The sequence below is a fragment of the Scyliorhinus torazame genome, chromosome 8, assembly GCF_047496885.1.
Source record: "Scyliorhinus torazame isolate Kashiwa2021f chromosome 8, sScyTor2.1, whole genome shotgun sequence".
Classification (NCBI taxonomy): Eukaryota; Metazoa; Chordata; class Chondrichthyes; order Carcharhiniformes; family Scyliorhinidae; genus Scyliorhinus; species Scyliorhinus torazame.
The window spans coordinates 41,326,835-41,615,192 of NC_092714.1; the positions used below are offsets into that span (position 1 = coordinate 41,326,835).

At 46.7% G+C, this 288,358-nt stretch overlaps 2 protein-coding genes across 9 annotated transcripts; one reads left to right on the forward strand and one right to left on the reverse strand.

The window, feature by feature from the left end:
- Window positions 1-22,038: 22,038 nt before the first annotated feature.
- Window positions 22,039-189,143, reverse strand: urb1 (URB1 ribosome biogenesis homolog). The gene is made up of 39 exons (XM_072513439.1): window positions 188,839-189,143; window positions 183,101-183,240; window positions 181,562-181,713; window positions 170,987-171,113; window positions 168,815-168,911; window positions 168,244-168,329; window positions 166,281-166,406; window positions 164,535-164,665; window positions 162,930-163,125; window positions 140,112-140,249; window positions 138,190-138,363; window positions 137,542-137,674; window positions 129,645-129,767; window positions 125,905-126,017; window positions 124,402-124,521; window positions 121,357-121,473; window positions 111,410-111,548; window positions 107,287-107,457; window positions 106,151-106,350; window positions 98,285-98,509; window positions 96,620-96,790; window positions 94,146-95,010; window positions 92,165-92,369; window positions 90,531-90,717; window positions 90,363-90,421; window positions 88,802-88,992; window positions 82,355-82,465; window positions 82,200-82,263; window positions 80,463-80,631; window positions 80,176-80,278; window positions 58,172-58,332; window positions 56,958-57,069; window positions 42,973-43,079; window positions 42,215-42,358; window positions 41,934-42,043; window positions 41,289-41,444; window positions 40,388-40,629; window positions 35,263-35,844; window positions 22,039-26,141 (listed from the first exon to the last, which is right to left on the reverse strand). The coding sequence occupies exons 1-39, from the start codon at window positions 188,969-188,971 to the stop codon at window positions 25,921-25,923; spliced, it is 6,801 nt and encodes a 2,266-aa protein (XP_072369540.1). The 5' UTR covers window positions 188,972-189,143; the 3' UTR covers window positions 22,039-25,920.
- Window positions 189,144-189,208: 65 nt separating this feature from the next.
- Window positions 189,209-203,912, forward strand: hemk2 (HemK methyltransferase 2, ETF1 glutamine and histone H4 lysine). Of its 8 annotated transcripts, none has more exons than XM_072513447.1 (7): window positions 189,209-189,230; window positions 192,041-192,172; window positions 196,622-196,708; window positions 197,122-197,212; window positions 199,340-199,423; window positions 201,208-201,349; window positions 203,383-203,912. In XM_072513447.1, exons 2-7 carry the CDS (start codon window positions 192,045-192,047, stop codon window positions 203,487-203,489), a joined length of 639 nt encoding a protein of 212 aa, XP_072369548.1. In that variant the 5' UTR covers window positions 189,209-189,230; window positions 192,041-192,044; the 3' UTR covers window positions 203,490-203,912. The 8 variants fall into 8 exon arrangements, with proteins under 8 accessions (XP_072369548.1, XP_072369542.1, XP_072369544.1 ...); XM_072513441.1 differs by lacking the exon at window positions 189,209-189,230 and adding an exon at window positions 190,733-191,515; XM_072513443.1 differs by lacking the exon at window positions 189,209-189,230 and adding an exon at window positions 190,733-191,473 and having other exon boundaries at window positions 192,044-192,172.
- Window positions 203,913-288,358: the final 84,446 nt, after the last annotated feature.

Sequence of the window (288,358 nt, forward strand, 5' to 3'; positions counted from 1 at the left end):
TTTATTGCAGGGGTACAATGCCGTGGGTGCTGATTATCCTGCAAGACCTTGTCCAGATAAATCTTATACAAGAGACCATTAGACATAGGAGCAGAATAGGCCATTCAGCCCATCAAGTCTGCTCCGCCATTCAATCCTGGCTGATATGTTTCTCCTGCCTTCACCCCGTAACCTCTCACCCCCTTATTAATCAAGAGAGTGAGTTGTGGTTTGCTATTCACCTGCAGGAACCATAACAATGAATTTGATCATGTTTACATGCATATAAACGTCCAGGAAGTGTTACTGGATTGTGATCAGGAGGAATCCTAAACGGAGCTAAGAGACCTAAGTTCCTCAACCTCATCAAGGATCAAATCTGGGATTTCCCTGGTTTACACGATTTTGCTGTTTATCGGAATATACTCATTGAACCATCAGAGTGACAGGATTAAGTTTTCACAGATCAAACAAGAGTTGTGTCCTGTGGGTGGGTGCGAGGGGAGGAGGCGGAGGGCGATGTGTGTCTGTTATAAACGGGCACTGATATTTACTTCCAATGCCTCAAACTAATTCCCACCCCAAAATATTGAGATTCCATGGATATTCGGCCAATAATTATCCCTGGAGAAATTCGACTTTTGTCTGTCTAGTGAGACAGCTAGGAGTTGACAGAAGCTGCATGTTAATGTGCATTGAGTTTGAGGGCTAAGCAATGATCTCGGGTTCAGATCTCAGTATGTGCTGAGTTAGTTAGCCAGGAGCAGGAAGTCATCATAATCTGCCACTCTGTGGTGAAGGAGGGTAAAGATCCATTGGGGTTTCCCATCCCCTGACTGCTAACCACTGAGCTTTGCGGTAAGTAGGTGTGCTGAGGATCAATCTCAGCCCCTGCAAACTCACGGTGAACCGTTCTGCCAACTCCTGAGGAATTAAACCACACTATAAATCTATGTCTCTCGGAATGAAGGTGGAAACAGAAGGAAAAACAATTGAGACTATAAAATACAAATTCAAATGCTGATAGCATTCCTCACAATTCAGAATTCAATTATTCCCAGTACTGCAATCATGGTTTGTCAAGAGAGCTTTGCTTTTAATATCATGAATTCATTTCCATAAGTTCCCTCTACACAGTGCACATATTAACTGTTGCACAAATCTTGTTCAGAATTCATATGCTTTAGAATACAATTTATGGTTTCAGGAAAATAACTTTTAGGTTGGAGGTTAAAGTGTTAAATGCAAGCTAAGTCGAAACATCTGAGAAACTGGTAACAACTCTGATGTAAATACAATTCAAACAAATCTGGGTTTAGTATAATTAAAATGTAAGCCATGCTTATCTTAAGAGGTGATCTGAAGCTTTGTGACAGCAATAAATAATAGGGGGTCTTCTATTATGGCTTAATGCGGTCAGAAGCTTTTGCCTTACTTTAAGGAAAGATTTGAATCATGTATGTAGCTTCAAGGTGAAAGGGCGCTGAAAACAGCATGTAAGAACAGGCTGTTTTTTTATAGGACCCAAGGAGCTTGGACAAAGGGTCGTAAAACTCAATTAACAATGTAAATTATTCACATGGATTACAGAATCAAAGAATAGCATTGAAGGTAAAATAATTAATTTACATTTCTCTTCAAGAACATCCCAAAGCATACCACATGGAGATGGGGTGTGGGCATTGAAGATTCTTTTGAAGGTATCTGGGTGTTTGCTGACAGAAGCCAGCAGTTCAGCTTAGAGAACAGAGAGAGGTAGTTGCAGCTTTGCTTAGATGTCGACTGCATCTGACTAGATTGAGAGTTCTAACAGATGATAGTCGGTTAGGCCTACACTTCAAGCAAAGAATATACAAACTTCATTGTTCACCATGTGGAATGCAGGTAGAGTTCTAGCTCAGTTTAGATTTAGTGAAGATTTGCTCTAGCTTGCAGCTAGTGGACAAAATATGCAGTGGTCCTCACAGAGTCTCGTGGCATAAAGCAGTAAGCAGAGTTAACTTGGAAAGCTGTAGGAAGGCAGTTGGTTTCTGCCAACAACTCACGTAAGCTTAGTAAGGAGCTTAGGCATCGACAAGATCGAAAGAAAAGGTGAAGGGCCACTTGGCTAAATAAATAATGGAAGCCCCCCCCCCCCCCCCGTAGAATCTTATCCCAGAGGATAGTTGGATGACTGAGGAGAAATAAATTAAATTCTGGAGGGCTGTGGCATACCTTTGGGCTGGCCTCTAGAGATGTCAATGCATCTTCAAGATTGTTATAATGTGTATGGTAATTCTTTGGGAAGTAAAAAGTAAAACTGAATCCATAAGACACATAGTTGTAACTATAGTGTTTAAAGTGCTTACTTTGTTCAAATCTTTCTGATAAACAATAAAGTTTGTTATTGTTTAAAAATGTGAAATCTTGTGGTGTATCTGCTGGTTAATTGCTGTGTGTTTGAATTTATTTTTTTAAAAAGTATTTTTATTGACGTTTTCACGTTTTTTACAGTAATTGCATCAAAACAAAGGAAAAGAAAAAAAAAGCAGATATCAATGCAAAACAAGTGCAGTAAAAGTCTAACAAAAGTCATCGTCAACGTAGGAACAAATAAGACTGATAGCACAGTGGTTAGCACAGTTGCTTCACAGCTCCAGGGTCCCAGGTTCGATTCCTGGCTTGGGTCACTGGCTGTGCGGAGTCTGCACGTTCTCTCCGTGTCTGCGTGGGTGTCCTCTGGGTGCTCCGTTTCCTCCCACAGTCCAAAGATGTGCAGGTTAGATGGATTGGCCACAATAAATTGCCCTTAGTGTCCAAAAAGATTACCTGGGGTTACTGGGATAGGGTGGAGGTGTGGGCGTAAGTGGGGTGCTCTTTCCAGGAGCTGGTGCAGATTCGATGGGCCGGGTGGCCTCCTTCTGCACTGTAGATTCTGTGATAAGTTGGGGAGAAAGTCCCCAAGGTGTTTCTCCTTCCCACAAATACAAGACTTGCTTACACCAAGCAGGATACAGTCAACATCACAGGACTGCATCCTAACCACAGCTTTAAAACAGAAAAAACAGAGGAGTAACCCACATTCCCGAAAACTGCAGAGCTGTGGGGGAATTACACACCCACAACACAATCAAACTCCCTTCCAACCATCACACAGCGATAAGACAATAAACGATGAGGAAAGGGCCATGTTCCACATGTCCAAGGGAATGTCAGGTCTCAGACCCCAACCATCAAACCATGGATCTTCCTTAGAAAATTAAGAAAAGAAAGAAGAGTAAGAACAAGAACAGCCAACAAGCAATGTGCGAGTACCAAACTCCACCCACCCGGCCTCTGGTCCAAGGGAGGGACAAGCCACCACATCAGCGACCAACAACATAACCCCTCAGGAGTTATCAGTGCAGCCATAAGGCACAAGGCCAAGAAGGATGTCAATAGATCCCAGCCAGAAAAGGGGAACCTCTACCTGGGAGAGAGGGAGCTGACAGAGCACCCCCCCCCAAAAAGGATCCCACCCCGACAATCAGAACCACTCAGGCAAAAAAAGGCATAAAACTACCTCAAGGCCAAAAAAGTCCTGTTCATTTGACCATGGTATCAAGACTGGCCAGCACGACAGCACAGTGGCTAGCACTGTGGCTTCACAGCACCAGGGTCCCAGGTTCGATTCCCTGCCGGGTCTGTGTGGAGTCTGCACATTCTCTCTGAGTCTGCGTGGGTTTCCTCCCACAGTCCAAAGATGTGCAGGTTAGGTGGATTGGCCATTCTAAGTTGCCCTTAGTGTCAAAAAAAAAGGGTAGAAGGGGTTACAGGAGAAGGGTGGAAGTGAGGACTTAAGTGGGTCGGTGCAGACTCGATGGGCCGAATGGCCTTCTTCTGCACTGTATGTTCTATCTCACAGATGCTCAGAAGAAAACCAAGAATAAAGACTAGAACTCAATAGAAGGTCTTCCTCTAGGATCTCACAGTAGAAAGAAAAAAAAATAAGGAGAAAGAACAAGAACTATCAGAACTAATTATTCAGATGACCAAGCTACCAGGGTTACCACCCAATATGTGTATGAATGGACAAGAGCCTGTCAATCGAACCACAGAGGGACCTCACTCCTACCCCAGGGAAAAATAAAAGGATAACGCTTTGGTACAACGTTTGATACATCCCCAAGTCATTGCTCACTCAGGAGCATGACCCAGCCACACTGGGATCCTCCTATGGGTGCTACAAAAATGGACACCACAATGCCTGGGGACAGCAGGATACCAACCACAGCATTGGGTTTGGCCTAACCCAACACTGATATAAGACTCTCAGGAATTGTGATTCCAGGAGTTTCCTCACATTCCATAGAAGTTGCACCATTCCAATCCGAATCAGGACAAGGCACTTCATTCAGGAAGAAGGGACACATAAATTGCCCCCCAACTAATGGGGAACCCCAGCAATGAGGAAAAAAAGCCATCAAGACATCCCCATCTCGGACGCCCTGGGAGGGAAGGCTGGTCCTCTTCCTCCGACATTCCGGGACCCCCCATCACTCCACCAGGCCAAGCTAACAACAAAACAACACCTCGCCCTCCCAGAACAGGAAGGGAGAAAAGGAAAGAAGAAACCCCCTCTTTCCCCTTACCCCCGCTTCCACACCACCACCCCTATACACCCCCAAATGGGATATGGCACTCGACTCATCGATTGACAGTTCCAACGCGCCACAGCAAAAAACCGCACCAACCTCCTCAGATGACAAACATGGGACACAAGCGACAGAATACCCTTCGTCATCCAGTACTTTCCCAGAGCGGAGAAACTACGACATTTTCTTCACAGCCTTCAACACTTCATCGGTGAATATGAACATCTTGCCAAGGTCATCCCCACCCCCCCAATAATTGCTTTCAAACAACTGTGCAACCTCAAACAAACCATTGTTTGCAGCAAACTACCCAGCCTTCAGAACAGTGACCACGACACCACACAACCCTGCCATGGCAATTTCTGCAAGACGTGCCAGATCATCGCCATGGATACCACCATTACACGTGAGAACACCACCCACCAGGTACGCGGTACATACTCGTGCGACTCGGCCAACGTTGTCTACCTCATACGCTGCAGGAAAGGATATCCTGAAGCGTGGTACATTGGCGAGACCATGCAGACGCTGCGACAACGAATGAACGGACATCGCCCGACAATCACCAGGCAGGAATGTTCCCTTCCAGCCGGGGAACACTTCAGCAGTCAAGGGCATTCAGCCTCTGATCTCCGGGTAAGCGTTCTTCAAGGAGGTCTTCAGGACGCGTGACAACGCAGAATCGCCGAGCAGAAACTTATAGCCAAGTTCCGCACAGATGAGTGCGGCCTCAACCGGGACCTGGGATTCATGTCACATTACATTCATCCCCCACCATCTGGCCTGCGAAATCCTACCAACTGTCCTGGCTTGACACAATTCACACCTGTTTAACCTGGGGTTACCCCATCTCTGGATCTGGAAAGATTTAATCACCTGCTAATGCTCACATTCCAAGCATTGTCTGGCATCTTTGAATCTGTCTATATATATGTTTCTGGAACATACCTCTTCATTCACCTGAGGAAGGAGCAGCGCTCCGAAAGCTAGTGCTATCGAAACAAACCTGTTGGACTTTAACCTGGTGTTGTAAGACTTCTTACTGTGCTCACCCCAGTCCAACTCCGGCATCTCCACATCACCCATACTCATGGCCACTTGTTAAATCAGGATAATCAACAGTGCAGACCCTCACACCCACATTAGTCATTATTAATTTCCTTGTCAACTGAAAAAAAAATTACATCAAGCAAACAATAAACAATGTGATCAACAAGGAGCATGACAACCAAGTCACCGAAATACAAGGCAGCCCTCAGGATAAAGACTTCTTCTTCAATGGCATACAAAGACAAAGACAAAACTCAAGGATGAAGCAGGATCAGGATCAATGAGGACTCATCAGCAGGATCTCTCCAAGGAATTTGGCGAACAAAGCACACGGCACCATTATTTTCACCATGCCGTCTCACCAGAACCCAGGCGGCCAACAACCTAGACCCCAGTCGGGTGGTTGGGAACGACTCAATCGGTTCGGCCCCTCACGACCGCCATCCAGAACCGGACAACACAGGACCGGTGGTCGGAAGGCCACATCAATCCCAGGCCTCAAAGACAGGATTTAATGCGTTCCATCAAATCTAATTCGCCCAGCCTTCAGATGAGATTCTTGAAACATGGCACCCAATTCTTGAACTTAACTGGCAATCTCGCCATTGCCTCACCCCGAGGACTGGGCTCAACAGCATTCCTCGTCACCCCCCCCCCCCCCCCCACCATTTTCTCTCCCGACTCTTTCAGGATGAACGACAGGCCATGCAGCTGGAACTCAACCGTATGGGGGCGGTTCCCACCAGGGACATTATTCTCTCTATTGCAAGAACCTCTTTGTGCGCCTCCCTTGTCCATAAAAATGCCCCGCAATTCTTGAAATTGTGCCTTGCCGACCTGTACATCAGAGTCGAGATCTCCAGCCAGAACAGCATCTTCATTGGCGGCCATCATCCAACGATGAACATTGCAGCGTCAGGGCGGCAGCCCTCTCAAAAGTAACTGCGTCCCTAAAGGCAGGGTCCCATTCCACCTCCCCCAGGCGCCATGGACAAGCAAGGATTTAGACATTCTAACTTGGCCCCACCGTGCAGAAACACGGGGCATCAATTCTAGGGACATGGTGGAAACTGTGTAAACCGAGAAAAGACAAAAGAAGAAGTGTGCACAAGGATGAAAAGACGAGCAGAAAACGCAGCCTGCGTTCCTGCGCTCACAACCCATGATCCCTGAACCTCTCCTTTAATTATGAGGATCGTAATGTAATTGTAATAAAGTAATTCCAATGTCCAAGTTAAATTGCTGTTTACATCAGGATGTGGCCCTTAATATTAAATGATATGTGCATAGTTCTATTATATCCTAATTCCAAATTGTGGTCATTTGGAGCTCCTTCTCTTGTATGTTAAACAGATACGTTTATACCATAAAATTTGTATTTCCGTAAATGTCAATTAGGAGTCAAATGAGTACGTAGAGAGGAATAAACCTAATTATTTTTGGACCATAATAGCTAGAGGATAAGATATGACTTTCATCCGTCTGTAAATTGAATCAGTTGTTCTTGCTGTGATTCATTAGGGACTTAGAGGGACAAATGAACACTGGGAGCGACAGTATGTTACCTCGTGTCTGCTCAGTTGACACTGCTTTGTCTGGGAAGCTTTTATGCACTCAAACCTCAGACTTCCCAGGGCACAGGAAAACTTTGTTAGAGCCAATTCAAGACCCAGAAAATGATATTGTACAGGGACAATTATACATTATTAAGTATAATCATAGAATGACAAAGGACAAGAAGGGGACCATTTGGCCCATTGCGCCTGTGAATGTTGTCATTTTTTTAGTTATTCATTCACAGGATGAGGACATAGCAGGTTGCGCCAGCATTTATTGCCCATCCTTTGCTCGGCCAGTTAAGAGTCAACCACATTACAATGGGCCTGGAGTCACATGTAGGCCAGACCAGATAAGGATCGCATTTCAATCTCTCTAAATCTTTATTGGAAATCCGTTTCAGCCACCATGGTCATTTAGAACATAGAACATTACAGCGCAGTACAGGCCCTTCGGCCTTCGATGTTGCGTCGACCTGTGAAACCACTCTAAAGCCCATCTACACTATTCCCTTATCGTCCATATGTCTATCCAATGGCCATTTAAATGCCCTTAGTGTTGGCGAGTCCACTACTGTTGCAGGCAGGGCATTCCACGCCCTTACTACTCTCTGAGTAAAGAACCTACCTCTGACATCTGTCTTATATCTATCTCCCCTCAATTTAAAGCTATGTCCCCTCGTGCTAGACATCACCATCCGAGGAAGAAGGCTCTCACTGTCCACCCTATCCAATCCTCTGATCATCTTGTATGCCTCAATTAAGTCACCTCTTAATCTTCTCTCTAACGAAAACAGCCTCAAGTCCCTCAGTTTTCCTCATAAGATCTTCCCTCCATACCAGGCAACATTCTGGTAAATCTCCTCTGCACCCTTTCCAATGCTTCCACATCCTTCCTATAATGCGGCGACCAGAATTGCACGCAATACTCCAAATGCGGCCGCACCAGAGTTTTGTACAGCTGCAACATGACCTCATTATAAATTTACACACTATTACTCTTGTGCCATTACTCCAAGGGGAAAATGTAAAATTAAAACTAAATTTGGCTTCCTTTCCAGCAATTATTTCTGTCATTCCTTTTTACTATCCCCCTCTTTCTGTCTGTATTCCGCTCGAAGGTTGAGGCATTTTCTTCTTGCTGTGCCTCTCTAATTGTTTAAAATCTTGTTCTTGTGTGTTCTTCTTCCTTTATGCGAGTCCTTTCTATGTATGTCCCCAATATCTCTGCGTGATACTTACATGACGCAAGATCACAAAATCGGCAAAGGTGAAGAAAGGCATCTTTATAGCTCATTTTAGTTCTTAATGGCTCTTAAATAAATAATGGACATTTGCCTTGAGGTCCATTCTAAGCATTGATTACAATTTGTATGAAGAACTACATCATATTAAAAATTAGCTTTTAGTAGTGTGAACCAATTGCCCCCTCATTCTATTCTCACATTTTAGCTGAAAACACTTTTCTGGTTCTATCGCTATCATACTATTTAAAAGCACCTTTCAGCCGTCTCATTTCTAAGCTGAAAAGCCCACTTTTATTCAGTTCCTCCACATAAGATCGCGAGAGATGCGGGGGCACAGTAAAAGAGCGCGAGGAGAGCGGCGGGGACACAGTAAGAGAGCGCGAGGAGAGCAGCGGGGACACAGGAAAAGAGCACGAGGAGAGTGGCAGGGACACAGTAAAAGCGTGAGGAGAGCAGCGGGGACACAGGAAAAGAGTGCGAGGAGAGCTGCGAGGACACAGGAAAAGAGCACGAGGAGAGCGGCGGGGACACAGTAAAAGAGCATGAGAGCGGCGGGGACACAGGATAAAAAAGCGCGAGGAGAGCAGCGGGGACACAGGATAAAAAAGCGCGAGGAGAGCAGCGGGGACACAGGCCAAAAGAGCGCGAGGAGAGCAGCGGGGACACAGGATAAAAGAGCATGAGGAGAGTGGCGGGGACACAGTGAAAGAGCGCGAGGAGAGCGGTGGGGACACAGGGTAAAAGAGTGCGAGGAGAACGGCGGGGACTCAGTGAAAGAGCATGAGGAGAATGGCGGGGGCACAGAGTAAAAGAGCATGAGGAGAGCGGCGGGGGCACAGTGAAAGAGCGTGAGGAGAGCGGCAGGAACTTGCCTTTACAGGAACCCCAGGAGCAGCCAGGAATCGCGGGAGCAGTGTCCAGAGGGCGGAGCCTAGCGACCGGTTCACAGGGCAGTGTCTCAGCTACATTCTGTTGAGGTAAGAGTTGTTTTCTTTTAAGGGCTTAACGGGTGTTTAATCTTAATTTTCCCCCCCGCTTTTAAATCTATTTGGGAATTCAGATCAGAGGGGATGGAAGTTAAGGCAGTTTCATGCTCCTCCTGTAGGATGTGGGAGGTAAGGGATACCGCTAATGTCCCCACTGACTACACCTTTGTGCACCCAACTCCAGCACCTTGGAGACTGCATCAGGGAACTATAGCTGGAGCTGGATGATCTTCGGATCATCTGGGAGGCAGAGGGCGTGATAGGAGTTACAGGGAGGTAGCCAAATCCAAGATTCAGGACAAGAGTAGCTGGGTTACAGTCAGGGGAAGGAAAGGGAACAGGGAAGACAGTGCAAGGATCCCTGTGGCCGTTCCCCTTCAAAACAAGTATACCACTTTGGATGCTGATGGGGGGGACGGCCTACCAGGAGAAGGCCATAGCGGCAAGGTCTCTGGCGCTAAGCCTGGCTCTGTGGCTCAGAAGGGAAGGGAGGAGAACAGAAAAGCGATAGTGATAGGAGACACAATGGTTAGGGGAACTGATAGGAGATAGGAGTCGCGAACGTGACTCCCAGAAGATTTGTTGCCTCTTGAGTGCCAGGGTCAGGGATGTCTTGAATCGAATCTACAGGATTCTTAAGGGGGAGGGGGAGCAACCAGAAGTTGTGGTGCACATTGGCACAAACGACATAGCTAAGAAAAGGGATGAGTGATTTTAGGGAGTTAGGTTGGAAGCTAAGGAGCAGGACGAGCAGAGTAGTAATCTCAGGATTGCTACCGGTGCCACATGCTAGTGAGGCAAGGAACAGAGAGCGAGTGCAGCTGAACACGTGGCTACAGGGCTGGTGCAGGAGGGAAGGCTTCAAATATGTAGATCATTGGGATGCCTTCTGGGGAAGGTGGGATCTGTACATGAGGGACGGGTTGCACCTAACAGGAAGGGTACCAATATCCTGGCTGGGAGGTTTGCCAGAGCTCTTTGGGAGGGTTTAAACTAGTTTGGCAGGGGGATGGGAACCAGAGCAATGGAGCATAGGATAGGGCAGCTGTTGAACAGGCAGAAATAATATGCAGCCAATCTGTAAGGAAGGATAGACAGTTGATAGGGCAAAGTTACACTCAGTGGGATGGGTTAAAGTGTGTCTGTTTCAATGCAAGGAGTATCAAGACTAAGGGAGATGAACTTATAGCATGGATCAGTACTTGGAACTATGATGTAGTCATTACGGAGACATGGATTTCACAGGGGAGGCCCTAAATGAATATTTTGCTTCAATATCCACTAGAGAGAGGGACCTTGGTGCTCGTGAGAACAGCGTGAACCAGGTTAACAGGCCCAAACTGGTTGATATTAAGAAGGAGGATGTGCTGGAAATTTTGAAAAGCATCAGGATATAGATAACTCCCCTGGGCCAGATGAGATATACCTAAGGTTACTACGGGAAGCAAGGGAGGAGATTGCTGCACCGTTGGCGATGATCTTTGCGTCCTCTCTCCACTGGAGTAGTACTGGATGATTGGAGGGAGGCGAATGTTGTTCCCCTGGTCAAGAAAGGGAGTAGGGAAATCCCTGGGAATTACAGACCAGTCAGTCTAACGTCTGTGGTGAGCAAAATGCTGGAAAGGATTCTGAGAGTTATGATTTATGATTATTTAGAAAAACGTAGTTTGATTAAAGATAGTCAGCATGGCTTTGTGAAGCCTCGTTGAATTCTTTGAGGATGTGACAAGACACATTGATGAAGGTCCGTCAGATGTATGTGGATTTCAGTAAGGCATTTGATAAGGTTCCCCACGGTCGGCTCATTCAGAAAGTTAGAGGTGATGGGATACAGGGAAATTTGGCTGTCTGGATACAGATTTGGCTGGCTGAAAGGAGACAGCGAGTGGTAGTGGATGGAAAGTATTCCGCCTGGAGGTTGGTGACCAGTGGTGTCCCGCAGGGATCTGTTCAGGGACCTCTGCTCTTTGAGATTTTTATAAATGACTTGGATGAGGAAGTGGAAAGGTGGTTTGGTAAGTTTGCCGATGACACAAAGATTGGTGGAGTTGTAGATCGTGCCGAGGGCTGTTGCAGGTTACAACAGGACATTGACGACTTCCGGGTGCGGCGATGACCAGCTGAGTCGCACGTTTCGGCAGCTCCCGGTGAAACGGACTTTTGGGCTCTTGATAGGAGCCCCAACGGCAATTTTGACGGCTAAAAACACTGTGCGGTAAACCAGAAGGGAATCCCCCCTGGACACGGATGAAAAAAGGAGGAGAAAGTGGCCGGATTGCAGTGGATCCTTTAGAACAGCGGCAAGGAAGGCAAGCAAAAACCAAGATGGCGTCGGAAGGTGGCAGTTTAACATGGGACCCTGAACAACAAGAGTTCTTGAAATGCTGTGTGGAAGAGCTCAAAAAGGAAATGAAGAAAGAGCTGTTGGCCCCGATATTACAGGCGATTGAAGGGCTAAAGGAGGAACAAAAAACCCAGGAGCGGGAGCTTCGGGTCGTGAAGGCAAAGGCAGCCGAGAATAAGGACGACATACAGGGCCTGGTGGTGAAGACGGAGACGCATGAGGCACATCAGAAACGATGTGTGGAAAGGTTGGAGGCACTGGAGAACAACGCAAGGAGGAACAACCTGAGGATTCTTGGTCTTCCTGAAGGTGTGGAGGGAGCGGACGTCGGGGCATATGTGAGCACGATGCTGCACTCGTTAATGGGAGCGGAGGCCCCGGCGGGTCCGTTGGAGGTGGAGGGAGCATACCGAGTGATGGCGCGAGGGCCGAGAGCAGGAGAAATTCCCAGAGCCATAGTGGTGAGATTCCTCCGTTTTAAGGATAGAGAAATGGTCCTTAGATGGGCAAAGAAAACTCAGAGCAGTAAATGGGAGAACGCGGTGATCCGCGTTTATCAAGACTGGAGTGCGGAGGTGGCGAGAAGGAGGGCGAGCTTTAATCGGGCCAAGGCGGTGCTTCATAAAAAGAAGATAAAATTTGGAATGCTGCAACCGGCAAGACTGTGGGTCACATATCGAGGGAGGCACCACTACTTTGAGACGGCGGATGAAGCGTGGACTTTTATTGTGGAAGAAAAACTGGAATGAGCGGGTTATTAAAAAGAACGTTTGAACAAAGTGGTGGGGCGAATGTGGGGGGCAAAGAGGGGGGTTAAAAAAGGGGGAAAGAGGAGTTTTATGTACTAATCCTGCGATGTGGTAACTTTTCTCTCTCCCACAGGTGGTGATGGGGGGAGGAGGGGAGGTGGAGGAGATGGGGCATTGGCCATTGGGGGCGGGGCCAAGGGAGAAGCGCGGGCTTGGTTCCCGCGCTATGATAATCATGGCGGGAATAGAGAAGCAGGAAGGAGGGGGCGTCGCACGGTGCGAGCCGAGGTCACGGGGGGAAGCCGAGGTCGGCCAGAGTTTGCTGACTTCTGGGAGCAACATGGGGGGAGTAATTACGCTAGCGGGGGATCTAGCGGGGGGGGGGGGGGGGGCGGGAGGGGGGAATTACTGGGTTGCTGCTGCTGGGGAGAGGGGGAAGCTGATATGGGAGGGGATAGGCGGGGGGCACCGCCTGGGGGAGATACAGCTGCGTGGGAACCAGGTGAGGAGCTGGAAAAAGGTGATGGCTAATCGACAAGGGGGGGGGGGGGGGGTAGGAAGCCCCCCAACCCGGCTGATCACGTGGAACGTGAGAGGGCTGAACGGGCCGATAAAGAGGGCACGGGTACTCGCACACCTTAAGAAACTTAAGGCAGATGTGGTTATGTTACAGGAAACGCACCTGAAACTGATAGACCAGGTTAGGCGACGCAAAGGATGGGTGGGGCAGGTGTTCCATTCGGGGCTAGATGCGAAAAACAGGGGGGTGGCTATATTAGTGGGGAAGCGGGTAATGTTCGAGGCAAAGACTATAGTGGCGGATAACGGGGGCAGATATGTGATGGTGAGTGGCAAACTACAGGGGGAGACGGTGGTTTTGGTAAACGTATATGCCCCGAACTGGGATGATGCCAATTTTATGAGGCGGATGCTAGGACGCATTCCGGACCTAGAGATGGGAAAGCTGATAATGGGGGGAGATTTTAATACGGTGTTGGAACCAGGGCTGGATAGGTCGAAGTCCAGAACTGGAAGGAGGCTGGCAGCAGCCAAGGTACTTAAAGATTTTATGGAGCAGATGGGAGGTGTAGACCCGTGGAGATTTAGCAGACCTAGGAGTAAGGAGTTCTCGTTTTTCTCCTATGTCCATAAAGTCTACTCGCGAATAGACTTTTTTGTGCTGGGAAGGGCGTTGATCCCGAAGGTGAGGGGAACGGAGTATACGGCTATAGTCATTTCGGATCACGCTCCACACTGGGTAGACTTGGAGATAGGGGAGGAAACAGGAGGGCGCCCACCCTGGAGAATGGACATGGGACTAATGGCAGATGAGGGGGTGTGTCTAAGGGTGAGGGGGTGCATTGAAAAGTACTTGGAACTCAATGATAATGGGGAGGTCCAGGTGGGAGTGGTCTGGGAGGCGTTGAAGGCGGTAGTTAGAGGGGAGCTGATATCAATAAGGGCACATAAAGGGAAGCAGGAGAGTAAGGAACGGGAGCGGTTGCTGCAAGAACTTTTGAGGGTGGACAGACAATATGCGGAAGTACCGGAGGAGGGACTGTACAGGGAAAGGCAAAGGCTACATGTAGAATTTGACTTGCTGACTACGGGCACTGCAGAGGCACAATGGAGGAAGGCACAGGGTGTACAGTACGAATATGGGGAGAAGGCGAGCAGGTTGCTGGCACACAAATTGAGGAAAAGGGGAGCAGCGAGGGAAATAGGGGGAGTGAGGGATGAGGAAGGAGAGATGGAGCGGGGAGCGGAGAGAGTGAATGGAGTGTTCAAGACATTTTATAAAAAATTATATGAAGCTCAACCCCCGGATGGGAGGGAGAGAATGATGGGCTTCTTGGATCGGCTGGAATTTCCCAAGGTGGAAGAGCAGGAAAGGGTGGGACTGGGAGCACAGATCGAGGTAGAAGAAGTGGTGAAAGGAATTAGGAGCATGCAGGCGGGAAAGGCCCCGGGACCGGATGGATTCCCAGTCGAATTCTATAGAAAATATGTGGACTTGCTCGCCCCGGTATTGACGAGGACCTTTAATGAGGCAAAGGAAAGGGGACAACTGCCCCCGACTATGTCTGAAGCAACGATATCGCTTCTCTTAAAGAAGGAAAAGGACCCGCTACAATGCGGGTCCTATAGACATATTTCCCTCCTAAATGTAGATGCCAAGATCCTGGCCAAGGTAATGGCAATGAGAATAGAGGAATGTGTCCCGGGGGTGGTCCACGAGGACCAAACTGGGTTTGTGAAGGGGAGACAGCTGAACACGAATATACGGAGGTTGTTAGGGGTAATGATGATGGCCCCACCAGAGGGAGAAACGGAGATAGTAGTGGCGATGGATGCCGAGAAAGCATTTGGTGGAGTGGGATTATTTGTGGGAGGTGTTGAGGAGATTTGGTTTTGGAGAGGGGTATGTTAGATGGGTGCAGCTGTTGTATAGGGCCCCAGTGGCGAGCGTGGTCACGAATGGACGGGGATCTGCATATTTTCGGCTCCATCGAGGGACAAGGCAGGGATGCCCTCTGTCCCCATTATTGTTTGCACTGGCGATTGAGCCCCTGGCGATAGCGTTGAGGGGTTCCAAGAAGTGGAGGGGAGTACTTAGAGGAGAAGAACACCGGGTATCTTTGTATGCGGACGATTTGCTACTATACGTGGCAGACCCGGCGGAGGGGATGCCAGAAATAATGCGGATACTTGGGGAGTTTGGGGATTTTTCAGGGTATAAATTGAACATGGGGAAAAGTGAGTTGTTTGTGGTGCATCCAGGGGAGCAGAGTAGAGAAATAGAGGACCTACCGTTGAGGAAGGTAACAAGGGACTTTCGTTACCTGGGGATCCAGATAGCCAAGAATTGGGGCACATTGCATAGGTTAAATTTAACGCGGTTGGTGGAACAAATGGAGGAGGATTTCAAGAGATGGGATATGGTATCCCTGTCACTGGCAGGGAGGGTGCAGGCGGTTAAGATGGTGGTCCTCCCGAGATTCCTCTTTGTGTTTCAGTGCCTCCCGGTGGTGATCACGAAGGCTTTTTTTAAAAGGATTGAAAAGAGCATCATGGATTTTGTGTGGGCCGGGAAGACCCCAAGAGTGAGGAAGGGATTCTTACAGCGTAGCAGGGATAGGGGGGGGGGCTGGCACTACCGAGCCTAAGTGAGTATTATTGGGCCGCTAATATTTCAATGGTGAGTAAGTGGATGGGAGAGGAGGAGGGAGCGGCGTGGAAGAGATTAGGGAGGGCGTCCTGTAGGGGGTCTAGCCTACAGGCTATGGTGACAGCCCCATTGCCGTTCTCACCGAGGAACTACACCACAAGCCCGGTGGTGGTGGCTACACTGAAGATTTGGGGACAGTGGAGACGGCATAGGGGAAAGACTGGAGCCTTGGGGGGGTCCCCGATAAGAAACAACCATAGGTTTGCCCCGGGGGGAATGGATGGGGGATATGGAATGTGGCAAAGAGCAGGAATAACGCAACTGAAAGATCTGTTTGTGGATGGGAAGTTCGCGAATCTGGGAGCGCTGACCGAGAAATATGGGTTGCCCCAAGGGAATGCATTCAGGTATATGCAACTGAGGGCTTTTGCGAGGCAACAGGTGAGGGAATTCCGGCAGCTCCCGACACAAGAGGTGCAGGACAGAGTGATCTCAAAGACATGGGTGGGGGATGGTAAGGTGTCAGATATATATAGGGAAATGAGGGACGAAGGGGAGACTATGGTAGATGAACTAAAAGGGAAATGGGAAGAAGAGCTGGGGGAGGAGATCGAGGAGGGGCTGTGGGCAGATGCCCTAAGCAGGGTAAACTCGTCGTCCTCGTGTGCCAGGCTAAGCCTGATTCAGTTTAAGGTATTACACAGGGCGCATATGACTGGAGCACGGCTCAGTAAATTTTTTGGGGTGGAGGATAGGTGTGCGAGGTGCTCGAGAAGCCCAGCGAATCATACCCATATGTTTTGGTCATGCCCGGCACTACAGGGGTTTTGGATGGGGGTGACAAAGGTGCTTTCAAAAGTAGTGGGGGTCCGGGTCGAACCAAGCTGGGGGTTGGCTATATTTGGGGTTGCACAAGAGCCGGGAGTGCAGGAGGCGAGAGAGGCCGATGTTTTGGCCTTTGCGTCCCTAGTAGCCCGGCGCAGGATATTGCTAATGTGGAAAGAAGCCAAGCCCCCGGGGTTGGAGACCTGGATAAATGACATGGCGGGGCTTATAAAGCTAGAGCGGATTAAGTTCATCCTAAGGGGGTCGGCTCAAGGGTTCACCAGGCGGTGGCAATCGTTCGTCGAATACCTCGCAGAAAGATAGATGGAATGGAAAAAAGAAGGCAGCAGCAGCAGCCCAGGATCTGGGGTGGGGGGGGGGTGGGGGTGGAGGAGGAACCAGAAGGACTCTCAGGGTTGTTAATATATACTGTATAATATGTATAGGTCGTTGCTACAGATAATTATATATTGGACTGTTAAATTATATTTTTGGAGAGTGTTACTTGTGATAAGGCAGTTGCCAATTAGGGTTAGTTTTCATTTTTGTTATTTATTATTTATTCATTTTTTGTTTATAAAATAGGTCATTGCTATTTGTGTTGTTATAATATTGTGTAAAGGATGCACAATGTACTGTGTTGGTTGACCAAAAATTTTCAATAAAGTATTTATATAAAAAAAAACAGGACATTGACAGGATGCAGAGCTGGGCTGAGAAGTGGCAGATGGAGTTCAACCTAGATAAATGTGAAGTGATTCACTTTGAAAGGTCGAATTTGAATGCTGAATACAGGGTAAAAGGCAGGATTCTTGGAAGTGTGGAGGAACAGAGGAATCTTAGGGTCCACGTACATAGATCCCTCAAAGTTGTCACCCAGATTGATAGGGTTGTTAAGAAGGTGTATTGTGTGTTGGCTTTCATTAACAGGGGGATTGAGTTTAAGAGCCACAAGGTTTCACTGCAGCTTTATAAATCCCTGGTTAGATCACACTTGGAACATTGTGTCCAGTTCTGGTTGCCTCATTATAGGAAGAATGTGGCTGCTTTGGAGATGGTGCAGAGGAGATTTACCAGGTTGCTGCCTGGACTGGAGGACATATCTTATGAAGAAAGGTTGAGGGAGGCTTTTATCACTGGAGTGAAGAAGGAAGAGAGGTGACTTGATAGAGGTGTACAAGGTGATGTGAGGCATGGATAGAGTGGATAGCCAGAGACTTTTCCCTAAGGCGGAAATGGCCGTCACGAGGGCACATCATTTTAAGGTGATTGGAGGAAGGTATAGGGGGGGATGTCAGAGGTCGATTCATTCCACAGAGAGTGGTGGGTGCGTGGAATGCACTGCCAGCGGAGGTGGTGGAGTCAGAGTCATTAGGGACATTTAAGCGACTCTTGGACAGGCACATGGACAGCAGTAAATTGAAGGAGTGTAGGTTAGGTTGATCTTAGATTAGGATAAGTGGTCCGCACAACATCGTGGGCCGAAGGGCCTGTACTGTGTTGTGCTGCTGTATGTTCTATAACTGAGTCCTCTGTTGCTGGGTCCCTCTGGCCTGGTTCTTATTCTACATTTTCACCCATCCATCCATCAAGATATTAACAGAAGACAGAATAAAGATAAACTGGTTGCAGATTCTAAAGCTTGGGGTGCATGGTGTTATGACCCCCTCGGAGGTCACGGACTATGCACCACCCATTTCTCCAGGACAACCATGGAGTGTGAACTCCCCCGGTAAAATGGGGAGGTGTTTCCCCTTAACAAGGGGGAACCTCATTCGATAAAAACACCGAGGGTGACCTTCGGGGCCAAGAGTTAGTTGTGTGTACCAAATAAACCTGTGTTCAGTTTACGTCCTACCTTATGTTCCTTTGTGTCTCTTTATTGGATTCTACACTGGTGACAAGGCTGAAGTGGAGCTGTCCTCACTACCACTTACTGCATTGCCTAACCACTTCGCCAAGGCCCCAGGAGGCTTTACCTCCGGCGATAGAGATGCCACACATAGGGAAGCACAAAACTCTCAATGTGAGTAATGATGACTGGACCCACTATATTGAGAGGGTACAAGACTTTTTACACTCAAACGCTATAGTTGGAGATGAGCAGCAAACCGTGATATTACTGACAGCAGTCGGTGGGCCAACCTACGCGCTTATAAAAAGCCTGACCCACCCGGACAGTCCAGATTCCCGGTCGTTTAATGCATTGATAGCCTTGGCCGAGGAGTATTTGAATCCAAAATCCTTAATTACAGTCTGCAAATTTTGCTTTCATACAACTTCCCAGGCCCAAGGGGAGTCCAACAGCAACCTTTTGGCATGCTTAAGGACGCTCACTGCAACTTGCGAATTTGGACCCACATTGATGAGTTCTTGAGACCTTTTCGTTTGTGGCCTTCGCGATGCTGACCACAGCGAAAACTGCTGACGGAAACCCACTAGACCCTCCAGCGAGCAATTAAAATCGGCAAGCTCCGAGAGAGCGCAGCACTCGGGGTCCAAGAACTCCCGGGAATGGCGGTCCTAAACCTTGGGCATCGGAACGACCACCAGCTGACTGAAACTGAACCCGAGAACAACCTGCCATAGAAGGAGGCCTGCTGCAAGAAAAGAGGCCGTCGCAATAGAACACGCGACATCCACTGGGACAGCCTTCCCGAATCAGGATACCAAGATGGCGGCAGTAGGCCTCCTTCTGCACAGCAGGGATTCTATGATTTTAATATCTGCAGAGACACCTGGAGATTTATCCTTGTGTAGCATTCTGTTATTATCTATAAGCTTCCCTTTGCTGAAATAATTCACAGCTCTCATAATTACATGATGATGCCCAGCTCCATCTTGACATATTCAAGCCACAGTTAAAGCATTGGAAGCAGTTTTTGACATGCTCGCTGTAAAAAGGACGTTAAAGCCATAGAGAATGCACAACAAAGATTCTTTGGAATGCAAAACTAGTTATGACGAGATTAGAGATCCAGGGAAGTTTTTGAAATTATTAAAAGGTTTTAATCGAGTGACCAGGGAAAGATTCCTCCTGATGTGAGCCTCAGTAGAAGGGGGGGTGGGGGGGTTACCATGAAGAGAAATTTCTTTACGCAGCACTTGCCAGTGATTGAGGCAGGAGCTACTGAAGCTTTTAATGGAATAGCAGGCAAGTATTTAAAGCAGATAAAGAACATAAGGACTCGGAGCAGGAGTCGGCAATTGAGCACCTTGAGCCTGCACCGCTATTCAATACAAACATGGCTGATCCCCTCTCGGCCTCAACTCCACTTTCCTGTCCGTTCTCCATAACCTTTCAGCCATTACTAATTAAAAATTTGTCTCTGTCCTCCTTAAATTTACTCAAATTCCAGACACCCACTGCATTCTGGGGTAGTGAATTCCACAGAATTATGACCCTTTGAGAGAAGTATGTCCCAATCTCTGTTTTAAATCTGCTACCTCCTTATCCTAAAACAATGACCTCTCGTTCTCGATTGCCCCACACGAGAAGCGTCTACTCCAAATCTACTTTGTCAATACCTTTTATCATCTTATATACCTCAATTAGATCTCCTTTCATTCTTATAAAGGAATAGCCCAATGTGGAGAGAGAATGTTGAATTACTCTAGCTAGGACACAATGGATTGATCTGATTTCTATGCTGCAAACATTTAGATGGTTTATATCGCTGCCACTCACCTTGCTGCTCCAAATGTATCAGATGAGCATAAAGTCCAGATTAGTCATAGCGACTGCCAACTCAATATTAAGAAGGCTGAAACCATTGTCTTTTAATCTTCCAGTCTGCTCCTTACAACTGGCTCCATTGCTGCCCCAGGGACTCTAGAGGCTGAATTAATCTATTGACAGCCTTGATGTTCACTTCAACTCTGGGTTGACCGTTAAACCTCACATCCTATCCATCAGCAATCTGCTGACTTGCATATCCAGCGCAGTCCCCAACGTTATGTCAATCCTAGCCCTCTGTTGAAGCTTGTATGCCTATCTTTACCACTGCTAACCTTGGTTACTCAAAAACTCTCATTGGCTTAAAATTCTCATCTCTTCATAAACTCTTAACTTGTTCAAAGCTCTACCTCCCTTTTCAATCATCTTTAGCTCATTTTCTGCACCCACCTCTCCACATTGACATGTTAGCTTGCCATTCCTCCATAGATGAAACACACCGCCTCAGCCATCATCTACAAATTCTTCCAATCTATCGGTGTAACTTCCTCATTTCTCCCCTCTTCGATCAACCCTGTTTTTGCTAAACCTGTTTGCAAAGCAATTTGGGATGTCTCTTACATTAAAAGTACTACATGACTCCAAGTAATTGTCTGCAAAATTGAGATAAATAGCTCGAGGAATCATGCGGTAGAATTTAATTGAACCCTTGTGAATCTGTGTGGGTTAGAGAATTTGGTGGGAGTACCTGCATCGGGAAAACGGCCCCCCCATTGAATTGGAGTGGGAAGGGGCCCGATGCGGGAATCTCGCTCACTGGCGGCGTGATGCCAATCAGGCGCATTAATGAGCCACTTGATACTAATTGTCCCTCGTGAGCCACCGGAATTCAGTGGCGCTCAGGGTTTTAGTGGGTCTCACATGGCTCTTTGCCTCCTGAAGCCCTGTCAGATTTAGCAGTGATGGGGTCCTTCACTGACAGGCACTCAGTGCCTGATTGAGCAACTAGCAGGGGGAAGGGAGTGGGCTTTGAAAGTGTTCTTGCTAATGATCTTCCTGAGCTCCTCTCGTTGGTGACCCCACCACCCCTCTTGACCCGCCAATCCTGCTTCAATCAGCTGCGCCCTGGGGTCAAGCACAGATCTTCTGGCTGGGCATTCCTGGCAGCGGATACCAATTCCCATGGACCTGTTGTACCAGGAACTAAATCCCAGCCATGAAGCCCCTTGCAACTGGTTCAGTGATCACTCTTGCTTCAGAATGTCGCAAGTTCAGGTAACCCTCCAGAAAGCTGACCATAGAATCTGACCACACACTCAGTTCAGTGCTGAGAGTCCTGCACTATTGTAGGTGCAGTTTTTTGGATAAAGCATTAAACCAAGACCCTGTCTGCTCGGTCAGGTGTAAAAGATCCCATGGAGCGAAAAGAACTGAGATGTGATGGTATCCTGGTTAGTTTTTTTAACCCTCAATAAACACAGACTCTGGTTATTACATCATTGCTGTTTGTGGGAGAGTGCTGTGAATAAATTGGCTGCCACATTTTCTAAATTGCAATAGAGACTAGACGTTGAAAAATACTTCACTGGCGGTAAAGAGCTGTGGACTAGACTGAGGCTGTGAAAGATGCTTTCTAAGTTTTCCTGTGAGAATTAAATAACATTTGCCTCAGAACATTTCACTGCACCTTTACACTTGCAAATCTTGTGTGGTGAGTGGAGTTGAGGCTGAGATGCGATCAGCCATGATCGTATTGAATGGCGGAGCAGGTTCGAGGGGGATGCCTACTTCTGCTCCTAGCTCTTACGTTCTTATGTACTGATATATAGAAATAAATACCATCATACGTTGAAAAAAAATTATATTTTTAGTCAGTTAAAAGCCAAGGACATAAATGGCACTCAGAAAATATGATTCATCATCCATGGAAAGAGCAGGCAACTGGTACATATAGATTTATCATTCGAAAATGGCACGGACGTGGAAATGTTGCTCAAATCTATCTCTATTTCTCGGTGCACAAAACAACATCATCGCTTTGTTGAGTACGCCTGTGGAGATAAAACAAACTGTAGGATGCAATTTGCCCCAAATTTCACAGAATGTTGGAATAGGTGGGAAAAGCTGTGTGAAACTCGCCGGCTTCACAGGCACCTTTTCCCACCTGATTAACAGCACTCTGTGTAATTTCAGAGTGCTGGGGAGGATCACACAGCCAGCTTGAGGGGCGGTGCCTAAACAGGGCGGCAGGGCAGGGTTTGAGATCGGGGCACCCCAATTTCAAACTTAAATTTAAAGCTCCCCCTCACCAAAAAGCAGGACCCTGTCAGAGATTGGGACCACCCCCTAGCACCAGGGCAATCTCCCCTCAATGCAAAGATAGGGGCACCACCCCTCACCCTACTATTCAAGCATCAGGTGACCCAATCATCGTCCTCCCTCCCCCGGCATCAGGGCGGACCCTCTCCACATCATTTGCACCATCCCCAACCCTCTTCACAGACTCTGGTCCAATTTGACCCCCAAAATCAACAAGGTGATCCCTCCCCCCTTAAGATCTGGGTACCGCAACTCCCTCCTTGACAGGCACTGGACCTCCATCACCCCAACGAAGGCACAAACACCGGCCCCGCCTCCCGAATGGGGCTCTCAAGAGGGCTCGCCTTTAGCGCTGACACCCTGGCACTGCCAGGTTGTCATTGTCAGGTTGGCACTAGCAGGGTGCAATGCCAGGAGGCAGTGTCAGGGAATTGCCTGGCCATTTCCCGCACCACTTGGTGCGATACCTCACTGTGCGCCTCTGGCTACTCATCATGACGGATTTTCATTTTTGAAAAACAGTAGTGATTCGTGCCTGTGTGATGTCACATCGGGTGTGTGGGAGCATACGGTGAGGGTGAAAATAGTGGCATTCAGCCCGCTATATCACCTTCGGGATTCTTGCCAGCGTAAATCCTGTTTTTGGCCTTTCACTAGATTTAGCGGCCATTACAGCATTTGCATTTGCGGCTAGTGTTGCTGTAAATCAAAGCCCTGGGCCGCGATTCTCCGAGCCGCATTTGCGCTCAGCGTGGGCCGGAGAATGGGGCGTCAGACCCGCGATCGGGTCCGGCGCCTTCCCGCGATTCTCCAGGGACTGGAGAATCGCCGGATGTCGCGAGCACAGGGTTGGAGGCCATTGATTCTCTACCGACAACTGGCTGAGTTGCCGCCGCCGTAGTTCATTCATGGTTCCACACGGCAGGAGTTCGGAGTGGCGGCTGCGGACTCAGTCCACAGCCCCCCCTGGTTTTGGGGGGGGGGGGGGGGGGGGGAATCCGTCACCTGAGGGGGCCTCCAGGACGGCCAGGCCCGCGATCGGGAGTCACTGATCAGCCTGCGCGCGCGATCTGGTGGGGGGAGGGTGGCCTATATTGTCAGGGCCGGCCCCACTGTGTAGGTCCGCCATGTTGCGCAGGGCCACCGCCGGGTGCATGCGCAGACCTGCAGCCAGAAATGCAGGGCCCCGTATCGGCAGCCGGAGAGGCGAGGTCTACTTCGGGACCCTGCTAGCCCCCTGCAAAACGGAGAATCACTCTGGACTTTCTCCAGGAAAGTCCAGAGTGATTCACACACGTTTTCTTGCGGGCGTGGGGACATAAGCCCCTTTATCAGAGAAACCGCCCCTGATCCATCGATGTGGTGCTCAAGCCATTTTAACCAATTACCTAGCAGGTATGCATGGTTAAGTAAAGGACTGAAAACTGTGTGCCAAATCCACAAAGCACAGCAAAATCCAAACATTATTATGCCCACAGCATTTTAATTGTGGTCCATAAGCCAAGGACTTAAATGTGACGCAAGGAGATGGAAGGGAGGCCAGAGGAGCCGAGGGGGAAAAAAAAAAATCATCAACCCAGAAAATATCTTGTTCTTGAATTAGTTAAAACGTGGTAACTGAAGTTGGTCTGAGGATGTGCTGGTTAACCCATTGCTCACAAACTGGTTCAGCTGGTAGCACTCTCACCTGAGTCAGACGATTGTGAGTTCAACTCCCACTCCAGAAACCTCAGCACAAAATCTAGGCTGATGGTCCTGTGTAGATCGCTGAGCTGCTGTAAGTGATATATTTTGGATGAAATTTTAACCTTTGGGTGCTATCTCTCTCTTGCAGCAGTCCTGGGCTCAGACATTGAGAAGGCTGTGCATTGGTGCGGTGTAAATATGAAATGAAATGAAATGAAAATCGCTTATTGTCACAAGTAGGCTTCAAATGAAGTTACTGTGAAAAGCCCCTAGTCGCCACATTCCAGCGCCTGTTCGGGGAGGCTGGTACGGGAATTGAACCATGCTGCTGGCCTGATCCACTTGGGTCACAGCAGGACAGGCAAATCAATATTGAATAAACCTGTACCTCATTATCGCTGAAGAGACACTAATGTCCCCTCCTTGCTGTGGACTGTACAGACCAAATTCAAAGAGAACCATTCAAAGGCTTTCAGAACCCAGGTTGGCCAACAAAAGTCTACTCATCTGCTAGGACAAAGAACCCTGCAACTTTAGTTTCAATTCTTAATGGCTGGGACATTTAATAATTTTAGGGACCCAGACAAGGGATACAAAGACAATGTGGAGAGGTCGGAGACATGTGACATGAATATAGAACTGGTTCCACCTTGCTGTACTGGAGAATTTCAGTCTGCTGTTTACCGTCCCAGAAGCAACTTCACAGAAAAGGGGTTCTGCCCAGAATGTACCCCTGACTCCATTTACACCGCTTTGGATGGGACTCCTGCACCTTCACTGACAAGAGTGATTCATCTCTGCATGCCCAACTCGTCGTGTCAAGTCAACGGCACCAGAAAAGGGAATTATATACAGCAACGGTTTTCAACCTGCGGACCTCCGTGAAGAAATACCTCATTGGACTTTGATTCCGGACCTACGTGAAACAAGAATCCTTTTATCGGTGGACTCTGTATTGCAAATCTTTTTCATCTCTATCTCTCTTTTACTGTGCGAATGCAAAGAAGGCAACGCTGCGCTGCTCCTCCTGCAATTTGGGTGTGTGCAAACAAACTAACCCTTTGAGTTCATTCTACTCCAAGTTTACTGCGAGGTTATTGATACAAAATTGGATCGCTCCAAAGCTGAAGGGTTGGGAAATACACCACCGCTTATAAAGGGGGAAGCAAATCAAAACACCTTTCGATTTCTAGAAGGATGGTGAGAGGAGAAATTACTGGTGTTTAAATTAAACCCCCCGCCTGTCAATGACAGCTAACAATTTGGTTGATTTCCTTTTAAACCCGTGTGCTATGAAGATTCAGTGGTCGAGGAATAAATTGAGAGAGATTTACAAACCATTTACAGTTTAGGAAATTGACTTCCTGGAGATGCTCAAGAGGACAGACTATTGCTTATGTGCAAGTGCCTGTAGAGTAGTTGCTAGCTCCAATTAACTGTTTGAAAAGTGCAGACTACCATTTAATCCAGACAAACCACTGTTCATGAAAAGTAAGACTGTTACTAATGCACACGCCAAATTGTATTTACAGATCAGTAATGATTTATCCAAAAGTTAATTGAGATTTTCAACACTGACAGGCTTAATATCCAAAACACTGCATCTCTTGATGGTGTCAAAAGCATATGTACGCACAACACAATCAACAATACAATTATCAACTTTCTGATCTCCAGTATAAATATAGCAAAATAAAATCTGTCTTTGATAGCGAGTGTAACTAAATGTGCAGCTTTTCTCCAATCAGGGAATGGATGTCTTTACAGAGAGACACAATGGCATCGTTGGGCTTCTTTTGTTTTGCTTTAGGACTCTCTCCAAACCTTGGCGTTTCTTCAGAGGCTTTGGCGATCAATTTTACATGAGTCAGAAAGAGTCGAGGTTCCTGCACTCCAAGCCACAAGTCCCAGAAGTAATCAGAGAGCAGAAACAATGCTGCAGCTGTTAGAGAAGAAAGAATCGTGCATTTTTTACATATCATAGTTGTACTTAACATGGTCAGACACACTTTCCAGCGGGCAATCATCGGACTATTTTTGTGTTTTGAGGGCTACCTTGTAGAAGCATGTGACCATACCCTTCCTCCCATCAAAGGCTCCACACCCTCAAGCCATGGAACTAGCTGAGAAGGGCGCATCCGCCATCATCAACTGTGGGAGCGTGAGAGACTCACGTTTGGTATGTTGCCTCCCAGGTGCAAGGGTACGTGATGTCTCGGATCGTGTTTTCCGGGTCCTTAGGGGGGAGGGGGAGCAGCCCCAAGTCGTGGTCCACATTGGCACTAACGACATAGGTAGGAAAGGGGACAAGGATGTCAGGCAGGCTTTCAGGGTGCTAGGATGGAAGCTCAGAACTAGAACCATCAGAGTTGTTATCTCTGGGTTGCTGCCCGTGCCACGTGATAGTGAGATGAGGAATAGGGAGAGAGAGCATTTAAACACGTGGCTACAGGGATGGTGCAGGCGGGAGGGATTCAGATTTCTGGATAACTGGGGCTCTTTCTGGGGAAGGTGGGACCTCTACAGACAGGATGGTCTACATCTGAACCTGAGGGGCACAAATATCCTGTGGGGGGAGATTGGTTAGTGCTCTTTGGGGGGGTTTAAACTAATGCAGCAGGGGCATGGGAACCTGGATTGTAGTTTTAGGGTAAGGCAGAATGAGAGTATAGAGGTCAGGAGCACAGATTTGACGTTGCAGGAGGGGGCCAGTGTTCAGGTAGGTGGTTTGAAGTGTGTCTACTTCAATGCCAGGAGTATACGAAACAAGGTAGGGGAACTGGCAGCATGGGTTGGTACCTGGGACTTCGATGTTGTGGCCATTTCGGAGACATGGATAGAGCAGGGACAGGAATGGATGTTGCAGGTTCCGGGGTTTAGGTGTTTTAGTAAGCTCAGAGAAGGAGGCAAAAGAGGGGGAGGTGTGGCGCTGCTAGTCAAGAGCAGTATTACGGTGGCTGAGAGGATGCTAGATGGGGACTCTTCTTCCGAGGTAGTATGGGCTGAAGTTAGAAACAGGAAAGGAGAGGTCACCCTGTTGGGAGTTTTTTATAGGCCTCCTAATAGTTCTAGGGATGTAGAGGAAAGGATGGCAAAGATGATTCTGGATAAGAGCGAAAGTAACAGGGTAGTTATTATGGGAGACTTTAATTTTCCAAATATTGACTGGAAAAGATATAGTTCGAGTACAATAGATGGGTCGTTTTTTGTACAGTGTGTGCAGGAGGGTTTCCTGAAACAATATGTTGACAGGCCAACAAGAGGCGAGGCCACGTTGGATTTGGTTTTGGGTAATGAACCAGGCTAGGTGTTGGATTTGGAGGTAGGAGAACACTTTGGGGACAGTGACCACAATTCGGTGACGTTTACGTTAATGATGGAAAGGGATAAGTATACACCGCAGGGCAAGAGTTATAGCTGGGGGAAGGGCAATTATGATGCCATTAGACGTGACGTGGGGGGGATAAGGTGGAGAAGTAGGCTGCAAGTGTCGGGCACACTGGATAAGTGGGGCTTGTTCAAGGATCAGCTACTGCGTGTTCTTGATAAGTATGTACCGGTCAGACAGGGAGGAAGGTGTCGAGCGAGGGAACCGTGGTTTACCAAGGAAGTGGAATCTCTTGTTAAGAGGAAGAAGGAGGCCTATGTGAAGATGAGGTGTGAAGTTTCGGTTGGGGCGATGGATAGTTACAAGGTAGCGAGGAAGGATCTAAAGAGAGAGCTAAGACGAGCAAGGAGGGGACATGAGAAGTATTTGGCAGGAAGGATCAAAGAAAACCCAAAAGCTTTCTATAGGTATGTCAGGAATAAGCGAATGACTAGGGAAAGAGTAGGACCAGTCAAGGACAGGGATGGGAAATTGTGTGTGGAGTCTGAAGAGATAGGCGAGATACTAAATGAATATTTTTCGTCAGTATTCACTCAGGAAAAAGATAATGTTGTGGAGGAGAATGCTGAGCCCCAGGCTAATAGAATAGATGGCATTGAGGTACGTAGGGAAGAGGTGTTGGCAATTCTGGACAGGCTGAAAATAGATAAGTCCCCGGGACCTGATGGGATTTATCCTAGGATTCTCTGGGAGGCCAGGGAAGAGATTGCTGGACCTTTGGCTTTGATTTTTATGTCATCATTGGCTACAGGAATAGTGCCAGAGGACAGCAAATGTGGTCCCTTTGTTCAAAAAGGGGAGCAGAGACAACCCCGGCAACTATAGACCGGTGAGCCTCACGTCTGTAGTGGGTAAAGTCTTGGAGGGGATTATAAGAGACAAGATTTATAATCATCTAGATAGGAATAATATGATCAGGGATAGTCAGCATGGCTTTGTGAAGGGTAGGTCATGCCTCACAAACCTTATTGAGTTCTTTGAGAAGGTGACTGAACAGGTAGACGAGGGTAGAGCAGTTGATGTGGTGTATATGGATTTCAGCAAAGCGTTTGATAAGGTTCCCCACGGTAGGCTATTGCAAAAAATACGGAGGCTGGGGATTGAGGGTGATTTAGAGATGTGGATCAGAAATTGGCTAGCTGAAAGAAGACAGAGGGTGGTGGTTGATGGGAAATGTTCAGAATGGAGTACAGTCACAAGTGGAGTACCACAAGGATCTGTTCTGGGGCCGTTGCTGTTTGTCATTTTTATCAATGACCTAGAGGAAGGCGCAGAAGGGTGGGTGAGTAAATTTGCAGACGATACTAAAGTCGGTGGTGTTGTCGATAGTGTGGAAGGATGTAGCAGGTTACAGAGGGATATAGATAAGCTGCAGAGCTGGGCTGAGAGGTGGCAAATGGAGTTTAATGTAGAGAAGTGTGAGGTGATTCACTTTGGAAGGAATAACAGGAATGCGGAATATTTGGCTAATGGTAAAGTTCTTGAAAGTGTGGATGAGCAGAGGGATCTAGGTGTCCATGTACATAGATCCCTGAAAGTTGCCACCCAGGTTGATAGGGTTGTGAAGAAGGCCTATGGAGTGTTGGCCTTTATTGGTAGAGGGATTGAGTTCCGGAGTCGGGAGGTCATGTTGCAGCTGTACAGAACTCTGGTACGGCCGCATTTGTTGGAGTATTGCGTACAGTTCTGGTCACCGCATTATAGGAAGGACGTGGAGGCTTTGGAGCGGGTGCAGAGGAGATTTACCAGGATGTTGCCTGGTATGGAGGGAAAATCTTATGAGGAAAGGCTGATGGATTTGAGGTTGTTTTCGTTGGAGAGAAGAAGGTTAAGAGGAGACTTAATAGAGGCATACAAAATGATCAGGGGGTTGGATAGGGTGGACAGTGAGACCCTTCTCCCGCGGATGGATATGGCTGGCACGAGGGGACATAACTTTAAACTGAGGGGTAATAGATATAGGTCAGAGGTAGGTTCTTTACGCAAAGAGTAGTGAGGCCGTGGAATGCCCTACCTGCTACAGTAGTAAACTCGCCAACATTGAGGGCATTTAAAAGTTTATTGGATAAACATATGGATGATAATGGCATAGTGTAGGTTAGATGGCTTTTGTTTCGGTGCAACATCGTGGGCCGAAGGGCCTGTACTGCGCTGTATTGTTCTATGTTCTATGTTCTAATGTTGATTATGTTGAAATCCCTCGTGGCCTTTCCCCTCCCTTCCTCTGTGAACTTCACCAGCCCCCAAATCCTCCAGCAACTCATCTCTTGCACCACTTCTTTTGACCTGTGCCTTCAGCTATCTTGCCACGAGCGCTGCATTTTCCTCCCTAAACTTGCCCATCTCTCCACCCTTAAAAATGCCTCTTAAAACTTGCTGCTTTGACCAAACTGTCTGATTATTTCCTCCTTTGATTCAAAAGTCAATTTTTCCTCTGATCATGCTCCTGTGAAGTTCTTTGATGTTTTTCTACATTGATGGTCTATTTAAACACAAGTAGATTATAAATTATTATAAATCTCTGTTAGGAGGTGCTCGAGAGTGGCTCATCTGATTTATTTCCCCCACTTCCATTACTGGTCTTTGCTTAATGTAATACAGTTAAGGTCAGGAATTTAACTTTCTGGTACTGCACATTCATGCTCAGTCAGTCATCTGCTCTATTTTTAAATTGATGAAACTCCAATTAATGTTATTCAAATTCACGTGCAATTTACCACAATTGTTCAGTTTGGATTCCACCTTCAGCTCCTGACCTCATTATAGCCTCGGTCCAAACTTGGACAAAAGAGCTGAATACCACGTTTGAGGTGAGAATGACTACCCTCGACATCACAGCAGCATTTGACCGAGTGTGGCATCAAGGAGCCCAAGCAAAACTGGAGTCAATGGGAATTGGGGAAAACTCTCTGCTGGCTGGAGTCACACTTAGCATAAAACAAGATGGTTGTAGTTGTTTGAGGCCAACCATCTCTGTGCCAGTTCCTGATTAGTGTCCTAGGTCCAACCATCTTCAGTCGCTTCATCAATGATGTTCCCTCTGTTCACTAATGATTACACGGTGTTCAGCACCATTCATAGGAACATAGGAGCAGGAGTAGGCTATTAGGCTCTACAAAACCAAAGAAATCATGACTTTACTGAATGGCAGAGCATTTTGGTCTGAACTCCACTCAGCCACCCTAACCCTCGACTCTGTTGTCCATCAATAATCTATCTAACTCAGCCTTGAAGAATTCAGTGGTGCAGTCTCCAATGTTCTCTGGGAAAGAGAATTTCACATGTTAATACCCTCTGAGAGAAGGAAATTCTCCTCATTTCCATCTTAAAGGCAGGATTGATTAATGATCTCAAAGTTCGGGATCCTCTTGGAAGGAGCGACCACAATATGGTGGAATTTAAAATACAGTTGGAGGATGACAAGGTAAAATCAAACACTAGTGTTTTGTGCTTAAACAAAGGCAATTACAATGGGATGAGAGAAGAACTAGCTAAGGTAGACTGGGAGCAAAGGCTTCATGGTGAAGCAGTTGAGGAACAGCGGAGAACCTTCCGAGCGATCTTTCAGTGTTCAGGAAAGGTTCATACCGACAAAAAAGAAAGACGGTAGAAAGGGGAAAAATCGACCGTGGATATCTAAGGAGGTGAGGGAGAGTATCAAATTGAAGGAAAAAACATACAAAGTGGCAAAAATTAGTGGGAGACTAGAGGACTGGGAAGTCTTTAGGGGACAACAGAAAGCTACTACTAAAAAAGCTATAAAGAAGAGTAAGGTAGACTATGAAAGTAAACTTGCTCAGAACATAAAAGCAGATAGTAAAAGCTTCTACAAATATATAAGACAAAAAAGAGTGGCCAAGGTAAATATTGGTCCTTTGGAAGATGAGAAGGGAGTTTTAATAATAGGAGACGGGGAAATGGCTGAGGAGCTGAACAGGTTTTTTGGGTCAGTCTTCACAGTGGAAGACACAAATAACATGTCAGTGACTGATGGAAATAAAGATAAGATAGGTGAGGACCTTGAGATGATTGTAATCACTAAGGAGGCAGTATTGGGCAAGCTAATGGGGCTAAAGGTAGACAAGTCTCCTGGCCCTGATGGGATGCATCCCAGAGTGTTAAAAGAGATGGCTAGGGAAATTGTAAACGCACTTGTGATAATTTATCAAAATTCACTAGACTCTGGGGTGGTCCCAGAGGATTGGAAAGTAGCAAACGTGACACCACTGTTTAAAAAAGGAGGTCGGCAGAAAGCGGGTAATTATAGGCCGGTAAGCTTAACTTCGGTTGTAGGGAAAATGCTGGAATTTATCATTAAGGAGGAAATAGCGGGGCACCTGGAGGGAAATTGTCCCATTGGGCAGACGCAGCATGGGTTCATAAAGGGTAGGTCGTGTCTGACCAATTTGGTAGAATTTTTTGAGGACGTTACCAGTGCAGTAGATAACGGGGAGCCAATGGATGTGGTATATCTGGATTTCCAGAAAGCTTTTGACAAGGTGCCACGCAAAAGGTTGCTGCATAAACTAAAGATGCATGGCACTGAGGGTAAAGTGGTAGCATGGGTAGAGGATTGGTTAACTAACAGAAAGCAGAGAGTGGGGATAAATGGGTGTTTCTCTGGTTGGCAACCTGTAACTAGTGGGGTCCCTCAAGGATCAGTGTTGGGCCCGCAGTTGTTCACAATTTACATAGATGATTTGGAGTTGGGGACCAAGTGCAATGTGGCAAAGTTTGCAGACGACACGAAGATGAGTGGTAAAGCAAAAAGTGCAGAGGATACCGGAAGTCTGCAGAAGGATTTGGATTGGTTAGGTGAATGGGCTAGGGTCTGGCAGATGGAATTCAATGTTGCCAAGTGTGAGGCTATCCATTTTGGGAGGAATAACAGCAGAATGGATTATTATTTAAACGCTAAGATGTTAAAACATGCTGCTGTGCAGAGGGACCTTGGTGTGCTGGTGCACGAGTCGCAAAAAGTTAGTGTGCAGGTGCAACAGGTGATTAAGAAGGCTAATCGAGTTTTGTCTTTCATTGCTAGAGGGATGGAGTTCAAGACTAGGGCGGTTATGCTGCAATTGTATAAGGTGTTGGTGAGGCCACATCTGGAATATTGTGTTCAGTTTTGGTCTCCTTACCTGAGAAAGGACATATTGGCACTGGAGGGAGTGCAGAGGAGATTCACTAGGTTGATCCCAGAGTTGAGGGGATTAGATTATGACGAGAGGTTGAGTAGACTGGGACTGTACTTATTGGAGTTCAGAAGGATGTGGTGGGGATCTTATTGAAACATATAAAATTATGAAGGGAATAGATAGGATAGATGTGGGCAGGTTGTTTCCACTGGCGGGTGAAAGCAGAACTAGGGGGCATAGCCTCAAAATAAGGGGAAGTAGATTTAGGACCGAGTTTAGGAGGAACTTCTTCACCCAAAGGGTTGTGAATCTCTGGAATTCCTTGCCCAGTGAAGCAGTTGAGGCTCCTTCTTTAAATGTTTTTAAGAAAAAGATAGATACCTTTCTAAAGAATAAAGGGATTCGGGGATATGGTGTACGGGCCGGATAGTGGAGCTGAGTCCACAAAGATCAGCCATGATTTCATTAAATGACGGAGCAGGCTCGAGGGGCCAGATGGCCTACTCCTGTTCCTAGTTCTTATGTTCTTAAAAGGGAAGCCACATTCTTAAATTGTGCCGTAGTTAGTCTCCCCACAAGATGGAATATGCTCCCGGTATCTACCTCATCAAACCCTCCCAGGATCTTATATGTTTAAATAAGATCACCTCTCATTCTCCTAAACTTCAATGGATAGAGGCCCAACCTGTTCAACCTTTCGGGAGTCCTCAGATACTGAAGAAGTCCATGTCTAAATGCAGTCTAACTGGACAATATCCAGGCTTGGGCTGACAAGTGGAAAATAAAGTTTGCATTACACGAGTGTCAGGCAATAGCCATCTTCAACAAGAGGGAATCTAACAGTCTCCCCGTGACATTCAATGGCATTATCATTGCTGAATCCCCCACTATCAACGTTCTGGGGTTTACCATTGACCAGAAACTTAATTGGACCAGCCATATAAAATAAGGTGGTTACAAGAGTAGGTCAGAGCTGGAAATCTGCAATGAATAACTCAACTCCTGAATCCCCAAGTTCTGCCCACCACCTGCAAGGCACAAGTCAGCAGTGTGATGGAATGCTCTCCACTCACCGAGATGAGTACAGTTCCAAGAAGCTCAACAGCATCTGGGATGAAGCAGCCATTTGCTCGGCATCTCATCCACCACCATAAACATGCACTGCTTCCACCACTGGTGCACAGCAGTGTGTACCATCTATATGATGCTCTGCAGCAACTCACCAATGCTCCTTCGACAGCCTTCCAAACTCGTGACCTCTACCACCTAGAAGGACGAGGGCAGCAGGTGGATGGGAGCATCACCACCTGAAAATTCCCCTCCAAACCACACACCAACCTGACTTGGAAATACATAGGCATTCCATCACTTCGATCAGAATCCTGGAACTCCCTCCCTATGCCACATGGACTGCAGCAGTTCAAGAAGGTGGCTCACCACTACCTTCTCAAGGGCAATTAGGGATGGGCAATAAATGCTCACATCCCAAGAGCAACTAAAAAACGTAAAACACAAAATGCTCCAATTAAAACAAAAAAAAACTTGATGAATAACACAGAAATCTGATAGCCAAACTGACACAAGAAGAAACAGCAATCCTGATTAATGTAGCACAGCAAATTCTCTCCATAATACTGGCTTCAAATGGCACAATTATTAATTAAACGGAAAGCACATTGAAGAGAAGGTAGATGCCAGGCAGCAGATGAGTGGTAACTAGTGAACCCCAAAATACTAGCTACAGTTTAGGACAGTCTGAAAACATTTCTAAAGGTTATGGTAATCATGAAAGAATTGGCCTAGATCTTCTGGTATCCAAACTATCATTGATATACATTTATTCCATGGGAAATGCCTGGGAAATTTGAGCTACCAGTGGGCAATTTTCCTGTTCTCTAGTACTTTCTTAAAAGGTCTCCCACAGTTCTGATTTACTTACCCGAATAGTTACCCAGGAAATGTTAGATAGCAAACTCCTAGTCTAACTCCTGGGCAATTATAAAACTGATACTCCCCTACTGACCGCCCTGACTATCATCCTGACTCCCAACTCCCCACCCTGATGCCCAGACCCCTCTCCTCACGACACGACTTGACTAGATTCCAGCACCCGGCTCCCTGCTCACGTCCCCACAACCTGACCTGATTAGCCCCTCACTACTTGGCTCCCCACGTACCCACCAACAAACCAACAAACAACCCGATCTGACTAACCCCACAACCTGATCCTGCTCCAGAGACCCCTTCCGACACAACTTGACTAGCCCCCACTCTTACGATTCCCTCCCAACTCGGCCTGACCAGCTCCATGACACCATTCAAATTTGAGTGTATTGGTTTTTATGTTGATGCCATCTGGCTCCAGCCGCGATCAAGTATTTAACAATAACTCTGGTTAAACGTTAATTTGGCAGAAATAGAAGTTTTTAAAAATGCAATCGTTTCTAGAGCTTTCTTTCAATGCAGCAGGAACTTGTAAATTTGGGAGTGGTACACAAGATAAACAGAAAACATAGGCTGGAGATGAAAAAAATAATCACCTTTCCTTTCATGATCCTGGTCTTTTAGTGCAGGAAGACAGACTGATTTGATAACACTCTTGTACATGTCGTCCACCAGGCCTCGAACCTCCAGCAGCTGAAGCATGATAGTGGTGAAGAGGCATGAAGGGTCCCCTCTCAAACCATCTTCATCTACTTCATTGGTGACTCGACTATAAAATTGCAGAAGATGATGCCGGAAAGCACTGTCCTTCAGAAGTTCTTCAGTTACAGCATTGAAAGGCAGGATATTTCTCTGAAGCCATCTTAATAGAGTGAAACTCTGAGATTCACTAATTGGACTTTCAATTCCAGACTTGATAACCCATTTAACCATCACACACGTGCTTGCTTTAACAGCACTGTCCACTTCAACATGGCTTTCCGGCGAGTCGAAGGTTTTATCTGGGAAGACTGCATCCCAGTTAGTGAATATGGACCTCAATGATGTTTTACATTCCTCTAGGAAGGACACTTCCACTTCGCTCTCCGTATCCTCTTGCTCATCACCTCTTTTCCTTCTGCTGTGCCGAGATACTCCCCAACCAAGAACTTTAGGTCTGTTCCTCTCTTTGAATATTTCTGAAAGATTAATCGAGTAGAATCAGTAGTAGTTTATAAGGATACTTATTTATAAAGGTAAGTATAACCTTCCATTTAAAGGAATTTATAACATACTTATAATCTGTAGTTATCCAAACAGGCTAATGACATTTATCGCTCCAAAAATTTACAATGTTCTATAGTTTAAAAAGTAACTAATTTCTCCACCTGCAAAATATTCCTTTAATATCAACTAAATAGTGGATTTTGGACAATAACTATCTGGCTATGATGATAATGCAAACAAAGTAATGTTGGTTCTGTCTGCTTGATGTTTATCGTTAACTAGTGCCTGGTGTGTTTTCAAGTTACACCATATTTAGCATAGTTACTGGTAGATTATTTTTCTTCTTTTAAAATTTTTGTTTTGTTTTTTAGAGTACCCAATTCATTTTTTCCAATTAAGGGGCAATTTAGCGTGGCCAATCCACCTACTCTGCACATCTTTGGGTTGTGGGGGCGAAACCCACGCAAACACACGGAGAATGTGCAAACTCCACACCGACAGTGACCCAGAGCCGGGATCGAACCTGGGCTGTAGTGAGGCTGTAGGGCTTACCCACTGCGCTGCCCTGTTATTGGTAGATTAATGATGTGCATTATATACACTGGCATAAAAGCAGATCTTATATAAAAGACACCAGGATTTTTGCCCTAAAAAAAGCCATAGGGTGCAGTACTCCCCAAAAATCTCAAGTAGCCTCCGGCGAAAAATGCGGTGTGATTCCCGCTGGGTGAGTCAGCGCGATCATGACCGCAATACACCCACACTTTGAGATTTTGGAGGGGGGTGCGTTTTGCACTGGCATTGAGGGGGGCTGGCTGAAACACGCCGGCAAACCTTGTTTCAGAGAGAGGGCCTCTCGATCTCAAAGTGAGTCAAGGCCCTGACATTGGGGCTTCATCCCCCCCCCCCCCCCGCCAGCATCAGGGCTTCAGTCCTGTTGCCCCCTCTCTCCCCACCATTAGGCTTCGGTAACCCCCTCCCCACAAAAGGTTCGCCGGCACTAACGCCCCACTCCAGAGATCGCTGGTATCGGGGCCCTCCTGAAGGGTCTCCTGTCAGACCCCACCACTTTCAGAACGCAGCCCCTTCAGGACCCACCTCTTGGCAGTGCCAACCTGGTACCCTGGCAGTGACCTGTGCCACATCCTCGACTATCCGGGGGCTACAATGACATCCGAATCCCCTGATCTGGCCATTACGCCTGGTCTATGTTTGTGGAGACCTGTATTAATTCACAGCGGCTTCACATTGCACCAGCGGATGGGAAAATAGCAGGAGCCAGAAGATTTTGGCTCAAAGCCAATTTTGAATATTTAAATGCTACTTTTAACACGCGAGGATGTGAACCAGATCACATCAGCTGGAGTGGTCCAGGAGCATCGGAGCGATTCTCCAACCACATTGCGCCCGGCACAAATCCTGATTTGGGCCTCTACAAGAATTCTCCCGACATAGTTGGATTTGCGCCGGGTCGGTGGTTGGAGAAACGCCCCCATAATTTTTCATATACCTCATGTAAAAGTCAATCTTGTTTTTCAGGGATTAAAGCTCAAAAATTGCAGAACCAAAGAGTATGTAAGATTGGGCTATAACTGGCACCAAGACTGAAACCAACCAAATACTTCTCAACATGGGTAACCATAGTGAAAAAGAAATCCAAGTTGTCATAAAAGTTACAAAGAGATAATTACAGTGATGGTTTAGTAACTTGAGATAATTGTCAATTTATTTTCTTTTTAAAAGGGGAGAGAATATTGTCTGGACTCATTCAAAAACTGCAACCAAGGAAGGATACCTTAACAAAATGCAGTAGAAATGCAATTGCAGACTGGGCTTTATTGAGCAGAGAGGATCTGTTTGCAAAGTTTTCTTTTAAAAGCAGATTTCAGCTTCTTTTAATACAAAAACCATTTAAATTAATTTGGCAATTCCTCAGCTTCCTAGCCACTAGAGGTCATTTTGTCCACTCTATCTGGCCCAAATCAAGCATGCATGTCGACCCACCCATGAAGTTTGACCGAAAAGCATTGGCCTCAAAATTGCCAGCTTTTACACAAGTATATATTAGTAACATCACTCATAAGACAAGTTATAATAACTGTTTACATAAACATGCTCTCTGTGTGACATCATGTTAGAAATAAACTGGGGTAAACATCAAAACATTCTGGAAGTGAATCATAATGAAACACAAGAAGCAATTTCCTTGAGCAATATATGATTTAGGAGTAAATTGACGCCACCTGTGTTGTTTGGTCCCTATCCCTCTAGCCATCCATGCACAAAGGCAAAATGACCATCCCATTATCGCTTTGGGAGTTATAAAACCTTGCAAAAATGCAACAAGGCAAGACAGACTTTGTAATTTGTCGGTTCATTTAGGAGCATTTATTTTTACGTCCTCCCCTGGTCTACTTCTTTAAATGTAAGCAGCTGTGTCAATAGATGAGCTGTTAGTCGATCAAACTACTAACCTACGCTTTGCAAATAATCAAAGTAACCCATTTAAATTCAGAAACGTAGATTTTTGTTGCATTTAAACTAACCAGAGCACAGCAAAGAATTGCATGAAGCACATTTCATGAACATAGGTCAGGCAGTATCCATGGAGAGAGGAACAGATTGAACATTTCGGTTTGATGACCTTTCATTAGAAGCAATGATAGGCTAACGAATGGAAATGTAGGCCCAGCTTTTCCCAGACCCGGGGAGGCGGCTTTGGAGCTGGAGACTGGAACATGGGTTAAAACAGCATCAAGCCAGCTATTGGCCTATGGCCGCCTCCTTGTGCTTTGCCCAGAGATCGGCACGTGGTGGAAATGGTAATCAGTTCGACACCTGCGGGAACCCAATTAAGGTAAATGAACACTGGTCATTACAACAGCATAACAATTTTGCAGGCATCACATTGGCTCCCTCATTGCGTCCATATTAGCCACTAGGAGGGGGTGACTGCACAGCGGGAGGTCGAAGTTACTTTGCAATTAGAGGGGTTTTAAAGGTTACCATCAGAAAATGGCAAGGCTGATGTCTTCTCATCTCACAGCCTTCCCATCAAGCGATGATTTACTGGAGATGGACATCTCCGATCGTCAAAGGTCTAATGAGGTCTGAGCCTCACCACCCTGTGCCACTCTGTCACCCCATCGTCCCCAATTGTGGAGGTGGCCTGTCAGTTGCACAGTGACAGGGAACGGGATCAGGTCCTGGAAATGGTCCCACCTCGCAATTATTTTCAATGTTGGTAAAATTCAGCCCGTCATCTCCGTTTCGCTCTCCCCAAAACCTGCCTGAACAGCTGAGCTCTTTGTTTTATATATTTAGCATCTGCACTGTTTTACTTCTGTTTCATGTAACTATGGTCAATGTGCCCAATTGTTGGAAACACAGTGTGGGGAACTTTACCATGCGCCTAATGATTTGGTGTATTAACAGAAGCATAATTGAGGCAAGTAGTGGCATGACATCTTTCTTGAGCTCGCAGGGTATCCTGGAATGTTTAGTGTGTGGGGTTTGTCCTTTGTCAAGAAAACCTAGTTATAAATAACTTGCAAGTCCAGCAGCTTGACAGCACTTGCAGAACGCAGTTCATGAAACTGTGACATATATTGGGCTTGGAGGTGTGTACCATCTACAAGATGCACTGCAGGAAATCACTAAGGCGCCTTAGGCAGCACCTTCCAAATCCACGACCACTACCATCTGGAAGGACGAGGGCAGTGAATATTTGGGAACACCACCACTTGGAGGTTCGCTCACCATTCTGACTTTGAAATATATCACTTTCTTTCACTGTCGCTGGGTAAAAATCCTGGAACTCCCTCCCTAATAACAGTGGGGGGTGTGTGTGTGTATACCTATACCACATGGGCTGCAACGGTTCAAGAACGCAGCTCACCACCACCTTCTCAAAGGCAATTAGGGATGGGCAACAAATGCTGGCCTAGACAGCGAAGCCCATACCCCGTAAAAATGAATTAAAAAAAATAATATCAGGCTCCCTTGCTGAGGTAGTCTAACTGGAGAATATGCAGTAGAATAGAAGCAAATTCCAGCTGTTGCACAAAGAATTGTCATGTTACAGAAGGAGGCCACTTGACTGTTCTGGCTCTCCAAACAAGCATTTTGTCTGAGTGTCATTCCCCTGCATATTGTTTCTATTCAAGAAATCATCTAATGTCCTCTTGAATGGCTTAATTGAACCTGCCTCCAACACACTTCCAGACAGGCTCTCAGCATCAAATGTACACCTTGACGAACATAACCGTAGAGAAAATAAAACCTATGGGGAATTCTGTATTCAAATGAAAAAAACAACAGATTCATGGGTTCAGATTTTAAGAAATATCTGACCTCTTGGTAAGCAGCAGACTTTTAAACCTGACCTTGTGGGAGACATTAAAATACAAGTTATTTGAAGCCCATGGTTTAATATACCTACAGATAATTTTTAAACATATTTCAATACTAAAATCGACTGGTTCAAAACAATGGAAAAAAAAAAGGAAAACTTACTTAGCAATTCCTTAACATTGCATTTATGGGCCAGAGTTTGCAAGGCCTCCTGTAAATGGGACTCCTTTCCCACAATACTCCACTTGTGTAACAGTAACAAGGCTTCGGTGTGAGAAAGAATGCTTTCATTTATGGTAATCCATCCCATTTCCTTGTAGGCATCAAAGGCACCAGAGCGATGATGCAAAACAGAACTCAAAATCTGTAAAAATTCTGTAAATGTGCTGGCATCAATCTTTATCCTGTCAAGACAAAGGAAATCAATGATTTTAATCACAACACTGTCCCATTTTAAAAACAAAATGTATTAAGTGGCGATGAAAGAGTGTTTTATAGATCTTCCAATTCTTTGCCAGATTGTACATGGTGTCTGATCATGATATCACTCAAAAATTTGCCCGAGCTTAGGAATGTTTTGTTGCAGCACTTATGGGCATGCACTGGTGTCCCCACCATCTAAATAAACACAGCCCACTTTCCTACAAAGCGATCCTCCAACATATAATGCATGTGTCAGCTTGGCTCAGTTGATTGTACTCTGCACCATGGAGCAGAACCACACCAGAACTTTAGCACATAAGTTAGACTTACATGCTGTACCAAAAGGATTTTACGCTGTTGGAGATGTGTCCTTCAGAAATGATGTTAAACCAAGTTCCCATTCCGGGTGGACAATGACGATCCTATGACATTATTCAAAGAATAGCAAGGAATTCTCCTGACGTACTGGGTAACATCCAACCCTTAGTTAATATCATCTTAAATGGGCTGACTGTTCACTCAGTGCTTGCTTGTCTGCGTTACAATACTTTGAAGAGTTTAAATCTGCAAAGCATTGAGTAACTTCAAGCAGTACGGCAGTAAGAACTCCTGCAGATTCCCATTGAGCAATATTACTTACCAAATGTGTCGTATCAGAACAGTCAGAACGTAGAGAAATTCATTTATAAGAGGAAGAGGCATAAACCTCTTAGTCTTTTCTTTGTTTCCTAGGTTAGTGACCCACAATGTGTGCAGCAGTGAGATTAAATCCGGTATCAGTCTTCTTTCGAAAACCCTAGAAAAATACAAACCAATTGTTTCCAATAGACAATTATCTCTAATGTATGCTTTAAAAGTTAAGGCAATACTTTCTAAACAGTATAGCAAAACAGTGCAAAGTCAAAAATTAGTGAGATATCAGAGGCTATAAGTAAACTTCCTGTGGAATTTTCAAAACATCTTAAAATATTAGAAAGTATATCATGGGAATCGTGTTGTGCCTCAAAGCTGGTTCGCAGTGGGTTACCGAACTATGCACGAGCTGAGTGATAAACTCACTTCCCAAAGTATTACTATTAGGAATAATGATTTTAAATAATTAAAATAGAAAATTGACACAAAAATTGCACACCGTCCATGTGCAGCATTTAAAAAAAATGAGAAAACAAAACATACTCAGCATATTGTATCCTGGCAATAAATGACTTGATTTAAACAGATGAAAAATACCATCAGTTAGTTTGAAGGAAAGCAACCTGTCGATATCATACAGTTGTGAATGTACCTTCTCTGTAAGATATGCAATATCCATGTCAGGAGGTTGTGGTCTCTGATGAGCTGATAAGCTGCTTTTGTGATGCGTGCAGCAAGTAACAGAATCTGGATAATGTGCTCCTTTAAATTAAATAAAAAGTTATGAAAATGACGGGAAAACATAAACATTTAACTTAAACCAACTATAATATTCAGTGATCTCCCCTCCTGCTAGAATTTCACCCCTCCTGCTGTAGATTGTTGATTTTACTGCCATCTTAGCATCGCTTCAAAATATAAACTGCATCCTACCTCGGCTGTCTCATCACACAATGGGCTGTTGAAGAAGGCGAGAAGAACATGGATAATTTTCTGATGGTCGCAAAGCTCATAGCAGTGTTTATCTTTTAAGCTATTGCTAAGAAGCTCAAAAATCCATTCACGTTCAGTCTTGTGCTGAAAAATAAAATGAAGAATGAAACATGAAAAAAACACGCAATCAAGATTCTCTCTCTACCACGGAAGTTCTGGATTGTAGGATAGGCATTCAGCACATTGCACCTTGTCCAGTGCCACCTGCCTACAGCGGGATCTTACATTGAAACTCGAACTGTCCATATTTAGATTTGGCCAATGATTTCCCCCCATCCCAAATCCCTTATCACTTGATGCAAGTGCCTTAAATCGCTGTATGGTTCCATGGACAATGATAAAAGTTCTTGGAAGACATCCTTTACATGAAAGCCTTGATAATAAATTTTGGCAGATGAATTTCATCCACATCTCCATAATGACAAGTATGCTTCTAGATGGACTGAGAGCAGGAATGGAAACACTGCCCAAGATTTTTCTTGCCTTAAATCAGGGTGCACGCATCGCTAAAACTGGCTAACACTACAGATGAGAATTGAATTAGAGACTTTGCTGATCTGCATGGCTTAGTACCATGTCACATCATGCCTTTGGTTACTGAATAAGCAGTTAGTTTTTTCTGTTATATTTGATATTCACATTGACTTTCAGCGACTTAGAAAACAGCAGAACACAATTAAAAAGAAAAACAACTTTACCTCCATGTCAAAGCTGTAGAAAAACTTGAAAAACCCAGGCACTTTCTTTAAATCCAAATACTGATATGTCAGTAGGAAATTATTAATCTTCATGTACATATGTTCCTCTACAGGGAAGTGAGAAAAATAACTTTTACAAATTTATTTTAACAAAGAAAACCAACATCATATATTCAAAGGTTCGCTTTTAAACAGAACTCTTGGTATTTACATTTAGATTTGCTCGTCGCTTTAATTTTTGCTTTTCAATTACAAAATGCTCAAGTCTTTTTTCAATAACAAGTTCCACTTTAGGAAAATTAAACGTTTTCAAACATTTTCTTGTTTTTTTTTTAGTAAACTTGGCTTAACAAAATTGTTTTGAAACCGAGTAAACATAGATTAAACAGAAAAGTCTCTTTCACTCTACGTTAATTTTAAAAATGTTTAAACTTAGTGAAGAGCCAAGAGCCACTGTAGGTGATAGTGCGTTAGTTTACACAGACTTGATTAGACTGCCAATACTGATTTGCGGCTTTCACTTTCTGTTTACACCCGAGTGATAAATTGTTATCTAATACGATAACAAAAAATAAACTGGCAACACTTCTTGCTCAAACTAAGAATTCCAAAGCACAAAGGCAAACTGACATTGGCAACTTGACTCATTTACAAATCTATCTGCAGAACAATGCTCTACCTGGGTACTGGACTCTGGCCTTAGGACCCAGCTATGATTACTTGTCAAATTATGCATTGTGCAAGGTATTCATTACACTATATGAATACTTTTATAATTCCACCTGGTTGGGAATTCTTGTTTGTAGATTTTAAAAATGTGGCTTAAGAGCTATCAATCCACGTATAAGTGACTCAAAGATACCCCAAATTCAGACTTTTGATCCATTTCCAGTTATCTGGAAGAACTAAGAGAGATTTTAAGTGGACATTTTTTTTGTTGTACATTCTTTAGCATCATAAGTGTGTGCTGTATTACCATTGTTATTGAGGGATTAGTTCCAGTTCTCACTATGGTCTGTTGGACTTCTACCTGGAGCCATAAAACCTTGGCACGCATAAACACATCTCAACCGTTAATTGTTGATATTTCCATGTATTATATTTGCTCAGTTCATATTTGTCATGAGAATGTCGCTTTAAGAAATGTTTGGCTGCTCATGTTACTGCAGTGATGTCAGAGTGTGGGTGGAGCTGAGCTCTGGCTCTGCTTTTTAGTTTCACTTTGACAAAAGCTTGGGTGTGTCTGTGTCTTTTTGGTTTGGTTTTCAGTGTTGGAGCTGAAGCCAGACAAAGCAGATGTACTGCTGTTCTCTCTGCCATGAAAAGACGATCTCTTGATCATTTCGTGAATTCAGAATTATAAATGTTCTCAGTAGTGACTTTAACCTGATGTGCTTCTGTTAAAGGTTTTGTTTTTAAGTCTTATGGGTGTTAAAAGGAAAGCTTAAAGGATTACTTAGAGTTGTAGTTTTTGGGGGTTGTATTTGAATTAATGGTTGCTAAGATGTTCACTATGTTTTAAAAAGGTTAACTTGAGTTCATAGAATAAACATTAGTTGAAACATATAAAATTATGAAGGGAATAGATAGGATAGATGCGGGCAGGTTGTTTCCACTGGTCGGGGAAAGCAGAACTCGGGGGCATAGTCTCAAAATAAGGGGAAGTAGATTTAAGACCGAGTTTAGGAGGAACTTCTTCACCCAAAGGGTTGTGAATCTCTGGAATTCCTTGCCCAGTGAAGCAGTTGAGGCTCCTTCTTTAAATGTTTTTAAGAAAAAGATAGATACCTTTCTAAAGAATAAAGGGATTCGGGGATATGGTGTACGGGCCGGATAGTGGAGCTGAGTCCACAAAGATCAGCCATGATCTCATTAAATGGCGGAGCAGGCTCGAGGGGCCAGATGGCCGACTCCTGTTCCTAGTTCTTATGTTTTGCTTTAAAAAATACTTATCCGACTTCCGGGTGCGGCGATGACCAGCTAAGTCGCACGTTTCGGCAGCTCCCGGTGGAACGGACTTTTGGGCTCTTGATAGGAGCCCCAGCGGCAATTTTAACGGCTAAAAACACTGTGCGGTAAACCAGAAGGGAATCCCCCCGGACACGTATGGAAAAGGGTGAGGAAAGCGGCCGGATTGCGGAGGATCCTCTAGAACAGCGGCAAGGAAGGCAAGCTCAAAGCAAGATGGCGTCGGAAGGGGGCCGTTTGGTACGGGGCCCGGACCAACAAGAGTTCCTGCGGCGCTGTGTGGAAGAACTGAAAAAGGAGATGAAGAAGGAGCTGCTGGCCCCGATATTACAGGCGATTGAAGGGCTAAAGGAGGAGCAAAAGACCCAGGAGCAGGAGCTTCGGGTCGTGAAGGCAAAGGCTGCTGAAAATGAAGACGAAATACAGGGCCTGGTGGTGAAGACAGAGTTGCACGAGGCACAGCACAAAAGGTGTGGAAAGGCTGGAGGTGCTGGAGAATAACTCGAGGAGGAAGAATTTAAGGGTTCTGGGTCTTCCCGAAGGCGCAGAGGGGGCGGACGTCAGGGCATATGTGAGCACGATGCTTCATTCGCTAATGGGATCGGAGGCCCCGGCGAGCCCTTTGGAGGTGGAGGGGGCTTATCGAGTTATGGCGCAAAGACCGAGGGCTGGAGAAATACCTCGAGCTATAGTGGTGAGGTTCCTCCGCTACAATGACAGAGAGATGGTCCTCAGATGGGCGAAGAAAACCCGGAGCTGTAGGTGGGAGAACGTGGTGATCCGCGTATACCAGGATTGGAGTGCGGAGGTGGCGAGAAGGAGGGCAAGTTTTAATCGAGCTAAGGCGGTGCTTCACAAAAAGGTCAAATTCGGAATGTTGCAGCCGGCAAGACTGTGGGTCACACACCAAGGGAAGCACCACTACTTTGAGACGGCAGAAGAGGCGTGGACATTTATTGTGGACGAGAAGCTGGAATAGGCGGGCGAGGAAAAGAACGTTTGGGACAAAGTGGTGGGGTGATTATGTGGGGTGAGGGGGGGAAAAAGGGGGAGGGGATGATTTTTCAAGTTGTTAATCTTGCGACCCTGTAACTTTTCTCTCTTCCCCATGTGTGTGTGTGTGGGGGGGGGGGGGGGGGGGGGGGGATGAGGAACTGTGGGCGCCGGTTATTAGGGGCGGGGCCAAATGGGAAACGCGGGCTTTGTTCCCGCGCTATGGTAATTATGGCGGGAATAGGGACGCACGAAGGAGGGGGCCTCGCACAGTGGGGGCCGAGGACAAGGGGGGGAAGCCGAGGTCAGCCAGAGTTTGCTGACTTCTGGGAGCAACATGGGGGTGCAACTACGCTAGAAAGGGATCTAGCCGAGGGGGGGGGGTTAACTGGGTTGCTGCTGCTAAGGAGAAGGGGGAGCTGGTATGGGGTGGGGTGGTCGAGGCTGGAGGGCGCCGTCGGGGGGATATACGGGTATGTGGGAACTGGGTGAGGAGCTGGGTTAAAAAAGGGGATGGCTAGTCGACAAGGGGGGGGGGGGGTAAAGAGCCCCCCAACCTGGCTGATCACGTGGAACGTGAGAGGGCTGAACGGGCCGATTAAAAGGGCACGGATACTCGCACACCAAAAGAAATTAAAGGCAGATGTGGTTATGTTGCAGGAGACGCATCTGAAACTGACAGACCAGGTCAGACTACGTAAAGGATGGGTGGAGCAGGTGTTTCATTCGGGTTTAGATGCGAAGAACAGGGGGGTGGCTATTTTAGTGGGGAAACGAGTACTGTTTGAGGCAAAGACCATAGTGGCGGACAGTGGGGGTAGATGCGTGATGGTGAGTGGCAGATTGCAAGGGGAGGCGGTAGTTCTGGTGAACGTATATGCCCCGAACTGGGATGATGCAAATTTTATGAGGCGTATGTTGGGACGTATCCCGGACCTGGAGGCGGGAAAGTTGGTAATGGGGGGAGACTTTAATACGGTGCTGGACCCAGGGCTGGACAGATCGAGGTCCAGGACTGGGAGGAGGCCGGCAGCGGCTAGGGAGCTCAAAGACTTCATGGAGCAGATGGGAGGAGTAGACCCCTGGAGATTTAGTAGGCCTAGGAGTAAGGAGTTCTCGTTTTTCTCCTATGTCCACAAAGTATACTCACGGATAGACTTTTTTGTTTTGGGAAGGGCACTGATTCCGAAGGTGACAGGGACGGAATACACGGCCATAGCTATCTCGGACCACGCTCCACATTGGGTGGGCCTGGCGGTAGGAGAGGAAAAAGAACAGCACCCACTCTGGAGAATGGATATGGGATTATTGGCGGATGAGGGGGTATGTTTAAGGGTGAGGGGGTGTATTGAAAGGTACTTGGAGCTGAATGACAATGGGGAGGTTCAGGTGGGAGTGGTCTGGGAGGCGTTGAAGGCAGTGGTTAGAGGGGAACTGATATCCATCAGGGCATATAAAGGAAAGCAGGAGGGTAAGGAAAGGGAGCGGTTGCTGAAAGAACTTTTGAGGGTGGACAGGCAATATGCGGAGGCACCTGAGGAGGGACTGTACAGGGAAAGACAAAGGCTACACGTAGAATTTGACCTGTTGACCACGGGTAATGCAGAGGCACAATGGAGGAGGGCACAGGGTGTACAGTATGAATATGGAGAGAAGGCGAGTCGGTTACTGGCCCACCAACTGAGGAAGAGGGGAGCAGCGAGGGAGATAGGGGGGGTGAGAGATGAGGAGGGAGAGATGGAACGGGGAGCGGAGAGAGTGAACGGGCTGTTCAAGGCATTCTATGAAAGGTTATATAAGGCTCAGCCCCCGGAAGGGAAGGAGAGAATGATGTGCTTCTTGGATCAGCTGGAATTCCCTAAGGTGGAGCAGGAGAGGGCGGGATTGGGAGCACAGATTGAGATGGAGGAGGTAGTGAAAGGGATTGGGAGCATGCAGGCGGGGAAGGCCCCGGGACCAGACGGATTCCCGGTGGAATTTTATAGGAAGTATATGGACTTGTTGGCCCCGCTTTTGACGAGAACCTTTAATGAGGCTAGGGAAAGGGGGCAGCTGCCCCTGACTATGTCGGAGGCAACGATATCGCTCCTTTTAAAGAAGGAAAAAGACCCGCTGCAATGCGGGTCCTACAGGCCCATTTCCCTTTTAAATGTAGATGCTAAGATTCTGGCGAAGGTGATGGCGACGAGGATAGAAGACTGTGTCCCGGGGGTGGTCCATGAGGACCAAACCGGGTTCGTGAAGGGGAGACAGCTGAACACGAACATACGGAGGTTGATAGGGGTAATGATGATGCCCCCGCCAGAGGGGGAGGCGGAGATAGTGGTGGCGATGGATGCCGAGAAAGCATTCGACAGAGTGGAGTGGGATTATCTGTAGGAGGTGGGGAGGAGATTTGGTTTTGGAGAAGGGTATATCGGATGGGTACAGCTGCTGTATAGGGCCCCGGTGGCGAGTGTGGTCACGAATAGACAGAGGTCTGATTACTTCCGTCTTCATAGAGGGACGAGGCAGGGGTGTCCCCTGTCTCCGTTACTGTTTGCATTGGCGATTGAGCCCCTGGCCATAGCACTGAGGGATTCCAGGAAGTGGAGGGGAGTGCTTAGGGGAGGAGAAGAACACCGGGTATCTTTGTATGCAGATGATTTACTGCTGTATGTTGCAGACCCAGTAGAGATGATGCCAGAGATAATGCAGATACTTAGGGAGTTTGGGGATTTTTCGGGGTACAAATTGAACATGGGGAAAAGTGAGTTGTTTGTGGTGCATCCGGGGGAGCAGAGCAGTGGAATAGATGATTTACCGCTGAGGAAGGTAACAAGAGATTTCCGGTACTTAGGAATTCAGATAGCCAGGAATTGGGGAACCTTACACCGGCTTAATTTAACAAGATTGGTGGAACAGATGGAGGAGGATTTCAAGAGATGGGACATGGCGTCCCTGTCACTGGCAGGTAGGGTGCAGGCGGTTAAAATGGTAGTCCTCCCGAGATTCCTCTTTGTGTTTCAGTGCCTCCCGGTGATGGTCACGAAGGCTTTTGAATTGAGAAAGGTGTTATGAGTTTTGTGTGGGCCGGGAAGACCCCGAGAGTGAGGAGGGGGTTCTTGCAGCGTAGTAGGGATAGAGGGGGGCTGACACTACCGAGCCTAAGTGAGTATTACTGGGCCGCCAATATCTCAATGGTGTGTAAGTGGATGGGAAAAGGGGAGGGAGTGGCGTGGAAGAGATTGGAGATGGCGTCCTGTAAGGGGACCAGCCTACAAGCAATGGTGACGGCGCCGTTGCCGTTCTCCCCGAAGAAATACACCACAAGCCCAGTGGTGGTGGCAATATTAAAAATTTGGGGGCAGTGGAGACGGCATAGGGGAAGGACGGGAGCTTCGGTGCGGTCCCCGATAAGAAATAACCATAGGTTTGTCCCGGGGAGAATGGGTGGGGGATTTGGAGCATGGCAAAGAGCTGGGGTAGTGCAACTGAGGGATCTGTTCGTAGATGGGACGTTTGCGAGTCTGGGAGCGCTGACGGAAAAATATGGGTTGCCCCAAGGCAATGCATTTCGGTATATGCAGCTAAGGGCTTTTGCGAGGCAACAGGTGAGGGAATTCCCGCAGCTCCCGACGCAGGAGGTGCAGGATAGAGTGATCTCAGAGACATGGGTGGGGGATGGTAGGGTGTCGGACATATACAGGGAAATGAGGGACGAGGGGGAGATCATGGTAGATGAGCTGAAAGGGAAATGGGAAGAAGAGCTGGGGGAAGAGATTGAGGAGGGGCTGTGGGCTGATGCCCTACGTAGGGTAAACCCGTCGTCCTCGTGTGCCAGGCTAAGCCTGATACAATTCAAGGTTCTACACAGGGCGCATATGACTGGAGCACGGCTCAGTAAATTTTTTGGGGTAGAGGATAGGTGTGGGAGATGCTCGAGAAGCCCACCGAACCACACCCACATGTTCTGTTCATGTCCGGCACTACAGGGGTTCTGGGTGGGGGTGGCGAAGGTGCTTTCGAAGGTGGTGGGGGTCCGGGTCGAGCCAGGCTGGGGGTTGGCTATATTCGGGGTTGCAGAAGAGCCGGGAGTGCAGGAGGCGAAAGAGGCTGATGTTTTGGCCTTTGCGTCCCTAGTAGCCCGGCGAAGGATATTGCTTATGTGGAAGGAAGCCAAACCCCCGGGCGTGGAGACCTGGATAAATGACATGGTAGGGTTCATAAAACTAGAACAGATAAAGTTCGCATTAAGGGGTTCAGCAAGGGTTCACCAGGCGGTGGCAACTGTTCATTGACTACCTCACAGAACAATAGAGGGAATGGGAAGGTAACAGCAGCAACCCAGGGGGGAGAGGGGGTTGGGGGGGGGAGGACTCGGGCGGGTTCTCAGGGATGTCTCTGTATATGTATAGATATTTGTACTAGGTAATGTATATTGGACTGTTGGATTGTATTTTTGGAGAATAATTATTTTTGATAAGGCAGTTGCCATTTAGTTTTTTGTTTATATATTATTTATTTATTTGTTAAAAACAGGCCACTGTTATTTATATTGCTTTATTGTTGTTAAAAAGGAAAAACTTTGTACTGTTATGTTTGGCCAAAAAATCTGAAAATATATTTTTTTTAAAACTTATCCATTTCTGCTGTACCACACCTGTAGAGTGGGCCGTGTGCTCCCCATACCACAATCTAGTAAAAGTTGTGGGTCAGGTGAACTCCATTTTACACTTTGGGGTTCTCTAAAACCCTGGCCCATAACAAATTCTGTATCCGCTTTTGTCTTCTGTAAACAAAAATAATCTTATTTTCCTGTCTGGAACTTAATGGACATTCAATTAAGATCAGAAAATTAATTGTCTGAATCTTCAGAGATTAATGACAACCTCCATACAGCTGTGTTAAAATTTGAAATCTGATTTAATTTCAAATTACATAGTACAAAATTCTATCTGGTATGAGACAGATTGTAATTAATCATAGGTGACTCAGCTATAATTTAAAAATACCAGTTACCAGAATGGCAACAGGGATGAGGGATTTCAATTATGTGGAGAGATTAGAAAAGCTGTGAATTTTTTTGGTATTAGAGAAGGGACGATTAAGGCTAGATTTAATAGAGGTGCTCAAAATTTTGATGTGTTTTGACAGGGTACATAGGTCAGGAGGATCGGTAACCAGAGGACAAAGATTTAAGACAATTGGCAAAAGAATAATATATTTTCATGCAGTGAGTCACTAGGGTCTGGTACGCACTGACTGATGGAATGGTGGAAGCAGGCTCAAAAATAACTTCCAAAGGAGAATTGGATGAATACTTGGAAGGCAGCTATATTGAATAGCTCTTTCAAAAATCCGGCACAGGGACAATTGTCTGAATGAACTCCTGTGCCGCATGATTCTACAATGCCAGCAGGTTCCTGAAACTTACTCTGTCATCACAGAATTAGTTGAGATTGAGAGGTTGTAAACTTACTGGTCAGACGTACCCCCCACCTTTCCAGAGCAGAAGAAATGTGGAACAGATTCGCACCAAATGCAGTGAATGGAAGAAGGTGACTTGAATATGGAAGCCATGGAGTTGAAGTATATGTACGGACATAGAAGACCAAATACTCAATGGAACATGGTGCTAGCCCAGCGTCATTGAAAGCAGGAAAGGGTATCCGTAAAATGGAATTGGTAAAGTTCAAACAATACTGATTATAGATTGCTAATGTAACATTATTGGTTAGTTATCTTCAGGCCAGGAAAAGGTTTCAAGAGTTTTACCTATAGGCACTTGAGGTTAAAAGAGAACCCTTTGACATTGCAAAGTATATATCATCTGTTGAAGGACAGGCTTGGTGGACCACATGGGCTTTTTGATTCATATTTTCTTATGTTCCATCGTTCCCTAAAAGCTTACATCAGTAGACAATGGAACAACAAATGGAGCACAAGTATCAGGCAATAACCAACTCAAACAAGAGAAAATCCAACCATCGCCCTATGATATTCAATGGCGTTATCATCGCTGAATCCCCCATTATTAACATCCTAGGGGTTTTCATTTACCAAAAATTAAATTGGGCTATCCATAAAAATATTGTGGCTACAAGAGGTCAGAATCTGGGAATTCTGTGTGAATAACTTACCTCCTGGCTTACAAAAGCCTGTCCACCATCTACAAGGTAAAAGTCAGAGGCGTGATGGAACAGTCTCCACTTGCCTGGATGAGTGCAGCTCCAACAACACTCAAGATGCTTGACACCATCCAGGACAAAGAATACTGCTTAAATAGCTCCCAATCCCCATCTTTAACATTCCACCCTTCCACCACCGACACACAATGGCATTTGCATTATCTACAAGATGAACTGCAGCGTTCCACAAAGACTCCTTTGACAGCATTTTCCAAACCTGCAACTGCTAACACCCAAGACAAGCGCAGCAGATACAGAAGAACACCACCATCTGCAAGTTCCCCTTCAAGCCACACACCTTCCTGACTTGGAACTATATCATTGTTCCTCCTGGAACCTGCTTCCTACTAGCACTGTGAGTATACCTACACCACACGGACTGTTCAAGGAAACGGCTCACCATTGCCTTCTTAAAGGCAATTAGGGATGAGCAATAAATGCTGACCTAGACAGGGAGGGCCACATCCCGTGAAATAAAAAATTGTCAAGCATGTTAATTCAATATTAATTGTATGCAGATGATGTACATCAACTGGGCATTCACTGAGTCTCTATAATTGGACACAGACTAAAAACCATGACTGTTGGGTTCGAAGGTCTAAACTTGTACATGGGATCAGAGGACTTAGGAGCAGCAGTAAACTATTCAACCTTCCAGCCTGCCCGCCGTTCATTAAGATCATGGCTGACCTGATTGTGGTGTCAACTCCACTTGCCTGTTGTATCCCCCATAACACTCGACTCCCTTGTCCATCACAAATCTGTCCAACTCAGCTGTCAAATTCAATAATCCAGTCTCCCACTACTTTGAGGAAGAGAACTCCAGAGACTAACGATCCTCAGAGAAAATAAATTCTCCTAATCTCGGTTTTAAAAGGGAGACCTCTTTCCAATTTTTAAACCTTGTCCCTAATTCTGGTCTCCCTCACAAGATAGGATAGAAACTAGGATGATATTTCCTCAAGTAATTGCCCATCACCTGCATACAATTAATATTGAATTAACATGCATGACAATTTTTTTATTTAACGTGATGTTGGCCTCCATCCAGGTCAGCATTTATTGCCCATCCAATGGGTCAGGCTGGAAGGTCGAATAGTTTACTGCTGCTCCTAAAGTCCTATGATCCCATGTACAAGTTTAGACCTTCAAACTCAACAGCCATGGGTTTTAGACTGTCTACTTATAGGAGCTCAATGAATGCCCAGTTAATGCCCAATTCCTCAAGTGTCATATGTCTCCACAAGATGACCCCTCATTCTTCTAAAACCCATTAGTTACAGGCCCAAGCCGATCAATCTTTTTTCAGAAGATAAGCCCTTAATGGCTGACCTGACTGTGGTCAAAGGCTAACGGGCTGGTTTAGCTCAGTGGGCTGGACAGCTGGTTTGTAATGCAGAACAAGGCCAGCAGAGCGGGTTCAATTCCCATACCAGCTTTACCGAACAGGTGCCGGAATGTGGCGACGGGGAGCTTTTCACAGTAACTTCATACTTGTGACAATAAAAGATTATTATTATTATAATGCCAGGAATGATCAAGTGCACCTACTCTGAATTGCTTCCAATGCAATTATCCTTTTTCAAATAAAGAGTCCAAAGCTGTGCACAGTATTCCAGATCGGGTCTCTAATTCTCCTTGCAATAAGCACTAACATTCCATTTGTCCTTCTTAATCACTTCACGTACCTGTGTACTAACATTTTATCACTCATGTACAGGACACCAGCAACCCTCTATACCACCGACCATTTACTGCTTTTCTATTCTTCCTGCCAAAGTGAACAAGTTTACATTTTCCCATATTATACATCACCTGCCAAGTTTTTTCCCCACTAACTTAACCTATCCATGTCCCTTTGTAGACTCTCTGCCTCCTCTTGAGAACCTACTTCCTTACCTAGCTTGGTGTTATCTGCAAATATAGCTACCTTACATTAGATTTCCTCATCCAAATCATTCATAAAGATCATAAATTTTCGACGCATCAAAATTTTTTGTGACATTCCACTAGTTACAGCTTACCAACCCTGAAAATAATCCATTCATCCCTAATCTTTGCTTTGTGTTACCTAACCGATCCTCTATCCACGTTAACATGTTACTCCTTCCATCACAAGCTTCTGTTGTGTAGCAAGCTTTGATCTAACAGCTTATCAAATGCCTTTTGAAAATGTAAGTACATCTCATCCACGGGTTCCCCCTTGTCGAAATTTTTCAATAAACTTAACAATTTCTCTTTCACAAATCTCATGTTGACTCTGCAAGATCCCAATTTGATTTTCTTCATAACGCATTTGAGCAATTTCCCGATGACAGGCATTAGGCTAAGCGATCTACTGATTCCTGTTTTCTGGCTCTTTTCTTTCTTGAACAAAGGTACTACATTTTTTGTGTGTAACCCTGTAAATAAATATTATGAAAGTGTGCAAAGCTTGGCTCCAATCCATTCCTTTACTAATTCACTTTTTGAAGTAGAAGGAATGGCACAGCACATGGTAAGCTTACGAAGCAGAGATTAACCTGCCTGAGTGAACAGTCTTATATTTTGCTGAATTTAGTCACTATAGACAACAAAATAAATACAGAACTGCTGCACAAATAGTTTTTCTTCAGGCAACGGGCTTTGTTCCAACATCTGCCAACCACATTTTGGCAAAATGATTTCCAAATCACGCAAATGTTCTTTTAGCCACTAACATTTAGCTTTCTGATTTAGCCTCCATAAATCAGAACGCCACAGTGATCTTTATCGTTCATGTTAAGCTAAAAATACTGAAGGAAAATTTATTATTTTCTGATATTTTAATAGTTCCCATTATGTGTCATGTTATGTACTACCGACCTGGCTGCGCGAGAAACCTGCCAGTCACACTGCCACCAAATTTGAACGTGTGAGTGCTCTGACAGTGTCCCATCGGAGACCCTCATCCCTCACAAAATACAGTTCATTTCAACAGTCAGCAATTCAACTGACAGTCAGATCATTTTCCCCTCAAAGCCCGATCATACTATTCACCTAAAGGCTACTGACCTGAACGGGGCTACAACCAAGTGCCAAATGAGGAGAATGAGGAGATTGATTAAAGTATTTAAATTTATTAAACAAACGTCAACATAATTCCATAAATATTGCAAGCACACCCAAGTGACCCCTTTCTTGTGCATCTAAATTAATGCAGATCTGAAATAACAACAGAAAGTGCTGGGAAAACGCAGCAGATCTGGCAGTATCTGCAGAGAGAGAGTGGAACAGAGTTTATGGGCAGTAACTTCCAAGCTCACTGGTGTTGGATGTGGGGGAGGCTGGGAGTACCACAAAGATGTGCCGGGGAACTCCTCTCGGAACTTCAAAGGTAAGGGTTTGCATGGCAACTGGCCTGAAGTGCAAACCTCCTCTGGACAATTGCCCTGTGCTGGGAATCATCCGAAAACGTGATTTAAATCGCAAACGTCTGAGGGTTCCAGCTGTGTTAGACAAAGAGTTATCCAGAAAATGTTTGAAGAATTCATACCGCGCCTCCCTCCGCAACAATATTCCTCTCCCCGCCCCCGATGTCTGATGTCTCTAAAACTCTACTGATGTCCGCCTCCCCATCCCTGTCAACATGAGTCGGACCGTTAAACTTTCCTGGCTTACGACAGCTAGTGCCGTAAATAGGGGCCATGTTGGTGACATCAATCTCTCCCGGACTTCAACGCTGGGCTTCAGAAATACCCGCGCTGCCTGGATCCCACCTTGCCTGATTCGGAAGGTGAGGTAAGACAGACATATTAGAAATTTTGTAAAATAAAACGGAGTGGTAATTCGAAGTTGATTGCCATTCCGAAGAAGTTATGGCCCAATGTTTCGAGTTTTTGGAACTGAACAGGAGACGTTTTGGTCTTGGAACATTAACTTTGTCTCTGTGCAGATGCTGCCAGACCAGGTGAGTTTTACTTTGTGGTTTTTTAAAAATGTCTTTCTCAGCAGCCTCCTATTATGCTTACATGGTGCAACCCCTGTGACTTCAGCTGAGCTGGGGGCGGGCTGCTTGTTCCCCTGATCCAACAGATGAGATGTCTCTGCTGGAGGTTCTCTGGGTTTTGGAGACTGTGAGGGCCGGCCAATAAGGTCTGCCTCACCCTTCATCTGTGTTGGGGCAGAATCAGGCATCATGGCAGGAGGCAGCATGTGGGGCCGTCTCTGTTGGAGAAGACGGGGTCACTCTTTCCATGTCACGGTACTCATCTTGGAGATTGACTCCTCCAATCTCTCTGCAATGTTCTGCACTGCCTCTGGAAATTCCGACAGAAGCACAGACATTTCCAAATGTTGTTTCTTTGTGTGAATTACCCCATATGCTAAACACTTGTGACCAACTGGGCAGAGTTTGAAGTGTTACGCTGCCGTCCCCCTGACGGGAACTCTTCAGTGCCTCGAGTCTAACACCTACACCTGCCCAAGGGCTTCGTTTCTCAACATGGACAACCTCGGACACACTGAAGCGAGTATATCTGTTCTGGTGCAGGATGTGCATGATTTGTGTAACTGTGCATCCTCAAAGTGTTCACCCCGCCCCCGCCCGAAAAACGGCGCCAGTGAATACGGCAGCCGGCATCGGGGTGGGATTCGCGCTGCCCCCCGGGGATTCTCCGACCCGGTGGGGGGGTTGGAGAATCCCGCTGAATATCTTCCCATGCTTAGATTAAATAAAGATGACACAAAATACCATTTCTAAATTCTCCCTTAATTCGAAAGCAGAAAGCGAATCAACATGGATCAGCCATTTTGGGTCTTAAAATGGGCACAATATCACATCATGAATCAGGTTGTAATAGATATCAGAAAGTTGAAAGCACTATTTTCACAAACCTGGTTTTAGCATCAGTTGAGCAACTTTAGCAATGTAAAGTGCCAAGCAAAAAGTGAGCCTGGTATTAAGTTGTCGGATACCATTTTTCATCACATCCAATAGATACAGTAGCTAGATGACAGAAAGAAAAGGGAAGTCACACATCATTAGAACTTTCACAGAAACACAGAAAATACAATGCAGAAGAGGCCCATCGAGCCTGGACTGACGCATAAAAGACACCTAACCTGCCTACTTAATCCCATTTGCCAGCACTTGGCCCATAGCCTTGAATCTTATGACTTTAAATAAATAAATTGGAGCATTGGATGCTGGTGCTTGGTTGAATGCTGGAGGGAGTAGTGGGGGGTGGCCAGAAGGTGGGCTGTGGGGTCGGGGTGGACGGTATGCAACACCATTACCGCAGCCGGCAAGTCAGCCATGCGGCTGCACATGCCGCTGACAGCCAGCTGTAAACCTGGTGCCCTGGGTCATATAGGTGACCCATCCTGGGACACCCACCTGGGTGCCCTCTGGCCCCAGCAGACCCATCAGCTGTATGGGCGATCCAGCGCAACCTGTTCCAGCTTTTCAGCAGCGAACAGTGTGTGTGTCGGGGGTGTATTGTTTAAATGTGGCTGCAGCTCAACAGCCCTGCTTGTGTCCATCACGGACCCGGCGATTCCCGCACTGTTTTTTGTGGGTTTTGCTGGCGTTCCACACGCCGCCAGGGCTTAACGACATTTGGTTTCTCTCTGTGGAGAAGGTTGGCGCACATAATAATAATAATCTTTATTAGTGTCACAAGTCGGCTTACATTAACTGCAATGAGGTTACTGTGAAAATCCTCCAGTTGCCACACTCCCGCGCCTGTTCGGGTACGCTGAGGGAGAATTCAGAATGCTCAATTCACTAACAAGCGCGTCTTTTGGGACTTGTGGGAGGAAACCGGAGCACCCGGAGGAACCCCACATAGACATGGAGAGAACGTGCAGACTCCGCACAGACAGCGACCCCAGCCAGGAATCGAACCCGGGAACCTGGCGATGTGCAGCAACAGTGCTAACCACTATGCTACCATGCCGCCCTATACCATGGATGGTGCATGGCACAGGAAGCACATAAGACAGTCCCATTGTATAGGATGGATGCATTTTGGAAGGTTCTACAAAGCTGTAAAGGAGATTCATTTCGCTGAGATTGAAGCAAATTGTACACGATGCATTCTACTTACCTGTCGCTTTTCCTTAAAACGAGCAGCCTCGAGATGCGTGTAGAAGTTACCCAGGATGTGATAGGCAGCAGCTCTCACTTTAGGATCGTAACTGCTAAGAGCTGCCACAGTTAATCCCAACGCATTAACATCCACAAACTTGTAGCAGTCTACCACAGTTTCTGCAAGGATAAAAAAACAAAGGTTTTGGTTATCTGCTGTCTTTTTATAGGGAAGATTGATTTTGCCTTACATACAAAGAATTATTTTGAAATGGTCACTGCTATTCTGTGACCAAAAGTGACAGTCATTTTGTACTTAGCAACATATCACAAATGACAGTCAGATTAAATGACTAACTACTTGGTGTTGGTCAAGGGAAGAATGTCGGATGGGATAATGGACAATCTCCTTGCTCTTTCTGAAAGGACAGTTGTTGGAAAGCCTTACTTAAAAAAACAGATATGAGAGCATGTGCTCATGGATCTAGAGGTTATTGTCTAGAAAATTCAATCAAAACTTTACATCGCCGACAAATGTCACCACCATTTGCTAAACGGCCAGGAATCCATCCGGGAGAAGCAAGTGACAACACCAACACCAAACCCATTTGAGTATTGCCCACTGTAATTGTTTCTCCGGCACCCAAATGTATATTTACCTCCCAGTCTCCGCACCCCCCCCCCCCCCTCGCCACAAACAGTTGCCTACTTATGTGCTGTAAATAATTTTGCCAGCTGTACAGAGTTGCTGCTGTTGAGCTCGTGCACAGAACCCTACCAGTTATTCTATTTTATTTTTTATTGATACTTTTTTTTTTTGGTATGTTTGGGTGTGCCCTTCTCTATATATACTTCTTATTCTGTGTACATAACGGTAAATATACTTTGCTCAAAAACCCAATAAAAAATCATTTATAAAAAAAGGAATGTGTTGACAAGGTACTCTCACATTTTATGGTGAGTCGCTTAATTTGCTGTAACTCACAAGATATTCTTTGACACCCTTGTCCATTGTCTGGTGACAACAAGTGATTACCCTCTAGAGGGCACAGCAGAGGATAGAAGATAAGTGGATTCTCTCCTGTGCCTCCAAGGTGACAATCCTGACAATGAAAGCTCAGAACCAGAGATATAAATTCGATATTTGAATTAGGTCAGTCAGATTGACCAAGCAGAGGACATAGATGAGTGAACCCACCATTTGAAGCTGATATTTTCCCCACTTGGTTCCAGATAACCGTGTAAGCCAATTTCCCATTGGGTTGAATGGAATCGGTTGGAAGTTTTCAGAGTTCTCTCCACTAATAAGCTTAGAGTTCAGCTGGTTAACTTCAGCAGAGCCATGTCTTCATTTGGGTTGCTCTAAACCTTAGATGCTGTCAACCTGCACTAATTTTTTGATTTTGGGTGACTGGGATATACTTCCATACAGAGACTTAGCACACTCTGTAATCAGGCGCATAACAATTCAAACCTGTAGTTCTCTGTAGTTTGACCTGGGGACTATTAAGCAGGATGATGAGATTTCTTTACATCAGGTACCCAAATGATAAAAACCATTTAAATAAATCCACCACTAATGACTAATTAACTCAGGGGGAACCACAAAAATAAAGGCTTAAGTAAATAGTAGTTGTTGATGGTTTTTCTGAGGGTTAATTCAAAGTCGACTTTTGACAGGGTACAACAACGACGAGTTTATCCTGCATTTAATCTGTGTTATACTTGTTCTGGAGGTAGCTCATGCCAAACACTATTCTACACATCTAACATCTCTGACATTAATGGGTACAAAATTAAGCTCTTTCAAACAACCCCTGAAATCAATGAATAATCTAGCTCTGATTAAAATTAGTTGTGTGCACTGCACTCAGTCAAAAAGTTCCACAACTCGCTAGTTCCATTTAAAATTGTCCTTTTGACCTAACTGATCTAAAATTAATTTGACTTTCCACAGAATGGAAATGACGCAGTCTGTACATATTAGTCTCATTTTGCAAACAGAGACTTACACTAAAACAAACAAGACTGTTTCTGAACTACAGGAGAGAAAATTGAAGCTGGAGCCTGTCTTGCCTGTGACTGCATTTTGTTTTGATCCTAATTTCGCACAGTCTAATGGACCAGCGCACTGATAACTTTGCATCATTGAGCAAAAGGGCACAAGCACTTATATGAAATTCCTGGAAATAAAGCCAGTTAACCCTCGCTCTTTCTTTAGCAGCTTCAAGTGTTTGGTTTCACAATGATTTTGGTAATATTTGGTTGTTTGCCATCTCAACAAATGAAACAACAGTTTAAATCAATGCACTGACATGTATTTTACAATATGGATGGTTTTAGAAACTGTACAAGTCATTTTGATGCAGCCAAGCCAACATGATCCTGATATCTACCAAACTGCCTCGATATCTTTGTCTGCAACAGTTCCCCAAACTTGAGGGGCTGGATTCTCCGACCACCTGCCGGGTGGGAGAATCGCCGGGGGTCGGCGTGAATCCCACCCCCGCCGTCCTCCCAATTCTCCCACCCCCCCCAAAACCGGCGTGTCGTAAGTCGCGCCGCCCGCCTCGGAGAATGGCGGGCCGGCGTGACTCAATGGGCCCTGGAGCTATCCGGATTCTCAGGCCCGCGATGGGCCGAAGTCCCGCCCGTTCTATACCGGTCCCGCCGGCGTAAATTGGAGTTGGTCCCTTACTGGCGGGACCTGGCGGCGCGGCGGGCTCATGGAGGGTCGCGGGGGGGGGGGGGGGGGGGGGAGATCTGGTCCCGGGAGGTGCCCCCACGGTGGCCTAGCCCGCGGTCGGGCCTGTGCTGTGGGGCACTCTATTCCTTCCGCACCGGAAGCCGTGGTCATCCGCCATTCCCGGTGCGGAAGTGACTCCATGTGCGCATGCGCGGGGATGACGCCAGCATGCGCTGGCGCTCCCGCGCATTGTAGCCATCTGGGATGGCCATGTCCCGATTACAAAATGGACACTTGCAAAGAATGCAGGGAAAATTGGACAATGCTAGGGAACAAGCAGGTGCAAGGTCTGTCTGTTGATTAGAACCTTGAACTCTCAGACAGGACAGAAACCACCAAACAATCTACATACTAATGAGCCATCTCCGGGGACAAAAGGGAAACATTTAGATACACAATGTTAAGGCAAACACCCCGGCGCCTGATGAAGCTAAGACAAAGCAGATTGACAGTCACCAGGACACACCCAGCGATCAGGGAACCACCCCTCTATTGGAGGAAAATCGATACAGATGATTGGGAAAGACCCAATTAGTTGAGGCCAAATTCAAGGCCCGCCCAAAAGCGCGCGAAGCCCCTTTTCCACATAAAAGGTATCCCCCAAAGGGAGAAACGCCCTCCTTTGGCTTTGGCTCTCACCGAAGAGAGAGACCTGCCTAGCAGCTGCATCAGACCAAGTAAGTCCCAAGTCAACGCACGCTACGAGATAGACGCTCCTAGTTGCTACCCTGTAAACAGCTCAACCCAGCAGCCTCAGAACTGAGCAACGGCCATTGTTCCTCTGACTGAGTGGGCGCCCAAAGCTAAGTATAAGCTTTAGTAATAGTGGTAGTTTAGTTTGTAGAGTTTATGCACGAGTAGATTTGACTGTGTGTAAATAAATGAGCATTGCTTTTGAACTTACTAACTGGTGTATCGAGTCATTGATCAGTATTCGGTTCGGAACCTTGTGGTGGTGTTGAAAGATACCTGGCGACTCTTGAGCAAACGTGATTAAATAGAGCCAAATTAAGAACCAACCAAAAGTTAACAACATTTACTGGCGACATCTGGCGGGACTCGATTTAGAAGTGGCCTAACCACTCCGAGAGAACCCAAAATTTGATTTGAGAATCCAATTGGGAACAGAAAAGAAAAACCACAAGCGTCAAAACCGTACTGATCAAGCCTCTGAGATTCGGAAGTGTGTTAATGCATGCGTACTAACAGGGATATAAGGTAAACCTGAGAGATTTTGTTGCGTAAAACTGTCGGGCGTTTTGTAGGCCGGAAATTAGCGTAAGCCGTGCCCGTGTTTACATCACGGCTTTATCACCCCCTGTTCCAAATTCAGTAGAGATCCTAGATAGAGAGAATGGCAATGGATCGCCTTATGAACCCCCAGGAATTTGAGGTTGCAGCGACCAGTAGAGTAGGGCTGTGTCCCATTTGGGGAGAAGAGATCAGGAAATATCTCAAAGGCAAAGGATGGTCCCTTTGGAGTGAATTCTGCAATAATGAGGAAACAGGACCTGGGAGTATAGGACATACTTGGTGGGAGAACCTGTCAGAGATCCACAAGAAGAGCTTGGGAAAAGCTTGCAAGCCGATGGCAATCGTGTCCTGTTTGGCACAATTGCGAGGCACAGAGGAGGTTGTTAGGACGCTCCGTAGAGAGATAGAGGAGCGAGACAGAACCAGTGAGGTAGACGTGAGTGAGTTAGAGAAGGAGAATCGAGATCTGGAAGAGCAGATAGCAGAAAGGGACAGAGAGGTGGATGATGCCAAGTGGGCACATCAGTCTTGTCTCGCGCATTTGAACAGTTTTCAGATGCAATATGATAAGGCCTACCAGGACACGCAACGTGCGGTCTTGGTAAGACAAGAAACAGAACAGCAAGTTGAGAAATTGCAGAAGCAGTGCAATGATTTAAAAGCAGCGCTACGAGCACTCCATACTTCCACAACGGAACAAAGGCAGAGCTCAGTAGACCACGCAAAATGCCGGAAGCAAATTGCAGAATTGCAATCTCTGCTGTCCGTTCAAAATGGATTTCAGAGTACATTCGGACCCCAATTAGATCAAGAAAACGGCCCCGATTGGCAGGAATTGAATGAGACTGCCCATAGATACGTACATGACATGTACGCAGGAAAATCCCCAGAAAAGGAAAGCGCCACAACCGAACAGGCAGAACACCCCCCCCCATGAATCCTGTGACCACACACCGCAGGGCAGCAGGAGAAGGAGAAGCATATTTCCTTTACACAACCCTGTTAACCGTGACCCAATTACGGGACGCGTGTGGAAAAATTACACCGTTCCTTCCCACATCAGACCCCCACCAATTTTTCTCAAAAGTCAAACAACAGGCTACCATGTACGGCCTGGATGAAAAGGAGCAAGTGAAGCTCACAGTTTTAAGCCTCGACCCTTCAGTCGTAGCAGCCCTTCCCGACCCACAGAATGTAGGAGGAGGCACACTCGAAGAGATGCACACAGCGATCCTTGATGCGATCGGCTATAACAGAGGAGACCCCATAGAAGGCCTAAATAAGTGTAGGCAAAAGAAGACAGAGCACCCCACAGCATTTGCTGGACGTTTGTGGATTCACTTCACCGCAGTTTTTGGAGAGTTAGCCCGCGCCTATTTGTCCCCAGATAATATGGCCAAATGGACCCGAACTCTCGTCTCCCACACCACAGAAGCAGGACGAAAAGCTTGCGCAAATTATGACCCCTCAGATGAGGCCCACAATGAAAAATGGGTTTTGAAGAGATTGTCCCCCGCTTGGGAGCAATCAATTGCAGGCAAAACCGCATTTATAACACCCGATGAAGAGCAGGCAGAAATGAACCCAGTTAAAGCACACCAGAACCCCGCATGAGTAAATGAAGGCAGGAACAGCCAACCCCAGCCAAAACCTCAAGAATGTTATAATTGTGGACAGCTAGGACACTTTGCACGAGAGTGCAATGCACCCCAAAAACAGCAGAGAAACCAACAGACAGGCACCCTAAACAAGAATAGGGCAAAGCCGATCCATAGCGTTAGCGCCCGTTCAGAGAGTACAGCCATGAACGGCACCGACTGACGGTGTTCGGGCTCCCCAACTTGGGTCTGCGACACCCTTTGGGACAAGTCTGGTAGACCGGTAGTAGCAGGCAAAGTTCGGGGATAACCCGTAGAATTTCTTTGGGACACAGGAGGGTCCCGCACCACACTCAATTCCTCCACGATGTTCCAGCGAGACACGTGGCCCACAACAGACACCATTACACTCAGCGGCTTTACAGGCCATTTACAACAGGGACACATCACAGCCCCTATAGCAATAGATAGGGAACATCACAACCAAGCACCCCGTAGTTTTTGTTGATCTGCCCCAGACAGCAGAACATATCCTTGGGATCGATTTCATGAGCTCCCATAACCTTTCTTTTGATCCAGTTAACAAATGTGTTTGGAAAATGGCAAAGGCAGCACGAGCCCCCTCCACGCTCACAGTAGGAGAATACGTAAATAGGATTAGCTCAGTAGGAGACTTCTGGTTCGACCCTCGAGCAATTAGTGCAGACAAACAGGTTAGGGCAGTCCTACAGGAACATAAAGCAGCATTTGCACAGCACAAGCACGACTGTGGCAGTTTGACTGGCTTTGTGAACATTACAGGTCCCGACCCTAAACCCCAGAAGCAGTACGGATTTCCCCAGGAAGCAGAGGGAGAAATCTCCAGTCATAGAGTTTGTTGGATCAAGGCGTACTCAGATCAGTAGCCTCCACAAACAACGCACTGATTTGGCCCGTCAGGAAACCGGATGGATCATGGCGACTGACCATTGATTACCAGGAACTGAACAAAGTAACCCCAGCAGCAGCCCCCACCGTAGCCACGAGACCATGCTCAAACAGGGACTCCAGTCAAATTGTTTTTCGGTTTTGGACATTAGTAATGGCTTCTGGTCCATTCCATTGGCAAAAGCGTGCCAGTACACATTTGCCTTTACATTCCAAGGGCAACAATACACGTGGACGTGCCTTCCACAAGGCTTCCACAACTCCCCCTCCCTTTTCCACCGACAGCTGGCAAATGGTTTAGCAAAATTTTCCCGCCCCGATTGTCTGGTCCAGTATGTAGACAACTTGTTACTACAGACAGACACAAAGGGAGAGCACATTTTGCTTCTCGCCGAACTCCTAGCTCTCCTAAAAGAAATTGGTTGTAAAGTCAACCCTAAGAAGGCCCAGATTCTGAAAGAACAAAGAACAAAGAAATGTACAGCACAGGAACAGGCCCTTCGGCCCTCCAAGCCCGTGCCGACCATGCTGCCCGACTAAACTACAATCTTCTACACTTCCTGGGTCCGTATCCCTCTATTCCCATCCTATTCATGTATTTGTCAAGATGCCCCTTAAATGTCACTATCGTCCCTGCTTCCACCACCTCCTCCGGTAGCGAGTTCCAGGCACCCACTACCCTCTGCGTAAAAAACTTGCCTCGTACATCTACTCTAAACCTTGCCCCTCTCACCTTAAACCTATGCCCCCTAGTAATTGACCCCTCTACCCTGGGGAAAAGCCTCTGACTATCCACTCTGTCTATGCCCCTCATAATTTTGTATACCTCTATCAGGTCTCCCCTCAACCTCCTTCGTTCCAGTGAGAACAAACCGAGTTTATTCAACCGCTCCTCATAGCTAATGCCCTCCATACCAGGCAACATTTTGGTAAATCTCTTCTGCACCCTCTCTAAAGCCTCCACATCCTTCTGGTAGTGTGGCGACCAGAATTGAACACTATACTCCAAGTGTGGCCTAACTAAGGTTCTATACAGCTGCAACATGACTTGCCAATTCTTATACTCAATGCTCCGGCCAATGAAGGCAAGCATGCCGTATGCCTTCTTGACTACCTTCTCCACCTGTGTTGCCCCTTTCAATGACCTGTGGACCTGTACTCCTAGATCTCTTTGAAAGAAAAAGTGATTTACTTGGGAACAGTGATCACTCATGGTAAACGCGAGATCGAGCACAAGAGAATTGACTTGATCGTCAAATTGCCCCTTCCCCACAATGTCTCAGCCCTCCGGTCATTTTTAGGACTGGTTGGTTACTGCCGAAACCATATTGGTGGTTTCGCCACTAAAGCAGTGCCCCTTTCCGAACTTTTCAAGAAGCAGGCACCTTGGGAATGGCTTCCACAGCATACAGATGCCGTGGATGCTTTAAAAAAAAGCACTCAGCACAGCCCCCGCACTACAGGTCCCAGATCCACATTCCCCAAACGCTATCGAGGTAGCAAGCACCGACCAAACCCTTTCGGCCGTGCTCCTCCAGGAACGCCACGACCAGTTACACCCCGTAGCATACGCCTCACGCACGTTAGACCCCGTAGAACAAGAATTTTATGCCTGTGAAAGGCACCTGCTCGCAGTTTTTTGGGCAGTACAATACTTCGCCTACATTACAGGACTCAACCCCAACACCATCCTCACACAACACACACCGACACAGCTATTGTTAGACGGCCGACTTAAAGATGGCACAGTCAGCCAAATCCGCGCAGCCCGTTGGACCCTTCTTTTACAGGGACGGGACATCACGGTAAAAAGAACCAAAACCCACACATTCCTTGCCAATAATTTGCAGTATGCAGGCACCCCTCATGAATGTGAGATCATCACCACGAAACAGAACACAGGCCCATTTATTCCCAAAACACCCCCCAGGAAAACAGGTAGGACACCCCAGAGATCCCAACCCACAGACACGTGCGCACCCCTGAAGATATATGTGAATGGCTCATCCACAGTGTTAAACGGAAAGAGAATTACCGGTTGATGTATATATGTCGAGGACGTGCAGGGACCCGCCCTAGATGAAATTTCCTTGATGTTGCCAGGACACTTAGGCTCGCAGGCAGCAGAGCTGGCAGCGATTGCATATATTGTAGACCACCCAGACTCGTTCCCGACCCCAGCAGACATCTACTCAGACAGCTTGTATGTCTGTAATAGTTTGACAGAATTCCTACCACTCTGGGAAACAAAAGGATTTGTTTCCGCGGACGGTAAACCCCTACCCTCAGCCCCATTACTCCGCCATATCTTAGAGACAGCGAAGGATAGGAAGTACGGAATAATTAAGATTCACCGTCATCACCGTTCTTCCCCCACTGGTAACGCCCTAGCGAAGGCAGGCTCCAGGCATGGTTATTTTTGGAACCCCCCCGAAAGCACCCCAGTACACGCAGTTCAGGTCTCACAGACCAACATTCAGGATTTAGCAAAGGCCCAGAAAGAGGATGAGAAACTCAGGGAAGTTTTAAAGGGAACCTTCCCAGCCCCATATGACAATTTTAAAAACTCAATCACCACACACGACGGTGTGATTTTAAAGGATGGAATTTATATAGTTCCCAGCCAGGACAGGAACCAGATCATTTGTCAGTTCCATGACAATCATGGACACCAAGGAATTGAACTCACCCGAGCCCACCTCAGGCCACTTTGCTGGTGGCCTGATTTAAAAATCGATGTCACACACTACATAGAGAATTGTTTAATCTGTGCCCAGAACAATCCGGACAGATAGGCGTAAAAGGCTCAACTTAGTCATAACCGCCCCGTTAATGGACCCTGGACAAATCTCCAGATAGATTATATAGGACCCCTACCCCTGTGCAGAAATGGTTCCAAGTATGTGTTGGTGGTCACAGACACCTTCACAAAATGGGTGGAAGCATTTCCTTCAAGAACTAATACGGCCAAGACAACTGCTAAAATATTAACACACCACATCTTTACAAGATGGGGCCTCCCACGCAGCACAGAGTCCGATCAAAGCTCCCATTTCACCGGACGTGTAATGAAAAACGTCCTCACGGTTTTCGGCATTAGACAAAAATTCCATATTGCATACCACCCCCAGTCAAGTGGTATTGTAGAACGAATGAATAGGACATTGAAAGCCACCCTCAGGAAAATGGTACAGCAGAATAACAGCACCTGGGATTCAGTACTCCCATTTGCTTTAATGTTTTTAAGAAACACGGTATCTACATCCACAGGATACACCCCTCACACCCTCATGACCGGACACCCCATGAAAGGCACTGAGTATTTATTAGGACTGGATTTGGCCAGCCCCGCAGTTACAGCCCACACACATGAAAACGCGGTTACACAACTACTACAGAACATAAAGGCAGCCCAACTCGCAGCAGCAGTGAGACTTGGAACCAGGAAGAAACAGAGCAAGGCTTGTTTCGACAAAACAGTACACGCCACTGAGTTTACAGTAGGGAAACAAGTTATGCTTTCCCTTTACAGCCCCAGTTCATTCCTCTCCCCAAAATTTTCCGGACCGTACTCCATTTCAGACAGTCAGCCCCTCAGTATACAAAATAACCTATCCCAATGGTAAGTCTGCGTGGTTTCATATAAACTAGCTCAAGGCATTTGGCTCACAGAATAACCACACACACCATATCCTGCTCGCAGCAGCAGACGATCACACCCTGCCCACAGATGACGTATTCCTACCCTCCCCCACACCACTCTAGCCTGTCCTCAGACATGACCTCAACTCCACCCCCAGAGGCACGACTCCACCCCTCCCTTCCCTCAACCAGCAGCGACAGTGATAGCGATCAAGATGACGACAGCCACAGCACACCACGTTACAACTACACCCATGCACCAGGCCCCACTCCCAGCGAATCTGAGCATGATTCTACCGACCCATTTGAGATCACTGATATCAAAGGCCCTGAACCACCGCCCGACAATTACGGATTGAAGCATAGTAGCTCCAACCTCGACACACGATTCTGGCACCGAGACAATTCGTTCAGGCACATCCGAAATGATGAGATGGACCCCAATTCGCCCCAAGCAGCTTTAGCACGGTTACTACAGACAAGCGTTTGGCAGCCGGGAGAAGATGATGACTTAAGAGTCTGATTCCCACCAAACGAATCCCTTTGTGACCCTGTTCGCTGTTGAGCAGTGAGGTGTCAAGATGATGGAGAAAAAAGGAACCGATGGAGAGATACGGTGTCCTTTCTGATGGAACCTGCACCATGTTTGTTTGTTAGTGTTATCGTTAAGTGTTGTGTGTAAACTCGGAACGTTTTTCACGGCCTCACGTCACCACTCTTTTAACGCCCCTCGGCTGTTAATGGAATAAGTTTGTCCCAGACAATGGTTCAGAGGAACTAGTTTGTCACCAGAACCTTGTTAATGGTGCAAGTTTGTCCCAGACAATAGTTCAGAGGAACTAGTTTGTCGACAGAACCCGACTCATAGTTGCTCTCCTAATTCGAGAGGCAGCCCCCCCACGACGACCACATTCTTACCCGTTCTTGCCAGTTGCTCAGGCAGTGGAGAAACGGCATTGGTCCCCGCCCTGCCTGAGGGCCCCCCTCTGGTCAGCTACGCTCGGGTAGAGCACAAACGGCATTGATCATCGACCTACCCGGGGATTCCACCCATTTCTTACCCGCCGCGGTCCATACGCAAAATGGACACTTGCAAAGAATGCAGGGAAAATTGGACAATGCTAGGAAACAAGCAGGTGCAAGCTCTGTCTGTTGATGTCTATTGTACAGTGGTTAGTACTGTTGCTTCACAACACTAGGGAATCAGGTTCAATTTCCGGCTTGGGTCACTGTCTGTGTACAGTCTGCATGTTCTCCTAGTGTCCGCCTGGGTTTCCTCCGGGTGCTCCGGTTTCCTCCCACAAGTCCCGAAAAACGTGCTTGGTAGCTGATTTTGGGTATTCTGAATTCTCCCTCTGTGTACCCGAACAGGCGCCGGAATGTGACGACTAGGGAATTTTCACAGTAACTTCATTGCAGTGTTAATGTAAGCCTACTTGTGACAGTAATAAATACAGTGCAGATGGAGGCCATTCGGCCCATTGAGTCTGAAGGGCTTCTGTGGGGAGCTGAGTATCCATCTCTGCTCACTGGCAAAGAGCCCGGGGGATGCTGGACTTGCTGCCCCTGTGCTCGGCAGGGAGTGGGGCATCCTTGGCTTGGGCGGTGGGGGAGGGGGGGGGGGGGGGGAAGAGACTGCCCGCGGTGCCACCATGCTAACCCCTGAATCACGTGTACCCATGGGGGCTGGTTTAGCACACTTGCCTAAATCGCTGGCTTTTAAAGCAGACCAAAGCAGGCCAGCAGCACGGTTCAATTCCCTTACCAGCCTCCCCGAACAGCCGCCGGAATGTGGCGACTAGGGGCTTTTCACAGTAACTTCATTGAAGCCTACTCGTGACAATAAGTGATTTTCATTTCATTTTCATTCATTTCATTCCAGGGGCAATCCTTGTCCCTGCCCGTCTGCCCTATCGACCACCCATAATCCCCACCGACTGCCGAGGCCTCTGGTTGTGCAGCTGAAGGCTATAGCACCTCGGGAATTGGCAACCGTGGTTAAGTGAGCACTTCACACAACCCAAGTAGATTCCCGTGGGTGGGCAGGCCATGTGGAGCACCCAAGCATGGCCGGTTGGCTCTTGACTCATGGAGAGAAGCCTCCTGGTCAGAACAAATCCCTTTGCGACCCGGTTCGCTGTTGAGCAGTGAGGTGTCCAGATGATGCAGAAAAAGGACCGATGGAGAGATACGGTGTCCTTTCTGATGGAACCTGCACCATGTTTGTTGAATGTTTGTTCGTTAGTGTTACCGTTAAGTGTTGCGTATAAACTCAGAAAGTTTTTCACGGCCCCACGTCACCACTCTTTTAACGCCCCTCGGCTGTTAATGGAATAAGTTTGTCCCAGACAATAGTTCAGAGGAACTAGTTTGTCACCAGAACCTTTTTAATGGTGCTAGTTTGTCCTAGACAATAGTTCAGAGGAACTAGTTTGTCGACAGAACCCGACTCATAGTTGCTCTCCTAATTCGAGAGGCAGCCCCCCACGACGACCACATTCTTACCCGTTCTTGCCGGTTGCTCAGGCAGTGGAGAAACGGCATGGGTCTCCGCCCTGCCTGAGGAACCCCCTCTGGTCAGCTATGCTCGGGAAGAGCACAAACGCCATTGATCACCGTCCTACCCGGGGATTCCACCCATTTCTTACCCGCCGCGTTACGCACCCCATTTTGGCTCGTTACGTTCGAAATACTTTTGTTTGGTTTTGGCAATCCTTAGGTTGCTTCCCTATGCTATTTACATCCTCAAACACTGGGATGGTAAATCACACAGGCTGCGAGACGGCTCGCAGTACGGCAGTATTTTTCTTAGATGTCTAGTCCAAATATTCGGTTTAAAAAAAAATGAGGGAGTCACAGATGGTGGCCAATTATAAAGGGAAATTGGCAATAAAGGATAGACAGACAGCCATACGAGATCTTAAGCAAGATAATAACAGAAATTATGCTTGTGTTCACAGAACTCCAGAAACCCCAGAGGAAGACAAAGAAGAAGTCCGACAAAGATGAAGACAGCCTTCGTGTTCACATGGATCTTAGCGGGATCCCTTCAGTTGCGCACGTACGCTACTCCCCGGACCCCTACCACACAAACCGCCAATGACTCTCACCCCTGTAATACACGGAACCCCGAGATAACTAGCCCAGCAACTGGTAGCAATACCCCGACCTGGTGTGATAGGTTTATCACCTGGTACTCACTCTCATATGTCGTCGAAGCACTCTTAGTGCTGGTGATACTTTGCAGCGTCGTGCAAACGTTTAGAGTCAGGAAATGGAGAAGGAGAGCATATCACTCTCGCACCCCGGTATACAGAGTTAGGTCCCTCATTTTCGGATTTCACCAGACCCCCAAACCCATTGGGACGGCTTAAAGAGCATCCATTTGTTTAATGTATTCTATGGACTAAAGAGATGTAAACCTCTGTGTCTGACTGCCAGGCCAGAGAAATTTGTGTGTTGCTATTTTGAACAGCTTAAGATGTATAGATTATTTTTCGATTGTTTAAATGAGGATAGTTTATTGAGAATAGTTAGAGGTTCCAGTTTTTTTATTTTTCTGTAATGCATGTATTAATGTCATAGTGCCCCGTAGAGTTTTATGATAATGAATGTATTTAAAATGGTTTAGGTAAAATTGTGTTGCATACGATAGGACAGTGTAGAGCCTAAGTATGGGTGCCCCGGTGGTCAGAGGATGAAGACGACATAGTAATGTGATCCTTCACGCTTCGCGTTGAGGATCACAAGGAGGGTGTGTAGCCATCTGGGATGGCAACATCCCGATTACAAAATGGACACTTGCAAAGAATGCAGGGAAAATTGGACAATGCTAGGAAACAAGCAGGTGCAAGGTCTGTCTGTTGATGAGAAACTTAAACTCTCAGGCAGGACAGAAGCCACCAAACAATCTACATACTAATGAGTCATCTCCGGAGACAAAAGGGAAACATTTAGATACACAATGTTAAGGCGGACTCCCCGGCGCCAGAAGAAGCTAAGACAAAGCAGATTGACAGTCACCAGGACACGCCCAGCGATCAGGGAACCACCCCTCTATTGGAGGAAAATTGATACAGATGATTGGGAAAGACCCAATTAGTTGAGGCCAAGTTCAAGGTCCACCCAAAAGCGCGTGAAGCCCCTTTTCCGTATAAAAGGTATCCCCCAAGGGGGAAACGTCCTCCTTTGGCTTTGGCTCTCACCGAAGAGAGTGACCTGCCTAGCAGCTGCATCAGACCAAGTTCCAATTCAACACACGCTACGAAATAGACGATCCTAGTTGCTACCCTGTAAACAGCTCAACCCAGAAGCCTCAGAACCGAGCAACGGCCATTGTTCCTCTGACTGAGTGGGTACCAAAGCTAAGTATAGGCTTTAGTAATAGTGGTGGTTTAGTTTGTAGAGTTTATGCATGAGTAGATTTGACTGTGTGTAAATAAATGAGCATTGCTTTTGAACTTACTAACTGGTGTATCGAGTCATTGATCAGTATTCGGTTCTGAACCTTGTGGCGGTGTCGAAAGATACCTGGCGACTCTTGAGCAAACGTGATTAAATAGAGCCAAATTAAGAGCCAACCAAAAGTTAGCAACAGCATGCGCCGACTCGCGCAAGCCGGCGGTGTCCCTTCGGCTCCGGTTGCCGTGGCGCCAGGCCCCTATCCTGCCGGTGGCAGGGCGCCAATCACTGCGGGGCGGGCCTAACCCCTGAAGGTGTGGAGGATTCTGCACCTTTGGGGCAGCCCGGCGCCGGAGTGGTTCACGCCACTCCGTCCCGCCGGGAGCCCCCGCCCCGCCGGGTACGGGAGAATCCCGCTTGAGGTTTCACCACCAAATTACAATTTTGAACTCATTATTGCGGTTTTCCATTTACTTAATGTAGCAGACAAGAGTGAAAGACAAACACTGAGCTAGCTGTAGATATATCCTCACAATCAGCGGTCCAATCTTGGAACAAATTGCAAAGTAGAGAATGTTACTTTCTATGTGCTTAAAAAGAATTAAGGCAAGGTGAAATTATTGGGGTAATTTTGCAAAGTCTGTCATCCTTCACTATACAGAATTATTTCTTTAGCATAAACAGGATAATAGGTTACTTGAGATAGATTATTTGACATGGATAAACATAGACAAACAGATGTGTTTCTGTAAATAGACCCCATGCTTTTCATAAAATGAACTCAAGATCATTTATGGGCTGTAAGAAACCAGATGGTTTAGTGAATTAACTTTTAACTTTCCTTCTGGTAAATGGATCCAACTTCAGCTGAAGAGAGAAATGTCTCCACTCTGCTCAATGTATATTTTGTAGGTGAACCGAATTTCTGAGCCTGAACTAGCGCGATGGGTCCAAAACACAAATTTGCCAACAATTCACAAAAATGAAAAAAGGGACTGGAAAGATGCAAGGAAAATAAACTTATTGACTTCTTCACAACCTCAGCTGACCTGACCCTATATTATCTTCTCCACCTCTACCTCCGTATCATCCCCACCTCTACCTCCATATCATCCCCACCCTACCTCAGGAAATCTGCTGCTGAAACTCCTTCTGCACCTGTGCAACTTAAATAAAATTAAATTCATGAGGGCGGCACTATTGTACGGTGGTTAGTACTGTTGCTTGACAACGCGAGGGAATCGGGTTCAATTTCCGGCTTGGGTCACTGTCTGTGTACAGTCTGCATGTTCTCCTAGTGTCCGCCTGGGTTTCCTCCGGGTGCTCCGGTTTCCTCCCACAAGTCCCGGAAAACGTGCTTGGTAGCTCTGAATTCTGAATTCTCCCTCCGTGTACCCGAACAGGCGCCAGAATGTGACGACTGGAATTTTCACAGTAACTTCATTGCAGTGTTAATGTAAGCCTACTTGTGACAGTAATAAATACAGTGCAGATGGAGGCCATTCGGCCCATTGGGTCTGTGGGGAGCTGAGTATCCATCTCTGCTCACTGGCAAAGAGCCCGGGGGATGCTGGACTTGCTGCCCCTGTGCTTGGCAGGGAGTGGGGCATCCTTGGCTTGGGCGGTGGGGGGGGGGGGGAAGAAGAGACTGCCCGCGGTGCCACCATGCTAACCCCTGAATCACGTGTAACCATAGGGGCTGGTTTAGCACACTAGGTTAAATGGCTGGCTTTTAAAGCAGACCAAAGCAGGCCAGCAGCACGGTTCAATTCCCGTACCAGCCTCCCCGAACAGGCGCCGGAATGTGGCGACTAGGGGCTTTTCACAGTAACTTCATTGAAGCCTACTCGTGTCAATAAGCGATTTATTTCATTTCATTTCATTTCATTCCAGGGGCAATCCTTGTCCCTGCCCGTCTGCCCTATCGACCACCCATAATCCCCACTGACAGCCGAGGCCTCTGGCTGTGCAGCTGAAGGCTATAACGCCTCGGGAATTGGCAACCGTGGTTAAGAGTGCACTTCACATAACCTAAGTAGATTCCCGTGGGTGGGCAGGCCATGTGGAGCACCCAAGCGTGGCCGGTTGGCTCTTGACTCATGGAGAGAAGCCTCCTGGTCAGAACATTGAGAGAACGTCTTGTTCTTTTACCAAGTTGTGCTGTGGCATTTCTAATGTCCACAGAAAACTACTGGAACAAACGTGACTTACTTTTTCTAAGAGATGACCTCCTGACAACGCCGCTTACCACTTTGCAGATGAAAATTCAACCAACTGTGTCAAGCTGACAGATGAGCTAAAACTAAATGCCAAATTATGCTCCCAGGATGGAGACTTGCTGAATGGGCTGCATTTTGGGACACCACAGGTGTCTGCACCTTCTTACATTCCCAATGGAGATGCCGGCATTGGATTGGGGTGAGTACAGTAATTTCATAGAATTTACAGTGCAGAAGGAGGCCATTCGGCCCATCGAGTCTGCACCGGCTCTTGGAAAGAGCACCCTACCCAAGCCCACACCACCCTATCCCCATAACCCAGTAACCCCACTCAACCAACACTAAGGGCAATTTTGGACACTAAGGGCAATTTAGCATGGCCAATCCACCTAACCTGCACATCTTTGGACTGTGGGAGGAAACCGGAGCACCCGGAGGAAACCCACGCACACACTGGGAGAACGTGCAGACTCCACACAGACAGTGACCCAGCCGGGAATCGAACCTGGGACCCTGGAGCTGTGAAGCAATTGCGCTAACCGCTATGCTACCGTGCTGCCCACGTCTTACAACACCAGGTTAAAGTCCAACAGGTTTGTTTCGATATCACTAGCTTTCGGAGCGCTGCTCCTTCCTCACCTGAGGAAGGAGCAGCGCTCCGAAAGCTAGTGATATTGAAACAAATCTGTTGGACTTTAACCTGGTGTTGTAAGACTTCTTACTGTACATTCCCAATGGGTTTGGATCTATGCTGAGAGGGTGCAATCTCAAAAAAATGCCTTTCTAGTCACTAAAAATGGAAAAGACATTGCACAAAGGGAATTAACTTTCATGTTGACATTAAAATCTTCTGAAAGAAAAAAAAAATCAGTATGTGCCTTCCAAAAAGAGAGATTATGCCCTTGATCTGGACAGTTTCGCTCTGAACTACAGCCGTAAAATCAACATTACATTTAATAACATTGAAAAGTGAAATGCATCTGAAATTATCAATAAACTTTTATTGGCAGATTTATGTCGGGCAAATGCAGCTGCTTTCACATTTCAAGGTTACAAATTCTTACAAAGCAGTTATATATATATCACAGCTCTGAGAGACAGAATGACATATTTATTTAAAATCCAGCACAGGCTGTGAAATAGTCAAATTGAAGGCTAGTTAGGTAGGGAGGGGGCAGAAAAGTGGCTTTGCTTCATGAAATCTCATCAGGCGATTTTCATTGTAATTTTGACAAGTTAAAAAATTTTAAAACGTGAACATCTCACTGCTGACCACAACCACAAGTAACATTCAGCGCAACAGCCTCGATTATTTATGGTGACCTTTGGAGCTCTAGATTTCTACCACTTTATTGTATATCTTTGCGATAATCACATTTATCCAAAGACAGCTATGGAAGCTCGACTGGCACAGGGTTAAGGGAACGGTAAAACAAGAGTTCAACAGAAAACATTATTAAGTAGCATAGAGGAATAAAGTTCGAATCACACCAGGTAGAGACACAGGTGCAAATGTTCAGTGCTTAGTTTTTTTGTAAATATCAGAGTATTAAAGAGGAGGGAAATGTGGGCAAATTATATTTAAAACACAAGTTGGATCGATAAATTGGATGATGCAGGGTAAAATTCCTTCTTTCCAGCATTTAAAAAATTTGTCATTGGGTGTGGGCATCGCAGGCTGGGTCAGCATTTATTGCCCACCTCTTTTGCGGTTTGTTAGGCTGTTTTAGAGGGCATTTAAGACGACCACATTGCTTTGAGTCTGGAGTTACGTGTAGGCTAGACCAGGCAAGGACGACAGATTTCCTTCCTTTAAGGACATCCGTGAACCAGATGGGTTTTCACGACAATCGACAATGGTTCCATGGACCTTTAATTTCAAATGTATTTTTTATTGAATTCAAATTTCACCATCCGCCATGGTGGGATTCGAACTTGCGACAATACCACTATGCCACCGACTTCACTGCCTCACAGAAAACTGAGATAATGGGCCCGATTTTAACTCATTCAAAACTTATCCACTTGCACAGCGTTAAAGTTCAGCGCCTCATTTAACAAACAAATTACTGCCTAATCTTTAAGATCTGGATCTTCTCTTAAATTCCTGGACTTCTCAGGGCCTCAAGACCACTCTCTGCAATGGGCTACATTGGATTAAAATGTAAATTTCAGTCCCTGTCTTCGATTTGTATTGCTTTTGCTTATATTTTAAGTTAACTTTGATCAATCTACTGCCCTTTCCCTCACGGCTGCTCTAACTGACCAGTCCCATGCTGAGCCTGTGACTGGCCACGCAGGTGTTTCAGCTTCCTGCTGCTCCAGCCTGTTCCTGGCGAGAGATTCACTCACCTGGGCCAAAGTGCAAACCCCTGCTGGCTTCTAGATTTTGTGGTGACCATTAACTTTGCTTCATCTTTCTGGTCTGTAACAGATTCTGTACACCGTTGGGATCTTCATTACCAAGAAAATACCTCCAACAGTGTATCCTTCAATACTCTTCCTCAAATAGCTCCTAAATTCCACTTCCTCAGCACTCATCTCCAAATGTGGTCAGCTGTTTGTAGATGCTGCATACTTACACCACCCTACCTTTATCAACATTCACCCGCTATAAGATCTCTGGTTTTCAACCCCATCCCTTTCCCCCATCACCTCTGGACTTTCTCCTTTCCCCCATCACCTCTGGACTTTCTCCTATCTATTTTCCAGTCACCCATCGGAATTTTGTGTTAAATTGCTACTTAACTCACCAACGAGGATGTACATTTTAATGCTGCACATTCTCACAATTTCATTAGCTGATTACTTGCAAAAGGTGACAGCCATGCTCCTGTTTTATCGTAAATCTAAGTCCTTTGAATCCAAAGCTCAAAGTTCACTCCGAATTCAACATAAATTGATCTAAATTGCAAGCAAGGACAGAAGAAAAATATTCACACATATTCTTCTCAGGTTGAAGCTAAGGTAAGCGAGGTAAGGCAAAGCAAGTGGTATTCTGACTTTGCCTGCACGACTACAACTTACCGAGGAATGCTTTATGTTGAAGATAGCTCTATTCACCAACACTCCCCTGAATTGAGAAGCACATGAACCATGGTGCCATGGTTAGTGCAAGGGCAGGAAATCAGCTGAAGAATGGGCTGCGCGGAAATGGAGATGGTGACAACCATAATATGTACTGTGTTGTGGGGTTAATGAAAATGTCATCCATGCTCAGATCTTGTTTGTTTGCATGTATATATAGATTTGTTTTTAAACCAGGGTAACCTTTGCCCTTTTTTCAATTTAAAAAAAATCCCATCCTTAAAAGTTACAAAGCCAATGAACAGAGTGGATAGGGGAAACTCTTAATCCATCTCATTGCTTTCTCCAAAAACCAATTGAAATTCAAATTGAAGCCAATTCATGGTCTCCATATGAGATACATATAAGGTCCAAGATGACAAGAAAAGCATTGCATCTCATTTTAGGCTTGACCTGACATTTGATCTTAGCTAAATGGCCGAGAAGTGATGAGCCTTTGTCCTCCTGACAAGGTTAACATGTTTTGGTGGAGCCCTTGAAACCTTCTTGCGAGCCCCTTGGCAGCTACAGACTACTTGAGTAACCCTGCCCTAGGTGGCCAGCCAGTTTGTTTCTCAATGGGTGTACATTATTGTATGCAGTATGCCATCTAGTGGCCTTGTTGTAGAACCGATGAAACTCAAAACTACTTATTATTTTGACAATTAAGCGCACATGCTAATAACATTAATAACATATTAAGACTCTGAACCGGGATATGGATGCAGTGACAAAAATCAATGAAAAATCTTCAATAAAAATATTTAAAAAAAAAAAAGATATCAATGACAAATGAACAAAATCAGACACTTTTTTTTGGCTTCAGGGCTACCTGTAGCCTTTACAGTAACCCAGATTGTGAATCTATAGCTCAAGTGATGGGCAACGTAAGCTAGTGACTGGGCCACTCAAGTGGCCCTCCTTCATCTCAGCTGGCCGCAAGATTGTAATCGGGCTTGTTCACTAACCATGATCCCGTGAATAAGATTCAATGCATTCAATACACCCTGAATATTTCATCACGAATTATAGAAAATACTTAATCATTTATATATTAATGGAATCATCGTCAACTTCAAAATGGTAAAAACTAAAGAAATATTTACACTTTGGATGCAGAGGGAGCATACGGCTCTCACAGTCAATGTTGCGTGCAATTAGCATGCATCTCACTTCACTTGCCCTTGTATTATGTGCGTGTCACTTCAGTCATACCGGTAGGTAAAAATATACAGGGATGGAAACAGCGGCGGTGGCAAACCTGTACGCGGGCAAAGGTCAGCAAAATGTCTCGTAGGCCACACTCAGAACCCAGGTGGATCGCATGTGGCCCCGGGGCCGCAGGTTGCCCACCACTGCTATAGCTTTTGCAAAGGATATGAATCAACCATTGCGTTGATTTTCATGTAAACTTTTGGACGTAACAGAAATACCAAATATGCAGTGGTCAAAAAGAAAATGGCTTATCGAAGAGGTGGATGTGATACTGTTCATGAATTAGCCTAGAAAAGGTGGAACTGTTTATGCCAGGTCCCTGGATTGCGCCTTTAAACAAAGGACCTCCCACCCTGAGGGCCTGCAAGCAACCATGCACCATTTTGCATGTCGTGCTCTTCACATGGCGAGCGCCCCACCCACCATTGGGTCGCTGCCCTTCAGTGAGCATCATTTAAGGGCCACCCATGGGACTTCTCGCCAAGGACTGACCGGGGTGGAGATGGGAAGTTGGGGTGGGGGTTGGGGGTCCCTCCTGTCACCCCTCCCACCTGATTAAATGCCTGCCTCACCTCCAGACTCACCACAGGGGAGGGCTGAAAATCCCAGGTGTCTTTTACCATTAAAATTAAGATATTTCCGGAGAATTTGTAACATTTGACAGGTTTCTACAGTTACTGTGCATTAATTCAAATTGTGCATTGTTAAAGCTTTGAGAAAAATTTCAAAGAAAATGATAAAGTCATCATCCATTGAGGGACAACAATGGTAATGCAAAAAGTAAAACTGATACATAACTTCGCCTCTAATGCTAAAACTTCACTCCAACTTTGCTCCTGGCTACATTTTTGCAAGAAACAAAGCTGGATTTCAAAACACCTTCATTGCAGGTAGTCACAGTAACTTATAGCTGGAAGGGCCAGCTTAAAAAAAAATAGAATACATTTTTACATACCTGATGTAATTAAACCACTAAAGAGAGGTAGCAAGAAACAAGGGTCATAGAGATTATGCGGCTCCTTACTATTGTACTCTTTGAAGGTTAATTCCTTTGCATCCTGAAATACAAATGAAATAGCGACATAGATCTGACTGTTGTGAAATACAGCTGGGTGTAAAATTGGACATGTTCAGAGTGTTGCTTATCTTGACTTTCCATCAGCTTACTCCTAACGCCGACAGAATGTATTAAGGATACAGTAAGAGAAAAAAAAACACCAAAGTAATATAACTAAAACACACCTCTGGAAGGATATGGCGATGCTGAGGAAAGTTAATAATTGTCTGGAACATTTTTTCCCTGTCCAGGAGTGTTAGGGTATCTTCCATGCTTGGTTGTTGCCACAGGGTGTTCCCCAGACTCTTACGAATCTTGAGATGTTCCACCGCTGCTGGACCCCACAATAACAGCCTGAGAAACAGACATTTATCACCATTTATCTGAAATACAACTAGGTTCAAAAGCTCTGTGGAAATTGTGGAAACGATGCATATATTTACTTTGCCTAAAACATTCACGAAAAGCTTTGTACCAAGAAGAACGTATCAATGAAGCAGAACATTATTTGGTAAATAAAGGCATCCCATTGTGTTCAGTTTAAGTCTCCCCATGAGGAGCCAATATAATTGGAACAATGGAATTTGGGTGTCTCATTTCCTACAACCATCTTTCACAATTCTTAGTGTTTCTTTTCAAAAAAATTATGTTCCACTGGAAACAGAAGATCAGCAATATCTTTCACTTATCAGGATTTACATCCCCATCCTTTTCCAATTTCAAATTCCTTTCCTCTTAAATACAGGTTCCTGAATGATGGGGGTCAGTTTCCAGATGCATTGCCACTGTGAATGGTCTCATGTTAAAGAATGTTCACCAAACTATCAAAAACAAAATCATAGTTAACATCTGTGTTCACAAAAAAAGTCATATTAGACTCGAAGCATTAACCGGTTTTCTCTTGCCATTGATGCTACCAGACCTGTTGAGTATTTCCTGCACTTTCTGCTGTTATTTTAGATTTCTAGCATCCGCAGTATTTTTCTTTAATATAATTAGCATTCCTTTCTTTGAAACAGAACAAAGCTAGTTCATAGAATCCCTGCAGGGCAGGAGACCATTCGGCCCATCGCATCACCCACCCTCTGAAAGAGCACCTTACCTAGAGTCAGGCCCCATCGTATCCCCGTAACCCTACCTAACCTTTTGGACAGCAAGGGGCAATTTAGCAAGACCAATCCACCGAACCTGCACATTTTTGGACTGTAGGAGGAAACCGGAGCACCCAGAGGAAACCCATGCAGTCACAGTGATAAAGTGCAAACTCCATACAAGCACCACACCTCTGTATTTTGCCCAACTGGTCATTATTCACATGGGGCTTTTGACAGTGAATGTTGGTCAAGTACTTGACCCTGAGATGTGGCATGGTTACGCTGCTCAGTATCACCCAATACAAGTATTTCCAGAAAAGGGTCACCACAGTTGGGAATCTGAGAATTTTTTCATCGCTCACCCTGGATCACTGAAGTAAACTGCAGCTCCCCTAACATTATTCCAATTAAGATCAGCTAACTTAACAGAGATCAGTGATTACATTGGAGCCTTCCCTGGACTAATGGCTTAGTCACCGCAGGACATCAAGGATGCTGGTCCACCATTTACAAAATGTTACTGTTTAAACAGTGATTTCACATGACAGGACGGATTTGCTCAACATTGCTGTGCAAGGGAATAGGTGTTTGTATGATATTACTGTGCATAGATTAGCTACTGCATTCATCTACAAGAGTGCGCACAAGAATGCGCATACTTTCGGATGTCCTGTGGTCACGAAAGGTGCTATGCAAATACAAATTCCTTCTTTTTATATAGCCTTAGTAATGAGGTGCTTAGAAAAAGAAGCCTTTGGTTTTCATTCTGCTGGTTACAACATTATTGTAATGCAGATTACACATGGAGCAAAATGAAAGTGTGCTCACCTGAACTCAGCAAGGCTTATGTTGTTTTTCTCATATGACTGCAGGATCATCAGCAATTTCTGATCTTTATAATGGAAAAGAGTAAAAAAATAAAATGTGAATGATCATGTTTGTTGTCCAGTTGTGTAATTTAAACACAGAAGTAAGAGATTTACCTGTGTCACTGAGTGTTGCTCCATAAGCCCCCAGTAAAACACCAAAATGACTGCTGTTGCACACAGATGGACAATGTCTGACCAAAACCAGCATCACCTCAAGTAGAGCATCTACAGAAATAGAATCACAAAATGTTAATGTAAAGTCTTTTAAACTGGTGTTGTTTCATGCTGTTGCACAATGTACCAAATTACATTAATAATCACATTGTACGTCATCATGTTCCATTTTGGCAATTGAATCTTGGAAAGGACATATAGGCTTTGTACAAAGAGCAAATGGGGATTCACCAGGTTGTATGTTGGATGAAAGTACTGAATGCGATACAATGAAAGACTCTGGTAATGTTGTGTTACATTACCTGGAGATGAAAGTGTGATCGAATTTAGTATCTAGAATAATGATTTGAATTGTTATGTGGATAGAGAATAATTTTCTTTACTCGTGACATGAGAATCCAGGACAAAAATGTAACATTCAAATCTGCACCACGTGGGCAACAACATGAGAATGTGACAATCTTGTTCAACAAAAGGTTTTAGGAGCATTCCTGATACCTGGTTTGGCTGGATTAGCACACTGGGCTAAATAGCTGGCTTTTTAAAGCAGACCAAGTCAGGCCAGCAGCACGATTCAATTCCTGCACCAGCCTCCGGAACAGGCGCCGGAATGTGGCGACTAGGGACTTTTCACAGTAACTTCATTTGTAGTCTACTTGTGACAATAAGCGATTTTCATGTCATTTCACCTACAGGCTGGTCAGCTCAACATCACGGCAGTGGGAGGGTGGGTGCCAACTGAACTTTCCGATGAAGTAACAGAGAAAGTTGATGAATGGAATACAATGGATGTTGTCTATTTGAACCTTAGGAAGGTGTTTGATGAAGTACCACATGAAAGGCTGACTAACAAAATTGAGGCTCATGGAAATGCAGCGTCTCTGTCAACTTGGATAAAAATTCGTTGAAGGACAAAAAACAGCAGTAAATTAGATGTTTTTCCAGACACGAAGATAGTGGACACGGTATCCCCCAAGGTTCAGTGCTCTTTCTTCTTGCTAAATATAAATGACCTGGATATTGGAATATGCCAATTGACCAAGGCAGGGCACAGGCTAAGAGAATAAGCACGAAAGTGGCAGATGGAATTTACTACAGAGAATGCAAGATGATGCCTTTTAGCAGAAGTAATAGGGAGCGACAAAATAGGCTAAACGGCATAGCTCTAAAAATGTGCAGTGTGCATAGATCTTTGAGGTGCAGGACATATTGAGAGAACAGTTACCAAAGCATATGGGATCCTGGGCTTCATAAATAGAAGATTGAGTACAAAGTGCGGGACCTTTCAAAAAAAGCTCCTGTTAGACCACAGCTAGAGCACTGCATGCAATTCTGGTCACCACACTTTAGGATGAATGCGAAGGTTTTTGAGAGGGTGCAGAGGAGGATTATCAGAATTGTTCCAAAGATGAGGGATTTTAGTTACAAAATTAGGTTGGAGAAGCTGGGGTTATTCTCTTGGAACAAGGAGATTGTGGGGAGCTTTGATAGAGGTGGATAAGATTTAGATGAAGTAGACAAAGAAACATTGTCCCCATTAGCTGATGGTACAAGGAATAGGGAACACTAGGTTATGGTTTTGGGCAACAGATACAGGAGGAATTTTTTAATGTAGTCAGTGTTAGTGATCTTGCAAGTCACCCACGGGTGGTTGGAGCAGAGACAATGGAGGATTTCAAAAGGAAACTGGATGGGCACTTGAAGGGAGTAAACTTTCAGGGCTACCAGGATAGAGCAGGAGAATGGAGCAGAATGGATTCCTCTAAAGAGAGCAAGTATGAACTCAATGGGTACGGAGGGATTTTTTTTAATGAGGAGAGGTTGAGTAGGTTGGGCCTGTACTCATTGGAATTTAGAAGAATGCGAGGCAACCTTATTGAGACACATAGGATTTTCAGGGGGCTCGACAGGATAGATGCCAAGCAATGTTTCCTCTTGTGGGAGAGTCTCGGCCCAGAGGGAAGGGCATTTAAGACAGAGATGAGGAGAAATTTCTTCTTTCATGAGGGTAGTGAATCTGTGGAATTCTTTACCACAGAGGGCTGTAGAAGCTGGATTGTTAAGTATGTTCAAGACCAAGTTAGACAGAAATTCTTTCCACTCCCCTCCCACCCCACCCATATGAAAAACACCACACTTGAGGTGTGAAGCGTATGATTTTCCTGCTCCGGGGTCATCTGAGCACTTGAATGAAGGGGGATCTGCATTTAAACAGCTCCACAGCACTTGCTCTCATTCAAGCCAAGAGGATGGCATAGAGGAAACCAGCTCCATGATTCATGGAGAGGGCCCTCACCCATATGCTGGATGCCGTGGAGGAGATGCAGGCAACAATGTACCCTCGAGATGACATGAGACCCTCCAGCAAAGTTACGAATCCCGCCTGGGAGACAGTGGCAGTACTGGTCAGTGCCAGCAGCCTGCACACGAGGAGGGGGTTCAGTGTCGCAAGAAGCTGAATGACCTATTCCATTCTGTCAGGGTAAATCCTCCCTGCACCCCACCCTGCCAACGCCCCTCAGAATATCACCTCGATCCCACATGCTGCCATCTTGTAGGGCCCCAGCACCCAACCTCCAACAAACGTCCTCCAACAAACGGGCACTCCTCATTAGAATGCTTCCCTGCTTATGCACAGTGCCTACACATGCCAGGGTTCATCAACATCTGTCCCGCCAGGTAGCCAGCTCACATCATCCTATTTGTATTCCCGCAGGAGAAGCTTGCCCACAACCACCGTGAGCGAGAGGAGACGGGTGGTAGGCTGCTTGAACTGAGGTTCCTGACTTCCTTAGAGGATAGAGTCCTGGATCTCACAGGGGAAGAGCAGGACTCTGGAAAAAAGAATTGGGTACTCTAAATTTATTTTTTAACAGGTCATGAAAATGCATCAGGCCGCCTCCGCCTCTGATGTGCATCCTGGGGGGACACCTCGACAAAGTGGAAGGATTCTCAAGGCTAAGGACTTATAAGGGCACAGCTTGGGCATTGGTGAAGTTAGGCACGACTGGTTGGCGGAGATTGTCAGTTGCCATATTTTGATATGACACCAAATTAATTATTGTTATTCACCACACTAATGCCTCAGAGTCTGTAACCCACCTCAGTGGCATGGAAGAGAAAATGCTGGAAAATCTCAGCAGGTCTGGCAGCATCTGTAGGGAGAGAAAAGAGCTAACGTTTCGAGTCCGATGACTCTTTGTCAAAGCTTTTCTCTTTCGTTTCAGATTCCAGCATCCGCAGTAATTTGCTTTTATCTCAGTTGCATGGCACTTCTCCCCAGCGGGACACAACTGTTCACAGTGGGCCGACATGACGTCTTAGTGCAAATTCACAGCACCAGAATCCCAGGTTCGACTCCCGGCTTGGGTCACTGTCTGTGCGGAGTCTGCACGTTCTCCCTGTGCCTGCGTGGGTTTCCTCCGCGTGCTCCTGTTTCCTCCCACATGTCCCAAAAGACGTGCTGTTAGGTAATTTGGACATTCTGAATTCTCCCTCCGTGTATTCTAACAGGCGCCAAAACGTGGCGACTAGGGGCTTTTCACTGTAACTGCATTGCAGTGTTAATGTAAGCTTACTTGTGAAAATAAAGATTATTATAGAATGTTTCCTGCACTGTGATAGGACTCAGATATGATTCAGTGAACCTTAGACCCTCGCCCCTAATCCCCCGCCACAGCGAAGGAAGAAAGGAATGTAGGGCAGAACCTCATTCCGACATGAGCTGGGGAGTCAGTGTGCTGGAGGCAGACAGAAAGGAGTCAGACATAAGCAACAGCTGAGCAACATCACAGACCATTCCTCACTGTGAGTCACCATCACCCTCCTGCATTGACTGGGCAGCAAGCGCTCAAGGACCCCCCTGCCCCAGCACCCTGAAGTTCAGTGTCTTCATCTCCTGGTTGCCCAGGAGTCACCACGCCCTGGGGGGCGGTCACGCTGCCGGATAGCAAGCTTGTTCTCCTCCATGAAGCGGGAGGTGATGAGGGCATCTTTAGCCCTCCTGGCCATGTGCACCGATGACCCTCCTGGCCTCCATCCTCTGAGTCCTCAGCGGGTTCTTCCTCGACCCCCTCCTGCACGTCCTCCTCGTCTGAGGGCACGTGCCGCTCCTTGAGGTCGTCCTCAGGAGGCTCATCACTCTGCTGCAGAGCAGGTTGTGGAGGGCACAGCCGACTATTATAATGCAGGAAATTCTCTGGGGGCAGTATCGTGGGGCGCTACCGGACCTGTCAAGGCAGCAGAACTGGATCATTTACAGGCCAATGCATCGCTCAATGACAGATTGGGTCGCATTGTGAGCTTTATTGTGCCTGGCCTTTGCAGCGGTCTGCGGCTTAAGCACTGGCGTCATCTGACGCTCCTTGAGGTAATATCCCTCGGCCCCAAAGGGTCACCCCTGCCTGGGGTGTCGCTCAAAGGTTTCAGGGATCTGCAACTAGTCGAAGATGCATCTATTATGCATGCTCCCTGGAAAACGGCACACGTGCATGAAACACAGCTGGTGGTCACATAGCATCTGGTTAGAGGGATTACATTGAATTTACAGTGCAGAAGGAGGCCATTCGGCCCATCGAGTCTGCACCGGCTCTTGGAAAGAGCACCCTACCCAAGGTCCACACCTCCACCTTACCCCCATAACCCAGTAACCCCACCCAACACTAAGGGCAATTTTGGACACTAAGGGCAATTTAGCATGGCCAATCCACCTAACCTGCGCATCTTTGGACTGTGGGAGGAAACCGGAGCACCCGGAGGAAACCCACGCACACACGGGGAGAATGTGCAGACTCCGCACAGACAGTGACCCAAGCTGGGAATCGAACCTGGGACCCTGGAGCTGTGAAGCAATTGTGCTATCCACAATGCTACCGTGCTGCCGTGATTGGAACTCCTTCCAGTTTTTGAAGGAGATTTACATGGGTACATGGCTGCCATGCAGCAGACCAGCTATGCTCCAAAAGCCCGTAACTCTTTTGTTCTGCCCAGGTTAGAGCCCTTAGCATACAGTATATCCATCACCCTATGGATCCATACATGGGCGATGCTTGTGCCATTCCACAAAGGTCCCCCATGGAGTCCTGGAAGGACCCTGTGACGTGGAGGTTTAGGGTTGATGTGGCCTTCATGGCTTCAGGAAGCGGATGTCCTCCGCTGCCATGTGGCGCCAAGTCTGCAAAGACACGACACAGTCTGGTTCCCATTTTTAAAAAGCAGTATTAATTCGCGCCGGCGTGACATCACGCCTGGTCGATGGGAAGATTTGATGGGGGCTGAAGATCCAACGTTAACCATGCTACATATATGGTAATGGATTCAAATTCATGTTAATCAGGTTCGTGCAATTCCTGTGCGTGGACCTGCAACGTGTTATCGGGGGGGGGGGGGGCTGGGAAGATCGCAATTGGAAATCTCGCTGGCGCAAATCCCGTTTTTGGCCTTTTGTGAGATTTAGCGGCCATTATGGGATTTGTGCCTGCGGATATCGCGCCCGCTAATTCACGCCCATGATCCCATTGAATGGCAGACAAATTGATGGGCTGAAAGGCCATGAAAGACCTCTGCTCCCACGTCTTATAGTCAATGGGCCGCATGGTCCCATTCTGTGCCATAATTTCCTTATAACTTTAATGTGGAATCCGTTGCCCCAGAAATTCAGGCGCAGAATCAAGATATATTTAAAAGGGAAATAGTTATTTACAGAACAGAAGGTTGCCATTTGGCCAGTCCAGTCCATGGCAGCTCGCAACAGAGCAATCCAGTCAGTCCCACTCCCCTGCTCGTTCCCTGTAGCCCGGCACATTTATTTTTTGCAAGTGCCCATTCAATTTCCTTTTGAAATTGTAATAACCCTCATGAGTCCTACGGGGATACCCTAATTGATCTCTCCATGAGACTTGTGGAATACGAGCTTTCCCGCTAGTGGGCGGAGGCCTGCCCAGCTGTGGCTCATTACTAAACTAGAGAAAAGCGGCCTGGTCAGGGACTGATATTCTGGTCATCCTAACGGGGACTTGGTGTGCGTGTGCTGCCGTAGCGCCATTTCCTTTGACTTTAATAAACTACCGTTTACTTACCTACTCAAGCCTCCTGGGTCTTAATAGAAATCATTGATTGCTTCAGCTTCCACCTTCCTCATAGGCAGTGAGTTCCAGGTCATTAACATGTCTGGAAACCTGCTACTGTAAACCGCTTGGGTCTATTTAAAATTATGAAATAATTTTATTTACTTAGTGATTAAATGAGGTAATCACCAGAGTACAGCAATGCTAGCTGTTATTCACCTCCTTTTATGTACAAACACATACTTCCAGGAGGCATTCGAGATACAAAACTATGGATGATCCTTCTAGTCCCTATCCTAGGGGTCACTGCATCTGGTCATACCTCTTGCTTTTGCATTTCCATCCGGATCCTCTCTGGCCCCCAGCATGGTTGGCAGAAACAGGGAGTGATTTGTGACCATCGCATGAATCATAGGCAGTGGGATCAAACGTTGAGCCAAATCTTCATTCTCATACAACACTGCTATTAATTTATGGAGGGCTTCCATAAATGCCCAATCTCTGTAGCGATACCTGCCATTATAACAGAGAAATCATCTGAAGCAGAAATAAAATTAGAACTGTTTACTTGTGCAATGTTTTCTATTTTATCCGTTCTATTGTGCTTGATGCTCTGGTGAAATTTCCTTTCCTAAGCTCCAAATAAGCCATCCTTCATTCATTCTGCTCCTTGCGCCTTCAATGTCTAAAAACAAAAACTTATTGCGCCATCTTCTGCTCCAACTCAGTCTTCAACAAGATCGCAAACTTCACTCCTCAGTCTTTCTTTCTTCCGACACTGCAGAGAGCTGCCTGGCACTGGGTCCCAGAGAATAGGTAAGTGGCAGGGGTCGCTAGGGAGATCAGGAGGTCACTGGGCCTCTAGCAAAGGGCGCCTCCAGTCAGAAGAGGGCTTGTGATGGAGCCCCCCCCCGCCACATCGCACCACTCACCTTCCCGCCCAAGATTGAAATTACTTTATTTTTGCAAACCCCCCACCCTCCTCCCCTCCCCCTCCCGGCCAGAGCTGTCACCTGCCTGCGAGCCTAAAGATTGAGGCTGGGCGGGAAATGGTCATTAAGTAACTACTTAAGGGTCTTAATTGGAGCAAGGGTGGTTTCCTATCCGTGGCCTGTCCAGCCCGGCCGAGTCTAAAATCACAACCAGCTTGGGTCGGGTGGGGACCCGGAGGGAATACCACCATTGCAATTTGACATACCACTCCCAACCTCAGAACCTGCTTGCGGAATGTAAAATTCTGCCCCAAGAAAACGTTCACTAACCGCTTCCACATCTGCATTGTCTTGCACATTTCCCTAACTTCTGTTGAATTTTTCCAGCATTCTCCGTTTTTGTTTAATTGTTTCTTTGCAGAAACCCTCCCTTCCCCTCCCCCAGTGAGCCATCTATCACTTGTTCTGAAGTTTTGCTACATCGGTATTGCAATCTCTCTTAGCTCTATTCTGTTCTACTCCATCTTATACAGTACGCAAAATCAAATATTTTCCCTTTCTTTATTTCTGATGAAGAGTCGTGAGGACTTGAAACATTAGTTCTGCTTTCTCTCCCTACGATGCTGCCAGAGAACTGTGTTTTCCCACCATTCTCGGTTTTTGTTTCAGATTTCCAACATCCGCAGTGTTTTGCTTTTATTTCCCCGACTCCTCTCTCATTCTTCTCGTGCCCTCTCTACCTTTGACCTTCGACACTCACGCACGTGCACACACACACGCAAGATGTCCACTCAGCACTCACTCAAATGATAGCCAGAATCTGGGAGTTAACAATGTGCAGTATCGCAATGTGTACGGTTTAACAATTATAAAGGACTGTTCGTTATCAATATCTACTATTTCTGCAATGTTAGTACATTTAAATGTAAATGAATTTACATTTCAACTTACTTTAGTCCTTTCTTTAAAAAACTGCTCCAATCATCTGGGTCGACCTCACCAATTGAAACCTGCAAATGGGACAGAAGACAATGGAAACAAGTTTGGCTCCAGCGGTTTGGAAGTGCAACACAATTGATCATTGCTGGTTGAATCCGAGTAAGGATATATATCACTTACCACCAGTTCCTGTAACCTGCCCAGCATTATCATTTCAGTCTCCATCATGTTCTCCTCCTGCACCCTGCTGCTGCTGTAGGTAACTGCTATCCAACAGAGACAGGCCTTTAATAGGGATTTTCTCCAGGAGCGTTGGTCCGCAGGGTATTCCCCCAGTGCACAGGAGACTGCATCCGCCAAAGTCCATCTGCAATTAAATTACTCTTACTTTACAGAACCTGTTGATTTTTTTTGAAATTAGAAGAGAAATGGGAGCTGAGAAACTGATTAGGGAACTTGAAAAAATGCATAGAGCCGCAGTGCCACACTGAATGCCTTTGTAGTTCACAAAAAAAAGTGCCGCTCACATCGACCAAATATTCCATGATTAACAATTATGTAAATGTATGAGGGCTACAAGGTAGACGTAGTGAAAAACACAATATTTACAAACGTGATTTTGAAATAAAGCAAGCTAAATTCTCATTTGCGTTTGAAGTCATCAACAACTTGCTCAGTGGGTTGTGCTTTTGTTTCTGAGTCAACAATTTACGGGCTCAAGTCCCATTCCAAAGATCTGAGCATGTAAACCTGGCATTGTAGGAGCACTGCACTGCAGGGGCTGCTGTCTGTTCGATGTGATAAACTCTGCCCCCCTGGAGGTGGACACAAAAGATTGCATGGCACTACACCGAAGAAGACTAGTGGGTGGGAGGGGGTTGGATTCTCACTGTGTCCTGGTAAATATTTCTCTCTTAATTGATACCCAAGCAAATTATCTGTCATTCCTGTTAGTGGGAGCTAGCTGTGTTCACACCCACTGCTCTTTATTTCCTACATCGCAACAGAGGCTAGCCTTCAAAGCGATTTAATTGGCTGTAAAGTGCCAAGGGACATATACAAGTTGCTCCTTTTGCAATAATGCAATTAATTGATTCCTTCTTTCAAGCTGAAAAATTATAGCTAAGAACCCATAGAACTGTTTAGAATCATTTATTTGATGCAAAAATTAATAATGCATGTGGGTGCCATGGTAGCACAGTGGTTAGCACTGTTGCTCCACAGCTCCAGGATCCCAGGTTTGATTCCCAGCTTGGGTCACTGTCTTGTTTGGAGTCTGCACAGTCCCCCTGTGTCTGCGAGGGCTTCCTCCACGTGCTCCGGTTTGCTCTCACAAGTCCCGAAAGATGTGCTTGTTAGATAATTTGGACATTTTGAATTCTCCCTTTGTGTACCCGAACAGGCGCCGGAATATGGCAACTAGGGGCTTTTCACAGTAACTTCATTGCAGTGTTAATGTAAGCCTACTTGTGACACTCATAAAGATTATTATTATTAACTTCACCCCTTCAATGAGGCAGAAAATTCAATTGAACCGAGAAACATAACCCACTGACCAGAATATTGGGAATTCAGTGACTTTAGGTGCATGGATTCGGTGTTCAAAATTCTTCATCTACACCTCTTAACTTCTCTACCCTGCTTCGCTCGCCTTTTCTAAAGAGCCTCCTCAACATCCATTTTCCGATTTTAGGCAGGCTCCAACACTTCCTTAATTCAGTATTGTTTGTTTTCTGTTGCTTTGGAATGCTTTTCTCCAGTAAAGGCACTATGTAAATGCACATGGTAGTTGGAAAGAAAACAAAGGCATCTACCTGGAAGGATTTGCTGTTTTGTCCAGCACTGCGGGTAGCTGTTCCATAATGCATGACAAATCTTCACGTGATGACACTAGCTGTACTAATCTGGCAAGTACTTGCATCTGTAAATCAAGTTCATTGGATAGATCATCTGATGTAATGGAGCTCACGAGTTTCTTCCACATGGTCTGTCTGATAACCATCAGGACATCTGCAAGTACTAAATTAGGACAAGAAGACATCTTTAGACCCTGCCAAAGAGTTAAGTGAATCACATGATCCTACTAAGTATGTCACAAAGGTGTCAATTTAATACTGGTCTGCTTCAATGTTCCATTTTGTTATTTCTGTAACGACTGAGGCACAACAAAAGTTCATCTGTGGTCCATTTTTATTGAAGCCACTTCCTATTTCAGATAAACATTTTAAACAGATTTATCACTGAAGGTTCACTTTTTTCCTGCCAAGAAAAACATCAGCTTGAGAAGTTACAGCTTGAGACAATTCAATAGGTCAGCTACATCTACACCCCCTTTCACACAAGAACAGCAATCAACTGCTGCAAAGTTTGCAGAGCACACCACATCCCCCATCCACCCCCAACTCAGAACCTTCTGAGGGTTGGAGGTCAGAAAAGCGAGTCACTTGATACATCAGGAGAAGTGGCACTTTGGCAGGGGTTGCAGCAGCAATTTATTGTCAATAACGAATAAAGCATTTCCATCGTGGCATCTGCAAAATGTTAAATGGCAACAAAGGAGCTGGAAAGATTTTCACCACAGTCAGCATTTTAATAACCCCCCGCCCCTGTAAGAGAAACAGAATGGAAAGGGTGGGGGAAGGACAGTAATAGAAAATCATGGGCGGAATCATATCAGAATTTGGCAAAGTGTCAGGCTCAGACTGAAAACTGGCGTGTAACTCTCCAGTTGCACAGAGGCCTAGAAGATGATAAAAGGTATGGATAAAGTAGACGTGGTGTGGATGCTTCCTCTTGCGGGGCATTCTAGAACGAGAGGTGCAAGTCCTGGGATACGAGGTAGCAAATTTTAAAACAGATTTGAGGAGAAACTACCTCTCACAAAGGGTTGTGAATCTGTGGAATTCGCTACCCCAAGGTGCAGTGGATGCTGCGGCAGTGAGTAAATTTAAGGAGAAGTTAGACAGATTTTTAACTGGTAATGGGTTGAAGGGTTATGGAGAACCAGCAGGATGGTGGAGTTAAGGCCACGATGAGATCAGCCATGATCTAATGGTGGAGCAGACTTGATAAGCCATATGGCCCTATTCTGCTCCGATATCGTTTAAACCAGTTTTCTCTCCAAATATTGAGCCTCTCGGAGAAAACGAAGAGTGGGTGTGGTTTACGTCGTCACTCTGGTGGGGCCTCAGAGAGCTGGGAACCAGCTCCACAGAGATCGGAATCCATCTTTAAAGGCTGCCTCGATCAGCGCTGTAGTCCAACGGCCCCCAGCCACCTTCACGGAGGTGTCGGGGCTTTCCCTCCACCCTTGACAACCCTCACCGGCATTTCACCCGCCTCCCCAACTGACAATCCTTGCCGGCATTGCACCAACCGCACCCCCCCCCCCAACTTACACCGTGGAAGTATCGCTGGCACTGGCACTCCACCCGATTTCCCCCCCCCCCCCCCATACTTACTCCTGCGTCCCCGGAGAGATCGCCTCCACTGCTTCTCGTCTGGCCAGACCTGTTGTCAACCTCGCTGACATGATGTCAAGTCGACAAGGAATGAATATTTCATGGAGGGGGTGAGGGATCATGTGGCGGGGAGCCCGCTAGTAAGATTTAAATTGATGTAGTCTATTAAAATGAAAGGCGGTGAACCTCATCGTGGGCGAGGGGCGGAGAAAACTGGGAATCGCGTACCCCGATGTTCACAGGGTGTTCCGCCTGCGCCGCTGATCCTGCGCACGGTTAGTGCAGGCTCAAAATCTCCCCACATATATAAAATACATAACAAAAAGTTAATCACCTTTTTTTGGTCGGGCATAGTCACTCTTTCCTCGGTACTGTAGATATGTGCTAAGAAGTGAAAGGTAAATTCCCATATTTTTTCGGAGATATTTAATTCTTCCTGCATCTAAGCACCAAAGTTCCAACTGTAAAAGGTGAGTCTTACTATGCTGAATGAGGAACTTGCAAATTGAGAGGGAAGTTTCAGTCACATGATTCAAGCAGAAGGCAAATACATCTGCTCTGACGAGCTGGGCGAAGATTGGTTCTTTTTCTAGGGCTCCCAGAAGAACCTTCTTCAGCTGTTCACTGTTAGAGGACTGCAAGAGTGCTCCTAAAGCACTGAAATGGTTGCAGGACAACATGAGCTCGCCTCGGCCTGGAGTCTCCTGGTTATTTTCTGTCAGGAGTTTGACCAAAGCCTTTCCATAATGGCTTAACTCTTTCATTCCATCAGCTCCATTCTCAGCTTTACACTGAATGACCAAAAACTGTTCCGGGAGCTCCAACATAGATGCCACAACCTCTTTGATTTGAGCTGTATCCATAGAGCCATGCAAAATCTCCAGGCCCTCTAAAGGTAAGGACTTCTTATCCCCCACCGATGATTCCTCCTTGGCCATCTTTTTCATTTCAAGTTCTTTCAATATACCTTCTGCTATTGCTTTAAAATAAGTTAACACCACATTCATGCGGCCAAGTCTCTGCAAAGTCGGGGCACTCTGTTGGAGGAGGTTCAGGGTGGCAGAAGTAAGGAGGGCTGACAACATTTTGAAACTGATGGGGTTTAGGCTGTGCAGTGGTGGAGTTTGTAATTCCAAAGACAAGAACCACTGCTCCAGTGTCGGGTGTTTAAAAATTGCTGACAACATGCTTTCCAGAACCTGAAATTAATAGAGGATGATTAAAGACACAACACCAACAGTGAAACAATTGTCTGGTAGTACAGAACTTGAATATTACTGGAAGGGAGACACAAGGTCAAAGTTTTTCGTCTTACACTTATCAGGACCATCGCAGGAATACCAAATTTCAGAGTGAAGGGTGCTGACAGGTTGGTAAGTCGACTCTGATTGGCCGATCGAGAAAGCAAGGTGTAGTTCTGGGTCCCTATCCTGCAAGGCATGTTCCAGACACGCCCAAGGTTCTTTTTAAAGGGATGACCAATTGAAGGCCAGGGAGTGGACCCATCACCCTATGAATCTCTGAGGCTGAAGGGCCAACTGAAGCCCAGGGGGGGCACGGTAGCACAGTGGTTAGCGCAGTTGCTTCACAGCTCCAGGGTCCCAGGTTCGATTCCCGGCTTGAGTCACTCTCTGTGTGGAGTTTGCACTTTCTCCCTGTGTCTGCGTGGGTTTCTTCCGGGTGCTCCGGTTTCCTCCTACAATCCAAATATGTGCAGGTTAGGTGGATTGGCCATGGTAAAGTGCCCTTAGTATCCAAAAATGTTGGATGGGCTTACTGGGTTATGGAGTTAGGGTGGAGGTGTGGGCTTAGGTAGGGTGCTCTTTCCAACGGCCAGTGCAGATTTGATGGGCCAAATGGCCTCCTTCTGCATTGTAAATTCTATGATCACTCACAGATTGACAGTCCATTGGCCTTAAATGGGAGCTGCTAATTCAACGATCGATGGATAGATAGAGATAGAAATAGATAGATAGAGACAGAGACGGACAGAGAGAGGGTCCAGGTAAGTTTTTCTTTATTTTTAAAACAGGCAGTTATCTTGCCCTTATTTTAGAGGACCAATGGCTCCAGGAGACTGCCAGCGGCCGCAACTGTGACCTAGGTGTTATTACAGGCGTGGGGGGGGAGGCGGAGTCTCTCATGGGTTCAATTGTCACTCCCTGCCACCAATTAAGGGACAATTTAGCGTGGCCAATCCACCTATGCTGCAAATCTTTGGGTTGTGGGGGCGAAACCCACGCAAACAAGGGGAGAGTGTGCAAACTCCACATGGACAGTGACCCAGAGCCGGGATCGAACCTGGGACCTCGGTGCCGTGAGGCAGCAGTGCTAACCACTGCGCCATCATGCTGCTCATCGACCCATTGATTTGATCTAAATTGGCTACTTGCATAAATTACCTCTGGGCCATGAGACTATTGATAGGCTGCACTACGGACAGAGATGCTACCATAGTCCTCTTCAAAACATGAACAATGAAACCCTAACCATAGGGACTATGACTAAACACAAAATCCCTCAATGTAGAAACAGAAGGGGCAGCACGGTGGCGCAGTGTGTTAGCCCTGCTGCCTCACGGCACCGAGGTCCCAGGTTCGATCCCGGCTCTGGGTCACTGTCCGTGTGGAGTTTGCACATTCTCCACGTGTTTGCGTGGGTTTCGCCCCCACAACCCAAAGATATGCAGGCTAGGTGGATTGGCCACGCTAAATTGCCCCTTAATTGGAAAAAAAATGAATTCGGTATTCTAAGTGTTTTATTTTTTAAAAAAATGTAAAAACAGAATAAAGGACTCTGTGTGAATACCTGTTCCTTCAGTAGTTCTCCATCCAAGGCAGGATCGAGGTCGAAGAAAAGATCAGTTTCGCTTAGGGATTTTGTCTCGATGATATCATCAACCTGTTCACATCTCCATAACAGCAATTTTAAGAGATCCATAAATAGTCCAATCAGTGCTAAGCCAGTCCGTCTTCCCAACTGCAAGAACAAACAGATGAAAAACTAGTCGACCAAAACAAGGAATTCCAAAATGTTTACTTATGAAGTAATTAGCCTTACACTCCAAATCATTCCTCAGAGTTATCATCAAAATTGCTAAGCAGGAAACATTTCCAGGAGTAAAATGTTGGTTTGAGATAACTGACATATTGCCGAAGTTCTGGTACAACACACTGAAGAACTGTGAGACCAGAGGCAAGCTGCACTACTGACAGAGATGCTGTTTGGGGTATCTTCAACATATGAACAATCAAACTCTAACGCTAACCCTAATGAGCACAAAATCCCAGGAGCAATGACTAAAAACAAAACCCTCGAAAGTCCAATAAACATCTTGTACAAACAATTGGTGAATTGTCGCACAATCAATCATGGCACATTGCTGGATTAAGTGATGCAGTGCGTCATCTCAGAGTCCCAAGTGTAAATCCAACCTAGATTGTTTGCTGTTAAGTGTTTTATACACAAACACACAACAGGTGATTGATAGGATAAGATCTACTGGATGGACCTTCCTGATCTAAATTATTGTGCCGATTTATGCATTCCATCCCCATTGTGAACGGTTAGGTCCCATCATGCTGAGCCATGTGTCATTAAAAGTAAAAGTGCCAAATGTAATATCGTGGAAAGTGCTGCATTTTCTTTAGGGCTAAAGGATATTGAGAAATGTGTTTCATATACAGGAGATAAATCACTAAACATAGAATACAAACAGACATTTCTCAATCAATTTCTACAGAACATAACACACATTGGACATGGTTCACAGACTGAAAGTGTACTGCTGCCCCCTTGCAATCAATCTAAGTACTACAGACGATCTGTTCCAATTGGAGCCAACCTGACACTTACACATTATATTTGTACAATATTCTCTCTCTAAGCTCATGCAAAATTATCTATATTCAATAGAAAGAATTAGCATGTTATATGGCGCAATATTCTGACACTCCAAAGTATAATAATTACTTTATCGGCAATATTTATGCAAAGGGTACAATAAATAATATGTAATTTTGCACTTGAATTTCAATTATTTGTCTTAAGCAAATAGGTCTCCTTTTTGCCACCTTTCTAAATAAATCGGCATTTCATGATTTGACGGCAGAACGCTTCACAACAAAATCTTGGACTTGCTTTAAAATAAGCAGGAGCAATGAGTAGACAGTGGCACCAAAGCAAAACACTGTGGATGCTGAAAATCGGAAATAAAACTAGAAAATGAATCTTCAGCTGGTTGGGCAGCATCTGTAGCGAAAAAAAACAGTTAATGTTAGACCTGAAGCGCTAACTCTGGTTGTTCTCCCCAATGATGCTGCTTGGCTTGCTGAATATTTCTCGCATGTTATGTTTTTGTTTTTAAGGAAAGCAGTGTAAGATACTGGAGGGAAATTATTCTAACATTGAGATCCAATCGCAGGATCTAAATACATTTTCCCCGGTTGCTCTGGTGACAAATATCTCACTCACTTTCCTGAAGTTCTCCACGGAGGTCCGGGTGTACAAGACCACCTGTTTCACAGCCAGAACCAGGTCACATAGATGCAATTCTGTAATTGCCTGCTTCAAATCTTCTTTCACCATTTCACTTAGGAGGCTGCTGGCTCCCATTTCATACGCGCCCATTAGAAGACTGCAGAACGAAACATCTTTCAATGGAGCTGAATTAATCGTAGCTGAACCAAACCGTTCAAACTGTGGGCAAGTTCCAGAAAAAAAAGTTCATTTTGCAATTCATTAAAACATGAAATATTTAGACATGAACATACTGCAACAAAAATTATTTCCTGCATCTTTAAGTACTGTTGGACAGGGGGGAGACAGTGTTTTTATCCGTGAGAACAGGTTTATGATTTTGTTTCCCCATAGTGCACAATGTAAATCTTGAATAACTTCGTTTAAAAACAATGTCCCCCACTTTCAAGCAGTTAATACCTGGTTTTAAAACATCCTCCTGGGATTCTCCAGAATGCAATGCATTTATATATTGCTTTTCATGATCTCAGGATGTATCAAAGCACATCGCAGCCAAAAACGTACTTTTTGAGATGTAGACACTGTTGTAAATTAGGGAAAGGTGGTGGTCAATTTACACAGCAAAGTTCCACGAACAGCAATGAGATAAATGATCAGAGCCGGGATTTTCCAGTCACCCACTCCCTGCGGTGGATTTCTGGTGGCAGAGTTTGCTCGCCATTGAGGGCGGCGGGAACTTCCGGCCCGGCCAAAATCAACGGTCATTTGTGCTGCTCGCCTGTCGTGCCACCGGGGAACGTGCCGTCCAATAGCCATCCACTTCCACCACTGGAAAACCCTCCGCGAGGTGAAGGGGACATCCCTCCCCAGATTGTTTGTCCTGATGTCGGTTGCAGGGTGCATGTTGATTAGGTCCCTGGGAGAAAGCTCCTACTCTTCTTGATGGGTTCCATTTCATTTGAGAGAGACGATCAGGCACTGGTACAACTCATGAAAAAGACAGCCCCACCACCAGTCTAGCATTGCCTCAATAACGAATTGACCTGTCATCCGCGTGAGGCCTGAATTCTAGGCTCCCCCGCCTGCGGGTTTATAGGCAACAGGGAGTGATGAGGAGTGTGAAATAGCACAGATGGAATTAGCAGATGGACGAGCCCTGGGTTTAGCCAATCTGATTGGTCAGCAGCTCTCCAACGTGGGACTCCCTCCTGAATGAAGGGTGGAGGTGTATATTGGGGTGGCTAACGCTGCCGGCAATCACCAAGGTAGGATAGGCAAAGCTGTTGAGAAATTTGAAAGCTCGGGTCAGAATTTGCAAAATTGGCAAGCTGGGGAATGGGGAGTCAGTGGAGTGAGGGTGATGAGATTGTGGGACTTTGATAGGGAATTGATTTACTCTACTTAGAATGAGTTCACATTGATAGAGGGTCAATTCAAGTCCCCCCACCCCCCTCCTGCAGCCCCTTAGTTAGAAAGGCAGCTGAAGTGACCAGGATGTAGACTAGGGTTTCAGACTCAGAGGAGGAGGAAGAGACAGAGCCCGAGATGGGCAATATTGTGGAAGTGGTTTTGGAATGGACGTGCGGAAGGAAACCGTACTTGGGAGTCAAGCAGGACATCATACTGACTTAACCCAAGATGTAATCAGGACTCGAGGTCAGCGGCTTGGCGATGTTGTCAAGAGTTTAACAGCACAGGAGCACCAAATTATCTAATATTTAGCTGGAGGAACCTTAGGTCATTCGGGTCTTAACACACTGACAAATTACCTACCTAAAATCAACTGTGCTGTGATCGACAGAGGAAGCAGAAAGGTAGAGCTGGGACTGGATGTTGTCAGCATGCATGTGAAGGTTGACCCCATTGTTCAATCCCTTGTCGAATAATGTCAACAAAGGACAGTATGGAGACAGCGAAGAGGAAAAGGCCAAGAGTGGGTTCCTGGGGTACGCTGGGATCAATGTGCAAGGAGAAACTACTGACAGCAATATGGTACTTGCATTAGTTACTCACTGGTGGAATGGGCAGAGTTGTGCACCAATCCTGGATTGCAGAGAGATAGAGACTATGATGGCATGAATGATTATGATAAAGGTGGAAAGACGATCACGAATAATAGGAAATAAGGAGCCAACCTCAGCAGGTGTCAACCATAACTTTGATCAATGCAATCCTGTGCAATAATGTTAATGTTTAATGTTGCCCCATTTACTGTAGTTTCTCTTCAATATCAATAATTAATAGAACATATAATATTTTCGAGCACCAACAAGATTCACTTCAATGTCGTTTATCATCGACTCAAATGACCCCATTTTAGAGTGGTCTTTCTCACTTTCTAACACCCTCTCCCTGACATCCGACCTGTGGTCCCTTTCTCCTCCCCGACCTCCAGCTTGTGGTCTCTCTACCATGCCTGACCCAGCCTCTTGTTGAATTTCCCACTCACAGTCGGCAGGGCGACGCAGTGGTTAGCACTGCTGCCTCACGGCGTTAGGGACCCAAGTTCTATCGGCCCCGGGACACTGTCTGTGCGGAGTCTGCACATTCTCCCCGTGTCTGCGTGGGTTTTCTCCGGGTGCTCCAGTTTCCTCCCACAGTCCAAAGATGTGCAGGTTAGGTGGACAGCCAAGCTAAATTGGCTCTTGGTGTCCAAAAATGGTTCGATGGGGTTACTGGGTTACAGGGATAAGGTGGACTTGGGTAGGTGCTCTTTTCAAAGGCTGGTGCAGGCTGGATGGGCCGAATGGCCTCCTTCTGCACTGTAGATTCTATGAAATCCATGAGATGTGCAGGGTAGGTGGATTGGCCACACTAAATTGCTCCTTAATTGGATTCTCTAAATTTATATTAAAATAAAGAATTTCCCACACTCACTCCCACACCGCTTTCCTCTCCTGAACCTTTCTTATTCAAGGTTCAGGTCTGATTTGAAGCTGCAGCGTTGTGAAAGTTTAGGTTACGAGTGTCAGCTGGAGATGCTTTAATCCAAATTTTTTAAAAAATGACTGTCAAAGCTGATCCTCCTGCCTCGCCACTCATCTCCAGAGCCCCTTCGCAGCGAGGACTCAGGAGGGGGAAGCAGCAAGTAGGAGCATTATAAACAAAACATCGATTTTAACAGGTTCAGCTCGGCACTTCTGCATTGTCAGGATCCACGCTTTAAAACCCCCGGAGATCCGGACTCAGATCAGATCTGGATCTGGAATGGGAACGCAGGTTTAGGAGGGAAGTGGTAAGATGCGAGTCAGAGCATGAGATTCAGGGAGGATCAGCGGGGCGGAGACACCGCAGGGCGAAGGGTCAGGGACGGGGAGACACCGCAGGGCGAAGGGTCAGGGACGGGGAGACACCGCAGGGCGAAGGGTCAGGGACGGAGAGACGCCGCGGGGCGAAGGGTCAGGACGAAGAGACACCGCAGGGCGAAGGGTCAGGGACGGGGAGACACCGCAGGGCGAAGGGTCAGGGACGGGGAGACACCGCGGGGCGAAGGGTCAGGACGAAGAGACACCGCAGGGCGAAGGGTCAGGGACGGGGAGACACCGCAGGGCGAAGGGTCAGGGACGGAGAGACACCGCAGGGCGAAGGGTCAGGGACGGAGAGACACCGCAGGGCGAAGGGTCAGGGACGGGGAGACACCGCAGGGCGAAGGGTCAGGGACGGGGAGACACCGCAGGGCGAAGGGTCAGGGACGGAGAGACACCGCAGGGCGAAGGGTCAGGGACGGAGAGACACCGCAGGGCGAAGGGTCAGGGACGGGGAGACACCGCAGGGCGAAGGGTCAGGGACGGGGAGACACCGCAGGGCGAAGGGTCAGGGACGGAGAGACACCGCAGGGCGAAGGGTCAGGGACGGGGAGGCCACAGGGCAGAGGGTCAGGGTTCGGGAGAGACACCGCAGGGCGAAGGGTCAGGGACGGAGAGACACCGCAGGGCGAAGGGTCAGGGACGGGGAGGCCACAGGGCAGAGGGTCAGGGTTCGGGAGAGGCCGCAGTGCGAAGGGTCAGGGTTCGGGAGAGGCCGCAGTGCGAAGGGTCAGGGACCGGGGAGGCCGCAGGGCGGAGGGCCAGGGACCGGGGAGGCTGCAGGGCGGAGGGTCAGGGACCGGGGAGGCCACAGGGCGGAGGGTCAGGGACCGCGGAGGCCGCAGGGTGAGGGGTCAGGGACGGAGAGACACCGCAGGGCGAAGGGTCAGGGTCGGAGAGACACCGCAGGGCGGAGGGTCAGGGAGTGAGAGACACCGCAGGGCGAAGGGTCAGGGACGGGGACAGACTGCAAGGCAGCGGGTCAGGGATGGAGGGAGATCTCAGGGTGGAGGGTCAGAGAACATAGAACCCAAGGCAGAGGGTCAGGGACGGGGAGAGACGCACTGCGAAGGGTCAGGTTTCGGGAGTGGCCGCAGTGCGAAAGGTCAGGGACCGGGGAGGCCGCAGGGCGGAGGGCCAGGGACCGGGTGAGGCCGCAGGGCGGAGGGTCAGGGACCGGGGAAGGCCGCAGTGCGAAAGGTCAGGGACCGGGGAAGCTGCAGGGCGGAGGGCCAGGGACCGGGTGAGGCCGCAGGGCGGAGGGTCAGGGACCAGGGAGGATGCTGGGCGGAGGGACAGGGACCGGGGAGGACGCAGGGCCAGGGACCGGGGAGGTCGGAGGGCGGAGGGACAGGGACCGAGGAGGACGCAGGGTGGAGGGTCAGGGACCGGGGAGGATGCAGGGCGGAGGGTCAGAGAATGGGAAAGACCACAGGGCGGAGGGTGAGGGAAGCAGGGAGTAGCTGGACAGTGGAAGATCAGGAATGGGGAGAGATTGCAGGTCAGAGGGTCAGGGATGGGGAGAGACCCCAAGGCGAAGAGTCAGGAATGTGGGGAGACCAAAGGGCGGAGGGTCAATGACGGGGCGAGACCAAAGGGCGGAGGGTCAATGACGGGACGAGACCACAGGGCGGAGGGTCACTGACGGGGGAGACCAAAGGGCGGAGGGTCAGTGAGGGGGCGAGACCACAGGGCGGAGGGTCAGTGACGGGGAGAGACCACAGGGCGGAGGGTCAGTGACGGGGAGAGACCACAGGACGGAGGGTCAGTGACGGGGAGAGACAACAGGGCGGAGGGTCAGTGACGGGGAGAGACCACAGAGCGGAGGGTCAGTGACGGGGAGAGGCCACAGGGCGGAGGGTCAGTGACAGGGAGACACCACAGGGCGGAGGGTCAGTGACAGGGAGACACCACAGGGCGGAGGGGGTCAGTGACAGGGAGAGACCACAGGGCGGAGGGTCAGTGACGGGGAGAGACCACAGGGCGGAGGGTCAGTGACGGGGAGAGACCACAGGACGGAGGGTCAGTGACAGGGAGACACCACAGGGCGGAGGGTCAGTGACAGGGAGAGACCACAGGGCGGAGGGTCAGTGACGGGGAGAGACCACAGGGCGGAGGGTCAGTGACGGGGAGAGACCACAGGGCGGAGGGTCAGTGACAGGGAGACACCACAGGGCGGAGGGTCAGTGACGGGGAGAGACCACAGGGTGGAGGGTCAGTGACGGGGAGAGACCACAGGGCGGAGGGTCAGTGACGGGGAGAGACCACAGGGCGGAGGGTCAGTGACGGGGAGAGACCACAGGGCGGAGGGTCAGTGACGGGGAGGGACACAGGGCGGAGGGTCAGCGACGGGGAGAGACCACAGGGCGGAGGGTCAGTGACGGGGAGAGACCACAGGGCGGAGGGTCAGTGACGGGGAGGGACACAGGGCGGAGGGTCAGTGACGGGGAGAGACCACAGGGCGGAGGGTCAGTGACGGGGAGAGACCACAGGGCGGAGGGTCAGTGACGGGGAGAGACCACAGGGCGGAGGGTCAGTGACGGGGAGAGACCACAGGGCGGAGGGTCAGTGACGGGGAGAGACCACAGGGCGGAGGGTCAGTGACAGGGAGAGACCACAGGGCGGAGGGTCAGTGACGGGGAGGGACACAGGGCGGAGGGTCAGCGACGGGGAGAGACCACAGGGCGGAGGGTCAGTGACGGGGAGAGACCACAGGGCGGAGGGTCAGTGACGGGGAGGGACACAGGGCGGAGGGTCAGTGACGGGGAGACACCACAGGGCCGAGGGTCAGTGACGGGGAGAGACCACAGGGCGGAGGGTCAGTGACGGGGAGACACCACAGGGCCGAGGGTCAGTGACGGGGAGACACCACAGGGCCGAGGGTCAGTGACGGGGAGAGACCACAGGGCGGAGGGTCAGTGACGGGGAGACACCACAGGGCGGAGGGTCAGTGACGGGGAGACACCACAGGGCGGAGGGTCAGTGACAGGGAGAGACCACAGGGCGGAGGGTCAGTGACGGGGAGAGACCACAGGGCGGAGGGTCAGTGACGGGACGAGACCACAGGGCGGAGGGTCAGTGACGGGGAGAGGCCACAGGGCGGAGGGTCAGTGACGGGGAGAGACCACAGGGCGGAGGGTCAGTGACGGGGAGGGACACAGGGCGGAGGGTCAGTGACGGGGAGACACCACAGGGCGGAGGGTCAGTGACAGGGAGAGACCACAGGGCGGAGGGTCAGTGACGGGGAGAGACCACAGGGCGGAGGGTCAGTGACGGGACGAGACCACAGGGCGGAGGGTCAGTGACAGGGAGAGACCACAGGGCGGAGGGTCAGTGACGGGGAGAAATCACAGGGCGGAGGGTCAGTTACGGGGGAGACCACAGGGCGGAGGGTCAGTGACGGGGAGAGACCACAGGGCGGAAGGTCAGTGACGGGGAGAGACCACAGGGCGGAGGGTCAGTGACGGGGAGAGACCACAGGACGGAGGGTCAGTGACGGGGAGAGACCACAGGGCGGAGGGTCAGTGACAGGGAGAGACCACAGGGCGGAGGGTCAGTGACAGGGAGACACCACAGGACGGAGGGTCAATGACGGGGAGGGACCACAGGGCGGGGGCGGTCAGTGACAGGGAGAGACCACAGGCGGAGGGTCAATGACAGGGAGAGACCACAGGGCGGAGGGTCAGTGACAGGGAGAGACCACAGGGCGGAGGGTCAGTGACAGGGAGACACCACAGGACGGAGGGTCAATGACGGGGAGGGACCACAGGGCGGGGGCGGTCAGTGACAGGGAGAGACCACAGGCGGAGGGTCAATGACAGGGAGAGACCACAGGGCGGGGGGGGTCAGAGAAAGATCTGTATAACCAGGAGGATCCTGTTGCGGAAGGTTTCGGAAGCAGGATTGTTGGCAAGCAGGAGGTACTGCAATTAGGAAATTACATTTTTATTTCATATTTAATGATGTATCTTATTTTTAAAACTTTTCATTTATCACGGTCGCAATTGAGCAAAGTGATGTATTTCACATTACAGGGTATAATGTTTAACATTTTTTCTGATGAAGAAGTTCCTACAGAATCTAACTTCAATCTTAACCTCAATACCGATGGGAACCGATGTTTTGTCTTATAGAGTCACAAATTTCAGAAATGCAACCACAGCCTCGTGTGTGGACTTTATTGTATTGTGAATGTGGCGGAGACCAATTTGGAATGGCTCAAATAAAAAGTGGAGTAACAATAAAACAATACACATTGCATGATTTGGGTGGGAAAAAATGAAGCTTTTAGGCAGGGTGTCAGAAGAGCACTGCTTAAATGAGTCTGAGGATTGACAGTGAAACATACGTAGTTAAGTTAAACTATAGATTCTGTAGTGCTAATAAAAGCTCAGACATTTCTGGGAGTGCACATATTGACTGTCGATTTGCAAACCATAAAGGAAGAAGTTTGAAATTAATATTATTAATACTAACAGGATGGACACCCAGTGATTTCACTATTAAGTGTCAAACCCTGCTTTTGGAGTGAAGCCATGTGGAATTCAATTCTTACCAGCGTTTCCTTGGCTTGCTGTGGGATCCAAAGACTGTAATATTTATGCAGCTGGAGATTAATTTTGTGCACAGATTGGTTTTCAGGCAATGAATCCAGTTCCTTATCATGCATCTGTAATACTAGACACAAAGCCAATGGATCTTGTTGCACATGTAGAATGTCAGTCATAACAGCAAAAAGGTACCTCAGGACTGCATCTGAAACAGCACAGCAAGATGGGGATTAGTAAATGAGACAGCTGCTTATTTAGTTCCATTCAATTGAGGCTGAGCAACAGGTTCAAGATATCAGATTACATTACCTCTGAATTGAAAATCTCACCCATTAAAACTCATTCAAATATACTCGTTTTCTTCAAACATTTCTCGGCTGCTTTCGTTAGTGATAAAACCAAGCAACATTCTGCACTCTGCTTCAACAATTATGTGGCAATTCTGAGCTGGTATGGCAATAATATGTCAACAAAAAGAGACAATGCTGAATTCTGAAACATGAGACAGCATGATTGGGCTTCCCGTGAGGTCTTGCCAACAGCAACTGGATAGATCAATGCAACAACAGTCCTAGGGTCCCAGGTTCAATTCCCCACTGGGTCACTGTCTGCACGTTCTCCCCGTGCCTGCGTGGGTTTCCTCCGGGTGCTCCGGTTTCCTCCCACAGTCCAAAGATGTGCGGGTTAGGTGGACTGGCAAGCTAAATTGCCCTTATTGTCCAAAAAATATTAAGTGGGGGTTACTGGGATAGGGTAGATACGTGGGCTTCAGTAGGGTGCTCTTTCCAAGGGGCGGTGCAGACTCGATGGGCCGAATGGCCTCCTTCTGCACTGTAAATTCTATGATTCTATGGAAATAGTTTAAGTGGGGACGGGAGAGAAAATGAAATCGCCCCACCTGTCACTTTCTACAACTGTCAACTTCCATACACTATCATTCATGATGGTTATCTGATGCTATCTGTGCTGTTATGCGAATGGAATTGAGCAAAAGTACCGGGGTTCCAATGAAAATACCTCGTTTGTGTTTGGCGCCAGTGAAAAATGCAAAATTTCAACAAAAGCACCAAGATAAAAATAAGAGAGTTCGGGAGATCTGCCATTCAGTGAAGCTCTTTTCAAAGATCATTCAGCGATTCACCTGTTCCACTACAGTTTTCTGAAATCATTTTGTTCTTGGCTTCCAGAGCGGCTGTGACCACAGGACTGAAAGGAAAGGTCTGTGCAATCATATCCTCGCTTAGAGTAAACCCAACCTCATTATTCAAACCTTCACTGGTCTCCATCATAATATCTACCATATCCAGAACATCTGAAGGGGAAGAAAAGGGTCAGAGAATCATTGCATACAAAGTGAATATAACTGACTTAATAATCTGCCATTTGACCATGTGCAATTCATGGCAGTTACAAAAGCTTAACTGAACAAAGTTCATTTAATAGGCGGCATGGTGCCTCACACGCCAGGGACCTGGGATCGATTCTGGCCTGTCTGTGTGGTTTGCACGTTCTCCCCATGGCTGTGTGGGTTTCCTCCAGGTGCTTTGGTTTCCTCCCACAATCCAAAGATGTGCAGGTTAGGTGGTGTTAGAGGGATAGGGCGGGGGAGTGGACCTAGGTAGGGCGCTCTTTCAGAAGGTCAGTGCAGACTCGATAAGCTGAATGAACTCCTTCTGCACTGTAGGGATTCTATGGATATTTATTCTAACATTATTTATTCTTTGTTATACATTCAATTTAAATCGAGACATGACTCGTGGAACAGCTTATGTTGAAGTTTGTACATTAATTGCATATAGGGAATAAATATAGGTGGAATTCCCCATTCTTGAGACTAAGTGTTGATGCCGGGCTAGGATTCATAGACATCCACGACAGCAAAACTGGCGCCGCACCTGGACCATTTCAGAGACCATTGAGGGGCTAGCACCGGCGCCACTTGGAGCACGATCGATTCCAATGAGAAACGGTGTGAGATTCGTGGGGTCCATGATCGACACTTGGGATGCTGACGAGTTGCAGCTGCATATACACACTTCACCCGCAACATACACTCATCCCGACTTCCGGTGACGGCGGGCAGGAGGCAGCCGCACAATGGAGGGCTCCCGTTTGGGAAGGGCATTTTCGGGGCTTTAAGCCCGGCCCCAGGGTCAACGGAGGCGGCAAAAGCAGGGAGAAGGCACAGAGGCACAGTAAAGGAAAACGTTGAGGGTGAGCAAAAAAAAAAACGGCCGTATAAAAAACAGCTGAAGGTCCGCCGGGGAGTGGAAAGGTCACCACGGGTCACCAAGGAAAATGGAGGCTGGAGCACCAGGGGAGGCCGCATTGCTTACGGCTGAAGAAACAACTAAGGTGATGGCTGCGGAATTCGAAAGGCAGTTTACAAAATACATGGAGACAATGAGGAAGGAGATGAGAAAGGTTTTGAATGTGCTGGTGGAGGAGGCGGTTTCCCCGGTGAGGACGGAGGTGGCGAGCGCAGTGGCGGAGGTGCGAGAGCAAGGGGAGGCGCTGAAGGAAGTGGAGGAGACATTATTGCAGCACGGTGATCAACTTACCTCGATGGGGAAGGAGATGCGGAAGGTGATGGAGATTAACAAGGATCTGCGAGGAAAAATGGAAGACCTGGAAAACAGATCTAGGCGACAGAATTTGAGGATTGTGGGGCTGCCCGAAGGAGTTGAAGGACCGAGGTCGACTGAGTATTTTGCCGCGATGCTGGCGAAACTATTGGGGAGGGGGAGGATCCCTCCCGGTATGAACTGGATCGGGCTCATCGGTCGTGGAGGCCTGTACCAAAGGCGAGTGAGCCGCCAAGGGTAGTGCCTCTGTGCTTCCGTAGGTACAGTGTGAAGAAGGTGGTCCTGTTCTGGGCCAAGCAGAAGCGGGTGGTGCAGTGGGTTGGAGCTGGTATACCTGTTTACCAGGACTTTACGTTGGAGTTGGCGAGGAGGCGGGCTGCCTTCAACCGGGTGAAGAGGGCACTGTACATTAGCAAGGTGCAGTGCGGCATTTTATATCCAGCGAAGCTGAGGGTGACTTACAAGCTCAAGGACTTTTATTTTGGAAAGGTGGAAGCAGCGGAGGAGTTTGCGAAAGCAGAAGGACTGTGGCAGAACTGAGAAATTAAGAAATGGCCATGTGCCGATGTAAACACATGACTGTATTTTCTTCTTTTTTGTTTCACTGCGTGCGGGTGTAGGGGCTAAAGGAGCCAATGTTGTATATATTTGGACAAGGGAAGTGATGGGACTTTCGCTCGAAATGAGGGCTGTGGGGTGTAGGTGGATATGCGGGATTTGTGTGCTAAAAGGGGATTTCCTAGGGCCGGGCAAGGGACCCGGGCGGGGGCCTCCACGCTGGCCGGTTTAAGCTGGCCAGTGAACGGGAGTGAGGTGGGGGAGAGGGGCTGCGGCCATCGGAGCCTGGCCGAACAGGGTCCGAGTGGTCTAAAAGGGGTGGAAAGTTGGGGGGAAGGAACCAAGGTTGTGGGGAGGAGTTTCACAAGAGGCAGTGGATGGGAAGAGTTGGGGAGGGGGTGCGGGGGGAGGACTCTATAGGTTAATGGTGACCATGGGCGGCCCCGGGCTACTTGTTCTTTTTCTCCTTTGTTTTATGTTTCCACCGTGGGAGGGTTTGTTTTATTGGATGCATATATTGACAGGTGGGCCGTTGTTTGGGGTGGTGGGAGGATGGGATCGTTGTTATTGTTAAGGGGGTTGATTTTGTATTTGTTACCGTTTACTGTCTGTAGGTGGGGTGTAAATTTTGAAGGAAAATGTGAAAATGGAGAATAAAAACATTTAAAAAAAAACATACACTCATCCCAGCCAACAAGATGGCACTGGTTGCGCTGGAGCGCGCCCACCGCGCTGATTGGTCGGCAGGGGCCAGAGGGCACCTAGTATGTGGCCTGGGGGGACACCCATACGACCTGTGGCCCTAAGTTCCCAGCGGGCAGTCAGTGGCGTTTGCAGCCAGTTGGGTGCCTTGCAGGCTGTGGCAATGGTGTTATGTGCCCATCCACCCCGACTTCATCTCCTGGTCACCACCCGCTACTCCCCCGGCCCGTGGCAGAAGCCCCCCCGGCCAGCGGCACAACTGTCAGCAAACTATGGCGATGTTGGACCCTTTCCGTACCCCCTCCCTCGGAAGCCACAGTGCCTGTTTCACAATTTTTAAAAGCACAAGTGAACCTTGCCGTCGGGGATTCGCCTCAGTGGAGGCAGAGCATTGCGGAGTCCCTGGAGAATACCGGGTCAGGCCCGCTACTGATATGGCAACGTGTTTACTGTACATGCAGAGTGGAACGCATTGACGCCGCTGTCAAGGCATCGGAGAATTGTGATTTGGCGTGAAACCGACGTCCGCCACAATATCGGCATCAAAAACGATTCTGTGCCCAATCGAGTTTCCCGATTCCGGCATAGGCCGATGGGGAATCCCGTCCAGGGTGGGTGCTTCACATGGGAATCGGCCCACTTCAGTTCGCAGGGGATTTGATAACACATTGGTTGTTTCATCTTCACAACCGAGGTTCAAATTCAGTCCGTCTGACAGAATGAAAGTCTCTTCTTTCTGCTGGGCAAAGTGTCCTCTATAGAAGTGGTATGGTGTGGTCTTATTTAAGTTGCCAGTACCTATGGGTCCACAACACAACATTGCTCAGAGTAGCACTGCTACTCAGAAAAGCCACAAGCTCGCTGCTGAAGAAAGTAGGAAATTGTTACATCTTTACAAGGGGTCACTCTGTTTTGAAGTCAGAGATGAAGAACATGGTTGGGGTCAGAGTAAAAGGACTTCTGTCCGTGCAATATTGGTCTTCAGGAATTCATGTGGGAAAGCGTTTTACTAACCGGGCCTAACAACAACCTTTATGTGAATAAACAGTTGAACCACAAAAAACAGAATTGTTTGTTTCAAGCAGTTAGCAAATGCTAGAAATATACGTGGAAAGATTCAGTACCCCCACTGTGTGTGATTTCCAAAACATTAAAAACAATGTTCTGAAGGTTATGGTGGGAGGGCACAGTTTTCTAATTTGTGGTTCTGGAGTGTATTATAAACATTGCAGTGGAAAGCCCCAGTCCAGGGCATTTCTCAACTATGCAATTCGTTCCACCAAAACTTAATGTTATTGGTTGAAACATTTAAATGATTAATTGAATCATCATTTACTTTCACAAGGGTTCTAATTGCTGGTTGTATTTTGTCTGATTGTTATACGAGAATCAGTACTTTTTTATTTCTTCTCTGCTCACCATCAATATGCGAAATAGGCAAACTGACAGTATCCGAGTCCTGTCCACCAAAGGTTGCTTCCAGCATGCTAGCTTCTTGTATTACATCAGAAATCTTGTCTGTGTAAGGATATGGATTTGATATTAACTTAATCAAAACCTAGGGGAATAACACAAAGCGTGAATGAAAATAAGAATAAGAAACACATATTTGTGAAATTATACACTCTCAAATCAAGTGCAACTGAAATCTAATTAGTTTCACTTAGTGACATCATACCAACTGCTTAACTTGTTGGATACAGTTAGTAGTTTTTAAATATTGCAAATTCTTATGATATCAAGCAAAGGGGTCAGGTGATGATAGAGCACCAGTGGCCAGTGCCATGGAGTGGGGCAATACTGATCAGGGGGTTGGATAGGGTGGACAGTGAGAGCCTTCTCCCGCGGATGGATATGGCTGGCACGAGGGGACATAACTTTAAACTGAGGGGTAATAGATATAGGACAGAGGTCAGAGGTAGGTTCTTTACGCAAAGAGTAGTGAGGCCGTGGAATGCCCTACCTGCTACAGTGGTGAACTCGCCAACATTGAGGGCATTTAAAAGTTTATTGGATAAACATATGGATGATAATGGCATAGTGTAGGTTGGATGGCTTTTGTTTCGGTGCAACATCGTGGGCCGAAGGGCCTGTACTGCGCTGTATTGTTCTATGTTCTATGTTCTATGATATACCCTCCACTCTGTCAAGTTTCTGATCTTGGCAGCGTGGGCACCTTTTAATAAACTGGTGGAGAGAGAAAACAGGATTCTGGCTAAGGGGTTGCCACCCTATGAAAGAAAGGCAAGGCTGTACAATCATAGATTATCATAGAATTTACAGTGCAGAAGGAGGCCACCTGGCCCATCGAGTCTGCACCGGCTCTTGGAAAGAGCACCCTACCCAAGGTCAACACCTCCACCCTATCCCCACAACCCAGCAACCCCACCCAACACTAAGGGCAATTTTGGACACTACGGCAATTTATCACGGCCAATCCACCTAACCTGCACATCTTTGGACTGTGGGAGGAAACCGGAGCACCCGGAGGAAACCCACGCACACACGGGGAGGACTTGCAGACTCCGCACAGACAGTGACCCAAGCCGGAATCGAACCTGGGACCCTGGAGCTGTGAAGCAATTGTGCTATCCACAATGCTACCGTGCTGCCCTATCATACACTACGTACAGCATGGAGCCAAATACTAGGAAGAAGCCATTCATGCCTTTGTGTGTCAGCTACAGAGATACAAGCGAAGATCAGCAAGTGTAAAAAAAAATGGGTAAAAGATGTACATCTTTTGCCAGAAGGTGATGTATTCTGAAGCAAGAGATGGTGGTGTAGTGGTAATGGCACTAGACTAGAAACCCATAGGCACAGTCTAATACTGTGAAGAAATTAGTTCAAATCCCAGCATGGCAGCTCGTTGAATTTAAATTCAATTAATAAATCTGGCATTAAAACACATGTTCATTAAATGTCCTTTAGCAAAGAAAATCTGCCATCCTTACTTGGTCTTACAGTAATGTGGTTGACATTCAATTGCCTAGCAAACCACTCAGTTCAGGGGCAATTACATATGGGCAACAATGCCCACATCCCACGAAAGAATTAATTAACAATACAGACACTGTTCTTAAATTGTGTAGCCAGATCAAACCTATATTTTATGTAAAATGACAGCAAACACATGGATTTGACAATCCTGGAATTTCTCCCCACAAGATATCATAAATGAATACAGGCATTAATTTTCAAGAACTGAATACATCAACTTTGATTTAAGTCAATATTTCCATAACATGCAAAACAACAATGGTTAAATTACAATTACAATAGTGGCTGGATTTCAAAAGTACTTCATTGGTTGTAACTAGATTTGGGTGTTCCAGCGTCATGAATGATGCTACATCGATGCAAGTTTTGCTTTCTAATGGGATTGATTGCAAGTTTAGCTGACAGAAGTGAATACTTCAAAACATCAAGAGGGTAGTTTGCATGAACAAACTACTCGCAACTTTACCACAAAATAACAGGGATGAGTCGCCAAAGGCAAAAAGGCCTGAAAATCATTAACCAAAGACAAAAAGATGCAAAATGTTTGTGACAAGGAATCATGTAATTATAGCACTTTTTATGATCTATAATGAATGCAAATGCTTCTAGGCTGGTTCAAATAGGTGCAATTATCAGACTGAAGTGGGTAAACATTAATTTTCTGTTTGTTTATCTTCAAGATAGTGGGTAGTGGGTGCCTGGAACTCACTGCCGGAGAAATTGGTGGAAGCAGGTACCATAGTGACGTTTAAGGGGCGTCTTGACAAATAGGATGGGAATGGCGGGCTACGGACCCTGGAAATGTTGAAGGTTTCAGGTTAGACAGGTAGCATGGACACAGGCTTGGAGGGCTGAAAGGATTGTTCCTGTGTTGTACTTTTCTTTTTCTAAGACTGTGGACCAGTGCACTTGTATAAAATCACCATAGTGACCTCAGGAATTCAGCTTTCTTTTCAGTTAGTGTATTAGTACAGGGTGAAGTCCATAATAACAACAGAAAATGACCACAAAAACGTATTCATAAATCTTTCAATGTTTAAGTTTACAAACATTGCTTGAATTGACTGGCTTGATTTTGCCTTTTAGTGGATCCTAGGTATAAAGGACAAAGGGAGTGACTCCAATGCGTCATTCCACTTAAGCACAACTTGCTTCTGCACCTTTAATATTGAGAAAAGTGCTCAACAGAGATGCAGTTTTTTTTTCTTCATTTTGTATTAGCTCTCAACAACTATAACTAATAGCACACTATTGTTATAAATAACTGAACTGTAATGTCTTGACTATTGCAGAAAGGTTAAGAGATGACACAATCTAGATCTTTTTAAAAAAATCACATGAAACAAAAATGAAATTAAAATCGCTTATTGTCACAAGTAGGCTTCAAATGAAGTTACTGTGAAAAGCCCCTAAGCGCCTGTTCGGGGAGGCTGGTACAGGAATTGAACCCGCGCTGCTGGCCTGCCTTGGTCTTCTTTAAAAGCCAGCTGTTTAGTCCTGTGCTAAACCAGCCCCTATACATTAAACATTTGAGTAAACATTAGAGTATCAAAAAATTGCAATCACAGAACAAGACTACATAATTTACTCAAAAGCATTTAATGCTGCGTCAATTAACCTTCTTAATAAACTACACAAAAGAGATTGTTAACAATAAGAATAAAGACACAGATCATTAAATACTTTGTCAAACATGCTACTGGGAATATTGATAAGTGGTTTGTGGAAAGAAAAGGTCACAGTTGAGAAGTTGGATTAAAATGTTGGGTTCCATGAAAGCTGGAAAGAAATTTCAGAAAAAAATCATAAACAACTGCTATGTTGTCTGGATATAGTTTTCCTGTAAATCTCACTACATTTTATATGTATTTAACAGCAGAACAAATTATAATAATAATCTTTATTAGTGTCACAAGTAGGCTTACATTGACACTGAAATGAAGTTACTGTGAAAATCCCACACTCTGGCGCCTGTTTGGGTACACAGAGGGAGAATTCAGAATGTCCAATTCACCTAACAGGCATGTCTTTCGGGACTTGAGGGAGGAAACCAGAGCTTAACTGCACCAAAACGATCTGCACTGTGGTCATGCTGATAACAGCAGTTATGCTGCTCAGGTACATCATTTACAAGATTATCAACAATATTGTCTGTTGCAAACTGGAACAGCAAGCAAATTAGGATGAACAGGAAGAGAGATACCAGGGCAAATCAAAGATATTATACTGTCAACTACTAGGAACATCTCACAGCTGATTGCAGGAGCTGGCAAACAGCAAAATCAGGTAGAGAATCATAATACTGATCTAAGTGGAAAGAGCTGAGTGGTAAATAGCAACTTGTCCAATCTGCAGGAGAGCTCGCCTCTCATTGAAACTTTAACATTCAGCACAATCATCAGAACAGAAAACACCAACTACACAGTAAGGGTGCAAGTCCAAAGGGAACAGGCAGATCTGATGCTCCTGAGGCTCGCAACTAAAAACATTATTGATGTCCAAACTAGCTGTAAAGCATTAGATGTGGAAATGTAAAATTATTCCAACAGTGTCCAAAATGCAAATAATAATTGTCAAAGTACTAACTGCACCTAGCAAGAGCTGAGATTATGAGAAATTAATGGAGCTGTTTGAGCCAATCCAGGCCTTCTTCCCTCAGGGCTTTCACTCTGACTAAAGCTGCTCACTGGAAGACTCTTTAATGGGGAGCCGGACATCTTTCCATTAACCCATTCCCAGACCTAAACCCAGATCCCCCAACCCTCCACTAAATTGGCACTTCTGCAAATTTCTCCATTTCTCACTTGTCTTCAAAACAACATACTGCAAACTATCCGGGCCTTTTCACCGCAAAAAGCTGAAACGTGAGCCAAAGACCCAAGGCTCCATCTCCAGGTTGAATGCTTGCTGCCTAGGCCTGCCCTTGGCATTGCTACTGGCAGAGATCTTCCAGGCTTTCTTACTCTCCCTTTTTCTGCTTTTCCTTGGCCTCCCATGAGATGTTGAACAGGTCAGACTCATTGTTCAGCATCTAGTTCAAAAGCAACTGGTGAGAGTGCAACTGAAAGCCTCCTGTCTGACAGCAGTGACCTCGATCACTTCTTTCCCATCGCTGCTCTTACAATCATAGACTCTGGCTCTGGAGGAGCACCAAGAGCGGGAGGAGGAAATCTGTGATTGGATGAGTTGAAGCTGTGGGTGCGGAAGAGACGGGATCTGTGATGGAGGAGCAGCTGTTTCTCCCACGCTTGCTGCGACTCCAATCACAACTCTGCAGTCAGTTCCCAATCTGACTACATGACAGCAGAGCCACAATTTGGATTAAGTCTCATACATTGGACGAGCCCTGAAGATCCAAACATATATTTAAAATGGTGGATTTCTGAGACGCCATTGTTGGAAATTGTGTGTGTCGGGGGAAACTGAAGTGACATCACAGAAAAGCTGTGACCTGAGTGGCTGGTTGGGAATCTAGACTAAATTAAAAAAATTAAGCATTGGTAACTAATTAAACATAATTACTTAATTATAATTTAGAGGGGTATCTAAGTCAGAGATCGCAGAGTACTATATTTAGCTTTCGCATTTCTATTAGAAATCGAGTGCTAGGAAACAGATAGTTAGCAGTAACTTTGAAATTAAAAAATATATATATATATTTAAATTTTTTTTTATTTTTTTATTTTAATTTTAATTAATTTACGCAATGTCAGTTAGAGGGGTGCAGTGCTCTGACTGTGAGATGTGGCAGGTCCGGGAGGCTTCCAGCGTCCCGGATGGCTTCATCTGCAGAAAGTGCACCCAACTGGAGCTCCTCACAGACCGCATTGTTCGGTTGGAGCAGCAATTGGATGCACGTAGGAGCATGCAGGTGGCGGAAAGCGTCATAGATCGCAGTTATGTAAATGTGGTCACACCAAAGGTGCAGGCAGAGAAATGGGTGACCACCAGAAAGGGCAGGCAGTCAGTGCAGGAATCCCCTGTGGTTGTCCCCCTCTCGAACAGGTGTACCCCTTTGGATACTGTCGGGGGGGATAGCCTATCAGGGGGAAACAGCAGCAGCCAGAGCAGTGGCACCACGGCTGGCTCTGATGTTCAGAAGGGAGGGTCAAAGCGCAGAAGAGCAATAGTAATAGGGGACTCTATAGTCAGGGGCACAGATAGGCGCTTCTGTGGACGTGAAAGAGACTCCAGGATGGTATGTTGCCTCCCTGGTGCCAGGGTCCAGGATGTCTCCGAACGGGTAGAGGGCATCCTGAAGGGGGAGGGCAAACAGGCAGAGGTCGTTGTACATATTGGTACTAACAACATAGGCAGGAAGGGGCATGAGGTCCTGCAGCAGGAGTTCAGGGAGCTAGGCAGAAAGTTAAAAGACAGGATCTCTAGGGTTGTAATCTCGGGATTACTCCCTGTGCCACGTGCCAGTGAGGCTAGAAATAGGAAGATAGAGCAGCTAAACACGTGGCTAAACAGCTGGTGTAGGAGGGAGGGTTTCCGTTATCTGGACCACTGGGAGCTCTTCCGGGGCAGCTGTGACCTATATAAGGACGGGTTGCATCTAAACCGGAGAGGCATAAATATCCTGGCCGCGAGGTTTGCTAGTGTCACACGGGAGGGTTTAAACTAGTATGGCAGGGGGGTGGGCACGGGAGCAATAGGTCAGAAGGTGAGAGCATTGAGGGAGAACTAGGGAATAGGGACAGTGGGGCTCTGAGGCAGAGCAGACAGGGAGAAGTTGCTGAACACAGCGGGGCTGGTGGCCTGAAGTGCATATGTTTTAATGCAAGAAGTATTACGGGTAAGGCAGATGAACTTAGAGCTTGGATTTGTACTTGGAACTATGATGTTGTTGCCATTACAGAGACCTGGTTGAGGGAAGGGCAGGATTGGCAGCTAAACGTTGCAGGATTTAGATGTTTCAGGCGGGATGGAGGGGGATGTAAAAGGGGAGGCGGAGTTGCGCTACTGGTTCGGGAGAATATCGTAGCTGTACTGCGGGAGGACACCTCAGAGGGCAGTGAGGCAATATGGGTAGAGATCAGGAATAAGAAGGGTGCAGTCACAATGTTGGGGGTTTACTACAGGCCTCCCAACAGCCAGCGGGAGATAGAGGAGCAGATTTTGGAAAAGAGTAAAAACAACAGGGTTGTGGTGATGGGAGACTTCAACTTCCCCAATATTGACTGGGACTCACTTAGTGCCAGGGGATTAGACGGGGCGGAGTTTGTAAGGAGCATCCAGGAGGGCTTCTTAAAACAATATTAAACAGTCCAACTAGGGAAGGGGCGGTACTGGACCGGGTATTGGGGAATGAGCCTGGCCAGGTGGTAGATGTTTCAGTAGGGGAGCATTTCGGTAACAGTGACCACAATTCAGTAAGTTTTAAAGTACTGGTGGACAAGGATAAGAGTGGTCCGAGGATGAATGTGCTAAATTGGGGGAAGGCTAATTATTACAATATTAGGCGGGAACTGAAGAACATAGATTGGGGGCGGATGTTTGAGGGCAAATCAACATCTGACATGTGGGAGGCTTTCAAGTGTCAGTTGAAAGGAATTCAGGACCGGCATATTCCTGTGAGGAAGAAGGATAAATACGGCAATTTTCGGGAACCTTGGATAGCGAGAGATATTGTAGGCCTCGTCAAAAAGGAAAAGGAGGCAATTGTCAGGGCTAAAAGGCTGGGAACAGACGAAGCCTGCGTGGAATATAAGGAAAGTAGGAAGGAACTTAAGCAAGGGGTCAGGAGGGCTAGAAGGGGTCACGAAAAGTCATTGGCAAATAGGGTTAAGGAAAATCCCAAGGCTTTTTACACTTACATAAAAAGCAAGAGGGTAGCCAGGGAAAGGGTTGGCCCACTGAAGGATAGGCAAGGGAATCTATGAGTGGAGCCAGAGGAAATGGGCGAGGTACTAAATGAATACTTTGCATCAGTATTCACCAAAGAGAAGAAATTGGTAGATGTTGAGTCTGCAGAAGGGTGTGTAGATAGCCTGGGTCACATTGAGATCCAAAAAGACGAGGTGTTGGGTGTCTTAAAAAATATTAAGGTAGATAAGTCCCCAGGGCCTGATGGGATCTACCCCAGAATACTGAAGGAGGCTGGAGAGGAAATTGCTGAGGCCTTGACAGAAATCTTTGGATCCTCACTGTCTTCAGGGGATGTCCTGGAGGACTGGAGAATAGCCAATGTTGTTCCTCTGTTTAAGAAGGGTAGCAAGGATAATCCAGGGAACTACAGGCCGCTGAGCCTTACTTCAGTGGTAGGGAAATTACTGGAGAGAATTCTTCGAGCCAGGATCTACTCCCATTTGGAAGCAAATGGACGTATTAGTGAGAGGCAGCATGGTTTTGTGAAGGGGAGGTCGTGTCTCACTAACTTGATAGAGTTTTTCGAGGAGGTCACTAAGATGATTGATGCAGGTAGGGCAGTGGATGTTGTCTATATGGACTTCAGTAAGGCCTTTGACAAGGTCCCTCATGGTAGACTAGTACAAAAGGTGAAGTCACACGGGATCAGGGATGAGCTGGCAAGGTGGATACAGAACTGGCTAGGTCATAGAAGGCAGAGAGTAGCAATGGAAGGATGCTTTTCTAATTGGAGGGCTGTGACCAGTGGTGTTCCACAGGGATCAGTGCTGGGACCTTTGCTCTTTGTAGCATATATAAATGATTTGGAGGAAAATGTAACTGGTCTGATTAGTAAGTTTGCAGACGACACAAAGGTTGGTGGAATTGCAGATAGCTAGGAGGACTGTCAGAGGATACAGCAGGATTTAGATTGTTTGGAGACTTGGGCGGAGAGATGGCAGATGGAGTTTAATCCGGACAAATGTGAGGTAATGCATTTTGGAAGGTCTAATGCAGGTAGGGAATATACAGTGAATGGTAGAACCCTCAAGAGTATTGAAAGTCAAAGAGATCTAGGAGTACAGGTCCACAGGTCATTGAAAGGGGCAACACAGGTGGAGAAGGTAGTCAAGAAGGCATATGGCATGCTTGCCTTCATTGGCCGGGGCATTGAGTATAAGAATTGGCAAGTCATGTTGCAGCTGTATAGAACCTTAGTTAGGCCACACTTGGAGTATAGTGTTCAATTCTGGTCGCCACACTACCAGAAGGATGTGGAGGCTTTAGAGAGGGTGCAGAAGAGATTTACCAGAATGTTGCCTGGTATGGAGGGCATTAGCTATGAGGAGCGGTTGAATAAACTCGGTTTGTTCTCACTGGAACGAAGGAGGTTGAGGGGAGACCTGATAGAGGTCTACAAAATTATGAGGGACATAGACAGAGTGGATAGTCAGAGGCCCAGGGTAGAGGGGTCAATTACTAGGGGGCATAGGTTTAAGGTGAGAGGGGCAAGGTTTAGAGTAGATGTACGAAGCAAGTTTTTTACGCAGAGGGTAGTGGGTGCCTGGAACTCGCTACCGGAGGAGGTGGTGGAAGCAGGGACGATAGGGACATTTAAGGGGCATCTTGACAAATACATGAATAGGATGGGAATAGAGGGATACGGACCCAGGAAGTGTAGAAGATTGTAGTTTAGTCGGGCAGCATGGCCGCCACGGGCTTGGAGGGCCGAAGGGCCTGTTCCTGTGCTGTACATTTCTTTGTTCTTTGTTGAAATATGCCAAACGGTAGAAATTTCTCACCCCTGTACTAAGAGCTTGCATTTATTTAATGCCCTTCATGATTTCAGGATATATGAATCTGTTTTCAGAGTCAATTAGAAGTGCCATCTTTGCTATGATGTCGGTGTGCATAGCAACCAATTTGCACACAGCAAGGTCCAACCAACAGTGATTGAGATAAACTGTTTCTGGTAGTGTTTATTGAGGGATAAGTATTGGCCAGGTAGAGAATTCGCTGCTATTTCTTAAAATAATGGAGGGGGAGATGGGGCCTTAGTTTCCTCTGGTTTGGAAACCATGACCCCATATTGGAAATATATCACCATTCCTTGACTGTTGCTGTCTCAAAATTCTGAAAAACCTCACACTGTGGGTAGACCTACACACAATGGACTGCAGTGGTTTAAGAAGACAGCATATTCCTGAGGACAATTAGGGATGGGCAATAAATGCTGGTCTTATCCGCAATGCTTATAAGCAATGAACAAATTAAATAACAAAGAATTGAGGTTGGCACTTAATCTCCAGAACAAACTGCTCCAACCAACATAAATGTTAAAGAGTATTGAGGTTTAAATAAAATCACCTCAGACATGCCACACTAATTCATTGTGGAATTGGATCGAGCGCCGAGGGCTTAAATGGCAAGCATTATTTGTTGGATTTGCCAAGGAGTTATCATCTACTTTATGCAAACATGGGAGTATTGAACCTATCAATATAATCTGTACTTACTCTTTCAAGAAATAAAATTACGTTCTCTTGTTTCGATTTAGAAACAGACCACAGACCTTTCATCCATATTTCTAGTTCTTTCCAGGTGTATTCAAAAATTCCAGTCTCTTTTAAAACCTAGACAGGAAACAGAGCACACAACACTTCAAAGGTTACCCATTAAGAGATTAAATGGTATAAGAGGACAGAGGCTAAAGAAAAGAATAAATCAAGGAATGCTTGTAATCATTTTTAAATACTGGATAACATTTATTTAAATCACAATTGTCAATGGATTCAAAAGCTGAAGCTTGTAACTTTATGTGAAAAGACAATCCACCAACGCATACACGTGCAATCTAGCGCCCTGAGTTTTCAAAGGAAATCTACAGTGCTGCATTCAAAGGTTTTCCTTTTGGAAGACCAAAAGGTCCTCCCACAATCAGAACTAAAAGCTCTAATCTGTTACACAATATTTAATGAGTTCATAACAGATTCAGCTTAATAACAAATCATAGTAGATTATCACAACAAAGTACCTCAGACTGTCTTACTCAAAAAACAATTAGCTGGATTTTAAGGCTCTCCTACCAGCGGGCATGATAGGACACATGTGTGTGTGTGTGTGTGTGTGTGTGTGTGTTGAGGGCGGGGGGGGAAGAAAGCGAGGAAACACTTGTAAAATTTAGCTGCTGCACTTCCTGCTGCCTACTCATTATTCCCCAAATTGTCTGACACTTTTAAGAGGAAGGGAGCGGCACTGCTGCAAGCCCCTTGGATCGATCAGAGGCACTCTACTCCCACCGAGGTTACCATTTGCCGTCCATCCCTTTATGCTTACCCATCTGACCTCTTCAAACAGCTCCTCACAGACCCCTGACCCTGGGCTGCTTAGCATTGAGGATGTACCAGCTGTGGCCACCATTCGCTGTGGCGCTGCTGGGACTTCAGAGTTTCTGACCATCCAAATGACTGGCAGCTCTCTAGGGTGGGGCTTCTACCCGAGAAAGGGGCGGAGGTTTTGTCTTAATGCAGTTAACACTGCCCCCAGCTTTACATTTCTGCAGGGGTACCTGTTTGGATCGTTGGTGGACTCCCCTGATGGATTCTAAGATGCCCCTTAAAATCCAGCCCAATACCTTGCTTTGCTTTAGTGTGACAATAATTGGTTTGAATTTGCTGTGCCACATCAGCATATGATCATTTAACGGCCTGCTTGCAATCCCTCGTCAAATAGAACATAGTGCAGAAGGAGGCCATTCGGCCCATCGGGTCTGCACCGACCCACTTAAACCCTCACTTCCACCCTATCCCCGTAACCCAATAACCCCATCTAACCTTTATGGACACGAAAGGCAATTTAGCATGGCCAATCCACCTAACCTGCATGTCTTCGGACTGTGGGAGGAAACCGGAGCACCCGGAGGAAACCCACGCAGACACGGGAGAATGTGCAGGCTCCGCACAGACAGTGACCCAGCAGGGAATCGAACCTGGGACCCAGACGTTGTGAAGCCACAGTGCTAACCACTTTGCCAGCATGCTGCCCAAATATTTTAAAAAGCAATTGTATGCTATATTCAGAGAGACTTTATTTTTGTTCTCCATTACTCTCTCAACAAGTCATCTTTGGACAAGATGTCGAAATAGGCTGCTCCACCTTCATGATTTAGTTTGTACGATCACTTAATCTCGCATTAAAGAACACACAAATTATGATTCAACAGTCATTTGTAAGATAGGTGTGCAAATCCATGGTTTAAGACTGGGGGCTGGATTCTTCAATAATGGGGCTATGTCTCCACGCCAGCGTTTCACTCTGGACTTTCCTTAAGAAATGCAGGGCCCCGGAGTACTTCTTGCAGTTCTGGCTGCGGATACGGGGCCCCGCACTTCTGGTCGGGAGTCCGCGCACCCGCACGGCAGCGGCCGCCCTGTGGGACGTGGCGGACTCGCACCGCGGAGCAGCACCAAAAATGTAGGCCCCCCCGACTGAGTCTGCAGCTGCCACCCGACGTTTCCGACGGCCGATAGTGGTTAGAACCACGCCGTCGGGAACATGGCCGGTTTCGGGCGGAGACTCGTGTGGGGGGCCTGTGTCAATGGCCCCCTACCCACGCCGCGTAGTTAGCGCGCGAGAGACCCCCCCCCCCACCCCCGAGTGATTCTCTGGGAAGCGGAGAATTGCAGGAGCAGTGCCAGTCCAAATTCGGATTTGACGACCATTCTCTGCCCTGCGCCAAACTCGATTTAGGCTCGGAGGCTCGGAGAATCCAGCCCTGGATATTTTATTCAAAATGGCAATGTTGAAGGTATATTTATAAAACTTATAGTTCAAAGCAAAACAAAAAGTGCTGCTGCTTTCGCCAGAACCACAAAAACTGCTACTACTTTATTCATACGCTTAAGGTTAATTATATATTAATTGCATTCAATTGTATGCAGATGTTGAGCATTAATGGAGGTTTCATCTGAGTGCACGTGAAGAGACACTTATTGAAATTGGTATGGTTGAATTAGGAGGTAAATGCTTGAACTGTTTAACTCTGTAAATAAATGCAAGGCTTAGTGAAGAGTGGATCCAGTACTGCCCTTCACTAGCTAGCTGTCTGGAGAGTATCCGCCCAACATACTTCCCATAACCTGCATTAGTTCGAATCATGAACTAATTATGAAGCTGACCGACCCCTACGTTGTCTCCAGTTAGTTGAAAATGTGCAAAAAGGCAAACTACTTTTTTTGTCTTTGACAAAGAGTCATCTTGACTCGAAACATTAGCTCCCTCCTCCCTCCACAGATGTTGTCAGACCTGCCGAGATTGTCCAGTATTTTCTGTTTTTGTTTCAGATTACAGCATCCGCAGTAATTTGCTTTTATCTTTGTACTTTTTTCACGTTGCTCATTAAAGCAGGGCTTTTGGTCAGCACAGCAAATATATTTAATGAGATTAATAGCAAATAAAATTTCCTGACACATTCAAATTAAATCCACAAATGTTATTTGAAATCTAACAGTATGCATGTATTAGATTATAGGAACTAAATGGCTATTAAAAACTCAACTCACCTTCATAATGAGATGCTTGGTTGATGTTTGTAGTTGAGGGTTCTCGCTAGTCACATACATTTTAATCAACAAATAAAACACTGACTGTTCTCCACTACTCTTATCTGTATTTGTTATATCCTACATACAAATAAGAAGTAAAAATCAATTACGGCAGTCTCTTAACATTTCCTCATTAGAACCATGAATCGCTGTATGAATACATCCAGCATTATGATCAGGCATAGTATGGACTTTTGCAGTTTTTTTAACATGCATTACATTTTTGAGGATTACTACCAGAATGCTGTGAAAACTATTTCAAGGTGCACTTTTGTAGAACGCATCTATTATGATATATCCATGCTTCCCTCCCACAAGAGAGCTGGACTGTGACTTGTCGAAAAAGCACAGCAGAAATAAGTTCCACGTAAAAAATGAGAAGACTTTCATCTCTGTGCACAGCTGGAGTAAAGTTCTGGCCATCATATTACGTGGGAGATTTATGAGGAGGCTGCCAGAAATGGAGAAGTTTACCTATGAAGTAAGATGCGTAGACTGGGATTATTCTCTTTTGAGCAGAAAAGGCTGATGGGATATTTAGTTTAGGTGTATAAAATTACCAGGGACCGGAATAGAGTAGAAAGGAAAGACTTAGCTCCCTTAGCATTTAAAGAGATTGGCAGAAGAATTAGAGAGGGGGCTTGTGGAGACGTCTTTTCAACCAGAAGAGGTGGGGATCTGGAATTCTCAGCCTGAAAGGACGGTAGAGGCAGAAACCCTCAACCCATTATAAAAACACATGGATCCGCACTATCATACCCTGTGCAGGACTGTGGACCAGGAACTGGAAAGTGAGATTAGACTGAATAGCTCTTTTTCAGCCAGCGCAGACATGATGGGCCGAATGGCCTCCTTCTAGCTGCAAATTTTCTGTTCCTATATTTCCAATGGCGATGAGCTGGAACATTAGCGCTAACTGAGCAAGAAGACCCATGTACCATTTTATTTACTCAATGATTTGTGGATAGAATGCTTCAAAAGTGCAAATTAAATCAAAACACCAATGTATACTTGAAACTAGATCCTTTATTTTCTGACCAAAACAATTTTTTTTAGCGTTGTTAGTTGAGGGTTATCTACCGGTCAAAATGCAGCAGAGAACTCTCCTGCTCCTCTTTCAAATACTGCCATTACATTCTCCTGAGAGGACAGAGTTGGCTTAACATCTCATCAGAAAGACAGAACCTCTGACAATACAGCATTTTCTCAGAACTGCACTGACGTATTAGCCTAGATTTAATGCTCAAGTCTCTGGTGTGGGACTTGAACTCCCAACCTTCTGAACTATAGACGAAGGAGCCAGTACTGAGCCAGAGCGGAGGTCATTTGTCAATTAACACCAAATTAATTTGCTTGAGCTGATTTTGACAGGGTCAACTGAAAAGGAGATGTTGCAGCTTTATACCTAAAATGCCATTCCAATCTTAAAAAACAACAAAGGTTTGCCCAATACAATTGTACCTGAATTCTGAACCATGCAAACTTATTGGCAGGCAGCTCCAGGGAAAGCTGCAGTATGCGGTGCTGTAGAACAGGAGCAATTTCCTGTCTCACCCCCTTTTCACTCACGATGCCTGGAAAACAGGGGTTGAACACTTATTCATTAGTGTAAACACTAACATTTTCTCACATAGAATTTACAACACAAAAACAGTCCTTTCAGCCAAACAGATGTCCAGATGTTCTAGTGCTCATGCTCCACATAAGTCTCCTTGCAACTCTCATATAACCACTTCATCAACTAAAATTCCTTTCTCCATTATGTGTTTACCTTGAATGCACATTGTTAGCAAAACAAAGCTGGTTTTAAGGAATTTATATTGGTATTGATAAACATTAGAATTAAAGTATAGTTTTAGGAGGGTTTAATTTAATGCTACTGTGTCTGGAAGGGACCCACAGCTAGATTCAGGCTGGGCAAAGGCGTTTGTGTGTATGTAGGTTGGTTAAGTTCCAACTGTGATAGAGGGAGCTACGGCATGAAAAGTAAATATAGTCACCTGGCAATTAGAGGACCCTGCAAGGGAAAAATAACTCCTTTCTTCTTTAGTTTTAGCTGGAACCTACAATAATTGGGGAAAGGTAGCTAGAGAAGGAACATCTCTCTCAGCTTTGCTAGGAGAAAAGCCATACAGTGGAGAAATGGTTAAGAAAGCCAGTGCCAGAAATCCAAAGGACAGCTACTTAAGGAAATTAGAGAAATGAAGAAGAGTTTCCAGGGAGCCTGAAGTTAAAGGAATAAAGAGGAACTGGGAGCAGAATAGGGGGCGTAATTCTCCGGAAACGGCGCGATGTCCGCCGACTGGCGCCCAAAACGGCGCAAATCAGACGGGCATCACGCCGCCCCAAAGGCGTGGAATGCTCCGCATCTTTGGGGGCTGAGCCCCAATATTGAGGGACTAGGTCGGCGGCGGACAAATTTCCGCCCCGCCAGCTGGCGGAAAAGGCCTTTGGTGCCCCGCCAGCTGGCGTGGAAATGACATCTCCGGGCGGCGCATGCGCGGGAGCGTCAGCGGCCGCTGACAGCATTCCCGTGCATGCGCAGTGGAGGGAGTCTCTTCTGCCTCCGCCATGGTGGAGACCGTGGCGGAGGCGAAAGGGAAAGAGTGCCCCCACGGCACAGGCCTGCCCGCGGATTGGTGGGCCCCGATCGCGGGCCAGGCCACCGTGGGGGCACCCCCCGGGGCCAGATCGCCCTGCGCCCCCCCCAGGACCCCGGAGCCCGCCCGCGCCGCCTTGTCCCGCCATTTAGCGGCGGGACTTCGGCCCATCCGGGCCGGAGAATCGCGCGGGGGGGGGGGCCGCCAACCGGCGTGACGCGATTCCCGCCCCCGCCGAATATCCGGTGCCGGAGACTTCGGCAACCGGCGGGGGCGGGATTCATGCCTGCCCCCGGCGATTCTCCGACCCGGTTTGGGGGGGGGGGGGGGGTCGGAGAATTTCGTCCAGGGTATTGTTCATTTCAAGTCACAGAACTACGAGTGAGGTGGCTAGTGAGAAGTCAGAAGATATCTGAAGTGATTTTAAGGTTTGTGTTATCTTACTACAGTTTGCGAGATGTTAATTGAATAATTGTGGAGCAATCGGTGGATGGTTTTGGAATTTGTGTGTGTAAATGCAGTCAAGACACAGAAATGCTAAAGTGTTGGTGTAAAACCTTGAGTGGCTTCACTGATAGTAGAGGAATGTAAACTCTGTTCAAAAGAGACCTTTGGAAAACATGGAGTGGATTTCAGAATGCAACCTGTTAACAGAAAGCCTTATTGCGAGAGGTTTTAAAACATGTTTTTGAGAGTGGAGCCTGAAAACTCTCATATGACAATCATCTAGGGCTATTCTGAGGAGAAATCCACAGGCACAAACTTGGGTTCAGAGTGGATTGTATTTTTGACCACAGCCAATGCGTGTGTTTTAAAAAGGACTTTCTGTGCTAATGAGACCATTGTAGCTTCAAATGTGCTGTGTTATGCATGTTGATCTTAAAACCCGTGTGTAATTGATAACCTAAGAGGTGAAGTAAAGAAATATTGTAATATAATTGATTCTTTCATGTTTAAGAAATTTTTTTCTTGCGGTCGTTTGAGCCAGGGGTCCATTCTGGAATTTCCCGTCGTTATATCATCAACTGAGATCGTAACGGCCCAAGCTATCCATATTGACTCCTCCTTGTTAAAGCAATTTTCACATTCTACCACTCCTCAGTAAGGAATGGAAGACAGTCCTTCAAAAAACAATTTGCGAGTAATTCACACAAAGTTTGTTCAGTTTAAGATGAGTGCGCTCGCTGGATGTGAACAAAGGAAATAACATACAAACATATTTCACATAAATCTTATTTGGGAGGGCTTGTTGTGTTTATTTATTAAGTGATGCCGATGTTGCAGAATGGAACAACTTATCTATTCAGTGACAGCACAAAGTAACGTAGACATCATTATGGTTTCCATCCCTAAATTAATTTTAATTGATGTCAAGTTGGAAATAAATCAGTGCTATGTAACAAGATCCACCAGTAATTGGACTGAGACTCCCCAAACCAACTTCAGTTCGGACTATTGCGGAGAAAAGGAACATTCAATTATTAGTCTGGGCTGGATTCCAATGCATTTCCTAGTTGTGAAGGAGCTTTGGTGAAGTCTAATGTACTAAACACTCTCCATCGGCTTTTTTCCCCTCAATTCTTGTCATAATTTACAGCTCTCTGCTTTAATCAATCTTCCAATTGTGCAGCTCATTAGTGTATCACTATACTGACTTTAGCAAATATTTGTTAAACTCACTGTTACAATCCAAATCAACCGCTATTATCTGTGGCTTAAAGGAATTAATCTTCTTCAACTAAAAACAGAAAATCATGGGAGCGCCATTGATTTCCTGATGTGATCCCAGCGAAGGAGACTTTTCACCAGGAGAATATATTTGTAATCAGTCATGAGAAGTAAATAAATTATCATAAATAATGACAATTTATTTCACTGCATATGGGCTGCCTTACAACTGAGAATACGCACAATTATCAATTACTCGTATCTCAACCATTCCCTGAAGGTAATCAGTTTTTGTACTTAAAATGTGCAAACCATCTTTCAGTAAATCATCCACCACTGTAAACATTCACTTGCTTCACCACCGGCACATTGTGGCTGCACAGTGTGCCATATAACAGAGGCACTGCGGCAATTGGCCAAAGCACCTTCAACAGTATCCCCCAAACCCACAAGCGCCACCTAGAAAGACAAGGGCGCAGGCTTATGGGAACAACTGCACGTTCCCCTCTTAAGTCACACACCATCTTAACATGGAAATATTTAGTCACTCCTCAATTGTCGCTGGGTCAAACTCCCGGAACTCCCCCCTGAGTGGCACCGTGGAACCACCTTCACCACATTGACTCCAGGGCTCAACACGGTTGGTCGCCACATCTTCTCAACAACAATTAGGGAAGGGCAATAAATGCTGGCCTTGGATGGCAGTGCCGTATCGAGGGAGTGAATAAATAAATAGGAAAGTTGCTACATTTTCACGTATGCAACCATTGGTACCAAACGTCATAAAAAGAAACAATTGTCCATGATTGATAAAGATGCAGCCTGGTGGGTTAACTTGAATCCACAAAAATCCACATTTTAAACTGCATGTTGTTTGTAAGCAACACACTTCCAGCAACCATGCAGCTTTGAAGAAATACAGTATTTACATACCTTTAAGCAATTTACTGAAATCAAATGTACACTGAGAAACCAGATGAGGGACCACCTTTTGGTAAAGACACATAACCTCAAGCACGATTGCCTTCAGAACAGTGGTCTCAGCATCATCTCTACCTAAAGGAAAAGGCCAGAAACATCAATCTGACTTGACTAGGATAAATTAAATTAATGCATAGATTGAGTATTCAATATTATCAAAAATGTTTCAAAACTTGAATTAAAGGACCTATTACAAAAAAAAAATCAAAGATTTGTAATTGAAATGAAAATTGCTTATTGTCACAAGTAGGCTTCAAATGAAGTTACTGTGAAAAGCCCCTAGTCGCCACATTCATGGTGCCTGTTCGGGGAGGCTGGTACGGGAATATAACCGTGCTGCTGGCCTGCCTTGGTCTGCTTTCAAAGCCAGCGATTTAGCCCTGTGCTAAACCAGCCCCAATATAATAAACATTAGAGTATCAACAAATTGCAATCACAGAACAAAACTAAAAAATAAAGCTTAAGATTTGTTAAAATTTTGCTTTCCTTGACCATTTGGTTACTGCTGTCTTATATTGAACATTAGCCGTAATTGTTTAACACATGGTGGAATAATTCAAAAGCAAGTGTCATGTGAGGGTACCTTTAAGACATGGATGTTTAAGCAATGTACCTTTAAGAAAACACAGTGATGTCAGAGAGTGGGTGGGCTGAGCTCAGGTCAGCCATTTTGCAGTTTGGTTTTGCAGTTTTTGAAAAGGAGCTGGGTGTTTCCAGAGAGCTGCAGGTTTTTAATTTCAGTTTGAAAAGAGCTTGTGAGTGTCTGTGTTTTGCAGTGAGCTGGATTTGCTGTGATGTCTGCCATAAAAGACCATCTCTGGATCATTTGGGTGATTTAAACTCATCATAGTAAAACCTTTAACCTGATGTGATTTTGTTTAAAGGTGTTAAGTCTCTTGGAAGTTTGAAGGAACATTTTAAGGAGTTATTTACTGTTGCAATATTTTCTGAGTTATCTTTGAAGTAAGGGGTGTTAAGAGAGCCAATGTTTATTTAAGATGTGAAGTTGGGTTCATGGAATAAACAGTGTTTTGTGTTCAAAAACCCACGTGTCCATAATTGTAATCCCACACCTAAGGAAAAAGCCATGTGCTAGGAAAAGCAACAAATACATTAAAGGGTGAGGTTGGTTGAACGCCATGATACATTTTGGGGTTCTGAAAATGCCTCACCCCATAACAATTGGGGGCTCGAGGGGGATAAAAGTCTATCTATTGGATTGGCTTTTGTGAACTTAAAGACAGTGAAGGATTGTTGCTTTTCCGGTGTGGTATTTTAGTTTAAGTGGGGAAAGGTTTGTGAACAATGGCTCTTTCAGGGGCCTTTCAGAGGCTCAGAGGTTTTTGGGGGTGGAGAACGTCACACGTAGTACTTTACGGACAGAAACGAAAAGCAGACTGTTAGATTTGGCAAGAACATTACAGTTAACATTACCTGACAAAATGCAAGAAGATGATGTAATTATGGCGGTGGTTAAGCATTTAAAATTGCCTGAGATAGAGTTTGACTCATTGGAAATGGCAAAAATACATTTGCAAATTAAACAAATGGAACATGAGAAAGAATTAAAGCGGCTGGCATACGAGAGTGAGAGAGAGAGGAAAAAGAAAGAGAAAGAGAGAGAGAGGAAAAAGAAAAGGAGAGAGAAGAAAGGAGAAAAGAAAGAATAGCCCTAGCAGAACAAAAAGAAAAAGAAAGGGAGATACAGATCAGGGAGAAAGATAAAGAGTGGGAGTTTGAACTTCAGAAAATGGCCATGAAACATGACAATCAGTTAAAATTGGCAGACGTAAAGGGAAACGTACAGTTGGATGATAGTGATGAGGATAGTGAGAAAGAGCGTCATAGTCGAAGGCTTGGTGGGAATCTATTTAAATATGTCCAAGCAGTGCCAAGGTTTGACGAGAAGGAAGTGGAAGCCTTTTTCATTTCATTTGAGAAGGTAGCTAAACAAATGAAATGGCCACAGGACATGTGGGTGTTACCGATTCAAACAAAGCTGGTAGGTAGAGCTAGTGTTTGCATCACTACCGGAGGAGGTATATGGAACGTATGAGGAGGTGAATAAATCCATCTTAAGTGCATATGAGCTAATGCTTGAAGCTTACAGACAAAGGATTAGAAATTTAAGGAAAGAATTTGGTCAAACATACATGGAGTTTGAAAGGCTCAAACAGAGTAATTTTTATAGGTGGATAAGGGCTTTGAAAATAGACCAAACGTATGAAGCTCTCAGAGAAATTATACTTTTGGAGGAGTTTAAAAATTCAATTCCTGATGTAGTGAGAACTCATGTGGAAGAACAGAGGCTTAAAACTGTGAGATTAGCAGCGGAAATGGCAGATGATTATGAATTAGTTCATAAATCAAAGATTGGTTTCCAATCAGTTTCAGCCTGTGAGGGATAGAAACTGGGGACATGAGAAATACTCAAGTGGTAAAGGTGATCTGATGGGAGATAATAAGTAGAGTGTACCTCAGATCAAAAACGAAATCAAGGAGAGTGGAAGAGACATGAAAAGTTTCAAATGTTTTCACTGTAATAAACTAGGCCATGTAAAGTCACAGTGTTGGTGGTTGAAGAAAAGCACTGGGAAGGCTGGTGTGGTAAAACAGGATAAGACAGTGGGGGTTTGTTAAAGTGGTAAAGGAAAGCCCAAGCGAAGCAAAGGAAATGCAAAACATTGTGCAGCCTGATCAAGAGGTGAATGATACGAAGGTGCCAGATCTCTTTAAAGAATTTACTTGTGCGGGTAAAGTTTACTCATGTGTATCAGGAGGAGCAGGTAGAGAAGTCACAATTTTAAGAGATACGTGAGCTAGTCAATCTTTAATGGTAAGAGATGAGGAGTTATGTAGTTTGGGAAGAATGTTGCCAGAAAAGGTGGTGATATGTGGAATTCCAGCTTCCATTACATAAGGTAAGGTTGGAAAGTCCAGTGAAGAGTGGTGAAGTGGTAGTAGGAGTAATAGATAAACTATCTTGTCCAGGAATACAGTTTATCTTAGGTAATGATATAGCTGGATCACAGGTGGGAGTGATGCCTACAGTGGTTGATAAGCCAGTGAAAATTCAGTCAACTGAAGTGTTGAAGGACGAATACCCTGGGATTTTTCCGGATTGTGTAGTAACAAGGTCGCAAAGTCACAAGTTAAGACAAGAGGAGAAATCAAGGAGTGAAGATGAAGTTGAGGTGCAATTATCAGAAACGATTTTTGATCAGATGGTTGAAAAAGAACAAGAACAGGTGGAGGACGAGGTGGATATTTTTAGTTCATGAAAATTGGCGGAGTTACAACAGATAGATATATCAGAAAGCATATACGGAAGAGGAATCTGAGAGTATGCCAGAGTGTTATTACCGTAAAAATGATGTCTTGATGAAAAAATGGAGACCTTTACATATGCAGGCAGATGAAAAGTGGGCAGAAGTTCATCAAGTAGTATTGCCGGTAGGGTATAGAAAGGAGGTGTTGCGAGTTGCACGAGGTACCAGTGGGAGGTCATTTGGGAATAAGGAAAACTGAAGCTAAAATCCAGAAACATTTTTATTGGCCTGGACTACAGAAAGATGTAGTTAAATTTTGTCAATCATGTCACATGTCAAGTGATAGGGAAACCTCAAGCCGCGAAAAAAAACCAGTGCCCTTAATACCCATTCCAGCATTTGAGGAACCTTTTACGAGGGTCATAATTGATTGTGTAGGACTGCTTCCTAAAACAAAAAGTGGGAATCAATATCTTTTGACTGTAATGGATGTGTCTACTAGGTTTCCAGAGGCCATTCCAGTACGTAATATTACAGCTTAAAGGATTGTGGAGGAGTTACTTAAATTCTTTACTGGATATGGACTACCCACAGAAATTCAATCGGATCAAGGAACAAATTTTACTTCAAAGTTATTCAAAGAAGTTATGGATAGCTTAGGAATAAAACAATTTAAACCAACTGCCTACCATCCAGAATCGCAGGGAGCGTTAGAAAGATGGCATCAGACATTAAAGATAATGTTGAGGGCGTATTGTCAAGATTATCCAGAGGATTGGGATAAAGGAATCCCATTCGTATTGTTTGCAATTAGGGATGCACCTAATGAGTCTATCAAATTTAGTCCTTTTGAACTAATTTTTGGTGATGAAGTAAGAGTACCACTTAAATTGATTAAGGAAAAATTGGTGGGTGAGAAATCGGAAATTACACTATAGGATTACGTGTCAAATTTTAGGGAACGATTAAATAGAGCAGCTGAATTGGCTAGACAACATTTGAAAGTTGTACAGAATGTGATGAAACAGGTAGCGGACAAGAAATCCAAAGTTCGTAGTTTTGCCAGTTGGGATAAAGTTTTAGTATTGTTACCAGTGGTAGGGGAGCTTTTAAAAGCTAGGTTTTGTGGATCGTATCAGATTGAAAGGAAATTATGTGGTAAAAACACCAGATAGAAGAAAGACTCACCGAGTGTGTCATGCGAATATGCTTAAAAGGTACTTTGAAAGGGAAGGCGAGGAAAAGGAGGTTTTAATGATTCTAACTCAAAGTGACGAACCAAATCCAGATGACTGTGAATTTGACATACCTCAAATTAAATTGGATGTTCTTAGAAATTGGGATAACTTGTTGAGTTACCATCCAGAGGAAAAACTAACTGACCTGAAAGAGTTATTGATAGCACATGGGCAAGTTTGTAGAGATAAATTGGGAAGTACTAAAATGGCTATACATGATGTAGATGTGGGCAATGCTGTTCCTATCAAACAACATCCATATAGACTTATTCCTTTAAAATTGGCACAGGTTAACAGAGAGATTGAGAGTATGCTGAAGAATGGCATAATTGAAGTGGGTTGCAGCCAATGGAGCTCACCCATAGTGATGGTACCTAAACCAGACGGTACCCAACGGTTGTGTGTGGACTATAGAAAGTTGAATGCAGTTACAAGAACGGACTCTTATTCTGTCCTACCATTGAAGGATTGCATTGAGAAAGTGGGACAATCTGCTTTTACTTCCAACTTCCAGACATGGAAAGAACATGGAAACCATCGTATGGAGTTCTCCGATTGACTTCAAGAGGCGGGTTTGGTGATGAACCTAGCCGAAAGTGAATTTGGAGAAGCCCGAATCACTTTCCTTGCGGAGTTTCTGATACCCTCAAGACAAAGGGAAATAATGCGATTTCTTAGCATGTGTGGATTTGATCGAACATTTGTGCAAATGTTTGTGGCGTGATTACTCCACTGATGGACTTGCTAAAGAAACCTACAAAATTTCAGTGGACAGCGGACTTTCAACAGGCATTTGACTGCCTGAAAGCTGTGATCACCAATGCTCCTGTATTGGAGAATTGCAAGGGACTCGGTGGTCAGATTGAACTAAATTATCTGATTCTGAAGAGAAATGCCGAGGAGTAGAGGAATGGATGGATCGCGCAGAGACTTTGTTCAAAGAGACTGTCAATCGAGAAGGATTCCGGTTGGAGGAAGAAGAACAAAGAAAAATGGACTATATTATTATACCTGTTTGCATGTGTTGTTTTTTAAAAAAAACGAAAAAGTATATTTACTGTGTACATTTCTTAGTGGATGGTGCAAAAGTGAAAAATGAAACCACCTTGAAGTTGATGGTTTATTTTTGTTTCTTGGGGGGAGGTGTCATGTGAGGGTACCTTTTAAGACATGGATGTTTAAGCAATGTACCGTTAAGAAAACAGTGATGTCAGAGAGAGGGTGGGACCGAGCTCAGGTCAGCCATTTTGCAGTTTGGTTTTGCAGTTTTTGAAAAGCAGCTGGGAGTGTCTGTGTGTTTCCAGAGAGCTGCAGGTTTATAGTTTCAGTTTGAAAAGAGCTTGTGAGTGTCTGTGTTTTGCAGTGAGCTGGATTTGCTATGATGTCTGCCATAAAAGACCATCTCTGGATCGTTTGGGGGATTTAAACTCATCATAGATAAACCTTCAACCTGATGTGATTTTGTTTAAAGATGTTAAGTCTCTTGGAAGTTTGAAGGAACATTTTAAGGAGTTATTTACTGTTGCAATATTTTCTGAGTTATCATTGAAGTAAGGGGTGTTAAGAGATCCAATGTTTATTTAAGATGTTAAGTTGAGTTCATGGAATAAACAGTGTTTTGTGTTTAAAAACCCACGTGTCCATAATTGTAATCCCACACCTAGGGAAAAGCCGTGTGCTAGGAAATGCAACAAATACATTAAAGGGTGAGGTTGGTTGAACTCCATGATACATTTTGGGGTTCTGAAAACGCCTCGCCCATAACACAAGAATCATAATTTTGATGATAAAAATAATGAGGTGAGGTAGTGAATAAAACTGAGGATATGCTATGATATCACATATTCAACCAAACCATCTAAGTACTTCAATAAAACCCTTTCAGCTCGCACTGTTAACTCGAGGAATGAGCAGAATTCACAGTGGGATTTGGTTTTATTATTCATAGAAATAATTTACTAAAATATGTATATGCAACTACAAAGAAAAATGCTTTCAATGGTATGTTAAGCTCGCTATCTTTTTTACATACTTTCCCCCAACTTCGACCTTTTTGCGTGCAACTTTGAATCATGCATCCCATACTTTGCTGATCATCCACAACTTCTCAATGTCCAATGATGGTTTTTGAATTGTTTGTGAAATGAGAGTGAGGCCGACCAGGGTGCATTTATTTCCCAACCTAATTTGGCATACAGCAGGGGAGGTGGTCCTTGCTGTTAGTCTTTGTAGTGGTGGCGCACCCATAGTGGAAGTGATTAAAGCAGAGGGAGTTTGGACAATGACAACTTTGACCAAAGTAGCTCAGCTGGGAACAGACAATGCTAAGGGAGCATTTTGCGGAGGACAGCAGGGGTGACAAACAGTCCCTGGACCTGCCACCAATGTTTTCTACCAGAAGCTTTCAGACCCAACTATATTTACTACATATTGGGCCAAACATTGCTGGGAAACTCAGGCGCGTCCAAGTGAGACTTTCACCTACACCTTTCAGCTGGAAACATTTTGGTCCATCAAGTGGTTGGAAGTGAGAGTGGATAATGACGCAGTAGGAGCATCAGCTGGAGCATTGAGTCAAGAGTACATCTCCTGAATCGATGAGATTTAAGCATCGAGATAAACAGAGGATAAGCGTCTTTTTATGCATAAATATTTAAAGTACCCAATTCTATTTTTCCCAATTAAGTGGCAATTTAGCATGACCAATTCACCTACCCTGCACATCTTTGGGTTGTGGGGGTGAGACCCACGCAGACATGGGGCAAATGTGCAAACTCCACACGGACAGTGACCCGGGGCCGGGTTGGAACACAGGTCCTCGGGACTGTGAGGCTGCAGTGCTAACCACTGTGCCACCTAAACAGAGGAAAAGCTTGGGTGGGTGAATTCATGACATCATATCAGGTACGGAGAGGCAAATAATTAGAGGGTAAGATTGGATTAAGAGTGAGAAAGCGAATGCAAGGTTGTTTTAAATGTTAAAATCTGTTAACAATTCACTATCTGAAAGAATGGTAACCATACTTTCAATTGTTCCCTTTCTGGATGGTTGGTTGACCATCATTACCAATTGTGACATCACTAAAGGGTACTTATTAAGTGGCATTTTGTTAACCTTAACAGCAGAGCTGAACAAATTATTCCGCAATTTTGGGTGACTTGCAATTACGCAATCATTTCTCACTTCAAGTTGCTGGCCTATTTGCACATCGTGCATCATTCACATGCTGTTACTCTGTCAGCTGATATTGACTTTGCTCAATTGAAATCACATAAGCACTTTCCCTCCCTTCTCTGAGAAGAAAACCGTACCATGATGCTCTGTAATATTGGATATCTTACCTGCTTCTTCTGGTGCACTGGTGCTTTCTGTGTTTTTCCAATCTCCCTGTTCTCCTTTCCCATCGTCTTCTTTTCTTTCATTTTTTAAAAGAGATTGCCATGTAGCTACAATGTTATTCATGTCTGGCAAATGCTGTGTCAAAAAATAAAAGAGAGCACACTTGTGTCACATAATAATGTGGGCATTCCAGAGACAGGTATTTCTGTAGACAGATCTGCAGGCACAAGGATTATAAAAATGTATTTTGTAAATCTGAATTTCACAGACAGTGACCCAAGCCGGGAATCGAGCCCGGGTCCCTGATGCTGTGAAGCAACAGTTTTCATATAGGATATCTCAATTTGAATCCCAATCAACTGAAATCTGCCATGCTGTAAATGCAATTTCATTCAGAGTTGTCCGGTGATGGACAGATTCCTTGGGCTGGATTTTCATGAAGGAGGTGGAAAGCATTAGTTGGGAAAATTCCCAAATCCACAGACCTGTTTCCATTAAGGAGGCACCTGCAGACTCCACACAGACAGTGACCCAAGCTGGGAATCGAACCTGGGACCCTGGTGCTGTGAAGCAACAGTGCTAATCACTGTGTTACTGAATGAACAGTGAATTTCAAAGAAGGTTGCTGTTATGCCTGCAGTCATAAATACCTTGCTGAGGGTCTCTCTGTACTGCTGTACAAAGTCCTCCATTGTACTGGGAGTATAAATCTCAGCGTTTTGCCACACTTCCTCATTTAGTCCATACTCGATGTTCTTCAGAGCCCTCTTCATAAAATATGCAAGCAAGGAGAATGTGTTGTGTTGGACCACCTTACTTGCAAACTGAAAGTAAAAAGAGAGAATTCATTAAATTTGCCTTTCTTTGTGTGATATTATGTGACCGATAAAAAAATAGTCTCCATTTTGACTTTTTTTTTTTTAAAATTGGAAATTAATGCAGAACACAAGTGAGACTCACAGTGAGCCTATCCAAATCAGAAAGTGACAAAAAAAATCAACAATTGACTAGAAATACACTTGACAGGAACTACTGCTTTGTGTCTCATTTTTGGGGGAAAAAAACTGGAAGGTTAAAATAAAGTACCTCCAAAATTGCAGAAACTTTCCTTTCCTTTATAGCTGGGAACTTCAGTGGGATGGATGTCAGTAGCTCCAATTGCCTACAGTGGATTATTTAGCTCTGCTAATGTTCCTATTATAGTTACATGGCCAAATAAATGAAAAACGGGATAATTTTTTCTTACTTTTGCAAAGATAAGGTGGGTGCAAAGGTCGGAAAAAGAGCCAAAGGCCCATCATGGACTCTGTCTCCCTTTACCGTGTTCTGAAAGTTCCAAAGTTGTGTTTGTGAAGTAGGAGCAAGATAGGTAACAATGGTAGGAAATGGGCATTTCCAGACACAAGGGAGCCCAAAGGGAGAACGGGATTCAGATCGCATTGGGTTTGACGGTGAACTGGTGAGCAGCTGGATAATCCAGTTACTTTAGTGGATATTTGGGCCTTGACGCAGGACTTCAATTTTCATGCAGCAGGATCCCCTCCTTTTTTCTCACAAAATGCTCTGCCAATAGATATGCTTGCGCTCAGAGTAAAACTAGGCCACATTAAAGTCACCAAATGAGTCACAGTTGTGTCTAGGAAGACAATTTTGGCACACTCCACCTGTCCTTCACCTACTTGTGTTAACTTAACTAAGGTTGTTTGTGACCGCTGTAGAAATTGTGACTAAATGTTTAACTGGCACCGCTTTCAAACTGCATTTACCCTAAAGGTTATATAGTTAGCAAGTGCTGGATGTGTATCCAGGTTCTCTTGCTGTTTGCACAAGACAAATTACTTACTCGGAGGATTTGGAGGTAATTTCCTGCCTCATCCTTGATTAAAATCCAGTTCCCTTGGATGCAAATCTGGATATAAAATGGCCAAATTTTCCAGTTTGTCCTGATATACTGTACCTTCCCATACTTCTGTGGCAGAGTAAGCAATTGATGGGCCACTTGTTTTTTGAGATTTTTCTTATTCATTTATGGCTAGGTCTGCATTTATTGCCCATCCCTAATTGCCATTGAGCCGAGTGGCTTGTTAGGCCATTTCAGATGGGCACTTGAGAGTCAACCACATTGCTGTGGATCTTGAGACTCATGTGGTAGACTAGACCAGGAGAGGACGGCAGATTTCCTTTCCTGAACCGACACGAGTGAACCAGATGGGTTTTTAACGACAATTTGGCAATGGGTTTTGTTAGCCTTTTAATTCCAGATATTGATTGGATTCAAATTTCACCATTCAAACCCAGGTCCCCAGAGCATTACCCTGGGTCTCTGGATTACTAGTCCAGTAACAATACCAGTGCGGCATCGCCTCCCCAGGTGCACTCCAATGGTATGCTTTATGATATACTATGTTGCATTTTCTGGCTCTCTACGTAAAAAAGGAATAAAATTGGGCAGATCAGCAGTAACATTGGTTGCTGAGTGTGCAGTAATTTGCCTTTCTCCTGACAACTTTTTGTATGTTCTGAAGAATGCTGATTTTAAGAAACAAATAAATATTAAATGCATTTTCCTTACACAGATTCCCTGAGCAAACATGACTTTAGTAGCCACTGGAGGTAACGTTGTGACCATCACCATAGAGAGGAGGCGGGGGATTGGGATGAACTCTTTCGTCCCAAAGGCCTTGGAAATCTCTGGCTGTGCTTCGTAAATCTAGAACAGAAGTTGATTGTACAAGAGAATAAGAAGAGTATTCATGCTCCAGTGGTCACTTGGACAAATAGTTTATTACTAAGGTACATTTAATAAAGGTTTAAATATTTACCCTTTTCACTGTCTATTCTCAGTTTAGTTTTAACCAAATACACCATATATATTGAGCATACAAAGAGCTTACTATTAAATATCACACGTGTGCTTGTCAAATAGTTTGCCTGTTGCTAAAACTTACTGCAAATAAAACTGAAGCTCAACTTCAGGGTTTTGTGGATATGCTAGTTTGAAGTTTGAAAAAGCTGCAGTTTTAACTAACGTTTCCTCTAGGCTGTGTGGCTGTACAGCACCACGAAAGTCCCTACTCATACGGTACACAAGCTATTGCAAAAAACATAAAGGACATTCAAATCTAGAATCACCCACGCAGTCCAAAATAAAATCAGGGGCAATTTGGTTTTAACGCAGAGCTTTCAGGCAGAGAATATCTGCTCTGCAGTGTTCCCTTCATTCCATATATACAGTGGTCCAGACTGAGGCTATTTCTGTGCACAAACAGACTATTTCTGACTTTGATGGACCTTGATAGAAAACACTCTTCAGTTGCAATTAGACAAATGGGCACCATCTTCCTCAGCTGTGGGCAAGGAGGTACATATCAAACTGTTTTTGAATGTTGTGCTTTACTCTATTTAATATTTACTTCCAGGATGGAAGAGTCAATTACTAGGGGACATAGGTTTAAGATGTGTGGGACAAAGTTTAGAGGTGATGTGCAAGGGAAATTTTGTTTGCACAGAGGGTAGTGGGTGCCTGGAACTCGCTACCGGAGGAGGTGGTGGAAGCAGGTACGAGGGTGACGTAGGATGGGAATAGAGGGATATGGACCCCGGAAATGCAGAAGGTTCTAGGCTGGACAGGCAGCATTGTCGGCACTGGCTTGGAGGGCCAAAGGGTCTTTCCTGTGCTGTACTTTTCTTTATTCTTTCTTTACCTTCTGTTGCCTATCCCTGTGAAACACTAAGTGGTGGTTCTGATTTTGCAGTCAGCGGTGAAGCATAGGAGCTTGTCGCTGACCTTGAAGAAAGCTGCACACAAATATCCAGCAAGCAGGCAATGAGTCAACCATATTGAAGTATTCACACAGAGCGAATCAGGAGGTTAAAAGCACCCAACTGCCTTCATTTGTAATTTAACATTTCAGACAGCAAAGTAAATTATGACTGGATCAGCATAAGAACTAAAATGAAGATAAACAATTTTATGAGAAGTATTTGTTTTTAATGGGAATTTGTTTTACTACGGAGAACTTGACATTCCACAAATATAAAATTAGCCTTTCAGGCTCAGTGAGGGCGTTTAACAGTGATTATGAAGTTAATATGTCATTAAAAACCCAGTTAGACCTCATTCAAGTATTTTTACATCAAGACTAACAGTGTAACTAAAGAGTGCATGTTCTTGTCTATTTATAGATTTCCTATTGGTCTGGTAGTGCCTCAACAGTGAACCCTCTGGAGAAGCAGAGTCACAGACAGCAACTTCTAGATTTCCATGTAATTCCGTGCACGTGCTGAGCTTAAATGTTGCTGTCAGTTTTAGTGGAGCAATGATGATGAACGCTGGCGGCTTTGCTGTCATTACCACAGGAAGTGCAGGCCTTTACAAATTTTTTGCTTACAAATCAATAAAGCGCTCTTTCACGCTTTATTGATAAGTATCCATTAAATTTCACTTTGTTTACTTACTAGGATTCCTCCTTTCTTTGCAGATGCTACCTGACCTGCCGAATGTCCAGCATTTCCATTTGTCATTGTTGTAACCCGCACGGGCCTTACGGGGTAGGGATGATCCACTACCTTGTGGAGTTTGGAGAATGCAAGCTCCCCCGATAAGGGGACCCTTAACGAAGTTTATGTGCCTTTGTGTAAATAGAGTCAACCAGCCAGGCATCGATGAGAGAAGATCCAGTAGGGAACTACTGGAACAGTACGTAATATTTAATTTAAGTTTATGTTTTTCACTACTCGGCATGGATTCCTTTTGTTTCCCCTTAGAAAACTGGCAATGTGGATAAAGACTAGTTCACTACCGACACAGCTGAGTCACCTCCCCATATCCCTTGAATACAGGTTGGAAATTCTTTTTCATCACGCCTCTTTTCAGACGTTTGTTTGTGTTTGATGCCGGATTGGAAGGTTGGAGTCAGTATGCACAGAGGATGCGTTACTTTTTCAATGCCAATAATATCACAGAGAATGACCACCAGATAGTTATTTTGCTTACTGCTTATGGTACACATACGTTCGGAGAGATACAGAGCCTTTCCTACCCAGCGACTCCAGACACTAAAATCTTCGATGAGCTTGTGAAGCTAGTGGGGCAACATTTTTTTCCGACCCTGTTGGTAATAGTACAGCTGTGCCGATTTAATACCACTGAAAGAACCCTGGGTGAATCAATCACCGAGTTTTTATCGAGGCAGCGGAAAATTGCTGAATTCTGTGCATATGGCGCCGGCTTATCTGAAATGCTACGTGACCGCTTGAGTTTGCAGCATAAACAATGCGGCCTTGCAGAAGAAGCTGCTGACCGAACCTTCCCTAACTTTGCAATTGGTCGTCCAGATTGCGGTCTCCTACAAAATCACAGAACGAGGAGTGCAGGTGGCGCAAGGAGTGGAGGTGAACGCCTTAGGACGTGCCCCCTCCCATCCTGAGGCCCCTCCACGTCCCGTCGCCTTAACCTGGACCAAACACCGTAAAGGCACGCCCCAGTGGCCGAAGAATGAGCCACCCCAGCGAAAGTCTTCTTTGGAATCCGTAGAGTGAGAGCCAGATTGTTGAGGGGCTTGTAGTCGCACCCGGCATGAGCGCAGCCCACTGGTGAACCAGAGGTCCAGACGCCCGGGTAGAGACCGCCACCAGCCCAGGGATCATACTTTCCACTTCGATGAGCCAGAGGAGGAGGACAACTGCATGCACGTGCAAGGTGTAGCAGTCCCCCGATTGGCCCACACTAAGGTTTCAATGCGTGCGAATGGATACCTGCTCGACGTTAGTTGGGCACTGGCGCAGTGGTTTCCGTGATTGGTCAGCAGGCGTTTGACCACATTAAGATGGGAGTTCAGACCCAGGTTTGGAGAGTATCCAGGCGAGATTGGCTACCCAGACGGTGGAATCGTTGGATATTGCGGGTACTACTATGACCCCAGTGGTTTATGGGCACCAGTTGGGGTGCCTTCTGCTCATCGTGGTAAACAGATGCAATCCAAGCTTGTTGGGCAGCGACTGGCTGTGTCACCTGCAAAGATGGCACATTCTTCAGACCAGTTCAAGTGGTTTGGCCGAGGTGTTGGGGAAATACCCTAAAGTGTTCCAACCCAGATTGGTGAGGATAAAGGGGGTCGTGGCCTGCATACAGGTCGACCTGGAAGCCCCGGGCACGCATGGTTCCCTATGCCTTGCTTGAAAAGGTGGAGGCAGTGGAGACAGAGCTGTCAGTTAGAGACCTTGGGCAGCATCAGTTTCGCTGGTTGGATTTGGATTTTGTCACGTGTATCGAGGTACAGTGAAATATATTTTTCTGCGTGCAGCTCAAACAGATCATTTAGTACAAGAAAAGAAAATAAGTAATAGGGCAACACAAGGTACACAATGTAAATACACAGACACCGGCATTGGATGAAGCATACAGGGGTGTAGTATTAATCAGATTAGTCCATAAGAGGGTTGTTTAGGAGTCTGCTAACAGCGGGGAAGAAGCTGTTTTTGAATCTGTTCGTGCACGTTCTCAGACTTTTGGATCTCCTGCCCGATGGAAGAAGTTGGAAGAGCGAGTAAGCCGGGTGGGAGGGGGTCTTTGATTATGCTGCCCGCTTTCCCAAGGAGCAGGAGATGTAGATAGAGTCAATGGATGGGAAGCGGGTTGTTAAGTAATGGGTTAAGAGACATTGCAATTAGTTGTCTCATTTATGTTAAGTATCCATTAAATTTCACTGATATGTAACGGGGCTTCAGGTGGCCTCAGTCAGGTGATGCATAGTTAGAGTTTTGTACAAAGGCTGTTGGAATGAAATAAATGTGTTTGTGAAAAAGGAACAGAGCTTTAGACTCTTCATATCACAGCAACTAAAACGTCTAACAATTGGTAGCAGAGGACGGTTGCTGTGTAAATGTGAAGGGTTGAAAGATACAACTTTTCCAGATCAAACCAAGGAGTAAGTGAGAAAAGAAAAAAAAAAGGGATATATGGCTGAACCGAGGATAAAGATGGCTGGATATGACTATCCTCCCTTATTTTCTGAAAGGGAATCGTATGACCAATCGAGAAGTGTAGTAGTTATGTGGACTAAGGTAACTGCTTTGGGAAAGAGAAAACAAGGTATGGCATTGGCTCTTTCTCTACCATATGGCAGTAAACTCCAAAACAAAGTGCTTTCTGAGCTGGAATTGGAAGAGTTAGACTCAGAAGAAGGTCTGGAAACTTTATTACATTATATGGATAAGATTTATAAGAAAGATGACTTGTTAAGTGCGTATGAAGCATGGTCGGATTTTGATAAGTTCCAGAAAATGGAGGATATCTCCATGGAAGACTATATAATGGAATTTGGCAGACTATATAAAAGGCTGCAGAAACACAACCTGGAATTTCCAGTCTGTGTTGGCCTTTAAATTACTTGACTGTGCTAGAGTGAGCAACATGGATAGGCTCCTGGTTTTGACAGGAGTTCAGTTTACTGATAAGGATACCTTATTCGAACAGATGACAAAAGCTTTACAAAAGTTTCTGGGGAAACATTCGATTCCGATGGCTCTGATGACCCAAATAGGTCAGCCTGCAATAAGGCAGAATATGGAAGATACACTACTAACAGGATGGCGAAATCATATGGCTATGAACAGGGCTCAAGACTATAGAAGGAGACCGAGACAAGGAAATTATGAAGACAGAAACCCAGTTAGAACCTACAATAGGAAGATGAACCCCAGAAATGCACGGGGCATGATAAATCGATGTTTTCGATGTGACTCTCAACACCATTATGCTTTCAACTGTCCAACTCGTTATGATAGAGTGTTTGAAGCGACACATGACACGGAAGAGTCAGAAGAGGAAAAAGATAGTGACCAGAAAGAAGACATTGTCCTATTGACAAGCAGTTTTACGCCTGTAATGAGGGTGTTGGTTGCAGAATCCTTCAACTATGCTGTATTGGACAGTGGCTGCACATCTACTGTGTGTGGAATTGACTGGTTAAAATGTTACCTGGACTCTTTGAATGCCGAAAATCGTAACAAGGTTAAGGAATTTGAAAGTTCCACAAGTTTCAGGTTTGGGGATGATAATACTCTGAAATCGCTGAAAAGAGTGATGATCCCTTGCAATATTGCCGGAGTGAATCATTTCATTCGCACGGATGTTGTATCAAGTGAGATACCTTTGCTTCTGAGCAGACCGTCGATGAAGAAAGCACACATGAAACTGGATATGGAACAGGATAAGGCAACAGTTTTTGGAAAGACGGTGGACTTACAACTTACAGTCGGGACACTATTGTATTCCATTATTGACAAATGATATTTCAAGTAGAGTGGTTAAGGATGTGTTAATGGCAGTTGAAAATGGGACTTTAGCTGATAAAAAGCTTGTGGTATTAAAACTGCATAGGCAATTTGCACATCCGTCTCCTCGGAGGTTGAAAGATTTTTTAAAGGATGCAGGGGTAAGTGATGACGACTATACTAAACAGATAGAACAGGTTAGTGACTGCTGTGAAGTTTGTAGGAAGTACAGAAGGACACCAGCACGACCGACAGTAACCCTACCTTTGGCCAGGGATTTTAACAACATTGTGGCCATGGACTTTAAGATCTGGGATAAAGCAAATAATATATTTATTTTCCATTTTGTAGATTTAGCAACCAGATTTAGTCAATCAACGATTGCACAAAGTAAAGAAAAGAGAGTAATTCTGGATCAAATCATGGAAAAATGGATAGGGACAGGAATGGGTCCACCAGCAAAATTCCTTACGGACAATGGGGGAGAATTTGCTAATGATGAGTTTAGGGATATGTGTGAAAACATGAATATCAGAGTTATGAATACGGCTGCAGAAAGCCCATTTAGTAATGGTGTCTGTGAAAGAAATCATGCTGTCATTGATGACATGCCTCGGAAAATTTTGGCAGAGCGACCAAATTGCAGGCTAAATTCAGCTTTAGCATGGGCAGTACATGTAAATAATTTATTGCAGGTGGTTGGGAGCTATAGTCCTTATCAATTAGTGTTTGGTAGAAATCCTAACATTCCGTCCATTTTGGATGACCAGCCTCCAGCTTGGGAGGGGACTACAATTAGCTCGGTTTTGCTGAACATTTAAATGCAATACATAGCAGTAGAAAAGCTTTTTTGGTAGCAGAAGTCTCTGAAAGAATTCGCAGAGCTTTAAGACATAACGTACGGCCATCAGATGACTTTTTCAGCAAGGAGGCATGGTATACTATAAGAGAGACAATTCTAATGAATGGAAAGGCCCAGGGAAGATCATAGGCATAGATGGCAAAACAGTTATTTTGCAACATGGTAATCAAACTGTTAGGGTACACTCATCAAGGATAATGGGTAAAGATTACAAATTTTCAAATTTAGACAGAGCAGACAGACATGACAAGGAACCAGAGTCATCTGGTACGCATGTGTTACAGAACTATGAGGACCAATTAACTGATATAGACAGGGTTTCTGTGGAGGAACACAACACTTCTGATTAATTAGAACAGGCCATTTTTCCGAAAGGGCAACTGTCAAAAGTTGGTACAAAAGTGACATACTTGCCTGAAGGGTCTAGTCAATGGAAGGATGCAACTGTTATTAGTAGAGCAGGGAAGGCCACTGGAAATGATAAACATTGGTTGAATGTACACTATTCAGGGGAAGGAGTCAAGACAATGGATTGGGAAAACAAAGTTCAAAAATGGCGGACACAGAAACGCAGTGCCAGTACAGATAGTACATCGGATTGTGAACAGGTCCGCAGGAAAAGGTTGAGAACTATTGAAAGGACATCCCACAGCAGAAGGGAAAGATTAAAGCAGTAGCAGTACAGAACGAGATACCAGGCGGGAGAGGGGACATAGTTTATCAAGATCTCGGAACATGAGTAAGTCTACGAATACCAATAGGAGTAGAGGCCCACATGCACGTGAGATTTTGGTGGCTTCAAATAAATTAGATGAAAAAGCTATCAAAGAAGCTAAACAGCAAGAATGGCATAGTTGGAGTGAATTTGGGGTATACACGGAAGTACCGGATAGGGGACAAACAGCTCTATCCCACAGATGGATGTGCACGGAAAAGGTTCTTCCGGATGGAACTTATAAGGCAAAGGCCAGGCTTGTGGCAAGGGGATTTGAAGAAAACTTAGAACATCAGGATTTAAGGGTAGATTGACCTACAGCAGGAAAGGTTATTTTAAAGATCTTCTTGGCTCTATTAGCCACAAAGGCATGGGAATGCAAATCTATAGATATAAAAGCTGCCTTTTTGCAGTGGCATCAGCTCCAGAGAGACATATTTCTCCGTCCTCCTAATGAAGCAGCTAACACAGAAGGGGTGCTCTGGAAGTTTAACAAATGTGTATATGGATTAAATGATGCATCTGGAGTCTGGTATTTTTCGGTAAGGTCAGTTTTGTTAAAGTTAGGCTGTTGCCAGTTGAAAGCAGATCCTGCAATATTTTACTGGCACTATAAAGGAAATCTTTCTGGCATTTTTTATGATGCATGTCGATGATTTTTTGTGGGGTGGGAGTAGTGATTTTGAAGCTATTGTAATCTCTGGGTTGAGGAAGGAATTCAGGGTTAGAAGTCAGGCTTCCGGTGCATTTAAATATATTGGACTGGAAATTGGACAGACTAAGTTAGGGGCAACTTTACGTCAGTAATCTTATTTGGAAAGCATCAGCCCAATAGCAATTAGTCGTGGCCGAGTTTCACAAAAAGATGCAATGGTTTCAAAGACAGAAAAAGAGCAACTGCGAAGTTTAATTGGGCAACTGAATTGGTTAGGTAGACAGACTAGACCGGACGTGAGTTTTGATGTCTTAGAGTTGAGTACAAAAATTGATGATCCCAAAGTGGAAGACATAATAAGAGCAAATAAAACGTTGGCCAAACTAAAAATGCAGGTGTGTGTTTTGAAGTTCCCGGTTTTAGGTGACCGTAGGCACTTGAAACTCATAGTTTATAGTGATGCGTCCTACGCAAATTTATGTGATGGGGTTTCAAGCGCAGGAGGTTTTATAATTTTCCTTTTGGGGAACAATGGTAAATGTTGCCCGCTTGTGTGGGAAACAAAGAAAATAAGGAGAGTGGTAAAAAGCACTTTGGCTGCTGAGACGTTAAGCCTTGTAGAGGCGGTGGATATGGCCTTTTGTATAAGTATGATAGTGACAGAAATTTTAGGATTAGGGTAATATACCTATTGCCTGTCACATTGACAATAAATCCCTGTGGGAAAATGTGCACTCTACAAAAAGTGTCAATGAAAAGAGGTTAAGGATAGACATCGCAAGTTTGAAGCAGATGTTGGACAGAGGGGAAATAACAAAAATTAAATGGGTTGACAGGAGCTATCAACTGTCAGGCTGTTTTACGAAAAGAGGGGCGGGTTCACAGAAACTTTTGGATATTGTTAATGAAGGGCGCTTGTTTCGGTGACTGTCTTTTTTTTCTTTCTTGTCCAAACAAAAATAAAAGAGGGGGGAAAATCATGTGTGTGTTTCCGAGTTTCTTGAAATTTTGTTTCCACCTAATTTTTTTTTTCTCCAAGGAAGGGGAGACTGTTAAGTAATGTGTTAAGAGACATTGCAATTAGTTGTCTCATTTATGTTAAGTATCCATTAATTGACACTGATATGTAAAGGGGCTTCAGGTGGCCTCTGTCAGGTGATGTATAGTTAGAGTTTTGTGCAAAGGCTGTTGGAATGAAATAAATGTGTGTTTGTGAAAAAGGAACAGGCCGAGCAGTTGTCATACCAGGCTGTGATGCAGCCAGATAGGATGCTTTCTGTGGTGCGCCTGTAAAAATTGATAAGAGTCAATGTGGACATGCTGAATTTCCTTAGTTTCCTGAGGAAATATAGGTGCTGTTGTGCTTTCTTGGTGGTAGCATCGACATGGGTGGACCAGGACAGATTTTGGGTGATGTGCACACCTAGAAATTTGAAGTTGTCAGCCATCTCCACCTCGGCCCGTTGATGCAGACAGGGGTGCACAATACTTTGTTTCCTGAAGTCAATGACAGGCTCTTTAGTTTTCTTGGCATTGAGGAAGAGATTGTTGTCATTACACCACTCCACTAGGTTCTCTAGCCCCCTCCTGTATTCGGATTCGTCGTTGTTCGAGATCCGACCCACTAGTCGTGTCGTCAGCAAATTTGTAGATGGAATTGGAGCCAAATTTTGCCACACAGTCGTTATGTGTATAGGAAGTATAGTAGGGGCCTAAGTACGCAGCCTTGCAGGGACCCAGTATTGAGGACTATCGTGGAGGAAGTATTATTGTTTATTCTTACTGATTGTGGTCGATGGATCAGAAAGTCAAGAATCCAGTTGCAGAGTAAGGAGCCAAGTCCTAGGTTTTGGAGCTTTGAAATTAGCTCCAAATATGGTGTTCAAGGCAGAGCTGTAATCAATAAATAGGAGTCGGATGTAGGAGTCCTTGCTGTCGAGATGAGTGTAGGGCCAGGAAGATGGCATCTGCTGTGGACCGGTTGCAGCGGAATGCGAATTGCAGTGGATCTCTGCATTCTGAGAGTATGGAGTTGATGTGCCTCATGATCAACCTCTTGAAGCACTTCATTACGATCGATGTCAGGGCCACCGATGGTAGTCGTTGAGGCACATTGCCTGGTTCTTCTTTGGCACCGGTATGGTGGTGGTCTTCTTGAAGCAGGTGGGGACCTCGGAACGGAGTAGGGAGAGGTTGAAGATGTCCGCGAACACTTCTGCCAGCTGGTCCGCGCAGGATCTGAGTGCAGGACCAGGGACCCCTTCGGACCCATCGCCTTCCATGGGTTCACTTTCAGGAAGGCCGATCTGACTTTGGAATCTGTGACGGTGGGTATGGGTGTGTCCGGGGTTGCTGGGGCAGTCAACAGCGGTTTCATGGTTTCCTGCTCGAACCGACATGGAGTTCATCGGGGAGGGGTGCTGCCAGAGATTCTGCTCAGCTTCGCTTTGTAGCCTGTTATGTTGTTTAGGCCTTGCCACAACTGACGAGAGTATGTAACGCTAGTTTATGACTCTAGCTTGGTCTGATATTGTCTCTTGGCAACCTGGATTACTTTGCAGAGGTAGAACCTGGATTTCTTGTATAGGTCAGGGTCGCCTGACTTGAACGCCTCAGACCTGTCCTTCAGCCAGGGCAGCACCGGTGGTATTGGTCATGTGCCGTTCATGAAGCCGGCCAAAATGGTTTGTTTATGTTTATGTCTGGAAGTCAACAGTGAACACTGCAATGGGGATCTCTACGTGAAGCTCGCAGAGGGCATGTGTTCACGAAGCCCAACATGAGCCATGTCTATTTGCATCCTGCCTCTTGCAAGTATGTCACCATCAACAAACACCGGGGCCTATACGAGTATACACGGCTGACTTTCTGAGTGTCCTCCCTCCACCTGCGCTATTTTTCAGCGGGTGATGGAGGGCATCCTGAGAGGGCTCTCACGTGTAGCTGTTTATTTAGATGATCTGCTGGTCATGGGTGCCTCTGAAAAGAGCCCTTGGATATCCTGGAGGCTGTGTTGAAACGATTTAATGAAGCTGGTGTCCGCCTACAGAGAGCCAAGTGCGTGTTTAATGCAAAGGTAGCCTACCTCGACTTTCAGGTGGATCGTGAAGATCTCCACTCCATCGCGGAGAAGTTGCACGCTATTCAGCAGGCCCTATCCCAAAGAATGCCTCGGAGCTTCGATCTTTCCTCGATCTTGATAATTATTACGGGAAGTTCCTTTCGAACATGGCTACCACGTTGACTCCAGAGCACCTCCTTCTGAAAAAGGATCACATATGGACTTGGGGCTGGCCAAAGGAAGCAGCTTTTTGTGGGTAAAAGGACAGTTGTCATCTTTTGGGTTACTCGGCCATTACGATCCCAAGCCCTTGCTCAATACAGGGGTAGCTTAGCCCTATGGTATTGGGTCAGTTGTGTCCCACAGAAAGGAGGATGGAGGGAAACAGCCGATAGCTTTCGCCTCCCGTACGTTGGCTGCAGAGGAAAAAAAGTATTCGCAGATAGAGAAGGAAGGCCTGGCCGTGGCGTTCGCCGTGAAACACTTTCACCATTATGTCTACGGCCACCATTTTACGCTCATTTCGGATCATAAACCTTTACTCAGGCTTTTCCAAGAGGATAAAGCGATTCTGTTCATTGTTTCTGTGCACATCCAGCGCTGGGTCTTATTACTCGTCGTTACAAGTATTCTTTTGAGTATAGATCAGGTACTCAAATTGCAAACGCAGATGCTCTGAGCCGGTCAAGGTGGCCACAACCTTAAATTTCATGGACTCTTTGTTGTCACGGCGGTACAGATCTGTGAATGGGCCCAGACCATCCAGATCCTTTCCAAAATTCAGCATGTGGTCCAACACAGAGGACAGCATCGACAGCTCCCAGGCGAGTTGAAGGCATTTTGCTCTAAGCTGTCTGAATTTAATGTGGAAGATGGTATCCTGCTGTGGGCAAGAGGCAGGAGTTAATTCCGAAAGACCTCCACAATAGTCACCCGGGTGCGTCAAAGATGAAACGTCTGGCACGCCGTTATGTATGGTGTCCGGGCCTCGACACGGACATCGAGCCGACTTTGCTGGTCTTTTTCAGGGGTCAATGTTCCTATTAGTAATTGACGCACATTCAAAGTGGCTTGACGTACACAAGGTGGCAGGATCCAAGTCCCGGGTGACCATTGAGAAATTGTGTTCATCATTTTGCACGCACAGCCTCACTGAAGTGCTCGTCACTGATAATGACACTCCTTTTATGAGTGAGGAGTTCGCTGGGTTTCTGAAGGCAAATGGGGCACGGCCTATTTGTATCGCCCCATATCACCCGACTTCAAGTTGTTTAGCAGAGCAAGCGGTACAAACCGTTAAACGTGGCCTTCAATCTTCTGGATCGATGGACAGCAGGCTGGCTCGTTTCTTATTTAGCCACAGGACCATTCCTGACTGGGGCAGCCCTGTGGAATTGCTGATGGGCCGGAGACTTTGTATCCGCCTTAGCATGATCATTCCAGACATAAGTGCGAAGGTACGACACAACCAGCAGCAGCAAGGGTGTTGCCCCTCCCAACGTTGACCGTCCAGACATTTAGTACTAAGTGACTCGGTGTTTATGCGAAACCTTGGCGGCGACAACCAGTGCGTCTCCGCCGATATCCTCCACAAAAAGGGCCTATGTGCCCTACCAGGTGCAAGCCCAAAGTTGTACTATGAAAAAGTGCCCCAACCATCCTTGGTCCAGGACATCGATTTTCAGAAAGTTCCTCGCCCGCGGAAACTTCTTCTGAAACCTCATCTGCTGCCTGATAAAGCCAAGGTGGTATCTTGTGTTCAGAAACCTCTTCTAGGGCAGCATCTGCCTTCGTCTATGGGACCCCAAGGGAGGGCAGGACTCTGAGACGACTGGGGTGGTCGACTCGGACTCAGAAATGGAAACACAGGCAACCTCCGACGGGGAACCCTCAGATCCACAGCCTCTGGAACTGCAGCCACCACAATGATCGCGCTGGAGGCGACGTTCGCCTTTGACTATACTCCCCTGATGTCCAGCCAAACATCAAGAGGGCTCTTTCCTTTGCCAGTCCGTGGAGAATTCTTTGGACTTGGTGGGGGGTGGGGGAGGCGAAGTTATAACCTGCACAGGTCTTACGTAATAGGAATGATCCACTACCCGTGGAGCTTGCAGAATACGAGCTCCCCCGACAAGGGGCGGGGAACACTCAACACAGTTCGTATGCCTTTGTGTAAGTCGAGTTGGCCAGTCAGGCACCGACTCACCTGATGAAGGAGCTGCGCTCTGAAAGTTAGCGACTCCAAACAAACTTGTTGGACTTTAACCTGGTGTTGTCAGACTTCTTACTGTGCCCAGCTATTCCGAGTTAAGATTTTATAGGGATCCTTCATTTAGATTTTTGGATAAACAGCCCCCCCCGCTCCCCCCCATTGTTCTTTAAGACCTCAAAGTTGTGGACACCTTGTTCTGGTTGCTGGCAGGTACTCAACACCTTCTCACTGCCTTCTAACTCTACTGACTGCTTTCAGTCACTTAACTCTTTGATTCTGCAACCCATTTTAATAATTTATATCTCTAAATGGAGTTTTACAACCCCACTCTCCCAGAATAGCTGGCTCTGTTAAGGAACTTAATGTTTATAATTGGCTTTCAGCGTTCTTTCACCCCAGAATGACAAACAATTTCCATATTTTATTGAAGTAAGGATAAACCTTCTGAATTCATTATAAGCTTAAATATAGGTCAGCCATTGTTCAATGCCTTCACACTATCTGTGATCTTGTAAGACAAAGACAGGTTAATTAAATCTGGTCTAGTTTGATTTGCATTTACATTAGGGTTATTTATCGGTTTCTTTTTAAAAAAATATATTTTTATTCTCCTCCTTTTTCACATTTTCTCCCAAATTTACACCCACCAACATAAACAATAGTCAGTAACAAATATGTCAATCCCCATATCAATAACAACGATCCCATCCTCCCAACAAACCCCAAACATTAGCCCGCATGTTCACACAAATGACAAAAAGGAATTAGGGATCACCCATAGTCGCCATTAACACACACAGCTCCCTCCCCCAACCCTCCCACCCCAACTAATGTTCGATGTTATCCAGTTCTTGAGAGTGCATAATGAATAATGCCCATGAATTGTAGAACCCCTCCATCCTTCCCCTCAGTTAAAACTCAACCTTCTCAAGAGTCAAGAATTCCAACAGGTCCCCCCGCCACGCCAGGACACAGGGTGGAGAGGTTGCTCTCCAACCTACCAGGATCCGCCTTCGGGCGATCAACGAGGCGAAGGCTACAACATTTGCCTCTGCATCCGTTTCCAACCTTGGCTGGTCCGACACCCCGAATATGGCCTCCCGGGGGCCTGGGTCCAGTTTCACATGTACCACTTTAGAAATTACCCTAAAAACTTCCCTCCCGTAATCCTCTAGCTTTGGACAGGACCACAACATATGAACGTGATTAGCCCACCCCCCCAATGTTCACACATCTTCTACTCCTTCAAAGAATTGGCTCATTCTTGCACTAGTGAGGTGTGCTCTGTATACCACCTTCAGCTGTATCAGCCCCAACCTCGCGCACGAGGTGGAGGCATTCACTCTCCGGAGCACCTCACACCAGAACCCCTCCTCCATATCCTCTCCCAACTCTTCCTCCCACTTTGCTTTGATCCCTTCCAGTGGTGCCTTCTCATCTTCCAAAATAGCCCCGTAAACCATCGACACTACCTCCTTCTCCAGTCCCCTTGTCATCAGCACTCCTCCAGCAATGTGGAGGCCGGCTCCACCGGGAAGCTCTGTATCTCCTTTCTGGCAAAATCTCAAACATGCATGTATTTAAACACTTCCCCCTGCTCCAGCCCGTACTTCGCTTCCAGCTCCTTCAATCCTGCAAACCGACGCCCAAGAAACAAATCTTTTAGTGTCTTAATTCCCTTCCCCTCCCATTTCCGAAAATTTCCATCTCACTTCCCTGGCTCAAATCTGCGGTTCCCCCGAATCGACATTTCCATTGACCTTGCCCCCAACCCGAAGTGCTGGCGAAACTGCCTCCAAATTCTCAATGAAGCGATTATTACCGGACACCCCGAATATTTCCCCGGGGCCATCGGGAGCGGTGCTGTTGCTAGTGCTTTCAATCCCGACCCCTTGCACAAACTCTCCTCCATTCTGACCCACTGGGAATCAAGCCCTCTGACTCAGCTCCGTACCTTCTCCGCATTCGCCGCCCAGTAGTAATACATCAGGTTCGGAAGACCCAAACCCCCTGCCTGCCTTCCCCTCTGTAGCCGCACCTTTCTAACTCTGGCCACCTTCCCTCCCCATATGAACGAAGTAATCATTCCCTCAATCTCTCTGAAAGAAGCCTTTGGCAGGAAAATCGGCAGACATTGGAAAATAAACAGAAATCGCGGCAACACATTCAGTTTAACCGCCTGTACCCGACCCGCCAGTGACAGAGGGAGACCATCCCACCTTGCCAGATCAGCTTTCACTCTCCCCACCAAACTAGAAATGTTGTACCAGCCCCCCCCCACTCCCGGGCAACCTGCAACCACAGGTACCTAAAGTGAGTCCCTGCCCTGCGGAATGGCAGCTCCCCCCCGCCCCTGCCCCCACCCCCAGCCGAGACAACACAAAATACTCACTCTTGTCTAGATTTAATTTGAACCCCGAGAAAGACCTAAACACCCGAAGCAGCTCCAATATTCCCCCTATCGACACACTCGGTTCCGACACGTACAACAACAAGTCATCGGCATACAAGGACACCCTATGCTCTATCCCCTCCGCACCATTCCTTTCCATACCCCCGAACTTCTTAATGCGATGACCAACGGCTCAATGGCGAGTGCAAACAGCAGGGGGAGCATAGGACATCCCTGCCTAGTCCCACGGTGGAGAGAACATCGAACATAGAACTTACAGTGCAGAAGGAGGCCAGTCAGCCCATCGAGTCTGCACCAAACCAGTTAAGCCCTCACTTCCACCCTATCCCCGTAACCCAATAACCCCTTATATGGTCACTAAGGGCAATTTATCACGGCCAATCCACCTAACCTGCACATCTTTGGCCTGTGAGAGGAAACCGGAGCACCCGGAGGAAACTCACGCAGACACGGGGAGAACGTGCAGACTCCGCACAGACAGTGACCCAGCAGGGAATCGAACCTGGGACCCTGGCGCTGTGAAGCCACAGTGCTAATCACTTGTGCTACCGTGCTGCCCACAAAGGTATCTCGAGCTGATGTTGTTTGTGCGGACACGCGCCCTCGGCTCCTTATATAGTAGCTTTACCCAGTTCACAAATCTTGGTCCAATCCCAAACCACTCCAGAACTGCCATCAAGTACCCCCATTCTACCCAGCCGAACGCCTTCTCAGCGTCCAATGCCACAACCACCTGTGTTTCCTTCCCCTCCGCCGGTGCCATAACGACGTTCAATACCCGTCTAACGTTTGAAAAGAGCTGCCTCCCTCTCACGAACCCAGTCTGATCTTCACCTATCATCTTCGGGAGGCACTCCTCCAGCCTACCCGCCAGTACCTTCGCCAATACTTTTGCGTCCACATTCAAAAGTTATATGGCCTATACGACCCACACTCCGTCGGGTCCTTATCTTTTTTACCACAAGGGAAATCGATGCCTGCCCCAAAGTTTGTGGCAACACCCCCTTCCCTATCGCCTCTTCAAACATCCCCACCATCAGGGGTGCCAGCTTATCCTTGAATTTTTTAATAATATTCCACTGGAAACCCATCCGGCCCTGCCACCTTCCCCGACTGCATCCTCCCAATCGCAACCTTTATCTCCTGCTCCACTATCGCTCCTTCTAATATAGCCCTGTCCCTGTCCCACTCCCCTAACCTCGGGTACTCCAACCCATCTAGAAATTCCTGCATCTCCCGGTCTCCCCCAGGTGGCTCTGAGCTGTACAACCTCTCATAAAATTCCTCAAAGACCTTGTTAATCAGATCTGGAGCCACCACCAACTTCCCTGCCCTGTCCCTCACCTGAACAGTTTCCCTTACCGCTGCCTCCCTCCGGAGCTGACCTGCTAACATACTTATCTCCTTATCTCCATGCTCGTAAACTGCACCCCTTGCTTGTCTCAGTTGGCGCACCGCCTTCCTGGTAGATAGTCGGTCAAAGCTCGCCTGTAGTTCCTTCCTCTTTTCCAACTTTGCTGGGTCCCCATCTTCTGCATAACTCCTATCTATCTCCAACATCTCATCTATTACCCTCTGCCGCTCCAACCTGTCCTCTTTGTCCACCCTGGCCTTAAACGAGATCACCTCACCCCTCACAAGTGGAGTACCACAAGGATCTGTTCTGGGGCCGTTGCTGTTTGTCATTTTTATCAATGACCTAGAGGAAGGCGCAGAAGGGTGGGTGAGTAAATTTGCAGACGATACTAAAGTCGGTGGTGTTGTCGATAGTGTGGAAGGAAGTAGCAGGTTACAGAGGGATATAGATAAGCTGCAGTGCTGGGCTGAGAGGTGGCAAATGGAGTTTAATGTAGAGAAGTGTGAGGTGATTCACTTTGGAAGGAAAAACAGGAATGTGGAATATTTGGCTAATGGAAAAGTTCTTGAAAGTGTGGATGGGCAGAGGGATCTAGGTGTCCATGTACATAGATCCCTGAAAGTTGCCACCCAGGTTGATAGGGTGGTGAAGAAGGCCTATGGAGTGTTGGCCTTTATTGGTAGAGGGATTGAGTTCCGGAGTCAGGAGGTCATGTTGCAGCTGTACAGAACTCTGGTACGGCCGCATTTGGAGTATTGCGTACAGTTCTGGTCACCGCATTATAGGAAGGACGTGGAGGCTTTGGAACGGGTGCAGAGGAGATTTACCAGGATGTTGCCTGGTATGGAGGGAAAATCTTATGAGGAAAGGCTGATGGACTTGAGGTTGTTTTCATTAGAGAGAAGAAGGTTAAGAGGAGACATAATAGAGGCATACAAAATGATCAGAGGGTTAGATAGGGTGGACAGTGAGAGCCTTCTCCCGCGGATGGAAATGGCTAGCACGAGGGGACATAGCCTTAAACTGAGGGGTGATAGATATAGGACAGAGGTCAGGAGTAGGTTCTTTACGCAAAGAGTAGTGAGGCCGTGGAATGCCCTACCTGCTACAGTAGTGAACTCGCCAACATTGAGGGCATTTAAAAGTTTATTGGATACACATATGGATGATAATGGTATAGTGTAGGTTAGATGGCTTTTGTTTCGGTCAACATCGTGGGCCGAAGGGCCTGTACTGCGCTGTATTGTTCTATGTTCTCACCACCCCCTTTAGAGCCTCCCCGACAACTGCCTTCGACACCTCACCCACACAGTTGAAACCTACATATTCCTCAATTACCTTTTGCAATTTGGTCACAGAACCCTTGGTCCCCCAAAAGTCCCACATCGAATTTCCACCTCGGCCTCTGCGCTACCCCCTTCTCCAGTACCATATCCACCCAATGCAGAGCATGATCTGATACAGCAATTGCCGAGTATAGAACATAGAACATAGAACAATACAGCGCAGTACAGGCCCTTCGGCCCACGATGTTGCACCGAAACAAAAGCCATCTAACCTACACTATGCCATTATCATCCATATGTTTATCCAATAAACTTTTAAATGCCCTCAATGTTGGCGAGTTCACTACTGTAGCAGGTAGGGCATTCCACGGCCTCACTACTCTTTGCGTAAAGAACCTACCTCTGACCTCTGTCCTATATCTATTACCCCTCAGTTTAAAGTTATGTCCCCTCGTGCCAGCCATTTCCATCCGCAGGAGAAGGCTCTCACTGTCCACCCTATCCAACCCCCTGATCATTTTGTATGCCTCTACTAAGTCTCCTCTTAACCTTCTTCTCTCCAACGAAAACAACCTCAAGTCCATCAGCCTTTCCTCATAAGATTTTCCCTCCATACCAGGCAACATCCTGGTAAATCTCCTCTGCACCCGCTCCAAAGCCTCCACGTCCTTCCTATAATGCGGTGACCAGAACTGTACGCAATACTCCAAATGCGGCCGTACCAGAGTTCTGTACAGCTGCAACATGACCTCCCGACTCCGGAACTCAATCCCTCTACCAATAAAGGCCAACACTCCATAGGCCTTCTTCACAACCCTATCAACCTGGGTGGCAACTTTCAGGGATCTATGTACATGGACACCTAGATCCCTCTGCTCATCCACACTTTCAAGAACTTTACCATTAGCCAAATATTCCGCATTCCTGTTATTCCTTCCAAAGTGAATCACCTCACACTTCTCTACATTAAACTCCATTTGCCACCTCTCAGCCCAGCTCTGCAGCTTATCTATATCCCTCTGTAACCTGCTACATCCTTCCACACTATCGACAACACCACCGACTTTAGTATCGTCTGCAAATTTACTCACCCACCCTTCTGCGCCTTCCTCTAGGTCATTGATAAAAATGACAAACAGCAACGGCCCCAGAACAGATCCTTGTGGTACTCCACTTGTGACTGTACTCCATTCTGAACATTTCCCATCAACCACCACCCTCTGTCTTCTTTCAGCTAGCCAATTTCTGATCCACATCTCTAAATCACCCTCAATCCCCAGCCTCCGTATTTTCTGCAATAGCCTACCGTGGGGAACCTTATCAAACGCTTTGCTGAAATCCATATACACCACATCAACTGCTCTACCCTCATCTACCTGTTTAGTCACCTTCTCAAAGAACTCAATAAGGTTTGTGAGGCATGACCTACCCTTCACAAAGCCATGCTGACTATCCCTGATCATATTATTCCTATCTAGATGATTATAAATCTTGTCTCTTATAATCCCTTCCAAGGCTTTACACACTACAGACGTGAGGCTCACCGGTCTATAGTTGCCGGGGTTGTCTCTGCTCCCCTTTTTGAACAAAGGGACCACATTTGCTGTCCTCCAGTCCTCTGGCACTATTCCTGTAGCCAATGATGACATAAAAATCAAAGCCAAAGGTCCAGCAATCTCTTCCCTGGCCTCGCAGAGAATTCTAGGATAAATCCCATCAGGTCCCGGGGACTTATCGGGACCCCTTATACCGACTATACCGACCCCTTAACCCCAGCCAGCAAAGCCTTCCCCACCACGAGTATACCTTATGGACTGCTGAGAAAAACGAATACGCCCGTTCCCTCGGGTGCAGAAACCTCCAAGGGTCCACCCCTTCAATTTCCACCATTAGCCCAGCCAACGCCTTCGCCCCCCCCCGATGGGACCAGCAAGCACGGCCGTGACCTGTCCAACCTTGGCTCCTGCACCAAATTCCAGTCCTCCCCACTATCAGTTTGTGTGTGTCCAAGTCGGGGATGGCTCCAAACACCTTCTTTACGAATCCCACATCGTCCCAATTGGGACTGTATACACTTAACAGCGCCACTGACCTCTCCTCCAGCGGCCCTGTCACAATCGCATATCTATCCCCCTGATCTGCCACCACCTTCTCCATCTGGAAGCGTACTCTTTTGCTGACCATTACCGCTACCCTTCGAATCCTTCCGCCAAATCCAGAGTGAAACACCTGACTAACCCAGCCCTTTTTAAGTCTCCCCTGGTCCTTCACCCTCAAGTGAGACTCCTGCAGCATTGCTACATCGGCTTTCAAACTTTTAAGATGCGCAAGCACCCTTGACCTCGTGACCGGACCTCCTAACCCCCTCACGTTCCACGTGACTATCCCAACTGGGGGTCTCTCACCCCCCCCCCCCCCACCCTTCTTATCCACCATCATCATACCACCGGACCCTGCCCCATGAACCTGACCCGCCCCTATCCATTATTAACATCGAACCCCTTCCCCCCTCCCAAAACCTCTCGAAAAAACATCGCCCGGCATTGATCCCTTCCCCCCCCCACCCCTGCTCACCTCGTAGGCCCATCAAAACCTGCTAACCAGGCTCCAATGTCTGCATCCCTCCTCTCACCTCCATTCACTAGCCGACTTTAATTAGCTAGCGCAGGTGGCTCCCCCCGCCAACATATACCGTCCCCTCCCAGCCAGTCCCAGAGAAAGAAAAACCAAAACAACAATCCAACCCATACAATTCACTAAAATAAGATATAACCGTCGCAACACAGAATGCCACTCAACCCAACCAATAACTTGAACTCTGTGACAATGTGAAGTGAAGTAAATTACAATACCCGTCAGTAAAAAGAAAGTTATAGCATTTATACATTTTCAAGCTCCCCAATCACAGTCCACAGTCTCTCTTCCAGCCTCGCTCCTCACGCCTGTCTGCCCTCTGCCCTCACGAAGGCCGCAGCCACCCCCGCTGTCTCAAAATAAAAGTCTTTGGCGTTATACGTCACCCTCAGCTTCGCCGGGTATACCATACCAAATTGCACCCTCTTGCTGTACAGTGCCACCTTCACTCGCCCGAACGTCGCTCGTCGTTTTGCCAACTCCACCGTCAAGTCCTTGTAGATCCGAACTCTAGCACCACTGCACCTCGCGCTTCTGCTACGCCCAGCTTAACACCTTCTCCTTCATGCAGTACTTATGGAAGCAGATAATTACTGCTCTTGGCGGCTCATTCACTTTGAGCTTCGGCCTTAATGACCGATGAGCTCGGTCTAGCTCGTACTGGGAGGGAGTCTCCCCCTCCCCCATCAACTCTGCCAACCTCTTAGCGAAGTACTCTGTTGGCCTTGGGCCCTCTGTCCCTTCGGGCAAGCTCACAATTCTCAGATTGTGCTGCCTCGAGCGGTTCTCCAAGTCCTCGAGCTTTGCTCGGAGTCCTCGGTTGACCTCCACCACCCTCCGCAGTTCGTCCCCCATTGAGGCGAGCTGGTCACTGTGCTGCGCCATGGCCTCCTCCACTTCCTTCACCTTCTCGCCCTACTCTCTCACCTCGGCCGATGTCTTTGCCCCAGCTACCCTCACCGGGGCGATTGCCTCCTCCACCAATGACTTCAATGCGACCGCCATCTCCTTCCTCAAAGCTTCCATGTGCCTCGCAAACTGCTTTTCCAGCTACACAGCCATCACTTTCCCCACCGTAAGCAGTGCGGCCCCACGATGCGGTCCGGCATCTGCCACCTTGTCAGCGCTTTTGCTGGTGCTCTCATTCAATGGCGAGCCCGTGTTTCCTCCCTTCTTCGACGCTGATTTTCGCATCCTTTAGATCCTTCAATCTTTTCTTAAAAAAAACCCAAAAAATTCTTCCTTCAAGAAAAAAAAACTTTTACAAACTTCCTTTAAAACTTCTTTCTCTTCTTTATTGTATTCCTCACAAATTCCCCTGGGACCGGACTTCAGGTCTTCTTAAAACATTCTAGACGGGAGCCACCCGATGTGGAACATCTCACCTACATCGCGCCCTGGCCTCGTCCTCCGTTTAGCTCCGACCCCGCTGCTCTGACTGTCGCACGCTGGGCCCCGACGCCTCAGCATCAGCCGGCCAACACCCGCGCAGGGTACCTGGCCGGTTTTCAAACCGGCCCCGCTTGACGCCCAGGACGGCCCCAAAGGCCGACAACAAGTTGGGGGGGGAGAAGAGAGACGAAGAATCGGGGAAACCCCCAAAAGCGCCTCAAATAGTGGCCACTGGCGGGAGCTCCTCTCGATGCGGCCGACCCGCTTGCAAACGCCACCGGAAGTCCTATTTATCGGTTTCTTAATCATACATTTTCATTTATCTTAAATTTAACCCCTTATTCTCCAATCTAAGGTTATAATTAAAATATGAACATAAACTATGCACTAGAACTATGGCACTAGATGATTGTGATAACCAACGTGTCATGTATGTTCCAGATTTCATTTATTGATGTCTCAAGACAGCAATACAATATAATCAGAACCAAGAGTGAAAACATTGTGTGAGTGAGTTGTTCCCTACCTTTCGAAGTAGTTTGATATTGTCCAGCCAGAGTGTCTTAAGTCTAGGGACAAAGGAATACTGTGTTTCCATGAAGAATCTGTTCAATAAATCAGGACACACTTTGAGGATGTTCACCATCAAGTCAGCCACCAGTGCATCTTCTGTAGCTGTTTTTAAACCCAGCAGAAATCTCAGCAGCACAATGTTTCCTCCCCTGCATGTGCAATCACAGTTCACAATTTAAAAAAAAATCAAAAAATATTTTTAGATCTGCATTAATGAACATGAGTGAATTCAAGAACAATGTACAAATTACATCAAAACATGAAGCAGCTCATAGTAACGATCGCTTTCTGCATAACATATATCCCCTAAAATCTGAGAAGCCAAGTAAAGATGTGTTACTTCCCATGGATAGTCACTTGGTGAAAGGCAAGGTGAGGCCAAATGGAAATACCCTGCTTTAGTAGCTAAACCTCCATGAACCCAAGTGCCATCACAAAAAAGCTACTCGTCTTAATCACTCCCATGGCAGAGGTTTCACATTCTCACCATTTTCTAGGTGAAGAGATTTCTTCTGAATTCCCGATTTTATTTATTGGTGTCTGTCTTATACTGATGACCTCTAATTTTGCCCTTCTCCACAAGTCAAAACCTTCTTTTTGTGTCTGCCTTTCAGAGGCTTTCACAATTTTTAAGGTCACCCTTCAGCTTTCTCTTTTGAAAAGAGACCAAGGGCACAATTCACCCAATAAATTATGAAGTGTCATCGTAGGCGGGTTTGACGGGATGTTTTCCACCAGCTTTGTGGGTTAGATCCAGACTTGTATTCACCCACATTAGTCATTTATTTGGGGCTTGGGGAGTTTCTCACCGGTCAATCCCACAGCTCAAATTTTTCCCTGCAATGGGGAACTAAACCCGACAGGCTCTTCAGAGATCGAGGCACAATTTTGAAAGGGTGCCACAATCTAAGTGTTGAGGATCCCCTCACATCCACCATCCATAGGCAATGCGACCCTCCTGCAGAGATGGGCAAAACCTCCAACCCTTGACCCACCTCAAGAGTCCCCCTTTCAATCCCCCCCCCAACCTTCATGACACCCTATCGTACCCCCCTTTCATGGGCATGCCCCCCCCCTCAGGCCCCCGCCCCTTGCCAGTGCCAACCTGGCACCCAGAGATCCTGGCAGTGCCAACCTGGAATTGCGAGAGTGCCCAGGTGCCAGCCAGGGACAGCACAGTGGTTAGCACTTGTTCCCGGATTCCACATGCCCGTATATTATTGAAGACCTTTTCGAAATCGAGATAAATTTATATCTTATTACATTCGTCAATCTTTGCTGTTAACCTCTTGTTACTAAGATGAGTTATAAAGACGGTTTTCTTCCCTAAAGGATATTAGTGGACCAGATTGAGCTTTGCAATAATGGTTTCAAGCTCATCATTAGCCTTTAATTCCAGATATTTATTGAATTCAAGTTTCGCCCTCTGCCGTGGTTAGATTCGGACCCAGGTCAACAGAGGTCTCTGGAATACCACTATGCCATCACCACCCCACAATATTAACATAATATACAAAGTGGCTTTGTCACAAAGCTGCCATTACAGAGAGATTCTTACCTGTTAGCTGTGCCCAGCCTAGAATCATAGAAATTGATGCCATGTTTTAATGAGCAGCAGAGATCCATCAAGAAACTGTGTACAAGTTCTCGCACCAAGTCTCGCCCAGTCACGATGGAATATTGGGCACTCTGTCCAGATTTAAGAAAGATTCAAATGCTCATTTTTACAGTACCATTACATAATATTGCATGGTACCTGCAGCATAGAAATAAACAATTGTGTCCAACTGGCTAATGTTTATTTCCCACAAGAGGCTTGCTCCCCCACATTTCACTTTATTAACATACTTCATCGCTCATGCATCTATCTTCCCCATAATTGCATTTATGCTGTTTGCCTCAGCTACTCCACGTGGGAGCAAGTTCCACATTCTAAATATTCTCCGAAGGACGTTTCTCTGAATTCCTTACGCGATTTTGCAGTACTCAGTATTGTATATTCAGTATTATCGCCATGATTCTTATTTCATCTATCTTTGATAAAGTAAGGAAAGAAACACTGACTTCATTCATGCTGGAACCCTTTTCAAATACTTACAATGTCACAAAACGCTTCACAATCAATTATTTTGAAAGAAGTGTAGTCACTGTTGTCTTTGTGTATAAATGCAACAGCCAAATTTGGTACACCAAAGTCCAATTAAAAGCAACCAGTTAAAACTATTCTGATAGTGCTGATGGAGGAAGGAATATTGGCCAGGCATCCCTCAGGTTCTGGAAAAAGGTATCACAGAATCTTCCAGGTCCATTTTAATCGGCAGAGAGGATCTTGCTTCAATATTTCATTCAAAAAAGCAGTACCAGTGACAATATAATATTTGGTCAGTACTTATTGCCTTGAGAAGGTGGTGAGCTGCCTTCTTGAACCACTGCAGCCCATGTGGTGTGGGTACACCCAGTGCTGTTAGGGAGGGAGTTCCAGGATTATGACCCAGTAACACGGAGGAACGGCAACATATTTCCAAGTCAGGATAGCACTTCCGGGTGATTGCGTTCCCATGTACCTGCTGGCCTGGTCCTTCTAGATGGTGGTGGTCGTAAGTTAGGAAGGTGTTGTCTAAGGAGCCTTGGTGAGTTGCTGCATCTTGTAGATGGTAATACCACTGCTACTGTGTGTCAGTGGTGGAGTGAGAGAATGTTTGTGGATGGGGCTCCAAGCAAACAGCCGCTTTGTCCTAGATGGTGTCAAGTTTTCTCAAGTGCTTGCGCTACACTCATCCAGGCAAGTGGACAGTATTCATTACACTTCTGGCTTGTAGATTGTCGGCAGGCTTTAGGGGAGTCAGGAGGTGAGTTACTCGCCCCAGGATTAGGGGGTTAAATATTAACCACTGATTTAATTGCAAAAATGTCCCATTAGGCAATTAACGCTTCAATTTTCCTAAACATTAAGTAGTTATTCAAAAAACCAACAATTTGAAATATAATATCCGACAAAGGAAAGGTGCTCCCCCTCCGTGATATGAATATTATAGTGGTAGAGCCAACATGCCTGCCTCAACACCAGTGAAAGAAGTTCATTCCATTTACTGGTGTTGCATGTCAAAACAGCCCTACCCTGGACTACCCCATAGAGAGGGAAGCTTGACGCTGATAAACTCCAGGAACGGTTTCATTTCAGTGATTGCTAAGAATGGAGTGGGGTCAGACATGGCAGTAACAAGTCATAGGTCAAGTCAAGCATGTTAATCCTATAACAAAGAAATCAAACCACAAGATTTTTTTTTTTAAAAAAGAGGCATACCTTGTCATAATTTACATCAACATCAACAACTCCATTCCAGTGATACAATGAGGCAATGCGGTTCAAAACAGTTGCATTGAAAAATCGAACCTTCTGTGTTTTACTTATGGTTTTATTTTGGACAACCTAGATAGAAGACAGAAACAATAAGAAAGTATTTTTTAAATCTGATTCATAAAATCTTTAAACCGAGAACTTCAGGTTAAAGGTGACATAATAATTAAATAAAAAGAAATTCCAGGGCCACAGTTTTTCCACACATAGGCATTTGTTACCCCAGTTAACGTGCACAAAACAGTCAATCTGAATGAAAACCTGGTTACTGTTTGCAGCGAATTTCCACTTGTGGTAGCAACAGTGAAAAATATACACAACAATCGTGGCCGACCCGTAATGATTGAAAATGCGATGGGTAAATGACTCTGGAACACAACGCAGTGCGGTTTACACAGCAGCATTGGTAGAAACCTATCTTAAATGTATGGAGATAAGATTTGAAATTTGTTGTATTGTGTTTGTATAAAATGTTTGATTTGGGCACCAGACATACAATATGTACATATACAATTTATAAAAAATTATACTGCACTGTTATTACATTTCACATGCTGTTTTCTTATTCAACGTTTTTCTTATTCACAAAAAAAAGGCTCAGATTTTCAGTCAACGATGAAATGGTGGTGTTCCCCACTAACTGTACAAAAGGATCTGTAGTTAGCTGGTTTGCAGGCCGCAGTGAAGACTTTTAACTGCAGCAGGGCCTAAATTCAGGGTAAACAGTGAGGTTTTCCAGTGTGGCACAATGTCGGCAAAGCCATGCCACCTTGTGATGTCAAGACTTGAAGATACACCCTTGTGGTCAGTCTTCAGCTCAATATCGGGGATCTTATTGAAACTTGCAGGTAACTGAGAGGCTTAGATAGTGTGGACATGGAGAGGATGTTTCCACTAGTAGGAGAAACTAGAACCCAAGGGCACAGCCTCAGACTGAAGGGACGATACTTTAAAACTGAGATGAGGAGGAATTTCTTCAGCCAGAGGGTGGTGAATCTGTGGAACTCTTTGGGGCAGAAGGCTGTGGAGGCCAAATCACTGAATGTCTTTCAGACACAGATAGATAGATTCTTGATTAATAAGTGGATCAGGGGTTATGGGGTGGGGGGGGGGGCAGGAGAATGGGGATGAGAAACATATCAGCCATGATTGAATGGCAGAACAGACTTGATGAGCCGAATGGCATAATTCTGCTCCTATGTCTTTTGGTCTAATTGTTATTGAATTTAAAAAATATATATTTAACAACTGTTATGACTTTTTAAGATTTTTAATAATTTTAACATCTTTATAAGTCTTTAAAAGGCAGCTGGGATCTGTCCCATGGATATTGATACTCCTCACCCCCACTGGTTTCTCTTCCCCAGCTCCTTCTCTGCCCTGACTGTCACACAGCCAGCTCCTCTCCCCCACGCCAGGCTTCCCCAGTTCCTCAGTCTTGCTAATATTAGAAACAGCATTCGATGATGGAAGGAGAAAATGCATGGGTGGTTTTACTATGCTTTGTACCCACCACTATTGAGAAAGGAAAATCCAGGCCACTAACATACAATTTCCTGTCATTTTTGCCCTAAATTTATCATAGTGAAGGGAATGATTTAATGGGCCAGGACCACACTGCAGCTATAATATTTAAGGTGCAAACCTTTGTTGATAGTGAAATGGAAATTGTAACAATTGTGTGAATTTTTGTGAGTTGATGATCTGATTAGTAAAATACTTTTTCCTATTTTTAACAATGGCAGCAAAAACAAGTTAGGCACCAGCAAAGCAACACTGTTAACTTTCTGTTGATAATGCATTATGTACAAAAGCTTTTCTAAATTGAGGATCAGGATTCCCAGATGTCCATTGAAGGTTTGAGATGAAACATAAGCAAATTAGAAGTTCAATATCCAGACTGACAAACCTTAGTTTTTAAAGTTGACAAAAGTAAATTTATGACAGAAACCCGATCTCCTTTTAGTCCAGAAGCGAAAATATCTGTAATGAAACCTTTAAAAAAAAATGAACAAATTAGGTCAATGTGAATTTTAACTAGTAACTATTTGATTACTGTTACAACTTTTCTTGTCTTCATTTTATGGTTGCTACTAGACATTACTGTTCTTAACTTTCTCCCTTATCCTTCTCAAGCTCCAATTATACATTCCATTGACCACCTATGTTTTAATCAAGATTTATTGCTTGGTCCTCTATTCCGACACATTTTTCTGAAAGATTTCACAACTATTGAACTTCAGTCCTTTCCTGTTTACAATTTCCAAACTGGTCATCTCGTATTGATTTACCTGTTTATCTCTCCTCTCCTTCAACCTTGGCAGTATCTATCCCACACTAAAATCTTCACCATACATTTCCCAACAATAACAAAAATGTATTCATTCAAACTGCCTGGATACTATTTTGATAGTTTTTAATGCAGAAATATATATATATAAAATAGAATAATTTCACTGATTGACAAGACTAAAAAATACCTTTAAACTCCAGGATTTGGCCAATAGTGTTGTGGTCACCAGCAATCAGAAATGAAACTGTGAACTGGATATAAGCCACGCGTACATCAGTCATCCCCTAAGGAAAACAAACACACTGTCTTTAAGAATACTAATTCTAAAGATATTTTCTTTACAGAGGTATGGATATCTACATGGTCAGTTTGACTACAATGAAAAATATGAGTTATTTAACATTTTTTTACCTAAAGACAACACACCAACAATGCACTGAGTACCAAAGGTGCTGAACTCTGAAAAACACACCAGCCAAAAGAAGAGTTTCCTCAGTTGCCAAGCAATGTATTGGAATATTGCCACTTTCAGGAGAAACAACAATCAACGCGCAACCAGAATGAGCACTATATCCAGTAGCTGGATAAGAACTTAAACCCTTAAACATAAGCAGCCCCATATACATGTGTACCGGTAATGTGGACATAATGAACGAGTATTTACAATACCGAGATTTAATAATAATCTTTATTGTCACAAGTAGACTTACATTAACACTGCAATGAAGTTACTGTGAAAATCCACTAGTCGCCATACTCCTGTTTGGGTACACTATGGGAGAATTCAGAATGTCCAATTCACCTAACAAGCACGTCTTTCAGGACTTGTGGGAAGAGACCACATCAGCCGGAGGAAACGCACGCAGACACAGGGAGAACGTGCAGACTCCACACAGACAGTGACCCAAGCAGGCATTGAACCCGGCTTGCTGGCGCTGTGAAGCAACAGCACGAACCACTGTGATACTGTGTCACCCCTTTGTATTATGTATTTGTATTATGTGGTACTAAGACATCCACAGTACTTATCACATTTACATTGGTGTCCTAAACAATGGATATTTTGACAGGATTATTGCACCAATATTGCATTGTTTTGTCATTGTGCAGTAACACAAAGTATTTCTGTTTATTATTATATATTTTAAAATGAAGGAATGCCACTTCTAGTCAATTTAAATCATCTCGTTTGTTTATAACCGACAGCAACATCTATTGGGCTTCTGAGGAGAGCGTTTTTTTAAAGAGACTGTTCTTGCTTGGTTTGGTTCTAAGTCATTCGGTACCTCGTTCATTGTCCACGCATGAGTATATGTTAATCGGTTATTCAAACATAAGAGAGCACCATCATTTCTGAGCATGGGTTCTGCCCTCTCTCTTTCCACATAAACACACATTTCAGCAGTGCCACAAAACATTTAGGAGCGGGTGGCTCTGCTATCTCCTCCAATGCCCCTACGACTCCTTCTGCTGACGTCAACTGACAGTGCTTCATCCACATAGGGACTGGAAAACCAAGAAAATATCAAGAAGATATTTTAATTCTGAGACTGTGAGTTTACCACAGCTTGGTATGTATCAACACAAATAGCTTGTGTACCTGCACATTGAAGATAGTTCAATACAATATTAACATAATAACCAAGGGGCAGCACGGTGGCACAGTGGCCAGCACTACTGCCTCACGGCGCCGACGCCCCGGGTTCGATCTCGGCCCCGGGTCACTGTCCGTGTGGAGTTTGCACATTCTCCCAGTGTCTGCATGGGTCTCACCCCCACAGCCCAAAGATGTGCCGGGTAGGTGGACTGGCCACTCTAAATTGCCCCTTAATTGGAAAAAACCCCCATAATAACCACATCCATCTCGTCTGTTTTGGAACAGACAAGGCAAATAAAAGCCCTGCCTGTAATATTATGGGATGTGGGTGTTGCTGGACGGGCCAGCATTTATTGCCCATCCCAAATTGTCACTGAACTGAGCTAGGCCATTTCAGAGGGCATTTTAAGAGTCACAAGATTGCAGATTTCATTCCCTAAAGGAAATTAGTGTACCAGATGTGTTTTTATGACAACTGACAATGGTTTCATGGTCATCATTAAACTTTTAATTCCAGATTTTTATTGAATTTAAATTTTCGACCATAATAGGAAGAGGGTAGGCCATTGGTCCCTCGAACCTGCTCCGCCATGCGATGGGATCATGACTGATCTGACATTCGTCACATCCACTTTCCTTGCCCTTTCCGCGTAACCCTGGGTTCCCTTCATTTTAATTTTGCCATCGGCCATGATGAGATTCGAACCCAGGTCCCCTGACATAGAACTACCGGCTAAACCATTACAGAATTAAAGCACTTACCATTTTATCTGCCTTTTTCAATAACAGCATTATGTTGGTGAAATCAAATTGGCTCAAGAAATCCCGGGCAGCATCTGGACCTTGGCTCACCATTGCCGTCATTAAGCCCAAGCACACTCGGCTGTACCTATTGCAAAAAAAAAATCAAATAAAAACAAGAAAACATGTTTTATGACAAATACATTGTACATAGAACATACAGTGGCGAAGGAGGCCATTCGGCCCATCGAGTCTGCACCGACCCCCTTAAGCCCTCACTTCCACCCTATCCCCGTAACCCAATAACCCCTCCAACCTTTTTTGGTCACTAAGAGCAATTTATCATGGCCAATCCACCTAACTGTGTTGCTCTCTTTGGTTGGCTCTGAATATGGCGGTCAATTTGGTCACCTTCCTTAATCCTAATTATGTTTGCTCTAGAGTCGCCAGGTATCTTTCGATACCACCACAAGGTTCAAACCCGAATACTGAGCAAAAGAGCCAATACACCAGTTAGTTAGTTCAAAGTCAATACTATTTATTTACACACACTGTAATATCTACTCATGCAAGAAATACTACAGACTAAACTATCAATACTGCTAAAGCCTATACTTAGCTTCGGGCGCCCACACAGTCAGAGGAACAATGGCCGTTGTTCGGTTCTGAGGCTGCTGGTGTCGAAGTGGTAGAGGGGAAACAGCTAAGGTCGTCCGTCTGGTAGCAAGCATTGACCTTGGACTTACATGCTTCTGGTGCAGCTGGTGGACGGGTCTCTCCGCTGTGAGAGCCAAGTCCAAGAGAGCGATTCTCTCTTGGGGTCCTCTTCTTATACCTGAAGGGGCTTCGGCGCTTTTGGGCGGGCCTTGAACTTGGTCCCAATTAATTGGACAGCATCTTGATCACTCGTATTGATCTTGACCAATAAAGGGGTGGGTGCCCTGATGGCTGGGCGTGTCCTAGGTGGCCGTCGGCCTGCTTTGTTTTCTGCTTTCAGTTTGGGGAACTGGCGCCGCGAGGTCTGGGGCCAGATCGGTTACTTAAATATCTTTCTTTGTTCCCGGAGATGGGCCATCCATATGCTAATGGGCCTGCAGTTTCAGTCATGTCTGGGAGCTACGGCTCTAATATGCAGACAGGCTCTGTGCCTGCTTGCTTTCTTAACATTGTCCATTTTTCCCTGCAATCTTTGCAAATGTCGATTTTGTATTCTGGATGTGGCCATCCCAGATGGCTACAACCTGCACGTCTTTGGACTGTGGGAGGAAACCAGAGCACCTGGAGAAAACCCACGCAGACACGGGGAGAACGTGCAGATTCCGCACAGACGTGACCCAGCAGGGGATAGAACCTGGACCCTGGCGCTGTGAAGCCACAGTGCTATCCACTTGTGCTACCGTGCTGCCCTAAATGGGGTTGATTGACTGGGTTTATTTTACATGGAATTATATTGCTATCAACTTCTACATTTCAAAACACCACAAGGCTAATGCAGTTTAGTGTTGTGCCAATATTCACTCACGTGAATATTCTAAATTTATCAAATGAAACTGCTGTCAACATTACCATCATCAAAAACAGACAATGCGACTTCACCATAATATTTTAAAGCTCAAAATATGCTCTCCAGTCACAAACTAATTCTAATATGTGAAATCATGTATAATGGTGTAATAGTTTTTCACAGTTTAGGCAAAGAGAATGTGGAAATTCTACACACAATGGCCCAGTTCCTCCGGTCACCAGAGAGGGTGCATCTGACGTTGACTGCAATTTAATCTTCTGAACTTTACGCCTTCCAATGCTGGCTTCAGCAGCAATGCAGGGACGAGGAGAGTTGGCTGGTCAATTGTCAAGCAGATTTCCAGCGCAGCCACCCCCTCTTCTTGACATGAACTGAAGACACCCTCCGTAAAGTCTGCCTTCAGTTCACTCATTTACACTGTTTTTAAATGGACCTGTCAACCTCACGACACAGCCTCACCCCACTGACAATGCTAATGTCCCACACCTCCCTGACAATGCTCAAACTGTGCCCACTCATCCCACAACAGTTCACTCCCTCCCTGTGGATGTTGTGCTTCAGGGCATTGATGACAACGTGAAAGAGATCCTGCAAACAGTCCCTTCACTGACGACATGGTGGTTCCAGCATACTCCAGTAGTGTTCCCTCGGGAATGTTTGGAACTGACACCTTCAGACACCATGACAACTTCTAAATCCTGCCTAGGATTTGAAATCATCTTTAGTTTGTGAATCCTGATTCCAAATTCCACAATGTTTGCTGGGACATTGAATGAGCCATGAATAATTACATGCAACCCTTCCTGAACAAGCTGTCATTCAGCATTGATTTTGCTTGGACCATTACACGGTTCTGGGTATGGCATCATGCTTCGATAAGACCTCATTTACCTTTTCTCTAAATGAGGACTGCCTGGCCCATGTGCTTAATCTGGTCCGAGCCAAACTGGGACCCATTGCTTCTTCAAGGTACCTGATTTTAAAATTCCTTTGCTGCATTTTGAATATTCCTGACAGTGCTCAACGCCTTCCCTCACCCCACAAAAATGCTCAAGCACCCCTGCCCCCCAAAACAGGAGTCGGGGATTCCAGGAGTCAGGAGAGGGGGTCTGGGATGGGAAGCACCACCCGGGGTGGAGGGGTGAGCACTGTCCAGATTGGGGATGGAAATTGCCAACAGTGAGGAGAACATCGTCGGAAAGGAGATGATCATGGGGGGGGGGGGGGGGGGGGGGGGGGGGGGAAGAATAACTATCGGGTGGGGGGCTGGTGAACATTGATGTGGGTTCTGGAGTACTTTGACACTCCAGCCTGTTTATTTTAAATTTATGTTAGCTTAATACCTGCTATTTAAAACTCTTAAGTAAATCTGTTTAAAAACCAGGTAAGCGTAGCACAACAGCCCACGTTTCAGTGGTTCTGGCTATCTGATCACACTGCCGTTGGAATCACGGAGCAATCCGCAAGGTAAAACTGGTAATCGCAGGTTAAACGGTAGCACAGTGATTAGCACTGTTGCTTTACAGCTCCAGGGTCCCAGGTTCGATTCCAGGCTTGGGTCACTGTCTGTGTGGAGTCTGCACGTTCTCCCCGTGCCTGCGTGGGTTACCTCCGGATGCTGCGGCTTCCTCCCACAAGTCCCAAAAGAAGTGTTGTTGGGTGAATTGGACATTCTGAATTCTCACTCTGTGAACCGGAACAGGCGCCGGAATGTGGCGACTAAGGGATTTTCATAGTAACTTCATTGCAGTGTTAATGTAAGCCTACTTGTGACAATAAAGATTATTATTATTATTATTATTATTAAGTACCACAGATAAACATACATCTGTGTTTCCTTAGGGTTCTGCGGCAGCGCATCAGCAAAGTAAGTTGAGTCGGAAGCCTTTCCCCCTTTCAGAAATTTGGGCCATTAATCTTTCCTGAACTTGAGTGAAATAAATCAATTTGCAGCAACGTTACTGTTGTGTATTCATAGTGTTTACCTCACAAGCAGCCTTGTAGCTGAACATGGGCATTTTAAGTGACCGATTGTGTGATGTCATCAGCTGTTTACGCGGGCAGACCGGCAGTCTTACATCGTAGCCTGTAGTGTTAACATCTTCTAAATAAAACTCTATGTTTTGGTTGAACCGTCAAGGCCTGCAGGCTCATTGAATCTTGAATCCACCATATTTATGATTTTATTGAGGGCCTAGTGACAACATTTGAGCAATGTGCATGGATTAATCTCCAAAATGTGCAGTTTGTTATTCCAGCTCCACTGCAGTTCCTGGTCCCTGAATCCATTGTGCTTATTGATGCACACTGGCTAGAATGTGTAATCTAGGTTTCATTTAAATACAAAATGAGCATACAAGCACAAAAATATTTCAAAATAGTGTGGATTATCAGTGCGCATTATCTTTTTTAAAAAATATATGTTTATTCAAGTTTTTCAATACATTTTTACACAACACTCCAAAAAGGAAAGAAAATATACTTACGAAAAGTAAAAAGGGAGGCCTTACGCCATCCCTTTCAACAACTTAACCTCCTCCGGGCTACCAAGGACGCAAAGGCCAGAACTCCGGCCTCTTTCGGCTCCTGTACTTCCGGCTCATCTGATATCCCGAATATTGCTATCCCCCAGCTCGGTTTTACCCGAGTATCCAAGACTTTGGACATAGCCTTGGCAAAACCCTTCCAGACCCCTCTAGCGCTGGGCACGCCCAGAACATATGGACGTGATTCGCTGGGGTCCCCGAGCACCTCACGCATCTGTCCTCCACCCCAAAAAACTTTCACATCCTCACCCGTCATATGTGACCTGTGAACTACTTTGAACTGGATCAGGCTCAGTCTAGCGCAAGACAAGGAGGAGTTAGCCTTACCCAAGGCCTCCGCCCACATGCCCTCATCCTGTTCCTCACGCAGCTCCTCCTTCCACTTGCCCTTCAGCTCCTCCACCGAGGCTTCCTCCACCTCCTGCAACTCCTGATAGATCGCCCAGACCTTGCCCTCTCGCACCCATACACCAGAGGTCACCCTGTCCTGAGTCCTCCGTACGGGGAGCAGCGGAAATTCCCTTACCTGTCTTCTCACAAACGCCCTCACCTGCATGTACCTAAAAGCGTTTCCGGGGGAGCAACCCAAATTTCTCCTCCAGCGCCCCCAGGCTCGCAAAAGCTCCATTGATAAATAGGTCCCCCAACCTTTTAATTCCCGCCCGATGCCAGCTCAGGAATCCGCCACCTATCCTGCCCGGTGCAAACCTATGATTATTCCGTATTGGGGAACAAATTGAGGCCCCCAACTCACCTGTGCCATCTCCACTGCCCCCAGATCCTCAGAATCGCCGCCACCACGTGGTGTAGCGTGTCGGTTGTAGCGGCAAAGGTGCCGCCACCAACACTCCCAAGCTAGTGCCCACGCATGACGCCACCTCTAATCTTTTCCACGCCGCCCCCTCTCCCTCCATTACCCATTTCCGAATCATTGCCACATTGGCTGCCCAGTAGTAACTACACAGGTTCGGTAGCGCCAGCCCACCCCTGTCCCGACTACGCTCCAGAAACAGCCTCTTGACCCTCGGGGTCTTACTTGCCCATACAAACCCCATAATGCTCCTGCTTACTCGCTTAATAAGTCCTTGGGGATGAGGATGGGCAGGCACTGGAACACAAACAGGAACCTAGGGAGGACTGTCATCTTAACGGACTGCACCCTCCCTGCCTGGGAGAGTGGCAACACGTCCCATCTCCTAAAGTCTTCCTCCATCTGGTCCACCAACCGTGCCAAATTAAGCTTATGCAGGGCCCCCCAACTCCTGGCCACCTGGATACCCAAATACCGGAAATTCCTCTCCGCCCTCTTAAGCGGCAGCTCCTCCAGCCCCCTCTCCTGGCCCCTCGCGTGCACCACAAAGAGCTCATTCTTCCCCCACGTTAAGCTTGTAACCTGAAAAGTCCCCAAACTCCCTAAAGATCCACATGACCTCTACCATCCCCTCCACTGGATCTGCGATGTACAAAAGCAGGTCATCAGCATACAACGAGACCCGATGTTCCTCCCCGCCCCAGACCAACCCCCTCCAGTTTCTAGATTCCCTCAATGCCATGGCAAACGGCTAAATTGCCAAAGCAAACAACAGAGGGGACAGGGGGCACCCCTGTCTCGTCCCACGGTACAACCTAAAATATTCTGATCTCCGCCGGTTCGTAGATACGCTCGCCACCGGGGCCTGATATAACAATTTGACCCACCCTATAAACCCCTCCCAGAACCCAAACCTACCAAGCACTTCCCATAGGTACTCCCACTCCACTCGATCAAAGGCCTTCTCCGCATCCATTGCCGCCACCACTTCTGCCTCCCCACCCCACGAGGGCATCATAATCACATTCAGGAGCCTCCGCACATTTGCATTTAGCTGCCTACCCTTCACGAACCCAGTCTGGTCCTCATGTATCACTCCCGGGACACAATCCTCAATCCTTGTGGCTAGGACCTTTGCCAGAAACTTGGCATCTACATTAAGGAGCGAGATCGGCCTATACGAGCCACACTGCAGCGGGTCCTTGTCCCGCTTGAGGATCAGCGCCCGAGACAGTATCGGGGGGGAGAATCTCTACCTCCCTCGCCTCGTTGAAGGTTCTCATCAGCAGCGGACCCAGCAGATCCACAAACCTCCTGTAGAATTCGACCAAGAACCCATCAGGTCCTGGGGCCTTGCCCGCCTGTATACTCCCCAACCCCCGTAACCAGCTCCCCTATCCCAATCGGGGGCCCCAGGCCTTCCACTTGCCCCTCCTCCACTCTCGGTAGCCTCAACTGGTCCAGGAACCGCCGCACCCTCCCCCCCCCCCCCCGCCCTCCGGGGGTTCTGACTTATACAGGTTCCCATAAAAATCCCTGAATACCTCGTTTATTTTAGCCGAACTTCGCACCGTGTTCCCCCTCCGTCCCTGATTCCTCCAATTTCCCTCGCCGCCCCCCTCTTGCATAGCTGCTGCCCCAGCATCCGGCTCGCCGTCTCCCCATATTTGTATACTGCCCCCTGCACCTTCCTCCACTGGGTCTCAGCTTTCCCTGTGGTCAACAAGTCAAATTCTGTTTGTCGGCTCCGTCGCTCCTTCAGCAGCCCCTCTTCAGGGGAATCCGCATACCTCCTATCCACCCTTAATATCTCCCCCACCAACCTCTCCCTCTCCATCCTCTCGCTCTTCGGGCCCTAATTGAGATTAACTCTCCCCAAACCACCGCTTTCAGAGCCTCCGAAACCACCCCAACCGGAACTTCCCCATTATCATTGGCTTCTATGTATCTCTGAATGCACCCTCGGACCCGCCCACAAGCCTCCCCATCTGCCATCAGTCCCACGTCCAAGCGCCACAACGGGCGCTGGTCCCTTTCCAACTCCAACTCCACCCAGTGCGGGGCGTGGTCTGAAATCGCTATGGCCGATTCCCTCCACTCTTGGAATCAGTGCCCTGCTCACCACAAAGAAGTCTATCCGTGAATAGGCCTTATGTACATGGGAGGAAAAAAGAGAACTCTCTGGCCGCCGGCCTAGCAAACCTCCACGGATCCACTCCCCCCATCTGATCAAAATTAAAGTCCCCCCCACCCCCCACATTTCAGGCTCCCCGCATCCAGATCCGGAATCCGACTCAGCATGAACCCTGCATCGTCCCAATTTGGGGCATACACATTCACCAGCAAAACCCGGGTCCCCTGCAGCCTACCACTCACCATGACATATCGACCCCCATTATCAGCCACAATATTCAGCGCCTCGAACGACACCCGCTTACTCACCAGGATTGCCACCCCTCTATTCTTCGCATCCAGCCCCGAATGAAAGACCTGCCCCACCCATCCCTTTCTCAGCCTGATCTGATCCACCACCTTCAAATGAGTCTCCTGCAACATCGCAACGTCTGCCCTCAGTCCCTTTAAGTGTGTGAACACCCGGGCCCTCTTGACCGGCCCGTTCAGGCCCCTCACGTTCCATGTGATCAGCCGGATCGGGGGACTGCCCTGCTTGCACCCCCCCCCTCCCCCTCCTGCCAACTAGCCATCTCCTTTCTTAGGCCAGCCATGTGCCCACGCCTCCCGCACTCTCCAGTCCCCCAGGCGGAGGACCCCCGCCCCGACTCTCCCTCTTACCTCCAGCTCCCCTTTGGTCAATGCAGCAGCAACCCAGTTTCCCCACCCCACCCCGCCTAGAAAACTACCTAGCCCCCTTGCTCCCCCCGTTGCACTCCCGTAAGTCTGCTGACTCCTGCTGACCCCAGCCGCTCCCGCCTCTGCCAATGATCCCCCGTCAAAGTCCCCTCCCCTCGCCCTTCAAATCGATACGGACACCCCTCTGGTACCGCCCCTCCCGTCGGGCCACGCCCCCCCTTCTCTAGCGCGGGAAAAAAGGCCGTGATTTTCTGGGCCGGCTCCGCCCCCTGTGGCGCTGCTCATTCCTCCTGCAGCCTCTCCCCAATTCCCGACGACCCAGGGCCTACTGGCCCCCCTCCCCCCTTCGAACACGAGGAGCGGCCCCTCCAAAACAGTACCCATGCCCATTAAAACACACATAGCACATCAATCACCCCTTCCCCCACTCGCCAGCTTTCCCAAAACCAACAGCAAACCATAACTTCGAGTCCAATTTTTTGTTCTGGATAAAGGTCCACGCCTCCTCTGGCATATCGAAATAATGGTGGCGGTCCTGAAAAGTGACCCACAATTGCGCTGGCTGCAACAGCCCGAACTTGACCCCCTTTCACTGGAGAACCGTCTTGGCCCTGTTGAATCCTGCCCTCTTCTTAGCCAGCTCTGCACTCCAGTCTTGGTAGATGCGGATCTCCGTATTCTCCCACCTGCTACTCCATTCCTTCTTCGCCCATCTCTGGACGCACTCCCTGTCCGTAAAGCGGTGAAACCTTACCACTGCGGCCCTTGGCGGCTCATTTGCCTTCGGCCTCCTTGCCAGGACTCTGTGAACCCCATCCAGCTCCAGGGGCCTCGGGAAGGGTCCCGCGCCCATTAGCATATTCAACATCGTGGCTACATATGCCCAGATGTCGGACCCCTCCACACCTTCAGGTAGACCCAGAATCCGGAGATTATTCCTCCTCGACCTGTTCTCCAGGTCCTCAAACCTTTCCTGCCACTTTTTATGTAGCGCCTCGTGCGTCTCCACCTTCACCGCCAGGCCCAGGATCTCATCCTCATTTTCGGAGGCTTTCTGCTGCACCTCTCTAATCGCCGCCCCTTGAGCCTTCTGGGTCTCCACCAGCCTCTCAATCAATGCTTTCATTGGGGCCAGCATCTCTGCTTTCAGCTCCACAAAGCAGCTTTTCAGGTACTCCTGCTGCTCCCGCGACCATTGCTCCCACGCTGCCTGGTCTCCGCCTGCCGCCATCTTACTTTTTCGCGCCAGTTCTCCTCTCTTCTCCAAGATCCCTTTTTTGACCGCTCCACTCCTGGTCCACTCCATGCAATGCTGGGGGAACCTTACTGCTGCCTTCCCACACCGGGAATCGTTGTCTAAGTGCCGCTGGGGCTCCTTAAAAGGGCCCAAAAGTCCGTTCACGGCGGGAGCTGCCGTACGTGTGACCAACCCAGGCATAACCACAACCGGAAGTCCTCAGTGTGCATTATCAATGTTCAATAGAGGAAGTATAATAAATCTGTTGCTATAATTTACCAACTAACATTTCGGAGGTCTGATCAATCCTGAAAACGGACTTACTCCTTCTGAGTTCTGATAAAATGCATGCTGCTAAAATCTTAATCTATCCTCTCTTTTCAGATACCGGTGTATTGTGGAACTTTACAGTGCAGGAGGATGTCATTCAGTGCCAATGCTGCCTCTTTTTAAAAAATAAATTTAGAGTACCCAATTATTTTTTTTCCAATTAAGGGGCAATTTAATGTGGCAAATCCACCTAACCCTCCACATCTTTGGGACGTGGGGGTGAAACCTACGCAGACACGGGAGAATGTGCAAACTCTACGAAGACAGTGACCCGGGGCTGGGATCGAACCCAGGTCCTCAGCGCCGTAGGCAGCAATGCTCACCACTGTGTCACCGTGCCGCCCCAATGCTGCCTCTTTGAAAGAGCAGTCCAATTAGGAATGCCCTCTGGTTCACAAAAACTCACTGAAGAAATAAAATCCTCACCATTTCCCCTCAGTTATGTATTTTTAGCACTTTCTGATTTTAATTTCCATCATCTGCAGGCTTTTTATTGCTATTTTAGATATCTTAATTAATATGTAGAGTAGCTGTATTTTTCTATGGGTTTTGCCTGGAAGTGGCAGCTTAGCTTCGTTGTAGCACTATTACCTCTTAGTCAAAAGGTTCAAGACCCACTCTTGGATTTGAGCAGCTAACGTAAGGTAACAATTCAGTGCAATGCTGACTGAGTGCTGCATTGCTGTAGGGATGCTGTCATAATAATAATAATCGCTTATTGTCACAAGTAAGCTTCAATTAAGTTACTGTGAAAAGCCCCTAGTCGCCACATTCCGGCGCCTGTTTGGGGAGGCCGGTACGGGAATTGAACCCGCGCTGCTGCCATTGTTTTGCATTACAAGCCAGCTGTTTAGCCCACTGTGCTAAACCTGCCCTTATTTAGTCAGCCCCATGTCATTCAGACCAGGCTTTAAACTGATGTCTGTTTAGAGGGGTGTAGAAAAAGCAAATCATTTTTCACGACAGAGTGGGACAGTCTCCCTTTATCCTGGGCAACTGTAGTATAATCTTATATGTACTTGCTGCTTGTGGGACTTGTTACAGTATTCAAACAAACTTATATATTTGACTATAAAACAATAATAACAATGCTTAAAAATAATCCATTGCTTCGGAAGGGGCACTTTCAGAACTTAAAAAGTCTATATAAATGCAAGCACTTTCTTTTTAAACATTGTACCACAAATAAATGTACTAGATTAGGAGAGAAAATACATACAAAAGTTGAACATACATAATGCTCTAAATAACTTGTGACTGAGTTTTGGGATCGGCCACAGCAAAAAACTATAAATGTTGCCATTATTAGTATGTCAGGATACTCTGTAATACTGACTTGTGACTTGCTGAGTAGAGTGCTGTATATATGAACTTCATGTACTTATGCAGCAACGTCTTCACTATGTTCATTCCCACTGCACTAAAATGTGTAAGGTCACTGGCAGTCCTCAGCAAAATGGCCTCCAAGGCTTGGAAAATCAGAACCATCTGAAGAACAAAGCAAATAGAGAAAGATTTTACCATAATTATTTCTCATTCAAGTTCCTCAACGGCAACTAGTCAGGATATTATGGTTAATTGCCAGACTAGTGCATCCCCCATGGCATTGGTGCAGCAAGTTGGGTGAATTACTGTTTTATGATGAGCAGAAGAAGGTTTATTCTGTTGCCGCGTTGAAGCTAGCCTGTCCTTCAAAGTCAGACTGCATTGTTGAAGGTAACTTGCCAGTTGGCAGGTATCTGTAGGTTTTCAACTACATGCCAGAAGAAACCAGCATGAAATTATCTTTTTTTTTTTCACGTGCTATGTACTTTGAAATATGAGATGAGAAATATGTTGGGCAGCAGATTTACATTACCAGATAATAGATGTGTTCTCCCCGGCAGTGTGGACACCAAACACAGATTGGCTGGTTGCTTTGTGAAACAACTTCATTCAGTCCACAAATGTGACCCCAAGCTTCCGGTCACCTGTCATTTTAATTCTCCATCCCACTCCCACTATGATTTATCTGGCCTTGGCATCCTACACCTTTCTAATCAAATTCAAGTAAAGTTCGGGGAACAGCACTTCATCTTTCGATCGGACACATCACAGACTTCGAGAATGAGCACGGAATCCAAGCTTTTCAGATCATAACTAGCAGCTGTTTGCATTGATTCTGCCGGTGCCATTTACACCTCATATGGATCCATCTTTTGTTTATTTCCTTGTCCCATTACCATCTTTGATTTATTCGACCCCTTGCTCGATTCATGTGATCCCTTCTTTGGGCTGTCAAGTATGGCAACCCCCCCCAACTCGGGAGGATGTCTCCATTTAGCAGGCATCCTCGGGGGTGGGGGTCATTCTGCCATCAACAAAACGCCGATGGCACAGTTAAATGGCCCTTAATTATGGCAATCAGCTGCTGCCTCCTTTGATTAGGCAGACTCGTAACATCCAGTCCCACTGTTGGGAAAATGCAATGGCGACAAGACTGTTGGGGAGCCAATCTGGCGGGGTCTCTGTGATTTTACCAACCCCTAGCCCACCTCCCAGGTGCTGGTAAATTGACCGGCTGGAAGTATTTTGTGATTCAAGTGTACATAATGTGAACATTTCAGACACTCACAATTAAACTTTGCTAGCTGAAAAGTGTGAACTGACTGCAGCAAGTATGATGCAATTAAAACATTATGGCCAGTATTCTCTGGTCCCCCAGCCATGTGTTTCTCAGAGTTGCGCCACTCCCACCGCTTGTCAATGGGATTTCCCATTGAAACCATGCCGCCGGGAAACCCGTGGGCAGGGGTCATTGCCGTTGGGAACAGAGAATTCCCAATGGCCAGAGAATTCCGGCCTATATTTCCCATGAAATATCAACTGTATTCACCTGATTTTCTGGCCATCTCTCTCCGTCAAGAAGCTTGAAGATTTCTGTACATTCAGCTGAAATTTTTATGTATCCATCCACAACGTCATACAATTCAGGGCAAGGCAATTTCTTGGCTATGGAAATAAAGGTTGCTAAAGCTGCAAAAATAATAAATGGAGTTTTAACGTTACAACGTATGTCTTACACTCAGTGTTCGTATAAAATGCAAAAATTACAAATGTTAGAAATCAAATACAAAGGGGAAATGTTAGAAATGCAGAGGTCTTTTAGGTGCCAACACTTCCTCAGTGTTGCTGACAAAGATTTATGTTTCAAGATACAGACCCGGAGCAAAATTCTCCACCTTGTGATGTCACAAACGCAAACCATAGTTGGAAGGAGAATCAATCGTCCGGCCAAAATCGGTGTACATGCCCGGCACAGATTTGGGCGGCATGCTTCCCGGTCCCCCGCTGGTGGCGATAACGAGGTTACGCCCCCGTGCCGGAGACCGTATGCAAAATCAGTATTTACATTCATTTTAGTGTGATTACTGCGTTGCACCACTATGCCCTGGGCCTCTGTGGTGCTCCGCCCCTCTCAGGCGGACGTCATGGAGGTGCGATTTACTACTGTTATCCATTCTACTCTCTCAGAAACTAGACAGCCACTTTCAAAACTACAAGTGAAGACGACCAAGGTGCACAATAAAAATGTGGGTACAGAATTGCCAAATTTACAATAGGGTCAATGACTGGTTGCCATGGCTGCTGAAGGGGAGAGAGAAGGTAAGCAAAGTTTGAAAAACTTAAAAATTGTACCAGTGGCTGCCAGGGCCGTGGGGAGTAGCAGGGAGCGATTTGCTGACTGCTTGGCGCATTTGAGGTCCTCCCCTCAGGGTCAGGGTGGCCTGGCTCAGACCGTCATTGCTGCAGTATTTGTTTTAAATGCACCCATTTGCTAAAAGTTCCAGGCCCCTGGCTGATCACTCTGCTGACTACTCATTCTATTCGGTAGATGTTCACAGAGCCTTTGGTCATTTGGGAGCCCACCCAGGCCACCCCTCTGGAAACATTTAGACCCCAGCTGACCCATAAACGGGATGGGCAAGTCCAAGCTCAATCAGTGGCACACCAGGTGCTGGCACTCCTCAGTGCCCTCATCAGAAGCATTGCCCGACTGTAGGGGAATAGCAGAGCTCACCCCAAACAAAGGACACATGCACCGTGGCCTTTGGCACCCTCCCTGGCACACTGCCGCTATCGGGGCAGAGGCTTCACCAGTGACACTATCAACTACCCCACTCCACAGGACCATCAGCTGTCTACAAGACCTGTTGCCCATTGTGCCCCTGCTTCCATCCAACCGGACAGGTTGTCACATCTTGTGTGTCACACCCAGGTCCCATATCATACTGCAACTACGCTCCCAGGTGATGCACGTTTCCCTGCCTCATCCCCATCTGTAGGACGTGCCCATACACAAGCCTCTAAGCACGGAGGCGATTGGTGGCACACGGTGACCTTCTCCACCACACAACTGCTGGCGGGCTAACACACAGCCCACCCAATGAAGACACCCACGGTAGACCCCACTGGGGAGACAGGACAGGGGCTGCAGTGTCTATCGCTGACATGGGTTGCGACAGCCACCAGTAGTCCTGTTCACGGGAATGGATGGTGAAGATAGAGGCTCCCCAGTGGCCACTCACTGATGGGGACAGGTGTGCAGTGTGGAAGGCAACATATCGGGGGGAATGGCTAAGAGGTGGGGGACATGTGGATGGTGGAGCTGAAGTGCAACTCTGGGTCACCATGTCGTCTGTTGGATCTGGGTTAGCAAGGGAATACTCATCTTGCTAACATGTCGTCTCTTTCCCCCCCCCCTGCAGAGAATAATTTTAGAGTTCAGCCAGGAATCCTCACTATCTACCTGGCCGCAGCTGCCGTTGTGGACGCACAGAGGCTAGAGGTACAGGGCCTGCGCTGGGAGGACCTTGCACAAGAGAAGCCTACCCCAGAGGAGCTGGGGCCATCCTGTTCAGACAGGGGATCAAGGTCGTAATGTTGGTGAAAAGGTGTTTAATCGTGACTATATAATTGTTGTGCCCTGGCCCCTACCTCTAACCTATGTGCTGCACCCGTGCCAACTTAACTGGTGTCCAACTTCTTTATTTTACATGGCCTACCACTAGGTTTGACCGCAGACAGCACATCAGAAGTGGAGGCGGCCTGCTGCGTACCTCGTCGTCTTTGGTGGCTGTCCTCTGGAGGGCCTGGACATGGATGGGCCGACCTTCGGGTGTCACAGGTGAAGAGGTGCCACCCTGTTCTGCCTGCTCCCATCAGATACACCAGTGTTAAATGGTGGGGATTCAGAAGCGCTGATATGTTCCAGCACCTCCCCTATAAGAGGCATTAGCCCCATCACTTTCTCCTGCCTCAGGTGCGCGATGACATCCGGATTATTCCATTGCACAGAGATGTAGCCACTTAAAATGGCTAACTCCCGATTTAAAATGGCGAACGGCAAAGGCTGATGGGAAAGTCAGCCAACAGGACAAAAACGAGCAGCTGCAGGTTGATTGTGTATTTACCTCTGGAAAGGCCAGACAAGATCGATACCAGCAACCATCAGCATAACAGAACACCAGCCATCTGCATACTAATGAGCAATCCCCAGGAACAATAAGCAACATTTAGACACATAAAGCAAAACCAGACTCTTTGGCGCCAGCAGAAGCCTACACAAAGGGAGGTGAACGACCACCTCAGGACCGCCCATCGATCAGGGAACCGCTCCAGCATCGGAGAAAATCGAACGAAGTGATTGGGACAAAGTCCAATCACTTGGAACCAGGTACAGGGTCCGCCCCGAAAGGCGGGAAGCCCCTGGGGACTATAAGAATCAAGCCCAAGTTCAAATCGTTCTTCTTGACCGGGTCACTCAGCAACGCGAACCAACCCTTGACAGTGACCGGTCCAGCCACCGCTGATATCCAGTAAGTCTTACTTCAACGCTCGCTACGAGATAGGTGCTCCTAGCTACCAATCTGTACCAACTTCGAATCCCGCAGGCTCAGAACCCGAACGAAAGGCCATTTGTTTCCCTGACCTGGTGGGCCAGTTCCAAGTCAAGTATGGCAGCACGGTAGCATTGTGGATAGCACAATTGCTTCACAGCTCCAGGGTCCCAGGTTCGATTCCGGCTTGGGTCACTGTCTGTGCGGAGTCTGCACATCCTCCCAGTGTGTGCGTGGGTTTCCTCTGGGTGCTCCGGTTTCCTCCCACAGTCCAAAGATGTGCAGGTTAGGTAGATTGGCCGTGATAAATTGCCCTTAGTGTCCAAAAATGCCCTTAGTGTTGGGTGGGGTTACTGGGTTATGGGGATAGGGCGGAGGTGTTGACCTTGGGTAGGTGCTCTTTCCAAGAGCCAGTGCAGACTCGATGGGCCGAATGGCCTCCTTCTGCACTGTAAATTCTATGATAATCTATGACAATCTATGATAATCTATTGGCCTGTTAGCTGTAGAAGTAGCTTAGACGTAGAATTTGTACAAGAGTAGGGATTACTGTGAATAATAAATGTGCTTTGATTTAAATCTTACTAAGCGGTGTATTGGATTATTGATCATTACTCGGACTTGAACCACGTGGCGGTATCATAAAGATACCTGGTGACTCAAGAGCAAAGGTGATAAAACAGAGCAATTAAACTAAGGCAAAGTTAGCAACAGAGGTGAGGCCGGAGTGAGCTCCGGAGGCTCCACCGTCACTTGGCGTGGCCAGTCCTGGAGGCCCCCTCTCGTCAACCAGGGTCTCTATGCACTCAACTATGGAACACAGAGACTGGGCCACATCACTCAGCGAGTAAATCATGTCCTCGGTCATGTCCGTTTGTGACTGGCCAGACCAATCAGTGCCCGGGCAATGCTCTCAACACCCTCAGCCATGACCCTTTGTGACAGGCTAAGCTCTGGAGCTCCTCAGCAATGTCCATTTTGGCTCGGTACATAGCTGTGTGTGACTGGGCTCCCCTTTCCCAAGCCTCAACCATCGACCACACATGTACTCCAAACCCAGGTAATTCCATCACCCTCTGCTCGCCCATCCTGGGGAAGTGGATGAACTTTATTAAACACTGGTTTAACCTCAACTGGAGTATTTGTGTCAATTCTAAATGTGAAAGCTTTAGAGAGGGTGAAGAAAGAATGAACAAGAATGGTTCCAGGGATGCAGGACTTCAAGTATGAGGAGAGATTAGAAAGGCTGGGGTTCTTCTCCTTGGAGATGTGGATGTTGAGAGGAGAGCTGATAGAGGTGTTCAAAATTATGAGGGATCTAAACAGAGTCGGTGGAAATTATATCCTTAGGCGGAAGCACCAGAATCAGAGGACAGCGATGAAGAAGAATCAAAGGTGCATGAGAAAAAACTTTTTAGGCAGTGAGCTGTTAGAATCTAGAATGCACTCCCTGTGATTATGATGGAGGCAGAATGCACTGCCTGTGTGTGAGATGGAGGGGCAGATTCAATCATGCCTTTCAAAATGGAATTGAATAACCACTTGAAGGGAAATTTTGCACTGTGACAGGAAAATAGTTTGGGAGTGGGGCTAGCCGATTTGCTTTTGCAAAGAACCAAAACAGACTCAATAGGGCCTAAGTGCCTCCTTCTGTGCTGTAACCTATCTATGACAAGACCCTTTAGCCTTACGCATGAATCTGGACAGTATACTGTATTGCACCAAAGTAGATTCAGCCAAGTGGTCTAAAAGACAAGACCACGGATTGAATCATTTAACCTGCTCTAAGCAATTCCTTTGTTTGGCAGAGCTAGAGATTAACTATATCATTGTACTGATGACTCCTCGAGTGTTTCCCACATTTTTAAAGGATTCTTTTCTAAACATGGTCGCAGTTACTTTTAGAACATAAGAACTAGGAACAGGAGTAGGCCATCTGGCCCCTCGAGCCTGCTCCGCCATTTAATGAGATCATGGCTGATCTTTGTGGACTCAGCTCCACTCTCCGGCCCGTACACCATATCCCCGAATCCCTTTATTCTTTAGAAAGGTATCTATCTTTTTCTTAAAAACGTTTAAAGTAGGAGCCTCAACTGCTTCACTGGGCAAGGAATTCCAGATATTCACAACCCTTTGGGTGAAGAATTTCCTCCTACACTCCGTCCTAAATCTACCTCCCCTTATTTTGAGGCTATGCCCCCTAGTTCTGCTTTCCCCGACCAGTGGAAACAACCTGCCCGCATCTATCCTATCTATTCCCTTCATAATTTTATATGTCTCAATAAGATCCCCCCGCATCCTTCTAAACTCCAATGAGTACAGTCCCAGTCTACTCAACCTCTCGTCATAATCTAATCCCCTCAACTCTGGGATCAACCTAGTGAATCTCCTCTGCACTCCCTCCAGTGCCAATATGTCCTTTCTCAGGTAACTGCACATTGCCCAAGCTGTCCTATTGTTTCCTTCAGCAACAGCGGAGCCTCCCAGTGATTTGGCATCACTAACTACTGTTGACGAATTGATGAAAGTCGAGGTTTTTTTCTCTTCACCTCATGCCTTGCACAACCGAAGATCACAGTAAAAGGAAAGATTTTTTAAAAGAAGTTACCAGCAACAAAAACAGTAAGTTAAGTGCATTGCATTGGTGCAGTGCTCTGTAACCTCTCAGCACAAAGAGTGAGAACAGATTTGATTCTCCAGCGCTGCCCACCGAGGAGGTAGTTGTTCTCCTCACCTTTCGCCATCCTCTCAGGGGTCTGTAACATGCTTTTAAACTGGGTCCCTGTGAACTCCATTGCCACAGTCTTGGCCGTTTTACTCTGGGTCGCATGTGTGTCAGAATCACTTATCTTCCGTTTGCTCGCCATGTTTGTCTGACGATGAAGATAAAAGCCGCCTTTCTAACTTCTCATCTGACATTTAAACACTTCCACACACACACACACACATGGCAGCGCCACAAGCGGAAGTGCCCGTCCCCGTTTACAGTCCGGGTGGAGGGCAGATTCCCCACCGTGTCGTTCCTCTGCTGAACAGAGCAAACCAAACGAAGCAGCAGGACTGTGTGCACGTTGTGAACGTCTCAACAGACTCTCCTGGTGCACGTTTCGCTCAATTTACCCAGAGGTATACTGATTCCCGTGTCAAATTTAAAATGCAGGTCACTTCACCCACTGAAGAATGAACACAATTTCACGTGTTAGCTGCACCAGGGCAATTAATTCCGCTTTTCTCACAGCTCCCCACAATTGGCGAAGCATTAGTGTGGCGTTTTCAATCGCCAGGCAGCAGCACTTTTTTCTTCATTGCTGGGATGTGAGTGTCGTTGGCTAGGCCAGCATTTGTTGCTCATCCCTAATTGCCTTTGAAAAAAGGCTGGCGTGCTTCCTTCCTGAACACGTAGCCCAAACACTCATGGTGCTGTTAGGAAAGGAGTTCCAGAATTCTGTTAACCACGCCTATGAGGATAGATTGGAGAGGTTGTTTTCCTTGGAGACAATAAGGTTGAGAGGAGACTTGATAGAGGTATTCTTTTCAAGATCCTTGGGGGTATGGACAGGGTAAATGAGAAAATGTTCCCACTCAAGAGGGCATCAAGAACTAGACGGCACAGATTCAAAATAATTGACAAAAGGAGTAAAGGTGACGTGAAGAATTTGTTCTTCATGCAGAGGGTGGTTGGAGTCTGGAACAAATTTCTTGAGGGGGTGGTGGATGCAAGTCCGATCGAGGTATTCAAAAGAGGATTGAATTGCTATCTGCAAAGAAATAATGTTCAAGGTTACGGGGATAAGGCAGGGGAGTGGGACGAGATAGATGCTCTCACTGAGAGAGCCAGTGCAGACTCAAAGGGCTGAATGGCCTCCTTCTGCACTGTAAAGATTTTGTGATTCTGACCCAGCAACAGTAACTCTTGCTCTGGCACCATGGGTTATTTGGCTAGGGTTCTGGAAGGAAGAATACCATGTAGACCCCAGTCCGGATGTTGTGTGGCTTAATTGAAGGGGAACTTGCAGGTGGTGGTGTTCCCATGCATCTGCTGCTCGTCATTCTAGGTGGTAGAGATTGTGGGTTTAAAAGGTGCTGTCTAAGGAGCCTTGGTGAGTTCCTGAAGTGAGTGTATCTTGTCGATACACACAGCAGTCACTGCCCTCTGTGGCACAGGGAGTCAGTCAGTTTAAAGTGATAGTCAGAACATTAATCTTTATTGTTCGGGTACACAGGGAGAATTCAGAATGTCCAAATTACCGAATGTCTTTTGGGACTTGTGGGAGGAACCCGGAGGAAACCCACGCAGGTGCAGGGAGAACGTGCAGACTCCGCACAGTGACCCAAGCCTGGAATCGAATCTGGGACCCTGGAGCTGTGTTAATCAAGTAAATGCATATCTCTGAGGCATTCATTCAGTATTCACACCAAAGACGTAAGTGTGATCAAATGTCACACACTGACACAAATGCATAGGGAAAACTGTTGGTTGTGCAAATGGAACAAAGCTGCTGGACGACATCAAGGCTGCCGGTCACTGGACTGCTGGGGGATAAAGCACGCATGCGCGTACCCGAGCTCGTTGCCAGCCCATGTGCAGCCACGGAGCCAAACGGACGCACGCGCAGTTTCCCCTGTCGGTTCCCCGCGGGCGGGGCGTTGCGGGGCTGGAGGCGGTTCCCAGGGCAACCGCGCGCTTGGCCTCCCGGCTTTGACGCGCTGCGCTGAGGCGTCCGACCGTCCGCTCAGCGACAGCTGCGGCGGTGTCCATCTCGGCGAAGTCCAGCCGTTTCTGAGCCGGTTGAGTTTCGGGCAAGGGAAGCAGTTTCTTCGCCGGGCTGCCCAAAGGGAAAGCGTGCTGACGTCGGCCCGGAATGGTGCATTGCTGTGAGCGCAGAAAGCATGTGCTGCTGCCAGCTCCAAACCCGGGGCTCTGAGCTCAACAACACTGCCAAAGGTCTCTCTGTTGGTTGAGGGCAGAGTGTCTGGACGATGTCGCAGGGGCAGATCATAGAATAGAATCACGACAGTGCGGAAGGAGGCCATTTGGTCCATCGAGTCTGACCCGACCCTCTGAAAGAGCACCCGACCTAGGCCCACCCCCACACTATCCCAGTAACCCCACCTCGTCTTCTTTGACACTAAGGGTCAATTTAGCATGGCCAATCCACCTGACCTGCACATCTTTGGACTGTGGGAGGAAACCTGAGCACCCGGAGGAAACCCACGCAGACACGGGGACGGGGAGAATGTACAAACTCCATGCAGACTGTCACCCAAGGCTGGAATTGAACGTGGGTCCGTGGTGCTATGAGGCAGCAGTGCTAACCACTGTGCCACCCTGGAATTTGTTTTGGGATCTCTCTGATTCTTCAGGAAGTGTGAGCAGAGTCCGAGAGCAGCCTTTGGCACAATTTTGACAAGTTTGAGTATTGGGCAGTTCCCACCCTGACGGGTGTTTATATTTTTTACACTGGATCATAAAGTATTTTGATTTGTGATATTGGGTAGTGTGTAATCCAACATGCATTTTTAAAAGGACTTCAAGGGAGAAAAATGTCACTTCACAGATTTAATGAAAAAATGGATGCTGCTGCAAAGAAGGGTGACACGAAGCTTAGTCTGAGATGGGATCTCCAAATTGGCTTTTGTTACATTAATAACTTAATGTGTGGCAAAAGTCTAATTTTCTAACAAGTTTGTGCTCTATCAGTATATTCCAGTGCACATACTTGGAAAATGGGAGCCTGATACTTTGCCTTCTGGACAGTACCATTGAAGAAAGCATGGATTAAGTACATTACATAGGAATTGGATGATTAAATATATATGTCCTGCCTACAATGTTATTCTCAACATTGTAGATGTTAATTTAAGAAATTAGTACAACCACTTGTAACATTAGCAAGTATCAAGGCAGAAGATAATAATTTGTTTATTTTAAATAGAAGGATGTTGTCGACACCTTTCAGTTCTCATGTTGGCCATGGAGAATTCACTGATGTGTATGATCCAGCAGAGGATACCTTCCTATTAATGGATGCCTTAGAAAAGGATGTGAATGCGATAAAGAAACTCGGGTACATCTTTAATTGAAGAATAACAACATGAAATATGCAAGAGCATAATATTTTCTGCTTATTTTATTTTTAAGTATAGTTTTGTGTTTTGTCTTGATACATCGATTGCTTATAACTTTCTGGTTTCTCAATTTCTCATGGTAAATAAGCTATGTTATTTTCTAAGCATGATGACAACTTTGTATGTGTACAGTACATTTAACAGAGGCATCAGAAAGAAATGGATGTCGGGTTGAAGTTGTATTAGGAGTGGGGTAACTAGCAACTTGATCAGAAAGTTTTAAAGGAAGGTAGTGTTTCCAGCGTGTGGGACCTGGACAGAAAATGACACCGTTGCCAGCATGAGGCATTTAAAACATGACGTAGAATTTTAAATTTGAGGCTGTAGGATACTTGGAGCCAATGTTTGACGACGGTGGTGGTGGAGGATGAATGTGACTTAGTTGTGCAAAATGACCTGGACAGCATAGTTTTTAGATGAGCCGAGGGAAGAGAAATAGAGACCAGCTAGGAGAAAATTGGAATACTTGTTGATGGTGACAAATGCACAGATGAAGGTTCAGCAGATATGCTGATATGGACCAGACACCAGCAATGTTTCAGGCGATGGAGGTAGATCCACCAGAGGATACCTTCCTCTGGTTGATGAAAATATTAGGGGTCAGAAACTCCAATCAAAGTTATAAATAGTCTAGTTTAGCCAGAGATTGTCTGGCTAAGGGGATGGACTCAGTGCCGAGGATCCAGGGACCAAAGATGATGGCTTTGGTCTTTACAGTTTTAGCTGGGGGGAAGCTCCGTCTTATCTATGGATGGATATTGGACAAGTAATCTGACAAAACAGAGGCTATGGAGAGGTCAAGATTGATGGCTGAGAGGTAGAGCTGTGCGAGGCAAAGCCTACATACGTGCGGAAATGGCCTGATGATCTGAGGCTGATATTGCCAAGGGGAGCAGTATCCAGATGATGAGGGAGTGGTTCAGAATACATCCTGAAGAACACATGGCAATAATAGTGTAGGGTGGAGAGTGAAGCCATTGCTTGAAATGCTCTGGCTGTGGTTGGGCAAGTCGGATAAGGACAGCATAACAGGTTATATCATTGGCTACAGAAATGTCACGGAAGGATAGTGCATTACGATCTGAGTAGCAGAACCTGTCACTTGAAACTTTTATTAAGGCCATTTTGATGCAATGCAAGGGAGGAAATCTGATTTGAAGGATGCAAATGGCTATGGAAAAGATGGACATGGATTTGGGAGGCAGCAATTCCTGCAATGACTATGGCGAAGAATGGCGGTTTTTTGCAGGGGGTGGGGGGGGGGGGGGGGGGGGTGGGGGGGGGGGTGCGGTGCAAGGATGTGTTTTTTGAGCAGAGGGTTTTGAAAGGAAAGCGGACACTTATCACAGGAGAGGGAGAACCATTTACAATGTCAACCAGCAGGACATAGGGTTCAAGGGAGCAGGATGTGAGCTTCATGGGCAATATGAGCTTTTGAGGGCATCCTGGAGATGGAGGAGAAACTAGAAAGATATAGGAGATTCCAGCCTATACAGGTGGGGAGGGGAGTCTGTTGGAAGATTTAACATTAGGCAAAAGTGAGTCAGCAGAGGAATTTTATATCACATAATGCTTAATGTATTTTGATAAGCTGGACATGTATCCCTTTAGTGTAATGTTTTGACTGGTGCTGAGAAAGTAGTTTAAGGTATTAGAAAATAAAACAATATATTTTCATCTGAATAGATCTATATATAAATTTTTAAAAATATTTTCATTTGCCTATGTGTTCTCAACCATCAAATTGATCTTTATGAACCATGTGACTGGCTACATCTCCATAATGGATGCACTGTTTTTGTCCAAACTGTTAGGGGCCAATCGTACGTGATATGTTGTACATACGGGCTGCCATCTTGTCTTGCGACATGGATTGAGCAACTTGGAGACTGCTCCCCTGGCCTGCCTTGATGTTGTGCTCTGCTTTCATGGTGTCGATCCCTACTGTTCACCCTTTTCTCTTGACCTTGCATGGCCCAAGCTTCAGCACTAGACTCCTCATTCCATTAAGAGATAAAATAATTATTGTAACTAACGATCTTAGAAAATATTTTTCATTTTATCCTACTGATAGGGTATCAAATTCAGATAACCACACAATGGAAGCACCTTGGCTGTAGCCATGAAGCAAAAACAGTTTCAGTACTGTGAGGAAATTCTGTGTTGATCACAGGCAGCTCTTATTACTCTTGCTTCACTCCCACTCCTTTTGAAGATGCTGCCATCCCCACAGTCACCTTTCATGAGTAGAATCCTTACCCAAGCAACCACAGTTCTTGTCTGAATTAAAACCAGGATTGGTAACCTTAATAACAAGAAGAAACCTTTTTAAAGTTTAGTCAAAAATGCAACATCTTAAGAGCTGTTACTCAAATTCCAACAATATTGAAAAAAAAGCAAGACACACCATTGGTGTTCTGGCATTACTTTAGGTTTTAACAAAAACCTTTAGGTTTTTATAGAAGTTATTTAAAAATAATATTTTATTGGAGGTGTTTTCAAATATATACAGAACAGGGCAAACAGCAACAATTAACCATGCACAATTACCCCTATTCCTCCGTATCACCCGCTCCTTTTACACCCAGCCCCCTCTCCCCACCCATACTCGGACAGAACACAATCTCTCCCCCCCCCCCCCCCCCCCTCCCACTAACGTGCTACTGTCCCTTAAATAAGTTATTAAACGGCCTCCACCTTGTGGAGAACCCCTCCTCCGTCCCTCTTATGGTGAACTTGATTTTCTTCTAGGTGGAGGAACTCTGCCAAGTTGCTTTTTTGGTAGCTCCGAGTCTCGCCAGCACAACAAGATTCATCTCCATGCTATCAGGGAGGCAAAGGCCACCATGTCAGCCTCTCTCCCCACCTGCTCTCCTGGATCATCCGACACACCAAATATCGCCACCCATGGGCTCGGCGCCACCTCCACTCCCAATATCTTCGACATTATGTTCGCAAACTCTTCCAACTTTGGACATGCCCAATACATTTGGATATGGTTCGCCATACTCCCTGCACATTGCCCACACCTACCCTTCACCCCTGGAAAAAAACTGACACATCCTAGACCCTGTCATATAAGCCCTATGCATCACCTTAAACTGTATGAGACTCTGTCTTGCACCGCCTCACTCCACATCCCGGCTTGCATCGCCCCTCCCTACTCCTCTCACTTACGCCAGACCTCCTCCACTGGAGCGCCCTACCCCCTCCCCAACAGATCCCTATATACATCTGACACCTTGCCTTCGCCTATCTCAACCTCAGACAGAAGCTTGTCCTGGAGCGCTGGAGGCGACAACCGCGGGAACAAATCCAACTCTTTCCTCAAGAAGTCCCTCACCTGCCGGTACCTGAACCCATTCTCCTTCAGCAGCAAGTATACCTCATCGAGCTTCTCGAATTCCGCAAACTTACCTCCCCCAGACACAGGTCCCGAAAATACTCTATCTCCAACCGCCCCCACCCCTGAAACCTTGCAAACAGTAATGCCAGAACAAACCTGTGGTTGCCACAAATCGGCACCCACATGGACATGCCTTCCATTCTACAGTTCTGCTGACATTGATTCCGCACCCTCAACCCTGATATCACCACTGGGCTCATGGGGAACCTGGCCGGTTGAATGGAAGAGGTGCCGACAATAGTGCCCTCAGACTGGTCCCTTTACACAAAGCATCCTCCATCCATCCCCACACCCACATCTCCTCCACTGCCCACTTCCGGATCATAGCTATGTTTGACGCCCAATAATAATTCTGCAGATTTGGCAGCGTCAGCAAGCCCTCCCCCCAGCCTGTCTATCCCTTTCCAGAAACCCCTTCCTGGCCCAAGGACCCTTACCCACCCACAGGAACCCCAGTATCATCTTATTCACCCTACTAAAAAAAGACTTGGGCACGAAAATCGGGAGATTCTGAAACACGAATATAAACTTCCAGAGCACAATCATCTTTACCGTCTGGACCCTTCCAGCCAAAGACAAATCCAACACATCCCACCTCCTAAAGTCCTCCTTCATTCCGTCCACCAGCTTTGCCAGTTCAGCGTGGCCCACTTTCTTAACCTTGCCCCTCGCCTGAGGTGTGGCGATCCTTAGGTTAGACCACCATCAGATAGCTCTTGACCTCAAAGCGGAAAGCAGCCTATGGTCATCTGGGACTATAGCGACTTTACCTTTGCCAACCCCGCCCCCCGTGTAACACATGTACAATTTCGACAAATACCCAGTTCTGCATTTTTAACAGAAACATATTTACAAACCAATTGAAATATTTTTTGTATGTGGACAGTCGGATCTAATTTTGCAAACAAGCCATGTCATATATGAAGAGTGTAAATACTGTATCACTTCCTATCAAAAAATGTAAAATCATGTTTTCTTCCAGTCCCAGGATCTGCCTTGAGGTTGGAGCAGGATCTGGGGTTGTTTCTGTTTTCCTAGCTTCTATTGTTGGGCCCAGCTCATTTTATCTGTAAGTAGGTAATCTGACAGATTATTATTTGTTGCGGAATGATAGATAGATGAATGTCAAAAATTCATATCTGTGGATACAGTTAAAATGAACTTAGAAGTGCATCAGTTTCTGTGTATGATCAAAGAGAGGATGTTGTGAAGGTGAATGTTGGATAGAGACTTGGGGTTTGGAGGTGTGTACTTCCATAAAACGTAGAGTGTTAGCTACTTCTAGTGACTGATTATTGAGCAACATTATCATCATAATTCAGTTTGGTATCCTGCTTAACAGCTTCATACACATTTAATTGGGTTTGTGAAGAGACGGAACAACTGCTACTCAAAATCTTAGCCGCAAAGATGTTTGGCAACAGAAATGTTGTAAAAACATGAGAATTGAACAGTGTCTTCTTACACTTTTTTCATTTACAGCTGTACAGATATTAATCCATTGGCTGCTGCTTGCTCAATGGAAAGTGCAAAATCTAATGGAGTGAACATCCAGCCAATCATTACTGACCTGGTGAGTCATGTTCCAGATACCCTAAAAATATTCTTCTCAAGCATTGTAATTCTATGACTATTCAGTGCTCTTTATCAGTAATATTCTGATTGTAGCACCATTTGCTTGTCATTACCCCTGTCCCATAGAAACATCTGTCGCATGGAAAATCAATGGCAATATGGCTGATGCAATTATGTACTAAACAGTTACTTGCTCTGAAAGCAGTTCACTGAATGTTGAGATATATGAGAGAACTTATAATGCGCTCAGCTTGTTTCCAAACTCGTAAAGCTTTTGCTCGGCAAACTTTATATTTCTCTTAGCACATTGAGTCAACAAGGAGTCCAGTGCCGTTCGAGTTGCATCAATTTCTTTCAGCAACGAATGGCTGGTGTACTAAACTTCGTGAGTCCCACGGGGACACCCCAATTAACCTCCTCATGGGACTCGAGAAATACGAGCTGCCCTGCTAGCTGGGGCTGGTAAAATCACCGTGTAAAAGCCAGCCTGAACCTGGACCGGTGTGATTTGTAGCTCCGGTTGGGGCCTTTGGACTGCAAGTTGTGTTGCGCCTTTATTTTTGTTTTTGAATCAAACAAACTTTCTTAGGACTCCTGAGTTTTTATATTGATGACGAGGAAAGGAACGGCTGTGGTTCTGGACTTCCTGATCGCACCAGAATTCTCCAACTCGAGAGTGAAGTCACCGAGACTTTAAAAATGCCGCTTTCCGGGAGGCTAGGTGCTTTGACTCGGGTGTAAAAGACTGGGCCCAGTATACCGAACAGATGCGGTTTATCTTCCAAGCAAATGGTGGTGTTGGAGACAACCGACAAAAGGTAATACTCCTGACTGCCTGCGGGCCCCGACATTCAGCGTAATCAAGAGGCTCATCTACCCGGTGACCACAGATTCAGAAACCTGGAAGCGAGCTCATAGAACTTGTCACAAATCATTAGACCTGAAGCCACCGGTGGTAATGAAGAGATACCGGTTCAATACCCATTCACGAAGTTGGACATGAACCATGCATACCTCCAGTTTGAGTTAGACAAGGCCTCTCGAAAGTACATCATCAACACTCAACTTCAATTCAGGGTATCGCCAGCATGTGCGAAAACATCCTCCAAGGCCTCCCCAGGAGGTCTACCTGAACAATGTACTCGTTACAGGAGCTACCGAGAAGGAACACCTGGGCAACCTGGAAGAGATCCTTCGCCGATTTTCAGATGTGGGTGTCTGCTTAAAGAGGGGCAAGTGCATCTTATAGGCAAAAGAGGTCACCTATCTAGGATACTGTGTCAATAAAGATGGATCGCGCCTGCTGGAGGAAAAAGTCTGGGCTATCAAGGGAACCTGATACCCGAGAACGTGACAGAGCTGCAGCCATTCCAGGGCTTGTCAATTATTACGGGAAGTTCATCCCGAACCTAGCTACCCTGCTGGCACCCCTTTATGCTCTATTAAAGAAGACCCAGAAATGGACGTGGAAAGTGACACAAGTGGAAGCATTCGCCAGAGTAAAAAGCACTTATTAACTTTCAAACTGTTGACACTACGATCCATTGAAGCCACTCATTCTCGCCTGTGATGCCTCTCCATATGGCATTGGGCCAGTGTTGTCCCATCGGGGACGATGGGACAGAATGACCAATAGCTTATACATAGTACGTCTATGGGCATTATTTTATGGTAATCACCAATCATAAGCCCTTACTTGTTTATTTCACGGAAGATAAAATGACACCGCTAGTAGCTTCGGCCAGAATCCAACATGGGCATTGCTGTTGGCGGTGTATCTATACACTTTTAAATATCATCCAGGCGCACAGTTTAGGCATGCGGATGCCCTCCGCTAACTCCTGCTGCCTGTAAGCCCCCCGGAGGTCCTTGTGCTTCCTGGCCTGACATGAGTATGGTAAGTGACCTTGAGGCCCAAATTATATTTGGAAATAGGGAGCATCTCTGGGTTGAGTAAAAGTTCCATCCTTATCAGAGATACATTCTAATTAAGACTGGATGGAAAATTTATAGCTATTTATTCATCAAATTAAGTAACAAACTGAAAAGTTGACTTCATGGTTTATTTCTGATCCTTGTACAAACTTTTCATGAAATTAACTGAATTACTTTTTATTCTAAACAGGTGACAGGGTTATTGCCACGATTACAAAATCAAGTTGATATATTAATATTTAACCCACCCTATGTGGTGACTCCCTCGGAAGAAGTAAGTATATTTTCTTCAGTAACAATTTAACTTTCTAAACGCAGACGGACTTTTTTGTGTAACATTGTTCCAGTGCCCAGTCTAGACTGAAGTAGTTAATTTCCAGAAATATTCAAAAACAAGTTCTAACCTAAGAAAAATTCTCAGTTGTGTTAAACCAAATTAAATCCTAGCAGTTAAAAGAATCACTTGAATAATGTGTCAGTCTCTATCCGGTTGCCATTAAAGCAAATAGGAAGCTATTCAACCCATCGGGTCTGCACCGACCCTCCAAGAGAGCGCCCTACCAGCCCCAATCCTCCACCTCATCCCCGTGTTGGTGTTTTGGTCCCACCCAACAGCGTCACCAGTACTGTGGGTATTTCTATTTATCTTAGTGAACCACGAGCCTTCCCTTATATTGATCAAATGACCATACAACCAGTTAGTTAGTTCAAAAGAGGGTTTATTTACATACACAAGAGTTGCCTCAACATGCAAACACAATATCTACTATGAGTTAAACTACACCTATCAGCTACAATAACCTATACTTAACTTCAGGGTGACCGGCACTGGGCAAATGGATAAGGCCTTTATCTGGATTTCACTTGGCTGTTTCGAAGAAAGTGGCTCTGTCTCTGCTGGGCTCATCCGTCAGGTAGCGATCGTTGGTCTTGAACTTAGCTGGCTGTTCCTGCTGCAATTGGGTTTGCACAGGCCGGATCCAAAAGAGACAGAAACACATGGCTGTGCTCTCTTTTATCCCTGTGGGATTTTGCACTCTTTGGGGCGGTCCTTAACCTTGGTCCCAATAGTTCGACAGGGCTCTGATCACTCTCTTCGATTTCGGCCAATAAAAGGGCGGGTGCCTTGGTAGCTGGGCGGGCCCTTAGCAGTCATTGACCTTGGCAGTTGGGCTTTCTGAGGAAGAGGAGTGGCGCCGATCATTCTGTGGCTGTTCTGGTTGCTTGATTGGAGTTCTGTTGTCCTGGGAAAATGGGCCATTAAAATGCAAACGAGCGGGGGTTTCGATCAGGTCTGGTTATCTGTGTTTCAGATACATGTCAGCTCTGTATCTGTCTGAGTCCTGGGTTGGCCATAATTCCCATGGTCCTTTGCAGGTGGCCATCTTAGATGGCTACACCCATATTGCATATTTGGACACGAAGGGGCAATTTTAGCATGGCCAATCCACCTAACCTGCACATCTTTGGCCCGTGGGAGGAAGCTGGAGCACCCAGAGGAAACTCACACATATGGGGAGAAAGTGCAAACTCCAGGCAGACAGTCACCCAATGTCAGAATCGAACACAGGTCCTTAGCTCTGTGAGGCAGTAGTGCGAACCACTGTACCATCTTTCGTGTTCCAAAATGTTGGTCTTGGTGCAAAAATGGCATATGGGAATATTATTCACAGCAGGTCATGAGACTGGACCCACCTCTTGCAACCATGCTCCCATAGGTGCTGGCAAAGTAGAGTTGAAAATATCTGCAAAATATTGAGGGCAAAGGCTGCCATTTGAGGCCAGTATCATAATGTCTTTTGGTGATGCATCATGTCATGCTAGTGGTTTCAAAAGATTGGGATGCACTTGTTCCTCTATCTGAAAGCTTTTGTCATAAACATATCCTTTTGGTATCTGTATCCTCCCTTAGTAACTGTCTGTTTTCAAAGCTATTGAAAATTTCATGCTTCCACTACCCAGCCTAGATATTTGAGTCGTTGATGTGTTTCAATTCATTTGGGGAGGGAAAGGAAAGTGCTTTTGACCCTCAAATGGTGAATTGTGTTATTCTTTCAGGTAGGTAGCCACGGCATAGAGGCATCTTGGGCTGGTGGTGAAAGAGGTCGCAAAGTTATGGATCGGCTGTTTCCTCAGGTCTCATCCCTCTTGTCCAGTCACGGATTCTTTTATCTGGTTACAATTCAAGAAAATAACCCAGGTGAGACAATATGACTCCCAAGTTAATAATGGCCAAGTATTGTGGAAAGCAAAGATGGGGAAAGGTTCTCAGCACATTAAATCTCTTAGATCATTGATTGTGTCATTCTTCTCTTCAACAGAATGGAGAGTGGATATTTGTTGGTTTTTATTCTTGAACAGTACTTTTTAAAGCTCAGTGAATAGATAGCAAGGAAATGCCATGGGCTGCGGTGGGGGGAATCTAGTAGAGAAAAAAACCCCAAAATAATTTCTCTCTTGATGATTCTCCGCAAGTTATCAGTGATCAGATGAAGCTTAATGATCTGCCTGTCATCTTGAGTAGAAAATTATGTTTTCTACAAAGGGAGGTTCTAAAGAAAGGGAAGAAAAGGGTTCATATTTATTGTGGTTTGTGGTGTATTCTTTTTTGTTTGCTTGTGTTTATGATAGTGAATACTGATAACCACAACAGGGAGTTGGCCAGGAGGAGTTGCAGATCGAGCTAGCTAAATCATTTGAGATATTATCAGTGGGTTCAGCTTCCTCCCATTGGGTCCTGTATCTATTTTTTTGCTTTTTATTCATTCATGGGATGTGGATGTTACTGGATGTGTCAGCATTTATTGCCCTTGAACTGAGCGGCTTGCTAGGCCATTTCAGAGGGCATTTCGTTTTAAGGATCAACCACATCACCAAGCCAGTTATTCAGAATATAGCATTAAGCCACCCTTGAAACAAATATGTTGATGTCATCAAAAGAATGAGTGATGACTGTGGGATTCTCAAGTTTATATGGAGCGTTTGAGTATTCTGGTCTTGTCATACAGCCCCCCCCCCCCCTGTTTTTGAGAGAACTGCTGAGCTGACAACACCCAGATTTCTGCTTAAGCTAATCAAGAGTTCGCAATCAGGCGGTATGCATTTGTTCCCCCTCAGTAATTCTTCTCTTTCCACAGTGGAAACTTTCCGCCAGCACTGCAGCTGAAAACAGAATCGGCGGGTCAGTGTTGGGGGCATGGTTTAGGTGGGGGAAAGACAATAATTTCTTGTTTCATTATACTGCAGTATTTTGCTGCCTGAGCTGTACATATTTATAAAGTATTATTAAGTATGTATTATTAATTCTAATGGACAGGACTAAGGCTTAAACTAAAGCATATTACTATCAGCATTCCCCATTAGTTTCAGATATGTGCATTCCCAATGCCTCATCTTATTAAAGCAGCAACTGAACTGAACTTGGGCCGCATGGCAGCACAGTGGTTAGCATAGTTGCTTCACAGCTCCAGAGTCCCAGGTTCGATTCCAGGCTTGGGTCTCCCCGTGTCTGTGTGGGTTTCCTCCGGGTGCTTCGGCCCATCGAGTCTGCACCGGCTCTTGGAAAGAGCACCCTACTTAAGCCCTCACCGTCACCCTATCCCAATAACCCCACCTAACCTTTTTTTGGACACTAAGGGCAATTTATCATGGCCAATCCACCTAACCTGCACATCTTTGGACTGTCGGAGGAAACCCATGTAGACACGGGGAGAACGCGCAGATTCCGCACAGACAGTGACCCAAGCCGGGAATCGAACCTGGGACCATGGGGCTGTGAAGCAACTATGCTAACCACTGTGCTGCCATGCTGCCCAAGTTCAGTTCAGTTACTGCTTTAATAAGATGAGGCATTGGGAATGCACATATCTGACACTAAAGGGGGTGCTGATAGTAATACTCTTTAGTTTAAGCCTCAGTCCTGTCCATTAGAATTAATAATACGTACTTAGGGAAAATGTTGATACCATCTTTTTCCAGTCACAATGACACTATAAATGTTCGGTTCTAATTGTGGAAGAATTAAGTGATGGGAATAGTCAAGAAATATTTTTAACACAATGCTTTTTCAATTTACATCTGAATGTCAATATTTCTTCATGACATATGAAAAAGATATTTGAAAAATGTATTTAATTGTTTCTCACTTCCGAATACAAGGTATTTAATTATTCATTTATGCAGCAGAAATGCTTCTTTTTTTAAATACTAAAAACACTTTGTGTTCTTTTACAGAGGAGATAATGCAGTCACTGAAGAGCTCTAGTTTGCAAGGGACAGTGCTTATTTCGAGGCAAGCTGGGAGGGAACACCTTTCAGTGCTCAAGTTTTGGAAAACCTGATTGTTGGATTCCAATGACCTCAATGTTATGCAGCTCCTGAAAAGCTGCGACCCTGAAGAGGAGAGGCAGCTCTATCTACCGCTTCCTTTATAACTGGAGAATTTTGCTGGGCAGTTTCGGATTGATGTAATCCACTTGAAAATACTATGGAAAGCCCAGAATATTTTCTGTGGAAAACTGGGGAAATGGTTCAGTATTCTAAATTTAACACAAAACCACTGCAGGAGACCTGTAACTGAGAAAAAAACTCTGCCAGGTCTTGAAAGATAAGGAGTTAATTATTTTATACCGAAGATTGCATAAATCAAAATAATAGGTGAAATACCTTTAAAACTACCTGAGTTTACCATATTACAGAATGCTGTTCTGTGTGGTTCAAATTCCGAACAATAAAGGGAAATAAAAAGATGCAATCAAACTATATACTGAAGTTAACCTTGTGATGTTTGACAGAAAATCTGAGATCTGGTACAAAAACAGAACAAGCTCAACAGCTCTCCCTCTCCGTGTGCGTGCTTTAATATTGCTGACATCTTGGGCGAAATTCTCCCCCAACGGCGGGATGCCCGCCGACTGGCGCCAAAGCCGGCGCAAATCAGACGGGCATCGCGCCGGCAAAAAGGTGCGGAAGTCTCCGCATCTTTGGCGGCCTAGCCCCAACATTGAGGGGCTAGGCCGACGCCGGAGGGATTTCCGCCCCGCCAGCTGGCGGAAATGGCGTTTGTTGCCCCGCCAGCTGGCGCGGAAATGCGGCGCATGCGCGGGAGCGTCAGCGGCCGCTGAAAGTTTCCCGCGCATGCGCAGTGGGGAGAGTCTCTTCCGCCTCCGCCATGGTGGAGGCCGTAGCGGAGGCGGAAGGGAAAGAGTGCCCCCACGGCACAGGCCCGCCCGCGGATCGGTGGGCCCCGATCGCGGGCCAGGCCACCGTGGGGGCACCCCCCGGGGTCAGATCGCCCCGCGCCCCCCCCCCAGGACCCCGGAGCCCGCCCACGCTGCCTGGTCCCGCCAGTAAATACCAGGTTTGATTTACGCCGGCGGGACAGGCAATTCCTGGGCGGGACTTCGGCCCATCCGGGCCGGAGAATCCAGCGGGGGGTCCCGCCAACCGGCGCGGCTGGATTCCCGCCCCCGCCCAATCTCCGGGAGCGGAGACTTCGGCGGGGGGCGGGATTCACGGCGGCCAACGGCCATTCTCCGACCCGGCGGGGGGTCGGAGAATGACGCCCCTTGTCCCTCATCCTGATCTTTGGTTTCCCAGGAAGCTATTTTGTCACCTATTTTTTAGGCAGCAACTGGGAGTTTGCTTCCCTTGTATCTTCAGTGCTTGCACAGGTGCTGCCGTCGGCCCACTCATCGACAAAGGTCTGGAGCCAAAGAGTCACTCAAGCCTGTCCTCGGAAAGAAAGTTAAGTTTGCAAAGCCTGGTGGAGCAGTGGAGTTCAGCAGTTGAGGGAGGTAGAAGAATGGGCAGCGCAATGGAGCAACGCACTCCAAATTTGAAAAGGTGCGGGGGAGCCCAAGTCTCCTCGGAATTTGGCAGGCCCAGTGGAGGAGAGGGAGGCAGAGTAGTGCTGTCAGAATCTTAGGGTGGCTGCCAGAACCAGTGAGGAGGGGGAAATTGGAGCCTGAGTCCTGTCAGAGACCTGGGGCAGGATTCTCCCTTCTGGGGACCGTGTCCCCACGCCTGCCGGAAAACGGGCGAGAATCATTCCGGTCTTTTTCTTCGAAGGTCCGGGGTGATTCTCCGTTTTCCAGGGGCCTAGCAGAGCCCCGGCGTGCGTCCTTCAGCTCTTGCTGCCGGCGGGGCCCTGCTAGCCAGACCACTTGGCCGTAAACGGGTCTGCGCATTTGCGCGGCGGCCCACCTCGGCACGACCCGCGCGGAGGAAGGTAAGTCCCTCCCAGATCGCGATGGCCCGTCGATCGGTGTCCCCCGATCGCGGGCCTGGCCACCGCTGAGGCACTTTCCGGAGTCAGATAACCCCCGCCTCCCACCAGGATCTCGGCCGTTGGTCGCAGCTCCCGCCAGGTGGTACCACATGTAAACCACGCCGGCGGGAGTTCGGCCGGTCGACAGCGGAGAATTGCCGCGGGGGCCTGTTCCAACGGCCCCAGACCGGCGCCAACGGCCCCAGACCGGCGCCGCGTTGACAGTGTGCGTGGGACCGGCGGGTCCGCAGAGAATCGCGGAAGCGCCGTCTTGCTGGATTTCCGGCGTGAACGGCTATTCTCCGCCTCTGCGCCGGGCTCAATTCTGGCGCAGATTGTCGGAGAATCCCGCCCCACAAACCTGAGGCTTGGTTTGGGTCCCGGCAGAACCGGGCAACTGGGCTGCTGCTGAATGAGTGGGAGGATGGTGTTGGGGAAAGGGGCTGCTGAGTGATTGGGGAAGGGCTGCTGAGTGAGTCTAAGGGAGTTGGGAGCGGTAAATGTTTGTGTGGTGGGAGCAACACGTACCGCGTCAGCAGGGTTGAGGATGCAGACTGAGTAAAGTATAACATGTGGAATGGTGCAAGGGACGTAGCTTTGTGGTTGGATAAGCACGCCTAGCATCCAGTTGGGCCAGTGCCCACTTTCCTCAGACCCTGGCCTTGCAAGTGCCTGCCCCCCCCTCCCAATCTCACCTGCCCACTAGGCCACAGGTGATTAATGGCAGGAAAGGAACGTGGGGTGGGGGTTGTGGGGGTGGAAAGGAGTCAACAGTACTGGCATTGGGGTGGCTGTCAACAGGTCTCTCATCTGAGTGACTTTGAACATGTGGTCTTCCCTCTCCCCACCCACCAGAAGCCTGCTTTGAGCTTGCTCCATGGCGATTCTCCTTCCCACTGCTGTGTGAATGCTTGCAGCAACCTTCCCACAACAGCTGGGTAAATCCCTTAAATAGGCATTAGTGGTGCCGGAGTGGGAACATTGCCCGGGAGATTTTGCGGCACAAACATAATTCAGGCAGAGTTGGGAGGCAGCATGGTGCTCACTTGCCACCTTTCCGCCCTATTAAATGCCTCAAATACCTTCCATCAAATTGCCAATGGTGTGGGCATTTCTATGTATTTCTAATGCATTATGATTGATTGAGATTTTATAACAAACTAGATTGAATTATATTCATTATTGAATAAATTGAATATAAAATGTTTAACTTCACAAAGGCCTGCAGACGCTTCAACTCTGGTTAAGACTGCTTTATTTTTCTAAGCCTAGTCCATGTACTCCGGAGTAATTTAGATAAATGCCAAAACCACGCTACTTTACACTGGTGCAGATGCTCCAATTATGCAATTTTCCAAAAATCAATGGCCCATCCCAGTTGGACGTGATTCAGTCCTTGGAGCTGTCAATTTGTTAGTCACCAATGAAGTTTACATTAAGCAACATGATGACTGTGATCAACTCATGTTTGAACCCCATCCTGCCACCTGTTGTTTACCAGGATACTTTATCCTTTTGTTTTGCTGCCATTTCCATGTTACCTATCAGCCAGTTCTGCCCACCTCTTTGTTCGTCTAGGGGCAGGATGTTGAAGTTGATTCCTCTTTCCACCATGGATTGTATTAGACAGGATATTGGGGCTATTGATAAAAACTGTTTACTGAGCTGACTGTGTTATTGCTGACCACACTATTTCTGTCTAATCCTGTTTGTCTAAAAAACACGGGCAAGTTAGTTAGCTTAAATCCCATCATGCATTGTGGCCACTGCTTTTAGCAAGAGTTTGAATGCTTGTTACTGCAATGTTCTAAAAATACATGTTTAATGGTTAATAATGATTACTGGGTATACTTCCTATGATTAGTCTAAATCCTCAATAAACAAACTTATGTAGAACTATTCTAGTGTTATCCTAGCTATCTGGTTTTAAGGAATCTCAGGAAAGCCCCCTTCACTCTTTATTAGTGTGACAAGTAGGCTTACATTAACACTGCAATGAAGTTATTGTGAAAATCCCCTAGTTGCCACACTCCGGCACCTGTTTGGGTACAGAGGGAGAATTCAGAATGTCCAATTCTCCTAACAAACCCGTCTGTCGAGACTTGTGGGAGGAAACCAGAGCACCTGGAGGGAGTAACACAGACACGGGTATAACGTGCAGACTCCACACAGTCAGTGAGCCAAGCCAAGAATCGAACCTGGGACCCTGGTGCTGTGACGCAACGGTGCTAACCATTGTGCTACCGTGCTGCCCTAATTCATCACCTGCTCCCCATCCCACCAGCATGAATGACTCCTCATAGCCCCCAGTGCAATTCATACCAATCCATGACCCTATTGCCCCCGTGTCAACCCAACCACCAGCCTTGGTTCTACCGCCCTCTGCCAACTCTCCAAGTGTGCATTGTGAGCAGACCTCAAGAGCCACACTAGTAGGTAATATAGTAGTCGATCACAACCCCTATCCAAACTACTTCACTTTATCTTGAACTGAACAAGACCAGTCCTGAGGTCATAACAGTATACTATTGAAGGCTTAAATCAAATGATTGCACCTTGATTAAAGATACAGTCCAGGGATATGATGCTGCATATGGATTTCAGTAAAGCGTTTGATAAGGTTCCCCACGGTAGGCTATTGCAGAAAATACGGAGGCATGGGATTCAGGGTGATTTAGCAGTTTGGATCAGAAATTGGCTAGCTGGAAGAAGACAAAGGGTGGTGGTTGATGGGAAATGTTCAGACTGGAGTCCAGTTACTAGTGGTGTACCACAAGGATCTGTTTTGGGGCCACTGCTGTTTGTCATTTTTATAAATGACCTGGAGGAGGGTGTAGAAGGATGGGTGAGTAAATTTGCAGATGACACTAAAGTTGGTGGAGTTGTGGACAGTGCAGAAGGATGTTATAAGTTACAGAGGGACATAGATAAGCTGCAGTGCTGGGCTGAGAGGTGGCAAATGGAGTTTAATGCAGAAAAGTGTGAGGTGATTCATTTTGGAAGGAATAGCAGGAAAACAGAGTACTGGGCTAATGGTACGATTCTTGGCAGTGTGGATGAGCAGAGAGATGTCTGTGTCCATGTACATAGATCCCTGAAAGTTGCCACCCAGGTTGAGAGGGTTGCTAAGAAGGCGTATGGTGTGTTAGCTTTTATTGATAGAGGGATTGAGTTTCGGAGCCATGAGGTCGTGTTGCAGCTGTACAAAACTCTGGTGCGGCCACATTTGGAGTATTGCGTGCAATTCTGGTCGCCGCATTATAGGAAGGATGTGGAAGCATTGGAAAGGGTGCAGAGGAGATTTACCAGAATGTTGCCTGGTATGGAGGGAAGATCTTGGGCGAAATTCTCCAGTATCGGCGCGATGTCCGCCGACCAGCGCCAAAAACGGCGCAAATCAGTCGGGCATCGCGCCGCCCCAAAGGTGCTGAATCCTCCGCATCTTGGGGGGCCGAGCCCCAACCTTGAGGGGCTAGGCCCGCGGCGTACTAATTTCCGCCCCACCAGCTGGCGGAAAAGGCCTTTGGTGCCCCGCCAGCTGGCGCGGAAATGACATCTCCAGTCGGCGCATGCGCAGGAGCGTTAGCGGCCGCTCACGGCATCCCCGCGCATGCGCTGTGGAGTGAGTCTCTTCCGCCTCCGCCATGGTGGAGACCGTGGCGAAGGCGGAAGGAAAAGAGTGCCCCCACGGCACAGGCCCACCCGCGGATCGGTGGGCCCCAATTGCGGGCCAGGCCACTGTGGGGGCACCCCCTGGGGCCAGATCGCGCCCCCCCCCCCCCGGCAGGACCCCGGAGCCCGCCCGCGCCGCCTTGTCCCGCCGGTAAGGTAGGTGGTTTAATCCACGCCGGCGGGATAGGCATCCTGGCAGCGGGACTTCAGCCCATTCGGGTCGGAGAATTGCGGGGGGGGGGGGGGGGGGCCGCCAACCGGCGCGGCGCGATTCCTGCCCCCGCCGATTCTCCGGTGCCAGAGAATTCGGCAACCGGCGGGGGTGGGATTCACGCCAGCCCCCGGCGATTTTCCGACCCGGCGGGGTGTCAGAGAATCTCGCCCCTTATGAGGAAAGGCTGAGGGACTTGAGGCTGTTTTCGTTAGAGAGAGGAAGGTTAAGAGGTGACTTAATTGAGGCATACAAGATGATCAGAGGGTTGGATAGGGTGGACAGTGAGCCTTTTTCCTTGGATGGTGATGTCTAGCACGAGGGGACATAGCTTTAAATTGAGGGGAGATAGATATAAGACAGATGTCAGAGGTAGGTTCTTTACTCAGAGTAGTGAGGGTGTGGAATGCCCTGCCTGCAACAGTAGTGGACTCGCCAACACTAAGGGCGTTCAAATGGTCATTGGATAGACATATGGACGATAAGGGAATAGTGTAGATGGGCTTTAGAGTGGTTTCACAGGTCGGCGCAACATCGAGGGCCGAAGGGCCTGTACTGCGCTGTTATGTTCTATATGACCACAGTTGTAGTGGTCCAGGCATGATTCTTTAGTGAAGCAGGAGGCCTCCCAAATCTAATTTAATATCGCTTCATCACCTTGAGTGTGTCTAGGAACCTGCCAGCCACTAACACCTGAGACTCAGTCACTGATTACAGACATTACTGATACATAAGAAATATAGGATTTGCAGTACTTTTGAAATGTCTTTAAAGAATATATATTAAAATGTCATTTTTTTCAGTACACCAGCAGAGGGAGTTAGTGTCGTTTCAGCTAACGTTTTTTGGTGAGCGTGATTTCTCTGCAAACTGGAGGTAGAAATGTGTGTCTAATGGATGAAAGTCCCTAACAGCTTAATAGAGCTGCAGTGCAATAGTGAATGAGAATTAATAATCACCAACATAAAGCAGATTGCACACTATTGCAAATATTTTTTTTCTGTGGAGTTGGTAAATCAGCTATTTGCTGCTCCAAGGGATCATCCTGAGTTTTCCTTTACTCATTGCCTCTTTCTTGAGTAAAAATCTAATTGAGTCCCAGAAAGAAAGATGTGAATTTATATGGTGCCTTTCACAGACTGGGAGATCCCAAAACGTATGAAGTTCGTTTGAAGCGTAATCACTGTTGACTTGTAGGAACGCAGCCAACTTTGACATAAGAAAACTCCCAAAACAGCAATGTGATTAAATGACCAGAGTGGGAGGGAGGTGGTGGGTTTAGTTGGTCGGAAGGTGGATTTAAAGACCTTAAACTGCTGAATAATTAATTTTGACCTATGCAAAAACATTGTGCTTCTGGTTGAACTGAAAAACTATAAATTTGTGAGATTCAACAGCAGTTTGTAAAACTTGATCATTTTGTCAGATGAAAGGTCGTCAACCTTTAACTCTTTTTCACTCTCCAGGGGTGCTGCCAGCCTGCTGACCATTTCCAGCATTTTCTGATTTTTCAGCGTTCACAGTATTGTGCTTTTCAAAATGGGACACCGTGTTGGAACACAGAATCTAAAAACAAGGAAGTTATATTCAGTTTGTCCAAAACAGTCGTCACTGTGGGACTATTGAATACATGCAGTTTTTATAAGGGCGAGTTTGAACGGTTGTCTGTAGGTCAGGGTGCTATTTTGACTGACTGCCCCATCTCTCCTCCCCCTGCCTGTTTTGTCAACCTTACCCCCCCCCCCCCTCCCCATCCCAACCTTTGACCGATTGCCCCTATCTCTTCCTCTGCCCCCCCCTCCTGTTTTTTTGACCTCAACCCCCTTCCCCAACCTTTGCGAGGTCCCAGGGAACCCCCCTCTAATAGGAAAGGCCTCCACCAGGCACCCTGACACAGTCTGGGACCCTAGCAGTGCCAGGGTGCCCAGTGCCAGGGTACCATCCAGTTTTCTCCAATGGCTGTGAGAACCCCGAGGTGCCTTTAAGCCTCTGGACCAGCACTAAACTTTGCCCTGGTGAGGTGTAGCAGACGTGTCTTGAATCTGTAGCCACGTAAAATGGCTGAGTTCCGATTAATCTGGCCAAAACACAGTTTGAAATGGCTAACCCGAAAGACTGCTGGGAAAAGCAGCTAACAAGACACAGGCAGGCAGCTGCAGACAGTATTGCATATTCGGCTCTGGGGAAGTTAGCCCAGATCGATACTCAGGGCTATCAACAGCCCATCAACCCAGGTATTTGCAGTTACATTCAGGACTGTTTGCAGCCCATCTATCCAGACATCTGCAGTTAAATAGGCTATCCCCGGGAACAATTGCAACATATTAGCAATTGAATACCGGGCCAGACCTGTCGGCGCCTGCAGTGGCCGAAACAAAGACAGGTGAACGACCACCCCCTGATCGGGGAATCGCCTCACCATTGGACACATCGACCCCAGGGATTGGGAACAAATCCAATCACTTGGGACTCGGGGTCAAGGGCCGCCCCGGGAGGCGGGGAGCCCCTGGGCCCTATAAAAGTGAGGGGCCAAGTTCAGATCTCTCTCTCTCCTCTTCGCCTGCTCGAGACCTTCGCAAGACCAGCAACCGGCAACAGTAAGTTTGAATCCAGCGATCGCTATCCGGCAGAGACACCTAGCCACCGACCTGTAGCAGCCTTTTGAATCCCGCGGGCCAGATTTGATTGGACAAGCCATTCGTTTCCCTGGCCTGGTGGGCTCTTCCTAAGTTAAGTATTGGCCAGTAGTGATAGGTTTATTATATAGAAAGTAGTATTAGGGTATTAATATTGCTTGTTGTATATAATAAATGACCGTTGTTTTAATCCTTACTAAGCGGTGTGCTGTATTATTAATCATAACCTGAACTTGAACCACATGGCGGTATCATAAAGATACCTGGCGACTCGTGAGCAAAGGTGACGTAATCAGAGCAAATAGACTAAGGTTAAAAAGAGCAACAAATCCCAGGCGCAGGTGAATCCGGTGTCCCGATTATTTAAACAAGCCTAATGAATCATTTAAATATGCAAATCTGGATCTCTCCCAGCGAGGAGAGATCCAGATCACGCTGAGTGGAGCAAGTCGAGTGACTCGTGATTAACATGACGCGCGATTCACCTGTTGCGCCTGGCTCGGGGACCATCACACCCAAGGAGTATATTAGACGTTGGAAGAGAACAGTGAAGAGGCAGAAAGATTATACCAGAAATAATGGGTTATGATTATGAAGCTGGTCCCATTACATTTCATTTGATCTTCTCAACCCCATTTTCAAATTTCTCCATACCATCCATTCCTTCTGAAATTTCCAGCATCTCTTCTTGGCCTTTCGGGCCCCTGTTGCTGATAATTTGTGCACCCCCACACCTCTCACCCCAACTGTAGCTGAACGATAGCCTTCGGCCTAGCTAAATTCCTGTGTTTCATTGCTTTTTCTGCCGTGTAAAGGCTTTGTTGATATCTATCCGCTTGACCAGGCTTCCTTTCACATCTGAGTCCCAACATGATAGGGGGCTGGATTCTCTGGAGCCGGGCCGGAGAATCGCCACGACTGGCGGGAATCGCACCACGCCGGGACGCGATTCTCCGGAGAGCGGAGGATCGGCACGGCGCCGCTCTACGGGGCACCCCTGGCAATTCTCCGCCCGGGATGGGCTGAGCAGCCGTACCAAAAAACTCAAATCCTGCCGGCGCCATTCTAACCTGGTCTTACCCGGCGGGACCTCAGCGTGGAAGGATCTGGGGGCGGCCTATGGGGGAGGGGGGGGCCTGTAGCCCTACACCATGTGTCGGGGCCAGCGCGGAGAAGGGAGACCCAGCACATGCGCGGGAATCGCGCTGGTCCCACTGCGCATGCGCCGACCCACGGCGCCCATCTGACGCCAGGATCGGCAGCTGGAGCGGCGTGGGTCACTCCAGTGCCATGCTGGCCCCTTGTAGGGGTCAGAATTGCTGATCCTGAGGCCATGTTGACGCCGTTGGGAAACGCGACGGCGTCATAGCCTCAGGATCAGAGAATCCCGCCCACAATGTTCCTTTTAAAAACAAATCAATCCCAGAAAAGTTATTTTGAGGACTTATTTCAATGTTATAGGTTACTTCTTTCAACTGACTCATTTTGCCTCTTTGCCACTCAGTTTTTGGCATAGTGTTCCTTTGTTTTTTTGCGCATCTGCCCACTTGAGGGCCAAAGGTTGGTCTCCTTGCCAATCACATTATCTGTCAGTTGCCTGCTAGCTCTACAGATCAGAAGTCAATTCCACACGAATAGGCCAGACTTTATACTCTTAACAAGAGTGAAAGTGCTTTGCTGTTGCTCTCGGTTAGAGAAACAGTTTCACTCTCGCTGAACAGTATGGGTAAAAGCCACCTCCATAGCCTGAAACCATCTCAACCTTCGGAGCTATTCAGGTGAAGCCAGTGTGCGTGGCAGGTTATAGATGGAGCAACCGCTGAAAAAAGCAACGAGGCTGAACTCTCTGTTTCAACCTTAATTCACATCAGCATGATTATTGAGCAGACTCAATTTACTCTAATAGGTTTAGGACAGATCTGGCATGCTTTCTGCTGGAAACTAGTTGAAGCTTGCAGCGAATGGTAATGAGGGGCAGTCCGTCCTCTGATGTGATATTGAGAAATGCACTTCCCTTTAATGGAATCAACTTGCCCAGGAGGATTCAGTCTATTTAGAGATGTATTGAAAGCATCCCTTATGTTGAGAAATAGATTGTAATAAATTATCCCCACACAAAGCATAATTTCCATGGCTATTTCTATCATTTCCATTGTGGGTTGAAATTACTGTTACCGTACATCGATTTGAAATCTAAAGTTTTACAGGAATTAATTGTTACATTGAAAAAGTAGTGGAAAATAACTGCCCCATCTCAACTTTCAGTTTTGCAAAATGCTAACGACTACAGAAAACTTTTTTAAAACTGTAGGCGTGGATGGTTATACACTGTGGTGTTTCTGCATTTTATTTTTTAAAAGATATGGAAACTTTATCGTGGCGATAATTGAGTCCCATGAAACTTTAGCTGCATCTTGCTACATCAGGAATTGTCGGTCCTTTCATTTAAACAGTGCTGCTTTGCTCTGCACACTTTCTTTTTATGCATAATAGAACTGCGAAATCAATCAAACCTTGGAGAGAGATCTGGAGAACACTTTGTTTTAGTGGCTTGAGAATTCCTTTGCATTTTCCTCTTTTATTTCAACCGATACATCCAAATAGGTTTGTTTGTCTATTCTTTGATCATAGTTTTCTGATGTTATGGTGAGAACCTTTCCCATAATTTTTCATCAGTCTTGTTTCATCTCCGATCAAGCTGCAGTGTGCTATTAAGACATAATACAAACCAACTGGGCCCCATGGACCTTGCAAATAACCGTCCAATCTCCAGCCTTTATTTCTTCTTCAAAGTCTTTGAAGGTGTTGTCCCCTTGCAAATCTGTCACCATCTTTCCAGGACTCCATGTTTGACTCGCTCAATGAGGTTTTCGACCCTACCACAGTTACAAAATGGCTCTTATCAGAGTCACAAATGTCATCCTCTGTGACTTTAACGAAGGTAAACTATCCAAACTTGTCATTCTTGACCTGTTTGTAGCTTTTGACATGTTTCACTGCACCATCCTCCTCCAATGTCTCTCCAGCCTCGTCCAATGTGAATGAGATTGCACTCGCCTTCCATTTTTATCTATCTAATCACAGCCAGATTTACTTCTCTTCCTGTTTCTGCACTGTTACCTCTGGTGTTCCCCAATGATCTATACTTGGCCCCCTCTTAGTTTTCATTTACATGTTGTTTCTTGGTGCTGCCATCCAAAAACAAGTGTCATTTTCCACATACAACCCAATGGCAGCCAGCTCTACCTCGCCACCCCATCTCTCAAATCCTCCACAGTTGCTAAATTACCAGACTGGTGATCTGACATCCAGTACTGGATGATCAGAAATAATCAGGAGACTGAAGAGATTGTTCTCAATTCCTATCACAAACTCTTTCCCCTAGTTATTGAATCCAATGCTCTTCCAGACAACTGTGTCAGGCTGATCCAGACTGTTCACAACCTTGATATCTATTTGACGCCTTAGATGAGCTCCTGACCACCTACCAATGCAACTAAGATCATCAATTTCCACCTTTGGAGCATTGCCTGACTAGCCCTGCTCTGCTTGCATGTAGCCGAAGGCCTCATCCATGGGTTCATTACCTCTCAGCTTCATAATTCCATCGCACTCCTGGCTGGCCCTTGCACATTCTATTCTTCATAAACTTTCCATCATCCGAAGCTCAGCTGCTTGTATCATTATTGGCACCAGTTCCTGTTCACTTATCACCCCTGTAATCACTGACCTGCATTTGCATCTGGTCAAGCAAAGCCTCAATTTTAAAATTCTCATCCTTGTTTTCAAATCCCTCCGGGGCAAGGTTCAAAATACACTGGGATCGCAGGCAAATTCCCCCTGGAACCGTCACAAATATCCCCCAAAAGTTCAATGATGGGGCAGAAAATTCAAGGAAGGTGTTCCGATGTATTTTGATTGGAGCAGGAGCAACATGGGAGACTGAACCTGCGAGAAGCTGCTCTTCTCACGTTGCTGCTCCAGCATCTCCAATCACAAATCCTTTCCCTCCCGCTCTTCTTTTCCCCCTTTAACAGTGCTGTGGTTTCCAGTTTTCCTGGGCAGCAGCACTGCATCCTGGGCTATTATGAGTCCTTCTGGCAGCTTGTTGAGCTTTTTGTCATTGTGGGTGGCGAGCTCGAGGTAATAAAGGATGCTTCTTGACACGGGTCGCCTTGCCAGCCTGAAGCATCTCAATGGCAGTTAGGTGGGGGCTCCGGCCTCAACATGTTCAGTGTAAGTGATCCTTGCGCACTGCATAGCAGCCAGTGGGTTTGGTTGATAGGAAATGTTTAGAGGGATATGGGTCAAATGTAGGCAAATGGGGTTTGCTTAGACGGGCTTTTTGTCTATCATGGACCAGTTTGGGCCGAAGGGCCTGTCTCCATGCCCTAGATTGTATGATGCCAAACAGGCAACCAGTTCTGGAAGAGCAGATCTCGGCTTTGGCCTCAGCAGGTGTTAGCCACGAGGACTGTTAGCTGGGTGGAGTCACTGGGGGCTCTGTGCTTTCTCTGTCCTGTGTTTGCTTTCCAAGTCTGGACCCTAGGGGATCCATCTATAACTGCCCAGGTACGCTTCAACTGGGGTGGGCTTGCACGTGGGAATGGCTGGAACTGGTGGGCAGCAGCCAGATTCTTTCCCTCCCTCTTCAGTGGGAGATGGCGAGAGGTGCTAGCATTACCTTGTGGATCTGTTTTATTAACTTATGTTCAATAATTTGGTACCTTGAACTGATATTTCTAAAAATGTGTTACCAACATGATTGTATCATTATTGTGAGGGATCTGATGACTAGATGGCAGTGTCAAGGGCAGCAAACACATGACCACTTGGTCCATCTCTGAGGCACAATGCAATACTGGCCTTGGTGCTGTTGGCCAGGTTTGGTCAAAAGGGGTTATAGAATGTGAGATTGCATATTATTATTGTTGGTGATGAGAGATGGCCACATCGTTATGAGAGGCATCTCGGGTTCAGAGACCCCCTGGCACTTAACCCCTGTGGCCCTCAGATGGTGTGGCAGACCAGTCTGGATCTTATGATTCTATTTCAATCCACCATCTGAATCTTTGGGAAGAATATATTTTCTCCCTGGCATTAAAGGAGTTTAGAGGCAGGGTCATTTAATTGGGTGGGTATCAGGTGGGATCCTGCCGTGTTCCCAACTCCTCCCTATTTAATCTGGAGAGAGAAGGCGGTGGATTGATGGATGGCCTTTCTACCCAGATGCTAACTGATGCCTTTGAGTAGGAAATTAATGCCCACTTAAGGGCCGTCGCACCACTGTTGATATTCACCCAGTGGGTTTCAGTGCCTGTTCCTGGGGCTTGCCCTCAGGAAGTAGGCCGGGGGGCTGCTGAAAGCCACCCCCTGCTCTTGACTCTGACCTCCCCTTTCCCTGCCATGCCAACCCCCACTCTCCTGCAACCCCATCCCGCCCCCACTCACCTTTGGCCTTGGGTCCCTCGTTGATTGTGGGCTTCTGGTGGGTGTGCTCCTGGCAACTGCCACCACTCCCCATGGGGCTGCCTAAAATAGAGAGCTATTGGCCTCTGAATTCCCAGCTGCTTTCGGGACCTTAATACCAGGGAAGGCATGTCAGCAGGACATTGCTGTCCTTGTCCAGCTGCCCTCCTCTCGCTCCTCCTCCTGTTCTCCTTCTCGCCAAAGCAACCTCCACCAGAGTTCACAATGCCCATGGCCCGAGTGTTCTCTGACTCCTCAATGCGACCTTTTCCCATTACAGATCCTAACTGTGACTCCATTCAGCTCGTCCTTTCAAGCCCCACACACTTGAAAGGGTGACCCAAGATGAATAAATCAAAAGCGTATCGCCTCTCGAAGTAGGCTCAGCTACTGTCATCACCTTCCCAGACTGAGCTTTCCATCCTTGACATCATGGCATCCTGCCACTCATGGAAGCTGCTTGTGCATACCTCCCCAAACCACGCCGTGTGCCCCATGTACTTGTTGGAAAATTGCATGAGCCACGTAAAATAATAGCGTCGCATGTTTTCCGACGGCGTCAGAGGCTCACTATTGGCCGCTGACAAAATCTTCCAGTCCCGCCAATATCTACGGCATTTTGCATGGTTCGCCTGTCCCGCTACTGCCGCAGGTGGAAAATCCTGCACTTAAGCCTTCTGGTTTTAGACTTAAACCCGATATCGATCTCTAAACTGATAAATTCCAAACTTGGGGGTTGAACATAATAAAACCTGAAATTTCAATGTCAAAGTTTGAGTGTGACAGTCATTTCTTCCTCACACATAAAAATAGATTGAGGACCTGAAAGTACTTGCCTTCAGACACTAACGGCACTCTGAACGATAAAGCAGGCAATGATAAATTGCCATAAATAAAGGATTTGGAACAAGAATACCCTGAACAATTATAGGACTGTTACAGTGAAACGTTTCCGCTTTAATGGACCCTTTGTTCACCTTCTTGACTGAGAATTGTACTTTGATGATAATCATGTCATTACCAGGTCAACCACAGCATTATCTTGGTGTAAATACAACAAATTGGCAATCGCCATTGGCAATAATTGAGGCAGCGTGGCAAGAATGAATTTTCATCGCTTTAGTGAGGTTAAAACGGAATGGCACAAACGTGCCAGCAAACTATACCAACCTCATTGTGTAACCATACCAACATGCTTTGAAATTTCTTTGCTTTACGAATGGGGGCAGTAAATACATTTTTAATATGCTGCAGATTCGCAGCAAATTCTGACTCATTGTTTTCTGATTATGAATGTTCTGCTTAATTTTTGATTTGAAAGTGGATGTGGTTGATGGGGAACTGGCAACCAGTTCTGGAGGAGCGGGGCTTGGCTTTGGCCTGAGTAGGTACCAGCTACTACTAACCCTAACTCTAAGGTAGGTAGGTATAGCAAACAAACAAAACCTGAAACCCAGAAGGGCTAATTATAGTGACAGCCAGAGTTTAGAATTTACTCTATTCCAACTCCCCCAGTAAACCCTGGGGCTGCAAAATTGACTCTGTAGCACTGGTACCTCCAGTGCTACAAGAGCTGGTTGAGTTAAAAATGGCAGAGGGCCCTCTCTCGATCTAGTCCGGTGCAGCTGATCATCATTTTGAGGAGGTCAATAGTCCTTGTATCTGTCAGAAGTATATAGAGTGGGCAGATTGTGATGTCAGTCAACCTGTACATTGCTGTCCCTGTTAATGCCCTCAGCTCAGCCGTACAAAGAACCCATATCCACCCCTCCACCCTCACCCCACACTAAAATGTAAAATGAGGCAACAGCGTGCTTGTGACACATGACCCTGTGGAGTTGGCACAGTTGTCTCGCATATAATGCCCTCCGGAGAGGAATGACCAATAGCATTTGCCTCTGGATTGGATTGGATTGGATTTGTTTATTGTCACGTGTACCGAGGTACAGTGAAAAGTATTTTTCTGTGCGCAGCTCAACAGATCATTAAGTACATGAGAAGAAAAGGGAATAAAAGAAAATACATAATAGGGCAACACAACATATACAATGTAACTACAAAAGTACTGGCATCGGATGAAGCATACAGGGTGTAGTGTTAATGAAATCAGTCCATAAGAGGGTCATTTAGGAGTCTGGTGACAGTGGGAAAGAAGCTGTTTTTGAGTCTGTTCGTGCGTGTTCTCAGACTTCTGTATCTCCTGCCCGATGGAAGAAGTTGGAACAGGCGCCGGAGTGTGGCAACTAAGGGATTTTCACAGTAACTTCATTGCAGTGTTAATGTAAGCCTACGTGTGACAATAATAAAGATTATTATTATATTATTGACTGTTATATTGTCTATGCTCGTCCAATTGAGGTGCATATGTTCCTCATGTTGGTTAACGTACACTCAAATGTTCTCTGGAACATTAACCTGCGCTAAGTCGATTTATGCCTAGGTATAAAAAGAATCTTTGAGCATCATTTTCAGCATAAGAAGGTTCCACCCTTTATGGGTGTCATTTTACAATTTTAATTGACCATTGATGCTTAACTACAATCTTTGGGCTGTATAAGTTTATTTCTCCTTTAGCAGCTAGTCAATTCCAAAGATTGTCTTTGCTCTTGTTGGCACACGACTTTGACATCCAGTATTCTAAGTCCGAGCAGTTCGCAAATGCAGGGGCTTTACCTAGACTGTCGCTACAAGTCAAACAAAATCAGGAAGTTAGACAAGAATCTGATAAAATTTTGTAAATATCTTGGGCGGGATTCTCCGCAATCGGCGCGATGTCTGCCGACTGGCGCCAAAAACGGCGTGAATCAGTCCGGCATCGCGCCGCCCCAAAGGTGTGGAATTCTCCTGCCAGCTGGCGCGGAAATGACTTTGCCGTGCGGCGCATGCGCGGGAGCGTCAGCGGCCACTCACGGCATCCCCGCGCATGCGCAGTGGAGGGGGTCTCTTCCGCCTCCGCTATAGTGGAGACCATGGCGAAGGCAGAAGGAAAAGAGTGCCCCCACGGCACAGGCCTGCCCGCGGATCGGTGGGCCCCGATCGCGGGCCAGGCCCCCCAGGACCCCGGAGCCTGCCCGCGCCGCCTTGTCACGCCGGTAAGAGAGGTGGTTTGATTCTCGCCGGCGGGACAGGCATTCCAGCAGCGGGACTTCGGCCCATCGCGGGCCGGAGAATCGCCGGGGGGGGGGGGGGCCCGCCAACCGGCGCAGCGTGATTCCCACCCCCGCCGAATATCCGGTGCCGGAGAATTCGGCAACCGGCAGGGGCGGGATTCACGCCAGCCCCCGGCGATTCTCCGACCCGGCGGGGGGGTCGGAGAATCCCACCCCTTATCTTTCTCATGTCGAAAACGCACTGGTAACTTCATCTCAATTACAAAGGTACACAAGAACTGATCCAATGAATGGAGAAGGTTATGGATATGATCCAAAAAGACACGTTATAACAAATGTGCAGCAGAATATTCCAAACCTCATGCCCCTATATCACTAGACGACTTGAGTTGACAGTTCAGGGTGGAGTTCTGCTGTAGGGTATTCGAGTGATCATTCTGCTGTGTCTCCGAAACAGAATCCTTGAACAGCAACATGAAGGACATCCTGGTGTGGTTAGGATGAGGGAGTTGGATTAGATGCCCAAATTGAGGATAAGGTGCGGCTATGGCAATTTTGGACTATGCTAAGGAATATTCCACCCCTGAAATCTTTACATCTGTGGGAATGGCCTACACAGCCATGGCAGAGAATTCAGTGTCTGCGTTGGTTTCCTCCGGGTGCTCCGGTTTCCTCCCACAAGTCCCAAAAGACGTACTGTTAGATGAATTTGACATCCTGAATTCTCACTCAGTGTACCCGAACAGGCGCCGGAGTGTGGCAACTAAGGGATTTTCACAGTAACTTCATTGCAGTGTTAATGTAAGCCTACGTGTGACAATAATAAAGATTATTATTATATTATTGACTATTATATTGTCTATGCTCGTCCAATTGAGGTGCATATGTTCCTCGTGCTGGTTAACGTACACTCAAAATGGTCAGAAGTCATAATCATGAAGTCACCGCAGGCAGGAAGGGAATGGGTGATCACCAGACAGAGCAAGAGAGCGAGGCAGGTAGTGCAGGAATCTCCTGTGGCCATTCCCCTGCAGAACAGATATACCGCTTTGGATACTGTTGAGGGGAATGGCCTCTCAGGGGAAAACAGCAACAGCCAAACTCGTGGCACCACGTTTGGTTCTGCTTCTGAGGGGAGGGGTGATAAGTCTGACAGTGCAATAGTTATAGGGGATTCAATTGTAAGGGGAATAGACAGGAGTTTCTGTGGCTGCAAACGAGACTCCAGGATGGTATGTTGCCTCCCTGGTGCTAGGGTCAAGGATGTCTGGGAGCGGGTACAGGACATTCTGGAGAGGGAGGGTGAACAGCCAGTGGTCGTGGTACACACCGATACAAACGACATAGGTAAAAAAAGGGATGAGGTCCTAAAAGCAGAATACAGGAAGCTAGGAAGGAAGTTAAGAAATTGGACCTCGAAGGTAGTGATCTCAGGATTACTACCGGTGCCACATGCTAGTCAGAGTAGAAATGGCAGGATATATAGGATGAATACGTGGCTGAAGGGATGGTGTCAGGGGGAGGGTTTCAGATTCCTGGGGCATTGGGACCGGTTCTGGGGGAGGTGGGACCTATACAAACTGGACGGGTTACACCTGGGCAGGACTGGAACTGATGTCCTAGAGGGGCTATTTGCTAGAGCGGTTGGGGAGTGTTTGAACTAATGTGGCAGGGGGATGGGAACCGATGCAGGAAGTCGCAAGGTAGTAAAACAGAGACAGAAACAAAAGGCAGTAAGGGGGAAAGTGTAAGGCAGAGAAGCCATAGTCAAAAATCAAAAAGGGCGACAGTACAAGGTATGGTGACTGAGGGAAGCTCAGTGAATAGGCCCAGTAATACTAAAAGGAATAAAACGGGAAGTAAAACCATAAACGGAAAGCGACGCGGGTTGTTGTTAAATGAAGATATGAGTTCAACAACAAGGAAAATTAGGAGAAAAGTTAAGAGGAAAAACAACTAAGGAGAGGTTACTGATCAAGGTGTTAAGATTCAAAACAGAGGAATACAAGCCAACATAAGTGTACTTTATCTGAATGCTCGTAGTATTCGAAATAAGGAAAATGAGTTGATGGTGTAAATCATCGTGAATGACTATGATACTGAAACATGGTTAAAGGATGGTCACGACTGGGAGTTAAATATCCAAGGGTATCAAACTAAACGGAAGGACAGAGTGGATGATAAGGGAGGTGGTGTAGCTCTGTTATTTAAGGATGACATCCGGGCAATAGTAAGGGATGAAATCGGTGCTATGGAGGATAAGGTTGAATCCATTTGGGTGGAAATCCAGAATAGTAAGGCGAAAAAGTCACTGATAGGAGTAGTCTATAGGCCACCAAACAGTAACATTATGGTGAGGCAGGCAATAAAAAAAGAAATAACGGATGTATGTAGAAATGGTACAGCAGTTATCATGGGGGATTTTAATCTACATGTCAATTGGTTTAACCAGGTCGGTCAAGGCAGCCTTGAGGAGGAGTTTATAGAATGTATCCGCGATAGTTTCCGAAAACAGTATGTAATGGAACCTACGAGGGAACAAGCGGTCCTAGATCTGGTCCTGTGTAATGAGACAGGATTGATTAATGATCTCATAGTTAGGGATCCTCTCAGAAGGAGCGATCACAATATGATAAAATCAAACACTAGTGTTTTGGGTTTAAACAAAGGAGATTACAATGGGATGAGAGAAGAGCTAGCTCAGGTAGACTGGGAGCAAAGACTTTATGGTGAAACAGTTGAACAGTGGAGAACCTTCCAAGCGATTTTTCACAGTGCTCAGCAAAGGTTTATACCAACAAAAAGGGTGGCGGTGTTGACCTTGGGTAGGGTGCTCTTTCCAAGAGCCGGTGCAGACTCAATGGGCCGAATGGCCTCCTTCTGCACTGTAAATTCTATGAAAAAAGGAAGGACGGTAGAAAGAGGGAAAATCGACCGTGGATATCTAAAGAAATAAGGGAGAGTATCAAATTGAAGGAAAAAGCATACAAAGTGGCAAAGATTAGTGGGAGACTAGAGGACTGGGAAATCTTTAGGGGGCAACAGAAAGCTACTAAAAAAGCTATAAAGAAGAGTAAGATAGATTATGAGAGTAAACTTGCTCAGAATATAAAAACAGATAGTAAAAGTTTCTCCAAATAAAAAAAACAAAAAAGAGTGGCTAAGTGAAATATTGGTCCTTTAGAGGATGAGAAGGGAGATTTAATAATGGGAAATGGCTGAGGAACTGAACATGTTTTTTGGGTCGGTCTTCACAGTGGAAGACACAAATAACATGCCAGTGACTGATGGAACTGAGGCTTTGACAGGTGAGAACCTTGAGATGATTGTTATCACTGAGGAGGTAGTAATGGGCAAGCTAATGGGGCTAAAGGTAGACAAGTCTCCTGGCCCTGATGAAATGCATCCCAGAGTGCTAAAAGAGATGGCTAGGGAAATTGCAAATGCACTGGTGATAATTTACCAAAATTCACTAGACTCTGGGGTGGGCCCGGCGGATTGGAAATTAGCAAACGTGACACCACTGTTTAAAAAAGGAGGTAGGCAGAAAGTGGATAATTATAGGCCAGTTAGCTTAACTTCGGTAGTAGGGAAGATACTGGAATCTATCATCAAGGAAGAAATAGCGAGACATCTGGATTGAAATTGTCCCATTGGGCAGACGCAGCATGTGTTCATAAAGGGCAGGCCATGCCTAACTGATTTAGTGGAAATATTTGAGGACATGACCAGTGCGGTAGATAACGGGGAGCCAATGGATGTGGTATATCTGGATTTCCAGAAAGCTTTTGACAAGGTGCCACTCAAGAGGTTGCTGCATAAGACAAAGACACATGGCATTAAGGGTAAAGTAGTAGCATGGATAGAGGATTGGTTAATTAATAGAAAGCAAAGAGTGGGGATTAATGGGTGTTTCTCTGGTTGGCAATCAGTAGCTAGTGGTGTCCCTCAGGGATCAGTGTTGGGCCCACAACTGTTCACAATTTACATAGATGATTTGGAGTTGGGGACCAAGGGCAATGTGTCCAAGTTTGCAGACGACACCAAGATAAGTGGTAAAGCAAAAAGTGCAGAGGATACCGGAAGTCTGCAGAGGGATTTGGATAGGTTAAGTGAATGGGCTAGGGTCTGGCAGATGGAATACAATGTTGACAAATGTGAGGTTATCCATTTTGGTAGGAATAACAGCAAAAGGGATTATTATTTAAATGATAAAATATTAAAACATGCTGCTGTGCAGAGAGACCTGGGTGTGCTAGTGCATGAGTCGCAAAAAGTTGGTTTACAGGTGCAACAGGTGATTAAGAAGGCAAATGGAGTTTTGTCCTACATTGCTAGAGGGATGAAGTTTAAGACTAGGGAGGTTATGCTGCAGTTGTATAAGGTGTTAGTGAGGCCACACCTGGAGTATTGTGTTCAGTTTTGGTCTCCTTACCTGAGGAAGGACGTACTGGCACTGGAGGGTGTGCAGAGGAGATTCACTAGGTTAATCCCAGAGCTGAAGGGGTTGGATTACGAGGAGAGGTTGAGTAGACTGGGACTGTACTCTTTGGAATTTAGAAGGATGCGGGGGGATCTTATAGAAACATATAAAATTATGAAGGGAATAGATAGGATAGATGGGCAGGTTGTTTCCACTGGTGGGTAAAAGCAGAACTAGGGGGCATAGCCTCAAAATAAGGGGAAGTAGGTTTAGGACTGAGCTTAGGAGGAACTTCTTCACTCAAAGGGTTGCGAATCTATGGAATTCCTTGCCCAGTGAAGCAGTTGAGGCTCCTTCATTAAATGTTTTTAAGATAAAGATAGATAATTTTTTGAAGAATAAAGGGATTAAGGGTTATGGTGTTCGGGCCGGAAAGTGGAGCTGAGTCCACAAAAGATCAGCCATGATCTCATTGAATGGCGGAGCAGGCTCGAGGGGCCAGGTGGCCTAGTCCTGCTCCTAGTTCTTATGTAAGTCCACAGCAACCAAACAGACAATTGAGAGACTAGATGAGGTATTCGTAAGGTTTGGAAGGCCGGAGAAATTTGTGAGTGTTAATGGGGTTCAATTTACAGCAACAGAGTTCGAAGATTACTTGAAGAGGATTGGTAACCGCCATTTTAAATCTGCTCTGTATCATCCAGCAACCAATGGATTGGCCGAACACTTTGTGCAAACACTCAAATACACAGTAAAGGCATCGAGAGATCAAGGTTCTTTATCCAGCCGTGTTAACAACTTTCTAATGTTATCTAAAAATTCCGCACATTCAACAATACAAAGCTCACCGGCGATGTTACTATTCAAGAGGAATTTGAGATTACAATTCGACCTCTTGATACTACCTGCAACTTCGGAAATTGTCAGGTGAAAGCATCAACCGCAAATGGTTAGAAGAGATCAAAACTCGAAGAGTAGTCTTTAAACATGGAGAATGTGTTTTAGCTGGAAATTATACCACGAGTGAAAAATGAACTCCAGCCATCATTTTAACCAAGAGAGATCCGATATCTTACACAGTTCAAACAGATGATGAACAGGTTTGGCGTTGACACGCTGACCAGTTCTTAGCTTCATGAAGTGAATGTACAGAGTCTTCACCAGAGATATTCACATTGGAGTGTATGGACAGTGATACAACAGAACTGGGATCTACTACTGCAGGAATTACTGAATCTGTCACTACAGAATCGTCAGTACCAACAGAGACAGATACCGACTTAATTTCACAAGAAGTACCACCAAGTGAACAGGAAGACACTTGGTGATCTCAGTAGAGCCAAATTCCTGAATGTCGGATATTACCTAAACGAGACAGATGTCCGCCAAAGAGACTGTCTTACCAATATATATATGTACAAATAACATGACGATGTAATGAATATTGTGCTGGATCTGTTGTTTTAAGTGTTTAAAAGAAATATTGTTGGGATTAAAGGAGTAAAGGGTGAGAGTTTTCAATTATGTATTCATGTATATACATGTATTTTATGTATTCAAGTAACACCATTGGCTGGTGAAATGCCATGTGATTCGCAGTGATGTCAGTGGAGCCTTTCAAGGGCTTTTTGGGGAATTCACTATCATACCTTAATAAAGCCCTTAATAAACCCTGCACCATGTTATTACAAACTTAAAAGTGTGGCACCTCCACTTCTTTTTCTCTTTGCGGCAACAACAAATATATAACATATTTGAAGGGGCAGCCTATGTACCTGGCGTTATTCTGGCATCGAAAACCAAACACGCCATTGCTCAATGTATAGTTGGCTGAATGTCATTTTGCACTGATGGCAGCATCCAGTTAGTGGAAAATGCCACTCCTGTAGACACTGCATAGTATCAGTATGAAACAGCCTAATATGTTATTCAACTTTTTTAGATACTTTGCCTTTCCAGGGTAATTTGAGGGAGATCAGGCATTTATCAGAACTAAAAGTGGTGGTCTTTGGTCCGTTTGTGAGTTTGCATGATAAACAGCAAGCAATGATCTGATCAGGGTAGCCATTGTCCAGGAGGACGGATGTGGCATGCTCTTTTTCTGTATCGAGTTTGCAAGGTGAGCAAATGGCTCGGGCCCTATTGCTGATAAGACCAGTCCTTTATACCGTGAAGCTATACACGTCCCAATGTGAACTGACCAGTGAAAATAGGCATGCAGTAGACAGTAGGAATACCTGTTAGCATGTGACTCACCTCACATGTCAAGGTTGGGAGGCATGTTAGATTGATCCATCTCAAAAGTGAATTTGAACATGAAACAGAGATATGTAAGGAAATCCTCACATACAGCTGCAGATTCCAGGATTGTAAACTTAACATCGACATATTGGAGACCTGGGATGAGAGGTTAGATGTCATTCCATCAAAAATGCATTTCTAGTAGAAATATTAGTGAGCGCTGGACCTAGAGGGGATCCCATGGTTACATCATTTGATGTAATTAAAACAACTTGCACAATCAAGTTTAGTTAAGTTCATAAGTTCAATGAATACAGATTCAGAAAATGGCATCACTTCTCTATTGCTGTGGTATTGTGATGGAATACCAATGTCGAAGGCTTCCTTCAGAGGCACACTCATAACTAATTCTCAGTGTTGAATGAGCACAGAATCAGGGCATTGTTAAAAAAGGAAAAATAAATATTAACATTTATACTGTGCTTTTCCTAACCACTGGATATTTCAAAGTACTTTGCCAATGTAAGTACTTATTTGAAATGTGTTCATTGCTCTAATGGAAATATGGCAGCAATTTACATACACCAAACCCCACAATCAGCAATGTGATAATGAACAGATAATTTGGGTTTCTTTCTGTGATTTTGACTGAGGGGTAAATGTTGGCCAGGACACCAGGGATAACTTCTAAATAGTTCCGCGGGATCTTTAGCATCCACAGGACAAATAGGGCCTCAGTTTAACATTTCACCTAAACGATGGCATCTCCAACAGTTTAGCACTTCCTCAGTGTGTTATCCTTGATTTTTGTGCTCAAGTCCTGGAGTAATACTTAAAATGGAGGAACGTCCGGTTAGCTGTTCCTTGGCTCGTCTCAATGCTGTGATTCCACATTGTGGCTATTTGTTTCAGTTGTTTTCCTGGGTGTAATTGTACGTAGCAGATTTTTGCATTTAAAAAAAAAATCTTTATTGTCACAAGTAGGCTAACATTGCAATGAAGTTACTGTGAAAAGCTCCTTGTTCCCAAATATATTTTGTTTGCGTTGTTTTTTTCTCTTCTCATGACAGTTACTTTCCAAATCCAGGCGCAATCCTTCTGAAAGGGAGGGCATGCCTTCAGCAATTTGTTTCAGTACAAGCATGGTCATTTGATCTTTGACTCTTGCTTGGGAAGCAGTCTCTAGAAGTATTCTGCTGGCTGTATATTCCAGAGAAATTCAATCAGTCCATGTTTGCTGCAGTTATTGTTTCAGTACAATGATGTCTCTTCACAGAAACATTTAAAAAGTCTCAGAATTGTGTGAAGCTAACAGTGGATGGGTCTTTCATGCTCCCTGGGGAGCTGAGTGTCCTTTATTTTGTGCAATGTGACTGTGTATTGTAGCAGTCTAAGCAGCTTCCATTGTCTGGAGGATTCCAGTTTTTATTTTCAAACAAGCTGGGAAAAAAAAGAGAAATTGCATTTTTACAAAAGAAAACAAGTTTCTGTTACAAGCTGACAATGAATAGAAACACTATTTAGCAACTTAAATAACCAAAGTGTTAGGAAAACAAAGGTAGTTTTAAGGGGTTTATTTTAGTATTGGTAAACATTAGAAATCAGGGGCTAATTTCTCCAGAAACGGCGCGATGTCCACCGACTGGCGCCCAAAACGGCGCAAATCAGACGGACATCGCGCCGCCCAAAGGTACGGAATGCTCCGCATCTTTGGGGGCCGAGCCCCAACCTTGAGGGGCTAGGTCGGCGCCGGACGAATTTCCGCCCCGCCAGCTGGCGGAAAAGGCATTTGGTGCCCCGCCAGCTGGCGCGGAAATGACATCTCCGGGCGGCGCATGCGCCGGAGCATCAGCGGCCGCTGACGGCATTCCCGCGCATGCGCAGTGGAGGGAGTCTCTTCTGCCTCCGCCATGGTGGAGACCGTGGTGGAGGCGGAAGGGAAAGAGTGCACCCACGGCACAGGCCCGCCCGCAGATCGGTGGGCCCCGATCGCGGGCCAGGCCACCATGGGGGCACCCCCGGGGCCAGATCGCCCCGCGCCCCCCCCAGGACCCCGGAGCCCGCCCGCGCCGCCTTGTCCCGCCGGTAAGGTAGGTGGTTTAATTTACGCCGGCGGGACAGGCATTTTAGCGGCGGGACTGCGGCCCATCCGGGCCGGAGAATCGAGCGGGGGGGCCCGCCAACCGGCGCCGCGCGATTCCCGCCCCCGCCGAATCTCCGGTGCCGGAGACTTCGGCTACCGTCGGGGGCGGGATTCACGCCAGCCCCCTGCGATTCTCCGACCCGGCGGGGGGGTCGGAGAATCTCGCCCAAGGTATAGTTTTAAGTTGGGTTAATTTAATGTTTCTGTGCCTGGAAGGGTAAAGCCTATAATTAGATTCATGCTGGAGAAAGGTGTTTGTATGTGGAGTTGGTTAAGTTCCAACTTTGTTTTATTCATTTACGGAAGTAAATGATTAATGTGATCGCTAATGTGATTGCTGAAGTCCTGTTGGCAAGGGCAGGTTCTGGAGGACCCATCAGACCACCATGAATCTGCAGGCACATTAATAAGATAATAAAAAATAGGAACAGGGATAGGACGTTCAGCTCCTCGATCCTGATCCGCCATTCAATGGGATCATGGTTGATCCGACATTCCTCACGTTCACTTTCCTGCATTTGCCCTTTCAAGCCCCTTAAGAATCCCACATGTTTCAATGAGATCACGTGTCATTCTTCTAAATTCCAATGAGTAGAGTCCCAACCTATTTAATCTTTGCTCATTAGACAATCCCTCCATACTGGGATCATCCTAGTGAACCTTCACTGAACCCCCTCCAATTCATTAATATCTTTCCTTAAATAAAGGGGACCAAAACATCTCTCAGTACTACAGATGTGGTCTCACCAGAACCTTGTACAACTGCAGCAAGACTTCCCTACTCTTGTACTCCAAGCTCCTTGAAATACGGGCCAACATTCCGTTAGCCTTCCTGATGACCTGCTGTGTCTGCATTCTAGATTTCTGTGTTTTATGCATAAGTGCCCCCAAGTCCCTTTGTGATGCAGCTTTCTGCAGTTTCTCTACATTTAAATACTACTCTGTTCTTTTGTTCTCCCTTCCAAAATTAACAACTTCACCTTTTGTCACATAATACTCTGCCAACTTTCTGTCCACTTACCTAACCTAACAACATCTCTCTGCAAACTGTATCCCTCTCACAACTGGCCTTTCCAAATATTTTAGTCATCTGAAAACTTGGCTACAGGACATTCACTTCCTTCCTCTAAGTTATTAATGTATATTGTAAACAGTTGCAGTCCTAGAACTGATCTCTGTGGAGCCCTATTGGTTACAGTTCACCAACCTGAAAAATAACCCTTTATCCCCACTCGCTGTTTCCTGCCCATTAGCCAATTCTCTATCCAAGCCAATATACTACCTCGAACACCATGGGCTCTTATCTTATAGCTTTACCTTTTGTGAGTTTCCTTGTCGAACACCTTCTGGAAGTCCAAATACAACACACCTACTGGTTCCCCTCTATCCACTCTGGTTGAGACTTGCTCAAAAAAACTAAATTAGTCAGACTTGATTTTCTTTTCAGGAAGCCATGCTGACTCTGCTTGATTAGATTATGATTTTGCAAATGTGCAGCTGTTACTTCCTTAATAATTGATTCCAATATTTTTCCAACAAATAGGGAGCATAGGTTTAAGGTGCATGGGGCAAAGTTTAGAGGAGATGTGCGAGACAGTTCTTTTATGCAGAGGGTGGTGAGGAACGCGTTGCCAGGGGAGATTGTGGAAGCAGATACATTAACTTTCCAAAGGCATCTCGACAAATACATGGATAGGATGGGTATAGAGGGATACGGCACAAGGAACTGTTGAGGATTTTGGACAAGGTTGGTATGGCCGATGCAGGCTTGGAGGGCTGAGGGGCCTGTTCCTGTGCTGTGTTGTTCTTTGTTCTTTGTCCATGGTGCCACCTTTTCTTGCCATTTTCTGGACCCTGGTTCCCTGATCTATGCCCCATGGTGACTGACCCCTCCACCCTGGGAAAGAGTGCCTGCCCATCCACTCTATCCATGCCCCTCATAATCTTGTAGACCTCTATCAGGTCACCCCTCAACCTCTGTCGTTCTAATGAAAACAGCCCGAGTCTATTCAGCCTCTCCGCATAGTGTTCAGCCTTTCTCCCTTCTGTTTTTTTTCTGAAAGCATGCAATCTCCAAGCCCACAAGTAAACTAGATCTTTCCTTGCCTGAACTATCGGTTCCCAAGCAGAAGTTTGCAGAGCTGGCAGCCTTCTGGGTTCCTGTTCCCGCAGCCTGTTTATAATGTCATGTGTGCAGTCTCTGAAACTTCGACCCACTACAAACAGTAAGGACCGATGAAACTTTGATTATTTTGTTTAAATGATGTGCTCCAGTAATTGTCAGTTGTGTCCCGATTAATTTTCAATACAACTAATTCGCACTAGCGGTTGTCGTGATTGATCGATTGACTTGCCGGCGCCTCCCTACGATCTGAACGGTTTTCATTTTCTTGCCACAAACTCATCAATGTTTTTTCAGCCTGTGTGTTGACAGTGGTTTTCTTCAGCTGTCCAAATCCTTGTCGATGGTTGTTAATGGGTCGAATCCTCATTGCCAGTTTTCTCTGGTCTAAATCCTTGTCGTCAGCTTTCTTTTCTGTTATGTATTTATTGTTGCCACAAAGAGAAAAAGAAGTGGAGGTGACACAATTGCCGTAAAAACATAGTGCAGGGTTTTTTAAAGAAAGGTGGTGCGATGCTCCGCCCAGCCGCGCCACATTTCTGCCTCACCACGCCGGCGGGATTCTCCGTTACGCAGGCCAGTCAATGGGGTTTCCCATTGTGGGGCAGCCCCACGCCGTTGGGAAACCCCTGGGCGCCAGCAAAATGGAGCATCCCACCAGCGGAGAATCCCGCCCATGTTGCTTCGACAGGGTAAGATTGTGAACTCTCAAAAAAACCCCACAAAATGCTCTGCTGGTGTATCACATGACATTCACCAGCCAATAGTGTTACTTGAATACAATACACAATGATTAGCCGATGGAATCAAATGCTCCTTTGGCTGTTTGTAGCCAGCAGAGTACAGACTTTAATCAACCAGTCCGTGCTTACAAACCTAAAACACATAGAACATAGAACATTACAGTGCAGTACAGGCACATGTTTATTGTTTGATGTTATTCCATGATTGGACAGTACTTGAAGGATAATAGTAAATTACAGCGGATGCTGGAATGTGAAACCAAAAGGGAAAATGCTGGAAAATCTCAGCAGGTCTGGCAGCATCTGTGGGGAGAGAAAAGAGCTAAAATTTCGAATCCAGATGACCCTCTGAAGGAGCTTTAACAAAGGGTCATCTGGACTTGAAACGTTAGCTCTTTTCTCTCCCTACAGATGCTGCCAGACCTGCTGAGGTTTTCCAGCATTTTCTCTTTTGGTTTCAGTACTTGAAGGAGACAGGATCAAACGTGATCAAACACGAATTTGAAAAATGCTCAAAGCATCAAAAGAAAGACATCTCTCTGTCTAGTGGCTTATCATTTTTTTCTCACAGAAAACAACTCAGAAATAAATATTTTCCATGTTCTGTACTTTTCTATGGTACACTCAATTATCTTCCAGTGGTAAATGTTGAACATGATGTGGAGATGCCGGCGTTGGACTGGGGTGAGCACAGTACGAAGTCTTACAACACCAGGTTAAAGTCCAACAGGTTTGTTTCGATGTCACTAGCTTTCGGAGCGCTGCTTCTTCCTCAGGTGAATGAAGAGGTCTGTTCCAGAAACACATATATAGACAAATTCAAAGATGACAAACAATGTTAGGAATGCGAGCATTAGCAGGTGATTAAATCTTTACAGATCCAGAGATGGGGTAACCCCAGGTTAAAGAGGTGTGAATTGTCTCAAGCCAGGACAGTTGGTAGGATTTCGCAGGCCAGATGGTGGGGGATGAATGTAATGTGACATGAATCCCAGGTCCCGGTTGAGGCCGCACTCATGTGTGCGGAACTTGGCTATAAGTTTCTGCTCGGCGATTCTGCGTTGTCGCGGGTCCTGAAGGCCGCCTTGGAGAACGCTTACCCGGAGATCAGAGGCTGAATGCCCTTGACTGCTGAAGTGTTCCCCGACTGGAAGGGAACATTCCTGCCTGGTGATTGTTGCGCGATGTCCGTTCATTCGTTGTCGCAGCGTCTGCATGGTCTCGCCAATGTACCACGCTTCGGGACATCCTTTCCTGCAGCGTATGAGGTAGACAACGTTGGCCGAGTCGCACGAGTATGTACCGCGTACCTGGTGGGTGGTGTTCTCACGTGTAATAGTGGTATCCATGTCGATGATCTGGCATGTCTTGCAGAGATTACCATGACAGGGTTGTGTGGTGTCGTGGTCACTGTTCTGAAGACTGGGTAGTTTGCTGCAAACAATGGTTCGTTTGAGGTTGCGCGGTTGTTTGAAGGCAAATAGTGGGGGTGTGGGGATGACCTTGGCAAGATGTTCATCGTCATCAATGACGTGTTGAAGGCTGTGAAGAAGATGACGTAGTTTCTCCGCTCCGGGGAAGTACTGTCTTCCTGAAACAAACCTGTTGGACTTTAACCTGGTGTTGTAAGACTTCGTAAATGTTGAAGACAGAGGGGAGAAAATGATTAGCAAAAAATGCGTGCCTGTGTGAAAGGAGGAACAAACTGAGCACACAATTCCTGAAAGTCAATGTTATTGATGATGCTTCTAAAGGTGGTGGGACTTCCAAGACCGATTATGATTTTTGAAAACCTGAGGACAGGGTCTGAGAGTGACAAACCTGCAAATGCACATTGCATTTTCTTCAAGTCACTTCAAAGTTAACACCAAATTATTGAACATGGTGTCAAATCTTCATCTACCAACTGGCTGCGTTTCCTTTCGACACTTAGTCATTCAGAAACTTACATTCCAAAGTTTCTCGATGTTTTGCTTCGGACAAAACCCTTATCTCCATTTTCTCTTTAAAGTATAATGAGAGCAGTTTTGCACCTTAGTTTTGCCAGTCGCTGCATTTCACTTTAATGATTAATAGCTTCACAAATGCAGCTGCCTGCCGAAACCGCAGGACGTGCTTTAAGCAGTTGGATGCTCTTAATCATCTGTGTTGAAAGGTGCAAGCGGACATACTGATATAAAACTTTGATACTCGGAGTCCAGATGCAATGTTCAAGTGGTTTTATGAAGCATGTGAGAGCCAAGGTTGCGCAATCTAGGCGTGTCTCCACCGAGGTTCAAAATGAGCAGTTTATATATGTTTTGTTATCAGTTACAACTGACAGCATTAGGTGAACAAATGGCCTCCAGTGGGCTAATAATTGTGTTACCGTACAATGATATTCTGATAATTACATAATAATAATCATCTTTAGTGCCACAAGTAGGCTTACATGAAAATCACTTATTGTCACAAGTAGGCTTCAAATGAAGTTACTGTGAAAAGCCCCTAGTCGCCACATTCCGGCACCTGTTCGGGGAGGCTGGTACGGGAATTGAACCGTGCTGCTGGCCTGCCTTGGTCTCCTTTAAAAGCCAGCGATCTAGCCCAGTGTGCTAAACCAGTTACACTAACATCAACACTTCAATGAAGTTACTGTCAAAAGTCCCTTGTCGACACCTTCCGGTACCTGTTCGGGTACATATAGATACATAGAAGATAGGAGCAGGAGGATGCCTTTTGGCCTTTCGAGCCTGCTCCGCCATTTATCACGATCATGGCTGATCATCAAACTCAATAGCCTAATCCTGCTTTCTCCCCATAACCTTTGATCCCATTCCCCCCCCCAAGTAACACATCTCGCCGCCTCTTGAATATATTCAATGTTTTAGCATCAAAAACTTCCTGTGGTAATGAATTTCACAGGCTCACCACTCTTTCAGTGAAGAAATGTCTCCTCATCTCTGTCCGAAATGGTTTACCCTGAATCGTCAGACTGTGATCCCTGGTTCTGGACACATCCACCATCGGGAACATCTTCCCTGCATCTACCCTGTCCAGTCCTGTTGGAATTTTATAAGTCTCTCCGACATCCCCCCTCATTCCTCTGAACTCCAGTGAGAACAATCCTAACCTAGTCAATCTCTCCTCACATAACAGCCCGCCATCCCTGGAATCAATCTGCTAAACCTTCGCCGCACCCTTCCACAGAAAAGGAGACCAAAACTGCACACAATATTCTAGATGTGGCCTCACCATTGCCCTGTATAATTGCAACAATACATCTCTGCTCCTGTACTCAAAACATACTGTTATGGGCCAGGATTTAGAGAACACCAAAGTGTAACATGGAGTTCACCTGACCCACAACTTTTACTAGATTGTGGTATGGGGAGCACACGGCCCACTCTGCAGGTGTGGTACATCAGAAATGGAAAAGTATTTTTTAAAGCAAAACAATGTTTATTCTATGAACTCAAGTTAACCTTTTTAAAACATACAGTGAACATCTTAGCAACAATTAATTCAAATACAACCCCCAAAGACTACAACACTTAAACCTTTAAGCTTTACTTTTTGACATCCATACGACTGAAAACAAAACCTTTATCAGAAGCACATCAGGTTAAAGTCACGACTGAAAACATTTATAATTCTGAATTCACCAAATGAGCAAGAGATAGTCTTTTGGTGGCAGAGAGATCAACAGTACACCTGCTTGGTCTGGCTTCAGCTCCAACACTGAAAACGAAACTAAAACACACCCTGCCGCAAACAGCCGAAAACAAAAGTAAAAAGCTGACAGACAGCCCAGCTCCACCACTCTCTGACATCACTGCAGTAGTAAACACCCATTTCTTAAAGGTACTCTCACTACAGATCTTTATATACACACCCATTTATAAACACCCATTTCTTAAAGGTACTCTCACATGACAATACCATTAGCCTTAATAATAATAATTGCTTATTGTCACAAGTAGGCTTCAATGAAGTTACTGTGAAAAGCCCCTAGTCACCACATTCCAACGCCTGTTCGGAGAGGCCGGTACTGGAATTGAACCCGCGCTGCTGGCATTGTTCTGCATTGCAAGCCAGCTGTTTAGCCCACTGTGCTAAACCAGCCTTCTTTACCGGCTGCTGAACCTGCATGCTTACCTTCAGCGACTGGTGCACAAGGACAGCAGGTCCCGTTGCACACTCCCCTCTCCCAATTTACAACCATTCAGATAGTAATTTGCCTTCCTGTTTTTGCTTCCAAAGTGAATAACCTTACACTTATCCAAATTATCCTGCATCTGCCATTGATTTGCCCACTCACCCAACCTGTCCAGATCATGATGTTGGACCTCTGCATCCTCGTCACAGTTCACTCTCCCACCCAACTTGCTATCATCTGAAAACTTAGAGATGTCACAAATTTGTTCCCTCTTCCAAATCATTAACATATATTGTGAATAGTTGGGATCCCAGCAACGATCCCTGTGGCACCCCACTAGTTACTGCCTGCCAATTTGAAAAGGACCCATTAATACCTACTCTTTGTTTCCTCTCTGCCAAACAGTTTTCTATCCACCTCAATACACTTCCCCCAATCCCATGCGCTTTAATCTTGCACAATAATCTCTTATGCGAGACTCTGTCAAACGCCTTCTGAAGGTCCAAATATACCACATCGACTGGCTCCCCCGTGTCAACTGTACTAGTTACATCTTCAAAGAATTCCAACAGATTTGTCAAGCATGATTTCTCCTTCATAAATCCATGCTGACTCTGACTGATCCTGCCACTGCTTTCTAAATGTTCCGCTATAAAGTCCTTGATAATGGATTCAAGAATTTTCCCGATGTTAGGCTTACTGGTCTATAATTCCCTGTTTTCTCTCTACCTCCCTTTTTGAATATTGGAGTGACATTAGCTACCCTACAATCTGCAGGGACTGTTCCAGAGTCTATAGAATCCTGGATGATGACCACCAATGCATCCACTATTTCCAGAGCCACTTCCTTAAGCACTCTGGGATGCAGATTATCAGGCCCTGGGGGATTTGTCCGCCTTCAATCCCATCAATTTTCCCACACCATTTCTCTACTAATATTGATCTCCCTCAGTTCTTCCCACTTGCTAAACCTTTCATTCTCCAACATTTCTGGTATCTGGGGCGAAGTTCTCCCCCAATGGCGCGATGTCCGCCGACTGGCGCCAAAAACGGCGCCAATCAGACGGGCATCGCGCCGGCCCAAAGGTGCGGAATGCTCCACATCTTTGGGGGCCGAGCCCCAACATTGAGGGGCTAGGCCGGCGCCGGAGGGATTTCCGCCCCGCCAGCTGGCGGAAATGGCATTTGTTGCCCCGCCAGTTGGCGGAAATGGCGTTTGGTGCCCCGCCAGCTGGCGCGGAAATGCGGCGCAGGCGCAGGAGCGTCAGCGGCCGCCGACAGTTTCCCGCGCAAGCGCAGTGGGGAGAGTCTCTTCCGCCTCCGCCATGGTGGAGTCCGTGGCGGAGGCGGAAGGGAAAGAGTGCCCCCCCCGGCACAGGCTCACCCGCGGATCGGTGGGCCCCGATCGCGGGCCAGGCCACCGTGGGGGCACCCCCCGGGGTCAGATCGCCCCGCGCCCCCCCCAGGACCCCGGAGCCCGCCCACGCCGCCTGGTCCCGCCGGTAAATACCAGGTTTGATTTACGCCGGCGGGACAGGCAATTTCTGGGCGGGACTTCGGCCCATCCGGGCCGGAGGATTGAGCGGGGGGTCCCGCCAACCGGCACGGCCCGATTCCCGCCCCCGCCCAATCTCCAGTACCGGAGACTTCGGCGGGGGCGGGATTCACGGCGGCCAACGGCCATTCTCCGACCCGACGGGGGGTCGGAGAATGACGCCCCTGATTTGTGTCCTCTTTTGTGAAGGCATAACCAAAGTGCTTTGACAAAGACTCATAGGACTCGAAACGTTAGCTCTTTTCTCTCCCTACAGATGCTGCCAGACCTGCTGAGATTTTCCAGCATGTTCTCTTTCGTTTCAGATTCCAGTATCCGCAGTCATTTGCTTTTAACCAAAGTATGTATTCAATTGATCAGCCATTTCTTTGTCCCTTATTATACATTCCCCGTTTCTGTCTATAGTGGGCCTACATTTGTCTTTAATCTTTCTCTTCACATATCTGTAGAAACTCTTAGTGTCAGTCTTTATGTTCCCTGCAAGCTTACTTTCGTACTGTATTTTCCCCTTCTTAATCAATCCCTTGGTCCTTCTTTGCTGAATTCTAATCTGCTCCCAATCCTCAGACCTATTCTTTTTCTTGGCCAATCTGTATGCTGCTTCCTTGGATCGGATACTATTTCTAATTTCCTTTGTAAGCCACGGATTGGCTCTCTTACCCAGTTTGCCTTTGTGCCAGACAGAGATGAACAGTTGCTGCAGTTCCCCCATGTGTTCCTTGAATGTTTGCCATTGCCTATCCACTGTCATCACTTTAAGTAACTCTCCCTAATCTATCAAGGCCAACTCACGCCTTATATCTTCATAGTTTCCTTTATTAAGATACACAGAGGGAGAATTCAGATTGTCCATATTCCCTAACAGCACATCTTTCGGGATTTGTGGGAGGAAACCAGAGCACCCGGAGGAAACCCACGCAGACACGGAGAGAACGTGTAGAGCATGACCCAAGCCATGTATTGAACCTGGGACCCTGGCGCTGTGAAGCAACCATACTAACCATTATTCTACCGTGCTACCCATAGAAATTGGGATTATATTTCCAGAGACAGCAAAGAATGTGCATTTATCTTGCGTAAAAGGCTTACGGAAGTAAATGGATGTTGTTTGGAGCCACCCGAATCATAGGATCCCTATAGTGCAGAAGGAGGCCATTCAGCCCATCCAGTCTGCACCGACATCAGGCTGTGTAACAGTGGCTTCTTCCATTTCTTATCCTGCGCAATAAACTTCACGAGGTTCTTGGAGTCGCCTCGATTCATCCTCCCCATGGGACTCATGGCTAATACAAGCTCCCCCGCTCGTGGGTGGAGTCCCGCTTAGCTGGGGCTCTTAAATTTGCCTTATAAAGGCTGACCCATACTGGGACAGTGTGATTGGTAGTCCCAGTTGGGACCTTTGGACTGCATGGGTGTGGCCTTTGCTTTTTATTGCTTAACCTACCTTCTCGGGCCTCCTGAACTTTTATACTGGTGACAAGGAAAACAGTAGCTGTGATTTTGGATGTCCTGGCCACACTGGAATACTGCAGCACGACAGCAAGGTCAGCGGGGCATTAAAAATGCCGCTTTTTGGATGGCTAAAGGCTTTTGACACAGGCATAGAAGACTGGGCCCAGTGTATGGAAAGGATGCAATATTTCTTTCAGGCAAATTACTTTTTTGGAGACAGCTACTAGAAGGGGCCCTGACATTCAGCATAATCAAGAGCCTCACGTACATGCCGGGTCCAGACTCGAGAACCTTTAGCGAGCTCATGGAACTTGTCGCGAATCATTACGACTCTAAGCCATCGGTAATAATGGAGAGGTACTAGTTCAATACAGCTGGACGAACCCCTGGGGAATCAGTTACGGAATTTCTGACGCGCCTTCGTCAGAACATTGTGACTTCAGCCCTACCCTCTCTGAGATGATGAGAGATCGTTTAGTATGTGGCATTAACAATAGAGCGACTCAAAGGAAGCTGTTTGCGGAGTCGGCCTTGGACCTTGCACCCCGCGAGATTGCAGAAAAGGGTGTCCAGGAGCTTCAGGGTTCCATGGATTATGATGTACACGGCATTGGCCGGGCCTCTTTCTGAAGAGCAACACCAGTGCCCAAGATAGGGCTCATGCGACCCAGTCACCACCAAAACAATATCGTATCAGACCCGATGGCCAAGGGCCACCATAACCCGACAGAACATTTCCTCAGAAGTTGCTGAGGAGTACCCACAGCAGTGCTGCACTTGGCACAGGAACCATGGCGGTCGAGACGACAGCAAATGCATCACCCTTGCCAGTTGACACAAGTGCCCCGAGCCAGGGCTTTACACATTTTCCTGCCTGAGTAAGAAGACCTAATGTAGTTAAACTGCATCACGGCCACTAAAGTAGCCCCATTTGGATTAAAGCCCCAAGTCAGCGGTCACCCGTTGGGCATGGAAATCAACACAGAGGCTGCTGTTTCTATTATCAGACAACACACCTTCCATCGGCTCCCCTTGGATATCCTGGAATTGGGCTTGAGGGATACCCAGGTCCAGCTGGCAACATACACGTACATAGGCTGCCACTGGTAGTGGTGCAAGGATCCGGACCCAGCCTTCTAGGCCATAATTTGTTCCAAAGACTCCGCATGGACTGGCAACAAATCTTCCTGATGGGTGCTGGTGGTCTGTACAAAGTCGTTGGAAAATTCTGGCAGTTTTCCAGGAGGGCCTGGGAAAAATAATGGGGGCCAAAGCAAAAATCTATGTTGACTCAAAGGCCCAGCCAAATACTTCAGGGTCCCATAGGCCCTGCTTACAAAAGTGGATGACAAATTGAGCCAACTGAAGAACTTGGGCATTATATGCCCGGTACAGTTCCGAGAGTGGGCAGTGCCAGTAATCCTGGTGCCGAAGCCAGACAAGCCCGTTCACCTGTGTGACGATTATAAGATGGCAGTAAAGAGGACTTCCCGTTTGGACCCGTACCCCATGCCATGTGTAGACAATCTGTACAAGATGTTAGTTGAGGGGCACTCATTCATGAAGCTTGACATGAGCCTCCAGTTGGAGTTAGATATGGGCTCTCGAAAATACATCACCATCAACACCCACAGGGGACTGTATGAGTACACTCGGCTTCCATTTGGGGTGTTGTCAACTTGTGCAATTTTGCAGTGGATCATGGAAAACATCCTCCAAGGGATTCCCAGCGTGGCGGTCTACCTGAGTGAGGTATACACATTACAGGAGCCACCGAGAAGGAACACCTGGGCAACCTGGAAGAGGTCCTCCGACGGTTCTGCAACATGGGTGTTCGTTTGAAGAGAGGCAAGTTCATCTTCCAGGCGAAAGAGGTTACATACCTTGGATACCACGTCGACACGAAGAGATATCAAGCGAGGCCCCACCACCTGAGAACGAGACAGAGCTGAGGTTGTCCTGAGGGCTTTTCAATTATTACAGAAAGTTCATCCTGAACCTGGCTGCCTTGCTGGCGCCACTGTATGCTTTATTAAAGAAGAACCAGAAATGGACGTGGAAAGTGCCCCAAGTGGAAGCATTTGCCAAAGTGAAACGGCAATTATTATCTTCCAAACTGTTGACGCACAATGATCCGTCGAAGCCACTCATCCTCACATGTGATGCCTTTCCATATGTCATTGGGGCAGTGTTGTCCCATTGGCGGGACGATGGGGTAGAATGGCCGATAGCTCACACATCTAGAAACCCTGGCAGATGTAGAGCACCGCTATGCGCAAATTGAAAAGGAAGGGCTGGCTGTGATATTCACTAAAGAAATTCCACAATACGTCTTTGGGCGTTATTTTGTGATGATCACAGACCATAAACTCTTACTTGGCCTTTTTAAGGAAGATACCAATAGATTTGGCCCAAATCCACTGATGGACATTGCTGTTGGCGGCATATGAGTAATTTCCTCTAAGTGCACAGATCGTGCATGCGGATGTCCTCAGCCGCCTCCCGCCGCCTTTAAGGCACCGCCCCCGGTCCCCGCCAGTAGCGGACAAAGTCGTATTGATATTGAACTTTATGGACGCCTTAACTGCCGCACAAATCCGCACATAGACCCAGAAGGACCCTACATTGGCGAATCTGTGCCACGTCATCACAGACTCATTGAGGTCGACAGCACAGAAAAGGCCCTTCGGTCCATGGTGTCTGTGCCGGTCAAAAACAACCACCTAACTATTCTAATCCCATTTTCCAGCTTTAGCCCAACCTCTTGTAAGCCTTGGCATCGCAAGTGCACATTTAAATACTTCTTAAATGTTCTGAGGGTATCTGCCCCCACCACCTTTTCGTCTTCCAAGGAAAACCGCCAAGAGGAACAGCGGGCCTATCTGGCAAAAAAGAAGACTCCTCAGTGCTCTCGGAGGACGTTGCAATCATAGACTTGCCGCTGATTGGGCCCCTTTGGGGTTCTACGTGGAAAAGGTGCTCCTCAACATGATACAACAACCCCCCACCCCAGCCCAGCCCCCAGCTGCTAGAAACATGGCCACAGGCGAAATGGCGAAGGAGATCTCGGCTACAATCTGCTGCAGGGGAACCTTCGGACTTTTGGGGGGAAAGCGTGCAATACTGTTCACGAGACCCACCAGGGCACCTCAATTGATCTCCCTGTGGGACACGTGGAATAGGAACTCCCCGCGGGTGGGTGGTAGCCTTACAAAAGCCGACCCAGAATGGGACCGGTGTGGTCATTAGTCCTGGCTGGGACCTTTGGGCTGTATGCCTCTTTGTGGCCTTTGCTTTAAAGAAACTTTATTTAACTTACCTTCTCAGGCCTCATGCGCTTTAATACCCTGTGTCATTGTTGGTGGTGTCGGAATGCATCAGACTAACTCCCCACCCCCCTCCCGTCCATTTGTTTAGAGTGTGGAATAAAGCAGGTTACTTTGAACTAGCATCCACTTGTTATTTGCAAATCTTTAGCTAAGCTCTTTGCACAATTCGAGCTCTCTTGTAAAGCTGTGGTTGTCTGTCTATGTTTCGGCACCCTAGCTGCTGGTCCTATCTGGCATTCTAAAGCCAAATCTGCTGCCACTGATAGTTTTTTATTTCATGCTTCACACCTATTAAGTAGATGTGCTATGGCTGTACGTGCTTGGAACAAAGGACGGAAAGTCTAACTTCAACGCTCACTCAACACATGTATTTCAAAGCAGTTTGACATCTTGGAGATGTTACCATTTTTGGTCAGATGAAATGTCAGGAGCCTGGTGTATTGATTTTCTTGATTGGAACATTTTTAACTGCTCCTTTACGTAAATCCAAGCAGTTCCAATTAATAGAATTTATCTTTTTTTTAACACTTGGTCTGGCGCACAATAAGCATGAGATGAAGATAGAAAAACTGGAAATATTCAGCAACACTGGCAGCAGCTGTGGAGCGAGAACCAGAGGTTGTGATTCAGCGGACTTTCCACTTTCCGGTGTGTTTGGTGGGGTGTTTGTTGGAGGATACAATGCTGAAATTCATCCTGCTATTCACGGGCACTTTACCGTTTTGTTGAGCCTCGTAGAGTTTCACACTTCAGTCGATTTCCTGCTGTGATCGGAGCACGCCAGCAGGACTGGCTCCTCGCAGATCGGGCACCATTTTGACCGGCAGCCCCGAACTCTGCATTGCCCCTTTCAGGCCCCCACTGCTTTATGGACCCCCATTTCACCCCCCTCCCCAGAACCTGTCAAGGCTCCTGGAGCCCCTCTCATGTCCCGCCTAATGGACAAGCCCCCCCCCCCCCCCACCCCCCCATGGATCCGACACCTGGCACTGCCAGCGTGGCACCCTGTCTGTGCCCCTGGCACCCTGTCAGTGCCCCCCAAGCACACAGGCTCTGCGAGGGTCGCACTGTCAAGGTGGCAGTGTGTCACTTCCAGGGTGCCAGCCCAGCAGTGTCATGGTGCCCGGGTGTCAGGGAGAGTGCCAGGGTACAACTCTGCCCTTTCTCCGACCACCTGGGTGCTCTAATGGCCTGAGAGACCCCCCGAGGCGCTGACTGGTTTGGCCCACATTTGTGGAAACCAGTGCTAAATGGCGCCCTGTAGCGGTCTCACAGGCCATTAACTTCCGGACGCCGGGTGAACGAAGTGTCCAGGTATTTAAATGAACTTAATGACTCTGTTAAATATGCAGACCTGGCTCATGCCCAGCGAGGGCGTGATCCTGATCGTGCCGGGCGGAGCGAGTCGCGTGACTGGCGATCAGCCTGGTGCCCAGCACGGAGTCCGATTTGCGGCTCTCGCGGGATTCATCCATTGTACACGGCTTTGTGTTGAAGAGTTAATGGGTGGAGTTTTCCCCCAAAATGGCAAAGTATCATGTTCTGACGGAAAAATGGCATGTTTCTCTCCAGAAACAGGCCCAGATTTGTCAAAATAAATCGGGGCGGGGATTGCGCTGTCACTCTGGCGGGGAGCGACCTGGTAGAACCGTCAATGCTGGCTTCACTGAGATTGTGGCACCATTTCTAAAGGATCCACAATCTGTGAAAAAAAATAAACAAACTCCCACCACCCCACAGCCATGGAGGACCCCCCTCAACGAGCTTTGGGTAACCCCCACCCCTCACAATGGAAGTATCAGGAGGCACGCTTCTCCCTATCCACCCTCCTGTTCTGACATTGGTGGGCACCTATCTCCCCCCTTATAGACATAAACGGAAGCAGACCCAGAGACTGCATGAGGGGTTGTCGCCGAGCATTTACAGGTGCAGTTGGAGGAGTCCAACTGAGTGCAGGAGCAGGAGGTGGTGCCGACCATGCCTGTCGCCCAGGCCAAAATCACACGGGTGGCGTTTGCAGTGGAGCATTGCGAGCGACGGTTTTGGCTATGGATCAGCATGTCCAAGGCCTGGGGCATTCTGTGCAGGTGCTGGCCGAGGCCCACAACAGGGTTACCACCTCACAGGCAACTATGTGCCAGAGCCACCTGGAAATTGCAGCGGCGTTTCTGAGCATGGCCCTGTCACAGCAGGCCATGGCTGGCAACGTCATCGGCATTGCCCAGGCACTGGCCGACGTGGCGCAGGCACAGAGGGAGGTGGCTCAGTCCCAGTGGGAGATGGCGCAGTCACTGGCTGATGTGACACAAACCCAGAAGGTGAGGGCAGCGTGTGGTGCAGTGGTTAGCACTGGGACTACGGCACTGAGGACCAGGGTTTGAATCCCGGCTCTGGGTCACTGTCCGTGTGGAGTTTGCACATTCTCCCCATGTCTGCGTGGGTTTCACCCCCACAACCCAAAGGTGTGCAGGTTAGGTGGATTGGCCATATCTTTTTATCAAAACAATAAAAAATATATACAAGGCCAAACAATACAAACACTAATTTTGTGTTGGAGAAACAGGGTACCCTCCCCTCAGTACCAATGTACGGGGGGGGGGGGGGGGGGGGAGGTGAATACTCTAATTATTAAAACAGTTCACAACACAGTTGTACAAAAAACAAATGGTATAGGCATTAAACTTTGCGCTGGAGAGACCAGATACCCTCGCCTCTGTACCAACAGAAGGGAAAGGAAGGGGGTTGGTGGAGAGAGAGGGGAAAGGAGGGTGGTGGGGAGGGAGGGAGTCGGGGTGTTGGTGGAAGGGGGCACCAAATGCCAAATTTCCCCTTAATTGGAATAAAAAATAATTGGGTACTCTAAATTTATAAAAAAGAAAAGAAAAACCCAGAAGGTGGTGGCACAGTCAATGGGTGATGTGGCGCTGTCACAGATATCAAGGATATCAACTGTTCAGAAAGATAAGGAAGAAAAAAGGCAGTACTGGGAGAAAAGACATTGTAATATTGGGAAGAGGGGAAGTCTTTGAGAGAATCCATTTGGCTCGAATTGAGAAGCAGAATGGATCTGATCATTTTACTGGAGGCATTCAACAGGCCGTCATATAATTAGAGAGAGTGAGCGTGAGAAAGAGGAGAGTTTGTAGGAAATGTACAAGAATGGCAGCACGGTAGCATTGTGGATAGCAGAATTGCTTCACAGTTCCAGGGTCCCAGGTTCGATTCCGGCTTGGGTCACTGTCTGTGCGGAGTCTGCACATCCTCCCAGTGTGTGCGTGGGTTTCCTCCGGGTGCTCCAGTTTCCTCCCACAGTCCAAAGATGTGCAGGTTAGGTGGATTGGCCACGATAAATTGCCCTTAGTGTCCAAAATTGCCCTTAGTGTTGGGTGGGGTTACTGGGTTATGGGGATAGGGTGGAGATGTTGACCTTGGGTAGGGTGCTCTTTCCAAGAGCTGGTGCAGACTCGATGGGCCGAATGGCCTCCTTCTGCACTGTAAATTCTATGATAATGGTAATACTGCGGAACTTTAATTACATAAATATCAATTCAGTTCAGAATAAACACAAACAGCAAGGAGCAGGAAGAATTTGTGAAATGTGTCCAGGAGGACTTCCTTGATCAATTTGTTCACAGTCAAGCTAGAAAGGAGAAATTGCTGGATCTAGTGCTAAGGAATGAGATGGGTCAAGAGGACCCTCTATGTCAAAAGTATAGATAGGTTGAGAAAAACAAGGAGGGTTTGTTTACCTTCTTCAAAGTCACATGGGATATCATTTGTGACTTTGATCAGAGCAAACTATCTTTGATAGGGCAGAATCCTGATTTTTTAGTTTTGGGAGTTTGGGGATAAATGGTTAATGATTTGGGAGGGGGGAGTGTGTTCATTGACTTTGGATAGGAACGGGAGATGGGGCAGTAGGTTTCAAGGATCGAGTCAAGGATTGTCTCATTGAAGAGAGGGGAAGATGACAGACTTGAAGGAGGTGGGATAGTGCCTGTTTAACAATAACTGTTGAAAATATCAGCTAATATAGGAGCCAGGAAGGAAAGTTGAATGGTCAGTGTTTTAGTTGGAATGGGTTTTGTGAGTAGGAGATGAGTCTTATAGATAACTGGAGAAGACATGGGGGGTGATGGAAACTAGTAAAAGAAATGGGTGCAGGAATAGGGCAGAGAGAGTACTGGAGGAAGTTCAGGCTGGTGGGGTATTGAGAGGGAACAATGCGACAGAGTCAGCTGATCAAATGGTCTCAATCTTAGTGCCAAAGAGTGATCTCCTCACACTTGTTGTTGGTGGTGAGTGTGGAGGGGACAGGGGAGAGGGCTTTAAAAAGATGGTTTGTAGTAGAGAAAATAAGCCAGGGGTTACAAAACAAAGAACAAACAACAAAGAAATGTACAGCACAGGAACAGGCCCTTCGGCCCTCCAAGCCCGTGCCGACCATGCTGCCCGACTAAACTACAATCTTCTACACTTCCTGGGTCTGCATCCCTCTATTCCCATCCTATTCATGTATTTGTCAAGATGCCCCTTAAATGTCACTATCGTCCCTGCTTCCACCACCTCCTCCGGTAGCGGGTTCCAGGCACCCACTACCCTCTGTGTAAAAAACTTGCCTCGTACATCTACTCTAAACCTTGCCCCTTTCACCTTAAACCTATGCCCCCTAGTAATTGACCCCTCTACCCCGGGGAAAAGCCTCTGACTATCCGCTCTGTCTATGCCCCTCATAATTTTGTAGACCTCTATCAGGTCACCCCTCAACCTCCTTCGTTCCAGTGAGAACAAACCGAGTTTATTCAGCCGCTCCTCATAGCTAATGCCCTCCATACCAGGCAACATTCTGGTAAATCTCTTCTGCACCCTCTCTAAAGCCTCCACATCCTTCTGGTAGTGTGGCGACCAGAATTGAACACTACACTCCAAGTGTGGCCTAACTAAGGTTCTATACAGCTGCAACATGACTTGCCAATTCTTATACTCAATGCCCCGGCCAATGATGGCAAGCATGCCGTATGCCTTCTTGACTACCTTCTTCACCTGTGTTGCCCCTTTCAGTGACCTGTGGACCTGTACTCCTAGATCTCTTTGACTTTCAATACTCTTGAGGGTTCTACCTTTGCATTCCAGGATGATAATGCAGTAGTGAGTAGTTTTGGCTGACAAGAATAGGACCCGATATTGCTTTGAGTGGTCCAGCCAGATCCAGCAGTGAACATTCAAGCAGTTGTGCATCATATCCATGCGAGTCAGCATTCCTTGGGGATGAATGCCATCCCAGAGCATGAATAGGATGAGGCTGGTAACAGTTTACTGGGGACTAATGATAGCTGCAGAAATATTCAGGTGAATTGAGGATTTTGAAACTGCAGTTGTTAACAAATCATGAGAGACAATTTCCAGGCTAAAATTTCTGGTAATGCGCGGCAGCCATGTGCCAGCAATACAGTCTAAAGCCGAGTTTTCTGTTCTGCAAGTGATGGGCACCATCGCGGGTGAAATGGGAACATTTGAAGAGTGGAATTCACTCTTGGCCTCTCTCCAGATTTTCCCATCCTGCCCATGCAATGCCTGCTGCTGGTGGGAAGATCAAATTCTGCCCTAAGTGATGCTTCCATTTACCTGTCCCATGCCAATGAAATGCCCCTCCACTGATCGCGCAAGTCCAAAAGGGGCAAGTACATGGAAGAGTGTTGCATTTGGTGGCAAACCACAGATCATAAACTGAAGTAATTTGGGCCTATTTATTTATTTCTTAACAACCAAAAACACTTCCCACAATATCATTGCGGAGGCTTTGTTTTAACAATTCATTTCCAAATTCTTTTACGTGAATATTGATAGCGGAGACATCATCCCATCATTTCCACATACAAACATACGAATTAGGTGCCTTGACCCCTATCCTGCTTTCACACTCCAAACTAACGATGGGCTCATCCTGGCTAATACAACTATATAGGGCCTTGGTGAGGCCCCACCTGGAATATTGTGTGCAGTTTTGGTCTCCTTATCTGAGGAAGGATGTTCTTGCTCTGGAGGGAGTGCAGCATTGGTTTACCAGTCTGATTCCTGGGATGGCGAGACTGACATATGAGGAGAGATTGAATCGGTTAGGATTGCATTCGCTGGAGTTCAGAAGAATGAGGGGGGATCTCATAGAAACCTATAACATGCTAACAGGGCTAGACAGGTTAAATGCAGGAAGGATGTTCTTGATGGTGTGTGTGTCCAGAACCAGTAGGCACAGTCTGAGGATACGGGGTAGACCATTTAGGACAGAGATGAGGAGCAATCTCTTCACCCAGATAGTGGCTGGCCTGTGGAATTGGTTAACACAACAAGTAGTTGAGGCCAAAACATATGTTTTCAAGGAGCAGCTAGATATAGCACTTAGGGTGAAGGGGATCAAAAGATATGGAGGAAAAGTGGGATTAGTCTATTGAGTTGGATGGTCAGCCATGATCAAAATGAATGGCGGAGCAGGCTTGAAGTGCCAAATTACCTCCTCCTGCTCCTATTTTCTATGTTTCTATTTACTTGCACCTCAAATACTTTTAGATTTTCCAAAAACAGATAAAGGCAGAAATGATCTTCGTTTTGTTTTAGTTGTGCGGGAATCTGAAGATTCTAAAGAGTTGTGCAACATTTTAGCTTATGTATCCTGAAACTCCCTACTTGAGTCATACATGTCATGTAACATGTTGTTACCAATTGCAACAAGAGGTCTGAACTTTCAATGCTCTCTAAGACCAGTTCAAGGACTTTGGTTTCTTTCCAAGGAAAATGTATGAACTGTTGAAGAAAAGCAAATAAAAGCTGTGGTGAAAGATATGTTATAAATCAGATGTCTTGCACTTTGATATTCGTCAATGCGCTATAGATTTGCCTAATTTTGTTAATTAATTTGATAAGTTGTTTCCGCCTATGAAGCTTTTAGTCTGAGTATGATGGTTAACTTCAAACAGAAGCGAATGCTGGAGTGTGAAGCTACACTTCAACCAATATCCATAGAATGATTGTTACAGCTGTTAATCCGGGGTCCAGGCGTTCTCCAGGGATAGAAAGTGAATGGTTAAAATTTTCTGAAGCTGCAGAGAACCTGAATGAATGAATCGACAGCAGGCTGCAAACAGAGATTTTGACTTGCCAGCTTACTGTAAAAGAAGGTGTGCTAGAAACCACTATCTGAAAGAAAGACTATTTTTCTTTTTACTTATTATTTTTACCCTTTTCTTCCCCTCTATGTTTATTTGTCTTGTGTGTGTGTGTGTGCATATAGAGGGTGGGGGCTCGTTAAAGTGGGGGAATTCGATGACAGTTAACCAGTTGTATTTGCTGCATATTCATGATCGTTCTTGTTATTAATATAATGTAATTCTGTTTAAACTTACAAACCTGGTGACTGTAATTATTGGACAGCCAAGGGCCAAAGACTCCAGGTATTTTTCTAAGGATTATTGGTTAAGTCACTTGTGTTGTGACTCCAGGTCAAGTGGGCTGGAATTGACCTCACACTAGCCCAGGGTGTCATAACACCCTTTGTAGCCTCCTTACATCCTCTTCACAATTTACTTTCCCACCTATCTTCGTGGTGTCAGCAGATTTAGCAACAGTACCTTCAGTCCCTTCATCCAAGTCCTTTCAATAAATTGTAAAAAGTTGTAGCTCCAGCACTGATCCCTGTGGCACACCACACATCACATTCTGCCTACCAGAAAAAGACCCATTGAAGCCAACTCTATATCCTGTCAGTTAGCCAATCTTCAATCCATGCAAATACCCATGCAATCCAGTCCAAAGATGTGCAGGTTAGGTGGACTCAGTACTCTTCTATAGCGAAGGTAGGACTTCTGCTCATCCAAACTCCTTGAATCATCAGGGTAAGATCCCTTCCCTGTCCCTCTTGCCAGCTTTCCTGATGCACATCGGACTCTAATGAAATTCAGGATCTGTGTCTCCAAACCACAGAGGACAATTAGGCAAAAAAGAGAAAAGGATCCAGGAAACTGAATAACTGGCTCCTTACAACCAGACAGCAAGGAGTGTGCAATATAACTTTGATAATAGTTCCAACAGTGACACTGAAACCGCAGTGTGCAAAAAAACTGCAGCCTTAATCTTCTAGTCTGGTGTAATAGAATGCGAATGATTGTTATTTCCTGGAATAATTACTGTGCAAAAATAGATGACGACAGTTTAACTATCCCGCCCGTATCGTTATCTAACTGATAATCATTATTACGTGATCAAAGTATCACTGGTCTGTACCCTCCGCTTCCTACACTAGTGTAAACTACTAGGTATTACTGCCTGCGGCAGGAAAACTCCAGCTGGTCCCCAGCATGGGCAGGATGCCACCTGAGCATTGTGGCACTGGCAGCCTGTCTCCTGGCAGTGCCAGCTGGGTTCCACCATGGCAGTGCCAGGTTGTCTGTGTCCAGGTGGCACTACAAGTCTGGCAGTGGCACTGCCAGGGTGTCAGGCTGGCAGTACCAAGGTGCCCAGGTGGCATCCTGCCCGTGCTGGGGATAGGCTCAGGGGTGCTCTGCCCTTATGAGGTGTGATGCCGGGGGCTCAGTGAGGGAGGGGTCAGAGATCGGGGCGCCACTTCCAGCATTGGTGAGCTGAGCTCGTTAGTGCAGCAAATGAACCTTCTTTACCAAGGCCCCCAAATGATGCAGAGTCCCATTTAATAGCGGGGTCGTTCTTGGTGCTGCAAGCACCAGGAAATACTCCCCTAAACGCACCCTAAACGCGACTCTGTTTCATTTCCATAAAATTGCGGCTACAATGTTTTGGCCTCAACTGCTCCCTGTGGTAGAGAATTCAACACACTTCCCACTCTCTGGGTAATAAATTTCTCATCACCTCAGTCCTAAATGGTTTACCTCATATCCCTCAACAATGAACCTTGGGTCTGGACTCCCCCACCATCAGAAACATCCTTCCTGCATCTAGGCCTGTTAAAATTTTGTGGGTTTCTATGAGATCCCCCCTCATTCAGTTTTTTAAAGTGCCCAATTCCATCCCCCCCCCCAATTAAGGGGCAATTTACATAGAATTTACAGTGCAGAAGGAGGCCATTCGGCCCATCGAGTCTGCACCGGCTCTTGGAAAGAGCACCCCGACCCAAGTCCACACCTCCACCCTATCCCCATAACCCAGTAACCCCACCCAACACGAAGGGCAATTTTGGACACTAAGGGCAATTTATCATGGCCAATCCACCTAACCTGCACATCTTTGGATTGTGGGAGGAAACCGGAGCACCCGGAGGAAACCCACGCACACACGGGGAGGATGTGCAGACTCCGCACAGACAGTGACCCAAGCCGGAATCGAACCTGGGACCCTGGAGCTGTGAAGCAATTGTACTACCCACAATGCTACGTGCTGCCCCTAAATTTAGTGTGGCCAAGCCACGTACCCTGCACATCTTTGGGTTGTGGGGGTGAGACCCAAGGTCCCCTCTCATTCTTCTAAACTCCAGCAAATATAACCCTAACCAACTCTCATATGTCGAACCTGCCATAGGAACGTAGGAATCTAGAAATTCGGAGCAGAAGTAGGCAATTCAGCCCTTCGAGCCTGCTCCACCATTCAATCAGATCACGGCTGATCTCTTCCTGGTCTCAAATCTACCTCCCTTCCTGTTCCCCATATCCCTTTAACCCGTTTTTTAAAATCAGTAATATATCTATCTCCCTCTTGAAACCGTTTAACGATTCGAACTCCACTGCAGTATGGGGCAGCGAGTGCCACATATTCACCACCCTCTGCTAGAAGTCATGATTTCTCATCTCAGTTTTAAATCTACCACCTTTCAACCTACATCTGTGACCTCTTGTTCTAGATTTCCCCCCAAGGGGAAACATTTGGTGTACATTTACTTTATCAACCCCTTTTAGTATTTTAGTCATCCCAGGAATCATTCTGGTAAACCTTTGCTTCACTCTCTCCATAGCAAGAGTATCCTTCCTCAGATAAGAAGACCCAAAACCGCACAAGATATTCCAGGTGTGGTCTCACCAAGGCCCTGTATAATTGCAGGAAGACATCCCAGCTCCTGTACTCGAAACCTCTCGCAAAGCTCAACATACCATTTGCCTTCTTCACCACCTGCTGCACCTGCCTGCTTACTTTAAGCGACTGGCTTATAAGAACACCCAAGTCAAGTTACACATTCCCTCCCTCAATCTATAGCGATTCAGATAATAATTTGCCAAACTGTTTTTTCAAGCAACGTGGATAAACACACAATTATCCACATCATACTGCATTTGGCGTGTGTTTATCCACTCACTCAACTTGTTGAAATCATATTGAAGCACCTCTGCACTCTCCTCTCCAGTTTTTTGTCATCTGCAAATTTGGAGATAGGGGGCAGAATTCCCCGTCAGTGGACCCCAAAATCGGGAAAACAATTGGGCGGAGAATCGGTTCCGACGCCAAGTTACAATACTCCAGCACTTTGACAGCGGCATCAATGCGTTCCGGAATGCACGTACAGTAGACACCATTTGTATATCATTAGGAGACCCGGTGTTCTCCGGGGCCTCTGCAATTCTCCTCCTCCAATGGACCGAGGTCCCGACGGCATGGTTCACTTCTGCTTTTCAAAATTGTGAAACTGGAGTGGTGGCTGCTGAGGGAGAGGGGGTAAGGAAAGTGTACAGCATCGCCACAGTTTGCTGACAGTTGTGCCACTGCCAGCGCTAGGGGTAGTTGCGGGGGGTGGCCAGGAGGTGGCCTGTGGGGTCAGGGTGGACGGATATGGACCACCATTGCCGCAGCCTGCAAGGTGGCCATGCAGCTGCTCATGCCACTGACTGCCCACTGTAAACTAAGGGCCACGGGTCATATAGGTGTACCCTCAGCATACCCCACTGGGTACCCTCTGGCCCCAGCCAACCCATCAGCTGTATGGGTGCGCTCCAGCACAACCAGTGCCATCTTTTTGGCTGAGATAAGTGTGTGTGGGAAGTGCAATGTGTTATGTGTGGCTGCAGCTTGTCAGCCTCCCGAGTGTCTATCACGAACCCGGCGAATCCCGCACCGTTTTCCATTGGAATCAATTGTGTTCCACACGGCACCAGTGCTAGCCCCTTAATAGTAGCGGAATAGGTCCAGATGTGGCGGCAGTTGTTCTGTCGTGATAATCCACAAATTATGCGTTGGCGTCAACACAGAAATGGAGAATCCCGCCCATTACCTTTTGTTCTCCCATCCATATCATTAATATATGTTGTGAATTGCCGGGGTCCTAGCACTGATCTCAACGGTACCTCACTAGCCACTGACTGTCACTTGGATAAAGACCCGTTTATTCCTACTCTTTGTTTCCTGTCCACCAATCATTTTGTATCCGTCTCAATACACTACCTCTAATCCCTTGTGCTTTAATTTCCAAGCTAATCCCTTATGTGGGACTTTGTCAAAAGTCTTCTGAATATCCAATGATTTCCCTTTTGCTAATCCATGCTGACTCTGTCCGATCCTGCCACTATTTTCCAAGTGCTCTGCTATTCCATCTTTTTTAATGGACTCTCGCATTTTCACCACCAACAACGTCAGGCTGACTCATCTACAATTCCCTGCTTTCTCTCTACCTCCCTTTTTAAAAAGTGAGGTTACATTAGCTACCCTCCAATCCATTGGAACTGTTCCAGAGTCTATAGAATCTTGGAAGATGACTACCAATGCTTCAATTAGTTCTAGGGCCACTTCTTTTAGTACTCTGGGATTATCGGTCTTCAATCCCATCAATTTTCTCAACTTCCCTATTGACACTGACCTCTTTAATTCCTGCCTCTCACTAAACCCTGTGTTCCCAAAAAATTCTGGTACGTTATTTGTGTCCTCCTTTGTGAAGACAGGACCAAAATATGTATTTAATTGGTCAGCCATTTCTTTGTTCCTCATTATAAAATCCTCTACTTCTGACTGTCAGGCACCTACATTTGTCTTCACCAATCCTTTTCTCTTCACATATCTATAGATACTTTTACAGTCAGTGTTTATGTTTCCCGCAAGCTTACTCTCATACTCTATTTTCCCCATCTTAATCAGTCCCTTTGTCCTCTGCTGAATTCTAAACTGCTCCCAATCTTCAGGCCAGCTGTTTTTTCTCTCTAATTTGTACACCTCTTCTTTGAACATAATGCTAGCTCTAATTTCCCTTGTAAGACATGGTTTGGCCACATTTCCTTTTTTATTTTTGTGCCACGCAAGAATGAACAATTGTTGCAGTTCACCCATGTGCTCTTTGAATGTTCACCATTGCCTATCCACCATCATCTCTTTAAATAGCTTTACCCAATCTGCCATTGCCAACTCGAGTCTCATACCATTGTAGTTGCCTAGTCTCAGAATCAACTATGTCACTCTCCATCTTGTTGAGGAATCCTGTAATATTATAGTCGTTCATCCCCAAGGGGTCTCACACAACTAGATTGGCAATTATTCCTTACTCATTGCACAGTGGCCAGTTTACGATGGCCTGTTTTCCAATTGGTCCCTCAATGTATTGGTCTTGAAAACCATCCCGTATACACTCCAGGAATTCGCCTCTACAATATTGTTACTAATTTGATTTGCCCAATCTACATGCAGATTAAAGTCACCCATAATTACAGATGTTTCTTTGCCACATGTGCCTCTAATTCCCTGTTTAATACCATCCCCAACATCACCATTAAAGTTTGGGGGTCTATATCCAACCCCCACTATCGTTTCTTGCGCCTTGATGTTTCTCAACTCTACCCATACAGGTTCCACATCATCACAGCTAATAATAATAATAATCTTTATTAGTGTCACAAGTAGGCTTACATTAACACTGCAATGAAGTTACTGTGAAAAGCCCCGAGTCGCCACATTCCGGTGTCTGTTTGGGTACACAGAGGGAGAATTCAGAATGTCCAATTCACATAAAAGTGCGTCTTTCGGGACTTGTGGGAGGAACCCGGAGCACCCGGAGGAAACCCACGCAGACACGGGGAGAACGGTGCAGACTCTGCACAGACAGTGACCCAAGCCAGGAATCAATCCTGGGACCCTGGCAACAGTGCTAACCACTGTGCTACCATGTTGCCCTGCTCCCCCTGCCATCAATTTCAACTGCCGCCCCTCAAATTCGCCAAACCGCCGTCCTCCCTGCACAATCGACTAGCTGACACCTCTTGACACTCTTCATATCCATGGGAACTAGGGTGAGGGGGAGATTGGATGGGGGAATGGGGGAAGGAGGGAAATGGAGTGAGGGGGAGAGGGGAATGAAGGGGGGGGGGGAGTTGAGCTGACGGACACAGCTTTGTCTCAATGACAGTACGGGTGAAACATGGGCATCATTATAATGGGTCTCCACCTCAGTCTCAGGCCTCTACACTGACATCATCAGCCATGTCCTCAACGGGTATCCTTATCGCCCAGAGGCCAACCCGTCAGCCAGGCTAACGGGCACACGTGCATGATTCTGATGTGGTTGCACACAATTTGAACATTCAGGGAGTATAATCCCTTACTGTTAATATAAGGCACTCCCTGATGCCCCAGTGCTTGCCATCGATGGCCCCCTGGACCTGGAGCATCCCAGCGATGGCAGCAAACTCTGCAGCCCAGGCACCTTAGTGGGTCTGGTCCAGCTCGAAGGTGATATAATCCGATTCACAAGCATACTGAGCATCCATCACCTCCCAGGTGCACCTGTGGGAGGAAAATTGGGATATACCACATAGGTCCCGCTCGAGCCCTGGAATGACCTGGTGGCATAGAGGTTGAGTGCTGCAGTGACCTTCACGGCCACCATGGAGCATGTGTCCTCCTCTTCCATGGGGTGCCAAGTCCGTGAGGACGGGGCACAAAGGCCACACAGTTATCCTGCTGAGATAGATGGCGGGTTTCTGGTTCAGCACGGCATCGGGATTCTCCGTTTCGCCGGCTTGTCAATGGAGTTTCCCATTGTGGGGCAGCCCTTCGCCGTCAGGAAACCCCTGGGCCGCCGGCAAAAAGGAGAATCCCGGTAGCGTAGAATTCAGCCCAGAGTCTTCTGTGGCAAATGGTGTCCGTCAGCGCAGTGAATTACCAGCGACACCAGTAGACCTTCGCTGGGGTCCCCTTCTGGGTTCCTCCTCAGCGTGATGGGTGGCTGGGTCTTCAGGGTGTGTGGCGGCCAGCTGCACATGAGCTGCCATCTCCAGCCTAAGTTGTCACTGCTGCCTTCTATGGCATCTGCCCACCTTGGCTACAAAAAGCACAGCGAGAGCAGCCTCCGTGAGATTGACACCAGCAAACATCGTTATATTTAGAAGGAATTGGGGAAGGAGAGAGACAGACAATCAGTTAGGGCTTCCATCCCGGGACCCTCAAATCCCCCAAGCTTCCTCCACCCTTATCATGACTGTCCCGCATTCTCTCAGAGTGCCATCCAGCGAGCCAGGTGTGCTGGCAAACCTTGCTCTGCACACCCACCCCCAAACACATCAGGAGGCCCTAGACCCCAGACCTCTGCCCCGAACATTAATGAGGACATGCTCAGCTGCCCTCCTCTTATCCGCTTACCCTTTAGCCACGAGAGGATCGTCAGTGGTGAAGCCCCGCTTGATTGATGGTTGGCAGCTGCCTCTATGGTGCTGACGCTCCTCGAGGTCTGACACAGTGTTCAGGCATCAGTGTTTGTTGGACATGCAGTGCGTTAATTATTCTTTGAGGAATGGCACGTGCCCTCGAGGAGGCACTTGAGAGTTGAGGATTGTGAAGTGCTCTTACAGCCAACAAGGCTAATTCATCAATTGAAATAGCCTTCAGCCGTGAAGCTAGAGGCTGCTCACAGTCAAAGGGAGTGAAATTGAATTTCAGGGTAGGAGCCATAAGAGGGCTCTGTCCTGGGAAAGTTTGGTAGGACAGACAGGCAGCAGCTGTGGTTCCCCTGTTCTTCAAAGATGGCTTGAAGGCCTCACAGATGCAAAGCGCATTATCCACCCCCGGCCTAGGGATGACCCCTGACCTGGAATGCTTCAGCTCCCTGACAAAGTCCAACTTATCTGAAGGGTCCCCAACCGGCCATCCCTCCCGACAACATCCCCCCCCCCCACCCCCTAATCCCCCCTCCCCCCCACTCCCCTAGCACTGGGGCACCAGCTCCGGTGCCTTTGAGTTACATTCTGGGAAGTGGAAATGGGTACTCACCTCCTCAGTTCCCCTCAGATGCCATTGCGCTATCTTCGTGTTTTTGAAAAGGAGTACTAAACGACACCCAAGTGACTTCACGCTGGGGAGTATAGTAATTCCTGGGAGACCCTTGATTTAACTTCAATCTCGTTAATGAGATTGAAATAAATGCAAATGAGGGTAAAAGATATTCTCACCATTTATTTTTGGGTGTGATCTGGAACTCACTATCGGGAGCGGGCCAGCTGAATGACGAAATGGTTTGCGCCCGAGTGGAATCTCGATTTTGCTCTCTCCCGTTATTCACCCGGCCTGCCCTGATCTGCACCAGGCGCAATGCGGTCGCTGAATTGCGCCCAGTATCTTTAAATTATAGTAGATCCAATGGCATTGCAGAGTAACACTGCTAACCCATTTATCTGGCTGTGAAATAGCACCAACATCCCCAAAACGCCACACGCATGACAGATCCCAGGTGATAATGAAGTTCCCATCTAATTTTGGTGGGAGTTTCCTGCACCTAGCTGAGAGCCTGATCACAAATGTGAGTCATTTCCAGAGATCGAGCAGAACCAATTTCCACCCACACTTCCATTTCACTATGTCCTGATTCTGCTCACTCAGAGCAAATGATGCTGATAATCGCAATGTGTATAACCAGAACACCAACAGCACTCCACAGAGCAACGTTTAAAAAAAAACATATTTGCCATAGGGTTATTATTTTACTTTACAGACCTTATCTCTCTAACAATACGCCAGCTAATGGCTGGGAAGTTCCAAAGTGTGGTCTCGAATCATTCACTCGAGGATTTTCCTCCTCCGTGAAACATCTCTTCCTACTCTAAGATCACTGAGTTAGCAGTCCTGTGCAATAAAGCTTGGGTAATAACCTGAATGCCACAGATCAGAAAAAATGATTCATTTTATGTAGTACCACCTTTGTTAAGGTAGCTCATCTTCAAGAAATGCTTAACAGTTGCATCACTGAATTGATCATATCAGCATTCTGTCACATTATTACTATCAGCCATCAGTACCACAAAGGACGATTTGAAGTATTTGCAAACACCCAGAATACTTTCCACACGCTGCATGCTGCATTTCCGCACAATATCATACAACCAGCACACGTTCCCATATAAATGTTAGACAAGCAGTAGCAAAGCAAGCCCACTCAGCAACTTTCGATTACACTTAACACACCTCACCGCATTTTGATTTGGAACAGGATTGCTTAAAATCTCCAATACTCTGTTGCTGACATGGCGATTTAATTCTTGTTTATCAATTGAAAGAATGTTTTCTTCTGCAATGGAATGCAAACTTCAAACCGATGCTTTGAAGTGGGAGTGCAGCTTTGCTAGTGATGTGTTCTGCCACGTTAACGCTTAGATAGAAATGTGAAGACGTCAATCAACTTGAAATTTATTTAAGTAAGCACCTAACCGCTGATCTTCCCCAAGGGACAAACATTGTTGGATTGCCACTCCGCCTGAGTTTTCCCACAGCTAGACACAGCTCCACATTTATTGATGGGCCTTCTGAGTCTGGTTTGTCTGGAAATGCGGAGAGCAGCAATCATGAAACAGCTCCACTGCAGCTCTGTACCATCGGGGTGGGGAGGGGAGACAAAACACTTTGTGGCATTAATTACCACATAGTAAGTTTAAGTGTTGAGGGTGAATGTTAGTGAAAGGGTGAATATTTGGGAATAGGGCAGTGGATGAATGAGTAAGGTCAAGGTAAAGTCGCCATTATCCCAGGTTACTTTCCCCTTTGAGGGGGAGAGCGGACTGGTGGTGATTTAACCTGAGGATCACCACATCTCAGACGAGGGGCAGGGTTGAGAAGGCGGGGCCTTCATGAATAACCTCAGCCGAGCTCCACACCTCAGATGTGCTGCTCCACACTGTATGGCATTAAGGAGCTCTAGCTAAACTGGAGTCAATGGGATTGAGGGGAAAAACTCTGCATTGATTGGAGTCATACCTGCTATAAAGGAAGATGGTTGTGGTGGCTGGAGGTCAATTATCTCAGCTCCAGGCCCTCACTGCAGGAGTTCCTCAGGGTAGTGTCCAAGGCCTCACCAGCTCCAGCTGCTCATCAATGACCTCCCTTTCATCATAAGGTCAGAAATGGAGATGTTTGTAGATGACTGCACAATGTTCAGCACAATTCGTAACTCCTCAGATAATGAAGTAGTCCATGTCCAAATGCAGCGAGACCCAGACAACATCAGGCTTGGGCTGACAAGTGGCAAGTTACATTTGTGCCACGCAAGTGCCAGGCAATGACCATCTCCTACAAGAGAGGATCTAACCACCAGCCCATGACCTTCAATGGCATTACCATCGCTGAATCCCCCACATCAACATCCTGTGGCTTAGCATTGATCAGAAACTGAACTGGACTAGCCATATTAATACTGTGGCTACCAGGGCAGGTCAAAGGCTAGGAATCCTATGGCAAGTAACTCACCTCCTGACCCCCCCCCCCCCCCCCCCCCCCCGGGCCCCCCCCCCCCCCCCCCCCCCCCACCCCCCCCTCCCAAAGCCTGTCCACCATCTACAGGGCACAAGTTAGGAGTGTAATGGAATACTCTCCACTTGCCTGGATGAGAGCAGCTCCAACAACACTCAAGAAGTTCAACACCATCCAGGACAAAGAGTCCGCTTGATTGCTCCCCCTTCCATAAACATTAAAAGCCCTCACCACTGACAAACAGTGGCAGCCGTGTGTACCATCTACAAGGTGCACTGCAGTAACTCACCAAGGTTCCTCAGACAGCACCTTCCAAACCCACGACCACTATCATCTTGACAGACAAGAGCAGCAGACAACAAGGAACCCCACCACGTGGAGGTTCCCTTCCAAGTCACTCACTACCCTGACTTGGAAATATATTATCGTTCCTTCACTGTTGCTGGGGCAACATCCTGGAACTTCTCTCCCTAACAGCACAGTCGGTGTACCTACACCTCAAGGACTGCAGCGGCTCAAGAAGGTAACTCATCACCACCTTCTGAAGGGCAACTAGGGATGGGCAAAAATGCTGGCCTAACCAGCGACGCCCGCACCCCATAAATAAATGAAAAAAAATCAACAGCTCAAGAAGGGAGAGAGAGAGAGAGTGGAACAACACAGCAGTGATGAAAAGGCACTGCCACTCACAGCCACTTGTCCAGATACTGGCTCTGCACATAGCTTAGATGCAATTCCCTAGTTGAAGCCAGCATATGCTGAGCCACTTGGCATGAGTGGCCTGACCAGGGATAAAGGATGGTTTATGTGCCAATTTATCAGAGGGCGAGGAAATAGAGGGGTTCGGCTGCAGAGGCCAGGGTTAGGAGCTTGTTTGAGCAGCATGCAGGAGAACACTGATGAGCATGTACATTGCGATGCTAGGTTCATTGCCTGGCCTTTTAAGCAGCCGTCTGTCACTGTTAAGGGGCATGGAGGAGCCTGGCTCCAACTTGGCTGAGGTCATATGCAGGGTTTGCCCTCCCTGAGATGTCTGCTCCCTCTGCCTGCCGTGCTGAAGACCCAGACGCATTGTTACGACAACTTCATATCTGTTGCTGCCTTTGTTTGGACAGATCACCTATTCCTCTACTCTTCCTGAGGATGCAGCAACACTCCTGCCAAATCCAGGAAGTCAACGCAAAAGACTTACAGAAGTACTGCATAGTACTTTCAGATAATTTACCAAAGGATGAGTTGTCAAACTTCCATACTTGTAATGTGGCTGCCTGGCCCTGTATGGAATGCTGGTGCAGAAGCCATCTTGCAACCTCAAGCTCACTTTGCAGAGATATGTTCAAAATCATTACTAGGAATTCTGTCAATCACCTGGCTAATCAGCAGTATAATGTTGAATCACATACTTCCAGCATGCTGGGGACGTGTGCACAGGTACCATTTTGAACAGGCTGACGGGTTTGCATGTCCCAGAAAACAGTCCTGTCCCCACCATCGTGTCTCCTCCACTGCTACACAATTGAACTCTACACTCTTTATTTGCTGCATTCACATATGATTTTTACATGCTTGGTATTGGAGTTATGGGTGTGTAACTAAGATTACAGACTTCCGGTGGGGTGGGCGAGCAGGGCGGCCGCAAAAAAAAGAACTCCCGCCGGTGGCCGCGATTCGCGGCGATTTCGGGGAAATCCCCGAGACCCCACGCACCCCCCGACATCGTCGGCCTTTGGGGCCGCCACGAGCAGCCAGCGGGGCCGGCTTAAAAGCCGGCGAAGAACTCCGCGCGGGTGTCGGGCGGCGGAGGCTGAGGCGCCGGGCCCGGCAGGTCGGAGCAGCGGAGGCGGAGCTTCGAAGAAGTCGAGGCGGCAGGCCCGAGGCCCGAGCGCCATGTAGGGAGGGTGTTCCACGTTGGATGGCTCCCACCTAGGAAGAAGAAGGTTGAAGCCTGGTCCCAGGTGGATGTAGAGGAGAACATAGAAAATACAGCACAGAACAGGCCCTTCGGCCCACGATGTTGTGCCGAACCTTTGTCCTAGATTAATCATAGATTATCATTGAATTTACAGTGCAGAAGGAGGCCATTCGGCCCCCTGAGTCTGCACCGGCTCTTGGAAAGAGCACCCTACCCAAACTCAACACCTCCACCCAACACCAAGGGCAATTTTGGACACTAAGGCAATTTATCATGGCCAATCCACCTACCCTGCACATCTTTGGACTGTGGGAGGAAACCGGAGCACCCGGAGGAAACCCACGCAGACACGGGGAGGATGTGCAGACTCCGCACAGACAGTGACCCAAGCCGGAATCGAACCTGGGACCCTGGAGCTGTGAAGCCATTGTGCTATCCACAATGCTACCGTGCTGCCCTTAAGAACAAATAAATCTACACTATATCATTTTACCGTAATCCATGTACCTATCCAATAGCTGCCTGAAGGTCCCTAATGTTTCCGACTCAACTACTTCCACAGGCAGTGCATTCCATGCCCCCACTACTCTCTGGGTAAAGAACCTACCTCTGATATCCCTCCTATATCTTCCACCTTTCACCTTAAATTTATGTCCCCTTGTAATGGTTTGTTCCACCCGGGGAAAAAGTCTCTGACTGTCTACTCTATCTATTCCCCTGATCATCTTATAAACCTCTATCAAGTCGCCCCTCATCCTTCTCCGTTCTAATGAGAAAAGGCCTAGCACCCTCAACCTTTCCTCATAAGACCTACTCTCCATTCCAGGTAACATCCTGGTAAATCTTCTTTGCACCTTTTCCAAAGCTTCCACATCCTTCCTAAAATGAGGCGACCAGAACTGTACACAGTACTCCAAATGTGGCCTTACCAAAGTTTTGTACAGCTGCATCATCACCTCACGGCTCTTAAATTCAATCCCTCTGTTAATGAACGCGAGCACACCATAGGCCTTCTTCACAGCTCTATCCACTTGAGTGGCAACTTTCAAAGATGTCTGAACATAGACCCCAAGATCTCTCTGCTCCTCCACATTGCCAAGAACTCTACCATTAACCCTGTATTCCGCATTCATATTTGAGAAAGAAAGAAGATTTATGGAAGTTTGGTAAAAGTTTTTTTTTCTCTCTCAAAAAAGAAGAATGTCAGATTGATGAAGGGCAGGAGGGTGAAGGGGGAGAGAGGAGAAAGGAAAGAAGATAAAAAACAATAAGCCGCTAAAAGATGCGAAAAGCAGCGTCAAAGAAAGGAGGAAACGCGGGTTCGCCGCCGAAGGAGAAGACGAGCAAAAGCAAAAGTGTTGACAGGATGGCGGAAGCCGAACTGCAAGGCGGGACCGCACTACTTACGGTGGAGAAGATGACCGAGGTGATGGTGGTGGAGCTGGAAAAACGTTTGGTGAGGCACATGGAGATCCTGAAGAAAGAGATGGTGGTCGTGGTGAGGTCATTGTTGGAGGAGGCAATCAGCCCGATCAGGGTGGAGGTGGCAAAGGCATCGGCCGAGGTGAGAGAGCAGGGCGAGAAGATGAAGGAGGTGGAGGAGGCCGTGACACGACACAGCGACCAGGTCACCTCGATGGGGGACGAGCTGCGGCGGGTGGTGGAGGTTAACAGAGGGCTCCGAGCAAAGCTGGAAGACTTGGGAAACCGCTCAAGGCGGCACAATTTGAGAATTGTGGGCTTGCCCGAAGGGACAGAGGGCCCAAGGCCAACGCAATACTCCGCTAAGAAGTTGGTAGAGCTGATGGGGGAGGGTGAGAACCCCACCCTGTACGAGCTAGACCGAGCTCATCGGTCATTAAGGCCGAAGCCCAAAGTGAACGAGCCGCCAAGGGCAGTAATTATCTGCTTCCATAAGTTTTGCATGAAGGAGAAAGTATTAAGCTGGGCGAAGCAGAAGCGTGAGGTGCTGTGGGATGGTACTGCGGTTCGGATCAACCAGGACTGGACGGTGGAGTTGGCAAAAAGACGAGCGGCGTTTGGGCGAGTGAAGGTGGCTTTGTACAAGAAGGGGGTGCGATTTGGTGTGGTGTACCCGGCGAAGTTGAGAGTAACATATAAAGCCAAAGACTTTTATTTTGAGACAGCGGAGGCGGCTGAGGCGTTCGTGAGGGCAGAAGGCTTGGGACAGACGTGAAGAGCGGAACTGGAAGAAAGACTGTGGGCTGTGTTTGAGCGGCTGGAAAATGTACAAATGTACAAATGTTACAACTTTCTTTTTACTGATTTGTATTGAAATTTGAAATTTACTTCTCTTTGCATTGTTACAGAGTTCAAGTTTATGGCGTTCTGTGTTGCGACGGTTAAATGTTGTGTTAGTGAATTGTAGGGGTTGGATTGTTGGGTTTGTTTTGGTGTTTCTTTCTCTGGGACTGGGTGGAAGGGGGCGAGAGGTATTGGCGGGGGGGAGCCACCCGCGCTAGCTAACTAGAGTCAGTTAGTGAACGGGGGTGAGGTGAGAGGAGGACTGCGGACGTTGGAGCCTGGATAGCAGGCTTCAATGGGCCTACGAGGCGAGCAAGAGGGGGTGGAGGGAGGGATGTTGGGGGATGTTTTTGTAGGGGGGGTTCTTGGGAGGGGGGGAAGGGGTTTGATGTTAACAATGGACAGGGGCGGGTCAGGCTTATGGGGCAGGGCCCGGTGGTATGGTGATGGTGGATAAGAAAGGTGGGGGGGGTGAGAGACTCCCAGTTAGGATAGTCACGTGGAACGTGAGAGGGCTAGGATGTCCGGTCAAGAGGTCAAGGGTGCTTGCACATCTTAAAAGTTTGAAAGCCGATGTAGCAATGCTGCAGGAGACTCACTTGAGGGTGAAGGACCAGGTGAGACTTAAAAAGGGCTGGGTTAGCCAAGTGTTTCACTCTGGATTTGATGGAAGGGCTCGAGGGGTAGCGGTGCTGGTCAGCAAAAGGGTACGCTTCCAGATGGAGAAGGTGGTGGAAGATCTGGGGGGTAGATATGTGATTGTGACAGGGGCATTGGAGGGGAGATTAGTGGCGCTGTTAAGTGTATACGGTCCCAATTGGGACGATGTGGGATTCGCGAGGAAGGTGGTTGGGGCTATTCCCGACTTAGACACGCATGAGCTGATTGTGGGGGGGGACTGGAACCTGGTGCAGGAGCCAAGGTTGGACAGATCACGGCCGCGCTCGCTGGTCCCATCAGGGGGGGCGAAGGCGCTGGCTGGGCTAATGGTGGAAATGGGAGGGGTGGACCCTTGGAGGTTCCTGCACCCAAGGGGACGGGACTATTCGTTTTTCTCAGCGGTCCATAAGGTATACTCACAGATTGACTTTTTTGTGGTGGGGAAGGCTTTGCTGGCTGGAGTCAAGGGGTCGGAATACTCTGCAATTGCAGTGTCAGATCACGCTCCACATTGGGTGGATATGGTGCTAGAGAAGGGGGCAGCGCAGAGACCAGGGTGGAAACTGGATGTGGGGCTTTTGGGGAACCAAGCATTCTGTGAGAAAATTGAAAAGGTAATTAAGGAATATGTAGGTTTCAATTGTACGGGTGAGGTGTCGAAGGCAGTCGTCTGGGAGGCTCTAAAGGCGATGGTGAGAGGTGAGGTAATTTTGTTTAAGGCTAGGGTGGATAAGGAGGAGAGGTTGGAGCGGCAGAGGCTAATAGATGAGATGTTGGAGGTAGACAGGAGGTAGCAGAGGATGGGGACCCGGCGAAGCTGGAAAAGAGGAACGAACTACAGGCGAGCTTCGACCGACTGTCCACCAGGAAGGCGGTGCACCAACTGAGACGAGCAAGGGGTGCAGTTTATGAACATGGAGATAAGGCTCTTATAAGTATGTTAGCAGGTCAGCTCCGGAGGGAGGCAGCGGCAAGGGAAATTCTTCAGGTGAAGGATAGGGCAGGGAAGTTGGTGGTGGCCCCAGTGCTGATTAACAAGGTTTTTGAGGAGTTTTATGAGAGGTTGTACAAGTCAGAGCCACTCGGGGGAGACCGTGAGATGTAGGAATTTCTAGATAGGTTGGAGTACCCGAGGCTAGGGGAGGGGGACAGGGCTACATTAGAAAGAGCAATAGTGGCGCAGGAGATAAAGGATGCGATTGGGAGGATGCAGTCGGGGAAGGTGGCAGGGCCGGATGGGTTTCCGGTGGAATATTATAAAAAATTTAAGGATAGGTTGGCACCCCTGATGGTGGGGATGTTGGAGGAGGCGATAGGGAAGGGGGTGTTGCCGCAAACCTTGGGGCAGGCATCGATTTCCCTGTTACTAAAAAAAGATAAGGATCCGACGGAGTGTGGGTCGTATCGGCCCATATCACTTCTGAATGTGGACGTAAAAGTGTTGGCGAAGGTACTGGCGAGTAGGCTGGAGGAGTGCCTCCCGAAGGTGATAGGGGAGGATCAGACGGGGTTCGGGAGAGGGAGGCAGCTGTTTTCGAACATTAGGAGGGTTTTGAACGTTGTTATGGCACCGGCGGAAAGAAAGGAAACAGAGGTAGTTGTGGCATTGGACGCCGAGAAGGCGTTTGACCGGGTAGAATGGGGGTACCTGATGGCAGTGCTGGAGCGGTTTGGGATTGGACCAAGGTTTGTGAACTGGGTAAAGCTATTATATAAGGAGCCGAAGGCGAGTGTCCGCACAAATAATATCAGTTCGAGATATTTCTCTCTCCACCGTGGAACGAGACAGGGATGTCCTATGTCCCCCCCCCCTGCTGTTTGCACTCGCGATTGAGCCGTTGGCCATCGCATTGAGAAGTTCGGGAGCATGGAAAGGAATAGTGCGGGGTGGGGGGGGGGGGGGAGGAGAGAGCATAGGGTGTCCTTATATGCCGACGGCTTGCTGCTGTATGTGTCGGAGCCGAGTGCGTCGATAGGAAGAATATTGGAGCTACTGCGGGTATTTGGGTCTTTCTCGGGGTACAAGTTGAACCTGGACAAGAGTGAGTACTTTGTGGTGTCTCGGCCGGGGGTGGGGGGGCTGCCATTCCGTAGAGCAGGGACTCATTTTAGGTATCTGGGGGTGCAGGTTGCCCGGGAGTGGGGGAGGCTTCGCAGGTACAACATCACTAGTTTGGTGGGGAGAGTGAAAGCCGATCTGGCAATGTGGGATGGCCTTCCTCTGTCACTGGCAGGTCGGGTACAGGCGGTTAAAATGAATGTGTTGCCGCGATTCCTGTTTATTTTTCAATGCCTACCGATTTTCCTGCCAAATACTTTTTTCAGGGAGATTGATATTCATATGGGGAGGGAAGGTGGCCAGATGAGAAAGGTGCTGCTACAGAGGGGAAGGCAGGCAGGGGGTTTGGGTCTCCCGAACCTGTTGTACTACTACTGGGCGGCGAATGTGGAGAAAGTGCGGAGCTGGGTCAGAGGGGTGGATTCTCAGTGGGTCAGAATGGAGGAGAGTTTGTGCAGGGGGTCGGGGCTGAAGGCACTTGCAACAGCGCCGCTGCCGATAGCTCCGGGGAAATATTCAGGGAGTCCGGTAATAATAGCTTCATTGAAAATCTGGAGGCAGTTTCGCCAACACTTTGGGTTGGGTTTAGGGTCAAGGGAAATGCCGATTCGGGGGAACCACAGATTTGAGCCAGGGAGGTGGGATGGACGTTTTCGGAAATGGGAAGAGAGGGGGATTAAGACGCTAAAAGATTTGTTGCTTCGGGGTCTGTTTGCAGGATTGAGGGAGCTGGAAGCGAAGTATGGGCTGGAGCAGGGAGAAGGGTTTAGGTACATGCAGGTTCGGGATTTTGCCAGGAAGGAGATACAGAGCTTCCCAGAGGAACCGGCCTCCACATTGCTGGAGGAGGTGTTGACGACAAGAGGACTGGAGAAGGGGGCAGTGTCAGCGGTGTACGGAGCTATTCTGGAAGAGGATAGGGCACCACTGGAAGGGATCAAAGCAAAGTGGGAGGAAGAGCTGGGAGAGGTTATAGAGTAGGAGGTCTGGTGTGAGGTGCTCCGGAGAGTGAATGCCTCCACCTCATGTGCGAGGTTGGGGCTGATACATTTGAAGGTGGTATATAGAGCGCACCTCACGATGGCGAGGATGAGCCGATTTTTTGAAGGAGTAGAGGATGTGTGTGAGCGTTGCGGGGGCGGGGGGGGGGGCTCGCGAATCACGTTCATATGTTTTTGGTCCTGTCCAAAGCTAGGGGAGTACTGGAAGGAGGTGTTTCGGGTAATTTCCAAGGTGGTGCGTGTGAAACTGGACCCGGGTCCCCAGGAGGCCATATTCGGGGTGTCGGACCAGCCAGGGTTGGAAACGGGAGCGGAGGCAGATATCATAGCCTTCGCCTCGTTGATCGCCCGAAGGTGGATCCTGCTGGGATGGAGAGCAGCCTCTCCACCCAGTGCCCTGGCATGGCGGGGGGACCTGTTGGAATACTTGACCCTTGAGAAGGTTAAGTTCGAACTGAGGGGAAGCTCGGAGGGGTTCTACAAGTCATGGGCACTATTTATTATGCACTTTCAAGAACTGGATAACATCGAACATTAGTTGGGGGGGGGGGGCTGTGTAGATTAAGGGTGACTATGGGTAATCCCTAATTCCTTTTTGTCATTTGTTTATGTAAACATACGGGTTGAGGCTTGGGGGTTGGTAGGCGGATGGGATTATTGTTCTTATGGGGATTGACATATCTTGCTGATTATTGTTTATTGTTGATGGGTGTAAATGTGGGAGAAAATGTGAAAAAGGAGGAGAAAAACAAACAAACTAAGATTACAATAACACCGCCTATTAGAAATCACGTCACGTTCTTGTAACATAACCATATGGCATGTGAGAGCACTTTAAATAATGAATTCAGAAAAGTTATTAACCATTAAAATGGTAACAAGTCAGGGCAAGAGCAAAATATCAACAAACAGCAATTAGCAATAATTGGCCGGGATTCTCCCCTACCTGGCGGGGCGGGGGGTCCCGGCGGGGTGGAGTGGCGTGAATCACTCTGGCATCGGGCCGCCCCAAAGGTGCGAATTTCTCCGCACCTTTAGGGGCCAAGCCCTCACCTTGCGGGGCTAGGCCCACGCCGGAGTGGTTGTGGCGCCGCCGGCCGGCGGGAAAGGCCTTTGGCGCCACGCCAGCTGGGGCCGTAGGGACTCCGCCGGTTGGCGGAAGTCCGCGCATGCGCGGGAGCATCAGCGGCTGCTGACGTCATCCCCGCGCATGCACGGGGGGGGGGTCACTTCCGCACCGGCCATCGCGGAGGCTATGGCCGAGGCGGAAGGAAAAGAGTGCTCCCATGGCACAGGCCCGCCTGTGGATCGGTGGGTCCCGATCGCGGGCCAGGCCACCGTGGGGGCACCCCCCGGGGCCAGATCGCCCCGCGCGCCCCCAAGGACCCTGGAGCCCGCCCGCGCCGCCAGTCCCGCCGGTAAGGTAGGTGGTTTGATTCACGCCGGCGGGACTGGCATGCAGCAGCGTGACTTCGGGCCATCGTGGGCCTTTCTCAGACAAAGTGTTTTAAAAAATTTGTTCATGGGATGTGGGCATTGCCGGTTGTTCCCGTATTTATTGCCCATCCCTAATTGCCTTTGAGGGGGCAGTTAAGAGTCAACCACATTAATGTGGGTCTGGAGTCACATGTAGGCCAGACCAGGTAAGGGCGGCAGATTTCCTTCCCTAAAGGACATTAGCGAACCAGATGGGTTTTTGCCCCAATCGACAACTGCTTCATGGTTATCATTATATTTAATTCCAGATTTTTATGGAATTCAAATTTCACCATCTGCAGTGGTGGGATTTGAATCTGGGTCCCCAGAGCATTACTCTGGGTCTCTGGTTTACTAGTCAAGTGACAACACCACCACCTTCCCTATAAAGGAACAACTCTGTTCAACTCATAAAGTAACAACTCTTAAAACATTGAAGACAGCTCTCAGCACTTCTCCATAAACATCACTGTCTTCTTCTCTCTGCCTCTGCCTATCCGTCTCCACAAAATGGCTCCTCAGGAACCTTTTTTATTCTTTCAAATATTGCAAGCTCATCTGAGAGAACTGTTGGAAAATTAGCCAATTGGTCTATAACTTGTCAATAATAAAATAAGAAATAGCCCATATGCTAATTACACATATTGCCTTAGTTTAATCCTTCTCAAATTATGGGCTCAATTCAGTGGACTTGAGTTGAAGTCCGCTGAATGGCATGTTTAGCGTGATGTTTCTCGGTGTTCCCGCTATTCAATGGCACTTCGCCATTTTTTTGACCTTGGGGAGATGCTCTCCGCCGGGGCCGCACTTAGAGGGATAGGAAAGGTTCCTGTCATATTGGGACGCCTTTTTGACTGGCTGCCCTAATTTTTAACCCCCCCCCACTTTCAGGCCCCCCTCCATTTTCATGACACCTTCATTTCCCAACCCTGGGGGGAACCCCAAGAATTCAACTCACCCCCTCACTACTTGGCAAGCGCCCCCTCCCCGGGCCCGACCCCTGGCAGTGCCAGCCTAGCACCTAGACACCCTGGCAGTGGCACTTCCAGGTTGCCAGGCTGGCAGTGCCAAGGTGCCCGGGTTGCAGACAGAGCGCTATCCTGTCCTGTCCCCAACCATATGGGCATCTCCAATGACCTGGGAGACCCCCCCCCAGGTGCCATAATGTCTTACAACACCAGGTTAAAGTCCAACAGGTTTGTTTCGATGTCACTAGCTTTCGGAGCGCTGCTCCTTCCTCAGGTGAATGGCCTGAAATCACCTGAGGAAGGAGCAGCGCTCCGAAAGCTAGTGACATCGAAACAAACCTGTTGGACTTTAACCTGGTGTTGTAAGACTTCGTACTGTGCTCACCCCAGTCCAACGCCGGCATCTCCACATCATAATGTCTGACCTACGTTTGTGTGGAAGAATACTGATCGGTGCCCTGGTGAGGCCTCCCAGACATGGCCAGTGAATCCCGGGTACTGGGTGAATCCGGCGAACTCATAGTTAAATGAGCCCAAAGGCTTATTTAAATATGCCCATCTGCATCTCGTGCAGTGAGGCCAAGAATCTCGCGAGATGTTTTGAGTGTCGGAAATCTCATGAGAGACCTCTCGTGAGATGCAACGGCCTTGTCTGGACACCAAGCCGGGCACGACGATGCTGCTGAATCGCCCCCTATAACTCTTATTTTGAGGCAGACCTGCGTCTCGGCTGATAATTGGTCAACGTAGCTGTCTTCGTCTGGAGTTGCGGTCCCTTAAACAAGGGCATTGTCAGTCCTCCTAACCATGTTATCTCTTTATTCTGTCTCTAGAAACATGCACTAATTCTTTCTCTCACAGCACTTTAAAAGTTTATATTAATAATCAATTTTAATATTATGGTTATAAATACAAAAGCGGGGAGGGGGGGGAGGAAGAGGGGTCAGTCTGTCGTCCGGGGGAGGGGGGAAGAGGGGTCAGTCTGTGGGTCCGGGGGAGGGGGGAAGAGGGGTCAGTCTGTGGGTCCGGGGGAGGAGGGGAAGAGGGGTCAGTCTGTGGGTCCGGGGGAGGGGGGAACAGGGGTCAGTCTGTGGGTCCGGGGGGTGGAGAGTGGTCAGTCTGTGGGTCCGGGGGTGGGGGTCAGTCTGTGGGTCTGGGGGGGGGGGGAAGAGGGGTCAGTCTGTGGTCTGTGGGTCCGGGGGAGGGGGGGGAAGAGGGGTCAGTCTGTGGGACTGGGGCGGGGTGGGGAAGAGGAGTCAGTCTTTGGGTACGGAGGGGGGGAGAGGGGTCAGTCTGTGGGTCTGGGGGAGGGGGGAAGAGGGGTCAGTCTGTGGGTCCAGGGGGGGGAAGAGGGGTCAGTCTGTGGGTCCGGGGGGCGGGGGGGGGAGAGGGGCCAGCCTGTGGGTCCGGGGGGGGGGGAAGAGGGGTCAGTCTGTGGGTCCGGGGGGGGTCAGTCTGTGGGTCCGGGGGGGGGGGAGGGGTCAGTCTGTGGATCCGGGGGGGGGAAGGGGGGTCAGTCTGTGGGTCCGGGGGGGGTCAGTCTGTGGGTCCGGGGGGGGGGGGGAGGGGTCAGTCTGTGGATCCGGGGGGGGGAAGAGGGGTCAGTCTGTGGTTCCGGGGGGGGGGAAGAGGGGTCAGTCTGTGGGTCCGGGGGGGGGGGAAGAGGGTTCAGTCTGTGGGTCCGGGGGGGGGGAGAGAGGGGTCAGTCTGTGGGTCCGGGGGGGGGGGAAGAGGGTTCAGTCTGTGGGTCCGGGGGGGGGGGAGAGAGGGGTCAGTCTGTGGGTCCGGGGGGGGGGGGGGGGGGAAGAGGGGTAAATTTAAAAATAAATAAATAATAATAATAAATAAATACAAAAGCCGAAAATATTTTCATTCCAAATTACATTTCCAGCCTTTCTAACATGACTATTAATCGATTATTTATTCTTTAATTGTCTGACAATTAAGGCTGTCTACTTAAATATACAGAGATGAGGAGAAATTTCTTCACCCAGAGAGTGGTTAGCCTGTGGAGTTTCGTTATCACAGGAAGTAGTTGAGGCCAAGACATTTCATGTTTTCAAGAAGCAGTTAGATATAGCACTTGGGGAAAAAGGGATCAAAACGTATAGCGGGAAAGCAGGATTAGGTTATTGAGTTGGATGATCAAACATGATCATCATGAATGGCGGAGAAGGCTCGAAGGGCCGAATGGCCTCCTCCTGCTCCTATTTTCTTTGTTTCTATTCTGGCTGCAGTTTAGTTTTTACTAAAATGGCTTCCATCGATTTCAGCTAAGAACATATTAATTCAAACTACAAAATGATAGTCACACTAAAACTAGTGATTTTCAAACTACCAACAGTACGAACACATGAATTAGGAGCAGAGGTAGGCACTCGGCCTCTCGAGCCTGTAATGATATGTACATAGTCAGGTTAGTGAAGGGTTAATTAATACATCTCTGTGTAAATCAAACACTAGAGGGTGCTACCACTTCTCTGTATTTAAGTCAGACCCTGAGGGAATTCTGGGAGTAGCATAAGGAGAGCGAATGGTGATAGCATTGGAAGAAGATTAGATTAGACAGTGTCAACACAAGGTTAGATCATAGTGTAGTCAGTGACTATTTAGATTATTGAGTACTGCTAAATTCAATATTATTTAATTATTATTTGTAGCTCAATAGAGTGTGCGAACTTCATTTAATTAATAGTATTATAATAAATTAGTTTTGTTTCAATCTTTTGATTGGCGGATTCTTTGTCAACAACACATCGGATCATTCCGGAAGAAAAGACAAAGAACACAACATATTACCAATGGTAAATAACAGAGCCTGCTCTGCCATTCAATAAGATCATCTGATTTTGGCCTCAACTCCACTTTCCTGCCAGCTCCCTAGATCATTTGACTCCCTTGTTAGTCAACAATCTATCTACCTCTGTCTTAAAAATACCCAATTATTTTGCCTCTCCCACTCACTGGGGAAGAGAACACCACAGACTTGCAACCCTCTGAGAGAAAAAAAAATCAAATTTTCATTTTTAATGGGAGACCCCTTATTTTTGAACTTTGTACCCTAGTTCTGGTCTCTGCCACAAACGGAAACATCCTCTCAGCATCCACTCTGTCAAATGCCTTCAGGATCTTATATGTTTCAGTAATATAACCTCTTATTCTTCTAAGCACCAAAGGATAGAAGCTCAACCTCTCCAACATTTCATTATAAGATAACCCCCAGGAACCAGTCGAGAGATCCTTTTCTGAACTGCTTATAATGCAGTTATGTCTTTTCTTAAATAAGGAGACCAAACTGACATAATACTCTAGGTATGGTTTCACCGATACTCTCTACAATTGTAGCAAAACGTCTTACTTTTATATACTTTCAATAAAAAACAACATTCCATTTGCCTTCCTAAACACTTGCTGTAACCTGTATGCTAACATTTAGTGATCCAATTAAAAAGGTTTCCATCAGTTTCAGCTGAGAACATATTAATTCAAACTACAAAATGATAGTCACACTAAAACTAGTGATTTTCAAATTACCGACAGTTCGAACACATGAATTAGGTATCGGCCTCTCAATACCTAGATCCTCTGTACCACAGAGTTCTGTAATCTCTCAACATTTAAATCAGTTGCTGCTTTTCTATTCTTCCTGCCAACGTGGACAAGTTCACATTTTCCCACTTGATACTCCATTTACTCTATTTAATTTGAGCGTTGCCAGATCTCATTTTATGGTCTGTTGAGAATGCTAACAATTACTCTCTGGTTATGTAAAGGTACTATGTAAAATATTGAAATAAAACTCACATTGATTTCCAAATTGAAAGTCTGTGTAAATGCTGTGAAGATCTTCCAATATGCAAACACTCAGAAACACATGTACATAGGCTGTAAACCTATTTGAGCAACAGCTCTCATGAGACTACCTGCAACATGTCAGAAGCTTTACTTACAACATTTTCCAATTTGAATGTTTAGTTAAGTCCACAATGCCGTTCTCCCCATGTCTACTGACCACTAGGTGGCTCTGTAAAATGTTCTTTCCATCTTCGTCTAATTTGGAAACGGTACAATGTTTAACACAGCTTGATATTCGAATAAACGTTAAACTGAAAATGGGGATTTGGCGAATGAATGGTGGTAGATGTTCATCACACTGACCCTTCCCTATAGCCTGTTTACGGGCTTTTGCATTATAACCTGTGATTGGAAATACATTCCAGGTCAATGCCCCCTACGAGGGTTCTTAGACCTGTGTGAATTGAGCAAGCAATGTTACCCCTCCTTCACCTGATTGAGAAATCCTTACTGAGATCAGCACGCCACAGAACTTGTTTCCTTAGCATGCATTTTCAATGCTTTGGGCCCTGTCTTCTCATCAAGAAGGTGCCCAACATAGGCGTGCATGGATCTGGTGCAAGCTGCGCTGGACATTAGTTTGACGAGGTTGTTAGTAAATGGAATGCAGTAGTTTTTGAAATTTGTTCATGGGAAGTGGAGGTCACTGCCCACCCCTTATTGCCCTTGAGAAGGTGGTGGTGAGTCGACTTCTTGAACCGCTGCAGACAATGTGTTGGATCCGAGCAGAGTGACCACAAGGAAACGAACGTTTGAAGGCAAAACAAGGTTGAATGCAATACGCAACTACTCTTCTCCCACTCTCTAAGAAGGCAAATGGAGTTTTCAGAAGGCAAATGGAGTTTTGTCCTTCATTGCTAGAGGGATGGAGTTTAAGACTAGGGAGGTTATGCTGCAATTGTATAAGGTGTTAGTGAGGCCACACCTGGAGTATTGTGTTCAGGTTTGGTCTCCTTACCTGAGAAAGGACGTACTGGGGCTGGAGGGTGCGCAGAGGAGATTCACTAGGTTAATCCCAGAGCTGAAGGGGTTGGATTACGAGGAGAGGTTGAGTAGACTGGGACTGTACTCGTTGGAATTTAGAAGGATGAGGGGGGATCTTATAGAAACATATAAAATTATGAAGGGAATAGATAGGATAGATGCGGGCAGGTTGTTTCCACTGGTCGGAGAAAGTAGAACTAGGGGGCATAGCCTCAAAATAAGGGGAAGTAGATTTAGGACTGAGCTTAGGAGGAACTTCTTCACCCAAAGGGTTGTGAATCTATGGAATTCCTTGCCCAGTGAGCAGTTGAGGCTCCTTCATTAAATGTTTTTAAGATAAAGATAGATAGTTTTTTGAAGAATAAAGGGATTAAGGGTTATGGTATTCGGGCCTGAAAGTAGAGCTGAGTCCACAAAAGATCAGCCATGATCTCATTGAATGGTGGAGCAGGCTCAAGGGGCCAGATGGCCTACTCCTGCTCCTAGTTCTAATGTTCTTATGTTCCTTTTGTGAGGGCCACGAAGAATCCAGCACGAGTTTTAAGGATACAAAGTAATAACATTTATTTACAGTACCATATAGAAATAACAGCAGCAGCAACTTCTCTTGCTGCACACTCCTTCCTGCTGGTTCCTAAACTGGCCAGCTTTATTTATACTAGGTGTTTACTAATGGTTTCTCCGCCCCCCTCATTGGGGAAGCTCATACTCCCACAGGATTGTGGGATTGTCATTAGTCCTCAGCCAATGGTAAGTAGGCAGGTTATAACATCCCTCCCCCTCAAAGTCCAAGGAATCCACCGGAGACCCTGGCGAAGGAGGGCGTCGGGCTCGTTTTGCCGCAGGCCGGACACCATTTGCACGCGGCGCTGGATCAGGCGGCGTGTAACGAGACGGAGAACGGCGCTTCCGTGATGAACAGCGCAACGGTTGTACATCCACGGCCCGTGGACCCGAGGATTCCCCCTCTGATACATCCTGTGTCTCCATCTCGGAGTCAGAGTCTGCTGCCTCCGTCATGTCAGCGTCTTTATCTCCACTCGGTTCTGTAACGACCTGCGCAGGCTTTGAGTGAGGCACCAGTGGAAGATTGTGAGGACTACCTTCCCTTGTCTCTGGTCTCTGCGGCTGTAGAAATGAGCTCCAGGGGCGGGGAATCTTTTGAGGGGATAGTCTTCTGGACCGAACGTGGTCTACATGTTTGCGCTGGAGACGACCCTGGGCTTGCACCTGGTAAGATATAGGGCCCGTTTGGCGAAAGATTACACCAGGAACCCACTGGGCACCACCAGCAAAATTCCGAACGAACACTGGGTCACCGGGCGCAAACTGCCGAATCGGCCGATGCCAAGAAAATCCCTGTCCCTGCCGTTCTTGTGTGCGGCGTACTTTTGCGCCAATGCCTGGGGAAACCATACTAAGGCGGGAGCGAAGGCTCCGGCCCATTAGGAGTTCTGCGGGAGCTACCCCAGTCACCGTATGGGGGGTGGTCCTATACGTAAACAAAAAAGCGAGCCAGTCTCGTGTCCATTGATCTGGAAAACTGCTTCTTTAGCCTCTTTTGAATGTCTGCACTGCGCGCTCTGCCAACCCATTTGAAGCCGGGTGGTAAGGGGCAGTGCGGATATGGCGTATGCCGTTCATCTTCGTGAACCTCGCAAACTCCTCACTCGTGAATGGAGTGCCATTATCTGTGACCAGCACCTCGGGGAGGCCATGCGTACTAAACGACAAACGCATCTCTTCAATTGTTGCGCAGGACGTTGTCCCCTGCATCTTATGCACCTCTAGCCATTTAGACTGGGCGTCAATTAATAGAAGGAACATGGATCCTTGAAAAGGGCCTGCGAAATCTGCATGCAAGCGTGCCCAAGGCCGTGCCCTGACCATCCCATCTTCGTCGCCAGTTTTGTGAGGGCCACGAAGAATCCAGCACGAGTTTTAAGGATACAAAGTAATAACATTTATTTACAATAACACATATATATAACAGCAGCAGCAACTTCCCTTGCTGCACACGCTTTCCTGCTGGTTCCTAAACTGGCCAACTTTATTTATACTAGGAGTTTACTAATGGTTTCTCCGCCCCCCTCATTGGGGAAGCTCATACTCCCACAGGATTGTGGGATTGTCATTAGTCCCCAGCCAATGGTAAGTAGGCAGGTTATAACCGTTCCCACCTACATTTAGGCCGGGGTTTTTATACCCAACAGGCTTCCCTTGTTAAGGAAAAGCCCCGACCCTGTCGTGGAGAAGTTCATACTCTGCTGAGGTTACGGGAACCTGATCGTCCATACCCCGTGACCTCTGTGAGGGTTGTAATATGTAGGTACACCCACAATTTTGTTAGGAAGGGAGTTCCAGGTTTCTGTCCCAGCGATAGTGAAGGAACGGCAATATGTTTTCATGTCAGGATGATTTGTACTCGGGAGGGAAACTTGCAGGTGTTTATGTTCCCCTGTCCTTCTGGGTGAGAGAGGTGATGATTTGGAAGGTGCTGTTGAAGGCTACTAAGATGATACTAAGATTGCACGGATGATACTAAGATTGCTGGAGTTGCGGATAGTGATGAAGATTGTCAGAGTATACAGCAGGATATAGATAAGCTGCAAGATTGGTGAGGGCACATTTGGAATACTGTGTCCCAATTCTGGTCACCACATTACCAGAAGGACGTGGAGACTTTGGAGAGAGTACAGAAAAGGTTTACCAGGATGTTGCCTGGTATGGAGGGTATTAGTTATGAGAAGAGATTGTTCTCACAAACTGGGATTGTTCTCCCTAGAGAGACGGAGGCTGAGGGGCGACTTGTTAAAAAGTTTATAAAATTATGAGGCGTATAGATAGGGTGAACAGTTGGAGGCTTTTTCCCAAGGCGGAAATTACAATTACGAGGGGGCACAAGTTCAAGTTGAGGGCGGAAAGATTCAGTGGAGATGTGCAAGGCAAGATTTTTACACAGAGGGTGGTGGTGGCCTGGAATGCACGGCCAAGTCACTTCGCATTCCTTAACCCTGGGCCTCTTGTTACTCGGCATCCTTTTCCCCATCCTCCTTGCCATGCTTTCTGAATTCCTTTGTCCTTTGTGCTTTGTGAACTCACTACTATTAGACTGGCCCACATCTACATTACTGTAACTAATATTTGAACTAATTATTTTATATCACATTCGTCATTCCCTCCATTTATCATTTCATGATAACCTATGGCCCCTCATCTAAGAAGATTTGTCGCTACATTTCCAGTTCCTGTTGCAGCCCCCGTCATCCGCTGCACCTTCGTGGATCCTAACAGCCAAGATTCTAGGGGCGTCTATCTGTTCCAGTGCACCCAGCATTCTACCCATCACGCATTTAAGGATGGCCAGGCCCACAAAGATGCAGCCGAGTGCCACTGCTAAATACATGGCCATATTTATCAACCAGTCCTTCCAACCTCCGAATCCCCAGCTACCCCAAGAGCCAGGGTCCTGCATACCGTCCAGGTGATCCCGTATGCGATCCATAAATGTAGTGATGTTAGCGGTTAGGTCTTGAACTCCCATGATACACTTGCCCTGCACTATGGTGCATACCCCACCTTTACGGGCCAGAAGATAGTCAAGAGCATACCGGTTCTGCATGGCAAACAACCGCAGCTGAGACAATTCCTTGGTTATTGCTCCGAGGGCTCCCAAGGTTTTGTTTTCCAGGATGGTAAGGCCACAAATAAAATAATTCCTATCACTGACCGCCAAGTAACCCCCCACACCTCCCAGTGTCAAGACGCTCAGCATTCCCCATCCGGCTGAGTGGCCCCGGTTGGGTGCGAGAACCTAAGGTTTTTTCCAGTTCTCGCAGAATTTGGCTGAGACTGCCTGGCGTGCCAACTGATTGTGCAGGGGACTGTGGTAGGGACTAGAGTCCCGATAGCAATTTGGCGGGGAAATGGGGGTGACAAAACATTGGTCGCTGTGCCATTAAAAAAGTAGTATCCTTGCTCCGTGTACAAGCTAGCATCACAATCAGTATATCGGTTGCGTAGGGATCCCCCAATAGCCCAGTTTATCCAGCTTTGGAACGCCCATTCGGGCCTCCCAGCAATGCGGAAAGCCCTAGTCCCAACAGTGATGTGAGAGACAGTCGCCCAGCCACAAAGGAGCTGGAGGCCGACATTCAATGCACCGCAGGTGGTGTTGTAACAGACACATTGGTCAGACGCCTGGGTGATATGACACCTCCTGTCCGTACAGGTGGGGAACAGACATGTTATATTCGTTTCCACCTCTGCCAGCAAACAGCCGTACCCGTCACTGCTGATACAATTCTCATACGACCGGGAGTCTCTATTGGGAGTGAAGTGGCTAGGTATGTACGCCCTCCACCGTTGCAGCCTATCATACTGTGAGTGGGAATTATCCCGAGGAAGAGGAAGGCAAATAGCCGGTGGTGCTGAACCCGGATCGTAAGGAAGAGTGGCTCGGAACGCTGACAATGAACCACCGTTTGGGGAGTGCCTCAAAGTGGTGAAACAGAAAATAACCGAGACACCGCTGCGGGGTTTGTGTAGCAGATAACCCGTCCCTGGCCATACAAGCGGTGGTAGATCTGGTAGAAGATCTGATAGAAGAGATTAATACTACCCAGGTTTCCCTCATTCTGGGTCCTAAATGAATTCAGTATATCTCCTGATAACCTACGTTCTAGTTGTACTCCCCTCCTCACATGCCCCGTCCTCTCTCTAGTCCCCCCTCTCTCTCACAACCTCTTCCTACCCTCTCCGCACAGTCTGAATTTACCTTTATGGCACCAATCTTAACACATCCAAAATCAAATATACATGCACTACAAAAACAAGGCAATGTCCATGTAATGTTCCCTTCCTATCGTCGGGACCAGTGCAATTGCTTCATGAGTCCTGCATTGTCCGTTAACCTGATGACCTTCCATGAGTCGATACCATGTCCTCGTATATGGGGGCAGCGAAGAATGTCACCTCTGCATAAGTGGAATGTCCTTGTAATTTGGTTGGGGTTACAGATGTAGATGATATTTCCCTTTTCCATTTCCGTCGCCGATGTCACTCCAAGCAAGGCGAGGCCGAAGATTACACAGGCGTGCTTAGCCATCCCATAATGCTCCACACCTGTAAAACAGCGCTGGGGAAGGGAGGCAGATTAGTGACCGACCTTTTTACAGTGGTGGAGGTGGACTCAAGCACTCAGCCCCTCCACTTTAACTGCAGTGGGGGTGGTAAGGAGAACTTGGAAGGGCCCCTCCCATCGTGGCTCCGACCCTTTCCGAGTCCAATTTTTGACCATGACATAACTACCAGGCTGCACTGAAAGCGAGCTAGGTAATGGGGACGATGGCGGGTGAGCTGCGTGGACCTGGCCATGGAGCTCCTTGAGGACCATAGTGAGGGCTAGAACATAGGTCGTCATTTCTTCAGTCATATGGTGAAACTGAACCAGTCTGGGAACATGCAGGTTCCAGCGAGTGCTAAGGGACCTGCCATAAAGGATCTCGGCAGGAGAGAGCCGGGCCAGTCCCGCAGGTGTAACCCGCAGCTGGAAGAGGGCAATGGGGAGCAACTTAAGGCATGTCAGTCCCGTGTCTGCTCTTAATTTAGCCAATTTAGTTTTGAGAGTCTGATTGTGTCTCATAAGAACATAAGAACTAGGAACAGGAGTAGGCCATCTGGCCCCTCGAGCCTGCTCCGCCATTCAATGAGATCATGGCTGATCTTTGTGGACTCAGCTCCACTTTCCAGCCCGTACACCATATCCCCGAATCCCTTTATAATTTAGAAAGGTATCTATCTTTTTCTTAAAAATGTTTAAAGAAGGAGCCTCAACTGCTTCACTGGGCAAGGAATTCCAGAGATTCACAACCCTTTGGGTGAAGAAGTTCCTCCTAAACTCGGTCCTAAATCTACTTCCCCTTATTTTGAGGCTATGCCTCCTAGTTCTGCTTTCCCCGACCAGTGGAAACAACCTGCCCGCATCTATCCTATCTATTCCCTTCATAATTTTATATGACTCAATAAGATCCCCCCCGCATCCTTCTAAGCTCCAATGAGTACAGTCCCAGTCTACTCAACCTCTCGTCATAATCTAATCCCCTCAACTCTGGGATCAACCTAGTGAATCTCCTCTGCACTCCCTCCAGTGCCAATATGTCCTTTCTCAGGTAAGGAGACCAAAACTGAACACAATACTCCAGATGTGGCCTCACCAACACCTTATACAATTGCAGCATAACCTCCCTAGTCTTGAACTCCATCCCTCTAGCAATGAAAGACAAAACTCGATTAGCTTTCTTAATCACCTGTTGCACCTGCACACCAACTTTTTGCGACTCGTGCACCAGCACACCCAGGTCCCTCTGCACAGCAGCATGTTTTAACATCTTACCGTTTAAATAATAATCCATTCTGCTGTTATTCCTCCCAAAATGGATAGCCTCACACTTGGCAACATTGAATTCCATCTGCCAGACCAGAGCCCATTCACCTAACCTATCCAAATCCTTCTGCAGACTTCCGGTAACCTCTGCACTTTTTGCTTTACCGCTCATCTTAGTGTCGTCTGCAAACTTTGCCACATTGCACTTGGTCCCCAACTCCAAATCATCTTTGTAAATTGTGAACAACTGCGGGCCCAACACTGATCCTTGAGGGACCCCACTAGTTACAGGTTGCCAACCAGAGAAACACCCATTTATCCCCACTCTCTGCTTTCTGTTAGTTAATCAATCCTCTACCCATGCTACCACTTTACCTTCAATGCCATGCATCTTTAGTTTATGCAGCAACCTTTTGTGTGGCACCTTGTCAAAAGCTTTCTGGAAATCCAGATATACCACATCCATTGGCTCTCCGTTATCTACAGCACTGGTAATGTCCTCAAAAGATTCTACCAAATTAGTCAGACACGACCTACCCTTTATGAACCCATTCTGCGTCTGCCCAATGGGACAATTTCCCTCCAGGTGCCCCGCTATTTCCTCCTTAATGATAGATTTCAGCATTTTCCCTACAACCGAAGTTAAGCTTACCGGCCTATAATTACCTGCTTTCTGCCGACCCCCTTTTTTATACAGTGGTGTAACGTTTGCTACTTTCCAATCCTTTGGGACCACCCCAGAGTCTAGTGAATTTTGATAAATTATCACTCCTGCGTTTACAATTTCCCTAGCCATCTCTTTTAACACTCTGGGATGCATCCCATCAGGGCCAGGAGACTTGTCTACCTTTAGCCCCATTAGCTTGTCCAATACTGCCTCCTTAGTGATTACAATCATCTCAAGGTCGCCACCTATCATATCTTTATTTCCATCAGTCACTGGCATGTTATTTGTGTCCTCCACTGTGAAGACTGACCCAAAAAACCTGTTCAGCTCCTCAGCCATTTCCCCGTCTCCTATTATTAAATCTCCCTTCTCATCTTTCAAAGGACCAATATTTACCTTAGCCTCTCTTTTTTGTCTTATATATTTGTAGAAGCTTTTACTATCTGCTTTTATGTTCTGAGCAAGTTTACTTTCGTAGTCTACCTTGCTCTTCTTTATAGCTTTTTTAGTAGCTTTCTGTTGTCCCCTAAAGACTTCCCAGTCCTCTAGTCTCCCACTAATTTTTGCCACTTTGTATGTTTTTTCCTTCAATTTGATACTCTCCCTCACCTCCTTAGATATCCACGGTCGATTCTTCCCCTTTCTACCGTCTTTCTTTTTTGTCGGTATGAACCTTTCCTGAACACTGTGAAAGATCGCTCGGAAGGTTCTCCACTGTTCCTCAACTGCTTCACCATGAAGTCTTTGCTCCCAGTTACCTTAGCTAGTTCTTATCTCATCCTATTGTAATCGCCTTTGTTTAAGCACAAAACACTAGTGTTTGATTTTACCTTGTCATCCTCCAACTGTATTTTAAATTCCACCATATTGTGGTCGCTCCTTCCAAGAGGATCCCGAACTATGAGATCATTAATCAATCCTGCCTCATTACACAGGACCAGATCTAGGACCGCTTGTTCCCTTGTAGGTTCCATTACATACTGTTCCAGGAAATTATCCCGGGCACATTCTATAAACTCCTCCTCAAGGCTGCCTTTACCAACCTGGTTAAACCAATCGACATGCAGATTAAAATCTCCCATGATAACCGCTGTACCATTTCTACATGCATCCGTTATTTCGTTGCTTATTGCCTGCCCTACCATCCTGTTACTATTTGGTGGCCTATAGACTACTCCTATCAGTGACCTTTTCGCCTTACTATTCCTGATTTCCACCCAAATTGATTCAACCTTGTCCTCCATAGCACCAATATCATCCCTTACTATTGCCCGGATGCCATCCTTAAACAACAAAGCTCCACCACCGCCCTTACTGTCCATTCTATCCTTTCGTATAGTCTGATACCCTTGGATATTTAACTCCCAGTCGTGACCATCTTTTAACCATGTTTCAGTAATGGCCACTAAATCATAGTCATTCACGATGATTTGCGCCATCAACTCATTCATCTTATTCCGTATACTACGAGCATTCAGGTAAAGTACACTTATGCTGTTTTTTATGCCTTTGTTATGAATCCTAACACCTTGATCAGTAACTTTTCGCAATTTATTTTTCCTCTTACCCTTTCTCCTAATTTTCCTTGTCTTTGAACCCATATCTCTACATAATAACCTGTCCCGAAACCTGCTGCCTTGCTCTCCATTAACCATTATACTGTCCATAGCTTTACCCTTCCCTTCCCCCCAACTTGCTAGTTTAAAGTCCTTGTGACCAACCTATTTATCCTATTCGCTAGAACACTGGTCCCAGAATGGTTCAGGTGAAGACCGTCCCAACGGTACAGGTCCCTCCTGCCCCAGTACTGATGCCAATGCCCCATGAAATGGAATCCCTCTTTCCCGCACCACTCCTTTAGCCACGTGTTAACTTCCCTAATTTTCTCAACCCTATGCCAATTGGCACGTGGCTCGGGTAGTAATCCAGAGATTATAACCCTGGAGGACATGTTCTTTAATTTAGTCCCTAGTGTTTGATAATCCCCAAACAGGTCCTCTTTCCTAGTCTTACCTATGTTGTTAATCCCAACGTGGACCACAACAACTGGATCCTCCCCCTCCCTTTCCAAAATCCTTTCAAGCCGATCAGAGATGTCCCTCACCCTGGCACCGGGCAGGCAACATACCAGGCGGGACTCACGATCTGGCTTACAAAGGATGCCATCAATCCCCCTAATTATAGAATCCCCTACAACTATCACTTTTCTTTTTGCTCCCCCCTCTTGAATGGCTTCCTGTACCACGGTGCAGCGGCCAGTCAACACATCCTCCCTACAGCCCTCTTCCTCATCCACACAGGGAGCAAGTACCTCATACCTGTTGGACAAGGTCAAGGGCTGAGGCTCCTAACTCCTAAACTCAGCATCCCCCTACCTGCCTCCCTTGCAGTCACACCACTCTGTCCCTGACCACTGACCGAATTAACAGTACTTATTCTACCGGGTGTGACTGCCTCCTGAAACAAAGCGTCCAGGTAATTTCCCCCCTCCCTGATGTGCCTCAGTGTGTGCAGCTCGGTCTCCAGCTCATCACTTCTGAGCCGAAGTTCCTCGAGCAGCCAACACTTGCTGCAGATGTGGTCACTGTCGGTCTCAATGGTATCCACCAGTTCCATCATCATACAGCAACAGCACATCACCTGTCCAGCCATATTCAACTAGTTAATTAATTTAAATAATTAAAAATTTTTTTTTTATTATAGAACCTCAAGGATAAACCCGAACACCAACAAAAACACAGCCCTCTCGCGACACTCACCCGAACTCAGTCACTCACCTAAACTCAGATGCACTCTGTTCCAATCAGCACTCCGTTACTAAAGGCACTCCTGCCACACCTTTTGTGCCCTGCCTGATTTCCAATGTGCTATAGGCCCGCTCCAGGAAGTGAAGTCTCCAACTGCCACTCGATCTGTAAACTAAGCACTTTTAAATTTTAAAATATGCACTCAACCAACCCGGCCGCCTGCGGTCTGTACGCAGTTTAACTGCTGGCGTATGCCCAACTGGGAGCAGAACTCTTTATTAATCTGTCCAATAAAATGAGGCCTGTTATCAGAACTTAACTGAGCTGGTATGCCGTACCGGGGAATGATTTCCCGCATCAGAACTTTAACCACAGTAGCAGCTTTATTATCGGTAGTCGGATACGCCTCGACCCATCTGCTGAACACATCCACAATAACCAAAACATATTTCTAACATTGACAACATTGACACCTTTCCAACTCAATATAATCCATTTGGAGCGTCTCAAAGGGACCACTGGGCAACGGGGTTTGCCTCCTACCACAAGGGATACCTTTGCTGGTGTTATATTGCTGACAAATCAAACACCGATTGCTGATACTCTGGGCCAGCCCCTGCTTTTTAGGGTGCCACCAAGTGTCCAGCAACAAATCACTAGTCCCCCGAGCCCCACAATGAGTTGCAAAGTGTACACATTCGATGACCCATAAAGCCAGTACATCAGACATACAAGTCTGATGTGCTGGTGTGGTCCATAAAGAAGAAACAGAATCACATGTACAACCTAACCGTTTCCACATTTGTTTATCACTCTCAGGAGCGTCCTCCTTTAACCTTATGACGTCTTGGATGGTTGGCATTGGCTTGTCAGAGGCAGACCTATTAATTGCAGAACGTTTAGTCTGACCTAACATTTTAGGCACCATCACTTGCTGAATTTGCGCGGCTGTCCGCGTTGCACAGTCTGCTCGTTCATTACCAACGTCAACTGGGGTCTTACCGTTTGTATGGGTGGCGCATTTAATGACGGAAATCTGCGCGGGCATAAGGAGAGCCTGCAGTAGGTCATTAATTAAACCCCGGTGGGATATTTCCGTGCTGGCCGAGGTAAGGAATCCCCTATTCTTCCAGAGCTCAAAATTTTATGGAAGTGCCGTCTGGCATGACTTGAAGTGCGTACTCTGTTGGATCTGAATGATCCACTGCCCTCCTTACCATAGGCCCCAGATCCTTGGCATGGTACTGGTCGTGGACCTGACGTGTAATATGAGGGCCTACAGAAGCTGACTGTGGCCATAAATGTGGTGGTATTGTAACAAAATCGGCTGTACCTTCTTTTCCCGTGACTGTGGCTGTAATCTTGACTGGCCATTCGGTCCCAATTAACGGCCGGTATTTGTCCTCCAACTCCCTGTTCTGTCTGGTTCTGTCATACGCCAGGGTAACGTGGTGCAGTGAATGTTCAATGTCTAACGTCCACCACTGGGGTGTAATAGAAATATAGCACTGTTGTCTCATCCTCCGTGATTGAACCTTTACCCCTTCGTCTCCGCACTCTAGCTGTAGCTGGAAGATACACAGTAAATCGCGGGCCAACAAGTTACAGTCCAACCCAGTAGTCACCACAAACTGATGATCTGTAGACTTATTCTCATAAGTGACTGTCACAGGTTCAGAAATAGGATACTCACACACCTGTCCTTGGAACCCCGACAAATGCTGGGTGTGGTCGGATAGTGGTAGTCAGAGTTCTGATTGCATCGAAGACATGGCTGCTCCAGTGTCGATTACAAATGGGTGATGTTGATCTCCTGTCTGCAGAGAGATAATAGATTCCCTGCCCGATTGGAGAGTCCTTATGACTAAATTAGCTAGTCAATCTTGTGTTGGGAAAGGGTTTGCCTGGGAGAAGTCGATGTACCTCGTCTGTCCTCCCCTTGGTGGGTACCCCCTCCTTTGGGTCGGGTAGTCTCCTTCTGCTGCCCGTCTTTTAAAGGGGCATTCCTGATGCCAGTGATCTGTACGGCCACAATTAAAACATGCATTGTTCCCTCTATATCTGCTGCTGGTTGGGATCTCAGATCATCCTTTTTCATTACATACTCAGTCTTAATCTTTGTAACTGAGCCTCCTTCCTGGCTGGCCTACACCGTCCTTCCAATAAAATCTGACAGCCCGGGCCATCTGGGAAAGGTCGTTCTCTGTCCAATTCATGTTATTACATTTCACGGCAGTAGCCACGGAAGGTGGTAGGCAATGCATTAACATAGCACAATATTGAGGGGAATTCTGACCATTTTGGTACAGCAAGTCGCCTGACTGCCCACGGTAGATTTCATTAAAATGTTCCAGAAATTCCTCTGGCTCTTCAGTCTTTTTAGGTTTGAGGTCTAAGATAGCAGAGATGTTAATGGGCTTTTGAAATGTGGCATTCAAAGCATTCAGGATTTGTGCCCGTCTATCATCGTCCAAGGCATGGGCTTGCTGAAGTGCGGCATGGCTAGGATAATTCATGTGGTTGAGGTTACTGCGGTGCTCTGCTGGGGTTAAAAGCTGCTGGACTAGGGCCCAGAGGTCCCTAGAATCAGCTTGATAAACTGAGATGGTAGTTCTCAGATAGTCCAAGAAAGCAGCAGGAGATTTCTTCCTGTCATTCATCTCCCTGGGTCTCCATGGGAAATAAACGTCTATCGTGGGCTGGGCTGCTGCTGTTGCAATATCAGGGTTGGGTATTTTCCTAATCGGCAACTGTCTCAGAGTCTCACTAGGAGGCGCTTTAGCGGATTCCTCTGTCTCTTCAAAGACTTCGACATCCTTCTCTTCCACTAGGGGGTGCTCTGGCTCCTCAGAACCATTCCCGTCCTCTTTCTTTGTTCTCATACTTTTCTGTCCTACCATATCGGTCTTAAGGGATCTAGGTGGTATGCGTAATTGTTTCTGGATAGGATCAGGCCCCTCTCTCATTGTCTGAGATCGGGTCCTAGAGCTAACTGGGCTTGTGGAACAGAGCTCCTCTTCTCTAACAGACGGTGAAGGTGCAGAAATAGGACTCAAACTA

Excerpts from the sequence above, each read along its gene's own strand:
- urb1 (XM_072513439.1), bottom strand. The coding sequence starts at position 188,971 with ATGGCGAGCAAACGGAAGATAAGTGATTCTGACACACATGCGACCCAG. Across the intron at positions 168,912-170,986 it reads TGAAAAAGGCAGATAAAATG|GGGATGACTGATGTACGCGT; the intron begins GTAAGTGCTTTA and ends TGTTTTCCTTAG. Across the intron at positions 92,370-94,145 it reads CTATGCCCGACCAAAAAAAG|TACTTGCAGATGTCCTGATG; the intron begins GTGATTAACTTT and ends GTCCTAATTTAG.
- hemk2 (XM_072513447.1), top strand. The coding sequence starts at position 192,045 with ATGTTGTCGACACCTTTCAGTTCTCATGTTGGCCATGGAGAATTCACT. Across the intron at positions 192,173-196,621 it reads AATGCGATAAAGAAACTCGG|TCCCAGGATCTGCCTTGAGG; the intron begins GTACATCTTTAA and ends GTTTTCTTCCAG. Across the intron at positions 196,709-197,121 it reads GGGCCCAGCTCATTTTATCT|CTGTACAGATATTAATCCAT; the intron begins GTAAGTAGGTAA and ends TTTCATTTACAG.